The following is a 288,358-nucleotide window of genomic DNA, read 5'->3' as shown; positions in this document are numbered from 1 at the left end:
TGAAAACTGTTCATTCTACCTGGGTTTTCCCTCAGTCTTTAAAGGGGGCAGCATTACAAATATTCTGGTCTGTGTCCCCTGCTTCCAGCCTGGCCCAGAGGCACTTGATTATCTATTTTGCATAAAGTCGCTACAGATTATTCTTTAGCTAGTTTAGTTGTTTGGGGGAGGAAAGAGGAAACAGCTCCTGAGAATACTAAACTAGTTAAAGCCAGCTCTCTGGAAGACCTGCTTTTAATTCATAGAAGGGTGGAGGGGATATTGCTTTTTTCCCCCCTCTAAACGTTTCAAAACATTTTAGCAAAACAAACCAATTTTCTAAACAGAATGACTGCAGTGGTTTATCACAAATCCTTTGAGATAGCTTGTGAAATTGAATCTCTCTCAGGCAGATTCTTTGACATTCATAGAATTCATAGAATGTATAAGTTGAAAGGGACCTTAGAGATCATCTGGTCCAAATGTCTCGTTTTGGAGACAGGAAATGAGGCCAAGAGGAGGGAAATGACTTGGTGGTTTCCCTGCTCCATTGGTCCTTACTCTCTTGTAATGATCAGGCAAAGCTGAATTTCTTCACAAGTCAAAAAGTCCTCTGAGTTTTTCTCTTCTTATTCCCCAGATTGTGGGAAACTGTGTGGAATAACTGAATCCCTCCCACCTGAATGCCCAGAATGAACAATGAAGTCCTGAGAAAGCCTTCCCAAGGCAGATCTGAGTGTGTGGGGGGGATTCCTGAGCTGCTCCAGTGATCTGGAGGAATGGAATTCTTCTCTCATGCTGAATCTCCTACACTTAACCTGCCTCTCACTTCTTGCATTCCTTTCCAGTTAATATGAATTAGAATTCCTCTAGGACCAGGTATCTTACATTTAACCCTGTTCCTATTATTACATTCTGTAAACTGAATCCACACTAAATCCAGATTCCTTAGGTTATCCCCTTTGTTGACTCTCAAGTTCTTCCACGCTCAAAGTGGGATTGCTTTAAGTGAAAGTCTTTTTATTTTACTTACTCTAAGTCCTACTGCTGTTGCTCATATTTCTTGTTGTGTTGAATCCTTTCTAAAATATTTTGCAAAATTTATCCTTTATATGTACTTTTGCAGTTTTCTACATATTAGGAAATAATAGTAATGATAAGTGATAGCATTTATAGAGCACATCGAGGTATGTAAAGTGCTTTGCAAATATTATCTCATTTGATCCTTACAATAACCATGTGGGATCCTATTATTATCCCCATTTTATGATGAAGAAACTGAGGCTAAGAGAGATTATCAGGTGACTTAGGGTCATACAACTATTAAATGTCTGAGGTCACATTTGAATTCAGGTAATGACAACAGCAACGACAACATAGGTAGCATTTATATAGCATGTACTATGTGCCAAGCACTGTACTAAGTGCTTTACAAAGAGTGTGTCATTTGATTCTCATGATAAGCCTGGGAGGCAGGTGTTATTATTATCCTAACTATTTTACAGTCTTCTTGACTACAAATTCAGTGGTCTACTACCGCACCACCTAGGAAAAGCAACTAGTGGGGGTAAAATGAGAGAAATAGAAGATTTTGGCAAGATTCAGAAGGGAATATTTGTTTAGATCTGTGAAAAGGAGATTTGATGGCGTGGTGGACTGTTTTTTTCATACTCTCTCAGGGGTCAAAACAAACATGTGCAGCAAAATTTTATAGAATGAAAAGACTCTTAAATAAATGTTTTATGGATTTTTTTCACTCTATTCTTACTTCCTGGTGTCTTCCTCACTCCATACTCCTAGGAACTTCTTTTATAACAAAACAAAATCTAAAATAAAACACGATTAAAAACAATTAGGCAAAATAAGGTGACCGTGGCCATATCCTTCTGATAGCTCATGCAACCACCCATTCCACATATAACCTACCACCTTCAAATCAAAAGGAAGCTTGTGACTGAATGAATTGAAAGGAATAGTGCAGCAGCAGCTCACTGTTGTTTTGATGCATTCTATCCTCTGACGGTGTTTAAGACAACTGTAAGTGCAAGAGGCCTCTTTAGGATACTTACAGGTTATTGGGGGGTAGTCTTGGTGGGATACAGCAGTATTTTTATTTGTTTTAGGGTCTACAAAGGGTTATTTACTTTGAAGATACAGCAAGAACAGAAATAAAAACATTCCCTTCTTTCCCACCACTTGGGGCAAACCCTGTCCAATACCACCTGGGTCACTGGGAAGAGTCTCCTGAGGCTTAGGGCAGTTTCTACATAGCACTTGTCGAACCAAGTTCCCTTCCAAGTGCACCATGGCTGAATGGGTGCTTGAGACTACACCCCTGTTGTTGGACTGAATTGGACAGGTTGCTCTGGACTCTGATCTTTTATTGTCTGGCTTCTGGCAAACCCAGCATGGGACTCCAGCAACTCAGATTTTTAGTGGCTTGCTCTTTTGGCCTTTTCCAAGCCATCCCCAATCCTTTTTACCTAAAACAGGAAAGGACAAAAACAGAGGCAAAGACCAGAGTCTGGTGTTTATAGGTCACGTATTGGTATCAGATGGGGAGAGTCTGATGTCTCTCCACCTTTCTGAGGCTTGCTAATATGTCTCTCCTTAAGCACCGCTAGGGAGGAACAGGACAGCATGATGGAGCAGCAGACAAAAAGTATTAGATAACAAAGACAAGATGAGACGGAGAGAAGAAATGGCAGAGGAGGGTTGTGCCATAAAATCCTGGTCCTGGGGCCCTGAGTTTTTGGTTCCTGAGAAGTAGCTTTCTCTAAAGATGCCAATCTGGAGTGTGTAGCAGGAGGCTTCCTTTCAGTTCCCAGGAGAACACCAGCAGCTCTCTATTTTATTTTTTATTAATTTATTTTGAGTTATCAATAATCACTTCTATAAGCTTTTGAGTTTTAAATTTTTTCCCCCTCCTTCCATACCTCTCTTCTCAAGATGGTGTGCAATCTGATATAGATTCTACATATACATTCCTATTAAACATATTTTTACATTAGTCATGTTGTAAGGAAGAATTAGAACCAATGGGAGGAACCACCAGAAAGAGGAAACAGAACAAAACAGAAAAAGGAGCAAATAGCATGCTTCAATCTGCATTCAAACTCCATAGTTCTTTCTTTGGATGTGGACAGCATTTTCCATCATGAGACTTTTGGAGATGTCTTAGATCCTTACATTGCTGAGAAGAGCTAAGTCTATCAAAGTTAGTTATTGTGCAATGTGGCTGTTACTGGGTACAGTGTTCTCTTGGTTCTGCTCACTTCACTCAGCATCAGTCCATGCAAGTCTCCAGGTTTTTCTCAAGTCCGCTGCTCATCATTTCTTATAGCACAATAGTATTCCATTACATTCATATACCACAACTTGTTCAGCCATTCCCCAAATGATGAGCATTCCTTCAATTTCCAATTCTTTGCCGCCACAGGAACAGCTGCTATAAGTATTTTTGTACATATGGGTCTTTCCCCATTTTTATGATCTCTTTGGGATACAGCCCTAGAAGCAGCAGCTCTCTTTAAAGCACTCTGGCTGGGCAGGAACAGACTACAATGAGAAAAAAAATGAGTGCCCTTCAGGCATAATGAGGAGCTGGTGGGCAAAACTGTAGACTCCCTTTCTTACTCCCTAGATTACAGTGCCAGGTGGCTAAGCTAGCACGGGCAGTGGAAATAAGTGGTTTTGCCTACCTTTTTTCCTGTCCCTGTAGGTTTACCAAGTCAGATTGGTAAACCAGCATGGGGAGTTGAGGTGAATGGACTCAGTCTTGGAGGTGGTGGGTTAGGGAAATGGGTGATTTGAGGGCATTTGTTACTTGGTTTAACATGTTATTTGCTCTGTTCTTTGTCCTGAGTAAATCTGCTTTACTTCCCTCTAATGTCATATGCTGGGTTTTGGTCTTAGCAATAGCTAACATTGTGTAGCTCTTTAAGATTTGCAAAGCACTTTGTGTATATGTATTATCTCATTTGATTATCACAACAAACCTGTGAAACAGGTGCTATTATTATCCCCATTATAAGGTCGAGGAAACTGAGGCCGAGAGAGATAAAGAGAATCACCCAGGGTAATACAGCTAGTAATTGTCAAAGATGGGATTGGAACTCAGATCTTCCTGACTCCAGGTCCAACTTGCCACTTTGCTGTGGGAGGGTCAGCGGAAACAGAAGCTTGTGAGCTATAAGCTTAAGCATAGATGATGAAAGCAACAGGTCCTAGGTACCTGAATATAGCAGTGGGATGCTATATAAGGTGTCAATATTTTTATTCAATTCAATTCAGCAAACATTAAGTTTGTACTCTGTACAAGGCACTATGTTTGGCTCTTGTGGGAGAATTCATTTTGCAGGTGAGAAACTGAGACAAACAGGGTTAAGTGACTTGCCCAGGGTCACACAGCTAGTAAGTGTCTGAGGCCAGATTTGAATTCAGGAAGAAGAGTCTTCCTGATTTCAAGCCCAGTGCTCTATCCACTGTGCCACCTAGATGCCCAGGAGAGGTCCTAGAGTTTCCCTATTATTTTCACCCATGCTTCCTGTTGGACCCTGAAACCATGGACTTATGGATTGTTTCTTACTCAAGAAAAAAATCAATCTATTCTGGACAAATCAATTAGAGAAAGGCACTGAAGTTCACAAGCATGAGGATTCTTTGTCAAATGATCATATGTTCTGTCCATACCTCTAAAGAAAATATGAATCCAAGAAACAAGTTCTCTGATCATCTGGCTTTTTGTTATCTTCTTGTCTTGGGAAACCACAGAGTTATCTACTTGAGGTGGTGGATGGAGGATGGGGAATGGGAGTGGAGAAAGAAAAGTGTAGAGATTCAGCAGGAAGACCACCAATCTGACCCAGCCTGCCAGTTCCACTGTGTTCCATCCCAACAGCAACAGTCACCTGTCTGCCTGTGTGTTGTCTGATTAGTCCTGCATACTCACCACGAGGGCTCTTAAAGCCCTTATATTCCTAGCTTATATTCTAGTCTTCCTCCCTTGATACCCTGTTCTTTTAAGTCTTATTAAGTTTCTCTCCCTGTTTTTGTATTTTATATTTTTCCAATTTGATCATAAGCTTTTGGAAGACAGGGACTTCTGGAAGGTGATGGTCTTTTTCTCCTTTTTCTACTCTTCATTGTATTAAATATGGTACTTTGCATGTAGTGGACACTCAATAAATATAACAAAGATAGGGAAAGCCACTGGTTTAGTTCAAGTGTACATACAGCAAAGGGAACCATAGAGGAGGTGATACAATGGGAAGGCATTGATTGATCCAAAAGGAATCTGAAGAAGGGAAAAATAGCAAAGGTGTGAGAAAAAATGTCCCAGCCTTATTAATAGTGAGGAAAAAGGGTTACAGAGAATAAAAACCGTACAGCTACATTCCCATTTACATACTTTTTGGGGGGATTAATCTTTTAAGGAAGTATTTTCTTCAGTAATCTTTTGGACTTCCTTTTCCATTTGGCTGATTTTTCTTTTTAGGGCACTTTTCTCCTCATTGGCTCTTTGGACCTCTTTTGCCATTTGGGTTAGGCTATTTTTTAAGGTGTTATTTTCTTCAGTATTTTTTTGGGTCTCCTTTAGCAAGCTGTTGACTTGTTTTTCATGATTTTCTTGCATCACTTTCATTTCTCTTCCCAGTTTTTCCTCTACTTCCCTTACTTGCTTCTCAAAATCCCTTTTGAGCTCTTCCAAGGCCTGAGACTGATTCATATTTTTCTCAGAGGCTTTGGATATAGGAGCTTTGACTTTGTTGTCTTCTTCTGGTTGTGTATTTTGATCTTCTTTTTTGCCAAAGTAAGATAATATAGTCTGACTCTTTTTTTTCACAATTTTTTTTTTTTTGGCTAGGCAATGGGGTTAAGTGACTTGCCCAGGGTCACACAGCTAGTAAGTGTTATGTGTCTGGGGCCACATTTGAACTCAGGTCCTCCTGAACTCAGGGCCGGTGCTCTATCCATTGCGCCACCTAGCTGCCCCCAATAGTCTGACTCTTTTTGCGCTGCTTGCTCATGATCCCGGCCAATTACTTGAGTTTTAAACTCTTTGTTAAGGTAAGAGTCTGCTTCCAATGTGGAGAATGTACTGTCCCAAGCTTCAGGAGTTTGTACAGCTATTTTCAGAGACACTTGTAGGGACCTGTAAATTTTCAGTTCTCACAAGGTGGTATGATAAGGGGTGAGGTGTTTACTCCTTTCTTGGTCTGTGACCACAAGTACTCCTTTCTGTCCCGTAACTGTGAGGAAGGGTTCCTCTCCACAATCACTACAAGCTTCACCACACCAGCGCTCCTCCTCACCCCAGCACCGCTGCCCAGAACTGTGACCCAGATCCAAATACGGGCAAAGCAGGAGATTCCTGCCTCAGCACTGTCAAAGAGATCCCTGCAGTCCCTCTCTGATCAGCCACTGGATTCCCCCTCAGTCTGTGGGCAGGAAGTTCGGGAAGCAGCTCCCCCCACCCCCACCCCAGGACCACGCTCTTGGGGAATGAAGTTGAGACCCCGCCTTCCTCTCTGAGCACCGCAGAAACAGACTTTTCCCACTGACCTTCTAAGTTGTCTTTGGCATTGGAGGATTGAGGAGTCTGGAAACCTCCACAGCTGTCCGCGATTCAGTCCTCTGAGGCCTGCTCCAGGTTTGCTGCAGCCTGCGCGCCCACGCAGCGCTGATCTGCGCTCCCAGCCCGGCACGATACACCTTTCTGATCAGTCATCCAGGTTGTCTTGGGCTGGAAATTTGTTTTACTCTGTTTTTTTGTGGGTTCTGCTGCTTCAGAATTTGTATAGAGCCATTTTTTATGAGTATTTGGAGGGGTTTGGGGGAGAGCTCAAGCAAGTCACTGCTTTCACTCTGCCATCTTTTTGGGGGGATTAGTCATCTGACATACAATTCACACAGATCAGGAATATCCTCAATGAAGGTATTACTAGGAAACAGGCAGGCTTTCACAAGTGTACAGGCATTATACCAGCAGAGACATAGAGAATAAAACATCCCACTATACTTATTGCTCATTGATTATTTTTTTGAAAAAAGCATTAGGTTTGGTAGATCAAAATGTTGTTTTAAAGGCTCTCTTCCACCAAAGTATCTTGCATATGTATATCAAAATTATTCAAGATTCCTTGAAAGATATGCCAAGAGATAACTTTGTTTGGTGACCCTCTGATGATTAATATAAGGTGAGCCATTAAACAGGGAAGTATATACTTGCTAAAGTGGTTTTATTTTTACTCTCATGGAAAAGATTCAGAAAAGATTATAATTAGAAGAGGGATTCTCTATAGATGATGAGATTCTCCAGATTCCTCTGTTTGTAGATGATGTTGGAACACTGCAGGACCTCCTGGACAAGATCCATAACCATTCAAAATAGTTTGGCTTAACCATCCACACAGGAAAAAACAAGTGGATGAAAAATGACCATTGTCCACAGATTATACTATGTAATTAGTTGAAAAACCTATGGAACTCTCCAAGTATATGTATGTGTGTACATATATACGTACATAAATACATATATATACATATCTTGGACAGACAGTGCAAAGGGATTAGTAGGGCTCAGAATTAAACAGGAAGAGAGCAGGCTAGATCACATTCTCGAAATTGCAAAGTTCCTTTACAGATCCTGAAGTTCACCTAGAAATAAAAGCCCATCTTTAAAAATATCGATTGCCCACAATTGTTGTCGTAGGGATGTGAGTCATGAATTGCTAGTTTGTTAAGAATTAAAACTAGAGGACAATGGAAAGATGTTAAATGGGTGTGATCAGGTTGCAATACAGAGCAAATTTATACGGCAGAGCTGGGATTAGAACCCGGGCAGCCAGGTGGTGCAATAGATAGATTACTAGGCCTGGACTCGGGAAGAGCTGCATTTAAATCTGGCCTCTGAAGCTTACTAGCTATGTGAACATGGGCAAGTCACTTAACTTTTGTTTGCCTCAGTTTCTTCAACTGTAAAATAGGTATAATAACATAGAGTCTGTCTCACAGGGTTGTTGGGAAGATCAAATGAACTATTCATAAAATGCTTAGCACAGTGCTGAGCACACAGTTGCTGCTTTGTAAATGCTTGATTTCACTCCCTTCACCCTGCCCCCACACCCCAATCCAAGATTCCTTTCACTGGTTTTGCTTCCTGAAACAACTTTGATTTTGGTCATACTTGTTTTCTGGGTTGTCAGTTGAAACAAGTCAGAATACAAGGAAATGAAGTAACATGTCTATAAAGATGGACTTAGAGTGTACAACCTCAAGAAGTTCCAGTGTGGAACGCTGTCACTAAATCTTATTTTTTTGTGGGGCTGACTGCCTTTAGTCATTCATAATCCCAAGAAACAAAAGGAATGCTGAGCACCTTCATATTCCATAATCTTCTTTAAGTTTTCTATGTCATTGTTTAGTTGTTATTCAGTCATGTCCAACTTTATTTTGGGATTAAGTACTTGCCCAGGGTCACACAGCTACTAAGTGTCAAGTGCCTGAGGCCAGATTCGTAGGGCCAGTGCTCTATCCACTGCCCCCATGTCTGACTCTTTGTGACCCCATTTGGGATTTTTTTGGCAAAGACATGGGAGTGATTTGTCATTTTCTCCGCTAGCTCATTTTACAGATGAGGAAACTGAGGTAAGCAGGGCTAAGTGACTTGTTCAGGGTCACACAGCTAGTGAATGGCTGAGGCCACATTTGAACTCACAAAGATGAGTCTTCCTGACTCCAGGCCCTACACTGTACGCTATGGCACCACCTTGCTGCCCTCAGAGTTTCCTATATTACCTTCACTCTAAGTCTTGGTAAGTATAGTAGCAAATAATATATGGCTAAAATAGCCTCCTATTACCTCTGTGAACTTATAATGTGCAACGACATTGATAACTAAAGCAATATAATATAGAGTAGTACATTCTAGTAAACTAGTGGAGTTTATAGCCCCATCGTTATTATTGGCAGCAGGACCATATGGTAAAACACAAGGAGTCACAAGCAATAAAAAGCACATTGCTTCATGCCCCTATGACAGTCCAGTTAAAATGAAGCATCAAACACTATTAAACACCTACGAGTGAACACTGCCTTTTATTTTTCCCCCTTTCCCTCTGTCCCAGTCAGCCTGCAGTTAACAGCACAAACAAACTGGGTGATTAGAGGAGGACAGGAACACCAGGCAAGCTGATGTTTACTTGGGAAAATCATGTCTATGTGATGCTGTCAGTCGAAGATGACTCAAACTGTGAACCCTCTAGATGTTTATTACTCGAAATGTTAGCATCCCAACAAAGAGGATTTGGGGCAGGGGGCCTGTCTGTGCATGGAAGAGTCTGCTGAGAAAGCTCTTTCTCCCCAACCTCATCAGTGGACTGGAGGGAGAAATAAGCCGGAAGAGACAGAAACATATGGGGAGGTGACTCCAGGAATGGTGAGAAGCTAGCCTGCTGCCTACATGTGTCCTCTCCATAGGAGAATCCTTGACTAGTCCACTCCGAGCATACAGCAGCAGGTTCTATGGACAGACCGACCCTGAGATGTCAAAAGTGCCTATGGTGACTGTTTGGGAGTGCAAAGAGTCTTTGATCAGAAAAGAGAGGACTTGGGTTTGAATCCCAGGTCTGTCACTGCGATTGTGGACAAGTCACCTAATCTCTCTGGCTTCAGTGGTTGTGGTGTTTGCTTTTTAGTCAACATTCATATAGCACCTTAAAAACACTTACCAAACGGTATCTCATTTTATTTTCACAAGGTTTGGTTGTTCTTCAATCATGTCTGACTCTTTGGGACCCCATTTGGGGTTTTCTTGGTAAAGATGCTGGACTGGAATGTTTCACCATTTCCTCCTCCAGATCATTTTATAGATGAGGAAACTGAGGCAAACAGAGTGAAGTGACTTGCCCAGGGTCACATAGTTAGTAAATATCTGAGGTCACATTTGAACTCAGGTCTTTCTGATCCCAGGCTTTATCCACTGTACCACCTAGCTGCCCTTCCTGGGAGGTGTTTCTTGTTTTACAGGTGAGGAAATTGAAGCAGACAGAAACTAAATGATGTGTTCAGAATCACAAACCTGTGAAGCACAGTGTTTGGGGCCATATTTAAATACAGGTCTTTCTGACCTCAGATCCAGCGCGCTATCCACTGTACCTCACTGCTTATATAAGTTTCCTCCTCTCTAAAATGAGGGTTTTGGTCTTGGTGGTGTCTAAGGTCCCTGCCACTACTAAATCTGTGATTCTAAACAATACTACTAAATATTTAAAAGATGTGTGAATTTGACAGTGTGGGGTTCTATCTGCCAGCACATTTTACAATCCTTTCCTGACTTAGTAGCAGCTCTTCTAGAGTTGCCGTGGCCTAAAATTTCATCACCCCCCTCAGCCAACCAGGTGAAGAGCCTGTCTTACTTAAAACTAGGAAAGACCTCGGCTGGCAGAGATATGGTTTGCCAGTGGGCCCATACTCCAAGCCATTCTACTTTGGCAGGACTTGCGAGAGCATGCATTTCATTAGAACGGTCTTCAGGAATTCATGGTCACCTCACTAATACATTGGCGCAGGGCTGCAGTAGCCATTCTGGCTAGTTAATCTAATATTTGTTCCACAGCCAATGAAGAATTAGAAAGGGAGGTGATCCCTCACAACTATTTCAGAGACAACACATCTTTGCCTATTTCGGCTGGCATTCATCATTGCTCTAATTCTCCTACAGAAATATTTCTGAGACTGAACACTACAGTTGCTCCAGGCTTCTTTTCTTGTTCCCCACACATGACCCTGAATAAAGTGGATTTCTCCATAACTGGGGAGGTAGCAGTTTATTTGGCCTGGAATCACATAGCCACAGGTGGTACCACCTGCCTAATTCCCTCCATCTTCAAAACAGCTGTTATGGGTAATGTGCTTAATTAGCCCTTCTGAAGCTGGGTAAGAAAAGCAAAAGAGACTATGTCACCATGGGCTTAATTTCCTCAGGTTTCACTGAAAATTGAAGAAAATGTGTCTTGCACACAGTAAGTAGGTGCTCGATAGATAATTGGTGAATGAATGAATGCGTAAATGAGGAAGCAGCTGATTCACTTTGAGTGTTTAAGATGCAGAGGTGACCCCACAGGTAGATAAAAGAATTGCTGCAAGGTTTTTATGAAAATGGAAAAAGGCAGTTTTTGCAGTCAGAACTGCCTCTTTCATATATTCAGAAATAAGACAATTTAACTTTAAAAATATTAGCATACATCTTGATAACAAGAGGAAGAGCTCCCTGCTTTATCCAGGGGTCAGTATTAGCCGTGTTCATTAGTCCTGGTCTAGGTGAAATGAATTTGAAAAATGCAGGGATCCTGATAATTTGTAAGCCAAGTCGAACGCTGCTGTTCTATATGGAATCAATTGTGACTCCTCATGTCATCTGGACTCTGCTTAACTTTATCACAGAGGCATGAAATGGAACATCTGGTTGAGGCGTCATAAATTCAGAGGCAGAAAGAATCCAGCTTCCTAACCGTGCAGATGAGAAAACTGAGGGCCCATCTAGCCACCCCTCCAACCCCATTTTATAGATGAAGAGACTGAGATTCAGTGAGATTTGTTGTTGTTTAGTCTATAGTCATGTCCATCTCTTTGTGATCCTATTTGGGGTTTTCTTGGCAAAGATACTGGATTAGTTTGCGGTTTCCTTCTCCAGCTCATTTTATAGATGAGGAACTGAGGCAAACAGAAGTTAAGGGACGTGCATGTCTGAAGCCAGAAAGATGAGTCTTCCTGACTGCAGGCCTACTACCTAGCTGTTCCCAGTGAGATTAGGTGATTTATTTAAAATTACATAGGTAGTAAGTAGCTGAGGCAGACCTGAAGCATGAATATTCTGAATCTTTCCACTTAGTATAGGATTCTGGTAGGTCCCCTTTGGGTGCATTACACTCAAGTTTCATCTGCCCACCTGTGTTTCCTTTTTCACCCATTTAGACAGAAGTCTGGCTACACCTCGAATTGGATATTGATGCCCTGCTATGGGCACCATTAGGGCATAGCAAGGTATTGATGGCAATATTAGCTTGCAGTATCATTTTACATATGTAAACTGGATAAAAAAAAATTAAAGGGGAAAAAGTCAGTCAACTAACATTTATAAAGTGCCTACTATGTACCCGATACTGTATGTAGTCAGGACATATAGCTTCTAGTAGAGAAATGGCCATTCTGATGATATCCTACTCTAAACTCATAAGAATCTACAGATTATTACTCAAAAAAATAACAAAGTACTCAGAAGTAGGATTAACCTTGGAAGATTTCTGCATTGTTTTTAGAGCAATGTGATATGTGGAAGAGGAGACTTTTTTTTTCTAAGTTTACTACTAGTCCACAGTTGAAATTCTGACATGTATCAAAGAAATCAATTTTCCTACACTAAATACATTTTTATATGACTTCAAGGGTCTGATTAAGTTTTTCTTCTGGTATGAAAAATAATTTTCCCCAAGATGTAATTTATAGACTCGATTCTTTCTGTTCCCTGAGTTTTCAAGGTCAAGAAATGTTCTTTGCTCATCTCTTAGTAAATATTAAATTCTAAGGTAGTCACTGGCTAAATCTGACTCAGCTCATGGCCTAGTGGAAAGAAAAGCATTGCATCTCACATCGGAGAACCTGGGTTCAGATTCAACCTCTGCTGCTTATGGCCTATGACCCAGGGCAGGCCACTTCACTACCCTGGGGCTCAATTTCTAGATCTGCAAAATGAGGGCATTGGACGAGATGGCCTCTGAGATCCTTTGCAGGTCTAAATTTACAACCCTATATTCGGTCATTTTTCAGTCATGTCTGACTCTTCATGACCCCATTTTGGATTTTCTTGGCAAAGACATTGGAGTGGTTTGCCATTTCCTTCTCCAGTTCATTTTACAGATGAGGAAACTGAGGCAAACAGGGTTAAGTGATGTGTCCAAGGTCACACAGTTAACCAGTGCCTGAGGCTAGATTTGAACTCAGGAAGATGAATCTTCCTGACTACAGGCGTAGCACTCGATCCACTGAGCCACCCAGCTGCCACACAATCCTATGACCTAGGTTCAAATCTAGTCAACTTTTTACCTATGTGAACTTGGGCTAGTCGCTTGGTTTTCATGGGCCTCAGTTTCCCCATCTGAAAAGCGAGGAGGTTGGATTGGATGCCCTGTAAAGCCCCTTCCAGTTCTAAATCAATGAGCCTGTCTAGCTAATGATGGCTGGGAGTGCAAAGCTAGAATGGACTAACCCCTAAATAATGCTGTCTTTAACTGAGTTCAAATACTTGGTAGTCTGAGATCTAAAAAGGCCCTCAGCATTTTGTGGCTTCATCAACCAGCAATAGGTGCTTTGATGATGACTGCTCATCAGATCGCGGGGCTGAAATTTGCTGTTGCATAAAACTTGTTGGTTTAAGCTGTTTGAAAAGTTGTATGTGCCGCTTAACGACAATTGCATCATTGTGACATGCCACAGTCAGCCACATGCGGCCCACCACTCTCAAGTGTGTCCTGAACCAGATTAAAATGTAACTGGGAGATATTTAAAGAAAACAAACAAATAGATAAAAATACAATCAGGCATAGATAAATGTTATATTTTAAAGCAAAGTCAATAGGTGACTAACCTACTTTCTTCCTGTATGAACAACATTTTCTCAACTTCTCAATGGTCTAAGCTATTGTCTATTAAAAAGAGAACTCTGCTAGAATACTCTATGTTCTATGCCTGTCTCTCAGAGTGAATAGTTTTGTGACTGTGGCCGACAGTTGTGGGTTTTCTTCCCTGAACCTTAATAGAAGAGAGATTATACTTGAGAGGGCGCAGTACAAAGTGGATAGTCTACTGGGTTCAAATTCCCCATCAGACATTTATTAGCTCTTTGAGACATTTTATTTAGCTCTTGACTTTGAGAAGATCACTCTGTGTGTCTCAATTTACTCATCTGTAGAACTGTGTTAATAGCACCTACCTGAGAAGGTTGTTGTAAGAATCAAATGAGAAACTATGTAAAGCACTGTGTAAACCTTAAAACATTCTATGTGAGATCTATTATTATTGCATTTCTTTCTATAGTATTTAATCAGGATTTCATGCTTCCTTCCTTTATGGAGAAGGTGCTACAAGAAATCCAAGAAAGATTTTATGAATAATGAAAATAGTAGTCATTAATAACTTTAAAAATGTCTAAGCAAACTTTGTGCTACAATAAATTTGAACATTGTCAAAACAAAAATTCCATGAACCTACTGTTTCATGAAAAACGGACTTATTTGCTTCCCTAGCCACCATTTGCCAGAGTTCTTAAATTTGTTCTTTAGGCTTTTAAAGAGTTCATGGACAATTTCTTAACCAGGCTCTGTTTTGGAAGGCGATGGCATATATTTCTTCTTTTCAGATGGGTTGTAGCCAATTTGTCTCGCCAAACTCTTTTTATTTCTGTCATCACATGCTTAATTATGCAACTCCTATTTCAGGAAATTAAAAACCCACATTGAAGGCACACCAAAGGGGGTTTCCTGTTCTTGGGGTTTGCCTTTAGCACAAATGTCCTGAACTTTCTTTCCTCTACTAGATCACTGAACATGTCCCAAATTTGGTGCTTTGCAATGGACTCCATACTTGAATTCTTCAGTGTGGTTTTCTTTAGTTATTATAGATAATATTCTCAAATATTAGGTCATTTTCCTAGAGGATGCTTTGCACGTAGACTGCAAATCAGTTTTACTTTGCAAGAGGGGAAGATAATTAATTTATTCTGATTTATTTAACCCATCCTCTCTCAAACTGCCCCTCTTTGTCTTGATGTTAGGTGTAGACTCAAATTATACAGCTTTCTTTTAAAGAACTGAAAAAATATGATGTAAGGGCATTAACAAAGATTTCACATCCATTCTTCCATGCCTAAAGAACCATATACTTAAAACATCTCAACACACTGATGGACACTGAGTAAAGTCAGACAGAAAAAAAAAGAGCAAATTTTGCTTGAGAGAATTACTCATTACTCAAATTACTGTGAGTAATTTATCAGGGTGGCATAGTGGAAAGAGTATTGGATTTGCTATTGGAAGATCTGGGTCCAAGTATTGGCTCTATGACTGCTACCTGCATGACTGCTTCAGGCCTCAGTTTCCTCATCTGCAAAATGAAGGAGTTCTACTAAATGATGTCTCAGGTCCCTCCCAGCTCTGACTCTCTGATCCTATGATCACTTTCCACAGAATACATCAGATGTCTGGGAAAGCCTTGGCCCTGAGTTACTCTCATCATCTGCCTTGTCTGCCCTTACTCAGTGCTACTGAAAGGAATCACACAACTCTGTAGGCTTGTTCACTGCAAACTTATGTTATTTCATTGCAATTGGGCCCTTACTGCTACACAGAAATGTTCTTCATTCTTTCCTGATTTACTCTCTACTCCATAACCTCTATTCCAAACTTTTTTTTTCCTCTTTAAATGACCTACACCACCCTTACCCTTCCCTGTCAGCAAAGGACCTCACCGTCTATAGAGAAAAGAGACTATCTATTGCAAACTGCATATTCTTCCCAATTCTACGTTTCAAAACCTCCCAATATTATCTCACATTCTTATTCTTCTAAGAAAAAGATAGCTCTTCTTTCTAAGGCCAGCACCTCAACTTGTGACTCTTTGATCTCTCCTGGAAAGATACTACCTATTATTATTATTTCTTTACTTATAATCTCTAATTATCCATTAGTTCTTCACTGCTGCCTATAAACATGTTCAAGTCTCACTTATGCTTAAACATTCTTTACTTTACACACCTCCTTAGTCTATTTTCTTAAATCTTTCCTGGCCTTTTGTAGCCTAACTTTTAGTCAAAAAAGCTGTCTAAACTCTTTTCCTACTTTTCATCATATCCCACTTAATTCTCAACCTTCTATGATCCCACCATTCAACTGAAACTACTCTCTTGAATTGAACTGATGATCTTCTAATTGCTAAATCCAATGGCCTTTTCTGAGTCTTCCTCCTTATTTACCTCTCTTCCACTTTTGACATGATGACATACATTTTGGACATGTTCTCCTCCCTTAGCTTTTGTGACACTTCTCTTTTTTAGTTTTTCTCCTGCCTGACCATTCCTCATTCTCCATTTCTCACCCTTCACCCAAGACTATGTCTTCTCTCTTTCTCTCAGTGAACTCATCAATTCTTATTAGTTCAATTGTTAACTCTATACAGATGATTCCCAAATCTACATATCTAGACCTCATCTGTTTCTTGACTGCAGTTCTAAATTACCACCTGCTTGCTGAACATCTCTACCTGGATGTTCCCTAGACACCTCAAACCCAATATGACCAAAAAAGGACTCATCAGCTTTCTCCCTAAATCCATTCTTCCTAGCTTCCCTCTTTCTGCTGAGAGCATACCGTCCTTCCAAATCAGGGTTGCAGTGGCACTGGGCAGTGGGAATTTGTGGAAAGATGTTATCCTAATAATAATTATGGCATTCAATAAATCTGGTTGGTAGTTTCTTTGTTTCGTATCATTAGAAACATGAAAGCATGGTGAAATATACCACACTGTCCTGAAATCTGGATTGAGGGCTGACAGTAAATACAGGGTATCTATATTTTCACTCTCATTAAACTCTGTCTCCCCCTTAATTCATCTCATTTCTTTTACAGATGAGGAAACTGAAGGGCAAAGGTTAAATGACTTGCCCAAACTTGTACAGCTAGAGCTAGAGAGGTAGAATACGGACTTCCCTGACTCCAAGACCCGTTCTGTATTTTGCCACTTCTGTCTTCTTGTGGGAGGGGAAAAGAGACTTCAGAACACCAGCATGTGATCTTGGAAGTAGTCACCCTGCAAAATAATCCTTATGTTGTCTAAGCCAAACACAGCAAAGACAGGACAGGCTATATCTCCACTGAAATGAGATTATTGCAAGTATAATCCATTCCCCGCCACAAGCAATACCAAGCACCATGGCCAAAGTGCATAAATTGTTTAGCTGGATTAAAATGCAATGGCGAAGAGTTTGAGAAGTTCCAATACAGAAACAAGGGCAACTTCATGATTGTTTTCAGGTTCTTCCTTGCCTGAAAATGCTCTCAAAGAACTAAAGCTAGTCATGGTCCCAGGCCATCAATTCAAGTCAAGGCAACCCCTATTTATGGAGCAACATCAAGGGACAGGGCTTTTAAGGGGTACACAGATGAGTCAGGTATGACTCCTTCCCTCAGGAAGGTTACAACCTGAAATAATCTAAAACAGAAATGACATTTAACATCAGCTCATGTAACTGCTGGTCAACACAGGGTGTCCCAAAAGTTTTAGTGAATCTTTAAGCTTTAGTAGTGAAAGATACCATATATTCCTAGAAACTGGATTGAGAGATGACAGTAAATACAGGCTGTCCCAAAAGTCCGAGTGCAGTTTTGAGCTAAAGCATGGTACATTTTGCTTCTAATTGCACTAAGACTTTTGGGACATACCGTACTTACCGTCATTTCTCAATCCAATTTCCAGAAAGCATGGTCCATTTCACAGTGATTTCATATTTCTCATGAAATGAAATATAGAAAGAACTATGTACACGCCATAATTATTACTGGGGTAGCTTCTCTCTACAAATTCCCATTGCCCTCTACCTCCATCCACAATGAAACATTTTGCTGCCAGTGAATGAAAATCTTCCATATTATAAAATATAATATTAATTATTTCAACAATGCTCAATTTTTCCGGGAGAAAAGTTCTCATCTGTCATCATTTATCTTACCTATGAGGATTTTTATGAGTTTCCAGAGCCTTACTGAATAACGATATAGATGATATTGTCTTTGAACTAGTAAGCCAGATCAGGGACAATATTGATTGTTTCTTTGCAGAATCCTGAGATGCATGGATGAATGACTTTTTCCAACTCTTTTTTTCATTCTGTAGGAATAGGACTCTGGCTTAAACCTATAGATATCCTATTTCTTTTTATCACCTTTTCATTAAGCAAAACACAGCTTCATTAAGGGATTAGATAATAGAAGAAAAGTTGAGGGCATGAATTGAAGAAAATGCTTTGGATAACTTGAAAATGAACTATCAGAGCCCTTCCTGTTATGTGTAACATCATGTCATACTGTATAGAAATTCAATGAGGAAGGAAAAGAAAGAAGAAAGACTAAAAGGGAAGGAATTGTGTTAATCTACACATTCTTTAATTTGCTTTTTAAAGAGGTTCCCAATTTTTTCTCTCCTTACCAATCTTTTCCCAGAAAAAAAATTTGGAAAAATATTAAACATTAAACATGTTCAAGGCACTGTGTCAAATGCTGATGATATCAAGACAGTAACAAATAGTCCCTGCCTTCAAAGAACTTATAATCTGCTGGAAGAGGCAAAAATTATACACATACAACCAACTTTCAGCCCCATCTACAGAAGAGACTTGGAATGAAGTGACCTGCTGGCTGGGCAGTTTACCCAGCATTCTCAAGATCCCTGTTTGGCCTTGACCTTGGGTCTGTGGAATGAAAGAGGCTATCAGGAGCCATCACAAGCAGCTACTAGAGAGCAAGGGTTGTGGATTGCAGTGCAAGAGTGAGTTAGGAAAATCATCAGGAGTTGTTACTAAGGAAGATGCTATCACCAGTGTGAGTCTAGAGGAGCTATAGCAGGGCAGCCTTGGTGGTGCTATCATATGAAGGAGCCAAGATGATGAGCTGGCCTGTGTTACTGACCAATGAGTGAGCAGGGAAAATATCACAGTTTCCCAATTCCACCCCCAACATCTTTTTCTCTCTCCAAGGAGAAGCCAATTCTGCTGCTGCCTGTAAGAAAACCCTTTAACTTCTTGTTTGTACTTCATACTGCAGAAGCTATAAAAGTCCACAATCTTAGGGAAAAAAGAATTTTGACTCATTCCATGTTTGTCATTGTTCATCAGTTTTTTTCAGTCATGACTGACTCTTCATGACCCCATCTGGGGTTTTCTTGGCCAAGATACTGGAGTGGCTTGCCATTTCCTTCTCCTGTTTATTTTACAGATGAGGAAACTGGGGCAAACAGGGTTAAATGACTCGCCCAGGGTTACACAACTAAGTAAGAATCTGAATCTAAGTCAACTCCAAAAGACTCATGATGAAAAATGCTATTCACATCCAGAGAAAGAACTATGGAGTTGGAATGCAGATCAAAGCATACTATTTGCTCTTTTTTTCTTCTCTTTTGTTTTATTACTTCTTTCTTATGGTTCCTGCTATTGGTTCTAATTCTTCTTTACAACATGACTAATGTGAAAATACGTTTAATAGGAATGTGTATGTAGCCTATATCAGATTGAATGCTGTCTTGGGGAAGGGGTAGGGAAGGAGGAGGAGAAAATTTAAAACTCAAAAGCTTATGGAAATGAATATTGAAAACAAAAAAAAAAATTAAAAATTAAAAAAAAAAAGAATCTGAGGACAGATTGAATTTAGGAAGATGCATCTTCCTGTCTCCTGACTGCACACTAACCATTGCACCACCTAGCTATTAGCAAAGGAGAGGGAAAGCATTTCCCTTTCAAAGGCAAGATATAATTCTTTGCCCAGTAGAGCTGAGTTGGGGGCACCAGGAATGGCTCCATGCAGACATCCACAGAAAGAGAGAAAGGGGCTGGTATTACATTCCATAAGCTGTACAAAAGAACCCAAGACTAAATATAGACCCTAAACTCTTTCTGTTCCTGTGGCTTCAATGAGAGGCGTGAGGCAGTTCCTATATATGTAGTTTTCAAAAACCCAACTCCAAGCAGGAGGGGAGAATTAGGACTTTTGAGGCAGATTTGCTATAGCAATGCTTCCATAGCAACATAGCTATAATGAACTGTATTTTTTTTTTTTTTGGTGAGGCAATTAGGGTTAAGTGACTTGCCCAGAGTCACACAGCTAGTGAGTGTTACATGTCTGAGGCCGGATTTCAATTCAGGTTCTCCTGAATCCAAGGTCGGAGCTCTATGCACTGCACCACCTAGCTGCCCCTAATGAGCTGTATTTTCACAAGATCCCCCTGGTGATTAGAAAAAGCTAATTGAACATGAAGTACATCCAGACAAACAAGCAATTTTAGAGTCAGAGCACTAACCATTAGGAGTATCAGTGAAGACCTATGTGGGAGATGACACTGGAGGTGAGCCTTGAGGAAAGGTAAGTTTAAAAAGGCAGAGATGAGGTGAAAAAAAGTATATTTCAGGAAGGAAAGAAAGCCTGCCCGAAGGCACAGATGAAATAGCATCTATATGGAAGAACCTGTGCACACCAGTGAGAATGGGACATAGAGTGCTCTATGTATATATACTCTATAGCAAATAGCTTGCCTTCTCAACGAACTCAGAACTAAATATTTTTTTTAAAAATGTTAAAATTTGTTTTTTCATCTAATTGAGAAAAAAAGTTCAGAAAAGAACTAAAGTACTCTAAGTGTAGAACATGAAATAAGTCTGAAAAAGCTAGCTGGAGTTAGATTGTAAAGGTTTTTTTAAATGACCAGATAGAGATTTTTTTTTTCTTTTTGGAGGGAGTAGGGAACTATGGATACTTCTTAAATAAAGAAAAGACATAGACCTGTGCTTTGCTGGAGCTAGCTAGAATCAGATTTTTAGACCCAACTGTTGAATTTTCAGTGTAAACATTTACCTTGGAAATCAGCGAATGCTACAAATCAGGGCTTGATCTATGGTTTTGTTGATTGTATAGACTTAAGTGCTAGAGAAAATGATAATAATGCAGATTAAACTTAAAAGTGTGTTGACTGCACTTTTTTGTGTGTCTTTCTGGAGAGCCAGTTGTTAAACATTCACTGACATACCACTTTCTATGGTCCTATGGTATATCACCAATTGTGGAAATAGTAGTCAGTCATTTATTTAGTTGGGGTTAAACTTAGCCAGGTTTGCTGGGCAGCTGGTGGCCAGTGGGTAGAGCACTTGATCTGGAGCCTGGACAATTTGTCTTTGTGAGTTCAAATCTGGCCACAGAAACACTAACTGTGTGACCCTGGGCAAATCACTTAACCCTGTTTGCCTCGGTTTCCTCATCTATAAAATGAGCTGGAGAAGGAAGTGGCAAATCAGTGCAGTATCTTTGCCAAGAAAACCCTAAATGGGGTCATGAAGAGTAGAATGAGACAGAAACGACTCAACAGTAACATCTTAGCGAGGTTTGTAGCTCTCCAGTTTCAGCGTGGCCATGATGCCTTTTTCCTACCTGATGAGGTCATACTTCGGGTGTTCTTTGGAAAGCTTGGTTATGTGTCATTAAGCTGTGGCTGGTGACTAGAGGGAACTTTGTTAACAGAGATGTGAAGAAAAATGAGAGTTTAGGTTGTCTGCTGTTTATACCCTAAGGATTTTATATGAGAGTCTGTAGTGATTTTGGAAGATAGATCTGTGGGTAAATGTGCCTAGACATGATAGAAAATGGAGATTAAAAAGTTTAGTATCTGTGCTTTTAAAATATATCAACTATAGAGCATCAATATACCTCAATGTCCTTTTTCCTTTGCTCACTGATGCTTTTTAAAGCAAATCTTAGTCATTTTCCACTATACTCTCTCCATTCCCTTGAATGTTCCTTTAAAAAAAAAAGCAGGGAAAAATCCCACAAAGCACCCAAATCTGATAACAGTTAACATATGTCACTTCTGCACTCACAGTTCCCAGCCTGTCTGCCAAGGAGGTGGTCCTCTCCTCTGTTTACCAGAACCAAGATTGTTCATTGGAATGAATTGGCATCCAGTTGCTAGATTGTGTTGTGTCCAACATGGTAGTTGTCGAATTGCAGCAGTGCTCTTCAGAACACGGACTGTGTTCTGTTGTCTGTGTGTAGTAGGCTGACAACCTAAATGTAGGTGGAGCCCTGACAAAACTATGGAAAAGGGATTTTTGTCTTTGATGTCTCCCTACCTTCTTCTTGTGGCATAGCGGACAGAGCACTGGGTCTGGAGTCGGAAAGACCTAAGTTCAAATCAGGCCTCAGACACTGAGTAGTTATGTGACCCTGGCCAAGTCACTTAACCTCTATTTACCTCAGTTTCTTTAGCTATAAATTGGAGATAATAATAGCACCTACCTCCCAGGGGTTTTGTGAAGTGAGATAATAATTATAAAGAGCTTAACACAGTTTCTGGCACATGATAAGTGCTGTATAAATGTTAGTTGCTATTGTTATTATTTTTTTTTTCTTGGGCCCTTCCTTCCTAAAGTGTTAGATGTCTTCAGGGCTATATAAGTGTTGGTTATTATTGTTTTTATCATTATTATTTTTCTTGGACTGTACCTGGATGAGAAGTTTACATTTTGCAAAGCATGTGACTTTTCCTAGGTCCTTGAAAACTCCAAATCTTCCCAAACCCCAAGGAATAAATTCTTTGTTTCTGGTATTTCAGACATTGATAAGCAGGTTAAGGAGGGCATGTTTGAAGGGCATGGACGCCTTCCTATTATTCCGTAGCTTGTGTCTGCCTACTCCTAAGGCCAACACTGGTAAAATAGATGGGAAGACAGAGAGGCAGGCCCACAGCCCTCCTGGCTGAAAAAACACTTACCTCTAAATGAGAGGGAAATTAGATAGCAAAAACACATAGACATTTTTTCACATTAACTTTTGAACTTGCTTTTGAGAAGCATCCCATGAGCAAATTGTAAAGGGCGACTGAAATGGAGAGTGAATATAGATGAAGGAGGGCCCCTCTGCTGCAGTGGCTCGCCATGCTGTTGGAATCATCTTGGGCTCAGATGGGGCTAAGGAAGGCTGATACGCATGGATAGTTTCCACCAGAATATAAAATGGAACAAATGATGTTTGTGAGGCTTTCTCGGGCCATTTGCATTTATTTTCACCTTCTTCAGTCCTTCTAGAAAGCTGGCTGACTACAGAGCTAAAGAAGAGAACAATTGCTTCAAGCCTCTAGCCTTCCTCTCACTGGAACAGTCTGCTCTGGCTTGAATTGCAGCAAGCATTGGGCAGTGGTAGCCGAGCTGCTTCACTTAAGAAGATACTGGACCAGCCTAGAGCAGGTCTGTCATTAACTAAGGGTCAAAGGATCTTTTCCTTTTGAAAATGGAACTATACGAAAAGGAAATAATTTCAAAGGGCTGGCTGATGAAGATTTTAGAAACTCTTGGTTTAGAAGGATTATTCCAAGGAGGGAAAAGGAGGTTTTCTCCCTTAAATGATTCTTCTTGTCGTTGTTCAATTGTTTCAGTTTGTGTCCAACTCTTCATAACCCCAGTTGGGGTTTTCTTGCAGAGGTACTGCAGTGGTTTGCCATTTCCTTCTCCAGTTCATTTTACAGATGAGAAAACTAGGCAAATAGGGTTAGGTGACTTGCCCAGGGTCACACAGCTAAAGAGACCAAATTTGAACTAAGGTCCTCCTGACTCCAGGCTCAGCACTCTAACCACTGAGCAACCTAGTTGCCCCCAAATGGTTCTTAGAAGAGTCAATGATGTGTAGTGGGAAGAGAAGGAAATTTGGTATCAGAGGACCTCTGTTCCAGTCCCAGATCTGGTACTTACTACCTTTGTGACCTTGGACAAGTCATTGACAACAACAGTCAAAGAGTATTATTGATTCTCTCTGTCTCTGTCTCTCTGTCTCTGTCTCCGTCTGTCTGTCTGTCTGTCTGTCTGTCTGTCTGTCTCTCTCTCTCTCTCTCTCTCTCTTTCTCTCTCTGTCTGACACACGCACCTCACAATAATTTTTGGAAATATTTTATTCCCCCCATTTCAAAGTTGAATTCTTCCTTACAACAAAGAAAAATAGCTAAGTAAAAACACCAGTGAATTTATCTGACAAGGTAGAAAACATTCTGTTGGGCCTCAGTTTCCTCATCTATAATATGATGGGGCTGGGCTAGATTTAGTTCAACTCAATGTGACAAACATTTATCAAGGTGTACTAGGAATACAAAGACAAAAATGAAACCATCCTTCAAGGAGTTTCTATTGGGAAAAAGAGACAGACCAAATCAGAGACAGAGAAGGTAAGACAACAGGAGAGAGGGAGGGAGAGAGAAGGAGGGAGGGAGGGAGGTAGAGAGAGAGAGGAGAAGAGAACAGAATGTTCCAGATGTTTGGGTTCAGTGATGCAAAAGCAGAGATGAGAGATATAATATCCTGTGAAAGGAACAGTTATCAAGTGAGTTGGGCTAGAATGAAAAGTAAAAAAAAAAAGGGACTAATATGAAATGAGATGGGAAAAGTACATGGGAGCCATATTGTTGAAGGTTTTAAATACCAAGATGCTCTCTAAAGATCCTTTCTAGCTCAAACACTATGACAGCTCAATTTTCTTTTGTTTATCAGCTAATTCTTTTCATTGAGAGTATAAAAAGTATAACAGCTGAAGTCAGGATTCTAGATATAAATTTTAGTCTACCCATGATATGCAGGTGAAGTGTATGGTAGTTTAGAAAAATACCTGCCAGACTGTCTTAACTGCAAGTGCATTTTGTACCCCCCTCCAAATCCCAACAGTTTGAAATCTGTGTTAAGTACTTGTGTAAGTGTCTCCATCAGAGTCTCTTTCCCACGGAGGTTGGGGATGGTCATGCTTTCAACATGTTTTAGGAGTCCGACCAACCCTCAGGCAAAAGTTCGTTTCATCCACAAGGGAGAGACATGCTTCCATTTGGCCACTACTGAAGAAATGATATTTTCCATTTAAAGCATGTTAAGACATGCCTCAATACCATGTGTGTTGAGAGAAACCTTTCACTAGAATGTTGCATACTACGTAGCTTATGCTTGTATAGCTTTTTATGGTTTCAGAGCAATTGACACATATCATCTCATGTGATCCTTATACACTGAGAGACAGCATAGGCATTATTATTTTTATTTTACAAATCAAAACACCAAGGCTTAGGGAGGGCAAGTGATTTTTTTCCAAGTTCAGATAGGTAGTAAGCTTCAGGAGCAGACGGTAGTGCAATTCAGATCTTCCAGTTCTAAGTTTTGTGAACTTCTCACTACACCATGCTGTTGCCACTATGGGCTCTGAACCTGTGTGCCTTATTTGTTAAAGAGGGAGAGTAGACTGTGAATAAAATGTTTAGAATCAGTTGGTGATAAAAGGCTGTATTTAAATGTCATTATTTGAGTGAAACACAAGTTCACTGAGCTGATGTGTGTGTGTGTGGGGGTGGGTGGGTGGGTGGGTGTGGGTGTGTGTGTGTGAGAGAGAGACTGTGTGCGCCTAAAGTTATTGTTATGATAGCTTCTCTCTCCAACCAGCTGCTACCCTCCATCCCACACAACGAAAGGGTGTCAGATACTGGGGGGACAACAACCTCCCATATATCAAAATGTGACAAGAACTTCAAGAGCATTATTATTACTGTTTTTTGACAAAAATCTTTATCTACCTCCTGTGTTAGTTTTCTGTCATATCATTGTGAAGCTCTACAAGTTACTCCAAGGTTCTATGGATGATTCTTAAGAAGACTTTTCTTTTTAAAAGCCAATTTCCAGTCAAATGGGTGAATATTACCTTCTGTCGCATGTCAATATTTATAACCGAATTAGATATTTCTGGGGACATAGGGAGATGAGATAGAAAAGCAAGGAATGTTGAGTATTTATTTATAGGTTTACCTGACTTTGACCCGTGCCCACATTACCTATCATGGAAATACCCATGTGGAAAATACAGGGACCTGGTTGTTAGGGGAGATATTCTTCATTCCTCAACTGTGTGTGGGGAGAACAGTCTCATTCTATTGGCTACATAGTGTGAACTGCCTAGGTCTTTAAAACTACCAGGCTGGGACAGTCTCCCTCTCTCCGGTGATGTCCAGGAGTTTGTTTCCAGGGAATGTTTTATTCCTTTGCAGCATGGGCACAATGCACTAAGCTGGGTGGAGGAAGGGCCACCTTCCCTTCCTGTGTAAGCCCCAAGGCCCCGAGAAACAGACCTGGGGTTCTGGTCTATTTTGTTTGTTCTTTTCAGTTCTAGGTGTAGGTGGTGAAAGTCCCTGACCTGAGAAATTAAGCCATGGGGACCAGACCAGATAGATGTTGCTGCCAGCCCAGCAGGGAAGTCTTGAGAAGCCAATGTGTCAGGACTTGGGCCCAGGGGTGCTTTGCATTTGGAACTTGGTGGGACTGGTACTATACAGGAATTGAGCTAGGCTGTGAACCTAATCACTTTCCCCTCCCCAGAGATTGGGGTAGTGTAAGGAAGTGGATTATGGCCCCTAGGTATTGGGAGGGGATGTTTATATGTTTGTTTCCTCTATCTTTAAAGTAAATATTCCTATGTAAAAGCTAATCTGATTGTTAAGTGGAGAAGACAGTTAGTGGGGGCTTGAGCTAATAGCCTCGATATACCCAAACCCCATTAAGGGATCCTATGAGAAAAAATGATTATTTTATTATAATTTTAATAACCAATTTTATATATAAGACCCAAAGATCCTCTCTTTTTGCTTACTCATTCGAAGCCCAGCTTCTTGAGGACGTTTCTGACCTTGGCTAAAAATTCACCCCACCCAGACCACATTATCTAGATGTAAGTCTTACTGTAATCCTACCATTATTCTACTCAGCTAAGACTGGGTAGAGAATAGATTCTTTTGTATAGATTGTTGAAGGTGGAATGATATGGGAAAGTGCTGATATGATCAGAGTCACATCTGCCAGGACCTCATTAGAAAAAGCCCACCTCTCATTATAATATTCATTCTCTTATTAAGTGTTAACCAATCAGAGTTGACTTTCACCCCCAGAGACACCCCCTTTTCCAAAGCTATTTAAACATTCCACTGCCTCCATGTGGAGTCTTTGGTTACATGAGAAAGTACTGACCTCAATATATTGATTATTTGCCAGTATTATTAATAAATTGATTATTAATCACCTATAGACTCTCTCAGACTTTTCATTCATCTCACCTGACAACCCATGGAGAAGGGTGAGATGTAACATATCTAGCACGCAGGCAACGGAGGCCAGACTAGTCACTGTTACGTATGTATCAGCAGACACCTTAACTAGGCTGACATCAGTCAGACTGGGCTACTGTCTATCATGAAACCAACCTACCATTCATATCTCTAATCTTCTTGTATGTATTAATAATTCGCCACCTGTTACTAACATAATAGGCACTCCTTTTTAGAGCAATAATACTGACGAAAGAGTAGGTCTTTTTTTCCCTTGACCAGAACAAATGATCAATAATTAAACTGCATTAGCTCTAAGGAACAAATACTACCTTGTATATATCATGTCCCAATAACAAGTAACATAATAGGATCCAGTAAAGAAAAATTGGCTTTTGGCTATGACTGCTACTGACCAAACTAAATCGCAGAGCTGCCAGTCAAACACATAGAACCATTTATATGAAACAACTTTTTGATCACCATGGTTTCCTTTTTTCTTCCTTTCTTTCCTTTTTGAAAAGTAAAAGTACATGGAACTGATTGACTGAGGAATTAATAGAATCTTCTGAAGCCTTTCACTGCCAAAACCCTTGTGCAGGCCCATAGTGACTAGAAACTATTTCCATTTGTAATGGTAAATAATGACTGCTAGTAAATGAATGAGGGATCTAAGGTCTCTTTCTTCTGACATGTAACCAAACAAGGACCCTCATTATTAGTATGGAGAGGATCCATGAATGAAATCATGAAAGCTTCACTGGAAAGATGAATTACTTAGGAGGTAGATTATGTGGCTTTATGACTTAGGGTGTAATACAAGAAGAGAGACATCAAAGTTTAAAGCGGTCTTGAAAAGTGTATCATTTTATTTGCCAAACCAAATCTTCATCTTTATTCCCTGCTCCACCCCCCACCCCTATCTTCCACCAGCCTGTTCCCACTCACGGACACATATTATGAGAAAAATGAATGAAAATGAGATTCTTTCTAACTGTCTAGCACAAATTATTATTTATCCTGGGCAAGTAGTCAAATGGTTATTTCCAGGACTGGTTTACTCTGCTTTGGCCCCAGAACTAGTGAGTTGAAAATAGTCCAGGAACCCAATGCCATAGATATTATCTTAACAATCACAGAATTTTACAGTCAAAAGGGACCTTCGAGGTCATCCAGGGCAATCATCTTATTTCTCAGATCAAACCACTGAGACCCAAAGTTCCAACTTCTCTTCCTCCTTCCCATCCCTTCCCATCCCTGCTGAGAAGGCAAGCGGCATGATATCAATTATACATGAGAAATTGTGCAAAGATATTTTGATATTAGCATATTTTTTAAAAGCAAAAAGAACCAAGAAAGTGAGAAAATTATACCTCACTTTGCACTCAGAGTTAATCCCCTTTCTGGAGGTGGATAGCATTTTTCCATCATAAGTCTTTTGGAATTATCTTGGATCATTGTATTGATCATAATAGCCAAGTCTTTCACAGTTTTTCCATCATTATAATATTGTTGTTACTGTGCACAATGATCTCCCGGTTCTTCTCACTGCACATTGCATCAGTTCATGCAGGTTTTGCCATGGTTTCTTTTCTTTTTTTTTTTCTGAAAGCCGCCTCCCCGTCATTTTTTTATAGCACAGTAATACTCCATCACAATCATATGTCACAACATGTTCAGCCATTCCCCAATTGATGAGCATCCTCTCAATTTCCAATTCTTTGCCACCACAAAAAGAGCTGCTATAAATATTTTTGTACATATATGTCTTTTTCCTTTGTCTTTGATCTCTTTGGGTTATGGACCTAGTAGTAGTATTGCTGGATCAAAAAGTATGCACAATTTTAAAGTCATTTAGACATAGTTCCAAATTGTTCTTCAGAATGGTAGGATCAGTTCACTACTCCATCAGCAGTTCATTAATGTACCTATTTTCCTCTCATCTCCTCTGGCATTTGTCATTTCTGTTAGGTATGAGGTGATACCTCAGAGTTGTTTTAATTTGCCATTCTCTAATCAATAGTGATTTAGGGCATTTTTTCATATGGCTATGGATAGCATTGATTTCTTCTTCTGAAAACTGCCTTTTCATATTCTTTAACCATTTGCTAGTTGGGAAATGGCTCTTATTTTTATAAATTTGACTCAGTTCTATACTCAGCATATATTTGAGAAATAAGGCCTTTATCTTAGTAAACCTGTAAAATCTTTTGATATAACTTCATTGTCTAGGATACCTTTTAGCATAATGTAGTTTCCCTGATTATCTCTTTTAATTAGGTCTGTTTTTGCTTTTGCTTTGTCTGAGATCATGATTGCTACCCTGCCTTTTTTACTTCAGCTGAAGCATATTAGATTCTGCTCTAGCCCTTTATTTTTAACTCTCTGTGTGTCTTTCTGTTTCAACTGTGTCTCTTGTGAACAACATATTATTAGATTCTCATTTCTGACCCATTCTGCTATCTGCTCCTCTTTTATGGATGAGCTCATCCCATTCAGATTTACAATTATAATTACTAACTGTGTATTTCCCTCCACCCCCTTTTCCCCTTTTCTTCTGTTTCTTTTTATCCTGTCAGTCCTCAAAAGTCTATTTTGCTTCTAACCTGCCCTCCTTTTTTTTTTTATCATCTCCCCACCTTTCTCTTATCCTCTTCACCTCCTATTTCCCTATTGGGTAAGTTACATTTCTATATACAACTAGAGTGTGTATATATATTCTTCTTTGAACTAATTCCAATGACAATGAAGTTCAGATGTTGCCCATCCACCTCCCATTTTCTTCTGCATTGTAAAATTCACTTGTGCACTTCTTTTATGCAAGAAAATTTCTCCCATTCTAACTCTCCATTCTCCTAGTGCATCCTTCATTCTTACCCCTTCATTTTTTTTTTTTTGGATATTGTTCCAACATAGTTGACTCACACCCATGCTCTTAAAAATTCTTTTTAACTGCTCTAATAATAATAAAGTTCTTAGGAGTAATATGTATCATCTTCCCATAAACAGTTTAACTTTACTGAGTGCTTTATGATTACTCTTTCATGTTTACCTTTTTATGCTTCTCTTGAATCTTCTGTTTGAATATCACATTTTCTATTCAGCTATGCTCTTTTCATCAGGAATGCTTGAAAGTCATCTATTTCATTCAATTTCCATTTTTCCCCTTGAAAGATTACACTCAGTTTTGCTGGGCAGGTTATTCTTGGTTGTAATTCTAGCTCCTTTGTCTTCTAGTATATCATATTCCAAGCCCTCTGCTCCTTTAACTTGGAAGCTGTTAAATTTTATGTTATCCTGACTATGGATCCTTGATATTTCAGTTGTTTCTTTCTGGCTGCTTGAAGTATTTTTTTCTTCGATCTGGGAGCTCTGGAATTTGGATCTAATATTCCTGGGAGTTTTCATTTTGGGATCTCTTTCAGGAGGTGATTGGTGGATTTCTTCAATTTCTGTTTTGCCCTCTGAATCTAAGATATCAGGGCAGTTTTTCTTTATAATTACTTGAAATATTATGTCTATGCCTATATGTATACACACACACACACACACACACACACACACACACACACACGGTTTTCAGGTTGTCCATTAATTCTTAAATTATCTCTTCTTGATCTATTATCCAGGTCAGTTTTTCTGATGAAATATTTCGCATAGTTTTTCTTTTTTTTTCCATTCTTTTAACTTTGTTTTATTGTTTCTTGATGTCTCATGGAGTCATTAGCTTTCACTTGCCCAATTCTAATTTTTAAGGAATTATTTTCTTCAGTGAGCTATTGTACCTCCTTTTCTATTTGACTAATTCTATTTTTTTTTAAGGAGTTATTTTCTTCACTAAATTTTGATGCCTTTTTAAAAAACCATTAGACCAATTCTGTTTTCTGAGGTGTTATTTTCTTCAGTATTTCTTGGTGGCTCTTTTACCAAGCTATTAATTTTGTTTTCATAATTTTCTTGCATCACTCTCATTTCTTTTCCCAATTTTTCCTGTACCACTCTTATTTCTTTCTTTAACTCTTCCAGGAATTCTTGTTGGGTTTGGGTATAATTAGCATTTTTCTTTGAGGCTTTCTTTGTAGCAGCTTTCACTTGTTATGTTCTTCTGTGTTTATGCCTTGGTCTTCCCTGCCACTGTAAGTAGCTTTTTATGGTCAAATTATTATTATTATTTTTTGATTGTTGTTGTTTGCTCATTTTTCCAGCCAATTTTTTGACTTTATGTTAAAGTTGGGCTCTGATAATCTTGGGGTTAGCAGGCACTATCCCAAGCTTCAGGTTTTTTTTGTGCTGCTGTTTCAGAGCTAGTTCTGAGGGTCTGCAAGTTTTTGTTGTTTTTAAGGTGGTATGATCCTGAGATAGGTGTGATTACTACTTTACTGGTCTGTGCTCTGGTATTTACTTAGGAAGGGCCTCTGGTTCCCTGCAGCCACAAGCTCTAGTGCTCTCTGCTTTGGAATTGTGACCAGGGCCCTTGTTCCCTTGTGACCAACCCCTAGTGCTCCTCTCTGCCCTGGAACTATGGCCCAGAACTGTGTATGAACAATAGAGTCGCCAGTCAATGCCATCTGTACCCAGGGCCAGCAAAGGGTCCCCTGTAATCTCTTTCTAACCAGTTGTCTGAATCCCTTATCATCTCTGGGCTGAGAGCTCCCAAAGCTGCTGTGGCTGCTGTTGCAGCTGCCACATGGGCTTCGGACACCTGGCATCATAGACTTCTTCCGCTACCCTCTTAAGCTTTCTTAGGCTGGAAAAATGTTTCACTGTGACCTTCTGTTGGCACTGCCATTCCAAAACTTGAGTTAAGAGCAGAACCAAGAGAATGTTGTACTCAATAACAGCCATATTGTGCGATGACTAATATTGATAAACTTAACCCTTCCCAGCAATACAAGGATCTAAGACATCTCCAAAGAACTCGTGATGGAAAATGCTATCCACATCCAAAAAAAGAAGTATGGAATTTGAATGCAGATCAAAGCATACTATTTGCTATTTTTTTTCCTCTTCTATTGAGTTTTGTTTCTTCTTTCTGGTGGTTCCTCCTATTGGTTCTAATTCTTACTTACAACATCACTAATGTGAAAATATGTTTAATAGGAATATGTATGTGTAGCCTATATCAGATTGTGCACCATCTTGGGGAGGATTGGTGGGGAGGAAAGGGGAGAAAAATTTTAAACTCAAAAGCATATGGAAGTGATCATTGATAAATCAAAATAAATTAATAAAAAAGACAAAATTTGATTTAACATGTTATTTTAAAGTTCTTTGGACGAGAATGTTGGGAGAGTTCAAATGAATCTCTACTCTTTATCTGCCATCTTGCAGGTGAATTCTAATTGAGAAAGTTCAACCATGGAAAACCACATCCTTGGTTCAGTCACATGCCCTGTTGCTGGTCCCTTTACTATGACATCTGTCACATATTCTGCTATGAATTAATTCAGAGTAAGATTCACAAAATACCAACTCACCTCCACCCCTTCATTTTAAATAGCTAAATAATAATAAGGCCTTCACTGAAAATTAAAATATTGCAGGCAGTTTTCTAAGAAAGCATTGTTATATAATTTAGGCATATCTAAATATAATTAAAAAAACATAGTTTAAGCAAATGCACTGGGTGCAGAAAACTGTCTTAGCTAGCTCCACCATAGAATGGGATCATAGATTTGGAGCTAGAAGGGATCTATGTGGCATAGCTCATTCATTTCAGGCTGAAAGAATGACCTTTGTGGGTGTACAGGTGTGTTGGTGGTGGTGGTGGTGGGGTAGTCCTTCACTATCGAAGAGGACCACTGGAATAAGAGATGATCTCTTGACTTGCACATGAATTGGATTTAAGTGAGGCAGAGTTGCACAAAGTCATCAGCCTCACTGTCTCCTCCACGGTCATGGAATTCCAGAGGCAAAGACATAAGTCAAGACCCTGGGCCACTGCCAGTAGTCTTGACAAGTGTGTAGGAATGGGAAGAACACACCAGAACATTCACTGTGTGTGGGGGGAGCCATGGCTACTAAAACATGCCAATGAGTCAATGGCTCATGTGTTCATTGGCTTTTAGAAATTCTGATGTCTAAAAGGAAAAAGAAAACAAAGAAAATCAAAATGTCACATTGAAGTTATCTCTGCTTCCTAGTAACTTCAACCAGATATGTCCAAGGAAGAATAGGTGTTGAAAATTTCATTATCAGTGTGAGCATCCAGCTCATAGGCAGCCAGGTGGTACAGTGAGTAGAGTGCTGGGCCTGGAGTCAGGAGGACCTGAGTTCAAATCAAGCTTCAGACACTTAACTTGCTGTTTGACTTGGGTAAGTCACTTAATAACCTCTGTTTGCCTCAGTTTCCTCAACTGTGAATGAGGATGACAATAGCATTTACATTCCAAGGTTGTTGTGGGAATTATGAGTTAATGATTGTAAAGCATTTAGCATATTATATTGCCTGGCACATTGTAAGCTCTATACAAATGTTAGTTGTCATCATCATCATCATCATCATCATCATCATCATCATCACTGACTCACCCTATTATGCAGTAGAGTTTATTGTTGTTCAGTCATGTCTGACTCTTCATGACCCCATTTGGGGTTTTCTTGGCAGAGATACTGGCCATTTCCTTCTCCAGCTCATTTTGCAGATGAGGAAACTGAGGGAAAAGGATAAAATGACTTGCCCATGGTCACGCAGGTAGTTAAGTGTCCGAGGTCAGATTTGAACTCGGGAAGGTAAGTCTTCACGATTCCAGGCCCAGCACTCTATCCACTCTGTCACCTAGCTGCCCCCAGGAGAGTAACATATCCTTTCATTATAGGTGGGTGTATTGGCACACTCACAGAAGGAATTTGTGGCTACATGAAGCAAATCCACTGGAATCTAGACTTTGTTTTGTTCAGATGCACACTGCATGTGGGTCTACCTGTCAGTGATTCTGTGATTCTTAAGAAATGGCTAGTAATGCCAAATATCTTTACTGATAAAGATGAACAAAACTGAGGAGTTGTCATAAGGAAGTTTTCCTTTTTTGAAAATAGTACATTTTGTAAGTTTGTAAAATGAAACAAAATACTTTGTTTAGCTACATTTAGGTGCAAATGAAAAAATATGAAAGCAAATGAAAAATGATTTTCTCTTCAAAATGAAAAATAGAGGATCCAGTTTCTCTAAATCAGAATTAACATAGTCTCTCATTAAAGATTACAGGACTAAATTCTTAAATGTATGAATAATGGCAATAATAATTGTTGACCTTGGAAAGACCCTGCCTACTTTTCTCTCCTGTCTTTAGATTATAGGCACAGGGTCTGCGTTGTAGCTACTTTGTGTATCCTCAGCACGTGTATACAGCAAGTAGTTAATAAAGTCAGTAAAATGGAATCAACAACAAAATTGACCTGATTTTAAATATTGAAGAATAGAAGCAGGCTTCCATAGTTGATAGACTGTGGGATTAGGATGATCTGAGTTCAAATCCCATCTTTAACATATATGATACTAGCTCTGTGACCCTGGGCGGTAGGACCAGCAATTGGACATGTGACTTGGGCAGTCCCTCTGCCTTTCCCTCAACTCTCTAGGGTGCAACATCCTAGATAAATTGTTTATCTGAATTGGTGGTGGAAGTTCCCACATTAAGGAGTTTCCTATATAGATGAAGTTTCAGGTGGGGACTAAAACTAGTTTCAGGAATGACCACAGACTAATAATGAAACATCTAGCAGTCTAAAGGCAGTTCTTCCATTCTGCCCAAGAGATGCTCAAAGGTTAGAGCATAGCAAGGCTTCTGTATAATATTCTTGTGGAACCTTTTTCAAGGGGATTTTTTGACATAAGAAATTACATGGGTCTTACATGACAGAAGCAGGTTCACTGTTGTAAACATAAACATTACACTTACCTTTAACCGATTAAAGGAGAGCATGTCTTTTATATCACTTGCATTTGATGAAATGTGCATTCATTTTACAGGAAATTTTCATTCCTTAAAGAAATCTCTCTCAACCACAATAAAAACCATCATTGATTACTTCTTTGGAAACATTCATAACCAGATCTTTGATGAAAAGCTTTATAATGGCTTTAAATGAGGTGTATTGAACTGTTTTGTCAATTCATTGTAGGAACAGTTCCATGGCCAATATTTAATATGAAGTAGCCAATTCCTATGAAAGGTATTATGTTAGTTATGCAATCTTTGCCTTTTAACTCCACTATTTTTTATTTTAGGCCTTTTAAGATTTAGCTGGAAAAATATCACCTGTCCATTATAGCATTCCATGAAATAATTCAACTAAACTTCTTTTCAAATTAAAGGATAGCAAAATAGGACTATACTTTCTGTATAGGGTAAAGATAGCTATTTTGTTTTTGCTTATATACACAAATAGCTCCAAAAGTTCCCCGAAGACTAGCAGTGAACATGACCATGGGAATTTCAGGGTGGTTTCAGATCTTGCAGGACAGAGAATTGACATTCTGGGGCTACTGAAGCAACTTAAGTTGGCTCGTGAATGAAAACTCTCCTGTAGAACTGAAGTCTTTCGTGGAAGTGGTAATTGAGAAGGAAAGAAAGTAGAGATGTGTACTCCTCTTCCTACCTCTTTCTCAAGTCCAAATTCAATATTCTGGCTCATTAAAAAGCACATTTTTGTGTGTAGTAATCCTTCAGACAGACATAATTTAGATTTATGAAACTCTAATCAGTTAAAATAGCCTGACAATTGGTCACAGGCCAGAGAAAGGGCCTTAGAGGCTCAGATCCAGTTAACATCTGTAGCAAAATGCTTGTTACCTTTCTGAAATCCATTCAAGAACTTAGACACCTCATTTTGATCATTTCAGCCCCATGTTCCATGCTCCCTTCCCCTTGCCTTCTCAGCTGACATCCTAACATTTGGTGGAAAAGAGGTCATGAAAACAGTTTGGGGTTTATTGTGGCTTAGTGGATAGTGTGCTGAATTTGCCTTCAATAAGACATGTGTTCCAATCCTGCCTTTGACACTTAACTGTGTGATGCTGAGCAAGTCACTTCACTTTTCTCAACCTCAGTTTCCTCATATGTAAAATGGGGATAATAAATATCTGTAGCATTTGCCCCACGCTGCTAGGTGGCACAGTGGATAGAGCACCAGGCCCTTGAGTCAGAGGACCTGAGTTCAAATCTGTCCTGAGAAGCTTATTAGTTGTACAAGTCACTTAACCTTGTTTGCCTCAATTTCCTCATTTGTAAAATGAGCTGGAAAAGGAAATGTCAAACCATTCCAGTATCTTTGCCAAGAAAACCCCAAATGGAGTCACAGAGAATCAGACACAGCTGATATGACTCAACAACACCCACAGTAGCAGTGACAACAACAAAGCCCTGGCCCTACAGGGTTCTTGTGAAGATCAATCAGATAAAATATATGACAGACCTAAACCCTTAAAGCGCTATGTAAATGCCAACTCTGACGATGCTAAGACAGTGCTGGCATAGAGAAGTGCCACCTACTATGCGAACAAATAACTTTGTCTCCCTTTTCTTCACACCTTTTTTTTTTCTTTTCAGGATTCACAGAAAGGTTAAAGATGATCAGGCCTTGAAGGGAAAGCTGTCTTTCCAGCCAGATAGAAGAACATTTCCTGAGACTTGCAGTTGTGATTACATGTGAAAAAGTCTGACCATATTATGAATTATGAATTAATATTGATGTCCCATCAACCAGAGCAGTGCATTTATACTTCGGCGTAAGTTAGAGAAAGTCGAGGATTCTAATTGGCAATCCAGAGGGAAGGGTACTCAGACAATCGTGGCGTGAATCCTTTCTCCACACAGTAAATGGGGTGTGTTTACTCTCCAGACAGGATTCATTTGGGTGTAGCTCGTACAGTCTGTCGCACCATTTCCAGGTTTTACACTAATGTGCTGAGCAGGAGCAAGACGTTGAGTTCTGGGGTAGAGCTAAGTGCACCTCCTGACTTGAGGCAGCTTCGCTTTTGCTTTGGGTTAATGGAAGAGGAAGTGCTCCTGTTCAGAAGGGTGGTTTCTGGCACCTTAATTAGTTGTTGCAATAGTTGTAGCATGAGGCCCCTTAAGAAAACAATTATATGAAATGGGATTGCTCACTTAAAAGTTTCTGTAATCTATTTCTTATAGTAAATTGCTAAATGTTCCAATTCTCCTTTATGTAATCCCTGTGGCATTTAATAATATGGATAATTATAACAATAGCTTTCATTTATACTGCATGCTAACATTTGCAAAGCACTTTATATTAATAATAATAATAATAGCTAGCATTTATATAGTGCTTACTGTGTGCCAGGTACTGTGGTAAGTGCTTTATAAATATAATTTCATTTCATCCTTAAAACAACCCTGGGAGGTAAGTGTGATTATTATTCCCATTTTACAGATGAAGAAACTCAGGCAAACATATGTTATGCCTAACATCACACAGCTAGCAGGTTTCTGAATCTGAATTTGAATTCAGGTCTTCTAGCATTTAATTTAATCCTCACAACAACCCTGTGATGTAGGTGCTATTATTTCCCCCATTTTACATATGAGGAAACTGAGTCTGAAATGACTTGCCCAAGGTCACACAGCTAGTGTCTGAGAAACAGTTCAAATTCATTTTTTCTTGGCTCCAAGTTCATTGTTCTGTCTGCTACATGAGGCCATTTCGAATGAATGACCTATAAAACAGACGTTGCATAAGATCGTGTTCTCCAAATTGAGTGTTGTAACAATGATTTTTGGTTATTCTCACCATCTTATCCTTTCTCTCTAGCTCCATCTCCGTCTCTTTTCCAATATGTGCTTTGCACATGAAAGCAATTCCTAATGGTTATAGTGGATGAGTAATAAGGAATAGAGAAGAAAGAAGCCAATAAATGAATATAATGGCACAAGAATAATCCATGATTTTGGTAGAGTGGAGAACTCCCATGGGAACTTCTAATACCAGTAGGTCACAACATCACCTGAGTTAACAGATCAGTCTTAGGTAGCTACCTGAGACACAAGGAGATTGTGCCTTACCCAGTATCACACTAGTAGGTGTCATTTGTTACTGTTTTTGTTCATTCATATCCGACTCTTCGTGACTCCATTTGGGATTCTCTTGGCAAAGATACTGGAGTGGTTTGCTATTTCCTTCTCTAACTCATTTTACAGCTGAGGAAACTGAGGCAAACAGGGTTAAGTGACTTGCCCAGGGTCACACAGCTAGTAAGTGTCTGAGGTCACATTTGAACTCCGGTCTTCCTGACTCCCAGCCAGGTACTCCATCCACTGTGCCACCTAACTGCCCCAAGTAAGTGACATACGGGGGACTTAAACCTAGCTCTTCCTAACTCCAAGTCCAGAACTTTACCTATTACATTTTGCTACCCTTATTAAATAATGGTAGCCACGTCAGTCTATGCAAATTAGAGGAAGATAATGAGGAAATGCTGTTTGCTTTTGGTTGAGCCAGATACAACTTTCAGGAAAATCGCTCTGCAGACTGAGTGAGCTTGAACAGGCCTCTCTTCATGGCCTGAAATCCAATACTAAGAATAAGGGGATTAACTACTGCTTACCTAATTGCCAATTTCATTTTTTTTTCCAAGAGGGAGTCTCTTCAGCAGAGATGCTGCATGCAGTGCCTTTACACGTATTATAATAATAAGCCGAAGTGCTTTTGTGCCACCTCAAGGCAGGTCTGTTCCATCCTCTCCCCACTCCCTGGCTGCCACCTGCCCTCTGTCATAGCCGCTGAGCAGCAAAACCAACTCATTAGTCTCTTTCATGATTCAACAGCTGCTCCAGGAGAGGGTGAGGAGTAAAGGAGTCAGGCCACGAAGAGCAGGGGAGAAAGTGAGACCAAGTCTAAGCAGTAGCAAAGAAGATGATGGAGCTGAGATGAAGGAATATGAGAAGATGAGATGGATTGATAAGCTAGGCTCACATTTGGCTTATCGTATCCAGCCTCTATTGCTATATGCATGTCCCATTTATACTTCACCTTCCTATTTATTCACTTTTAATGCAATTGGAAAATGTAGTTTTTAGTTTTCACATTGGCACCCAAAAATTGGACAGAAGAAAGAAGGCTACGAAAGATATCAGGTTAAATCTGGCCTAATGTAAGTCCCAGCAATAGCTATAATTTTTCTCACGGTATTCCCCATTCTGCAATTCCAAACACCATCAGCTTTGGTTGCCAAATGCTTCTTCTTTTTTCCAAAATATCCTAAAGTATTCTTTTATTTGAACTGAAATTTCTTAGGCTCAGCCAGGCAACTTTTTGCCATTAAGGATAAGACAGTAGCTGATCTGAATCTGAGTTCTTTTTGCCATTAGGGATGATACAATAGCTTGTCTGAATGTCAGTTCTTGTATTTGTAAAAAGAAACTAAGTGATCTCGGAGCAGGGGTTCTTAATTTTGTGGTCCATGGATCCCCAAGGGGAGAATTTGTACATTTCAGTGGGGTTTATGAACTTGCATGAGAAAAAAAAAATCACATGTTTTCACAAACCTCTAGTTGAAATGTAGCATTTCTTCAATTACAAATGTAAGCAACAAACACTATCCTGAGGAGTCCATAGGTTTCACCAGATTGCCAAAGGGGTCCATGAGACAAAAACAAAGGTTAAGAACCTCTGTCCTGGAGGTTTAAAGTATGTCTTCTTTTGCTAGTTTAATTTACTTGTGAATAAATAAGCATTCTTTACTAGTTTTTAAAGTGTGACTCTGAAAAGAGTAAATGTGAAAAAAAAACTGTAGAAAACAGATAGAGAAAGTATTCCGGGAAGGAAAAAGCCATCTACTAAATTATATTCCCCAGAACATGCCTTAAAAAAGTCCAAATGTAGATTGTAAAACATAAAGTTATTTCAGTAGAGCAGTGCAGCAGGAATGTAATGAATTGAGTAGTAGAATTTTATTTTAAAAAATGAGCTGGAGATTGGTTAACACAGATACATCTATATCTACACATATTATCCACACCTCAAATAAACAGAGGTTCAAAGTAGCAGAAATGGACTTGGAATGATGAGCAAGGAAAGCACCATTTGAAATTGGGTAATTCTGCATCTTAGTTTCTGTCAGCCAAGTGCCTTAGATATGGTAGGCATTGGAAGAGACACAAGATAGTTCTGGTTCTTGAGGTACTTACAGTCTAATGAGGGAGATAATATGTAAACATGATCAATTGGATGTATTCAACAATGGTCAGGTATTAGAATTAAGAGGGATCAGAAAAGTCACCTTGTAGAACGTGGGATTTTAGAAGGAAGTCAGGAAGTAGATGAGAAGAAGAGAATTCCAGGCGAGGGCAACAACCAGAGAAATTGCTTGGAGTCTGGAGATGGAGTGTCTTCTATGAAGAACAGCAAGAATGTCAGTGTCACTGGATGGCAGAGTATATAGGGGTGAGTGTGGTATAAGAAGGGGCAGCTAGGTGGCACAGAGGTTAGAGTGCTAGGCTTAGAGTCAGGAAGGCTCATCTTCCTGAGTTCAAATCTGGCCTCAGATACTCAGATGGGTAACTCTGGCAAGTCACTTAACTCTGTTTGCCTATAAAATGAGTTGGAGGAGGAAATGGCAACTTGCTCCAGTATCCCTGCCAAGAAAACCTCAGTGGGGTCACAAAGAGTCAGACATGACTGAAAAATGACCAAACAGCAGCAACAACATTATATAAGAAAACTGGAAAGATAGGAGGGGGGGACAGGTTATGGAGGGCTTTGAATGCCAAACAGAGGATTTATATTTGCTAGGAAACCCAATGAGTCAAGCCGAAGCCAGTTATTTATTGTAATTATTTATGTGCCATTGGAACACAGGACACAGGGCCAAGTAGCCCAGCTGGCTCAGGAGATATTATATAACAAGAGACATTCATTCCTTGCTTCGGTGTCCTCATGTTCACTGTTGGTTCAGAAGTTTATGAGTGGTGATTCTTATAAGAGGGAATGCCACCTCCTACAAGAGGCCCTTCCAGATACCCAGTTGTTGGTGGCTCTAGTCGGCTTCCTGAAATTGTTTTATATTATTTATCTGTGTACATGAAAACGGTTATCACTGTACCCTTTGAGGGCAGGGACTATTTATTCCCTTTGTGTCTGAGTATCCCTAGCACCAAGGACAGTGCCCGGTGCTTAGTAGGTACTTAAGGATTTACTGTCAAGTTGAGCTGCATGCTGACGCAGGTTACAAAGCTCCAATGGTCCATCTTCTCCAACGCTGCCTTCATGGTTAGGGGTTAATGGTGGCAATCAACACCCCTTCATTCATATTTTCTTGTTCTCATTAAGAAGTGGTGGGGAAATGGAGGCCCATCCAGACTTCTTTTCTTTTTCCCGTGTCATCATCACCTCCTGTTGAAATTGAAGAGCATTTTCCTGGAGAGGGAGACGGATTGCGAGGGAAACCCCCAAAGCCGAATGATCTTTGTAGCGGAGTCAGCTTGGTACTTGAGCGAAGCTATAAAAAAGGCAGAGTTTACTGCAGAAGGGCTCCCCCTGCTGGTGACTCGACCAACTGCAGCATCCTTCTGTGCACTGAGCTTGCGGCGGGGCTTCTTCCTGCTGCCTGGCAGCTTAACCCAAAGCAGCTGCTGTGGCGGCTATCGTAGGGGCCTCCTTCCCCAGTACACTCCGCTCCTAGGCACTTTCATGTTCCCAGACTCACTGCAGATGTTTCTTTATGACCCGTCAAAATGTTTGCTAAATATCATCTGTTAATTTCTCAAACATCCTGGCTAGGATCCTTTTATGTGTAACTCAACCCCAGATCTTTAAAATAGACCATGACAATTTAATGTGTATATTAAATTGACATGGTCTATTTGATACACATATAATACATGATATAGAAACACATACACATATAGGGATAGGTGCTGCAGCTATGATTATCTTTGCTGTACAGAACTCCCAGAAGAGGGAAGTCCCCACACTAATTAATGCAGGTTGCAGAGAGCTGCCCAGTGAAAATAAGCAGGCACTATGTGCCAGGCACTGAATTAAGTGCTTTTTACAAATATCTCAGTTAAGCCTCACAACAACCCCTGAGATGTAGGTGCTATTGTTCCTGTTTAGTCATTTTTCAGTCGTGACCCCATTTGGGGGGTTTCTTAGTGAGGATGCTGGAGTGCCATTTCCTTCTCCAGCTCATTTTACAGAGGGGGAAACTGAGGCAAACAGGACTAAGTGACCTGCCCATGGTCACATAGCTAGTATCTGAGGCCAGATTTGAACTCAGGAAGATGAGTCTTTCTGTCTCCAGACCTGTCACTCTAACCACTGTACACCTAGCTGCCTCTCACACACATGCATATACACATATGACATATGTTTATATATTTACATTTATATGCACACATATATGCATATGTGTGTATGTTGCCTAAGTAGGTATTACCTAATATTTCCATTGCCATTATAGGCTCATAGATACAGAATAGGAAGGGGTCTTAGCGAGTGCCTAAAATAACCCCTTCAGTTTATGAAGAAATGCAGGTTTAGAGGAGCAATGTGACTTTCTCAAGGTCACACAGTTGAGTCCTCTTACTATAGAGACAATACTGCTTCCAATACTCCAGCTGAGGTCTTCAGCTTTTATAAAAGGTGACCAAATCCAAGGCCTGGTTACAGACCACAGAGGAAGTTTTTTGGATCCTAGGAGCTGCCACAGCAGGACTGGCTCCCTACAAAATAACTTAGGAGAATCCCTCCTGTCTCCAATAAGGTGCCCTTCCCAGAGCTAATAAACTAAATCACATTGAAGAGCTGTGTTTAATACATTATTTTTGCATTTTTAAAGACAATACTTGAAGGCAATACTTTATCTAAAGGAGTGAATCTCTAATAGTGGAGTTGTCCTGCAATTCACACGTTAAACAAGGACCTCATTCCTTACCTTACCCCATGGGGTTCTTTTTTTATACATGGACTGAGGCCAGTGGATATATGATCATTTGCTAGGGTAGGTAAAAGTCAGAGGCTAGGTGTGCCTCCAGCAGTTTCTCTAATTAGGGGACAAATGGGTCCCTTGGCAAGGGCTACTTGGCAACAGCCCCACATTCTCCATTTTTCCTGACCACCTACTACTCCCTGGGTTTCTCCTCCTCATGCAATTTGAAATAGAGCCAACTTGGGATATGGTAAGACCCGATTCTCCTCCCCTTCCCCTTTCCCTTCTTGCTGTATGTTTCCTGAGGCCCTGATCCAGGAAACTGGGAGCCAGCAGCTGTGATGGGAACCTCTTTCTGGAAAGGGGAGGGGTCTGCAGAGGACAAGCATTCACTGATTCCAAGGCATTTCACCAGAGCAGCTGCAACCAATCACTCTTATGACCCCAGTGCCTTGCAGAAGGTCTACCCTTAAAAACTTCTTTGATTCAAAAACATACCCAGTTATTTGGATTGCATTTTATCCCAATTGATCCCCTATGATCAGAGGCCTTTTTGAGTCAAAGGCAGACATTCATAGTCACTTCACTGCCTTGGTCATTTGGAAGAATAGGAGAAGAATTCATAATTAATTTAAAATACCAAGAAGCCACATTTATCCAGTGATTTCCTCCTGATGGTCCTATGAAGCCAGTAGTATTGGTATCATATTATTTGACTGAAGGGGAAATTGGGGTTCAGAAAAACTGAGTGACAACCACTGGTTCTGTAATTAATGGATGTCAGAGTCATCATTCAAAGCCAAGCACCCAAGGGTCCAAGTGTGCTACTCCTTCCCTCAAGAAACTCCTGTGGCTCCTAATTGTCTCTAGGACAGAGTTTCCTCGTCTTTTTTTTTGTGGTATAGATCTCATTGGCAGTCTGGTGAAGCCTATGGGCCCCTTCTCAGAGTAATGATTTTAAATGCATATGGTGAAATACTTGGGGTTGGTCACAAAGGAAATCAAAGGTAGTGAAAATAAAGATGTAATTTTTTTTCCTTGTCCATTCATGAACCCCAGGTTAAGAAGCACTGCTCTGGGATAAAATAGGAATGCCTTTGTTTGTCATTTAAAGCCTTTCACAAACTAGCTATATGCTGCCTTTCCAGGATAACTGCACAACATCCCTCCCCCCCAGATTCCATCCATTCTGGATTTCTTGTTATTCCTCATTCTCAACATTTTATTTCTAGCATGTCTCCTTTATCCAGAGCCTGTGTAAGGGGAGAACCAGCCAATGAAGACCTTGTACTTACAGCATGTTCAAATGTGTTTTTTTGGTGGATTATATAGAGCATGCAGAGATTTATCCATACTTGGAATACTTTCCTTCTTATCTTTTCTTCTTAGACTCCTTAGTTCCCCTTAGGGCTTAGCTCATCTACTATTTCTTACAAGAAACCTATGCTCATCTTCCAGGTAGCTGGGTAGCACAGTGGATAGAAAGCTGAGCCTGGGGGGCAGAAAGACCGGCGTTCAAATTTGGCACCTTACTAGCTGTGTCACCCTGGGCAAGTCATTTAACCATATCTGTAAAATGAGGATCATAATAGCACCTACCTCACAGCGTTGTCATGAGGATCAAATGAGATATGAAGCACTAAGCAGGTGCTAAATAAAGTTTATTTACAATCTTTCCTTTCTAGTTAGAGTGCCTTCCCAACACCACACCTCCGGCCAAATTGAATAGTGAATAGAGAGCTGTCCCTAGAACCAGGAAGCCCTGGGTTCAAGTCTTCTCTCTGACACTCACTGATTCTGAGCAAGTATTGCACCTTTCAGTGCCCCAAGCAGCTAAGTCTGTAAGTTTCAGAGAAAGTGTTCACCTTCATTGGTGGAGGAACTCTCTACACAAATAAAAACAAAGATCTAATTTTTTTAAATGTACTTACTAATCTGAGTTCACATTGTTTCCCCTAATTGAACTCAAACTTTTTGAGGGCACAAAAAGACTGTTCAATTTTTTATTTATAGCCCCAGGCACTAGTACCATGTCTGGAATGTAGTAGGTGCTTAGTAAATGCTTGTCAAATGAACAAATTAAGAAAGCAGACTCTCAGGCGAATGTTCTTTCGCCCACACTACCTTGTTGCCCTTGATTGGGAGATGGAGAAGATGGAGATTTCAGATGAAATCCCAATGTGAGAGTCACCTGATTAGTAGTCTTAATGACTCCCACTAATTAAAAAAAACACACAAAAAGCTTGTAAATCCTTGATGACCACAGCCTCTTGGCTTCTCTTATTATCTGGAAATTAACATGACTTCTGCTAAATATTCAGGTGGAGTATTGATTTGGTCCTGAATTCCCTTGCTGACATTGCTTCCTCAATGCTTGGTGTTCATTCTTTCTGCAAACTGGATCATTCTCTTTCAAAAGGTGTGTGATTTCCAGAGCTGGCTCACAAGATAAGAAGAGAAAAACTTGTTATCAATGAGGGTAACACAAGGACATAGGAGACAGCCATTTTTTTAAGCTAGCAAGCAGGTAAGAGAATAGTAGGCTTATCAACATTTCTGTCTTTAAATCATAGGGAGAGGGGGAGTAAGTAATTTCAAAGGCAGTCTACTTTAGGAGAGTAAGGTGGAGTTGTAACAAGTCTACCAAACTCTTCTCTGTACTCTGGGGTCCAATGACACCGACCTCCTTGCTATTCCTGGAACAAGACGCTCCATCATTTTTACTAGGTCTTCCTGATGTTTAGAATTTTCCCCCTCTTCATCTCCACTTCCTGGATTCTCTGACTTTCTTTAAGAATCTGCTAAAATTCCATGTTCTGCAAGAAGCCATTTCTAATTCCCTTTAATTCTAGTGCTTTCCCTCTTTGATTGTCTCCAATTTATCAGGGATATGTCTCCTTTGTATGTAACTTTTTGCATGATGTCTCCCCCATGAGACTGAGTTCATGAGAGCAGGCACTGTCTTTTTTTTTTTTTTTGTATCTCCAGAACTTAGCACAGTGCCTGACACATAGCAGGAACTTAACAGATGCTTGTTGACTTGATTTGACTTAGGTGGATTGTAAACAGTAAGGCAGAACCTACAAGTCTTGGTTCTAAGTCACACTGGATACATAGGATGTGTTCAGAATTGTCTCTTTCTTATGGAGAGAGTCAGCATGGTATAGTCGATATCATGGCACAGCCAACCTCAGCACCAGGAAGTCTTCTTGGGCTTCAGTCCTGCCTCAGCCTCAATTTGGCTGGGTGATTCTTGAGAAGCCACTCAAAGTTGCAGAGTTCCAGGAAACTCTTGAAGATCACAAAAGAAGGTGCTGTACTGTGTGGCCAGAGGGAGTTTCCTTGTCAGGGATTTTTCTATGGCAGAGAAAACACAGATGTAGTTCCTCTCCCTATTTCCTATTTAAGTTCCTTTAATTCATGCTTTCAAATAATGAGTAATAATGAATAATGAAGAAATCTTCATGAAGCATTTTATTCAGGGCAGCTAGATGGTACAGCAGATAGAGCACTGGCCCTGGATTCAGGAAGACTGGAGTTCAAATCTGGCCTCAGACACTTGACACTTACTAGCTTGTGACCCTGGGCAAGTCACTTCACCCCATTGCCTTGCCAAAAAAAAAAAACCAAAAACAAAAACAAACCCAAAACATTTTATTCTTCAGATATTTCAGAACATCTGTGACTTAACTGGTGGAGTACTCTCTGCAGTGTATCTTTCCACACCTTAGCAGACAGTTTCATGAGTTGCAGCAGCCTGGACTGGCCAGCCTTCTGATGCTGAGCCTCTACAATGAGCTTGGCCTGCCTGGTCTTAGGACAATGACCACATTATCAGACGCTTAGCCTGATCAGTGGTTTAGAGCTGGAAGGAATCTTAGGGATCATCTATTACAACAGAATTATTTTCTAGGTGAGAAACTGAATTCCATAGAGTTAAATGCGTTGTCCAAGGTCACATGGGCAGTGAAGTGGCAGAGCAGATAGAGTGCTAAGAAGACTCATCTTTCTGAGTTCAAATCTGGTCTCAGACATTTATTAACTGTGTGACCCTGGGCAAGTCACTTAACTTTGCCTCAGTTTTCTCATCTGTAAAATGAGCTGGAGAAGGAAATGGCAAACCACTCCAGTATCTTTGCCAAGAAAACCCCAAATGGGGTCATGAAGAGTTGGACACAACTGAAATGACTGAACAGCCACAAAGTCACACAGGTAATCTCAGAGCAACCTTATGCAAAGACAGAGCTAGAACTAGGAATTATTTTTTTCTGGGGCAGAAGGAATTAGTGAGGAAGCAGCACATGTTTGGTTGATGGGGGTGGGATTTGACTGTGAAGTGCAGTCACACTGGGAGAGGTAGTGATCTGTCCCTGAGAGTCTAGCTTTGCCCCATGGCCAGTATGGCAGGAGAGAGCTGCCTTGGCAGCTGGTAATGGGGCCTTGGCAGATGGTGCCCCAGGGTAATTGTACCACATGGTGATACGAATTAGCAGAAGACTGTGAGTTTAGACGAGAGGTCACCTCGAGAGGAACATGCCTTCCTGGGGAAGCAGTGGGCACCCTCCATGTCAGGGCCCCATGTTACTCACAAGCTCTTATTCAAGCCTTTCTACTTGGTAGAATCTGCTAGAATTGGTGCAGTATTAGGATGCCCTTTGATAAGGTCACCTCCAGGGTCACCTCCCCACTGTCATGAGGTATTGGGGTAAGACTTCAGGGAACAAAACATTTCACATAAAAGTAAAATGTTCCTTTTAGATGTGAGCCATTTGGCTTTGGGCCATTAACTGACTTGATTCTTTGAAGGGCTTGTGATTTTACTGGTGTGGGTACTCTCTTCACAGGCATGGACTACAGCTCCTCTAGGCTCTGTATACTGAATGATTCTTGTCCCAGTTTCCTCATCATTCCTCTATTTGAGGTTCTGTCCATGTTCTTTCAATTTCTTGGGAAAGGAATGGGTACTAATGCACCGCTTGAGCTGTCTTTCATTCTTGATCTTTAATCAGCCTCCTATTCTGGTCATCTATATCTTTGATAATATCCTTTTATGCCTTTATTATGACAGCAAGGCCCTAGGTAATTGGGCAGGAGATATCACATTTGAACATTTCTGTGACTGGGTAAGCTATTTCAATTACTTCTAAAATCAGAGAGTTCTTTTAAAATGGCATTTAGATAAAATTTCAGTCTCAATAAACTAACTTCTAAGGTAGAGCACAATTTCATTTCTGTTGTAAAACTCTCCCTCTAGAGTTCCCTTTGAAGTTTGTGAGAGCCAGACACACAAAAGGTCCCTGGGGATGTGAAGAGAATTATCGATCTCACCCGTCGTGTTTACCTTCACACTGAACTCCTCACCTTTAGCCCTCTCTCATTTTCAAGGCAGCATGGGAGAGCAGGAAGCATACTGAACTTGGAGTCTTGCTCTGCTACATACTAGCTGTGTGATCAAGACAAAGGATTTTTCCTCTCTGGGCTTTAATTTTCCATGTAAAATGAAGGGGTTGATTTAGAAGACCTCTAAAGCCTATTCCAGTTCTAACATTCTATCAACAGAGTCTATTTAACTTTCATGACACACACACACACATACACACAATTTTTTAAGTGAGAACTATTCACTTTTTCATCTGAATATTTTTATTTGCTCTTTGTTAAACAAAACAAAACAGTCCTTAACTTCTTTCAAAACACAGCCCTGGTGGCACTCCATGCACTGGGCAATTGGCTCTCTCTTTTAAATTGTTTGTATTTATTTTTTAGGTCCAGATCTATGATTTTTTTCCATGTAGAGAACTCCTGATGAAGGAACTCCTTTTACCAATGCAATTTGGTACCAGAGATGCTAAGAGGTTAAGTGACTTATCTGGGGTTACAAATTCAGTATGTGTCAGAGTTGGACCTGAACTCAGATCTTCTGTCTGTAAAGTCTGCTCTCTATTCACTACTCCATGCAAGCTACCTGTTTAACATTTATTTATCTGAATCCATGTTGTAGAATATAAGCTCCTTGAAGACAGGAGCAGTTTCATTTCTCTCTTTTTTATCCTTCATTCTTCACATATAGGAAGCACTTAATAAATATTTGATTTTTAAAAATTTTTTGAATTTTGCAATATTCTTATTTTTCAGTGCAATGTTTCCAATAAGTATACACACATTTTTTAAGGGTCAAGAAGAAAAAATGTGTAAAAATCATTATAGCAGCAAAACTAACAAGAATACATATAAATAACAATACTCACATGTGTAGGTCTTTTATAATTGACAAAGCCAGAGAGTGGAATTTTTTTTTCTTCTTAAAGTACATTATTATCAAAAGGAGTAATATGAACAAAGGTAGGGTACCCCAAGGTCTGAACCAAATGCCTCTCTTCTACTTGAATACTCATGAAATTGGACTGCCTCATTGCTCTCTCTTGATTCTGTTACATTTATTTGTCAGAAGTATTCAAAAGTAGTATTGGAAGTGGCATTGATGGGTGGAGAGGGAGACTGTCCTCATTCTGTCATAATCCTCCTCTGTTCCCAACCTTAGCAGTCTGAGGTGACTGAGGTATAGATGTGGCTGCTGAGATAGTTTGTCTGGCTTATTGAAAAGTCTATTACTCACACGAGTTTGCACTGCTTGCTTTTCTCTTTCCAGAAGAACTCTGTCAGCCAGCCCTTGAGGTGTATCTGCAGGTCAAACTCCCCTGGTTCCCTAACTCCCTTGACTTTAGTCTGGGAAAGTTACCAATCTCTTCAATCAAACCTGGAGGACCTGATAGCAGGCCCTTCATGTACCTGAAATAGCCCCTGAGACATCAAATCTTTATCAATAAACACTTCCCTAAGAAGAGAATAATGTATGTAGATTATGGTTAAAACTAATCCTGCCTGACAAAATTCCCAAGTTTCTCAATACTTTGGAACTGTAGAATTCCTAGCCTAGGACTCTTATACAATATTCCTTTTCCATTGTCATTGTCCAACATTTAACACTGCCAGCATCATTCTATTTCTTTGAGGAGTAGAGCTTTAATTTTCATTCTGTCCCTTACTTATAATGTATTTAGCCTTCCCCATTTCCTTCTCCATCACCAACAGTGCTCAAGTAAACCAAAATGCACTTATGACATTTGGATTCAGGATAAATGTGGCCTTTTCTCCTAGGATCCACTCTTTCCTGAAGGAAGACCACAGGGACTTTGGATTTCTGCCTGTGAAGTCTGGGGACAGCTGTATGGGAAGGGAGCTCCTCTACCTGTATTGACTAAAGTCTTCTGCTTTCCAGCCTAGTCTTACTTAGTATTCTACACCCATACCCAGGGTGACTGCATTTAATTTTGCATTTACTTCTCTGCATACAAGTCAGTTCCCTCTAGCCTAAAATAAGCCCCTTGGGGGCACACAGTTTCCTCTTTTTGTCTTTGTGATATCAGTTCCTGGTGCTTAAAAAATGCTTATTGAGTTGAATTAATGAAACTGAGCTTCATTAAGCTACTAATTTAACTTCTGTAATGATATATACATATTTGAAACATCAGGTTGAAAAAGCTCCAAATGCCTTGTCGAGGTAGTGAAATTATGTGTATTTTTATACAGCCTTAGGACCATGTTCCAGTTTTCCATGTGTTGGCTGGAACGCCAGGCATGGCTCATTCCAAAGGGGCTTGCTGCATAGCTCAGTATTTGGCAAGGGGTTAGAAAAAGAGATATTAAACTATTAGCCACTTTAAAGTACTGCTGAGCAGTATTTTTATTCCCCCAATGCAGGGCTGTATATCAGAGAATGTGCAGTAATAATTAGCTAGTGGACCAAATGACTCAGGAGTCTCTTCTAGTCTCCTAAGTAAATAGTATTTCTTTGTTGTAATTACATATTTACCCAAGAGGCCAGAATGCTGTAATCTCTATAATAACATTATCTATTTCCTCTTCTCCGCCATGATGTACTATACACACCTAAGAGACTGGGAAATCTCCTTGGATTTTCCTAGTCTGTGATTTCCAGAAGACATTTCTTTTCTAAAGAAGCCAGGTGTTAAGTCAAATCCCTTGTTTATAGAATGTTAAGGTTATGACACAAGTCAATAAAAGCCTGGAAATTCCCTCTGTGCTGACATAGCATCTGCAACTTAAACCATTGTACCTTTTATTTCTATCTCACAATAGTGTGGAACTGAGGAGGCAGTGTCCAACTTAACTTTGAATTTCCTGGCTTTTGTTGGGCTGTTAGGCAATTCTAATGCCATTGAATTTCCCCCCTTGTTGGGCTGTTGTTTTTCTGGGTATGGGTAGCGCGTTGTACTTTTCTAAGAATGACAATAGTTAATGTATGACTGTATTTGTAATGAGAAAGTTATGAGCAACATTTGCTTACTCCCTTGCATGTAGCATGAATTTCTTGAGTGATACATGGCTTAATTTATGGAATTAAAATGTTGGATCTCTTTTTTCACCTTGAGTGGACCAAGTACCCAGAGTGAAGCTCAATATTTAGTTGAAAAGGGGAAAAAAAATCAGTCAATCATTTAAATGTTTCCAAATATAGACATGTAAACAAAGCTATCATTTATCCTGCAAAGGGAAACTCATACCATGGCAGCTAACTTATTATAGTGGGTTTCCTTTAGAAGTCTGACCTCGAGTTTGTTTTTGTGGTCTATTTAAGAGGTTGTTCAGGTTTCCTTTGGAAACAGAAGCAGTCTACAAAATAGGATGTCTGTTCACCTTCTGATTTGGGAATAAGTTTGCTCTCCTTTCTTTCAAGTTAGAAGATGCTTCTGGACTCACACCTTTTATTATTATGATGATTATTATTAACATCTGCAACTGCAAAGATTGTTTCTCCAGATTTGCAAACTGGATTGTTTTTACTCCTCCAATCCAATCTAATCCAACAAGCATTTACATGCCTACTGTGTGTAAGGCACTGTAGGGAATACAAAGACAAAAATGAAATGGCCTCTGCCCTCTCCTAGCTTATAGTCTACTGGAGAGATAAACAAGTAAACAGATAAACATGATTATTTGAGGAGGCACGCAGCAACAACTTGGATGAGCAGGAATGGTTTCTTTCTAGTAGGAGGCCACACCTAGTAAGATTTAAGAAAAGGCCAAACAAGAGTGGAATCTTTGCAAGATATTCCACATTTAACAGCATACAGTGATGTTATATAGAAGTAAAGAGAGGCAGAAGGTGAAGTGAATAGGTAGTCATTCAAGAAGCTGGGAGTCCTGGGTTCAAGCCATGCCTCTGAGACACACTGGCTGTATGACCCTGGAGAAATCATTGAATCTCTCTTGTAGGCAATTCTCTATCTCTGAAAGTTTCAGAGAAGGTTTGGGCCTTCATTGGTTGATGGAATTTTCTCACCTGGGAATTGCCTACACCAGATGAAATCCTAGGTCCAGTCTCTGTCCTTATCCCTGAAGAGATACTGAAAAGAAAATGATTGAGGTGGTCAGCGTGTGAGTGAACATAGCTTCGAAAAATGGATGTGTGAGCTAGATGGAGAATAAGAATTTTAATGGCAGAGCTGAGGGACAGCCCACATGGATTTCTAGGAGTGTAAATATGGCCAGAAAACATCCGACATATTTTCAGTATGAGCTATCACACTGCAAATTCACCAAAGGGTGTAAGAATGATTTCACACAAGAATTCACTTGGTGATTTACATGGACAGCAGGCAATGGGATTGTCTCACATTGGCAAGCCAACAGACAGCCAGCTTTCTCTGCTGTCGACGTCTAGAACTAAGAGATGTCACCAGCCCAAATGACTGAGAACTAACACAGCATAATAACATTTACATCGATGTTTTCAGTCACAACAGCTCCCCACATTCCCTCTGCTATGGCAAAGGTACAATATGTTGATTGTACAATAAATTCCCAGCCCTCATTCTTTAAGGCTTTCTAGCCCAAATTTGATAATTTCATAGAAGTATTCTGCCCGCTGCTATTACTCTCAAAATGAATCAATAGGTATCTTATATCTATGGGTTTTTCAGGGAACATTGTTTATATTTCTTTAATACCAATGCCATTTAATCAAATGGCAAGATTCAAGAAAAGGCAAGATTATACAGAGCTGAATGTTAAGTAACTTTCTGCATGTATCAGATGTTGATGAATATTTCCAAGAGCACCTGGTGGCTAATCTTTGTCACTTTAAGAGAAAAGATCCAGTTATTACCCAGACCGAAACCCTTAAACTCAGGCCAGAAAAGAATCACAATTGGGCAAGATTGAATTCTTCTGTATAGATGCCTGGGACCGTGGCCTCCTGGGAGAAAGAGAGAGTTAGAGAAAGGTTAAAATGAAAGAATGTAGGAGTCACATTTCTTTTTCATTTTCATTTCTTTCTCAGATTTATAAAGATGTCGGCTATCCCTAGGCCTCTGTGTTACATGTTAGAAGAAATGGATGAAAAATAAGGATTGGCTGCAGTGGCATTAGAGTACCGATGTCCTCAATCTTTGGAGCTCATCCTTGCCTAGCTTGGAATCCTTCTCAAGAGAGTGTATGCATGCAACATGTTGGCTTCCTGCTATTCTCCTGTGAACTTTTGGGAGGCCCCTTGGTACAACTCAAAGACATAAGGAGACTTGAATTCTGGGTCTAGCCCTGGTGCTATCTAGCTGTGTGATCTTGAGAAAAGTTATTTTGCCTCTCTGGGCTTTCAGAATGATTCATCTCTAAAATGAAAGGGTTGGACCTTCTAGCTCTTTCATTTTACAAACGAATGAAAAAGCATCTATTAAGCACTTACCGTATGCCAGGCACTGTGCTAAGTGCTAGTGATACAAATAAAAATAAGTGAGACAGTCCCTGACCTTATGGAGCTTGTATTCTCGTGGTCATGGAAAGAACTGAAAAGTGAATGCGTGGGGGTGTGTTGGGCCCATCTTAGTCTATATCCTGGGATCTCAGGGGTCTCAGGAGTGGGAATTTGAGTTCCAGGTCAGAAGTAGGGGCTAGAGACAGAAATTGTGGAATGGAGATGGCTAGGAAGTGAGATTCTACGGTTTTATTCTATCCAGTGCTCTCTTCTCCCTGACCACTTTCATCCCCATAGAAAAGACAAAGACTTTCCTTCTATATCCTGAGTGAAAGTGTAGGAAGCCATAATTAATGGGTCATCATATGGCTCCCCTAGAATTTAGTCCAGCTGCAGGGAGGGCTGTCTGGAGATGGATGGAAGGGAATTGATACTTTTAACACTGAGTAGTCACGTTCTCTTGGGACCCATTGGTGAGCACTCTTGTCCCTTCTCCAAAAGAATAGTTAGATGTAGTGCGGTATTGCTTAGTAGACAGCATTCTGATGCTCCAATTAGCTTATTAGTTAATAAAATCAGTTAATTGATTGGACCTTAAGAAAGGCTGGGTTTTGCATTGCACCTGGAAGGCTGAAAAGGCTGCATATTCATAAGGCTGACTACTTCACATATGTTTAGTAATCACAAAAAGCTTTGTGATCATGTTAGGTAAGAGAGGTAAAGAGGCAAGGGATCTCTTTGAGCAGGTTTTTGATCTAAATAAGGAATGAGATCAGTAATATACTACAACCTGCTCACATCGACTCTTGAGAACTGCTTGTTAAATTTTCAATGTATTTCTACCTCCGAAATCTGTAAAGTACACAATAAGACTTGATTTATCTTTTTGCTGGATTGTCTAGTCTTAATATGGGGATGGAGAAAATGTTAATAAAGTGTAAGCGGGTCTTGTACTTTTTTGAGAGCTAGCTGTTAAACATTTACCAGCATATCACTGAATAAGATTATCCAAAAAGGAGATATGTCTGAAGTGGGTGGGGGTTGAGGGAGGAGTAGAAGGGTGTATGAATTTATTGTTACAGTGGAAAACCCACAAGATCTAGGGTCAGACGTTGTTAGTGTTATGTTGTTCTTTAGTTGTGTCTGAGTCTTCATGACCCCACTTGGGGTTTTCTTGTCAAAGATACTGGAGTAATTTACCATTTCCTTCTCCAGCTCATTTTACAGAAGAGGAAACTGAGGCAAAAAGGGTTAAGTGACTTGCCCAGGGTCATACAGCTGTTGAATTTAGATCTTGATTTTAGGCCCAGTGCTCTATCCACTGTATCACCTAGTTGCCCTAGAGTCAGGAGACTTGGGTGTAAATCCTGACTTTGCTATTTATTATCGCGGGAACCTTGGGTGTGCCTCATCTGGAAAACAAAGGCATTAAATTAGATGATCTCTACGCTTCCTTCTACTTCTAAACCCTCTTCTGTTGCTGATATGGTGGCTTGTACCTTACAGAGACCACCTCTTATAGATATTCTTAACCTGCATCCCTCAAGGGTATCTATTTACCCCTTGTGGATAGATTTCAAGGAGTCTGTGAACTTGGATGTGGAAAAAAGTTATATTTTTATTTCAATAGAATTGGTTTCTTTTGTAATCCTGGATTTTATTTTATTTTACAATATTCTTCTCTGAATAAGTCCATAGGCTTTGCCAGACAGATGAAGGGATCCATGACAAAAAAGGGTTAAGAGCCACAGATCTAGTCTAAATACCTCATTTTACAGATCAGGAAACTGAGGCCCAGAAGTAAAGTGATTTGCTTATACAAGGCTATACAGGTGGGAAGTAGCAAAATTAGAACCCATTTCTTTTGATTGATCCCCAAATTTCTTCATCTTTCTGTTCAGTTGTTCAATTCAATTCAGTCAAACAATTAAGCTCCTATTATATTCACTGTACTAGGTGCTTGGTAGGAACATCAAGGTGGCACAGTGGATAGAGTGCTAGGCTGGAGTCAAGAAGATTCATCTTCTTGAGTTCAAATTTGGCTTCAGATACTTGCTAGCTGTGTGACCCTGGGCAAGTCTCTTAACCTTCGTTGCCTCAGTTTCCTCATCTGCAAAATGAGCTGAAGAAGGAATTGGCAAACCACTTTAGTATCTTTGCCAAGTAAACACCAAATTGGGGCCATGAAATATTGAACATGACTGAAAAAAATGACTGAACACACACGGGTGCTTGGTATACTGCTCTAATAGGTAGTAGAGGAACACATCGTGAAGAGAAACCGTACAAGGAAAATGAAGATGGAGAGAGAACTAACAAGTAGGAGAAACAATGGACATACAGATAAGAAAACCTAAAATACGCAGTGTCCCAAAAAACAGTGTAACTGAAATTGCGCTAAGACTTTTGGGACACTTTGTATATGCAAAATAAATAGAAATTAATCCTTTTCAGGGGCCAAGGAGTACTCATCAGACAGAGACAGACAGACATGGAGGGAAAGAAGGATACTGAATGAAAAAAAGGAGGAGGAGGAGGAGAAGGAGAGAGAGAGAGAGAGAGAGAGAGAGAGAGAGAGAGAGAGAGAGAGAGAGAGAGAGAGAGAGAGAGAGAGAGAGAGAGAGAGAGAGAGAGAATCAGGAGTGGCTTCTTGAAGGAAGTGGTACTTTAACATAAGAATGCCTCAGATGGAGGTGAGGAGGGAGAAAACATTCAGTGGACTCCTATGGTTTTTACATAGAGTGTGTGAGAGGGAGTAATGCGCAACTGGTGGGTTGCATTATCCTAGGTTGTGAATAGCTGTAATGCCAAACACAGTCATTAATATTTTATCCTAGAGGCCAAAGGAAGACACTGAAGTTTCTTGAGCCAAAGAGTGACATAGTCAGACTTGTGTTTTAAGAATATCAATTTGTGTGGAAGGTGGTTTGGAGAGAGAGAGACTGGAAGCAGAGAGAGCATGCAGGGTGCTATTCTAGGAATCTCTACCCGAGACAATGAGGGTCTCAACAAGAGTCAGCCAGTCACTAAGCATTTATTAAGTGCCTACTATGTGCTAAGCATTGGCGATACAAAGAAATCCCTAGGGGATACAACATGAAAACACTATATACAAACAAGCTATGGACAGGATAAATTGGAGATAACCAACAGAGGGAAGGCACTGGCATTAAGGGGGATCAGGAAAAGCTTCTAATAGAAGGTGGGATCTTAGGGCTTGAAGGAAGCCAGGAGGTAGAGATATCTGAAGGAGAGAATTCTAGGCATGGAGGACAGCCAGAGAGAATGCCTGGAGTCAGGAGATACGAGGGGCTTGTGTGTGGAATAGCAAGACCAGTGACCCTGGCTCATAGAGCACGTAGTGGTGATGGTGGTAGGGTTAGGTGGTAGCTGTGAGAATAAAGGGAAGGAAGATAATATTAACACATATTGATATATGATTTATCCAAGGCTTGCAAAATGTTTTTTATAGAACCTGGGACTGATGTAAGAGATGTTATGGAGGCTAAATCAACAAGCATGGGCAAGTGGTTAAATACGGTGTTGGAGTGATGAGGGAGAGACATTAAAGGTAAATAAATTAAATTTATTAAATTATTATTAAATAAATTAAAAGTAACTGGGAAGTTGGTGATATCCTCAATAGAAACAGAGATGTTTGGAGGGGATACCAGTGGGCATAGCGGAAGGTGAAGAAAATGAATTCTTTCTTGGACACGAAATCACACTGAAGTTCATGCCTCAGTGTAGAGGGAGAGTTGGCATGTTTACATCAAACCAGGCCTTTAAGAAAGAAGTGAATTTTGCATATAGTTTGAAGGAGGGGAGGCCTCAGAGAACGAGTCTCAGTGACTTCTAATCATAGCATCCAACTCTAAAGGTATTAAGGTAGTCACGGGAAAGGGAAATGGGGCTGAGGATTTCAGTGATAGAGCTATGGCTACCTTGTAAGTAGTGAATACAAAAATTTCACTAGTTACTCAATCATTTAAGTTAAGAGAATCCTGGGGGGCTGAATAGGGAAGGAGTTCATAGGTTACAGTCTCTTGAAGAAACAGAATTTTAAAAGGAGGGTCCATGCTGTGACTTATTATTCCTGTATGTGGGAAGAGGGGGAGATCTGGGAATAGGGGGAGTGCTTACTTAAAAGCAGATTTAGTGCTGCCAAATCAAAACCTATTTTTCTACTGAATTTAAATAATTTGTTATTAGCTCACTCCTCCATATAGCCTTCTCCTATGCAATAAAATTATACTATGTACAGAACAACATATTATTGGGTACACATAGGCATGTCTTAACTGAGTTAAATGTAGCATGACTTATGTATTATATATCTTTGATTCTCAAGAGAGCATGGGAAAACTTGGGAAATTCTGGTTTTGATCTCTACATAATGAAAATTAGCACCTTATTCCTAATTGATCCAAATAGTCACTGAGCACTTGTATGCACCTGCTTTGTAGGAGACTTTGAAGGACACCAAAGAAGTAAATTATATGATCCCTGCTCATATAGAGAATAGAATCCAGCTGGGAAGATGAGACACATACATAGAAATGACTAGTGAGAAAGATCGCGTTGTTAGGACAACCTCCTGTACTGTTCTAACACTTCCTGTACTGATATAATGAAGTATTCTTCCATCGGAGAATTGTAAATATATATGTGTATGTATATGTATATGTACATATGTGTGTGTGTTTGTAGGGTTAAGTGACTTACCAGGGTCACACAACTAGTAAATGTCTGAGGCTAGATCTGATCTCAAGTCTTCCTGACTCCAGGCCTGGCTCTCTATTCACTGTACCACCTAGCTACTGTATACACACATAGACACATGTGTACACACATGTAGGTGCATGCATATACACATGCATACATACAAACACAACACATATATACACACAATACGTATATATATATATATATATATATATATATATATATATATATATATTATAGTATGTTGCATTTTCATGTCCAAAAGGGAGAGTGAGGCAGTACTCACTCTATTGAAAATCACACAGAAAAGAATTTTAAGAGCACCATGCTTTTGAAAATGAGCAGAGAATATATGTGAACCTGTCCTGGGAACAAAAAACAAAACACCATTTGTGGTACTGAAAAATACCTTCTGTGGAACTGTTTGAGCAACTTGGAAATCATTAGTCTACTCCTCTTTCTGATTTCTCCCTTACACAGTGGTTATGATTTCCTATAGCTACTTCCTCACTTGTTGCCAATCCATTTAGACTCCAAATGGGCATTCTGCATCTCATTGATTTTTAAAGTGGCTTGGCTCTGTCTGACGTACTTATGCTGGCAACCTCCCTGATAACTACTTATCCTACTTTTCAATTCTTCAAACAAATAAACTTCCCCCGGCAGAAGTGAAAATCAAGTTTCTACTGGGGGATACAACAATTCAATTCACTGACCATAAGATCGTGGCTGAATTGGAGTGGGAAGGGAATTAGGTGTCATCTACTGGTCCAACCCCTCGGTTTTACAGAGAAAGAAAGGAAATACGCATTTGTTGAAGTCCTACTGTGTTCTAGGCACTATGCCAAGTGTTTTACAAATATTTTCTCATTTGATCCTCACAACAACCCATGAGGTAAGTAATATTATTATCCCTATTTTGCAGTTGAGGAAACTGAGGCTGACATAAGTTAAGTGACTTGCCCTGGGTCACACTGCTAATGTGAGGTCAGTTTTGAACTCAGGTCTTCCAAACTCCAGCCACAGCTCTCTATCCACTTCATCAGCCAGCTGATAACAGATCAGCTTTAAAGACAGCAGAGGAGAATGAGGCCCGGAGAGATTAGTAAGTGACTTGGCTAAGCTTACATAGATAATAATTTGGAACCAGGATTCTAACCCAGGGCTTCTGACACCAGATCCACAACACTTTCTACTACACCACAGATGCTTTCAGAAAATGTTTATTAAGTGCCTATTTTGGCAAGGACAGGGAAACTAGGTGGTTCAGTGGATAGAGCACTGGGCTTGGCATCGGGAAGACCTGTCTTCATGAGTTCAAATCTGGCCTCAGACACTTAGTAGCCGTGTGACCCTGGACAAGTCACTTAACCCTGTTGGCCTCAGTTCCTCATTTGTAAAATGAATTTGAGAAAAAAATGACAAACCACTCCAGTATCTTTGCCAAGAAAACCCCAAATGGGGTCATGAAGAGTCAGACATGACTGAAAAATGACTCAGCAACTTTGGCAAGGCAACATGCTGGGTGTTGAGGGTATAAAGCCAAAACTGAATGTCTTTGCCCCTAAAGGCACTTGTATGCTCTTTTCTTTTTCCTTCTCTGTAATATTTCTATAAAAGAGACATCTTGTTCAAGGTCATGACTTTTCTTTTCCTGAGGGAGAGGATGGTGAAAAAGTCTCAAACATTTCCATGGGTTCTGAGCCTCAGAAGTCTCAGCGTTCCTTATCCACAGGGCACACTGCTTTACCAGAGAATTAAGTAAAGAAAGCTTCTTTATTCATGTTACTCTGAAAAATCTTCTTTGAAATGGGAGGTATCCATTCAGTTTTATTCTTCCCCAGTGGGCATAACTCTCATTGGTTACTAATGAGAATTACAAATATGGATAAAGGAGAGATTAGAGACTGGTATGGAGGGGCTGGTTATTTAAAGATGTATTGCCTTGACACTTAAGGAAAATGATTTATCTGTTTTGTTTTGTCCTCCTATAAATCAAGAATACAGCACTGCTCCAAACATTCCTCGATATTTATGCTAATATAAATTTAGGTTTACATACCCTGACACTAATTCAGAAGGAGTAGTGGAATTAGAATAATGGTTACCTGTGACAGCCATAGCTATTACGAAGTACCCCCTTTAGCTCTGTAGGAGGAAGCTTACTCTGTCAGGAGTGGTTTCCCTAGTAAGGGCTCATCCTTTTGGGGAGCTTGAATGGACCCAGTTCCTGGACAGAGTTGTGGTTTTGTTTAGCTTAGCAATTGTAATCAGCCTCCAGCTTTGCAATGGCTTTTTAATAAGTTCACTTAAAAGACTTGGAGAGAGGTAGCATTGCCTAGCAGGAGTGGAAGGTCAAAGGTCAGGTTCCACTTCTAACACATACTGTGGTTAGGAGCCCGTGGGCAAGTCACTTATCTACTGAATGTTCCGGGCAATTCTGTAAAATTGTATTATAGATGAGTCGCCCATCTAAATTGAAGGAGGAAGTTTCACCACTATAAGCTCCCTATACTGATAAAATCACTGATCTGGAGTAAGTGGTGGGGAGAAAGAGAGTTCATTACAAGGCAGAAAGTCACAAGAATTACCCTTTTGTGAAATGGAAGCCTGGGAAATGAGAGAGTAGTACTGGGCAGCTATGTGGCACAGTGAATAGAGCACTGAGCCTTTAGTCAGGAAGACCTGAGTTCAAATCCAGCTGCAGATGCTTTCTCAGCTGTATGAGTCTAGACAAGTCACTTAATTCTGTATGCCTCAGTTTCCTCATCTGTAAAATGAGCTGGAGAAGGAAATGGCAAACCACTTTGCTATCTTTACCATGAAAATCCCAAATAGGGTTACGAGGAGTCTATCTTGACTGAAATGACTCAACAGCTCTGGATAGACTACAGTATAATAAGACTTGGAGTTCGAGTCCTGGAGCTGCCATATTTGCTAGTTTGTGGTCTTGGTCAAGTCCCTTGACCTCTCTAGACATCAGTTTCCTCACCTATAAACTGAAGGAATTGGTCATGCTGACCTGTAAGTTCTGTTTCTACTTGAATCTACGATCCTAACGTTTGAGTCACTGTCTACAGTCAATCCATTAAAGGGAAAAATCCCAAGCAGATCTCTTTCCCCCTCAAATTGTGTCAGGCAAAAACAACCAGGTGATTGACGACATTTTCACTATAACTCAATGAACCCTTCTTATACTGCCCTAGGTACTTTCCATTAGTTGTACTGTCATCATGTAGATATGAACTTAATGACCTTTGCGCAGTGGACATCAAAAAGTAGATCTTTATTTGGAATCAAGAAGACCTGAGTTTGAATTCTGCCAAAATAAAATAATAAAAATACAATGATAATAACAATTAACATTTATATAGTGCTTACTAAGTGCCAGGCACTGTATTAAGTGCTTTACAAATATTATCTCATTTGATCCTCACAACAACCCTGGGATGTAGGTGTTATTATCATCCACATTTTACAGATGAGGAAACTGAGGCAGAGAGCAGTTAAGTGACTTGCTCATGGCTAGTGAGTACCTGAGGTCAGATTTGAACTCAGATCTTCTTCACCTGAAGCCTGAAGCTCTATCGTATCAGGAAGGTCAGAGTTCAAGTCACACCTCAGACACTTACTAGCTGTGTGACTTGGGCAAGTCACATAACCTCTCTCTGCCTGAGTTTTCTCAATTGTAAAATGGGGATGATAATAGCACCGACCTCAGAGAGTTGTTGTGAAGAAAAAGTGAGTCAACACACGTACAATGCTTTGCAAACTGTGAAGCGTTACCCAAACACTAGGTGTTACTCTTCATTCTATGAAAGCAAGTGAACTACAGCCAGTTCTCTTGGACATTATATGAAGGTTCTTCCCATAGCTGACGTACTCCATGGCAGTAATAATAACTCACTTTAACATTTATCAGAGCACTTCTCATTACTTGCCTCCTCTGATCCTTACAACAACCCTGGCACTGGGTACCATGGGTATTATTATCTTCATCTTACAGATGAGTAAACTGAGGCAGAGAAAGGTTACACAGCCCCTGTCTGAGGTGGGAGCTGAGCCCTGGCTTTCCTGCCTCACTACACCTCTCTCTGCTGTGTTCCCCTTAGGACATGAAACTTTTAGTGAAGTGACTTCATTCTTGATCTCCTATTTACTTCAGGCTAAAGGCATTTAGGACATTATTTTATGGGGACCTTGTCTCAAGCTCATGTAATCTGCATGGAGCATCTTGAAAGGAAGAAGACAACTCTGGCTATATTTTCCAAATTCCTCAGCATCCTAGCCCATTGCTGGTATTACTTAGCTAAATGTCTTCCCACACTTAGTTTCTAGGATAGGTTCCCCTCCTGGCATTACCAATGCAATCTGAACACCACTTTTCAGTGAGAAGTTGAGCCTTTTTTTTTTAAATCACTTTTGTTGCAAAATACAGCAAAAACACAGGGCCTGATTATTATTCTTGCTAACCAGTTGGTATGTTGGGTTTAAAGTCAGATTTGTTTCTGTGGTAATAATACATTTGTATTACCTTTCCATGCAGTTCCCGGGCTCTATTCCTCCTATCTTTAATATGAATTTGCACTTGTCAAAATGAATAATATGCAGCATCAGTTCAAACTCTACTATTCCAGTGTGTTTGCCTGTAATAGTTTCACTTTGCCTTGATTCTGTTGATTGCTATTAAATTCAGGATTGTTTTAAATTCTGTGAGATGGGCTTGAAAGCATTACTTATAAATTGTGTGCATTTATTAAAATCTTGCTTAAAAAAAGAGATTAGTAGAACTACTGGGGGAAAAAACTGCCTTCTGTTTCCTGTGCACTGGGCAGGAGAGGTTATGGAAACACATTCTGCCTTTTGAGAAAAATGACTGTTTAAAAAGTAAATATTACAAACGGCTATGGAGAGGTTTTTTTGCTTTCTTTTTTTTTCAAATAAAAAAAAAGAGCCCAATAAATGTTAGTGAAGGCTATGGACAGTAGCCAAGATCCACAATAAACTTTACTTTTGGTTCCTCTGTGCTATGCTGATGTTAATGGAGTGCTAGTTGGATTTATTACAAGGCAATTGTTTGGGTGTAACGTGTCTGGGCTTCAAACTCCAGCTCCCTACCTCTTTCATTCCTAGAAGTGTAATCATTACAGACAATATAGCCAAAATAATTGGGATCCTGCACAGTGGTGTTATTATGATTATTTCTAAGGTTCTAAGTTTAAAATTGGAATCTGCTCCACCTAAAATATCACCCAAGTGATAGCCAAGTTAAAGGCTGTATAAGTAAAAGGTGGTAATCATTAGTAAGCACTGGTTAAATATCTACTGTTTGTGACAGCTCTTCACTGGATTGTAGGGCAAAGGATGGTGGGAGTTCATAAGAAATGTAGGGCATGGGCTCTCAAAGATCTTGTGATCTGGTTAGGGAGATGAACCATACTCAAATACTCTGATAGATCTAGGATTCCCCATAGATGGGACTACTCCTTCTAACAATGAAGACCGTAGCCTCATTGATGCCTGTCCATCTTGTGACACTCTCTTCCAAGTTTTTCCATAAGTTCAACACTGGGGGTCCACCCAACATCCTAGAGGATCTTCCTCAAGTTCTCCTGGCATCGAGAATATATTATTGGAGCAGATGAATTGCTCACCTTTTGTTCTTGCCACATGGGCAGTCTATTTTCTATCATACATTCTTTGTACCATGATTCTTCTAGGATTTCTCGTTTGTAATCTGCAGGAAATTCCATGAGGCTTTTCAGAGCAATCTGTCCCAAAGCACAAAATGATTTAATGCAAGTTGCATCAGAATAATGAGGGAATAGAAAAAAGTGAATGGAATAGGAGGAGGCATCTTCAGGGAAGGGTTCCTGAAAGAGGTGAGCCAAAATCCAGGCCATGAAGGAAGTGTTGAGAATGGATTTGTTGGGGGAAGGGGAAAGGGTGAGAATCATGTGTAAGGTTTGAAATCAGGACACTTAACCCTGTTCTTTGGATGTGTCTTACACACCTGTAGGAGTTATTCTTTTCTCACATTCCTCCTATACAGGTTTGGGAAATATAATCATGGAATTTTAGAGTTGGAAGGGATCTCTGTGGCCCTCTAGTCCAAAATATACAAAAAGAGAATCCCTACTTTAACATGGAGGAAAAAATGACTGTCCAGTCTTATCTTGTAGACCTCTAAGGAGGGTTACCCACTACCTCTCGAGGAAGCCCTTTCTTCTTTTGGACAGTTGGGATGTTTTGGGGTTTTTTTTTCCTGACTTAAAACCTAAATCCGTTTCTTTGTATCTCTGGCCTATTGTTCTCGGTTCTGCCTCCAGGACAGTGGAGCAGATAAGAAATAAGGAGGGATGAGGTGAGAGAGGTCCACTCTGGGACCCATTGTCCTAATTGCTGAGTACTTTGCCTGCCTCACTATTTCTGGAGGGCCCCAGCTCTACCTCACTTTACTCCCTACTCCCCAGCCATCTTCTATAAACTGTCCTGTCAATGCATGTATCCTTCATCCCCTCCTTTTCAGTTCTGGGACCATAAGCAAGTCAATACTACTGTAGTATGCACCATTCTATTCCCCCATATGTCCACTTGCTATCCCTGCAACTTTCCAAACTATAACACCCTTCCCTTGACACCATACCCCTTTATGTGTTGTCTCCTCCTGTTAGAAATAAGGTTCTTAGGGGCAAGAATTGTCTTTGCTCCTGCATTTGTATTGCCAGTGTTTAGCACGGTGTTTGACACATAGCAAGCACTTTATAAATGCTTTTTTCATTCATTCAGAATAGGGGTGGTAGGGAAAAAGCATGAAAAGGGCATTAAATAAAGAGATTAGGTGGTTATGGTTGCTTTACACCTGCTTAATGGGTAAGGAGGAGACTACCTACTTTCGATGTATAGGACATATCCTGATATGTACATATGTATGCTCCCAGGGAGGACATCTGGTTTTGGCTTCTCTGGGCAGTACTTTGCATTTATAAAAGGGCAATTTGGATTCACTTGATAGTCTTCACCTAAGTGACTTTTTTGCTCATGTTTAAACATCTTTCCTTGACATTTAAACATTTAAACAGCTGGACTTTGGGGATCCAGCTTGGAGCCAAATGTCCTGAATGCAAATGAAATAACTGGAAGGATAGAGTAGGAAAACCTGAGTCGTCAGAATGTTTGGTCCATTACCCTCCACAAAATAGACAAGTTGGACAAGCTTATCCCTCAGATCCCTTCCAGTTGCAGTATTCTAAAGTTCTACACATTTTATTCTTCTAGTGCAGATACACTTCCTAGAAGGGATAGATTTAAAAACATTATTTAGTAATTACTGACCTGTAAGTGAAGCATTCAGATGGGGGATGATCCGTCACTAGCACCTGATTTTTTAAAAAAGCCTCTTTTCTACTTCCAAGTGCCATTTTTAAAACGGAGTGTTTCAAACTGTGCATACCCTTTCACCCAGCTATACCATTAGTAGGTCTGTAGCCCAAAGAGATTTTTTTTTAAAAGGGAAAAGGACCCATTTGTTTTTCAAAAAAATTTTTTTAAAGGACCTATTTGTACAAAATATTTATAGAAGCTCCTTTTGTGGTGGCAAAGAATTGGAAATTGAGGGGATGCCCATCAATTGTGGAATGGCTGAATAAGTTGTGGTACGTGATTATGATGGTTACTATTGTGTTATAAGAAATGATGAGTAGGATGATTTCAGAAAGACCTGGAAAGACTTACATGAACTAAAACAAGGCAAAGCAAGCAGAACCAAGAGAACATCGTACACAGTAACAGCAATATTGTACAGTGATCAAGAGTGAATGACTTAGCTATTCTCAGCAATACAATCCAAGACAATTCTGAAGGACTTATGATGAAAAATCCTATCCATCTCCAGAGAAAGAACTGATGAAGTTTAAATGCAGATCAAAGCCTGTCCTTTTTCACCTTTTTTTTCATTTTTGTCTGTTTTCTTTTACAACATGACACATGGAAACATGTTTTGTAAGACTGCACATATATAACCTATATAAAATAGCTTACCATCTCAGGGAGGGGGGATAGAAAGAAGGAAGGGATAGAATTTGGAACACAAAATTTTAAAAAATGAATTTTAAAAGTTGTTTTACATCAATCAAAACATTATTCAGGATAAGTGCTATAAACTATACTATTGGAGAAATGTCTAATTGGAAAAAAATGGACTGGCTACATAGTAAGAGTTAACAGTAACTGATAGCCTGAGTACTCCATTGGTATAGACTAATGGATATAAGGAAGTCCTTAACACCCTTGGGTGGACCCTAGTAATGAATGTATGGTAGGATATGATTGAGAGTCACACAGGCAGACAGGATAGGGTATGATCATCATTGTTGGTGGAAATGGCTGCATCATCAGTGAGAGCTCAGAACCAATGGAGTAATATATGTCTTATTCAACTTAAAGGATTGTTGCAAGAATCAAATGGGACCATACATGTGTAAAGGAGGTATAAAGACAGTGGACCAATCTCCTATGAAACTTTATAATCCCACATCAAAGAATAAAGTGCCTCAGTCAACCTGATGGAATTATTGGACATTGATATGAATTGGATGAAGACAACAGAGAAACACAGGGAATTTTTAGTGATTGGCTAACTTAATGATCAGTCAAGTCCATAGTGGCTTTTAATATCCAACAGTCAGCTTTGAGAAAAAAAAGTTGAGAAGAGGGCCAGTTATCAAGGAATAACTTAGCTCTTGAAGACTCACTCACACCTCTAAGCAGAGCAAATTTCTCTCTCTTCCCCAATCCATCAGCAATGGTATCTCACAGCATAAGCATATGAATATTGGTTTCCAACTGTGTAGTCAAGTTGAATGTTGGTAAAAAAAAAAAAAGAAAGAAAAGAAAAGAAAAAGAGTTTGGTACCAGGGACCAGAAGGATGGCAAGCATGATAGCCAAGATCCTGGGCTGGGGTGGGGAGGGGGGAGTGGCTGGGGAAGAATCAGGGAAGTGGGAGAAAAGCCAAATAAAAACAGAACAGTAACCTAGACCAGAATTTCAGCATAGCTAGAAGATATATGTATGGTAACAATGGCCAAGTAGTGAATCAACATCCAGTGAGGACTATAAGAGCAGGGGCATTCAGGACAGTGTGACATCAGTCATTCTGAAGCATCAGTGACACAGGCTGCCCCTCTTCCCAATGCCTCCTACATGGGTGCCTCTCTGCTGGTGAACTTCCATTCTTCCTAGTGACAACATGTATTTGTAGGAGTGTGCCCTCGGCTTGAGGAGATGCTTTGTTGTGCCTCTTCTTCCTCTATCATTTCAGTAAATGTCTTTGTTTTAAGCTGGTTGTGTTCTGTGGCTGACAAGAAACAAAGCAAACACACTCATAGGGTCTCCTGGGCTACAGTTTTGGAAGTGCGGACATGCAGAGTACTTTGAACCCTTCACTGTGGGGGCCCAAACAGTGAGTTGAGTAAAAGGTAGGTTCACATGGAGTACTATGTGCATACAGCATTTTGGAAGCCTGACAATGCTATATAACATGAGTTATTGATATTTCCACTGCACCGTGAAATCTCACGAAGGGATTCTTTGATTTAGGGAGGTGGAGAACTGCAAAGCAACTTCCTCAGAATACCACTGTCAGGTGTCCCCTGCATCACCTCTCCTGTTCCCAACTCACAAAGCCCAATAAGCACAGGTAATTCAGGGCCCATCCGTTTTTTTGTATTCCTCCAAAATAAATCAGACTGAGCTTCTCCATATCGCTCGTATCAGTGGTCCTTTTGCCTTCAGTAATTTTTTCTTTTTCCCTTTGACGCCTTTCAAGGTTCCATCTTTTTGCATTTGCCATTAAACATGCCTCTTCTCAGCTGTGACACACTCTATTTCCAGTAGGAGTTGGGAGATCTGGCTGCACTTTGGGTTCATCAGACATCTTGAACTATTTTCCTGATGCTGTGCATTCAGCCAAACCCTAAATTACTTTAGCTGAGCACTTTCCCCTTAATTTTTAAATTCGTATGTATTTTAGAGGAGAACATAATCCATATGTTTCTGATTTCATTTCCTCTTATATCCTCGAAAGGTTATTTTCTGAGACATATATGATGTTCAAGAAGTCTTATGAATTCCCTTTTCATCCCCTTCTAACCTGTATTTCTTAGATTTGGGATGTGACATTTTGCCAAAGGTCAACAAACTTGAGCCTAAAAATATTTAAATAAAAACACTTATTAGCTTAAAAACCACAAGGCCGAAATTGGCCAAAATATTATTTTTCCATGACTCATTTTCTAGATCTCACGTCTTTTCAATTAGGCTACTTTAAAATGAATTTGCACAATTTTTTTTTCTGATTTAAGCCTTCTGGTTTTAATTAGTCAATGAATCAACAGGCAAGTATTTAGCATCAGCTCTGTGCCCAGCAATGTGCTTGATACTGTGATCAGAAAAGACATAGTCTTTGCCTTCATGTTGGACAGACAAGAATAACAGATATGAAAGAAATGGAGAACTATGCAAAGCCTTTTAGAATTAAGTGGTAAGTTTCACGGAATTGTCCATAAGTACAATAGACCTAACAGGACCATAAAAGTTAACAGAGATCAAGACTGGCTTGAATATATCAGCACTTCAGAGCTGTAAGTACTTCACTGTAGGTATTCCTTCCACTGATGCAGATAGCATTTCTCTCTATACCTTGTAGAAAATACTCTACAGGCATTGCTGTGCCCCCAAATATTCACTGCTTGGTTGCCAGTCTTCTGACCAGCAGTGCTTTATGCTTAATGAGGTGAGTATTCAAAAGGCAGATGGGTGAGGTTGGTACTCAAAAGTCTTTTTTTGACTTGGCAGGAGCTATCAGAGCTTTCATTCAATTGGCACAGACTTTGACAGCCCAGAGTCACCTCTAGGATACTGTGGGGCATCTCAGTCGGACTTCAGCATTGGGATGGTCCTGAGTACAGCTACTCAAAAGAAAATGAAACAAAATAAATTTAAAACTTCATGGAGGAAGTGATATTTGAACTGGGCCTTAGATGGAGCATAAAACCATAGACTTAGAGCTGGAAGAAGCCCCAGAGTATATGTAGTCCAACCTTTCACTTTACAAATGGGGAAACTGAGAATCAGAGATGCTCCTAAGATCATAGATTTAGAGATGGAAGGGACTTCAGAGGTCATTGAGTCCATTTTACAGGTGTGCAAGCTGAAGTCTAGGGGGGTTAATGACTTGTCCAAGGTCACACAAGGAGTAAGAATCGAAAGTGGAGTTTGGATTCAGCTCCTCTGACTCCAGGAGCTGTAGACAAGTGGAGAGAATTGGGAAGGGCTTTCAGGTGGCAAGAAATCATTTGAGCAAAGTTAAAGTTGGGACTGATACAACTTGTATATTAGGGGCTCACTAGACTAGCATATCTGAGGTAGATGGTACGTGTCAAGGAGCAGTGAAAAAATAAGGGTGTATTGATAGAATGGGGATAGATTATAGAGGGTCTGAAAAGTCAGACTCAGGAGTCTGGACCTGATGTGGTACACAGGGAGCCCTGTAGCTCCTATTTTTTTCTTTTCTTTTCTTTTCCTTTCTTTTTTGGTAAATGTTTTTATTTTAAAGTTAAATACAAAATGAGAAAAGAAAAAAAAACATTGTCACGTATACAGCAGAACATGAGAGGGTTCAATACAAAATATTAAATTTCCATTTCAAGAATATCTATATAATAAATACTACAAATTGTTTTCAAAGCTTCCCAGTCTTTCTTTTCTTCCTTATTGGTTTTCTTTCATTCTATTCTGGCACTTAGCCCTATAGCTTCTTCAGCAGAGAATGAATAGGCATAAGATGCAGAATTCTAGGCAGGATAGCTCGATAGACACAAACAGGGACATGTTTAAGGAGACAGTGAAGTAACAACGCAAAGTACCATGAGACTAAGAATCGGAACATCTGGGTTGGAATCTTGGCTCTGCTCTTTACTACCTGTGTGGCCTTAGCAAGTCATTTTAACTTTCTGGCCTCCCTTTTTCTCATATCTAAAATTAAGAGGTGGAATAAGATGATATCTCAGGTTTCTTCTAATTCTAGCATTCTGGGATTCTCAGGGCCTCCAATCAGCAGAACAACTAGGAGTCTATTATAGCAGCCTGGAAAAGAGGTAGTAAGGACCTGGCATAGGACAGTGGCAGTGGGCCATTTCAAGGAAAGAAATGACAAGACTTGGTTGTAGATTTGACATAGAAAGCCATGAAGAAGGAAGAGTAGAAGATGGTTTGACATAGAGAGTGATGGAGAGAGAAGAATTCAAGGTAATTACTTTTTTGTTTGTTTGTTTGGAAGATTGTTAAAGGAGAACAGAGATTAGAGAAGTTGAGACTGGGAGTCAATTTTGAGTATGAGATGCTGAGGTTTCTTTTGGACATTTTGAGTTTAAGGTTAGAAGATGTCCTATAGAGAGCTGGAAATATGGGAGTGAAGGGTGTGGGAGAGGTCAGGGTAGAGATCTGGATTGAGGACTCCCCTGCCAAAAAGTACTTATTAAAGCTATAAGGAAGTTAAGTTACTGAAGGGAAGTCAAGAACAGACAGAGAAGGGCAGAGTCTTGACAAGGACCATACCCTCAGTTCAGAGGTAGAAGAAAGAAGAGAAATTTGCAGTGGTGGTAGAAAAAGAGCATAGATGGTGATTATTCGCTTATTATAGGAGTAAAATTCATCTGTTTTCTCTGATGCTTTAGGTTGACGTTATACTATGTGGTTTCCATGATGTAGGCAGTTCTTCAGACCCTAACTTATCTTTGCGTTAACAAAAGAGAACATGGGTAGGAAACTTCACTCAACCTTCCTGGAGTATTTGGGACTTTTGACCCAAGAAAACCAAATGGGCAGGTTTTCCCTTTGTACTAGTGATTATGATCTCAAATGAAATGATCTCTTTGCTCAACACAAACCTAAATGACAGGTATTAGAAATGCAAAGATGCTTAACAAACAGTGGAGGAAAACAACAAAAATTCATTAAGAAAATTTCAAGGAAAAGGACAGAAAAAGGAGACATACTTGAAATAATGCAGGAGGGAGGAAAGTTTCCTTAACACCTAGAATTTTTCCCCCCCCAAACATTGCCTTAAGGCTGAATGTCTCCCGAAAGAATAGCTTATGGGAAAAGCAAAGAAGTAAGTTTAGGCTTCTAAGGGATGGAGGCAATTTAGATCCAAGATGTACCTTACATGGGGTATTTTGGGTAACTGTTAGACATACCAAAACAAGGATGGTTATATTGATGAAATAGCTTATTGTCTGGCCAAAAAAATTTACCATGTAAAACCTTAGACAGATGTCTACAGATCACACATTATGTCACCATAGTGAATTTCTACTGAGCATGATTATCTGAAGGCGGGATTTGGCCCGTGGATGCAATTAGCAGGGTTAAATGAAGATTTAATGACCCAATATTCATCTGTGCCTTTTCTCAGCATACCTGTATTCTTTCCAACTAAGTGTTCTAATACATCTTTCCCGGAGGGTAGCAGTGCACCTGGGATGTGTTTCTGCAAGCAGGATTTGCTAGCTTCTGGTCTGGAAATAATGCCATTCCCCAGGAAGGGAGTCCAAAGAGCATGAAAATGGAAGCAATGGTCAGGTTATTTCTCTCTATCTCCGTCCGCACAGCAGTGAGAAAGGATCATTTCTGGGCTGATGGCCCCTTGCTGTTTAGTCCAGAGTCAGGTGCTGCTGTTGTTGTCATTTGTCCTTCGCTCTCATAGAGGACCATGACATCGAGAGGCTGATGCCTGAGGAGGAAACGGGGGGGGGGTCTACTTACTACCTCCCCAAAGTGACCTAACAAGTCAGTGGCAGAAAACACATTAGATACCACAGCCTTCAGAGCCCAGTTTTGCGCTTACTTTGAAGATCCACATTTCCTGGTTAGTCACCAATCTTTGGCCTCCTCTGCCCCTCCCCCAGATGCTCAGAGAGGAAGCAGAATGGTCTCCCTCTTCCCTTAACTTTGCCATCCCAGTAACAGCTGGCATCTTTCTCTAACAGCCTCCCCACAGAGATCCCGCCACTAAGTAGGCAAATGGAATTTTTTTTTTTGTCTTCCAGTTCTAATGTAACAGCGTGGCTGTGGTCTACTCCGCTGGAGCTGCAGAAGTCAATGTAATGCTACTTGGCTTATACATATTTTATTTTGTTTGGCCGTTGGTGATATTTAGATAAAAATGATCTCCGGATTATGATAAACACTGCCCTCTGTCCAATGAGTGCAGTTAGATTACCGACCATATTAAAATCTCCATCCCTTTCAAGGGGCCTAGCTACCAAAGCATGAAGGAGGCAGTTAAGGAAAGGGGAAAAAATCCACATGGACCATTATTGGCTTAAAGGAACTGCTGAACCTTGGGAAAAGATTTATGCCACATTTATTATGACACTGTAACATCACCAAGGATATAAACCAGTCACTGGCACTCTCTCAAAGAACACATCATTGGAGCTCGTTATAACAATACTGCTGTGATATGTGCTCATAATATTTATAAAGGCTAAGCTATGAAAACAGTGCATGCCAACTGTCAGCAGCGATGTATCCGTTTTAAAGAAGACGATACACACGACATAATGCACTAAGTGAAACCGGTAAAAAGATCCTGGCGATACTGAAGCAATCAGCCCCTTGGTCCCCTTCACTGGCACGCTGTGACTCTATGGACTGGGTGCTTTTCTCCCAGTATTTGGGATAATTTCATGTGTCTTCTCATTGTTATTAAAAATCACAGCACCTTAGGGATTTAGAGATTATACAATCCAACTCTTTAATGGGTTGCTGAAGAAGAAACTGAGGCTCACAGGGGAGAATTCAATTCAATTCAACTCAATTCAGTAAGCATTAATTAAGTGCTTGCTCCATACTAGACATTGTATCAGGTGGCCTGTATACAAAGACAAAAAGTGAACCCTGTCTCAGGGAGCTTATATTCTTCTGGGGTTGCAGGAGAGAGGTGGTGGGATACAACACACACAGATTGTTCAATACAAAGTTAATTGGGGGAAGGGAAGGAAGCAAAGGAAACAAACATTAATTAAGTGCCTACTATATGCCAGGCACTGTGCTATCTACTTTACAAATATTATTTCTTTTGATCCTCACAACAACTCTGGGAGGTGGGTGTTATTGTTACCCTCATTTTGTGGTCGAGGAAACTGCGGCAGGCAGAGGTTAAGTCACTTGGTTCAAGGTCACACAGCTAATAAGTGTCTGGAGCTGGATTTGAGTGCAAGTCTTCTTCACTCCAAGCCCAACCCTCTATCCATTATGCTACGTTCCTAGCTGTCTCTATGGGATGTCCAGGTGGAGTTTTCTAGCTGGTGATTGGGCACAAGGTTACTTAACTAGTAAATGTCAGAGCGCTGAAATTGAATCTTGGTTCTTTTTTTTTTTTTATGCAAAGTCAGATGCTTTTTCCACTTTATCATAAACCCTCCATCTCCACCCTGTTGGATATTATTTATGGTTATTCAGCCCTTGGTAGAATGTCTTGTCTATATAACTCAATAAATATATTTGTTGATTGATTAGTTCTTCCACTTGTGGCCTGCACGACCTAGCATAAGTTATTTAATTTCTTTGGGCCTCACTTTTCTCTCCTCTAAGATGAGGGAGCTGGACTGCCTGATTTCTGCGGTTCCCTCTAGCTATCACATTCTATGCCTCTCTGATTCTTTAAATGGATGGCAATCTCTAAGATTGTTTCCAGTTCTATTGTTCTATTTTGATTGATTATTATATAAATATATGACCCTTGATAACGTGTTGGAGAAAGTAATCGTCAACAATTTTGCATCCTTGTCGAAAATAAGAATGATTTGGGCCTTTGAAAACCTAATGATTCTTTTTTCTTCTAATGGTAGGCAAAGACCTGTAAGACACAACCAATAATTCTACTGTTCCACCTTCCTCTGTCCCTGAGTCCATACTGTGTAGGGATGTGCAATCCATTTGTAAAGCACATGCCTATAATACAAATACACATGTGGTCCTCTTATTCATGCACCTGTTGCTATCTCTCAGGAACATCCTGAATCTAATAACACTAATTTCCATTTGTTGAGTGGCGCAGTGTAGGGGAAAGAATGTTGAATTTGGAGTCACAGGACCCGAGTTTGAATCCTGTCACACCATATGTGAGAGCTTGGGCAAATTACTTACCTTTTCTGGTCTTTGGTTTCCTCATTTGTAAGATGAGGAGTTGGACTGACTGGCCTGTGAAATCTCCCTCCCAACAAGATCTGCATACACACAAGATCAATGCATATTCTATGGCTTACAAAATGCTTTACTAACACTGTCTTGTTTGGTTGTTGCTACAGCCTTGTGAGATGGTTAGGAAAGGTGTTAGCATTCTCATTTTACAGATGCAGTAACTTGAGCTTAGAAAAGCTAACTTTCTCAAATCAACTAGCAAGGAGTTGATATGAACCTTGAACCTAAGTCTTCAAATATGGTACTCCTTTTACTAAATTACAGTGTCTATTTTAAGGCTAAGAGTTTTGATAAGTCAGAAAACAAGGTTTTAAAATGATCTGCTGGGCCAGCCTTGCCCATAAGAAGAGTAGATAAATATTAACCCAAGAGGGCACCCTTCCTGAGAAATATTTTCTCCTCTGACCTTGCTGTGACCTAAATTTACCAAGCTACTCATTTCTTGGGCTAAAGGCCTCGAAATGCAAATGTTATCTGAGAACACACATTCAGAAAATGCAGGTAGATTTTCTGTGCGTACCTGCCCTCTATTGGAGCTTTGTCTTCATAGACACCCTTGGTTCATAGAATTCCAAGATTCTGGGGGGACACATTAAACTATTATCACTTCACAATAGCTTACCCCTAATTAATTTTTCAGATTCACCAGCTGGTGAAACCTTGAGGAAATGGTACCTAGGGTAAAACATTTAGAAGGAGGCATAAAGAAGGGAAAAGTGTAGAACGTGAATGAGTTGATCCTGAAAGGTCAGGCATAGGTCACATGCTTGGCATTGGCAGGGAGGAGTATCATGGGGGCAACATGGGGCTATTGGAATGCCCAGTTAAATAGGGTCAAACAGGAGGATTAAAGGAACAAACTTCATATGCCTCACAAGTTTGTTGGGTTGAATCTATTGAGTCACAGTTAGCTGGCAGTGAATGGGACTTTGCTCTAGGAGGTTGACTTAAGTGGGGAGGGGCATGCACTTCCTTCCTGTGGCAACATGTGGCTCTGTGCCTCTTGGCATAGGGCACAACTACTTCAGGACTTTCTGGGGTAGTGCCTTCCTTTCCCAATATAATTGTACCCACCATGGGGTTGGTCCTCTGAATTCTCACATTCTCTACTCCACCCTTATGATCAAACTTTCCTCTGAATTACTCTTCCTTCCTCCAAACTTTCCCCCAGGCATAGTTTTGGCTACTTTTGGTTTTGTGATTCTATCAGTTTATCCAAGATGACTTTTAGATGACTACCATGAACCAGTGAAGAAAGATGACCTTGGACTTCATTTCATCAAAAGTGGGAATTCCTGAAAGCGAATAAACCACCTTCTTTGGGAGCTATTTACAGGTTGGGTTGCCCTGAGAGTAGCTTCTAACCAGAGTTCAGAGGTTTTCTGTGGGTCTGCACTCCAAAAACTCAGTCATGAATCTCCACCAGTTAAATAGTTAAATATTAGGTACAATTAGCTCAAAGCAAAGGCATATGCTAAAATGGCCTAGTAAGAAGAGTAGCTATTAAACTTTCCCCCATAAAGCTAGGGCACAGTCTTCCACAAAGATACAGAGTTCCCGGGACTGAAGGGGAGAGCTGATGTTTTCTCTTTTCTAGTGGTGTCCTAATGATACCCCAGGTACAGCATCTCCGGTGGGCGAGTGATTCAGCTGGGCTCTCTGGGCCTGCTTCTCTCAGTAGCTCAGCTCCCAAGTGATAAAGCGAATTCTTCTTGAATTACTGGTTAAATCTCTTCTGTGCTGCCAGAGGTACGTGCCTTGAAGCTGCTTTGTGTCCCAACCAACTGTGCTCCCTCATGGATGTGTTTTCTCCTACTGGGTGAGGATTTTCCATGTCACCAAGAATGATGGGAAGGGTGAATGTAGAGAGAAACATCCCCTCCCACCCCCACTCCTCCTTTGCCTTGTAGGAGAGGAGCTGGCATCATGCTGTACAGAGCTCTCCTGTCTGGACATTCCCCAGTTCTGGGGGAGCTTAGCTTTTTAAAAACCACCAAGAGCGCGGTCAATCTTTAGCCCCCATGGCAGGCCACCCTGGCTCATCAGAGAATCTTCTTCACACTTTGTAAAGGGGTCACAAGGTGTAGGCACCTTTTTGCACTTTGTCGAACACATTAGCACCTCATTACTTCTGTTACCCCACTCTTACTTTCTGTAATTATTCAAGTGGAATGGGGGAAGGGGTAGGAAACCAGCTCTGCTTCATCTCCCCCCCCCCCGCACCTCCATGTCTGGGAATGCCCAGTGTCCCCCTGGAGCAGGTCTGGGTCTATTTCTCATGAAGCAACCTTTCTGGGAGGCTGAACTGCTTTTTCCATGGTCTATCAATCTGTCACCTTTTAGGAGAACTAAATCTATTCCAAATATTTTCATACTGCTATTTGATAGTTTGGAACCAAGCAGTATTTTATCCAGCCCATATAGCAATGGTTCCAACTGAGAGACCTAAAGAACTGACCATAGGAAGCAAAGTTTTGAAAATAACTTGGTAACCTGTATTCCTCATTATCTGCACGCGTGCTTTATATTTCACTGTGGTCATACTGAACATGCAGAGCATGAGTTCACTTACATGAGCCAGTCTTAACAGGACAGCTCCCTCTCCATTACTGGTATAATTTGACTTTCATGTTGATAACTTCTTTTTTTTTTAAATCATAAAGTGTATCTTGAGTTTCTCTGTTTTGATTGCATCCCAGGGGAAAAGAAAACCAAATACAAAGAAAAGAAAAAGTCAGTGTAAAGGTGAAATGAAAGCAATAGATAACATTAAAAAAGTGTTGTAAATCAGAGGCATTGAATCCCACAACACTCCCAGCAGAACTAGATTCAGTTGTAATTGATAAATTTTTTAAAAAATACATAAAATAGCACATAGATAATGCTAATATATAGTTTTCTACCTTAATACATGGTGGCAGGGATCCTTAGGTAAGGCTTAGTGTTTCTATTTCAGCTTGACACCACTCTGGTAAGTTACACCAAAAAAATCTTTGGGTAATAATATTTGGAAGGATGGGGGAGGCTTTCTGGACCTGTGGTCCAGCGTAAGAAGCATCTTTGTTGGAAACTCTCTGTAGTCTTTGAGTATTGCCTGGGGGTGCTGAGAGCTGGTTAACTTACCCAGGTCACATAGCCACTTCGTGCTAGGGGCACCTGACTCCAGAGGTGATCTTCTAGCTGACTACACCACTCTATTGCTCCATGAGAATAATAATGATAACTTACATCTGTAGAATTTGCATCCTATTCAGCCACCCAGCCTTCCCACCCAGACCAATTCACCATCTCTACCTGATTCTGATAACCTCCATAACAGGGTCCTGCTGAATCTACGCCCTGATCCTGGGAAGTTAATCTGTTCATCTTTGGAGTCCCAGCCCTAGGCCCTTTTCTGTTGATTAGTGACCAAATGTGTGCAAACCAGCCAACAAAACCCACGGCATCTATTGGCTAGTGTTAGACATCAGATCATTGTTGAGCTTTACACCCTATTCATCTATCCAACCACTCACCCAGAACATCTCACCAACTCCCTGTCTCTCCCTCTCCCCCACTTCCCCCAGCCCTCATCCTACCTTCCATTTTGCTGATGCTAAAGTTCATTTCACTGGTCACCTCTCTTCTGCATGTGGTTCTTTTCCTATTAGGATATAGGTTTCTTGAGGACAGAGACTATCACTTTTTTAATCTTTGCATCTGCAATGCTTAGCATAGTGCTTGATACACAGTAAGGGCTTATCAATTGCTCACTCTTTCTTTCTATCTTTTCTTTCTCTCTTTTCCTTTTTTCTTCCTTTCACCCTCCCCCTATTTCCTTCTCTCTCTCTTTTCCTTTCTTCTTTCTTACTTCCTTCCATCATCCCCTTCCTTCCTTCTCTCTCTTTCTCTCTCCCTCCTTCTCTTCCTCCCACTCTCCTTTTTCTTTCTTCTTTCTTTTCTTCCCTCCCTCCCTCCCTTCCTCCCTTCCTTCCTTCTTTCCTTCCTTCCTTCTTTCCTTCCTTCCTTCCTTCCTTCCTTCCTTCCTTCCTTCCTTCCTTCCTTCCTTCCTTCCTTCCTTCCTTCCTTCCTTCCTTTTTTCCAAAAGTACTTCTATACAACACCACTGTGAAATGGATCATTCAAGAGTTCAGATTACTCATGATTCATGATTTTGGTATGTATGTCTAGGATAAAAGGCCCATCAAATAAAATTTTTATGAGTAATTCAATTGGAGTAGGATGAAAAGAACATCATGGATTATATATCCAGAACTAGAAGGGACCTCCAGCCTCCAAATTCTACAGAAGAGAAAACTTAGGCCAAGAGTGGTTAAATAATTTGCCTGAACACATACAGAAGATAAGGGTGGATTTTCTGTGTATACCTGCCCACTACTACAGACTTTTTTTTTTTCATGGACACCCCTGGTACATAGAATTCCAGGGTTCTAGAGGAGACATTTTGAGAAACTTTATAAGGACCGTAAGCTTCATCTATACATGCAGTAAGTGGAAGAACTGAGAATTAAACCCAGGTCTTCCGATTCCAAATCCAAAGGCATATTTTTCCATTGCTCCCGGGTGAGAGATCTCAGATCCTGGGGCACAAGGTCTACAGATGAAAAGAGCCATGGATGCTGTCCCTGAGGCAGGGATACCAGCCCAGTGGTTCAGAGATCTGGAGGCCAATTCTGCTGGAGAGGGGATAACTGCCACCAGGGGAGTGGGCAGGACAGGGCAAGCCAAGGAGGAACTCACCGGGGTGAGGCTGCTGGGGAATAGACTAGAATAGCTTCCTAGTTTCACTAATTCTAGGTTCTAGGATAAGCTGAAGGAATATAAGTACTTCTGGGCGCGGTAGTGCATATGCTATAATCCTTGCTACTGAGGAGGGTGAGGCTGGTGGATCTCTAGGGCTCTGTGTTCTAAGGTGCAGTGGCTTCTCTACCTGACTGCACTAGATTCAGAATTAATATGGTGAGCCCCAAGCCCAGGTCAGAAACAGAGCAGAAACCAGCTCTCCTGCAAGTGGAATCTGTGAGCAGCCCTTGCATTTTCAGCCTGGGTGAGATAGGGAGACTGAGTCTTTTCAAAAATAACAATAACAATAATTTTGGCATCCTGAGGCAAAGCCCCAATTCCCCCACCTCTCTAGTCCCAGCTGTAGAGCTCTGATTATAATCCCCATTTTGTAGATAAGGAAAGGGAAGCTCAGAAGGTTAAATGGCTTGCCCAGGGTCACACAGCTAGTAAGTGGTAAAGACTTGACCTTATATTAGTATTTTCTATCATAGAGGAAGATCATTTTGTATTGCATGCAGGCTCCTGAAAAAAAAATCTGATGTTCTCTGCCATAAGCATATGTTGAATTCACATGTTAGAGCAATGATTCTCAAGTATTTGGCAAAACCCTTTACTAAACATTTGGCAAAATGCTTCACTTTAAACAAAATTTTGTCAGGAACTATTGCAACAAAATCTAACGTGATTCTTTTAAATGCCTAGTAATGGTACCAATTAACTTAAGGCTATTTTTTAAAAAAATACATGTCTTTGGATCATTTTTGTTCTGAATTTAATATTATAACTGACTTATTAAAACAAGATGTGATTATTTGTAATTTATTGGTGTTTTATAAAGCTGATGAACATTTGTTGCAATATGCATTTTCAACATTCTGGGTTTCAATGATTGATCCAAGAACGAGAAAAGCCACCTCTTTGCTAACATGATATACTTTTACTGATCTCTATGGGTAAAAGATATCTATGTTTGTTGAACACATATATTGTGTCCAAATGATACACAGAAAATGCAGGTGGGTTTTTTGTGTGTGCTGCCTGCTACTCCTGATTTTTCTTCATGGATAACCTTGGTTCATCATTCCAGAGTTTTGGGGAAGACAGTTTGAGAACCACTGTAGGGACAGGGTTATTGCTTCTCAACATGCATGTTAGACTTGGTCCAGTTCCACATTTGTCAGTGGCAGGAGTCCTAATCATCAATGGCAAAAATGCTGGTTTTCAAAATGGAGCTTATGACAAGCTGGAGAAAATGCCAGGTCATTTCTTACTCTCTCTCATTTTTGAGATTCTGTATCTCATGTACTTTGATAACTGCATCAAATATATGTTGGAAGGGGTATGGGAAAATTGGGACACTAATGCCATCTGAATTATAATTGTTGTTCCACTGTTGGTGGAATTGTGAACTGGTCTAGCCATTCCGGAGAACATAAAGAAGGTACCATTGTACATACCCAAATGTTCTACACTGAACAATGTGATAAACTAAACAATTTATCTTAGAAGTTAAGGGAGCACCCTGCCTACCAAAATAAATTTAAATAAAATAGTAAATGTACCTGGTTTGTTTCAGTACTGATGTGATAGGTAGAATTTGGACCCCAAAGCCAGTGTTTAGAACAGATAGACAATGCTATCCTTCTTCTTCCCTGCCTTCAGGCCGTGGAATGTGCTTGTGTTTAGCCCAGCAAAAGTTGTTGATGACCCTCAATCTTTACCTCTTGCTTTTCCACTTCTTTCTAGTACTCCATCAGCAGCCACTCATTCTAAGTCAACACAGTGACCCATTTTTGCAGATTGGGCCCTCATACTTGGAAGAAGATGGCCTTCCAGCTTCAAAGAAGAACAAAATCATAAAGAACACTTGGGGAAGAAGGGACATGAACAAGCATTTACTTATTCTTAATATGTATATTTTCCAATTGTATGTAAAAACAATTTTTAACATTCAATTTTTAAAATTTTGAGTTCCAAATTCTCTCCCTCCTTCCTTTTCCTCTCTCCTCCCTGAGACAGTAAACAATTTGATATAGGTTATATAGGTGCAATCATGCAAAACATATTCCCATATTAGTCATGTTATGAAAAAAAAACGCAGACCAAAAAAAAAAACCTACAAAAAAATGCAACTAGTATGCTTTGACCTGCATTCAGACCCCATCAGTTCTTAATTTAGAAGTATATAGCATTTTTCATCATGAGTCCTTCGGAATTGTTTTGCATCATTGTAGTGCTGAGAATAGCTAAGTCATTTGCAACTGATCATCCTTACAATATTGCTGCTTCTGTGTACAATGTTCTCCTGGTTTTGCTCACTTAACTTTGTGTCAGTTCATGTAAGTCTTTCCAGGTTTTTCTGAAATCATCCAGCTTGTCATTTCTTATACAGCATAATAGCATTTCATTACAATCATATATTACAATTTGTTCAGCTTTTCTCCAATTGATGGACATCCCCTCAATTTCCAATTCTTTGTCACCACAAAAAGAGCAGCTAGAAATATTTTTGTACAAAGATGTCTTCCCTCACTTCCCTTTTTAAAATATTTTTGGGATATAGATCTAGTAGTGGTATTGCTCGGTCAAAGAGTATTCATAGCTTTATTGCCCTTTGGACAATGTTCCAAATTGTTCTCCAGAATGGCTAGACCAGTTCACAATTCCATCGACAGTGGAACAACAATTATAATTCAAATGGCATTAGTGTCCCAATTTTCCCATATCCCCTCCAACATTTATCATTTTCCTTTTCTGTCATATTAGTCAATCTGATAGGTTTGAGGTGGTGCCTGAGAGTTGTCTAAATTTGCATTTCTCTAATCAACAATGATTTAGAGCATTTTTCCATATGACTATAGATAGCTTTGATTTCCTCATTTGAAAACTGCTTGTTCATATCTTTTGACCATTTATCAATTGGGGATTGACTTGTATTCTTAGAAATTTGACTCAATTCTCTATATATTTGAGGAATGAGGCCTTTATCAGAGACACTGGCTGTAAAGTTTTTTCCCAGCTTTCTGCTTTCCTTCTCATCTTGGCTGCTTTGGTTTTGTTTGTGCAAAACCTTTTAAATTCAATATAATCAAAATTATCCATTTTGCATCTCGTAATTCTCTCTGTCTCTTGTTTGGTCGTAAATTCTCTTACCCGCAGATCTGACAAGTAACCTATTCCATGCACCCTAGTTTGCCCATGATATCATTCTGACTTTATCTTGGTATATAGAGTGAGATGTTGGTCTATACTTAGTTTCCGCCAAACTGTTGGGAACAAGCATTTATTAAGGGCCTACTGCATGCCAGATACTGTACTAAGTGTTTTATAAATATTTCACTTGGGAAGGTGTATTTTTCACTTTAGAAATAGAATATTATAATGGAAGTTAAAGGTGAAGCAAACTAAAAGAAATCTTTTGCAGAAATGTATAAGAGTCTATAGAATTTTGTGAGTTTAAGGAGACAAAGAAGAATATATCAGGGCCTATGTGGTTAGAGAGAAGCAAATATAGCCTGCTAGCTCAGTAAAAGAAAAAAGTTGAGAAACAAGACACAATCAGAAGGACGTTGATGATGGTGGCACTGAGATTTGGGCCTCAGGCAATAGTGCCAAAGTGATTTTATCTGTAATCCACTAGCTATTCTTCAAACGAGAAGAGAGAAAGAAAGCTTGTTTGTCAATAGTATAGTACAGCTCCCTAGTAGCTTGTCAGTGTGGAAACAGTTTTCCCTATACATGAAGTTCTAATAAATCTTTGGACAAATAGTCATGGATGATAGCTGTTGGCCTATATCTTCTAAAGGGTGTACGGGGTACTCAGGGAGGACTAACACACCTAGTGTGAGGTCTTGCCAAGGCCTTTTCAGGGCTGCTCATCCACCTTTGGGGTCCGTCTGTCACCGAACTCTGTGGCTCCAAGAGCATCCAATGGACACAATGGCCAATGGGCCAGATCAGATTGAGGATAACCAACAGGCCTCAAACCCATCAGTGAGTTAGGGGGGTGCCTACCCCAAGCATTTGAAGACTTCTCTCAGTGGAATGGGCAGATGAGAACAGTTTGTTCCAATGGCCATGAAGACAGCTGAAGCAGGTGCTGTGGAGTGCTTAGAGCTTGATCAGACATTAAAGATGATAAGGTCTTCCACTGTATCCTGGGCCATCACCAGTCATCTTGATTTTTGTCCTGCCACTGGACTTTGATGAATCTGTGACGACTTTGTGCAAGTCTGCCTCACTTCGATCCAATTCGTGTTCAAGTCACGTGAAGAATGAACAACAGCGCATCTTCTATGGACAACAGACAACATGGAGTAGTGGAATGACAACTGGTCTCTGAGTTAGGAAGGCCTGTGTTTACATCCTTTCTCTGATAATACAATCTGTGTGACGCTGGGGATCGCGGTACAATGAATGGAAAGGATGTGGAATTTGATGTCTCAGGCTGCTACCTGTATGACCTTAGGAAAGTCATTTAACTGCCTAGGCCTCAGTTTCCTTATCTGTAAAAGGAGGGGGGTTGTACTTGTGAGGTCCCTTCTCACTCTAAATCTGTATACTGGTGCAAAATATGTGCTTAATAAATACTTATTGATTTATAAATTTAATCTCTTTAAAAAAAACAACCTGAGGATGTCATTGAAGAAAGCATTTTCAAATTTTTTCCCCACATTTGCTTACTCTTGTTCTCTCACATTGCCTCACTTGCTCCTCTATTCCTCTTTTTTTTTTCTTTCCCACCTTCTGTCTCCAGGCCCTTGTATCTCTTTTTGTTCCCTCCCCTCTGCCTCTTTCCATCCCTCATTTGTTGAGTAGGAAGGGATGGATGTGGGAGAAGCTGGCTTGGCCTGGATAGCAGGGCCTGGTGCTTTGTATATATTTGCTCAGACGAGCTGAGGCATCCCCAGATAAGCTGGGTTCCAACAAAAAGATTTATTACAATTCGGATGGCTAAAGATGACTTATTCGTGCTGCAAAGGGCATTGACTTGCCTAGTTTAATAGCCACTCAGTTCCCTTAGCATACCACACCCAAAACAAAGGCCTAGCTTCCTCCAGTTCCTGAAAACACGGAGAGGAAGCATTTTTCAGCCTTTTCCCCGGCAAAATAACGTTCCTTTACTGACTTCGTATGCTGCCATCTAGTGGTAGCTTGTCGTGAAACAGCTAGTTCTTTCTGACTCTAAGGCAATTGGGATGAATTCATTGACGGAATTCTTATTGCCCAATTAAAGTGGCTATCGCAGAGATCCAGTTGGTCTAGTGATACTTTTTGCTTCGTGATGGAGTGCATTACTAGTTGTGACATTCTCTCATCTCCTTCACAGTTACGATGCTCTTGAAGGACAGTCTGAAAATGTCACTGCAGACCCCAGGCAGCTTTCTCAATAATACAAAATCAACCGAATACAGGGAGGCAGGGTGTTCGTCTTCACTTCAGAAACGGAAGATTATAATGGGAATTAAAGGAGGAGGGGGGCTAAAAGAAACCTTTTGCAAAAATGTGTAAAAATCTATAGGATTTTGTGGGTTTAAGGCGGCCAAGAGGAATACATCAGGACCTACAGTTTGTTGCTGCTTTGTCTATATGCCCCGTCCGACTCTTAGAAGCAAAAATATCCTGCTGGCCCACTAAAAGAACACTGTATTCAAAGTCTGAGGACCTGGTTCAAATCTTGCCTTGTTAAATTACTACCTGTGTGATCTTGGGTAAATTACTTAATCTCCCTGGGCCTGGGTTTCCTCATACGTGACTTTTTTTCCCCTTTTAAATAGTATTTTATTTTTTTCAATTACATGTAAAGACAATTTTTAACATTCATTTTTTATATAAAATTTTGAGTTCCAAATTTTCTCCCTCACTCTCTAAAATGGTAAGCCATCTGATGTAGGTTATGTGCAAAATTGTATTTCCATATCGGACTACATGACTTCTAACGGTCTTTTCCAATTCTAGATTTGTGATCCCATGAGATTATAAAGGGGAACCAAAAAGACCCCTATGATTTACTTAAAGCTAAATTCTGAAGTACAGAGAGGTTGACTTGCCCAAGGTCATGCAATAAGTGCCAGAGGTAGCATCTGAACCCAAGCCTTCTTGGAGTCAAGCCTAGCTCTTTTAGACACTTTACCACACAGCCTCATATAACAGGATGAAAACTACTCACCTCTTTGCTTTGAAAAAATCTCTTCTTTCTTGCTTCTTGGGACCATGATCAGAGTGATTAAAAGCTACTCAGTATGGGAACCTATTTGTGTGTGAGGGAGGTTCTAGTGGGCAAGGGGTACCCCTAAAAACGGAGGGTAGTCAGTCAAATGAGAGCCAGAAGGGGAGAAAAAATCCCAAACCTGTTATGTAGGAGATTCTGGTTTGTGAAAATGACTCAACTTGTTTGGGGAGTGACTTTGAAAGTGTGCAGCCCAGATGTAAATTTTAGAGCTGTACTCAGCCTGACACAGCTGTGGTCTGAGAGTTGACTTCTAATAGAAGGGGGCCACACCCACAGCTGCAGCCAAGCAGTGCGATTTGAAACTCCCCCAGGACTGACTGCTTTGCAAAGAACAGTTTATTACACAGAATAAAACCAACACTGGCTCATCTCAGCATTTTCATGGTCTGCCCTTGGAAAAAAAAAAGTGTGTGTGTAGCTGAGTTTTCATCACTTGTGCTCCAAGTTTACAGCCTTGGGGCCAGTTTGGGGAAGATCTGGAAAGTTCTCAGCTCTACTATTAACTCACTGTCTGACAATGGGTATGGCATTTAAGTAGGCCCATACCACAGTTTCTCCATTTGGGAAAGGGGAATAAGGAAATTTGCCATCTGCCATCCTTATGGGGATGCTTGAGGGATTTGGGAGTTGAGGTTGAGTAAAATGTTAGATATTACAGTCATTTACCCAGTCTTTTCAGACTCATTGCTCAGGGTAGACTTCGGAAGGACAGAGTGTACCTGAAAAATATGCACAGTTGGAGCACAGGGGTATATAATACTACCAAGGACAGAGAAAGAGTGATCCTGCTATGGAAAATGTTATCAGCATTGCCTTCACTAGGACCCCAGGATTATAGATCATCATCTAGTCCAACTTTTTCATTTTACAAATGAGGAAACTGAGGCCCAGAGAGAACTGATTCACCCAAGGCAATGCACGAGCCAGGATTTGTATCCAAATCACCTGATTCCAAATTTAGTGAGCCTATATCAGAGGCAGTTTTTTTCATACTGTTTGGCTTATAGACGTTTATGTTGTTTGTTTAGGTTAGAAGAAACCTCAACTTCATGTTCTCTTCTGTTTCCTAATCTTCTAGAATGTTAGGTCAGGCTTAGTCCTCCCTCGAAAAACATCTGGTTGGGTTCTGGGGAGGGGGACCAAGTCTGTAACAGAGCCAGATTATGTTTCCTCCATGCCACAACCCCAAAAGAAAGAAAAAAAAAGAGCAATCCAATCAATTGTCTAGCTGTTCTGTCTATGCAACCCCAAATATGCAGATATTTCCAAGTATCTGGATGATTGGTGATATGTAGACAAAGCGCCCAGATAATGGGCCTTTTAACTTCTCATCCAGGTGTTGATGGTGAGTAGACACAGCTGAAGGACTGTTAATATGAAAATTAAGGAAAAAAAATAGAGAAAGGAGGGGGAAAGAATACAAAAGGAGTAAACAAAGAACAATACACAGCAGCAGGAGAAAAAAAACATTGGGTCCAGTGATAAGGTGGAAAATGCCACGTGGAGAACAGAGGAAGGTGGTGCCAAGAGAAGGGGGAGGGGGAGGCTGTTTGCTAGCTTCCAGGCCAATGCGTATGGTTATCAAGTGGACCCTGTCCTCTCCCCAGGTGAAGGTTTGCTTTCTATTGTTCTAGAAAGCCTCAAAGCCAGGGAAATTTCTGTAAATATTCTGCTCATGGATTTGTGGCCGCCTTCAGACTCTGCCTGTCAAGTTGGTACTTCACTGGAATTGTAACTCCCCATCTTCCTCCTTGATTCTCTTGGTCCCTTCCCCTCCTGCAACACAAATGCCTTTTTTATTTTCTCTAGCTTAATTAGCACGTGCATTCATTTTGATTGATGAATTGATGTGGCTTATTGGCATGAAGATTTTACTCCCCTCCCAGTACTGTATGTAATACAGATGGGTTGTGTGGGAATGACACCCACTTTGATGCTGTAGCCATTGTGTGCAATGCTGAGAAGAGGCCAGTCACTCAGCTGGGATTTTTAAAAAAAACCATTTTTATTTAAAGTTTTGAGTTCCAAATTCTCTCCTTCCCTTGCTCTCTCCCCTTCCCCCTCCCTGAGATGGTAAGTAATCAGATATAGGTTATACATGTGCAATTATGTAAAACATTTCTAAATACTCAGCTGGGATTTTCTAAGGTTCTGCCCATAAGCTTGGGTGGGGAGTGTGTGGGGGGAGAGTTGAGAGGAGAGACAGCCATGGTGGTGTGAAGAATGATGGCAGAGAAACAACTCAGCCAAGGACTTAATATTTATATTTTATTGGACTGACTCTGAAATAATCCCTGCTCACACCCTCGACTCGGGGGGAAAGGAGACCTTGACTCCCTGCCACTGGTTCGAAGGCATTGTGAGTTAGTAGGTATCTGAGGCTAAAAATTCCAGCATCCCTTGCCAGAGGATAAAGCAAAAATTAGCATACAGTTGGTAACAATTTCATTTCTGGTTTCACTTTAATCAGCAAAGATTAATGGTTAAAATATCTCTTTCCAATCTGGCATCAGCTTGAATAGGGAAGTATGGAGACTTTCCTGAAAAGTGTTAAATTAAAGAGACATTTATAAGGACCACATATTATCTTTAAGGAAATCAGAGAGCTGACATTTATATACTACTTTATAGTTTGTTACAAAACAGTTTACATATATTACCCCATTTGATCCTCCCAGCAGTGCTATGAAGTTAGAAAATTAGGCATTATCAACCCCATCTTATAAATGGGAAATGTTGATCCCAGAGAAGTCGATTCCTTTTAGGTCACCTAACTGGTGGCAGAGCCATGATTTTCAATGGAGGTTTATTAAATTTCATATTCTCATTTCACTGGGAATTACTGGGAATTAAATTTCATATTCCCATTATATTGGGAATGCTTGGTATTATACCAAACACAACACAGAAAGAGTAGTCCTGTCATATAATATAACATGTAGAGGAGTAGCTTTCTGCTGGAATCAGAGGATTAGAGCTAGAAGGAGCAATAGCTGACATTTATAAAGCCTTTCATGGTTTTCAAAGAGTTTTACATACACTTCATTTCATTTGGGCCTCATACTAGCCCTGTGAGGCAGGCACTGCAGATGTTCAGTAATTCCCATTGTACAGACAAGGAAACTGAGTTCTCCATATCTTGCCTATAGCCATATAGCTACTATGTGTCAGAGGCAGGATTTGACTGGCACCAGTCCCACGCTCTATCCACTATGCCATTCAAAGAAAAATATTAACGATCACCTAGTCCTGACCTTCATGCTACAGATGAGGTAACTGAGTCATAGAGAGTTTAAATGACTTGCCCAAGGTCACACAGCCAATAAACAGCAGAGCCAGCATTCAAATCCATGTTGTTTGACTCTAAGTCCAATGACCTTTCCAAAACATATCAGTTCTTTGGAAGGAAGGAAATGAGCATTTATTAAGTGCCTACTATATGCCAGACACTGTGTTAATTACTTTACAAATATTATTTCATTTGATTCTTATAGCAGCTCTAGGAGGTAGCTGCCATTTTTATCCTCATTTTACAGTTGAGGAAACAGAGACAGACAGAGTAAGTCACTTGCCTATGGTCACATAGCTACTAAGTTTCTGAGGCTGGATTTGAACACAGCTCTTCCTGACTCCAGAACCAGCTGTCTATCCACTGAGCCACCTAGCTATGTTTTGGGATCATTTTTTTCTTTGTTGGAAAATTTTGCTTGGAAGATCATTAGAGCCCAGTCGGGCTCTCATGGCGCCAGAACTGCATGTAAAATATGAAGAGGCCCTGGTGAAAATGAACTATGGGCAGCCAAGGAAATAGCCTTTGATTTGGGAATGGGGCACTCACTGTACTCACTTTTGCTCCTTCCTGGGCCAGTCCCTTCTGCCTAAGTTGTTAGTCACAAGAATGAATCCCGGGGCAGCTTGTTGGCACAGTGGATAGAGCACCGGCCTTGGAGTCAGGAAGACCTGAGTTCAAATCTGGCCTCAGACACATAACACTCACTAGCTGTGTGACCCTGGGCAAGTCACTTAACCCATTGCCTAGCCCCCCCCCAAAAAAATGAATCCCAAAAATGTGAAATAGTTTTAGAAAGAAATTTATTAGATCCTTTGGTAGAGGAGAATGAGCCAGAAGGAATGTGTGGCTCCCTCTCATCCAGGCTCTGGAAGGTTTACATTATATAGGATTTAGACAGCGACACCTTCACGTCAGGGTAGCTTGAAAACAAAATAGATTGATATCAGTAAATGTAAACATTCAATAAAATCTAGGCAAAGACAAATCATAAGGGAACCCAAAATACAAGCTTGAGTGGACAAAAAGACAAGACCTGGGTGAGTGGACCCTAAATATAAATGTTTTGGGGGGATACAGGACCTGAAGGAACCCAAAATTCTAACATTCCTGGAGAATTACTGAAGTCAGACATTCTGGGTTCAAACAATCTCTAGTCACATAAAGTTAGGTTTAAACAGTATAATAATTAATGTTTTCTGAACAAAGCATTTTCCACAGAGTCCACAAAAAGATTTTTTTTTAAAAAAATCTTGGATCAGGCAGCCCATAGAATTTTTCATCTCAAGCTGGACCATATTTGCCTTGCCAGCAGATCTATCTGATCAGGACAGGCCCTGGCAAAATTGATAAAGCAGCCAAAGTACATTTGCCACGTCCCCAGACTTCTCTGGGAATATTCTGTTACCGCCTGCCAGCAACCCCTCTTTGCTCCTGACTCCTTCAAGAGCCCAGTGTCCTCGTGTGGCACATAGCCTCTCGCTTGAGAATTTTGTCTTAGCTGACCCTTCTCAGTCATCACCCCTGGGTCCAGCCACTTTCCAATTTTCTCCCCATCAAAATACGTTTTATTAGTTTTCATCTATTTCTTGGCATAGTGGATATGGAACTGGATTCCAAACTAAGAAGAAAGAAGTGGCTTTAAGTCCTATCTCTGGCCCATGCTGGTTATGTGACCTTGGGCAAGAAACTCCATCTCTCAGTGCTTTAGGCCACTGGTGTCAAACTCAGATACAAAGAGATCCCTGTGGCTGCATAGTGACTCGTTGCTGTTCAATGGTGTCTGACTGTACACGATCCCATTTTGTGTTCTCTTGGCAAAGACACTGGAGTGGTTTGTTACTTCCTTCTCCGGTGTTTCCCCATTTTACAGATGAGGAACTGGGGCAAATAGGAGTTAAGTGAATAACCCAGGGTCACACAGCTAGTGAGTGTCTGAGGCTGGATTTCAATTCAAATCTTCCTGACTCTAGGCCATGTACTCTACCCACTTCAACACCTAGTTGCCACACATTGACTTAGAACACCGCAAATTAACCTAATCTATGATGTATTTTAAAAAAAATTTCCCAACTACATTTTAATCTGGTTGAGGCTACATAGGAGGGTCCACAATTTTGATATATCTGCTCTGGCAACTCTGAGATTTTACATTTTAGAGGATCATCACTTTAGAGGCAGAAGGGATGTCAGAGATCATTCTGCAGAGGAGAAAGCTGAGGTGAGGAGTTAAATGACTTACTTACCCCAAGTCACATAGCTAGGAAGTATTTGTGTCAGGATTCGAATTCAGGACTTCCTGTTTCTAAGTCTAAAATACTATACCATCTAGCTGCTGCCTCCTGCAAAAAAGTTACTCACCTGCATTAGGAGAGGAAGTTTCTTTGCCCGAGAGTTTTCTATAACAAATAACATCACAAATCCACTCACTATTCCCATATTCCTCTAGATTTTAAACTGTTTGAGGGCAGATTAATTTACTGTCTACTGAAATTAGCGGAGTGCCTTGCTCATGTCATTCAGTCATTATTCAGTCATTTTTCCATTGTGTCCAACTCTCCATGACCCCATTTGGGTTTTTTTTTTGGCAAAGATACTGGAGTGGTTTGCCACTGCCTTCTTCGGCTCATTTTACAGATGAGGAAACTGAGGCAAGGTCACACAGCTATTAAGTGTCTGAGGCCGGATTTGAACTCATGAAGATGAGTCTTCCTGACTCTGAGCCCAGCACTCTATGCACTATGGTGCCACCTAGCTGCCACCTTGCTCATGGCATGTGCTCAATGAATCTTTATTGAATGATCTGTCTTCAATTCCATTCAATGAATATTTCAAAAGTATTCACTGTGTGCAGAATACTGTGGCAGTCCCTGGGTTATCTACAAGGTAAGGTGTGTCCCCTGCCCTCAAGAAGCTCAGTTCCTAGTAGAAAAACAAGAGAACATTATCTAACATTTCTTCTTGAATTTGAATTTGTGGTGGAGACACACTGCTTCTGGTAAAGCATGCTCCCCAAAATCCTGATCTTGATGGCTCTTACAAATGTGTTGTCACACCCCAAAGTAAACCACGCCCTCACTAATTGTTAGTTATAGCTTTGTGTGTAGATTATAATTACCAGCAGTAGTGCCTTCTTTAATTTGAATATACCATAAAAAGACTAATCTTTGATTAAGAGAAACTGAGGCATAGAAGTCGGAGCATAATCTATTTATTGGTAAGGCTAGCAATTATCAACAATAGAAGGCAGTGATCAAAAACCCATCCATACAATCGAACATCCCTTTATACAATTTGGTTTTATAAGTTCATTACATGATGTCAACTCATGCTAACTAAACTAAGACTGAGGTTGGTCCTTAGTTATGTGGCCTTACAACAGGGGTCTTCCAAAGTCCACAGTGATATGCTTTTTATGAGAGACAAGCTGATATAAGTAGAAGAGGGCTGGGATGGATTTAGACAACCCGGTTTCAAATCCTCCTCTGTCATTCACTACCCGTGTGACATAGAGCAAGTCATTTAATTGCTCGGTGCCTCAGTTTCCTCATCTGTAAAATAAGCGGGTTGGGTTATATGATCCGTAAGGTCCCTTGCTACTCTACATCCACAATTGTATGATTCCCCAGTGAAGACTGCATTTGCAATTCATTTAATCTTCTTCCACCTGTTTAAAAATGCTCTCAGTGATAGAGCAGTAGGTGGGCCTTCTAGTGTGAATGCCCTTGGGGTCTTTTATCCCACTAGGGATGCCCCTGATTCTTAATAGAGTTGGCTTTCAGAATGTAAAGAAATAAATTAAACTTTTAGTCAAAACTGTTGGCAATGGCCAAGTCTAATAAAGCCATTCTGTAGGCAGATGCATTAGCGGAAATGTGAGATAATGGTTACATTTGTATTTTGCCTATCATGGTTTCTGCCTGCGTTTATTGTTTCAAGTAGCTGTTTTTAATTAAAAGAAAAAGCAGTAGCTGCAGAGTTGCACCCCCAAGACAAAAAACGAGGAAGCAGCTTTCCTTTCAACAAGAGACCACCTCCGGTTGGATTTTGACCATGGTCTAGCATCCATTATGTGTTTACCAGGCATGCCTTAGCCTAGCTGGAGACGACCCATTTGTAAGTCACTCATTTTATACATTATGGACTAATAATGTCTGGCTGAGTATTTCTAAGTTGCCTATTATTGTAAAACTGAGTAATTCCAACAGATGTATTAGGAATTAGAACTATACAATATTTATGAGGCAGATTACAGGTAATAATATTTCAGGATGGACAAATCGCTAGCAAGCATTTTCAAAATAAGTCTGTGGCTGGTCAGCCGTTGTTAAGCTCCTAAGCATCATAGCCAAGTCAGAAGTCTTGGCTTCTTTGCTATGTACCTCCAGGTGTCCTTGAGCGAAAGAGAGCAGTCCTCTTGACCCATTACTACACTTGAATAGTTTGAGGTTTGTCCAGCAAGGCAGAGTATCTAGTTCGTTGCCTGGTATCCATATGTTAAGTGATAATTAATAACGGAGGCCAGAAGCTAGATTCAAATACAAATATCTCAAAGAGAGGACAAAGGAAGTTTAAGTGTGATAAAATCTCAGATCTGTTTTGTTTTTTGTAAATGTGTATGTGTACTTTTACATATCTTATATATCTTCTTAAATCTCTAAAGGGTAGAAAGAAGAAAGAAATATACACCTTAAGAGCCTTGGAAATCATGAGTAGGGAAAAACATACTGGGGAGGAGTTATGAGGTTCTATTTCTTCACATCGTTGTCTTCTTGCTACCAGGTATCTGGTTGATAGGGTTTCAGCTAATGTTGTTATGGGCAGCCAGGTGGCACAGTGGATAGAGTGTTGAGCGTGGAGTAGAAAGACCTGAGTTCAAATTCTGCCTCAGACACTTACTACCTTTGTGACTCTGGGCAAGTCACTTAACCCTGCTTGCCTCATTTTCCTCATCTATAAAAAGAGCTGCAGAAGGAAATGGCAAATCCCTCCAGCATTTTTGCCAAAAACACCTCAAACATGGTCACAAAGCACTGGACGTGACCAAATCATAACATTGTTGATAGAATGCTAGGGTCCCTTGTTTTGTTTTATTTAAATCATGAAAGCTGCTGAGTGGAAATCTGTGGAAGAAGGCTCTGGTATTTTCATGATTTTAAATCAATAGAGATTAAAGACCCACACACTATGACGGGAAGCCTGATGCAGTGATTAGAATGCTGGGCTGGAGCTCAGGAAGATATAGGTTCAAATCCTACCTCTGATGCTTATTAGAGAATAAAAATTTATGTAGCACCTACCACGGGCCAGGCACTGTGTTAAGCTCTTTTTTTCCCCTTACAAATATTACCTCATTTTACCCTCACAACAATCCTGTTAGGTAGGTAAGTGCTATTATTATCCCATTTCACAGCTGAGGAAACTGAGGCAAACAAAGGATAAGTGACTGGGTAGCATAGCTAGTAAGGATCTGAGACCAGATTTGAACTCAGGTCTTCCTGACTCCAGTCCCACTTCTCTTCCACTGTGCCTCCAACAGCCTCTTATTAGCTATATGACCCTGGGTAATTCACTCCATCCCGTATGTAGATAATGTTAGTTTGAAGTTTTTTAAGTCACTATGCAGTCTCCAGGGATCTGTTTCTATTAGAGTTTGACCTCACAGGTGTAGAGAATGGGTGGTGTGGGGAGAGAATGAAGGAGGTAAGGAGCCTATTACATATGAGAGTCTAAATAAAAACTGGAAATGAGAGAAATTATGAAAGTAGAAGGGTCAGGTGCTGATAAATGTTTAATTGTTTTTCTGAAGAAAATTTACAGAAGACATACACTCTTAGGCTTAATTTGCATTATTAACATTTTCTCTGTCACTTTCTTAAGTCTGGACAATCAGCCAAACAATCAATCCAGCCTTGATAGGTAGTGTTTGCTGATTTCAGAGGTGTAAATGCTCACACTGAAAACTGACCCGTCCTTATCTCACTCACCATAGGAGCTGGCTCTTAGCACATCCCTGGGCGAAGGAGAAAATGCAAACCTGCGATTTTGAGCTGGGCTGACAAGATGAGGGGCCATTAACAAAATTAGGGGACTCACTAAGACAAACAGGTTTTTTGAGGGTTTGGGGTTTTTTTTGGAGGGTAAGGTGGTGAGCTGTTTTGGATGCATGGAGATGCTGGCAGGGAGTGATTGGCATGTTTTGGATGCATTGAGATGAAATGCAGAGTGATTGGCAGCTAGAAATGGGGCTTGGGGAGGAAGATTCCGAAGGTGATAGGATCAAAGATTTAGAGCTAGAAGGGACCTTAGAGCCACCAAGTCCAATGATCTCATTGTAGAGGTGAGGAAACTGATTTCAAGAGAAATGAAATGACTTGCTCAGGGTCACAAAATTAGTAAGTAACTGTCCGAGCTTGAACCCAGGTCCTCTTATTTTTAAATTCAGCATGTGTTCAATATTATCATTCTGCTTCATTTACCCTTTAGAAGGGTACAAAGGAGTGGGCATGATAATAATACTAATACTATCTAGCACTTAGACAAATACTTTAGAGTTTACATAGCACTTTAGAGTTTACAAAACACTTTATGTATATTCATATATATAAAATGTGCATATATAGACACACATGTATCTATATGTATACATATATGTACACATATATGTATACACACATGTGTGAGTGTAGGCATGTGTGTATACTCATACACATACATACATGAGCTGGACTTGGATTTAGGAAGATCTGAGATCAAATCCTGCCTCAAACACTTATCGTATCACTCTGGAAAAGTCAGTTAACTTTTTCCAGCCCTAGTTTCTTCATCTGTAAAATAATAGCTCTATCTACTATGCAACTAAGCTGCTTATGTGTGAGCATAAGTAGTGTTAAGAAAAGTTGGAAAGGTGAGCTGGAGGTAGATGATGGAGACCTTTGCACAGCTCAACCTCTAGGGTTAAAGTGGACATAAGGACTTAGGCAGAGACATTTGCATATTGGTAATAAATGTAGTAATGGATAGGATCCCTTAGAAGACAGGGAAGATGGATAGATAAAACATTTATTAAGCCATTATTATGTGCCAGGTAATGTGGGAAGAGGAGAGGGTTGTGGAAAGAACCTTGGGAAAAGTTTGCCTTTAAGAGACATGGAGAAAAAGGAAAGCCAATGAAGGAGAAGGTTTGGGAGAGAGTGATTAGGGAGAGAAGCAGTCTGGTTCAGTGGAATGAATTCATGAATTGATGGATGAAAAATGAAAAAAAAACATTTATTAAGCACTTACTATGTGCTAAGCACTACTGGGTTTGTAGTCAGGGGTACTGGGGTCCAAATCCCAGCCCTAATACTATTTTGAACAGGATCACTTATTCTCTATGGTCCTCATTTTGCATATCTGTAAAATGAGAGGCTTGGGCATGATGACACCTGACCCTTTGATCTTAAGTTAGAAGAAGGTGGAGAATTGCAGTGTCAGAGAAGCCAACGATGGAGCATATGAAGACATACTCCAAGGTTCTTTGGTCTCTGTTGTCTTCCCCAGCATTTCCTTAACCACTGAGCACTCTTAGCTCTCTCCAAAGTGAGTCCCCTTCCATTCCAGTTTCTAGCTGACCTTCTCTCCCCCTGGGCTTTGAAAATATTTTTCCCATTTATTGTTGTGGTTATGGTTATTATTAATTTGCCATCAAAAGGGAAAAGATTCTTAATCGGCCAGTATCTGAATCTCTCATCACACATTCCCAAATCAAAGCTTTCAAGTCCCAAACCCAGCATGTTTATGGAGCATGTTTTTTAGTTTAGCTTTCACAGCTCATGCAAAACTATCTCTGCGACCCTCCTCCTGATATTTCTTGAAGGTTGAACTTATGCTAGGATAGTTACATCTGGCTCCATGCTTAACAAATGGGTCGGAAGGAAAAAGAGGAGGGGAAAAAAGCATCCGGTTCTTTTTTTTTTTCTCAGTGTGAAGTTATTTGCTTTTCTTTCGAGCTCACACCAAGTCTTCAGAAGTTGAGCCAGGCAGATGGTGGGGTTAGAGCGTGGGCCGAATGTGTTCTAATGTTATCAGCTTCCAAGGAGTGCACAGAGCATAGTAGAAAGATGGCTTGTGGTATTTTTGTTTATTAAATTTGATGGTCAGATTATGGCATTTATATTTATTAAATGTACAGAATCTCATCCATCACTATGGACAGTTGGGACATGTACTCTCTGGTTGGTGTGTCTGTCTCTTCCTGCAAAGAGAGCTAACATTCATTTTTATTTGGGAGACTAAGGAAGAGGCAGAAAAAAATAGAACATGTGCCCTTCAAGGCTACCACCCCAGGGGGGCATGGAAGTATGAGATAAGGATTATTGTGCTTGATTGCTGTCCTATCAAGAAGCTCTTTATTGGTTAGGTTGGGAGTTGGTTGGATGGGACCATGAATGGAATATCCAGCAGTGCAATGGGAAGTAGTATGGATAAAGGATGCTGTTCATGATGAATATATTGAGAAGTAATGTTCAGGTCTGTCTCATCAGTGAGGTAGTGTGATATAGTGGATAGATTTGGAGTCAGAAAGATCTGGGTTCAAATTCTACCTTTGACAGTTATTGTATAATCATAAGCAAATCACTTCATCTCTCTGATCCTCTGTTTCGAAATCTGGAAAATGGGAATAGTGTCTACCTCAGAGAATTCTGTGAGGCCCAATGAAACAATGTATATAAAGCATTTGGCAACCTTTGAAGATTCAGCATCAATAATAGCTGAAAGAATGTTGGCACATGGAACTGAGAATAAGAGCCCTGTGTCTCCTCTGAGCATCCAACCTTCTTTGGCTAATTTTCCTTTATTGCCTGCAAATATGGGCCTTTTGGACCAGCATAATGCTTTCCTTACTCCACCCACCAGGTGAGCTGGTAAAGACTCAGAGCTCAGGGGCAGCTAGGTGGTGTGGTGAATAGAGCACTGGCCCTGGAGTCAGGAGGACCTGAGTTCGAATCCAGCCTCAGACACATAACACTCATTAGCTATGTGACTCTGGGCAAGTCACTTAACCCCAACTGCCTCACATTTAGATGTAGAGTTCTGATCATTTTCTACAGAAATTTACAAATCTCTTAAGTTTTTTTTTAAATATAAGACAAAGATTATCACAACTAAGACATGAGCAAGTGGTACTTTTATTTACGTCAGAGATCACCTAAAAAATTTTCTCCTTCATGTTCAGTTGAGGGAGATGGAATGATGTTGCTAAGTCATGAAACAAATGGCCTTTGAGGAGCTTTTCCAAAGGCTTCTTGGGTTGGTCTGAAAAATATTTTTTTAATTGTTACTGTGGAAATTAACCTAGGCACATGGTTTCGATCTCTCTAGTCACACATGGTTCCGTAAATAAAGGGAAAAGGTACATTTAGTATTTTATAGGACCCACTACATTTGGAAAATAGGAGAGGTAATCCAAAATGTGTCTTGAATAGTACTGGAAACTATCAAATCATAAAAGGTGAAGATATCTCATCTGTCATTCAGTCATGCCCTACTCTTTGTGACCCCATTTGGGGGTTTTTTGGCGAAGATACTGGAGGGGTTAGCCATTTCCTTCTTCAGCTCATTTTATAAATGAGGAAACTGAGGCACTCAGGGGTAAGTGACTTGCCCAGAGTCATATAGCTAGTAAGTATCTAATTTGAACTCAGGCCCAGCGCTATCACCCACTGTACTACCCTGAAGATTTCCAGAAGACATTAATTTTCTTTTGCCCCATCCAACCTCCACTCCCCCCACAGATGCTAGTCCTTCATCTTGGTCATCATTATGCTTTTTGAAATCATCCGAAGCAGCAAGCTGCTTCTGTTTAAGGAGGATCACAAACAATGTGAAGAGTACTATTGGTTCTGTGTTGGTTAATGTTAACAACCATCTTTTTTTTTTTTTAAAGATAGAAGAAATGTGTTAGGTGGTTGGTTACTGTTCTTTGTCTTGCCCTTCATTTTCAAAGAAGGCCACAATATCAGAAAGGTGATGCCATGACTCGCAAGTGAATTGGATTTAAGTGAGGGAGGGCTGTGCAAGGTCACCCGCCTCACTGTCTCCTCAGGAGCCATGTGGGCCCACCGACCAGATATAGATCAGGACGACTGCAGATGGTTCCCAGGTTGTTGGTATGTTTGTGGGGGAGAGCAGGTCTGTACTGCTTCTTCCTGCTGCTCCATCACCTTTATTAAGCTTTAATGTTTTAAATTGCCTAGTCCAGTGGTTCTCAAACTTTTGGTCTCAGGACCAAATTATTGGTCCTCTTAAAATCATTGAAGACACTTGCCCAAGAGCTTTTGTTTAGATTGGTTATATTTTTCAGTATTTTACCTTATTAGAAATTAAAATACCATTGTATTATTATGAAAATAGTTTTAACCTCACAAACCCTCTGAAAAGGTCCCAGAGATTCCTTAGGAGTCTCCATACCACACCCTAAGAACCAGTGGCCTAGATGAAACTTCTCATTCTACAGATGAAGGAGTCTCACCTATAGTCACATAGCTAATTACTGGTAAAGCCAGAACCAGCACTCAGTTGAAACAGGAGGAATATTCAACTTAGAATCAAAACCAGAGTTGAGTCCCAGTTTGGCTCTAAGGTTTACAGAGTGCTTTCCTTACAACTTTATGGAGTAAATATTGTAGGTATAATTATCCCCATTTCACAATTGAGGAAATTGAGTCTCTGTAGCCTCACCTCTATTGGCTATAATTTCTCCCCCAAATGATAGTTAGAAAAGGTGACTTCTAAGATCCTTTTCATCTCTGATCAACTAGAATTCTATATAAAATGTATCCTGGCTCCTAGTCCAGGAGGTCTGATTCTCTGCATTAACCCATGCCATCTTCCTGAAAATCAAATTAGGACCTAGAGGTCAGGAGCATTACACAGTCATTTTGTCTTCAAACATCAGGACTGTCACACCTCATATTGAACAACTTTTTGCCTATGGCACTATTCTGGGCCTTAGGGGGTTATTCAGTAAAGATAAACTAGGGATTCTTCTTTTGGAGGTTCTTAAAATACATATGGGCATCGTGAGCCCTTGGGTAGCCTTGAACTGGAGGCTTAGGCCGTTAAGTCCTAAAGTAGCTGCCATGGCTTTGCAGATTGGCCTGAGCTGATGTCACACTCCTTCCACCCTTGAAAGAAAGCTGAAGTTTTATGGCCCCAATTAAATTCTTTATTTGTTTATAAATTCTTCCCTTTCTATTTTATGATGTGGGTTGTGGTGTGTTTAATGGGAGGTGGAAGAGGGAGACCACGGGCATATTAAGCAAGTGCTACATTCCCCAGACACATAAATGATCTTGATCCAGAACCTTTTAAATATCCCTTCCAGAAATGTTGGGTTTCTATAAAAGCTCATTGGAAAAAGGATGAGGTTGTTTCCGGGGGCACATGGTTGTCTTCTTGTCATGTTAGATAAAATTTTTTAAACTTTTATCATCTTTTCCTGTGAGGAATTTGCCTGTTTTTGTTTATTTGTTTTAATAGACAGAGCAATAGGGATTTAGTAAGATATAAAATCTGTGGCAGCTAGAGAGAGGGCAGTAAAATATAAAATAGTAAAATAGTAGTAAATTAGTAAAATATAAAATCTGGTGCAGTGGATAGAGTACTGACCCTGGAGTCAGGACAGGAGGACAGATTCAAATCTGGCCTCAGACACTTAATGTGTAACTGTTCACCCTGTTTGCCTCAGTTTCCTTATCTGTAAAATGATCTGGAGAAGGAAATGGCCAACTACTCCAATATCTTTGCCAAGAAAACTCCAAATGGGATCACAAAGAGTGGGATGTGACTGAAATGACTCAACAACAACAATTATAAAATTGGCAAATTGGATTAAAAACATGCGTAGAGAGGTTGAAAGCAGAAAGACTTGAATTCAAGTTCTGGTTCTGACCCATACTGGCTGTGTGACCCTAGATAAGTCACTTAACCTTTTACTGCCCTGAGCAACTTTCTAAGGCAAAGAAGGACTAAAACGAGACCGGAACAGTTGTAGAGCTGAATTGCTTAGGAGTTTTCCCACCTAGAATTCTATACACTACAGATATTAATGTTCCAGATGCTCTCTCCCACCCACCTGCCCCAAAATGTCTTTTTTTTTGTTCAACAAATAAGCATTTATCAAATATCCACTCTGTGCCAGGCACTGTGCCAGGTTCTGGGGAGACAAAACATGTATGTATGCACATATATGTGAATTATGCATATATGTATGTATACACTCATTTTGCTGGACAGAAATCCTTTGATTGGATCAAATAAGTCTGAAATTTACACTATCCACTGTTAACAATACTTAGCAAATAAGAAAAGCACAGTCCAAATGAATTACCCCAAACCTTTGTCTGCTAGGTTTCTCCACCTGTGTATCTACTCGTACTTTTAATTCACTGTGTCCAAAAATGAACTCATCCTTCTCCCTCCCCACCCATACCCCCAACTAAACTTGACCCTCCTCCCAGCTTCACTGTTTCTTTCATGGTCCCTTCAACATCCTGGTTACATGAGCTCAAAACCTTGGAGGCAACTTCTCACCCCCTCCATCTAATCAGTTAACAATTCCAGTGAATTTGAACTCCCTAATGTCTCTTCTTTATTTCTCCTGCTCCCAGCCTCATTTAGGAAGTAACCTTCTCACTTCTAACCTGGCCTGTGATAATAGAGCCCTAACTTGTCTTAATGTCTCTTGTATCTCAGCTCTTTGATCCATTTTCATGTGCTGCCAAAGTTATGGGCAAAAATGGGTAAAATCTGGCATTTTCCTGCTCAAGAAACTTCTACAGCTCCCCATTCCTCTTATTGCATCTAGGAGATACACACACAGTGCATATATATATGAAACATGTATACATATCTATTTCTCCACCTGGAATTTAAAGTTCTCCACACCCTAACCCTAACTGCCTTTCCAGACTGATTCCATTTTACTCTTCTTCATACACTCTGCCCTCTCCTGTGCACATCCATCTGCGATGGTCCTTATTTTTGGAACTCAAGCTTTCCTCATCTCTACTTTGTAGAATTCTTCTCTTCCTCTAGGACTCATTCATTCATTCATTTTGTTGGTCATTCAATCAATTGGTTAGTCAGTAGATCAGTGGGTCAGTCAACATGCATTTAGGTACCACTTACCCTTTGAAAGCTTTGCTAATGTTTTCCTCCCTCAGTTGAATATGTGCCCCTGCCTTCTAGAACACCTTTTGGGGGGATTTTCCTCTGCTCCATCACAGTCTGCCTTGTGTCTGTATATGCTACGTTGCCTCCAGTAGAACGGAGGCACCTTAAAGTGTCACTTTTCATCTTTGTTCTCCCAGCACCCAGGACAGTACCTTGCACGCAGTAGGCACTTAATGCTTGTTGAAACGAATGTTTGTTGTTAAATTATCAGACCACAGCTGGAGCAAAATAGTCTAAAAAGAGAATAACAACAAAAATAATAAAAAGAAAAAAATTAGAACTCAAAGACGTAAGAAAAACAACAATAATAATAGCTAGCATTTACAAAGCACCTTAAGGTTTGCAAAGTGCTTTACATTTCTTATCTCATTTGATTCCCACAGCAACCCTGTGGGGTAGATATTTATTATTCCCTTTTTACAGATGAGGAAATTGAGGCTGAGAAAGGTTAAGTGACTTGCCCAAGGTCATACAGCTGGTAAGTGTTATGAGACCAGATTTTAATTCAGGTCTTCCTGAATCCAGGCCCAGCACTCCATCCTAAGTGCAGTTGTTTAGTCTTTCAATGGTGTCCAATTCTTTATGGCCTCGTCAACCATAGCACACCAATGCTGTCCATGGGGCTTTCTTGGCAAAGATGCTGGAGTGGTTTGCCATTTCTTTCTCTAGTGGGCTAAGGCAAGCAGAGGTTAAGTAACTTGCCCAGGGTCACACGGCTAGTAAATGTCTTGAACTCAGGTCTTCTTGACCCTAGGCTCAGTTCTCTATCCACAGAGCCACCTAGCTGCCTCAGCATGCAGTTAGCACTGCCCAATCCACAGCTTTCCAAAGGTGTTTTTTGTTTGTTTGTGTTTTGTAGTGGTCTGAGACTTCTATTTCTTACCCCATCTTTTGCTGATTCTTCTGGGAATCTTTCCTTTTCCTAGATGGGCTCTAGCTTTGTCAGTCTACGTGGGCTTCCCTGCCCCTGTTCTGAGCAGTGACTTCTTAGAGTGTCAACTATCTCATCTGACTACAAAGCTTGGTCCTTCATTTGCCTCCCTTGTTCCTGGCTGGAGGGGATGGTGGTTAACCTGGGGCATATTGGGATTGAGTGTATAGGGGAGGGAAGGGAGAGGAACAAATATCTACATGCCCACTGTATACCAGGCACTGTGCAAAGTGCTTTACAAAAATCTCACTTCATCTTTACAACAATTCTGGGAGTTAGGTATTATTATTATTATTGCCATTTTATATCTGAAGAAACTGAGAGAAATAGAGGTTCAGTGCCTTGCACAGCTAGTAAGTGTCTAAGCCTGGATTTGATCTCAAGTATTCCTGACTCCAGGCCCGGTGCTCTCCTTACTTAGCTATCTACTTATGCATAGAAGAGAAAGTGGTTTGTGGGAAAGGAAGAATGGAGGAGGAGGAGATAATACAGAAGGGAGGGATGTGAGAAGGAAGAAAAGAAAAGGGAACGTGAGGGCAGAATGTGAAGCAGGAACCTATATAAGAGATTGTGAGATGGATAAGGGATTTTTAGAGGAAGAGGAAAAGAAGAAAGAAGAAAAATGTTTGGCCCACAGATACGTCAAGTTCATTTTATATAAGGGGAAGTCCCTCTTCTAAAGTTAGTCCTCTTTTCAAATGTGAGTTAAGGAAAAGATTGAGGGTTAATGTAAAGACTCTGTGGGAAGGAATAGTGTCACTACAATGGGAGAAAGTGGAGAGGGAGTCAGGTCTTTGGGATTCTATCCTTGGTTTTGTCATTACTTTGATGAATGACTTTTGACAAACTACTTGGAGCTGGTCTAGATGGCCTCGAAGGTTAGGATTCCAGCATTATGTCTGTGCCTTTCACGTATACTTCTAATCTATTCATTGGGTCATAAATCTAGAGTTGGAAGGGGCCTCTCAGGTCATCTGAACCACATTTCTCTGGGTTCTGAGGCCCAGAGTAAGCTAGGGACTCGTTCAAGGCCACACAGGCAGCATGTGCTTGAAGGAGGATTTGAACCAAGGTCCTTGGACTCCAGACCCACTGCTCTGTCCATGCTTCTTCCAAAACTGCCTTTGTGTGCAGTAGTCTATGCTTCTGCTTACTTGTGTATGTGAAGTGTATCAATGAAGTATGCCTAGGGATTGCTTTGACCAGCTCTGCTTCTTTTCCGTAAAAGGCAGAGCAAATGCACTAGAATAATAAGTGAGACTTATGTTAATTAAGCCTAAGGAAGACTCTCCTATTGATAAAGGAGGATGAAATAGTAAAGGTTGTGGAATCTTCATCTCTGAAATATTCAGAAATAAAGGAGACATCCGGCATCTTGTCCAAGTTAGGCAGAGCAGAGGATCAGACATTAAAGACCTGGAGAAGACAGACTCTCAAGGAATCTTTCAGTTCTGGGATTTTGTGATATTGTGTTAAGCCTCTCAAACCTAACACCTCATTAACCTAGAAGAATGAGTAGAGAAGGAGCCCAAAGAGCAAGATGGATGTGGGGACAGACAGCAAAAGGAAATAGAGTTTGCACCACAGGTGAAGTAAGAATTTAGAAACATGATGTTATGTTTGGGGTCACCAGGATCATTCTGAAAAAGGTGGAAAAATCTACGATGGGACTCCGTTGATGCTCTTGTGTGTCTTTGAATGGGAAAGTGGCGTGTGTGTGTGTATGAGTATGTGTGTGAATTCCATCCCAGTACTGTTGTTAGGCTGGAATAATAGGTATCATTTACTGTGCCTAATTCTTTAAACATAGTACCCAAGTAATAAGCCTTGAAATGTGTCTGTGAGATTTTATTAGCTCAATAACCAGCCCAGTTTCCCAGATCTTCACAGATACATGTCTCAGCATTGCGCAGAGCTGGAAATTAGATTAAGGCCCCACCATCCTGACACCTCGTCCCATGCTCCCAGATCATTACTCTCTGGTGCTTTTCTCATCCAGCAATTCATGGGCAGTTTTATGATTCTTTTCTTATTGAAGAAAGATGTGCATGCTACACATAGTTTACATCTCATTAGATTTTTGAGGTCAACCAGCCTCATTTACAAAAAATTCCACATTTTTCATGGGGATTTCCCTGTCCTTTAAACAGCTCATTCCTCTAATCACTAAAGCAGCCTACTGTGCCTAGCTTTGAAAGACAATAACGGGAAAATGGCTTCATTGAATTTTTCTGAGTTGAGAATGTTTTGAACCCCATTGGTATTTTCTACCTGTATGTCTGTTATCCAGAGTTATAACCAGATATTTCTTCACCTGGGACAAAAAAGAGTTGAGAAGTTGAAGACAGACCCACCAAGTAACAGTGCTGGGGGTTAGGAAAAAGGAGGTACCATAGAGTTAGAAGGTCATATGAGGGGGTAAGATCTAAGCACGTGGCCCAAAGACAGGATGCCAGTCTCCAGACTATCTTGAGAAAGTGGTACTCCCGGGCATTAGAACCCTGGGGCAATGCCTTGGTCACCTTTCTCTAATTATATCTCTGTTATTCTCTGAGGATCAGACTAGCAGTTGGCAGAGCTCAACACAAAGCTGCCCCTCAGCAAAAGGCAATGCATTTTGTAGCCACTATAACTTTTAAGATTGTCTACTTAGTCATAAAGATCCTAGAAATATAAATTTGGAACAACGGGGTGTTAAGGGAGGACTAGCACCTCTGGAATAAGGGCTTCCAAGCACTTTTCAGGGCTCCTCATCCACCTTTGGTGTCCATCTTTCCCCCTGTAGCTCCAAAATGCTGTAGCATGCTCAGCAGCCACACCTTGTAAAACTGTCTTGGCAGATGGGCTGAACCAGGTTGAGGGTGACCGACGGGCCTTAAACTCATCAGTGAGTTAGGGAGGTGTCTACCCCAGGCATATGAAATGGAATGGGCAGATGAGAACAATTTGTTCCAACAGCCATGAAGGCGGCTAAAGAAGGCTCTGTGGAGTGCTTAGACCTTGGTCAGACTTCAAAGGTGCTCTGGTTATCCGCTGCATCCTGGGCCATCGCCAGTCATCTTGACTTTTTTTTTAAATTTTTTTTTTTTTAGTGAGGGCAATTGGGATTAAGTATTGCCCAAAGTCACATAGCTAACGAGTGTTATGTGTCTGAGGGCGGATTTGAACTCAGGTCCTCTTGACTCCAGGCCAGGTGCTCTATCCGCTATGCCATCTTGACTTTTGTTTTACCACTGGACTTTGATGACTCTGGAAAGGAGAGTGAGGCTGAGGACTTTGTGAAACTCTGCCTCACTTAAATACAATCCTCTTGCAAATCAAGACTTCAACTGTGATGTCATTCGAACTCTTCAAGAATGAAGGACAAACATCACTAAGTCACAGAACGGTTGTAATTTGTGTCAGTGGGGGGAGTACTCTAACCCAAACTGGACCCCAGTTTTAGCTCTGAGAGCATGACTAGGATGTGAACTCCAAACACACTTTTTCCACTACACCATGTAAAAGAACATAATCTGAATGAAAGAAAATATGGTTCCATGTCAACAACACATTAAAATATGTTCTCCAGATGCCCAGAGATTAGCAACCACCTTGTACAGAATATTCACTCACCTAACATTTATTGAGAGGTGTGGGGATTGTCACAACCTGTCACTGTAATGAGGATGGGACTAGGACTCTGATTACATTGGTATAAGGAATTCCTAATGAGGAAATTGGCTATGCAGCTAATGAGTCTGGCTATGCAGATCAGCACTTTCTCTGAAACTTACATAGTCTTAGAGAGTCAATTGGAACATTGAAGGATTAAATGCTTTGCCTAGAATTACACCACCTTGTATGGGTCAGTCAGAATTTGCATCCAAGTCTTCTTGACTCTGAGGCCAGTTCTCTAGAGGCAGCTGGGTGGCGCCATAGTGCACAGAGCACTGGGCTTAGAGTTAGGAAGACCTGAATTCAAATTTGATCTCAGACACTAGCTGTGTGACCCTGGGAAAGTCACTTAGCCTCTATTTGCTCTGTTTACTCAATTGTAAAATGGAGATCATAACAGTACATAGGTCCCAGGGTTGTTGTGAGGATCAAATGAAGATCACTTGTAAAGTGATTAGCACTTATATAAATTTTGGTGAGGAGGAGGAACAGAAGGAGGGTGTGGAGGATGGATTACAATGGGAAGAATCTTGAGGAAAGAAGACCAATTAGGAGACTATTGAAATTATCTAGGAGGGAGGTGAGGAGCGCAGGATTTAGAGGGGTAGTTGTATGTGGAGAGAGGAGGGCCAATTTTGGAAAGAGTAGAAGTGAGCAAGTATGTGTCCTTTTCAAAGTTCCCTTCATTGACTTTCATACAGTAAAGCCATAGCTAGAGCTGGGTCACTGGCTTTGCTTTAGAGCAACTTGGCATCTGTGTTTTTAAGAAATATATATTTTATTTTTAATTTGTGGAATAACACAAATATTTCTATAACATAGCATAATAAAAAAGATGATTGCGACCATGGACAAGGGTCTTGCCAGCTTTGTAACTCTGGGCAAGGGTCTTACCAGCTGTAGGACTCTGTGCAAGTCACTTAACCGCTGTCTGCCTCAGTTTCCTCATCTGTAAAATGGGGATAATAGCACCCATATTCTAGGGTTGTTTTGAGGATCAAATGAGATAATATTTGTAAAGCGTTTTGCAAACCTTAAGGCACTATATAAATGCTAGCTAGATCAGGATTCCTAACCTGATATCTGGGAACTTGTGTATATATTTTAATATTTTGATACCTATTTCAAAATAAGTGATTTCCTTCACAATCCTATGTGTTTTATTTTATATATTTGAAAACATTATTCTGAGAAGGGGACCATTTGGTTCACCAGACTGCCAAAGGGGTCCAGGAAAACTGAAAAGGTTAGAACCTTTTCTTTTGGGGGTGTTGACAGCCCTTCACTCCATCAGTATTAACAATTAAGCTTACCACCTAGTTAGCAGGAATTTCAAATAAAAAGTTATTAGAAGCCACCTCCCCCCCCCCTCGACAGCTATACCCCAGGTAAGCTCCTCCCTTCTCCAGCTATGTTCCATGTTCCCTTCTATTCTTGGCGACAACTTCTCCAGAAGTAGCAAAATTGTTCTTGGTGTCTGCCCACAGGGGTGGTAGCCTGGGGTCTCTCTCTTCATGAAGTCTTGTGTCTCAGTCTCTCCCTCAAAACTGCATGTATCTTTAAAAAGTTGACTTGTGAGTATATATCATGCTATCTGTCCCTGGTCCATTTTGTGAAAATTGTTTTGCCTTCCTGAATGGTTAGTTGCAGCCTTAAGCCAGAGTCACACTGGGAAGTGTGAACCCAAGTATCAGAGGCAGACAAGGCCTAGCCCTGGTAATTCCTGTGCTGCAAATAATGAATGGATACATAAAAGAAAGCATTTATTAAGTTCTTGCTATGTGATAGGTGGGGGAGGCACTTTCAAAAGCTAAAGGTTCCTGTCTTGCACAGCTTATATTTCAATGGATGGAGATAACACATGTTGAGGAGTGGTACCTCAACATGTGGAGTGGTACCCAGGTAGGGGTCTTTTGGTTAAGGAAGATGAGGGGAGATCAGCAAAGGGTGGTGAGTGGAGCTCTAAGGGAGATGATTGACATGCTCTTTCCAGTAGCACGTGTCAGTATTAATTTGGTTTTGGTCCTCAAACTGGAAAGAATGATGGGTGGCAAGAAGGTGACCAGGGTGGAAAACAAAACATTGCTGCACTCAGCTAGACAGAGTTGGCCACTGGTGTCACCAGTCAAGACAGTGTCAGGCTCCAGGACAAGGGTTCCATAGCCAAGAGGGTTAAGTTCCTCAGGGCATGGATTCTGGAAAGGTAGGGAGAAACAAGCATTTACTAAGTGCCTCCTATGTGCCAAGGACTGTGTTAAGGGCTTTACAAATATCATCTCGGTTAATCTAACATATAGGGTGGAAGTCAAGAAGATGGCAATGGTGGAAAGAGGGATTCACAGTCCCCAGTCCAACCTCATGACAAGCAATAAATACCTAGGATTCAGCCTAACTTCTAACCTATTTTCCTTATTAAAATCTGAGCACCTTCACTCTGAGCTTCTTACATAAAGAGGAAGGTGATAGTTCACTTTTAAATTCCAGGTGATTTCTATTGAGTTAGATCTTCAAACATAAAAACAGGCTGAAGTGGTCTCCACAGAAATGCATGTAGATGACCCAGGGCCAATAGGCAAAGAGTTTTGCTAGAAAAGGCCTATTTGTACTTGAGTTTAGCACTACAGCCCCGGTTTTTTGTTTGTTTGTTTGTTTGTTTTTGTTTTTTTAGTCAGAGGCAGCAGTGTAAAGCAATGACCTGGCCATTTATTGAGGTGCTTATAATAGGAACTCCTATTTGGAAATGGTTTAGATGGCAGGGAGTTCCTTCTAACCAAAGAAAAAAAAAATCTGTGATTCTACAATTCAGTACTTGATAGAAGAAAATCATATGGATGGAAGAAAAATAAGGAAGAAAAATTAAAAGGCACTACTCTCCATAGAAGCGAAGTAACTTATCTTTGCCATCTGAAGTAACTGAGTAGAACACTATAGCTCTGATAAGCTTAAAAATATTGAGTTCCAAGTATTTACATATGGTCATTGGCCCATAAAATACTCTGAAAACTCTATGAGCACATGAACTGTCTCTCCCTAACAATCACAGGAAATGGAGTCAGATATTTTCCCTTTAGTGTACATGTGCCAGATCTCTCTCTGGGGCATCCCATGTTTCCTTTCTTCTCAGTATTTCATAATCTTTGCTAAGCAGCTTACATGCTGTCAATGCTGCGAAATCATCGGTCCAGAAATGGTTATTAGCTTTCTGGAGGCAGTTAAGGAATGCACTGTGTTAGCTCCCTCTGCAGCTCTTTCCATTGGTGGGCTTGCTGGAGGGACCACGGCCATCCGAAGGAGAGAAGGAGTTGTTCTACATAGCCTGTATTGCTTGTCTATTTTACTTTCACGACCTATGACGTATATCCCCTTCTCAATGAAAAACTGCCTCTGTGCCTCAGCTCTAGCATAATGATTTAGCAGATGTCCATAACAGGAGTGAGTGTTAAAATAACAACTTCTATTTTCCCTTTAAGGGGAATTAGTTATTTTAGGGTAATGCATTTATTAACGGTTCTCAGCAGGGCTGCAAATGGCAGAAGATTAGACTCCAGAGCAAATATGACGTGGTGAAATTCACACATTTCTCCCATTGTTCCCTCGGAGCTAGGGCACAAATGTTCTTTTCATATGGACATCACATTTCTTTTTTAGTCCTTTTAAGCATTTGATGTGTATTAGAATTTTTTCCTGCCTTATTGAATGGCAACTTGACAAGTTATGCTTCCTGCTATCCCTCAGAGACCTTAGATAAATTCACATACCTCCAACTTTCTTCTGCAGTTCTGCCTTTCTTTCTTGCAGACATCATCTTCTCACCAAATGTCGCTTCCCGGCCCCTGTAAATTTAGCAATGGGAGAACTCATTTTCTCCAACTTTAGGAAACTATTTCAACTTCAAGGTTGGAGGAGTTTAAGACGAATCTTTGGTTTTTGAATCAGTTCACCCATAGTAAAATGCAACCTTCTCTTTTTAAGTGAGGGGGTGGGAGGGGGGGGGAATGCCCTTAGAAGCTAATTTTAAAAGCTCAGAAGATTTCTTGGACATCAAATGGTTTTTAAAGAATAATATTTTGATGGTTTAATTAGAAGTAAATGAGAAACATGCGGATTAAATTGACCTTAAAACACACATGGGCTTAAAAATTAAGGGGAAGGAATGTTTATCAAAACACATTTTGTTGAATCCAAAACATATGAAATGAAATTGACACTTATGGTGGATCCAGATTCTAATGTTTATGGAGGCACAGTCATGTTGCTAGGTTGCTGGGCAACAGGCTGGGAGATTTTGGTTCCGGGGTCTTTTCTGATTCTGCCCTTTCCTCATTCTCTGTTTTTATCATTCCCATTGCTCAGATGAACGAGCAAAGGCAGAGAGAGCTTAAGTGACTTCTCTCTCTCTCTCTTTTTTTTTTTTTTTTTTTTTTGCTTTTTGGTGAGGCAGCCAGGGTTAAGTGGCTTGCCTGGGGTCACACAGCTAGTAAGTGTTAAGTATCTGAGGCTGGATTTGAACTCGGGTCCTCCTGACTCCAAGGCCAGAGCTCTCTTCACTGTACCACTTAGCTGCCCCAAGTGACTTCTTTAAGCTGATTTGTGCCAACTTTTCCTTGGGTGAAGACTTAGACCCCATCTGACTGTTTTATTTTTCCTTCTTAAACAAATGGTGGAAAATTGAACCCATTCCAAAAGATGAGAGGATGGGAGATGATGTGGAGTCATGGAGAGCTGAACTGGGAGTTAGAGAACCAGGGCTTGTATCTAGGACCTGCAGCTTGCTATCTATGTGACTTTGGTTGAGTTGGTTACTTTCCCTCTCTGAGACTCAGTTTCCCCATATTAAAATGTGGGTCTAGAGCATATTTAAAATGCTCTAAATTTCCTTTCAGCTTGAAATTGCTGAGAATATGAGTTTCTTTCGACAACTGGGCTTAAGTGACTTGCCCAGAGTCACACAGCTAGTAAGTGTCTGAGGCTGAATTTGAACTCAGCTTCCTGACTCCAGGTCCTGTGTTCTATCTACTGTGCTACCTAGCCACTCCATGCAGATTACGTTCTTCACCATAGGAATCTGATAATTACCATGCTAGCTGTCATCATAATCATGAAGCAACTAACAAGTATGTATGAAGTACTTGCTATTTGCCAGTCACCAGACTAATTGCAAATACAAAGAAAGGGAAGGGTTCCCTGCTTTCAAAGAGCTTATACTCTAATGGAGGAGACATGTAAGTGACTTGACACATATAAGATATATAAACAAAGTGGATGGAGTGCCAGGCCTGGAGTTAGAAAGACTCGAGTTCAAGTCCAGCCTCAGACATTTACTAGCTGTGTGATCCTGGGTAAGTCACTTAACCTTGTTTGCCTCAGTTTCCTCATCTGTAAAATGAAATGGAGAAGGAAGTGGCAAACTACTTCAGCATCTTTGCCAAGAAAACACCAAATGGGGTTGTGAAGAGCCAGACATGACTGAAATGACTCAATAACAACAAAATTCTCACAGGAGAAGACAAGAGCATATAGGAGATTAGAAAAGGTCTACTATGAGCTGAGCCTTTGAGGAATGCAGGGGACATGGGAGGTGGAGGTGAGGTAAGAGAACATTTCAGGCGTGGGAGCCAGCCAGTGCAAAGATTTGGAGGTGGGAGATGGAACAGCAGGTGGACCAGTATAGAGAGTGTAGAGAGAAATAAGGTTTAGAAAGACTGGGAAGGGAGGAAGGGACCAGGTTGTGCAGAGTTTCGAATGCTGAACTGAGGACATTTTATCAGATCCTAGAGGAAATGGGGAGCCACTGAAATTCACATTTGTATAGCACTTTAAAGTTTATATTGTGCTCAACTTAAATGATCTCATCTGATTTTCACTACAACTCTCTGAGGGAAATTGCTATGATTATCACCATTTTCCAGATGGGGAAATTGAGGCTTACAGAGGTTAATAATATTAATAATAATTATAATCATAGCTATTATTATTGTTGTAGATACTATTTGTGCAATGTTTGCTGTGCATCAGGCACTTTACAAAATATTATCTTATTTGAACCTCACCATAGCCTTACAGGTATCCCCATTTTACAGATGAAGGAGCTCAGGCAACAGGAGTTAAGTGACTTGCCCATAGTCACAAAGCTAGTAAGTGTCCGTGGTCACATTTGAACTCGGGGCCTTTCTAGTTCTAGACCCAGCAGTCTATCCAGTGAGTCACCCAGATGACCTGCCCAAGGTCACTCAGCTAGTAAGTACCTGAGTCAGGATTCAAACCTATGTTTTCTTAGCTCTAGTTCTGGATTATTCTATATTACGCAAAACCACCTCTTCCAAAGACAGCTCAGTGATCCTCTTGCTACTTGTAATCTCTTGAGAAACTCTGGAACCTTTCCTTTCCTTTGCCAATATGAAATAGAATCCAGCAGGTACCAGGTATTTGATGTGTTAGCTAAATCATATTGCTGTGGCATAAATGGCCAAGATTTGAAGGATTCCCCCAAAGGCCAATTTCTCTTTCCTCAATCCTGTTCAATAGTATACCTCTCAGCTTTTTGTCATCATGCTAAGAAACAAAAAGTCTTCCATCAGATGTAACAGTAACAAGCATTGATATAACATGTTAAGGTTTATAAAGTACTTTACAAATATAATCTCATTTTTATCCTCACAACAACCTTGGGGGAATTAGATGCTATTATTATCCCCATTTTACAGATGGGGACACTAAAGTTAAGTGACTTGCCTAGGGTCATACAGTAAGTATGCCGGGTTGGATTTGAACTTAGGTGACTCTAGGCCCCAGGCTCTATCCATTGTGCCATCCAATAGCCACGTATCAGGCAATACATATGTAGGCATAAAATATGACCTAGTTTGATGCATTCCTCAGTGAAAATGCAATGCTGTCTATTCTAAAGGCTAGATTTAATTGGGTTGTCCTTTAGCTGGAAGGAAAAGGCAAATAGATTTTGAAACTGAGTTATATAACATTATTAATTTATACTTGGTTGATAACTAAACTACATTTTTTTTTAAAAGAAAGGAACTCAAAATAAAGAACTTGTTCCTTTTGTCTTTTGGTGCTAAGCTGATGTATATATTCATCCTGAGCAGTAACGACAGAGACTTCCACTTAGAGAAGATTTGAGGGGGTGTTTTATACTTGGTAGCCCTGTCAGATAAGTAGTATAAGAACTCTTACTCCATTTTTCACAGATCTGAGGCTCAGAAAGGCTGAATGACTTCTTGAGGGTTGCATAGCCAGTAGTAAACCGCAGAATGAGGATTTGAAGTCAGTTCTACCTATCTCACAGAATTATAGGATCACAGAATATCAGCATGACAAGAAACCTTAAAGGTCATTTAATTCAAACTGCAGCTGGATAGGCATTTCTTCTATAACATTCCTGTAGCTGTCCAGGAGACACGGCTGTTATTTCAGGCTTCCCTCTATGACCTAGGAAAGTGGCTTTTCGACTGTTTCTCAATTCAGCCTATCTTTCCTCACGGGCACTCACTCTGTCCATTTCTGGTATTATTTATTTCCTACATCTGATCCAGGTAAAACCCCCGCTCCAAGGCAGAGGGTGTTTGAATGCCCACTGCCCCTTCACATGTGCTTTGTGCCCTGGGTGACTTATTTATAACAGGACTGAAAGTACATGCCCTCAATTAAGGGCCTGTTTGAGTACTTCTCCGGGGCTTGCCTACTCCTAGAACGCTCTGTAATATTCATTTTAGTATTGACTCTAGGTAGTGCTGGAAGCTGCCCCACTGCTGCCTACAAATGCACAATAAAAATGGCCCAAGGGCCTGTACTCTGTACAGAGCACCGTGCTGGGTGCTAATTCCTGCCCTCAAGAAATTTATAATCCAGTAGGAAAGAATGCAAAACTATGCAACAAAGCAGAACACCATAAACACATAAAAAAAATTATTATGTTGAGGATTCCAAAGGAAGCATCATTTCACTAGGGGATCATATGGGTTTAACTTCATACAAAATAGTATATAAAATTCTGGGAGACATTAAAAAAATAAACATAAACTGATAGATTAGGGTCATGAGCTCTCATGGACATGAACTTTGTGAATTAAATTGAATTTATGAAATATATCTCAGTGAAAACATTGATGATGTACTTTAAAAAAAGGTAGAGGGAAATAGAAGAATAAGCCACTGTTTTTCATTCAATAATTTCATGGTTGGCCCAGAAATTTCTCTCATAGTATAGCTTCTGTTTGAAATGCCCTTTCCCTCGAAGTTTGACTACTTCACCTTCTGTCATTCAGAGAACTCTTGAAATCCCCTCTCTACCACAAAGACTTTTCTGGTAACTCTAAAAGAAAAAGTGATTTTCCTTGACCCCTAAGGGTATTGCCTTCCTTTTAACTGCTAAATTCTGTGAAGAATAGCCTACATTCATGGCCTTCACTTCCTCACCATCCATTCATTCACTCTTCAATCCTTGCAACCTGGCTTTCATTCTTATTCCTCTATCAAGACTAATCACTTAAAGATCACTGATTACCTTCTATTTGACAGTTCCATGGGACTTTTCTCAGTCCTTAACCTTTACTTTTCTACAACATTTGAATTTGTTGTCTGATTCTACTATGTACCTTCTTGCTATCCACCATTGCTATGGCATGTGTGACAATGAGCTCTCTCTCTCTCTCTCTCTCTCTCTCTCTCTCTCTCTCTCTCTCTCTCTCTCTCTCTCCCTTTCTGTCTCACCGTCTCTGTGTCTCCCCTGCTTATTTGTTTCATTTTGTTTGAACACTCAATTGGTCAGTTTATCAGTTGGATGGTTAATTAGCTAATCAGTTGGTTATTTATTATTTAATATTTACTGTACTATGCTCTAGATATACAAAGAAAGGCAAAAAGATTCCTTGCCCTCAAGGACCTCATACTCTAATGGAAGAGACAACGTAGCAAGAAACATATACATACGAGATATACAGAGAGTAGATGGAAAGTGAGCAAAGAGAGGAAGGCTCTGGCATCTGGGTGGGAGAGCGGGGGCAGCAAAGGCCTCCTGCAGAAAGTCAGTTTTTGACTGAGTCTTGAAGGAAGCTGGGGAAACTAAGAAGTGATGAGAAGGAAATAGAAGAATAAACCACTGTTTTTCATTCAATAATCTCATGGTTGGTCCAGAAACTTCTCTCTGTTTGAAATGCCCTTTCCCTCCTAGTTTGACTACTTCACCTTCTGTCATTCAGAGAAATCTTGAAATCCTCTCTCTGCCACGAGGTAGAGGGACTGAGAATTCTGAGCATAGGGTACAACTGATGAAAAGACACAGAGATGGAAGGTGTAGTGTCATGTAGTAGACTAGTATGGCTGAATCTTATAGTCTGTGGAGGAAAAGTAGAGAGGAGCCAGGTTATAAAGAGCTTTAAATGCTGAACAGAGGACTTAAGATTGTTGTTGACTCTTCTGCTACCCCATTTGGGGTTTTCTTGGCAAAGATACTGGACTGATTTGCCATTTCCTTCTCCAGCTCATTTTACAGATGAGGAAGCTGAGGCAAACAGGGTTAAGTCACTTGCTCAGGATCACACAGCTAGGAAGTGACTGAGGCCAAATTTAAACTCAGAAAGATGAGTATTCCTGACTCCAGGCTTGGCATTCTATCCACTGCACCACCTAGTTGCCCCATTATATTTTATACTGGAGATAATAGAAAACTGTTAGAGTTTGCTAAGTAGGGGGTGACATAGGCTGAGTGGAGGATGTATTGGAGAGAGGAGACTTGAGGCAGGGAGATCAGTTAGAAAGCTATCCTAATAGTCCATGCAAGATCAAATGAGGGTTAGAACCAGGGCAATGGCTGTGTGAGTGAAGAGTTTACAAGAGGTAGAAATAATAAGACGTGACAACAGATTGGCCAGATGGGGTGAGTGAGAATGAAGAATTGGAGCTGACACCAAAGTTGAAAGTCTGTGTGACTGGGAGGATGGTGATGCCCTTGACAATGCCGATATCCAAATAATACCCTCCAGCCAAACATACTTTTCCTCAAAAAGAGTTAAGCAAGACTCTTGGCTGTCCTTCTTCCTTCATCCTTTTTTTTTTTTGCATATCATTCTAATTTTCATCATTTGTAAAATGATGTAAATGATACAAAATGATGAGGTTGGACTAGATGGTTTCTGAGGTCCTTTTCATATCTGGGGCTATCTATGATCATTTGATCATGCCCCCTGAATGCAGACATTCCCTGAGTCTCTGGCCTTATTTCCCTTTCTGCCTTCTGTTTCTTTCTTTTCTTTCCCTTCTTTTCCTGTGGAGGTCAGGGTGGTGGTGGGGTGGTGGAGGATAGTGCTAAAAGGGAATTAAAAAACGTCTCCTGTAGAAGTGGCGCTTGGGCTAGTTATTCCAAGACATTGAGTTTCCATCCTTCTCTCGGGTGCTTGAATTCTTTGTTCCACCGCATTGGAACGCGTTGCCCCCCATTCCTGTCCTGTCCTTCCTGTCTCTGTGCCTTTGTTCATGATGTCTCCTACGGCTATATTAACTGCCTGTCCTTCTTTGCTACCTAATCAGTTCCTTACCTACTTTCAAGGCTCTACTTGGGGGCCTCTGCCTCCATGAAGCTTCCTTGGTTTCTCAGCAGAAAACGACACATTTCTCAACATTCTTGTAGCATTGAATTACTGTTCACATATTCTAAATTGTTTTGTAGTTCTTTGTATGCATGCCTTCCCCCCCCCCCCATTAGACTATGAAGTCTCTGAGGGCAGGGACTGTGTTCTTGATAAACCCAGGGCATTATAAATAGTAGCTGCTTAACAAAAGTTTGTGGCTGAATTGAATTTGTAATCTTGCTGATTTCCAAAGGGTCAATTTCCAACCTCCATGAGGGTGACTCTTGTTCATAAAATGGTGGCCAAAAATATTTGTGCTTCCTTTCTCATGTGATTATGAGAAAAAAATACTTTGTATTTGTAAATTCTATATAAACCGTAAATGTGTCTAAGGTTTTGTAAAACAAATCTTTGTAGGCCTTAAATGCATCATCGTTATGTCCAGCTACAAGTGCTCACTCAAGCTCCAGTGACACATTTCTAACTTCCTGGCAGTCAGCATCATCCCTCCAGTACCTTCAACTCCCAATGTTCAAAACTGAACCTATCATGCTCTCTCCCAAACTGTTCTTCTTTCTAACTTTTTTATTTGTTAATGGCACCATCTTTCTACCAGAGAGCCATAGTCAAAACTTCTGAGTAGAGAGGCCTAGTTGCATAGTAAACATCAAACATGGACTTGGAGCCAGAAAAGCATTTAACAGCTGCGTGACCACAGTCGTACCATTCATGCTGTCTCCTATGGCTACATAAGTCTTTGTTTCCTTATCTATAAAATGGGAATAATTATACTTGTTATACCTACTTTATAGCATTGTTATAAAGCTCCAGTGAAATAATATACAGAGGGTGTCTCGAAGTCTTGTGCAGTTTTAAGCTTCAATAGCTTAAGATTGCAAAAAAGACTTTTGGATATCCTGTATAAAGCACTATTTTTTTTTAAATAAAGCACTATTTTTGTCGTCTGGTCTTTTCAGTTGTGTCTGACTTCATAACCTCATTTGAGGTTTTCTTGGCAAAGGTACTGGAGTGTTTTGCCATTTCCTTCTCCAGTTCATTTTACAGATGAGGAAATCGAGGCAAACAGGATTAAGTGACTCACCCAGGGTCACACTGCTAGTAAATATCTAAGGCAGATTTGAACTCATGAAAATGAGACCATCTCACATCAGGCCCCGCACTCTAACCACTGTATTACTTAGCTGTCCCTATAAAAGTACTATGTATTAATGCCAATTACTACTGCTGCTTTAATGCCTCACTCTCCTCCCATATTCCTACATTAAAATCAGTTATTAAGTCCTGTTGAGTCGGCTTTTGTGATATCTCTCATATCTGTTCCTTCTATTTCCTTACTGCCTCTTCCACCAAAGTCCATCATAACAAAATCTCTCCCAAGACAGAAATTCTCTCTCCTTTGAATTCTCATGATACTGTATCTTTCTCTTTTATGCATACTTTTAATCTATTCATAGGGTCATGGAATCATAGATCAAGAGTTGGAAGGAATCTTCAGCAGTCATCTAATCCCATCCCTTCATTTTACAGATGAGGAAGTGGAGGTAGTAAGTAGCAGTCAGGATTTGAATCCAGGTCCCATGACTACCCGTTCAATTCCTTTTCTATTGCATTTCTCAGCCTCAGGGTCTATTTTAAAAATGATTAACTGTAAACATTCCTTACCTTCTGTTGTAACATGGTGAAATCCTTAAGAGGGTGATATTTTATTTGCCTTTGTATTTTTTTCTACATTTAATACAGTGTCTTGCACATGGTAGGCATTCAGTAAGTGCTTAATTGTGGAATAGTTTGGGATGTTCTAGTTTGAGTGTTATAGTTTTGGTTACATGCAGTTTTGGATGCTGATCTAGAAAAAAGAACGGATTAGCATGTTGAATAGGAGTATTTGAAGTGACTTACTATGTGATTTGTGAGCAGAAAGTCTCAAGCATCTTTATATATCCTGATATAAAGTAGGCATACATTAAAACACACACACACCACACACACACACAACTCTAACTTTAGAACAACACTTACTTTGCAGCAAACAATAAGTTTGTTTCAAACTTATCAGTTGTTTTAAAAAAATTATGTTCAGCTGAATTTTTTATTTTATGTTAAGGCAGGAATAAAAAAAAAAAACAACAGGCGGTGTTTGTATGAAGGCACTGGCAGAGAACCATGTTACAAGGAATTTACTATTTCCTTTTCCTAGACCTTAGATTGCAAATCAGCTGAACTCATCGGTTGAGAACTCTCATTTGTCGTCACATATTTCAATGGCTTGCCAAAGTAAACGAAGTTGCTTTACCAAACATAAGATCTCCTGGACAACGAGGTCTGACCTGGGAACACAGACCTAGGGAGAGGAAGCTCTCCAGTGGGCCTTGCCTAGGAAAGGGTGGGGTATGCTTGCTTGGAGCTTCATGACAATTATGGCAGAAGCAACAACCTTTGGGATTGTTGGAGATCATTAAGTGGGAATTTTTTTTTTTGTATATGTAACACTCAACACTGCTCCTGAAGGTGCAGCTTCCCAGGGGATTGATGCCATAAATCAGAGTTCGGTATATTTCAAAAGGTGAGGTCAAACTATAGAACCAGAGACCAGGCTGAAATGATTAAAATGGGAAATATATTACCTGTGTTGGCTTATAATGGTGGATCAGGGACTTTTCTCTCTTGGCATCCTATCACATCCCTTTATTAAGTGTACAATAAAAAAGAATATTGAAAAAAAAGGCTTTGTGGTACATTCTCAATAATTTAGGCCTTACCTTTAACAAATAATTTGCAATGACCTGGATTCATTTCAATTATCTGGAGGCAGACAGGCCCCCTATCACTTAAACTGAACCTTTCATTACAGGTTATATACATCCCACATGTATCTAAAATAATAAAATGGGAAAGCCTATGGCGTTCATTGCCGGCTACAAGGCATGACTGTACCCCATGCAAGCAAATTCAGTAGCCTAACATTTCTGTGGGGGGAGGGGAGAAAACGGATTAGCTATTTATTACTTGAATAAGGGTAACATCTGGACTATAATTAAAAGACAATTGGAAAGTGATTCCATGAGTAGGGACTGCTCCTCTCTCACCTGAAAGCATCTGGCTATCTGGAGAGTTTCAATAGCAAACTCCCTGCCCCAGATGTATCTAGTTGATGGAGTTACTTGCCAGTTCATCTGCGGAACATACCACTTTACTTGTATGATGACTTAAGGGGAAAATCCTTGAAGAAGGGGGCAGAGTGGGTGGGTGGACAATCTCATAGGATAATCAAGAATAGTCCCTGATTTTTGTGTGTGTGGATCTTTTCTCTTTATCCCCTACATGTCAGCTCTTATGAAAATCCCTCTCTGAGACTTTTTTCAATTTTCTTCTCTTTGAGTAGGAAGAACTAGTACCATCTCTTAAGAGATCTTTTTGAACCATGAGTAGCAAGCTAATTAATTATTAGGCTGGTGAAACAAATTGTTCATCAGTGCATTAAAAAAAATAATTATTCTCCAATTCGATTTGGTTTACTGAGTTAGGGGAGGAGGGTACTGGGATTTCTGTTTGGACTAGAGGGAACATTATGGAGGATCATGTTCTGACTTGAGAAACATTTTGAACATTCTTAATACATAAAATCAAGCAGTACACGTATGCTGTGCAGCTGGGAGGCTTGAGAGAGGGGTTATTCCCAGAGTCAGATGACATTCTCCTTCCTTGCAAAATTACTCCAACTGTGTCCTGGGGACTCTTTTGGGTAGGTTGTAGTTCATGGTACAATTAAGAATCTCGTCTGGAGGAGATATGTTGAGGGGAAAGGAGGAGGGGATGACATCTACTTGGCAAAGGAGAATGGTAGAAAGGGGGGGCGCTTCAAGTTATCCTGAGGGCCTCAAGATATTGGAGTCTGGGCCAGGAGAGATGAGAAACATGGGAGTAAAACTAGAAAACAGAATCCCCTGAATTCTCCCCCAAATGAAACCTATTAGAAAAAGTTTAGGGCTCACTCGATTACTCCCAATTTTGAGTTGCCCTTACGTAGCTTTTTTTGTTTGTTTTTGTTTAGAATTGAAATTTTTGATTCATCTTTTTTGTTTGCCATTTTCATCTCCAGGCCTTCCTTGCTGATCTGGACACGATTAAAACACTTTGTAATTCTTAAAGCCCTCTACAAGATGTGCTTCCACCTACCTTTCTGGCTTTCTCTTATTTCACTAGCTTTCTTGTTGGTCTCCCTTAAGACATCAAGTCTCTCTCCCACCTCATCTTCTACTCAGCTATCAAAGTGATCTTCCCATAGGGCAGGTCTGACCATGTCTTCTGAATTCATAGCACTTTTTGTCAGTACTGGTCATTTGGCAAGTTTGAACCCTGACAGATGGTGGTTGGCATCACCTGTACTTTTGTTTAGCTGTGATCGTGGTTGTTTGTGCACTTTGGCTGATCTCCCTCTAATAGATTATAAGCTCCTCCAAGGTCAGGGACCATGCCTCATTTATTATTAGGGTATTCAGTGGCTAATTTAATGTTTGGACATAGTATCCAAATACCCCAGTGGATTTGGGATCTCATCAGTATGGGTGATGCCGATTGCAATCCATTCATTCCTGCTTATTCCATAAGACAACATTTATCAAGTACCTGTTATGTGTCAGGCACTGCACTACAAATAAAAATGAAGACAGTTCCTGCCCTCAAGGAGCTTACATTCTACTGGGAGAAGACAGCACCAAAAGGGGATATGAAAAGTGGGGACTGGGGCGGGAGGAGGGGAAGGTACCTGTGTAGAAGGACCATGTTGAAATCTAATGAGTCAGCAGCAGAGCCAGGAAGGGAATGAAGTGTGGTTATATGCTGTAGAAATATTTCAGCATGAGAAGGCTCTGGGCACTAAGGGAAATTCCAGGATGAGATGGCAGCAAAGGAACTGCCTTTGGCTACTTGTGTTGACGTCCTTCCGTAAGTTCATCGCTAGAGATCCAGCCCATGTACTAGAAGGTGACCCTGCCTTCTCTTGACACCATTGGGGATATCATTAAAGAGCACAGGCTTCCTATTGTTTATCCCTTGCTCTCATGTGACCACATTCTTTTTCAACTAGACATTTCTTTGATTGCAGCCTTTGCTCAGGTTCTTCATAGTTGCATATTTGTTATATATTGCTGCCATATCACACCCACAACGTGTCTCTGTTTTGTCTGTTGACTGATACTCATTTTTTTTAAACAAAGGCTTATTGTACTGCCTCATGACCACTTGTCTACCATGGGACCTCATCTTTCTCTCAAAGGATGACATTGGTTAAACTCACAGGCTTCCACATCCAGATCTGTTGGGCCAGATCTAAGGACTGAGACAAGGAATGGGTCAGTTGACCACGTGGACAAGGTCTAGCAGAAGCAGGGAGGCATGGAGACAAAGCGAGGAAGAACTAAGAAACAGCAACACCTGGTTCATCATATCTGAGGATATGGAAGATAGGGTTGGAAAGCCCGGCCACTTTATGTTGGCTATTTTCCCTCCCCATTATGTTTCCTTATAGGACTTGATGACTCTAAAATCCTTTAAATCTACTAAAAGATGGGTGGAGGGCTGTTCTTAGGGAGTAGGGAAAAAGGGAAAAACCTGTGCCCTTTCCTGCTGACCACAATGGGCATAGGAGAAACTCAGGTTTAAAAAGGAGTGGTGGTGACATTGCAGGACAAGAAGTACATTTGACAAACGTTAAAGTTTAATCTAGATGCCTAACATTTTCTCTACAATTTTCTTAAGTCTAGACAATCAACAGAACAGTAAATCAAGCCCTGATCTGTAGCCTGTTTGCCAATTTCTGGAGCATAAATGCTTACGCTGAAAATTGAATGTTTTCAGCTGATTGCCTACAGGCAATAATAGAATGGAAAGTGGAACTGGAGAGAGATCATTGACAACGCTGGAAGGCACCTTCTAGGGTATACAGTCAAGCTCTCTCATTTTATGTAGGAGGAAACTGAGACCAAAAGAAATAAAATGATTTGCCCAAGGTCACAGAGGTAGCAGAGCTATCATCTTCTGGCCAACATTTTTTGACCTCATATCCAGCAGTCTTTCCAATACGCATCAAATGTCTCTCTGCTGATTTTGTCTTATTTCACTTTTTCAGGTGCTTGTAGCTTATCTCTCCAATTAGGTTGTAAACTGCCTGAGGGCATGGATCGAATCTTTTTCGTCTTTGCCAGACAAGGACGGGGCAGCTACTGCCTAAATGAGAGTATTAGATTTAGAAAAAGATTTGAACTAAAAACTTCCTGGTTGTGTCACCTGGAGCAAATTAATAGCCTTCTGGGCCTCAGTTTCCTTATCCATAAAATGGATATACAGTATACCCATATGGTTGTTGTAAAGAGCAAATGAGATAATGCATTCAAAGTTCTTTGGCAATCAGAAAGGGATGTACAAATATCAGCAGTTTTTGGGGGGAAGGGTATCCCCACTGGTTTCCCCTTCCCCCATGGTCTAGTAGGATCTTAATCAATAATTGATAATTGATTGGTTCATCCTCTGTCACTGACATTCACCCATTTACTTTTTTAGCTGGTTCTTTCACAGCTAAGTCCTAGGTAAGACCTCACCTTTGCTGTCCTATTACCCAGAGCACATTTAGGAGAACAGTTTACTGGTTAATTGCAATTCATGAACCCAGCCAAAACTAAAAGACAGCTTGCTCACGAAACCAGTTTTTTTTTCCTTCTGGATCCCTTCCAGATCTAATTAAAATGTTATGTAATCCTTATGTGACTCTGGAAAAGTTTGCTGGATGACCACATAATATAGTGCAGGTTTCCCAGATGTTCACTGCCGTGGTATTCACAAGTACTACGTCTACATCCCCAAATTTCTTTTCTATATATTTACCATATGACCTCCCTCGTCTTTCCTCATCCCCTCTGTCCCCAATATATTCTGCCCAACTTCCTGCATCTTATTGTTGTACCATCAGAACAGAAGAACCATTAACTTGAGGTAGAATGGGCCAAAAAAAAAAAAGTAATACTGGCCTCCCCCTGCTACTTCTCCTTCTCCACAGAGCACTTCAACGCTATTTACAATGGAAAACAACTTTGAACTGCTGCCAAAATAACAAGTCTTCTAATTACTTCTGTTTGCAGTTGAGATGAATTTTGCAGTACTCTCTTCAAAGCTGCTTCCTCTGAATATTTTTCAACTCATGGAGCTGCTTTTTTTTTTGGAGGAAAAAAAGTAGAAATTTGAAATGATGCCCACTTAAAACACCCACCCCATCTCTAAAGATAAACTTACTAGGGGCAGCTAGGTGGTGCAGTGGATAGAGTACCGGCCCTGGATTCAGGAGGACCTGAGTTCAAATCCAAACTCAGACACATAATGCTTACTAGCTGTGTGACCCTGGGCAAGTCACTTAACCCCATTGCCTAAAGCACACACACAAAAAAGATAAACTTACTAAAAGAATCCCAATAAAATTTGCCAGTCACAAGTTCTTCCTGAGGATCATAAACCTAAAGAGACTTTTTTGGGTCATTTTGCCATGATGGCAGGAATGTAGGGAAAATGTTGCCAGCTTTGTCTCTCCTCCTCCAGTGCTACCAAGTGCAAGTTTAAGGCAAATTTCCATGGCTTGGGTGCTAGCTAGAAACACGATGAAAATAGAAATGACAAGTGAAAGGTAGAGCGTTTGTTTATTCCCAGAGTCATAGATGCTCAGCTAGAATTGCAGACCAGGTGGGATGTACGTCACCCAAATTCTGTGCTCAGAAGAGGTAAATGGAATTTATTAGCCCAGAAAGTACTAGGAGTGAGGACTGGAGACCTTTCAGTTAAGGGGGTGGTGGTGGTGGTAGTAAGTAAGTAGAGAAGGTATTGACAGCTGCCTGTGGGGCCTTTTGTGTGTTGGTGGGGTGTAGCTGTGTGCCTGACTAACAAAAGAGCTGACAACATGTTGATTAGCCATTGAGTCATGTTGGACCAGGGCAATCTTACAAAGAGAGATGGACCACCTCCCCCCATTCCTCTGAGGAAGAAGGAGCCACAGCCGCAGATGACAGCTCCAGAAGATGGCAGCTGAAGAGGTAGAATGGAATGACAAGGGAACTATGGGACCACACCAAGGGGGCTTTAACAGGCAGAGTGGAAAAGTGATGAAGCACAGATGGTTGCTAAGAGACAGAGCCACTGAGTAGAGCTTCAACTCCCATGTAACTGTTACCTAGAAGCATGTGTTTTCTATAGAGTGTTCTCTTTCCCATCAATCTGAGGGGCTCTAGAAGATTGTACCCCTTTGTGTATGAGGGTAGGGCTTAAAATTCATCTACTGCTTGATTTTCCCTTGTTTTTTACTTTGCTATTCTGTCCTAACTAATTTGTTATTTGAGTTGCCTTTTTTTACTTTGTCAATTGATAGAGAATTCACTAGAAGAAAGTTCAAGTCATATTTGTATAATTACAATTTTCCCAAATAACCCACATTAAATCTGGGATACCAAAGGGACCTATATGACATAAAACCACGCTCAGAACAGGTTGTTGGGTTTTGTTTGTTTGTTTTTTGGAAATCCCAGTATCCAGAGATCCCATTGTTAGGCATGTACAGGTTACAGATAAAAAGCAAGACTCTATATGCACCAAAATATCCAGTTTTGTTAGGTGGTTTTGTGACCCCATTTGGAGTTTTCTTGGCAAAGACACTGGAATGGTTTGCCCTTTCCTCTCCAGCTCATTTTACAGATGAGGAGACTGAGGCAAACAGGGTTAAGTGACTTGCCTAGGGTCATATAGCTAGTAAATGTCTGAAGCCAGATTTGAACTCAGGAAGATGAGATGCCTGGTGCTCTATCCACTGTGCCATTTAGCTGCCTCAAAATATCCATAACAGCCCTTTGTGTAGTAGCAAAGAGTAGGAAGCAAAGTAGATGTCCATAAATTAGAGAAAAGCAAAAGAAATCATAGTTCACAAGTGTAATGGAATGACGCTGTGCTATAAGAAATGGTGAGTATGTAGAATACAGAGAAGCGAGGGAAGATGTATATGATGCAGAAGGAAGCAGGTAGAACCAAGGAAACAATATACACAATGGCCCAATAAGAGTCAATGTAAATGGAAAGAACAAAAACAAACCTGAAACTGAATGCTACGAACATAGAATGACCAGAGGTTCGCTCCAAAGAAGAGAAATAGATAGTGAAGAGGAAGACTATGGGCATGCAACTGCACATGGTATGGTATGGTTAATGTAATGATTAGTTTTGCTGAACTGTTTTTATTTTTTCTCTTTTTCATTCTTTGTCATTTGGGAGAGAAAGAAGGGAAAGATATTTTGGTAAATGAACAAAAGATAGCAATAAAATTTTAAATTTAAAGAGCCCCAAGATGAAATCATAAATGTGAATACTATAGGATAGCCTCAAAGTTGTAGCATCTTTTATTTTTAATGCTAACTTGCTCATTTAGCATAAATTCACACTTCTAAATATCCAAGCACTTCTCCTCCTGACCCATCATCGTTTAGACTTTGTGTCCTGTGTTCAGTAGACATTATGAAGTATTCTTCATGTACTTTGATTAGATACATTTTTTTGCCAAGTAACCTGTAAGCTCCATGAGAGTAGTGATTGTTATTTTTGTATTTGTATTCTCAGAATTTAGCACAGTGTTAGGCACATAGTAGACACTTCTAGAAAATGTTTGTTATTGATGTGTGAAAGTGTGATAGATATACATATTATATATAATCTCTCTGTGTCTGTCTCTCTCTCCATCTTTGTCTCTGTCTGCCTCTGTCTCTGTCTGTCTTTCTGTCTTTCTCTTCCCCTTCCCACCAAAGAAGGTTGGAACTGAACGGGAGTCTAGAGCTGATCTACTGTAACCTCCTCATTTCACACTTGAGGACACTAGGGATCAGAGAGATCACATGACAATGAATTAGTAAATTTGTAGGAAAATTAAATTCATTTATTCTGTTATATTTCTCATTTGTTTGTTCCCTAGCCACTAAATTCTTTCTTTCAGCTAGGCAATGGTGTTAAGTGACTTGCCCATGGTCACATAGCTAGTAAGTGTTAAGTGTCTGAGGCCAGATTTGAACTCAGGTCCTCCTGACTCTAAGGTTGGAGCTCTATCCACTGCACCACCTAGCTGCCCCTACTAAATTCTTTCTTAAGTGACCTGATGCCCATGATTCTTTAGAGGTTTCATGCATCTTTTAGAGCTCTTCAAGGACCCAGGGGGAAATGTATTTGGTGTACGAGCTTTTTTCTTTAACTCTGATATTCTCCTCTGATGTCCTATAACTATATATCATAGGACTCTTTTTAAAAAATTTCAATATATATTTTATTTTCTCCCAATCACATGTTAAAACAATTTTTAACATTTTTTTTTTAGAATTTTGAGTTCCAAATTCTATCCCTCCCTCTCTTCCCTCCTCTCCCCCCTGCCTGAAATGGTAAGCAATCAGATATAGGTTATACGTGTGCAATTATGTAAAACATTTCCATGTTAATCATTTTGTACAAGAAGACTCAAATAAAAGAATGAAAGAAAGTGAAAAGCAGGATGTTTCAGTCTGTATTGGAACACTATCAGTTCTTTCTCTGGAGGCAGATAGCATGCTTCATCATTAGTCCTTTGGAATTGTCTTAGATCATTGTATTGCTAAGAATAGCTAAGTCATTCACAATTCTTCACTGAACAATATTGCTGTTACCATGTACAACGTTCTCCTGGTTCTGTTCACTTCACTATGAATCAGTTCTTGTAAGTCTTTCCAGGTTTTTCTGAGATCATCCTGCCTGTCATTTCTTACAGCACAATAATATTCCATTACAATCATATGCCACAGCTTGTTTAGCTATTCACTAATTGATTTCCAGTTCTTAGCCACCACAAGAAAGAGCTGTTATAAATATTTTTGTATATTTTCCCTTTTTTGGATGTCTTTGGGATATAGACCTAGCAGTGGTATTGCTGGATAGAAGGATATGCAGTTTTATAGCCCTTTGGGCATAGTTCCAAATTGATCTCCAGAATGGCTGGATCACTTCACAATTCCACCAACAGTGCATTAGTGTCCCCATTTTCCTCCATCCCCTTCAACACCCAACATTTCATGGAACGCTTTGATTCTGGGGAAATGTAATGGTAAGAAACCCAAAGGGCAACAAAAAGAAATATTGCAACTCTAACAAGGCTGCTGCATGTTACCAAAGGTGATTTTATGGCAAGACATAGCAAGAAAGATCTTATTAAGGACATGTCGATAGATCAAAAACTTGATTTGGTTGGTGTGAGAATGTTAGCTCATGGTCTTAGAGAGTTGTCTGAGGCTCAGTAAATGATTAGACAGTAAGTACCAAAGGGAAGATCAGGTCTGAGAGTCTATCAATAGATGTGGTATACTTCGATTTATGTACCAGTGAGTCATGTCTAGAGAGACTAGAGGTCTAGTGTGCCAGGGATACGGCTGAGGCAGGTTCTACTGCTGAGGTATGCTCAGCCTTCTCAAAATTTTGTTTCAAAATAAACTCTCTTCTCAGAATATCTAGATGGACTTCTGGATCCCATGACTAGTAACATAGCGGGCTAGTTATTTTCTCCAGACTCCTTTAAATCTCAAATCTTCTTTCCCCCCCCCCAAAAGGGGGAATTATATGCCAGATGTAGAACAATTACAACTGAAAGAACAGGACAAAGAGGCAAGAAATACAGCAAGGCAAAATCGTTATGAATGAATACCAGAGAATCCTGAAAGTATTTGCTTAATAAATGCTAGTTGACGACAAGTGAACCAGCATCCCCTCCTCCCCTACTAGCCTCCCAGACTCTGACAGGGACACGAAATGCTGAGTAGGCTGGAACTGGGGACCATGTTGGCATCCGTTGGACTGCAGAGACTGACAACACGTTTCATCTGTTGCCCACCTCACCTCCACAAGAATAAGCAGACACTGACCCTCTCCAAACGTGTTAGAAGGGGTGGTTGTGGGGTTAAAAAGGTACTGGCTTCCTGCTGGGGCCCAGACCTAGTTTAGGGGCTCTAAGACTGAAGGAACTCTGCCCCAAACACTCTCCTTGTCCTCTTTGCACCATGAAAAAAATAGCAGATACAGATTTAGCATAGCTACAAGAAGGAAAGGAGGGACATCAAGGGGGGAACTGGGGCTAGGAGCCATTTCGTGGCTATGGCAAGCCTGAAGGAGAAGGGAATAAAATCCACATGGGTCCAATTTTGTCTGCTAGAGGATTCTTATGACAGGGACTTAGTTTGGTAAACCTCAGATTCTCCAACTTGTGGAGGCTGAGATAATTGGGAAGGAGTCAAGGAGTGAGTGATGGTGGAAAATTAAAAAAAAAAGATCAACATCAAAGACCTCATGAAGAAAACTCTTTAGTGTACAAGTAGATAAATCATCGGGGAGGATCATAAAACTAGAAGAAAAGATAAATGCCAAATCCTCAAAGCTTTTACAAAGCTATCTTAACAAATATTACAAGACAAAGAAAATAAATTAATGCCTGATGAAATACAGAACCCTGTGGACTTTCAAGAAAGTATGGACCAGCAAGAAGAAACTCTAGAATGTTTCAAATGAGAAATGAAATCCACAAAAAGGAGAAATTGGGAATGAATATAGCTCAGACCCTAGAGCTCTCATGAAGAATTTAAAAACTCATTTAGCAGATAAGGGAAAAATGAATCCATGATGCAAAGGCTCTTGAAGGAAGTGAAAAAGAGCGTAACAGATTTGGAACACAAAATTACTGAAGTGGAGGAAAATCTGGCAGAAGACAATCAAAAGGCAACAAATCAAATCTTTATAAACCGAAGTGATTGACTTTGAAGACAAGATTTTCAGAGACAGCTTAAGGATCAGAGGTCTCCCAGAAGAATGTGACAAATAAAAAATCCTGAACACCATAATTCAGGAAATAACTCAAGAAAATTGTCCAGAATTTTGGAATAAAGAAAACAAAGCAGTAGATAAGAGAATCCACACATTAGCTTCAAGGGAAAAAATAACCAACGGTGTTTCAAACTACAAGACACATGGTAGTTAAACTGAATAATTTCAGTAACAGACAACAGATTATACAAGTGACTAGGAGAAAGACTAAATAAAAAGGACAGGGATTTCAAGTAACTTCACAGCTATGAGAAACTGCCAGAATGACTAGAATACTATAGTTTGAAAAACAAAGAGTTGAATGCCAAGCTGCACGTTTAAAAAGAGAAAGAAGAGACCAAGAACAGGAGTTTCCTCTCTCTTTTAGGTCTACTTCGTTAGTAGCTCCTACTGCTCAGTGGCCAATTCTGCCCACAGGTCATGGATGTGGAATGGAGGAAGATGGTATATGGGGACTAACTAGAAGCCTCTACTTACCCAGGAGGGCAAAGTCCATGGCTTGCTGGAAGTTTCAGGGGTGCAGGCTCAGTACTAGTCATACTCTATGGGATGAATCTCTCAAAACATGCTCCACAGGGTAAACTCCAATTCACTCCTGCATTTTTCCCCATTACATTCATACAGATAGTTGCACATCCATGCATACACACACACACACATCCGAATTATGCAGTCTCAATCAGTACTTGAAGGGACCTCAGACTGGGTCATCTAATTCAGCCTATATTAGGCATTGCTTCTACAGTGACTTCAACTGGTGGAAAACTAGCCTTTGAGTGAAAACTTTTATTGGGGGAGGGTCCACTATCACTTCATTTCAGGATCTCAATACCCCTCACCTACATTATTGCAACAACTTCCTAACTGGTATCCAGTTTTAAGACTCGCACTACTCCATTCCATCAGTCTGTCCGCAACCTACTTTTCTAGCCTCCCACTGGGCATTGCCCCCCTTCCTAAACTCTGAGCTAACTAAACCAGGCCTGCACAACCTGCCGCCCACCAAAGGATTTTGAGAGGCCTGTGAAAAATATAGAGGTTCCTCTTCACGAGCCACCCAAAATCCTTTGGCATGCTGGCTGCCCAAAATTCTTTGGCGGACCACAGATTGTGCAGGCCTGATCTAAACCATCCTTCTTTCTGTTTCTCACTCAAGGCATGCCATCCCTGTTCTTTTAGAGTAGCTGTCCCTCCTTACCTCTGCCTCATGGAATCACTCTCTTCCTCTAAGGTGTAGCCCAGGAACTAGTCACCATTTTGCATTAAGCCCTTCCAGATCTCCCCAACTGCTTAGTGCACTATCTCTCAAAGTATCTTGTATTTAAGTACTGTGTATTTTCTGCACACTATATATGTGTGTGTGTGTGTATGCATGCTTGTTGTCTTCCCCATTAGAATGCAAGCTTCTTGTGAGTGGGGATCATTTCGTTCTTTGTACTTGTATCCCCAGACCTCAGCACTGTGTCTGTCACATAGTAGGTACTTGATAAATTCTTCTTGGCTGATTGAATCTGCCTCTATGTGATCTCTGAGAGGGCAGCTAGATGGCACAGTGGGTACAGTGCTGGGTCTGGAGTCAGGAAGACTCATCTGCCTGAGTTCAAATCTGGACTCAGACACTTACTAGCTGTGTAACCCTCAGCAAATCACTTAACCCTATTTGCCTCAGTTTCCTCATTTGTAAAATGAGCTGGAGAAGGAAATGGCAAAGTATTCCAATACCTTTGTCAAGAAAATTCCAGATGGGGTCATGAAGAGTCAGACAGGACTGAAGTGACTAAACAGTAACAAAATGTCCCTAAGAGTGTGTTAGTTTTGAGCTTACCATCTGTTAAAAGCCACAAATCTTTTTTTTTCCATAAACTGATCTCTAGCCATACCTTCCCAAATATTGTACTTGATAAGGTATTTCCTTTTTGATATAAATATAGGATTCTTTACACTTATTCCTGTTAAACTTTATCTAATTGAATTGAGTTCAGTTCAATCAACAAGGCTGTGCATTTCCATCAGAAGATTCTGAATAAACAAGGTAAATAGTTGTCTTTCTGAGATGGCTTAAGTGTAGTTATACATAATGATGGGGGGAAGACTCAATGATATGTAGAAGTCCTTTTAAAGTTAATGATTTGATGAATACTTTTTGTAAAAATAATAGCCAACATTTATATAGTGCCTACTATGTGCTCAACATTATCCTCAACACTTTACAAATATTATCTCATTTGATACTTACAACAATCTTGTGAGGTCGGTGCTGTTATTGTCTGCATTTTACAGGTGAAGAAACTGAGACAGAGGTTAAGTGATTTGATCAAGATCATGTAGCCAGTAAGTGTCTGAGGCCTCATTTGAACTCAAATCTTTCTGACTCCAGGCCCAATGCTCCATCCACTGAGCCACCCAGCTGCCTCCCCTACCAGCCAAGATAACAAGAAAGGCAATATATCTCTTCCATCACCATGCAGGTTTTTAATGAGCAATTTTAGTAAAATACCAACTCCAGATAAACAAAGACTGTCAGACTCAAGGATCTCTCTTAGTCACTCAGAGTAACTTCCTAGCTATAAGCAACACCATAGTTTTTACATTTAAATGCTACATTACAATTCTAGAAGTGAAATCAGGAATAAATATCCAGGAAAACTTCAAGCATGGTCGCAATACCCCAGCCTACCTTAGTTCATTAGACTATACCAATCTTCTCTGCAAATCAAATTGATCTTGCCTCCTTTGAAGGTATGTAGTCTCCCACTCCTCACTTTAAAATGTTTTACATTTGTAATACAAGTCCATAAGACTTTTAAGTTATTGTCTCATGATAACAGAAAAGACACTTTTCCATGAAACCATCCAATAAAACCAATATTTGCTAACTAAATTATCATTTATGGTAAATCAGCAGCTTTCATGGAAATAAGAACTGAACTAACTCAGGTGCAATTAAGTACCTACTGAATTGACTGGTTTTCATTATTCACAACTGCTTATGAGATCGCACTGAAAAGCCTAATATATCTTGAGCCATGAATCCCTCCCAAACAAGGCATCTCCCATGATTGACAAATGATAACAGCCTTAGGAATTGGGTCCAGCTTAAAGAATTGCTTCTAGAATTGATATGACTTTCTCCAGTTGGCAAAGTTGGGTGTTGGAAACCTTACAAAAATAGATTAAATTTCTAATCATTCACTACTGCCAGACAGTTCAGAAAGGAAATCAGGAGAAATATTGCTTGCAGTAGTTTCATGATCTTACGTCCTATAGCCCATCAGCCATGATCAGCTGAGAGGGAGGATAAGCAAAATGTAGAACAATGGTAAGGAAGTGAAACTCTCACAAACGAAGAAAATTAGGGTCAGTTTGGATCAAAGACCTGGAAGGAAGAGAAAAAACTCTTTCTTTTCTCTGAACTGTTTGCCCTTTCCTTCCTACTTGTGAATCAAATCAATCAACAGCCTTTTACAATCAGAAATGCATTGTTTCAAAGTATGAGTGCCTTGGCATTTACAGATATGAGGTCCCTGGTATGTAGTATCTTGTCTCAACAAGAGAAATGGAAGAAAGCAAATTTGTTTGTTTTAGGGCTATAAGGCCTTTCGGTGAGATCTACAGGAACTAAACTGGAATGAATTTTTTACTTAGCCATCAAAGGCTCTCCAAATACACAGAGAATTACAGTGAGTTTCTTGTATAACGTTTACAGAATAAGTTATGACTAAAACTCCTGTTGTAGCTTTTCTGGTATGTAGTTCTGTCTTTAGAGGCAGTATTTAACAGTAGCTAGAAGAAGGCGGCCCTTGAAATTAGGAAGAGCTGGGTTCAGGTTCCTCATTTGACATATACTGGTCCTGTGACCATGGGCACATAGTGTAAAATCTCAATGCCCTAAGGCAACTCTCCAAACCTCTAAGACAGGGAAGAGTTGTCATTCTGCATGGTAAGGGAAATTTTCACATCACGAGTTCTCCACAGCAATGAAGTCACATAGTCATATCTCTCACCACCCTGCCCCCCACCCCCGAAAAAAAGAAGCTTTGAAAAGTATATGCAACTCTGTCTACTTAGGCAGTCATATAACAGCAGGGAGGGGTCTACTGTAGTAGCGATGGGAATGAAAAAGCCTCCATTTCTGATGTATGATCACTTTTCTCTTTGAAATCGCACTTAAAAACCTATACCCTTCCAGACCAATTCCTCCATCCCTCCAGCCACCATCTACTTGCATTATTATGTCCCTATGCCTTAGTCCCAGATGAATTGCTGGTTATCTACTAAACAGTTTGGGTCTTTTCTTTTGAAGCAATAGCTGCTTTTATTATCTATTATGTAACACAATAATATAAATAAATATATAAATATAGGTTTAGAGAAATACATAAATAAATTTATGAATGTTATTATATAACACAATAATATAAATATGCATTTAAATATTATATGAATATATAAATAATAAATATATAAAAGTGGATACATGACTACATGAATGTTATAATATATACACGGAGATATATATGGATATACATATACATGTGTACATCTGTTTACACATACATATATGCATATATATATACATATTCCATAGACTTCCAAATCATGAAACCCAGTAGTTAGCAAACTAATTCTCAAGCTAAACCAACATCTTAGTTCCCATCTTCACAACTATAAATTCAGAAGTCAACACCACATAAAGTACCTCATGCAGAAATGCTTAAACTCTGACTTTCTTTCAGCAGCCTTAATGGTGCTGCTTATAATATTTTTAACGTGCTATAATGCTCCAGTGTCATAACTTATATGCTCAACCAGTATTGTAGACACTAGTATCAGGCCTTAACCCTCTGGTTCCTCTTCATAAGTTACAAGAAGCTGCTGCTGCTGAAAGGAGGTAGGCAGACAAAGGAGATCTTGGCCAATGAGCTCTTTCTCCTTTGCTTTTAGAATAAGCAGCGTCTATGCTTTGCTACTTACAAACATGAAAATAATTAACCATCTCTTCTGTTCAACTATAGCTTGCATTTCCTTAAAGGAGAAAAAGAAAAAAAAGAGCTATGAACAAAAAATGAGCCCTGTCGATGAGCCCAGAGCCCCACATTTCATTGGGAACACTAGGGGTTCTTGGTAGAGATCATTAAAGTACACTTTGAAATATTTTCCTTTTCTCATCAAATCATTGGCTCTGTAATTGATGTCATAAAGTATGTCCCTGTTCCGGTGCTGTTTGTTTCTCAGGTCCCTCGCAGTTATCAATTATTTACATCCCACTGAAATGAATGACAGCTGGAAAGCAACAGGTGCTAATGCCTCCGAAGGTGCGTAGGGTGGCGCTATAAATCACAAGTGGGTGAACCTGGCAGTGGCTACCCTGGGCCCCCTAAGAGGGTGTTAAAACTTCATTTGGAAAAAAAAAGTGTTCTTCATCATACATTATCTGTTTGCCTTTTAAATTTTTCCTCATGAATATTCTTATTCAGCTTTTCATTCGCCCATATTTTCCACAATTTATAGAATAATAACAACTGTAAAAATAACAGTACCTTGAGCTTACCCCATGCCTCTCTTCTCCAGAACTCCTGGGGCTTCACATATTACCTCACTTATTCTCACAGCACCTAGTGAGGTAGGCTCACTTACCAAGGCTTGCAGAGTCCATATTTCAGATAAAATTACATTAGTGAGTGAAATTCTCCTAGATTTAAGTAGCATTTTCTTTCCTTTTTTCTTCCCCTCCTACTTAAATCCCTCTTTCCTCTTCCCTTCTCCCTTCCCACCTACAGAGCTGAGAAAATTCAGCACAGGCCAGATAAAAATGAGAGCAGCCAGATGCTATTATTCTTCTTTGGAGAAACTACGTAAAGCAATTAGGTCATCTGTTTGTAAAAATGTCAAGACCCAAACTTTGCCATCATTTCCTACCATCCCTTTAACCAAAGATACTATAAACTGGGGTTGGCTAACTTACAGTCCGAATATGTTCTGGTAAAGGACGCCATGGGTGTTACTATTAACAACTGGTACTAGGTCCTGTGCCAAGTCATTCAAATTGTTATTCTTCCTAGGAATTGTACTTTTAAAGTCATTAATAGGGAACATAACCTGAAAAAATAATTATAGTTTTAAAAACATTACCAAGGCATTACTACTAACTTCAGATACTGTACAGACACTGTTCCATCATTCAAAATGCAATCAAAATCCTCGATATTAATTTTTCTCAATCTGCCCAACACGATCCTAAGAATAGAGGTTAGGTTGTTACAAACATGGAGACTTCTTACCTACTTTGTGAACACAGAGATGTTTTTTAGTTTTTTTTCCCATTCTGTGAGTTTAGAGGATACGTTGTTGTTCTCTAGGGAGCTAAAAGGGAACCTTTGGGGGTAGCTAGGTGGCACAGTGAATAAAGCACCAGCCCTGGATTCAGGAGGACTTGAGTTCAAATCCGACCTCAGACACATAATGCTTACTAGCTGTGTGACCCTGGGCAAGTCACTTCATGCCATTGCCTAACAACAACAAAAAAAAGGGGGGGGAGACTTTGGGTCTGAGGACCTAGACATACATGTATGCAACATATCTTTATTTTTGTTTATATAATACCTTATCCTGTACTTACCTGCATAAAACCAATTTCTTCCCTTTCCTTATCAGGCTGCATAGAATTAAATTCAAAATTGGGAAAGAGGGATATGGAAGGGGAGAAATTTTCTGAGTATCTAGGTCTATGAGCATCCTTAGCAACCTTGATTAATCTTGGAAATTTTCTTTCGTTTAGTGATCCACTCAGAATATCACAGCTATTGGTGATAAACTAGATCTAATATTTTTCCTTCCTCAGCATTTCTTTTAGTTCCTAGCTTAAAACAGATTAAAAGTAGCTTTAAATGAGCCTGTGTGTTCATTTAGAAGCAAGGACAAAGAGAAAAATGGTTTGCAAGGTGATTCAGAGATGGTGTTAAGGTTTCCTTTCCTTTCACAGTTCAGGATAAGGGCTTGAGTACCTTCTGGAGCAAAGCAAGAACGACCAGGCAGCTGTTGCTGCTGCAGGTCACCGTTTATATCTCCCTGTAGGGTTGGAGGTGCATTATGGGGGCTGGTTGCCCTTTACCTCCAGTCGTCCAGAGATAGGAGGGAGACAGAGGAGGGAAATAGCTAAGGGACTTCTGGGAGGGGGGAAGAAGAGTAAATAATGACTTTCTGTCCTTCTACCTCAGGCAGTAGCAAATCGTCGGTTCCTCCTTTAATTTGTCTTTGTCTGTCTCAGCAAGAACAAAGTACATTCTGCTTGAAGAAGCCTTTGCAGGAAGTGGCCATTACTATTTGAAAGCGGGGGGGGGGGGGGGGGGGGGGGGGGGGGGGAGAAGAAAGAACCTGATTACATTTCACAGTCTTTAAAAAAAAAAGTTCTCCTTAAACTGTGTAGAGGGAAAAGCATTCAGAAGTAGAAATATGTATAAGCATTTATTAATTTTTTTTCAAATATTGTGAATCATCTATTAGAACAATGCCTTCCATGTATATAATATTTTCTGTTTTTCAGAGTACTTTCATGAACATTTGACTGTCCATGATAGGGGAGGTATTGTTGTTTGTTATTGTTCAATCATTTCAGTCATATCTGACTCTGTTACACTGTTTGAGGTTTTCTTGGCAAAGATACTTGGAGCAGTTTGCCATTTCCTTCTTCAGATCATCTTGCAGATGAGGAAACTGAGACAAAAAAGATTAGGTGACTTGCCCAGGGTCACACAGCTAGTAAGGGTCAAGTGTCCAAGGTTGTATTTGAACTCAGGTCTTCCTGACTCCAGGCTATGTGCTCTATCCACTGTGCCACACAGCTGCTTGGAGTAGGTATTACTGTTCCCATGTTACAAATAATGAAGCAAAGGTTCAGAGAAGTCATAAGCATTCATTCTCACTTGATTCACTTAATCTCAATATGACTCTATGAAATAGGGTTTAGCTGAAAACCCTTCAATTCCCAGCTGAGTTTGGCAGCATTTTTAGTAGACTCTAAGCTGCCTGAGGACAGAGACTCTGTCTTATTTATATTTGTATCTCTCCCAGTGTTAAGCTCAGCACCCTGCATGTAGTAGGTGCTTAATGTTTGCTAAAGGAATACTCAATTGCTCAGCGCTACCCAGTTTAGAGCCAGAGTTTCTTGATTTTTCTAGTGCTCTTTCAACTAAATCTTATTGCCTCCAAGATCCTTGGGGACTGAGACTCAGTTTTTTCTCTTTGCTAGGACTCCTTAACTCCACCATTCTACAGTGCTCTTTGGCAAGTAAACAACTCAGTCATTTGATTTATTAGATGATGATAGCATTTGAATTGGTGAAAGTTGGTATTATCCTTAGGGACCTACAAAGCATCATGTGCATATTGGGTTGGTATTAGGAAAACGAGTAATATTTTTTAAAAAATTGTGAAATAGAAAACAAGTTCTGATTTAGCTATAGACTCCACACTGAGACTCCCATAATTGGAAGTTCTTCGTCAACAGTGAGATGATACAGTCCATTAATCTTTCTAATATGTACACGGTGCCTTTTGGACCACACTCAGCTATAATAAAATGCAAACACATTACCCTGGCTGAAGTGGGAGCCATGGGAACGTATGCGAAGGCAGTGCAACATTTTGCAGGCATATTTGAACAACTCTCTTGGTTTCTTAAATGCAAGATGAATCGGTTGGCTAGTATCTCTCCCTGCTGCCCTGATTACCAGCCGTACTCCCTGGTCACTCAGGCTAAAGAGACAACACAAAACAAAGGGAACATCTGCTGATTCCTGGACCACTGTATAATGAGTATGGATGGGGGATAAGATCCTAGATCCACTTCGGAGGTTGAATGATTATGGCCAGGATGCAGTGAAGTTAAGTAGAGGCCAGGGTCAGTGTGGCAACTTAGATAATCTAGGGAAAACAAAACAAATTAAAATGACCTGGACTTTTGAATTATGTACTCCAATATTCTATTCTGACACAATAGGGGATGGGCCAATGAAGACCCAGCCTTTGGAGCACCTGCAAAAGACCCACATGGATGCTTGGTGAGTCTCTTTCTGGAAGTGTGTGATAACTTGGGAGAGCATGTGCTGGTATTCTGTGGCTATTTTTTAATCTGGTTATTGCATGATGAACAAAAGCTTTTTAATTGGCTGCTGGACCTGAACGAAGTATGAATACAAAAGGTATTGACTGGCCTAATTGCCTCCCACTCACCCAGGAAATTTTAATGAAGAGAAAAAAAATTGTTATAGGTCTCTGGATGGCGGAGGCTTGGTCTTAAACTTGGTCACCTCCTGCCAATGTCACAATTGTCCCTATTGTATTTATTCATTCCCATTCTTAGGTGAAGGAGTATTGGGGACATTATGATCTTGTGAGATTCACAAGGTCTGAGGAGCTACCAGCTGTCCAGTTATGGGAGATCCGACTATTATAGTCACTACAAGTGAATTAAGTGGGGCATGAACATAGCTCCCAATAGCAACCTGTGAGATCCAGCCAGTGAAATGATCTGGCAGTCAAGATATTGACCTATACTGTAACACATTCAGAAGTGAACATGGTGGAATCAATGCTTTGTAGTAACTTTTTAAGTCTGAGCACACTCTCCTTAGGTACAGATGTCAGAAGGGACAGTATGCCCCCAGCACAGGGGGGGCGTTTTTGTACTTTGGTTTGCTTTATCTTTTCAGTAAATATACCTTTGTATAAGCTAATTGACATTAATTGCTGATGGTTACAGAAGAGAAAATGGCTAAGTGGATGGGGGTGCTAATCTTTGGTATAAATGACATTGAAAAGATATCAACTGGCAATTGATGTTAGGGGGTGGAATGCACCAGAATGGGGGCTTGAGATGATAGCATTAGAAAGCCATCCCAACTCCTCAGAGGTACCCCTGAGCAGGAGATAGGATTGTCCTCTAAGGGTATCACTTGCTAGCATCTTGGTGGGGGATGGGATAAGGACTCCTAGAGACAACACATCTAATTGCTAAATCCTCACATACTTGACATTCATATTCCACCTTAAGGTTTGCAAATGCTGGTGCTTTACTTATGTCATTTCTGTTGACACTTAAAACAACCCCAAGAAGTAAGACCTTCAATATCCAGTTATCCAATGCATCTTATATCATTTATGTGGGTACTCCTTATAACTCAACCAAACCCCAGTCTATGTGACTCATGTTTAAGTCCTGTAAATTAGTCATAGGAAGTCCACCCAACATGCTGGCAGCTTTCCTTGCATTCTTTTCACCTCACATGGATATCAATGTAGCACATAGTCTGTCCCCAAGTTTTCCCTCATTCTTGCTACATGATCAGCCCATTATTTTTTCTATCTACATATTTCTCTGGTGACATCCTTTACCATATTTCTCCTCTGTAATTCCTCAATGGTGACGTGTTCCAGTCTCTCTTTCCTACCATGTGTCTTTTTATTGTCCCTTTGGGTGATCCTCATAGAATGATGGGTTCATGGGATCATAGATTTAGAGCTGGAAAGGACATTGGAGGTCGTATAATTTTACAGTTGAGCAACTAGAAGCCCAGAGAGGTTAAGTGACTGCCCAGGATCACACAGCTACTGGATGTCTGAGGTAGAATTCAAACCCAATTCCTTGACCAAGTCAGTTCCAAGTCTAGCATTCCTTCCACTGTGCCACATTAAGGTTTCAGTCTTAAAAGGATCCTGGGCACTCATTTTCTTTTCCACCCTTTCACATTCCTGTCTTTATGTCCTTTGAGGATTCTTTTGACAAGGTCATTGCCCCATGCAGCTTTTACACAACACAAAGGACCCTCTACCCTTTGAGCTCTGCCTTCAGCACTTCTGACACAACCCTATGATTTTTTAATATTATATCACATACCATCTCATCTCTTATCATTATTATATCATATTGCCGTTCAACATACATTATTTGGTACCTATTGTATGTCCGGCATTATTAGATGCTAGGGATACAAAGACAAATGCAAAATTTTACTTGCCTTCAAGGAGCTTATGCTCTTTAAGGGAGAAACAACAATCACAAAATATAGACAAAGTAATTTCCACTAGCAACAGGGGATCAAGATAGGCCTTTTGTAGGAAGTAGCACCAGAGCTGAGTTTTGAAGGGAGTGAGAGATACCAAAAGTTGGGGGCTGAGGGAGAAGAATTCATTGTAGACAGTGAGATCAGTCTGTGAAAATGTATGAAGATGCATAATGGAATGTCGTATATGGGGAATAGCAAGAAAACCATTTGGGTTGGAATAGAGACTATGTGAAGGAGAATAATGTTCATGGAGGAATGGAAAGGTAGGCTTGAGCCAGATGGTGAAGGGTTTTAAATACTAAACATAGGGGACTATATTTTATCCTAGAGGAAATGGGGAGCCACTGGGGCTTTTTGAGTAGGGGAGCAGCAGAGTCAGATCTGTGTTTTAGGAATATCACTATGGCAGCTATCCTGAGAATGAATGGAAAAGAGGAGAGGCAGAAGACAAAGAGGCCCAACAAGAGCCTATTGCAATGGTTCATGCTAGAGGTAATGAGTTTCTGAGCAAGACTGATGGTCATGTGAGTGGAGAGAAGGGAATGGATGGGAGAGAAGTTGTGGAAGTAGAATTAATAAGATTTGGTAGCTGATAGGACATGAAAGGTGAGGGAGAGGAAAGAATGGAGGATGACTCTAAGTTTGTGAACCTGGATGGATGAAAGGGGGTTGGTGTAATAAACAGAAATAATCAAGTTAAGAAGGGTCAGTTTGGAGGACATCATAACTGGGAGCCAGAATGGTGTAGAAGGAAGAGCACTGGAGTTAGAGGACCTGGATTCAGTTCTCAGCTCTGGGCCTCAGTGTCCTTATCTGTAAAATGAGGGAGTTGTACTTTTTGCTGTTGTCATTTCAGTCATGTCTGACTCTTCATGACACCATTTGGGCTTTTCTTGGCAAAGATACTGGAGTGGTTTACCATTTCCTTCTCCAGCTCATTTTACAGGTGAAGAAACTGAGGCAAATAGGGTTAAGTGACTTGCCCAAAGTCCTACAGCTAGTTAAATCTGTCTACGAACAGATTTAAATTCATGAACATGACTCTTTCCAATTCCAGGCTTGGTAGTCTGTCCACTGTGCCACCTAACTGCCCTACTAAAAATAATACTACATAACTGTAAGGTCCCTCCTAACTCTAAATCTCTTATGATAATAAGGTCTGTTTTTAGGCATAGAATTATAGAATCACAATCTTAGAAGTGATATCAAAGGCCATCTAATAAAACCCATACCTGAAATATATACTCAGTAAATGGTCTTCCAACTTTGACTTGAAGACCTCTTTTTTAAAAAAAAATATTAGTTTATTTATTTTTAGTTTTCAACATTTACTTCCACAAGATTTTGAGTTCCACATTTTCTCCCCATCTCACCCCCTGTCCCCACCCCAAGACTGTGTGCATTCTGAATACCTCTTCTCCTAATCTGCCCTTCCTTCTATCACCACCCCCTTCTCTTATCCCCTTCCCCTCCTCTTTTCCTGTAGGGCAGGATAGATTTCTGTACCTCATTGCCTGTATATCTTATTTCCCAGTTGCATGTGAAAACAATTTTTAACATTTGTTTTTAAAACTTTAGGTTCCAAATTTTCTCCCTTCCTCCCTCCCTACCCATCCTCATTGAGAAGGCAAACAACTCAATACATGTTATACATGTGTAGTCATGCAAAATACTTCCATAGTAGTCATATCATCCTGTCCCGCCCCCCATTTATTCTATTCTTTTAATCCCATCCCTTCTCAGAAGTGTTTCCTTCTGATTACCCCCTCCCCCAATCTGCCCTCCCTTCTATCATCCCCTCCTGTTATCCCCTTCCCCCCTATTTTCCTGTAGGGTAAGATAGATTTCCGTACCCAATTGAGTGTGTATGTTATTTCCTCCTTAAGCCAATTCTGATGAGAATATGATTCACTCATTCCCTCTCACCTTACCCCACTTCTCCTACACTGTAAAAGCTTTTTCTGGTCTGTTTTATGTGAGATAATTTACCTCGTTCTACCTCTCCCTTTCTCCTTCTCCCAATATAATCCTCTATCACCCCTTAATTTTATTTTTTAGGTATCACTCATTCATCCGAAACTCACCCTGCGCCATCTATCTATCTATCTATCTGTCTGTCTATCTATCCATTTATCTATCTATCTATCTATCTATCTATCTATCTATCTATCTGTCTGTCTGTCTGTCTATCTAATTTTTTCCCTCCAACTACCCTAATACTGACAAAGGACTCATGAGTTACAAATATCGTCTTTCCTTGTAGGAATGTAAACATTTCAACTTTAATAAGTCCCTTATGATTTCTCTTTCCTGTTTACCTTTTCATACTTCTCTTGTGTCTTGTATTTGAAAGTCAAATTTTCTATTCAGCTCTGGTCTTTTCATCAAGAATACTTGAAAGTCCTCTATTTCACTGAATGTCCATTTTCCCCTGAAGGATTATACTCAGTTTTGCTGGGTAGGTGATTCTTGGTTGTAATCCTAGATCCTTTGACCTCCAGAATGTCATATTCCAAGCCCTCTGGTCCCTTACTGTAGAAACTGCTAAATCTTGTGTTATCCTGACTGTGTTTGCACAATACTTGAATTATTTCTTTCTGGCTGCTTGCAATATTTTCTCCTTGACCTGGGAACTCTGGAATTTGGATACAATATGCCTAGGAGTTTTCCTTTGGGGATCTCTTTCAGGAGGTGATCTGTGGATTCTTTCAATTTCTATTTTACCCTCTGGTTCTAGAACATCAGGGAAGTTTTCCTTAATAGTTTCTTGAAAGATGATGTCTAGGCTCTTTTTTTGATCATGACTTTCAGGTAGTCCAATAATTTTAAAATTATCTCTCCTGGATCTACTTTCCAGGTCAGTTGTTTTTCCAATGAGATATTTCACATTATCTTCTATTTTTTTCATTCTTTTGGTTTTATTTTACAATTTCTTGATATCTCATGAAGTCATTAGCTTCCATTTGCTCCATTCTAATTTTTAAGGAAGTATTTTCTTCAGTGAGCTTTTGGACTTCCTTTTCCATTTGTCCAATTCTGCTTCTTAAGGCATTCTTACCCTCATTGGCTTTTTGGACTTCTTTTGCCATTTGGGTTAGTCTATTTTTTAAGGTGTTATTTTCTTCAGTATTTTTTTGGGTCTCCTTTACCAAGCTGTTGACTTGTTTTTCATGATTTTCTTGCATCACTCTCATTTCTCGTCTCAGTTTTTCCTCTACTTCTCTTGCTTGCTTCTCAAAATCCTTTTTGAGCTCTTACATGGCCTGGGATTGATTCATATTTTTCTTGGGGGCTTTGAATGTAGGAGCTTTGACTTTGTTATCTTCTTCTGGTTGTATGTTTTGATCTTCTTTGTCACCAAAGTATGATTCTATGGTCTGATGTTTTTTTGCACTGTTTGCTCATGATCCCAGCGAATTATTTGATTTTTAAACTCTTTGTTAGGGTAGGGGCCTGCTTCCCGTGTGGAGAATATACTGTTCCCAAGCTTTGGGTGTTTTGTGCAGCTGTTTTCAGAGATACTTCGAGGGACCTGTAAATTTTCACTTCTTCCAAGGTGGTACGATCAAGGGTGAGGTGTTTACTCCTTTCCTGACCTGTGCTCTGGTGAATGAGTGACCACAAGCACTCTTTTCTGTCTCTCCACCGCCACCACAAGCTCCACTATGCCAGCACTCCTCCTCCCCCCCAGGACCACCACCCATAACTGTGACCCAGACCCAAGCATGGGCAAAGCAAGAGAATGCTGCCTCAGTGCTAGCAAAGAGATACCTGCAATCCCCTTCTGATCAGCCACTCGATTACCCCTCTGTCTGTGGGCCAAGAGCCCAAGAAGAAGCTACCTCCCCAGGGCTGCACTGGGACTGGGGCCAGGACCAAGCTTCTCTCTCAGATAGACCCTTCCTACTGCCTTTCTAAGTTGTCTTTGGTGTTCATGGGTTGAGAAGTCTGGAAACCACCACAGCTGCCCATGATTCAGTCCCCTGAGGCCTGTTCCAGGTTTGCTGAGGCCCTGTCTTTATTTGTGGGCCCACACCGAACTGTACTCCTCTCCAAGCGCAATACACCTTTCCAATCAACCATCCAAATTGTCTTAGGCTGGAAATTTGTTTCATTCTGTCTTTTTGTGGGTTCTGCTGCTCTAAAATTTGTTTAGAGCTAATTTTTTTTTACAGATATTTGGAGGGGTTTGGGGGAGACTCAAGCAAGTTATTACTTTTACTCCACCATCTTTGAAGACCCCTGAAAAAGAACCTAATACATCCTGAAGCAGCTTATTTTACTTCTGGGTAATTTGAATTCCTTAGGTCATTTCAATTCAATTTAACAAATGTGTTGAGTGTGAGATGCCTACGGGAAATACAGTTGGTGATATATGGTAGATTGTTGGTAATATGGAACTAGAGTTTGAGCCTAATATATAAATCTGGAAATTGTCTAACTAGAGATGATAATTAAACCCATGGGAGCTAATGAGATCACCAAGGGGAAGTGAGAAAGGGGGAGAAGGGAATAATCATTTATTAAGTAGGTAAGGTACTAAGTGCTTTATAAATATTATCTCATTTGATCTCATTTAAGGGAGATAGCTTATAGAGAAAAGAGAAGTGGGCCCAGGAATAAGCCACAGGGTATGATGACCTAGCAAAGGAGATTAGTGAGTGACAGATGGGAGGAGCAGGAGAGAGCAGAATCATGAAAACTCAGAGAAGAGAGAATATCTAAAAACATATGAAGATTTTGATCTTCATCTCCCATTATACAAACAACTTCAGATATCTGAAATGTAACTAGAAACATTTATGGGAAGGTTAACTGGAAGCTGTATGAGAACAGGATAGCCATCTTCATAGGCAGAGTTAAAAGGCCCTGATGCTCCTAAGCAGCCTCTCTCATTTCCTGGCTGGTGTCTGACATTGTGCTCTTTGAGCCCCTCAAAATCTGATGGCCCCTTCCCTTGCTCATTTTATTTCCCATTATTCCCTGTCCATGATCCAACCAAACTAGAAACTTCCTAGCTTCCTTGTGCTTTCCTCTTCTGTTCCCTTTGCCAGAAATGTTCTTACCTCCCTTCTTCATCTGCTGAATTCCTACCATCCCTTAAAGCCCATCTCAAATGCTACCTCCTCTAGGAAGACTTTCTTCCTAGACATTCCTCATTAGAATGGCTTTCTTGTTTGGACCTTATGTACTACTTGGTGTCATGTCTTTGTGATTTATTCACATTGTTTATTCTATCAGAGTATGTTCCCCTACTAGGCTGCAAGCTCTATGAAGGCTCATTGAAAGTCCCTCAAAGCTAACACTATAGTCTATACAGAGTAGACACTAAATAATGGCTGTTGAGTTGAATTGGCAAACATAATGGAGAAAAAAGAGTAACATTTATTTCCAGGGCGGTCTAAACTTGGCCAGTTTGTAGAAATCATATCATCCATTGTTCTCACTGTAAAGATGGTTGAGATTTTAGAGTGTGACTTCATAGTCAACCAGAAATATTAATAATTCATATTATATCTAGCAGTGGTTTTGCCTGCAGTCAGTTAGCTATAATGAGTGGGTGCATATGGTCCTCTTCTTTAATTAGGACATTTATCACTATCTTCTGGGATTTCCAAAAGTGATCAGTATTGAAATCGGTGCATCCAATAAACAATCATCTATGTGGATTATACAGAATAAATGTGTAATGCCAGGCTACTTTTCCCTTGCCACCTTTCCTACTTTTGAGCCAATCATCTTACCATCAGTAACTCCGTACAGGGAGACTGGAAATTAATCATAATACTAACCTGAGCTAAGTATCAAAAAGGCAGATCTACTCCCAAAACTCTGGTCATATAATATATATTAAAAAGTTTGAACACATTATTTCACATTATATACTGTTTGGGATTATCAGTGTTTTTGCTCCCCTCCTTTTTGGCTCAATTAGAATGGATAATTGAAAATGAACTGCTCAGGCATAAGTTTTAGTCAAACACGTTCCTTTTTACTTAAACTTTGACAAATAATAGTTACTACACGGCATTTTGGGTTTGAGAAGCAATAGCACAATGAGTGAGGCAAAGTGTGTTATGATATAAATAACTCTCTCTGACTACTTAAGCTCTGGATGTAAAAAAGCTTGAGATCTTCATTTTTTTTTTCAGGACTTAAAAATACAAAGTAAATACACAAGACACTTCCCACTTTTATTTAGTACTTGTCTCCTCGAGTGTGCAGGTCTATTTGATTAATGTCTGGTAGTTTAAGCGAAAAGACATCAGGCTTGTAGAGCATGAAATGTGAAGTGACCAGAGACTTGCCATCCTGTTTCTGGTTGAGTTTTTATGTACAATTACCTTAGTTGTTTTTTTTTAAGCTTCTTATAGTGCTGCTGCTCCAAGTAGGAATTCATGCCATTTTTTTTTTCAGTGTGTAACTCATCTGCTAACACTGGTTGTCTTTCTTGGCTAGATTATAAACTCCCTGAGGGCAGGGACCATGCATTATTCATCTTTGTATCCTCAGCACCTAGCATTATGATTTACATGTGGTAGTCACTAGATAAATGGTTACTGCATGAATGAAAGAATAGGTGCTAGGGAGTTCCCATCTGTTGGCTGCTGCAGAATTGGATTTAGCTCTTGCGTGAGTATATTTCTGTGGCCCACCCAGGGCAAACTTGAAAGCCTTATCCTGAAACTATATATATCATACTATCCTGCACCCATAATTTTATCAATGATCAAATAAAGAGGAGGAAAGGATGAGGAGACGGGATGAGAGAAAGGGGTATGGGAGGAAAAGTGAGGGGAAAAGAAGGATGACAGAGGGAGATGGAAGAGGAAGAAGAGGAGAAAGGAGAGGAGAAGGAAAGGGAGGATGAGGAAAAGAAATAACCACTAATCCTGTCCAAGATTGGACTCATTACTTATTTGGGGGCTTATATATCTTGTTGTAGAACATGGGCTCCTATTTCTCTTTTTGGGGATGCCCCAGGTTTTATGATGTTTTCTCCCTCTCCTCTCCATGAACAAAGGACTATGCGTATTATAGTTTGGAGAATGTCACAAAGGAAAACACACAGCCATCTGTTAGTCTGTCAAATGGCAAATCCTAGATTTATCTGCAAAGATCCATGTTTTCTATCCTCCAGGGAGAGCTGCGCATCACTATTCAAAATATTATTTGTTCAACTTCTGATTGACTCCAGGCCCTTAAGTCCTGTGTAAAAGACTTCATATAAATAGCCTCCAGCATGACCTACAATTTGGTGGTAGCTATTTCCTCACAGTTGCAAGTTTATGGCATCGAAGCCCAAACTGACCAGCTTGTCTCCTTTCCTGCCCCTTCCCCTGCCTGGGCCTCAGCTCTCAGAACAGAGAAAACACAATCTTGCTCTTGTCCCTCCCTCTGTCCTTTGGCCCAGCAGTCAAATTCAGAAATTGCAAATGAATGTTTCATTTCAGGCAGAACTGGATGACACAGAAAAATATTAGAGGTGATTAATTAAACTTGAAGGTCACTAAGAATCCAGTTTGCTTTATCTAAAACAATTAGGGATTCAAAAAACAAAGGTTGCTTCAATTAATTTCACGATTATAGTACATGAGGGGGGTGATTACTGTGATTTTGTCAGATGCTAATGGACAAATGCTGTTCATGGAATGTAGTTTTAGCACAAAGTGTTCTGAAGTGGCATGCTTCCTTGTTTTTCTTCATAGTTATCAATTTCTGTAAAAAATAAACAAGACATGTTTTAGTCCTTCTCTAAGTTTACTATTTATTCTATATGTGTCTTGTATGAGCCTACTTAAATACAAGTTGTCTCCTCCATTAAAATGTAAGCTTCTTGAGGGCAAGGACTGTTTTTGTCTTTGTTTTCATCCCCAACATCAGTCACATGGCAGTTGCTTAATAAATGTTTAATGATTGCTTAATTCCTCTCCTTTTTTGGCATTTTCCACTCACTTGATAATTTTAAGGATTTGTTCATTAGGAATGTTCTCTCCCTTCTGGCTATCCAATCCTAGATACTTAGGCTTAGAGCAAATCTTTCTTCCATGGAGCCTTCTCAGCACATTCCCTCCTCTAAAATCATAGCATTTATCAGCTTTGTTGTTGGTCAGTCTTGTCTGACTCTTTGTGACCCCATAGACCACAGCACACCAATACTATCCATGAGCTTTTTTTTCCAAAAGAAATGGAGTGGCTTGCCATTTTCTTCTCCAGCTCATTTTACAGACAAGGCAACTGAGGCAAACAGGGTTAAGTGGCTTGCCCAGGGTCACCTAGCTAGTAAGTGTCTGAGGCCGGATTTGAAGTCAGGAAGATGAGTCTTCCTGACTCCAGGCCTGGCACTCTATCCACCATGCCACCTAGTTGCCCATTTATTGGCTTTACCATTCATTTGATAATTACTGCTGTGTGGTGTATCACACTGAGCCAGTATTCCATTATTCTTTGGTTCTGTTATTTTCTTGTTTATCTATGTTTTATGTTTGTCTTCCCTCTCCCATTAGATTGAAAGTGGTTTGAGAATAAGGGTGTCTGTTACATCTTTGTATTTTCATAGTAGTTAGCACAATAATTGTTGACCTATTGATGGCTCATTGTGTGATTAAGTTGGTTTAAATGAAGGCTGGTCCTTCCTGTGAATTTATTGGTTCCTGAATGTAGAAACTTGCCCTCCCTCTAGCTGCCTCAGCATTACAATGATGATGTTGATGATGATGATGATGATGGTGATGGTGGTGATGATGATGATGATGACAGGCAGTGTGGCAAAACGCTATTAGAATGCTGGAGTTTGAATTAGAAAGACCTGAGTTCAAATGCCTTCTCTTCCATTTCCTAGCTAGAGAGCTCAGTGTCTCTGAACCTCAGACAGACTGGTCTTTTAAGATAAAGATGGATTTCAATATAGCTTGGTGGAGGGAATTCACACACTGATTTAATCACAGACCTTGATACATTGATTCAGTAATAATAATAATAATAATAATAACTTGCATTTCGATAGTACTTTAAGGTTTAAGAATCTTATTCCTCATAACACAGTGAAGGAGAAAGGTTATGAATTATGATGCCCATCTTACAAATAGGAAAGCTGAGGATGAGAGGGATTAAGTGACCTGACTGGGGTCACATTATGTCGGAGCTGAGACTTAGGGCCCGCTCCTGCGCATCCGTCCTGCTACTAGCAACACCTATCTTTGCAGGATGCTGGTTTTCCTGATGGTTTGGAAAAGAAAAACAACAACAAAGCAAAATTCTTTCGGCTTGCAATGAAACCGTCAGGATGTTGCTCTCCGGAAATATGAACAACTCTGGGAGCAAAGCATTGGCAATGTCCTTTGCAGATAGAATTTCAACAGGCTGCAAGATGGTCAAATTTCAAGAGAATACATATTCCTTATAATGATTAGTACATTTGCATTAACCATGAATTTTTTTTTTGGGGGGGGGAGGAGGAATAATTATAAATAGTTTAGCCAGTGAGCTAAGTGAATCCCTTAATCCCACAGTAGGTTTGTCATGCAGAACTGTTCATTTGTAGGTATTCACAATTTCCACTGATAGTGTATTCCCTTACCTGCTTTTAAATCAGTAACTGTTTTTGTAATGACTTCATTATTTCTTAATTGTCCTAATTTTCTTTCTTACCTTTTCTTGTTAAAAGCAGATTAAAAAATGAACAGTTTCAGCATCCCAGGCATTTTAGAAACATTATGAATTTCAGGCTCCCACTCTTTTGTTAATGAGCCTAATTAAACCCACCTGACTCAGATCCAGCCTTTGCTCCCATGTCTCCCAGTTCTCAGAACTAGAGAACTTTAAAGCTGAGGGGGCCCTTAGAGACAATCCAGTCTAAACCTCTTATTTTATAGATAAGAAAACTGAGGCCTAGAAAAATAAAGCAATTTGTCCTAGATCTAACAGCTAGCCAGTGGTAGATCTGGGATTAGAACCTGAGTCTCCTAACTCATCATCCAGGGTTCTGTCAACTCTATTGAGGTTCACATGGTATCCAGGAATATTTGCCATATGTTACTATTTAAGCATTCTTAAGTATTTTTCAGGGAATTTCATTTTAAATGGCCCAGTTATGTTATAAGGTTCTCATTAATAGAGACTTTTTTCCTCTGTCTTTTGTTTTTCTGTGGTCTGGCATAAGCCCCTAATATCCAATAGATTGACTGGACGGATAACATACACTCTTCTTTTGCTCCCCCTACCAAATAAATAGGTTTCGCTAAGTGAGATGTTTGATTACACATGTGGGGAAGGATTGTTGAAATGCTTCTTTGTAATCTATTTCCTTTGCTAGTCTCCATTTTTCTGCTTGTAGATCATTAAGCAGTCCTGGTTAAGTGACAGAGGAATGATGTTTCTTATTCATTGCATTTTTAGAAGATTCTCCTCTTTGAATTAACAACATGTAGGTGTGCCAGAACAGCCCAATATACTCCTGGAGGCAAGAGAATATTTCCAACTTCTAGCCTACACAGTAAATCCTGCCATTGACAATACCTACCTATGGGTATGTCACTTAATTTCACTGGGTCTCAGTTTCTTCATCTGTAAAACTAGAGTAGATGGACTCTGAGGTCTCTTCCAACTCTAAATCTATGATCATATGATCCCAAGTCTTGATTTTGCCATTAACTCACTGTGTGATCTTATATAAATAATTCCATATACTTTGGTCTTAATTCCTCATTTCTCAAATGACCAGGTTGGATTAAATGGACTCTAAAGTCCTTTCTAACTCTGACAATCAATGACTTCCTGAACCAAGATCATATACAGGACAGGTCACACCTCTGGGAGTTCCATCAAGGAGAATGAGTGAATACAATAGGTTTACTCCTGGACAAACTGGATTAGTCTCCCTGGGCTCATTGAGGAACCCTAGAATCTTTGGAGGTCATGCCAGGCTTAATGACAAAAGAAGGGAGGGAGGGAGACAAAGACAGAGACAGAGAGACAGAGAAAGAGAGAAAGACGGAGAGAAGAGAGAGCAAGAGGAGGAGGGAGAGAGAGGAAGGGAGGGAGAGAAAGAAAAGGAGAGGGAGAGGGAGAGAGAGAGGGAGGGAGAGGGAAGGAGGGAGGGAGGGAGAGAGAGAGAGAGAAAGAGAGAGAGAGAAAATAAGGTGGTAGAAGGAAAGAAGGAATCCTGGACTCGTTAATCATAGATTTCATGATGGAAGGGACTTTAGAGATTATCTAGATCAGATATCTCATTTTATAGATAAGGAAATTGAATTTGGAAAGGCTAAGTGACTGACCTTTGGTCACAAAGGTCAGAAGCAGCAAAGCTATGATTTGCATGCGAGTTGATCTAAATCAGCCCTTTCCCCCTACGTTGTACTCCTGCCTACTACATTTTGTTGCCTGAGAGTTAGGAGAAAATTCTGATGCTACCTAGCCATATGGTGACTTTAGACAAATGTCATTTTTCCTCCCTATATCTACCAAGTAAGAGATTTGAACTAATTGACTTCTAGGGTCCTTCTGCAATCTCTGAGGCCTATACTATGGTGATATCACTTCTTTTCTTCATTATTTTGCCTTCACCTCTGCAGAGCTGTCACCTCTTTTTAGCACTATGTCTTTCTATGTGGTGTCATCTTTCTGCCTTGTTCTTCTTTCCCATCTCAATTACGTAGGTTGCTTATTGACATTCCACTTATTAAGAATGACACCATGAGGCTTAGAAGATTCACACAGCTCACTCATTGCTTCGTTAATGTGCCTATTTCTGTTTCTTTTCATTCAGATATTTTATCTGTTAAATTCAGATATAGACATTTTAATTAATTAGCATTCTTCTTATATTCTATATTATTTCATTATTATGTTTTATATTAATTTATAATTCTATCTTCTTTGTAATGATTTTTAATGGTGTGCCTGATAACATAACTTTGTTTAACATTTTTACCTTTTTATATTCAATTTTATTTTATTCTCTACCTTCCCCTTCTCCCCTCCTTGAGAAAGAAAGAAAAACAAAACTTATTACAAACATATGTAATTAAGCAAAATGAATTCCTGCATTGACGATGTCCAGAAAAGATATTTCCCAATTTGCATTCTGAGTCCATTACCTCTCTATCTGGAGGTGGACAGCACATTTTATCATGAGTGGAATTGTGGTTGGTAACTGTATTGATCAAAGTGTCTAAGTCTTTCAAAGTTGTTTGTCTTTAAGATATTGTTATTATATAAGTTGTTCTCTTGTTTCTGCTTACTTTACTTTGTATCAGTTCATACAATTCTTTTTTATTTTTATTTTTTTTGGTGAGGCGATCGGGGTTAAGTGACTTGCCCAGGGTCACACAGCTAAGTAAATGTCAAGTGTCTAAGGCCAGATTTGAACTTTGTCATTGATTACACCACTTAAGAGTTTTCTTCCTTCAATCCTTTCCTGTCCCTTTTTAATAGTCTGTATGTTTATACATGATATTAATTGATGGGGTAAAGATGAGGCCTGCCTGTTGAAAACTTCAGCAAATCAATATCCTTTCTGCTTACATGGGAACCATCTATAGTCCATCCACTTCTCTCATCACAGACTGCCTTCTGATCCTCTGCAAATCCAAAACATGTCCACCAGCTGGTCCCCATTTTCAGTCTTCTCATTTCTTCATTTACAATTGGCATTAGATGAATCAGATATTACCTGCATCCATCCGAACTTCAGTTCCTTAATTTTGTCAACTCATCTCAGCCTGGAGTCATCTGTGCCGAGTGTGGACCATAATAATTTGTCATGATGTCCTTTTGCATACACAACCTCTTCAGGTCATCTGGGCCACAGATGGACTACTTTTGGTGCAGTTATCTACCAGGACCACTCACTCCTTTATGTTGTTGTGCACCAGGTAGTGCTTGCTTATCGTTCAGTATTTGGGGAGCATATCTTGAATATCCATTTGCATAGCCACTTGAATTTCTTCTCAACACCTTTACTAGTGACAATGGATCCCTAGAGATTTTTTTTCCTACTTGGTATTCAGGAACCCTGCTATCGTTTCTAGTCTTAACTACAACAAATGATGGTGCTTTCTTCCAGCTTTGAAGGAATGTGCTATTGACTTGTTTTCTTTAATTTCAGAGTATAGCTTACAAATTTTAGGGATGGTCCCCATTATTTCCACTCTGTGAATCAATAGGGAAACTCACCATTTTATGAGAATTGCAATTGTTGTCCAAATCTAGCATACATATGGTAATGATTACAGGGTGTTTACTAGTCATGGCACAATATTGCATTACAAAAACATATGATGCAGAGGGTACATATTAAATCTCTAATTTATCCATTAAGTTTACATATATTTATTTTTATTAAAGAGAGGTTTCATACTTAGAATTCTGGAAAGGGCCAACATTTCACCCCATAAAATTAGCGAAGTTTGGTAAAAACATGCAAAGGAAAATTTATTCTCACTTGCAGTTGTCTAAATTGTCCACAGATGTGTATAAGCTATTGCCAAGTATATTTGTTTATTTACTTGATTTATAAGATGTGTTCAATGCATAAAAACTTTGCAGCACACACACAATAAAATATGTGCCTGCTTTAAATAGTTAGCTTGCAGGGTCGAGTTTCTTTCTGTGTTCCCCACTGCACTTAGCACGTTGTTGACACTCAGTGAGTGTCCATTAATAAAACCTTCCGGGTGGTTTCCTATAAATGTTGAACAAAGGGGACTTTATGAGAAAACCCTTTTGGATGGTTGTCTTTTCTTCCCTCTGGATCCTTCTCAAGGCATAAGGAACAAGAGTGTAGCCTTCTCTCTCTCTTCCCCAAGAGAGAAATGATGTGCTAATAAGCCCTTTTATCTGATAGATAAAAGTCACTAATTGCTATTCATTAATTTGTTACACTGAAAAGAGATCTGTTACACACCTTTATAATGTCATATAATGTCGAGGTGACAATATTTGCCTTCTAGGAAAGTTACAACAATGATCATGGTATCCTAGATTTAGAGTTGGAACCTCACTGATCATCAAGTCCAGCCCCTTCATTTGCCAGACAAGGAAACTGGGGCACAGAGATGATAAGTGCTTGCAGGATCACACAGGATCACACAGCCAGTATAGTGTTGAGGGTGGGATTTAAAACCAAGTCTTTGTGACTCCAACGCCAGGACCCTTGTCCTCTACACCAACCTACCTCCTATAGATAGTACTCTGAACTCTTGGGAGTGATGATGAAAATCAAGTCAAATGGAAACAACTGTCAAACAGATATAAATTTTCCATGTCCTTACTTTAATTAAATGGACAAGAATAAAAGGGCTGTGGAGCATTCAATAATAGCAGTTGCCTAATTTTTCAGGTGATGTTTGTATGCAAGAAATCTCACATTATGTGGATCATGAACTCTGTTAATTTACTGGGTAGAGCCAACATTTCCAATGGTCTCAAAGCATTTTCTTAAAGCTTTTCCTTTAGTCCTTGTGCAAAAATAAGAACTGAGTGAAATTTGGATTCAAGGACACTAGAGATCTAGCTTATCTTCAAAGAAAGGAATCCAAGTACAAATTTCACATATCAACTTCAGGATAAGCTATCAAATAAACAATCAGGCTACAAATTCTGTCTTGCCCACTTTCAGATTTCTTGGAATTAACAGTTATTCTTTTAATCAGATATTGGAGTCTTCTTGATATTTTGTCCTATGGTCTTTGGTTTCCAAGTTATTATTATTTTGTGCAGAGTAGCACCATGATGGAAAAACAATTTTCTTAGGTCATTTCTCAAGAAACTCATGTAAGTGAATGAACTCAAATAAGTAACTTAACGTAACTGCTAAGTCACAAGGTTGGAAATTTGGAAATATATCAGTTAGGGTATAGCCCTCTTCTGGCTGAAAGAATAAAGAATACTTTATTCCTTTTGGGGTGAAAGATAAACTTTACTTATAGGTCATCAACTAACGAATACAGCTAACATCTGAAATCCTAATTGTTTCATTCTGCCATGTAGTTAATTCAACTGTGTAACAATGACTTTGCAGACCTTTGTCTAAAACAAAGGAACATACTTTAATTCAAAAAAATCAGTAAGTATATATTGTTTTGTTGAGGAAGGGAGGTAGAGAAATCAATTATGTTGAAAAATCATTGTTAAAACACACCCACATATATACATACATACATACATATGTGTATGCATATACATGCATGCATATACTCTATATACTCTTTGTGTGTGTATGTGTGTGTGTGTGTGTGTTCATAGACACCAGGTTAAGAATCCATGCCCTAGGACTGACACAGTAAATCAGAAATGGGCTGCAATCTGTGTTGATGGCAGGAGTTTCCATATGGGAAGTTTAACCACACTTATGAAATCACAGTTCATATGTTTATTCACATATGGGATGTCTTTAAATTTTTCTTAGGAGGCTTTAAAAATAGAATGGATCTCATTTGTTTATGTAACAGCATAGCAGGAATAATTTTGACAGGGGAATGGACTGTTTGAGCTCATAGATTCCCTTCGAACCTGTCTTTATACTTTTATTTTGTACTTTTACACTCCTAGATTCTATTCTCTCCCCTCCAAGACTTTCACATTCCACATGTCTATTGATTGTGCATCACTTGCATGGGGCTCCTTTGTTCTTTACATCTTTATTGATGCGAAGCAGTGCCAAAAACTACTTTTTAACAGTTATTCAATCCGTGATGCCCTTCATGTATCAGATTTCGGATTTCATTTCTTAGAACTACTGGGCCGGTTATACAATTAATTGCTTCTTATTAATATGCCATTAGATTCACTTGGCCAACCAAGAACTGCTGAAAAAAAGCATGCTTCCTCCTCCTCCCCTCTTATGAAGAACTCTTTTGATGTGCAGGCTGCTCTCCTGTGTAATGGGAGACTTGCTAGAGTGTCTGGAGTCCTCTTGTTGGTTTAAAGGGACAGAAAATGTTATCACTTGATGATGAACAGGTTTCTATAGCTATTAAACGACTTTCATCCATTCACCCAGCTCAGGAGTTCCAAAAAGGCCACTGGAATGTCATTCAGGTTATTTACATTTTGCCAGAAACTTCACTTTGGTGACAGAGCCAGACCATATAAGCCTATAAGAAGCAATGGGGGCAGCTAGCTGGCACAGTGAATGGAGCACCGGCCCTGGATTCAGGAGGACCTGAATTCAAATCTGGCCTCAGACACATAGCACTTACTAGCTATGTGACCCTGGGCAAGTCACTTAACCCTGTTTGCCTCAGTTTCCTCATCTGTAAAATGAGCCGGAGAAGAAAATGTCAAATCACTCTAGTATCTTTGCCAAGAAAATCCCAAATGGGGTTATGAAGAGTCAAACATGACTCCAAAACAACTGGACAACATATATATATATATGTCTCTTCCTTAGTAATTTCTATGATATACTACATATTATTTAAGAACATGTTACATGTAATATATTAAATAATTGTATATAACATAATCATATATTATATAAAATATATTATACATAACATAATGGTATATTATATAACATATTATATATAAACATATATGTATATAATATATTCAAAATTACTAAGAAAAGGAGCACGGTTAAGTGAATTCATATGGGAATCAAACCCATGAATTTGGAAAGTGTAAGTGTTAAGAAAAATACTAAAGAAGGAAGGGACATTGTTGGTAAAGATTGGTGGGAATGTTGACAGATGAGGTGAATGACATCTATAATTACTCAAAAGCAGGACAGGATGAAGCAAAATGAGAGAACTCAAACTGAATCTGAAGAAGAAATAGACACATTTTCAAATTCTATAGACATTCAAAGATATATGCACACACAGATGCAGCTATAGCAGAAGGCTCATCTGACTGCATTTGTAACCTCCATCTGTCCTCCATTAAATTAGATTGCTCATACCAGGTTTTTACCAACACCTCTGTGCTGCATTAACATCCCCATCACTGTCAGCAACACTCTTTTCTTGGTTTCCTCACAATAGCAAATTTGAGTCACATTGACTCTTCTCTCATTCTTCTTCATCCTCTCTGACTCTGAGCCAATGCAGATACCACTTCCCTCCCATGTGGATAGCCTCCCCAGTGTCCAAATTCTCTCACAAACATTTTTCTTTTTCTTCTCAAGACTCACTTTTTCCAGAAAGCCTTTCTAGTCTCACCTGCTGCAGTCATTTTAATCATTCCAGTAATTATCTCCATACTTTGCTCTTCCAACTTCTCCCAAATTTGGAGACTTTCACATATGTGTCTTGGTATACTTCCACAAAAGTCTTACTCCAAAGCCTCACTGGGACAAAACTGAGCCTAGATCCTTGAAGGCTAATTTAGCAGAATATGGGCTTTATTAGGTAAAACCAAGCTGGAAATGTTTGGAACATCCTTTCTCCAACACTTATTAGCTGTGTGATCATGGGAAAGTCATTTAACTACTCTAAGCTTTGCTTTCTTCTTTTATAAAATGGGCACTCTACCTGTCAGTACTATTGTGACACTCAATAGAAATGGCTTTGCAAACCCTAAAGTGCTCTAAAAATGTAAGTTTTTACTACTACTACTACTACTACTACTACTACTACTACTACTACTACTACTACTACTACTTCTTTTTCTTCTTCTTCTTCTTCTATGACTACTACTACTACTACTGATGATGATGATAATGATGATGATAATGATGATTTGTGCCCAGTAATATCCCATATGTCTTTGGACTGAAGACCAGACTAGTTCAATTGATAGAGGCTCATCACCAAAGTGTTGACCACCAGGCAATAACTTTGTTGTTATAACAGTTGATTAAGTTATCTATATTTGCTGGAGTGCAGTTTGTATATTAGGTAGTAATATAAATGTCAAACAAAGGAGTTCATATTTTATCTTAGAGGCAAGAAGGAGCTAATAGAACTTAAAAAATTATTCTGAACTTAATAAACAATAAATGGAAGGAGCATTTGCATCCTTGTATTAGAATTGAAAAAAAGATTACACAAGAAACTAAAGGTCCCTATTCTGTACAGCTTGCTTTTCTCTTTAAACATATGACAAGGTCTGGCTTTCCTTCTGGCCTTCTTTCTTTTTTTCTTTTTTAAATTTTTTTTTATTTTATTAATTTATTTTGATTTATCAACAATCACTTCCATATGCTTTTGAGTTGAAAATTTTTCTCCCCCTTCCTCCTCCCCACCCTCCCCAAGACAGCCCACAATCTGATATAGGCTTTACATTTACATTTCTATTAAACACATTTTCACATTAGTGAAGTTGTAAGTAAAAATTAAAACCAATAGGAGGAACCATCAGAAAGAGGAAACAAAACTCAACAGAAGGTAAAAACAAGTGATAGTGGTTCGACTTCCATAGTTCTTTCTTTGGATGTGGGGAGCATTTTCCATCCTGAGGTCTGGCCTTCTTTCTATTCTCTTTTTTTTTTCCATTAAAAAAAGTTACCTTAGGGACCCTCTTTTATTTCCTGGTTCTTTTTTGGCTATCCTATCCCTAACCTCCCCTCATTTCCCTCCCCATCTCACTTAAAAAAAGAAATAAAAACAAAATCCTTGTAATAGAGATAGTCAAGCAAAATAAATTCCCCATTGCGCATGTCTGAGTTTCTTGAGCAGGGAAGTGACATGGTCAGACATACGCTTTAAGAATATCAATTTGGCAGGTATGTAGATGATGTGCTGTGAGGGGACAGAATGAGGCACTTTCAAATAAGAAGGTCAATAAGTACCTCATGCAGTGTCTTGATCCAATGGTACCTACTATGTTTATTATGGTTACTGTGAAGTCTGTGTGAAGGATTGTAGAGAGAGAACATTTGATTTAAGCTAATTGGTAAAATAGTGGCAGAAGGGGATATTTTGGCTGGAGATAGAGGGACAAGTCCTTTCTTGATTGAATGGTGGGACAGTGCCTTTGTGATTGGTCTCAGAAGCACAACAGGGACCTTTTTTTTAAGATCTCATCTGTGATATGTTTGATATCTGGTTACTGTAGTTCTTTGATATTGATTAAACATTTTAAACTTTCATTGTGACAGAAAGGACAATATTAACAAGTATGTAGTTTGCAAAAATCAACTACTTGAATCTTGAACAAACATGCAGATGCACTATTTTTTTTTATCCATAACTTATCCGTGCATGCATTTTAATGCACCTTGCAAAAAGTTCTTAGGAATTTTGAAAGGTGTAATTTTTGTATAATGGGCTCAAAGGTTTAGAGCTGGAAGGGATCTGAAAGGTCATTGAGTCCAACCCCTTCATTTTATAGAATCTGTAAACTGTAGCCCACAGAGAAGAGGTGACTTTGTTGTTGTTGAGTTGTTTCAGTCACGTCCGACTCTTTGTGACCTCATTTTGGGTTTTCTGGGCAAAGATACTGGAGTGGTTTGCCATTTCCTTTTCTAGCCCATTTTACAGATGAGAAAGCTGAGGAAAATAGAGTTAAGTGACTTACCTAGGGTCACACAGTTAGTGTCTGGGGCTAGATTTGAATTCAGGTCTTTCTGACTCCAAGCTCAGCACTCTTTTTCACTGTATCACCTAGCTGCCCCTTAAGATGACTTTACCAGAGTTAAAAGACTCATTCATGTTTGAGGAAGGATTTGAATACAAATCCTCCTGACTCCAAGTTTAGCTCTCTATCTACCAAACCACACTGCATAAAGATTAGGATAATGAAATGAAATGTTTTAATTTTTTTTACATAATAATCCTTTATTTATTGAATACAATAATCATATTTCCTCTATGTCTTGTATCCATGCAAAAATCCCCAGTTCATTCAGCCAATTCTCTATGCAATTGAAGTCCTTCACCACATTGGTTACCCTCCTTTGGACACTCCAGTTTATCAATTTCCTTCCTAAAATGTTGTGCCCAGAATAGAATACAATCTCCAGGGTGTGATTTGACCAGAGTGGGATATAGAAGTTCTATAATTTCCTTATTACTTGTTGCCTTTCTTAATGTAGGCCAAGACCACATTACATCTTTCCACTTCCAAATGATTCTACTGATTAATCTTGAGCTCATAGTACCCTAAAACCCTCAGATCTTTTTCTTTTTTCAGAAAAATTGCTGAGTACTCATATTGGAAAATGAAATCTTCCACAGATTATACTAGTGCTAATCCCAATGCAATTTTAATCTATCTCAGGGTTACTGAAGCCATCTTGAAGACTTACTTGCTGATTGATTTGAAATTGAATGTAGTAAAGTCAAATACTCATTAAATATAAAGTACATGTTGATGTTTCTCTGTCTTGAGGAGCTCTCAAAAGGGGTAAATCGTACCCTTGGGAGGTCTCTGACCCACCCTGGAGGACCATTATTTATTGGATTTTCCTAGCTTTTCAACCCAGTGATCTACAAGAGCACTGAGTTCTTAATCCTGAGAAAATTGGACAAATTTGCTGATTTTCTTTCATGCATTCCTCCCTGTTTTTAATCTAGAGATCCCCAAACCATTTATTGCACAAACCTTAATGCCAAAGATCTGGTTGGAAATGAACCATTGGGAAAATAGGGTGGCTCCAACAGATGTGTGCCTTGCTTTATTTGACTTCTTATAATGCTTCTGGTCTTGTAATAATAACAAACTACATTTCAATGGTACATTAAGGTTTACAAAGCATGTTCTTCCCAAAAATCATGTGAGTTAGAGAGTGTCAGATTAGTGAAATTAAATTCATTTCAACAAGCATTTATTGAAGTGTTAGGCAAAAAATGAACCACTGCCTCCCTTCAGGAAGCTTATACTCTGCTGAAAATGGAAGTGGAAACACTATCTCTGTTTGACAGTAACAATAATGAATATTAATATCTCTAGGTTATAGATGAGGAAACAGAATTTGTGGGAGGTTAAGTAACTTGCTTAGAGTCACACAGCTGGCAAGGGTAGAAGCCAGAATTTGAATACAGTTCATTCCATATGCTTATATTCCTTACAGAATGCTATGATATTCAGATTTAGCCAGAACTTAAAGAACAAAGAAATACAGTATCTCAAAAATAAAATTGAAAGGGGGAAGGGATCCCACAATATCTTAACCCAAAGCAACTAATAAAGATTATTTCAATACCCCAGTTCTTGCCAGATTAGTAACTAGGTATTTATTATCAGCCAGGCTAAGAGGATTTGGAAGGGTTTCCTCTCTTGAAAGTTTTGGAGAAGAAAGTATCTAGAAAGACAATTTTGATGTCTCTCTGAATCTCAATATGCTTGACTTAAAATTGTAATTATGCATAATTATCTTAATAAAAATCCCTCTACTTTTTATCTTTTCCTTTACTATGATGGTAATGGAGGTAGTTATATAGAAGCGGTATCTTGAGCTGTGTAATAAAATGTGGCACATTTTCCAAAAGTCTATTACAATTGGGAGTGTTTTGAGAGCTGCATAGGACACTTGGAAAGACTATATTTTATTATGACTCCAAGCTTCGGTTTGTGCAATTTGCTTCTTGGAGGAGATATGAAGTGTGATAGTGTTGGCCCATTATTATAGCGATAGTGGCAATGGAATATAGATGGCCCTATATGCTTATATAGTAGGTCCATCTTAAAAGTAATGGGACAGACCCTCATCAAAATTCATTTTGATTTCTCAGCATGATTTCTACTAGGTTTATCTTGTAGGGTTGCTTCTTCCCTTTGCCCATGTCTGCTAATAGGCCTACATTCTGGCCAGAAGCCTGATCTCCTTACATCTGTTAATAACAATTGCAACACAAAACTATACTTTAGAATCTACCTAGCTATCAGGATTATTAGGGAGCTGATTTGTTGTTTTGCCACCTCAATCAGTGGCCAAATGGAAATTTATGTAGCTCTAGCTGTGTCAAATATAATCAGTAGTAGCTGAATTTATTTGGGCAAATTTTTAGTGTATACTGCCAAGGAAATGAAAGTCCTTGGAAAGAGGTGTCTTTAAAACATAACTTTAATTACTAACTATTTAAATCAGACCACAGTATAGGAAGAGATGGTTTAACCTCACACATTTGGATAAATTGCAGAGTCTACTATGCCCTGGACAATAAAAATTGGAAATTATGCCCCTCTTGAGGGGCATAAAATGATGTCCAACAGAGACTTTGAACCTTTGCTATCACATGTGTAATGGCTCATTACGGAATAAATACCCGCATGCCTTGGAAAGCAGTTATTTTCCATTCAAATATGTATTATCAAAAAAGTAATACTTTAAGAGTGTTTCTCTTTGTATCTGTTATTCATGCTGCTTGCATAGCCCTAGTCCTGGCTTTGATTGTAATTAGGCATGAATTTTGAAGTCTAGAGACTCTCTCAGCCCCTTTTTCTTCTCCTCTTCTCTTTTGGAGGCAGTTGGGGTTAAGTGATTTGCCCAGGGTCACAGAGCTAATAGATATGTGAGGCTGGATTTGAACTCAAGTCCTCCTGACTCCAGGGCTAGTGCTCCATCCATTGCACTAACTAGCTGCCCCCTCAGCTCCTTTTTCCTGCATGTTAAAGAAATTGGAGAAGTTAGAGGCAGAGACGATTAATACTTTGCCTTGATTTTGGGGTAAAGAAGTGAGAACCAGATGGATAAGCAGAATTGGAGAGTTCTCTTTGTTCAAACTAATATTATTTATACAGTACTTCAAGGGTTGCAATACACTTTACAAATATTCTCCCATTTGATCCTCAAAACAACCCTGGGTACTATTATTATTTCCATTTCATAGTCGGGGAGACCAAGACTGAGAAAAGCTAAATGACTTGCCTAGGGTCATAGAGCAAGTGAGTATCTGATGCAGGATTTGAATTCAGGTCTTCTTGATTCCAGGTCTAGCACTTTATCTACTATCCTACCCAGCATAGCATACTATTCTAGTAAAGGGGATTTTATAGATAGTCAGGAGTCAGATAAAGGAAGTTGCCCAGTATTGAATCATTTCTTTTTTCAGCAGTTGGGGTTAAGTGACTTGCCTAGGGTCACACAGCTAATAAGCATCAAGGGTTTGGTCTGAGGTCAGATTTGAACCCAGGTCCTCCTGACTTCAGGGCTGGTGCTCTATCCACTGCGCCACCTACCTGCCCTCTGAATCATTTCTTTTGCTGGCTCTTCTTCCCACTGCTTCTTAAAGGAAGGTGTTGCTCTGCATTCTGTTTGGAGCTTTCTGGTGTTTCCACCTTTTCTTCCTGAATTTCAGCCTTGGACTGGTCTTTAGAGCCCAACTAGTCCAACCCATAGCAAACTAGAGGAGCCTTGACAGTGTGTCTCAATGGTCATCCAGCTTTTCTCGATTCTCCTTAATTCCAGTGCCTTTCCTCCATTAATGATCTCTTATTTATCCTCTATATAGTTTGCTTCGTATATATTTGTTTGCATTTGTCTCCACCATTAAATCGTAAGCTCCTTGAGGGCAGGGACTGTCTGTTACCTTAACACAATACCTGGCACTTATTAAGTTTTTAATAAGCATTAATTGATTGATTGATTGAAGACTTCCAGTGAGTGGGAGCATATTTCCTCCCAAGGCAGCCTGTTTCACTGTTGGAGAGCTCTAGTTGTTGGGCATGGAGCCTAAATTGGCCCCTTTCCAATTTGTGCTCACTGTTCCCAATTCTATTGTCTGTGGCCAAGCAATACAAATCTAATCCCTCTTCTATATGACAAACATTAAAATACTGGAAAACAGAAATCACGGCCTCTCTAAATCTTTTCTAAATATACCTGCTTTCCTTTGGCCGATACCTATGAAGCATGATCTTGAGACCCTTTGCCATTGTGGGTGCCCTCTTTTGAATGTTTTCAAACTTTTAAATATCCTTCTCAAATTCTGGTGCCCAGAACTGAACACGATACTCCAGATGTGGTCTGACCAGGATAGAGATCTATCCTGTCACATCCCTGGTCCTGCACACTATTCTTTCAATGCAGCCTAAATAGACTTCCCTTGTCATTCTCTTTCATTTCCTCTGCTTCAAGCATCACCTTTGTGCAAATGATCCCCATATCTCTTTATCCAGTCCTGAACTACACTAGAGCACTGGACTTTAAGTCAGGAATACCTGAGTTCAAATCCTATCTCAAATATTTACCAGGAGTATTGCCTTCAGCAAGTCATTGAATCTGTTTGCCTCAGTTTTCACATTTGTAAAATGGGATAAGAGCACCCACCTCCCAAAGTTATTGGGAGGATCAAATGGGATAATATTTATACAATACTTTGCAAGCCTTAAAATGCTATATAAAGGCTAGCTATCATCATCATCATCATCATCATCATCATCATCATCATCATCATCATCATCATTAGCATCATCTTTACTTGCATGTCTTATTGGTAGGTCAAAATTAATATATCCAAAACAACTTATTTTCCCCCAAATTTGCTCTACCTTCTAACTTTATTACTTCTGACAATGGTACCACTCTAATACAAGATATCTTGGCAGTGCCATAAGTAATATGTTTTGTTCTGTAGTAAATTCATTTGGGGGTGGGGGGAACAGTCTAGCCCAGGTTAGTGCAGTCAAGCCATGAGGAAGGATTGTCCATATCTGAAATAAGCTACCCCAAGTCCTCATATTATGACTTGTGATCCCTGGACTTGAAACTCCTAACTCAGGGTTAGGTGTAGGGTTGGAAAACTAAGAAGTGACGGTGAGAGAATTCAGGCCAGGGGTGGGGGAGGAGAAAGAGATAAACAGATAGACAAAGTGACAAAGAGAGAGAAGGAACGAGGGAGAGACAGAGATGGACAGAGACAGAGAAAGAGAGGGATGGATGGAGGGAAGGAGGGAGAAAGAGAGGGAGAGACAGTGAGAGAGAGAGACAGAGAGGAAGGGCAGGCGGGAGGGAGAAAAAGAGTAATAGAGAAAGAGAGAGAGATAGAGAAAGAGAGGTGAGAAAGAGGGAGAGAGACAGAGGGAGAGAGACAGACAGACAGACAGCAAGAGAAGACAGAGACAGAGAAGGAGGGCAGGTGGGAGGGAGAAAAAGAGAGAGAGAGAGAAGTAAAAGAGAGAGAGAGAGAGAAGGAAGGGAGAGACAGACAGAAAAAGAGACAGAGACAAAGAAACACAGAAAGAGGAGGAAGAGATAGACAAAGATACAGAGACAGAAAGGTAGAGAAAGAGAGAGAGACCTTTGGAAGTGGGGATCAAGGGCCTGAGGAAGGACATGAGTGCTCAGGATGGAAGGATAACGGAGGGCTAACGAGCACATGCATAGAAGCAGCTCCTAGGACCGGTTCAGGAAGAAGTATGCCAGCTACTCTCAGCACACAGAGGGAGTCTTGGTCACCGTACTCTAGTTCCAGCTCTGCATCCAAATTCACAATCTGAGCATCATCTTCTAACCTTCCCTGTCCTTAGCACCTTTCCCCACCCCATCAATTTATTCATTCACTGAATCCTCAGGTTTCCTGCTTCCAGAGTATTGCTGGAATTCTCTCGCTTCCCACCACTGCCTCAGTCTCCACACTAATTTATCACTTCTTCCCTGAAACATTGCACTAGCCTCCCAATTGATCTCCCTGCCTCCAGTGTCTCACCTAGCTTACATACCGCTGACATGTTAATTCCCCTGAATCATAGCTCTGATCATGACAATATGGTGGCACATCAGAAAGAATATTGGATTTGAGTCAGAGAACCTGGGCTCCACTAAGTTTCTTTTACTTTCTGCCTCTATGACATTAGACAAGTCACTAAGCCTCAGCCCTTTCTGGGCCTCAGTTTCCTGATCTTATATAATAAAGAGTTCTACTAGAAAATCTCTAGGGTTGCTTTGAGTTCCAGAATTCAACCGCTTACTCAAATGTTTTCAGCAGACCTTTCAGCAGTTCTTACCTTTCAGATAAAACCCAGACTCCCTAGCTTGGCATTCAAAGCCTCCCTTCCTTTAAACACCAACTTTGCCAAACTTCTCTCATCTCCTTCATGCCCTGTGCTCCAGCAAAATTGCTCTTTTCTGAATATACCACTCCTCAATGTCACCGCTCAGTCTGTTCCTGCTGTTCCCTCCTTTTAAAATAATGTTTCCCCTCAAAGTCCCCTCTCACCTTTTAAGGCTCACCTTAAAATGTGATCTTCATGAAAACTTCCTTGTTCTTCCCATAGAGATATTACCTCTCCCTCCTCCGAATTTGGTATTTTGTACCTCTTTTATCATACTTGCTATGCATTTTTCCTTATTATAGTATTATAGTCATTTCTGTACATCCCATCTTCCCTACTAGACTGTAAGGTCCATGAGAGTAGAGACCAAATTCAATTCATGTTTTTATCCCTTTCAGCACTTTCCTGCCTTACACATAAGAATTTGTTGTTGTTTTTCTGACATTTCAATCAATCATGTCCAACTCTTTATGACCCCTTTTGAGGTTTTCTTGGCAAAGATACTGGAGAGGTTTAACATTTCCTTCTCCAGCTCATTTTACAGATGGGGAAACTGAGGCAAACAAGGTTAAGTGACACACAGCTAGTATGTGTCTGAAGCTAGATTTGAACTCAGGAAGATGAGTCTTCATGACTCCAGTTCCAGTGCTCTATCCACTGCACCACCTAGCTGACCACACATAACAACTGGTCTTCAATAAATGTTTACTTGCATCAAATATATAAGTTTCACATGGCAACATATTCAGAATTTGAATGAAGGAGTAAAGAAAATATCCAGTGGGGAGGTTGTTGGTGAAAGTCAACTCAAGTCAAGAAGAATTCATTGAGTACCAACCGTATGCTAGGCACTGTGCCTAGCTCTGGGGATACAGAGGAAGACCAAGGCAAACACAGTCTTTGCCCTCAAGGACTAACATTCTAATGAGGGCAACAATATGCAAATAACTTTGTACAAACTATATACGTAAACATGCATAGAGAGTTTGTACAGTACACACACATATGTGTGTATGTATATATATGTATATGTACATAGAGTATGTGTGTGATAAATTGGAGATAATCATCTAGGGAAAGCACTAGGTTAAAGGGAGATCAAGAAAGGTTTCTTGTAAAAGGTGGGATTTACTACTGTGTTTTAAGAAATGATGAGCTTGATGATCTTAGAAAAACATGGATAAGCTTGCATGAAATAATAAAGAGTGAAATGAGTAGAAACAAGAGAACATTGTATATACTAATAGCAATATTGTTATAAGAACGACTTTGAGCACCTAAGTCATTTTGACTATTATAAATACCCAAATTAACTACAGAAGACCTATGAAGGAATATGCGATCTGCATATATGCATCCAGAGAAAGAACTGATAAACAGAAGTCTGTACAAAATGATTTTACATATATGTGTGTGTATATATACATATTTGTGTCTAAGGGTAGCCATATCCAGTCAGGAGGGGGGAAGGAAAGAAGGAAAAAAAAAGAAATTTAGATGATAACTTCCTTATATACTTAAAAGGAATATCAAGCTGTACTTAATAGATTTGCAATTTTATGTGCAATCATCTTTTTTTTTTCTACTAAGTTATGGAAATTCTTGTTGTATTCCATAAATTCAAAATAAAGTAAATTTTTTTTTAAAAAAAGATGAGATTTTAGCTGAGAATTCAAGGAAGTCAGAAGAAGGAGACAAGGAGGAAGACAGTTTCAGACATGGACAATCAGTGAAAATACAGTCAAGAGATGAAGTATTTTGTGCAAGGAACAGCAAGGAGGTTGCCATCTCTGAAGCACAGAGTACTCTGATAGGAGTAAGATGTAAGAAGACTGGGAAGGTGGGAAGGGGGCCAGGTTATGAAGGACTTTAAAAGTCAAACTGAAGATTTTATATTTGATCCAGGACATAATGTGGAACCAGTGGAACTTATTGAATAGAGGAGAGACAGATTCATAGCTGAGCTTGAGTAAGATCACTTTGATAACTGAGCAGAGAATGGGTTAGGGAGTAGGGAGATATTTGGGACAAGGCAGAAGATTATTAAGATAGTCCAGATGTGAGGTGATGAGGGTCTGGTGGCAGTCTCAGAGAAGAGAAGTTGTTTATATAAGAGACGTTGTAAAGATTAGAATTAACAGGGAGCCAAGATGGTGGAGTGAAAAGGTAGTCGCTCTCACTCTCCCCTATCAACCTCTGCAAACCCAGAAAATATCACCCAGAAAAAAAAAAACCCTGGAACACCTGAACTAGAAGAAAGACAAGGAGCAGCAGTGCAGTAGCCCAGCAAACGGTCTCCCAGTGCCTCAGCAAAAACAAGGGGCCCAGGCAGATAAGTACCCTGGCATTCATCTGAAAGGAGGTGAAGAAAACAACCTAAAGGCTTCCTAAAGCCCCGGCCTTGCTGATTCCAACCCAACACCAGGTGAGCTGTAGGAAGCCTCCAATTGTGAAGAAATCCTGAAGCCCAGGTGGTAGAGCAGGCAAACACCAACACCTGGACCTCCGAGTGCCTCAGTGAGGGGGGGAACCGGTGGAAACCAGCTCAGAAAACCACCAGGAGCCTCGGCACTCCACTGCAAAGGAATCTCCGTGCATTAGCAGAAACGAGGGAGACAACACTGCAGGGGCCCCAGGCAGATAAACATCCTGCAGCACCCATCTAAAAGAGAGCTGAAGAAAGCTAAAGGAAAAAAAGCAGGCAACCTAGAATTGCCTGAAAGTTCCAGCCTTGCTGATTCCAGCCCAACACAAGGTAAGCTGCCAGAAACCTACAGCCTCCAATTCCAGCATAAGAGGCCCCAGCACGCAAAGCCAGTGACCAAGACCTAGGCTCCCAACACAAGAAGCTTGGGTCAGTACCCTCTGTTCCCCAGCAGGAGAGCTCAATCTCTTTAAAGGCCAGGGAATAAAGAAACACCATGAGTAAAAAGAAACGTACCATAGATTCATATTATGAGAAGAGTGAAGATCAAGACAGAAATTCTGAAGAGGACAACATTGTCAACAAACCCACATCTGCAACAACAAAAGGGAATATGAACTGGTCTGAAGCCCAAAAAGCCTTCTTAGAAGAGCTCAAGAAGGATTTTAATAGTCAAATGAGAGAGGTAAAAGAGTCCTTCAAAAATACAATTGGCCATTGGAAAAAAAATACACTGAAGAAAACAAGTCCCTAAAAAACACAATTGGCCAATTGAAGAAGGAAGACAAAAACTAACAGAAGAGTACTGAAGAAACAAGTCCCTAAAAAACACAATTGGCCAGTTGAAGAAGGAAGTACAAAAACTAACAGAAGAAAACAATCTGTTAAAAACTAGAATTGGACAAATGGAAACTAATGTCTCTATGAGAGAGCAAGAATCAGTCAAACAGAAACAAAAAAATGAAAAAATAGATGAAAATGTAAAATACCTCATCAGTAAAACAACCGACCTGGAAAATCGACTCAGGAGAGACAATTTAAAAATTATTGGACTACCTGAAAATCATGATGAAAAAAAGAGCCTGGACAGTATCTTTCAGGAAATCATAAAGGAAAACTGCCCAGAAGTCCTAGAACCAGAAGGGAAAATAACCATAGAAAGAATCCACCATCACCACCTGAAAGAGATCCCAAATTGACAACCAAGAAATATAATAGCAAAATTCCAAAATTACCAGATGAAAGAGAAGGTGCTGCAAGCAGCCAGAAAGAAACAATTTAAATATCATGGAACCACAGTCAGGATTACACAGGACCTTGCAGCTTCTACATTAAAAGACCAGGGCATGGAACATGATATTCCATAAGGCAAAGGAGCTTGGAATGCAGCCAAGGATCAATTACCCAGCAAAAATGAGCATCATTTTTCAAGGGAGGAGGTGGATATTCAACAAAATAGGAGACTTCCAAACTTTCCTGATAAAAAGACCAGAGCTCAACAAAAAATTTGATCTTCAAGTACAGGACTCAAGAAGGACTTAAAAAGGTAAATGGGACAGAAGGATACAATATGTTGTTAATAAGGGGGTGGGGCTGTTTAAACCCCTACAAGGGAATATGAGATTTGCAACCCTTGAGAACTGTATTGTTATTACACCTTGTTAAAGGAGTATACATAAAGAGGGTGGATATTAGTTGACTTTGATGTAATGATAAAAAAAAATCTAATCAAGTTAAATGGATCCAAATAAGTGGATCAATCTGATCTTAGAAAATGTACTGAGAAAGGAGGAGGCAGACAAGGGTAAATTACATTACAGGAAAAGACACAAAATCCTATTACAGCAGAGGGAAAAGGGGGGGGAGCATTGTTTGAACCTTACTCTCATCAGATTTGGCTCAAGAAGGGCATAATATAATCAGTTAGGTATAGAAATCTAACTTGCCCTATAGGCAGTAGGAGGGAAAAGGGGAAAGAAAAGGGGGGAAAGAAAAGGAGGGGGGAAAGAAGGGAGGGAAGCAGCAGTAAGACTAAAGGGGAAGAAAAGGGAAAGGGATAATAAAAGGGGGAAGGGACTGAAGGAGGGTGGTCAAAAGCAAAACACTAGTGAAGGGGAAAGGAAAAAGGAGAAAGAAAAGCATAAATGGGGGGAAAAGGATGGAGAAAAAGACACAGATAGTAATCATAACTGTGAATGTGAATGGGATGAACTCTCCCATAAAAGGAAATGGATTGCAGAATGGATTAAAAACCATAATCCTACAATATGTTGTTTACAGGAAACACATTTGAAAAAGAGTGACACATACAGGGTAAAGGTAAAAGGCTGGAGCAGAATATATTATGCGTCAGCTGAAGTAAAAAAAGCAGGGGTAGCAATCCTGATCTCAGACAAAGCAAAAGCAAAAATAGATCTAATCAAAAGAGATAAGGAAGGAAACTACATCCTGCTAAAAGGCACCATAGACAATGAAGTAATATCATTACTAAATATATATGCACCAAATGGTATAGCATCCAAATTCTTACAGGAGAAGTTCAGGGAGTTACAGGAAGAAATAGACAGCAAAACTACTAATGGGACCTGAACCTCCCCTCTCAGCACTAGATAAGTCTAACCACAAAATAAACAAGAAAAGAATTCTATCAAACATTTAAAGAACAATTAATTCCAATACTATATAGACTATTTGGGAAAATAGGTGAAGAAGGAGTCTTACCAAATTCTTTTATGATACAAATATGGTGTTGATACCTAAACCAGGAAGAGTCAAAATAAAGAAAGAAAATTATAGACCAATTTCTCTAATGAATATAGATGCAAAAATTTTAAACAAAATATTAGCAAGTAGATTACAGCAACTTATCACAAGAATAATACACTATGACCAGGTAGGATTTATACCAGGAATGCAGGGTTGGTTCAATATTAGGAAAACTATCAGCATCATTGAGCATATCAACAACAAAACCAACAGAAACCACATGATCATCTCAATAGATGCAGAAAAAGCTTTTGATAAAATACAACACCCATTCCTATTAAAAACACTAGAAAGCATAGGTATAAATGGAGTCTTCCTTAAAATAATAAATAGCATATATCTAAAACCTTCAGCAAGCATTATATGTAATGGGGACAGCTAGAAGCATTTCCAATAAGATCGGGGGTGAAACAAGGATGTCCATTATCACCACTGTTATTCAATATTGTACTGGAAACTTAGCTTTAGCAATAAGAGAAGAAAAAGAAATTGAAGGCATTAGAATAGGCAAAGAAGAAAAAAGCTATCACTCTTTGCAGATGACATGATGATATACTTAGAGAATCCTAGAGAATCAAGTAAAAAACTACTTGAAATAATAAACAACTTTAGCAAAGTTGCAGGCTATAAAATAAACCCACATAAATCATCAGCATTTCTATATATTACCAACAAAGCCCAACAGCAAGAGATAGAAAGAGAAATCCCATTTAAACTTACTGTAGACATTATAAAATATTTAGGAGTCTACCTCCCAAAACAAACCCAGGAACTCTATGAACACAATTACAAAACACTTTTCACACAAATAAAATCAGATCTAAATAATTGGAAAAACATCAGTTGCTCATGGGTAGGCCGAGCTAATATAATAAAAATGACAATCCTACCTAAGCTAATTTACTTATTCAGTGCCATACCAATCAAACTACCAAAAATTATTTTATAGAGTTAGAAAAAATAATAACAAGATTCATTTGGAAAAACAAAAGGTCCAGAATATCAAAGGAACTAATGAAAAGAAATGCAGGGGAAGGTGGCCTAGCAATTCCAGATCTTAAATTGTATTATAAAGCAGCATCATCAAAACTGCTTGGTACTGGCTAAGAAATAGGGAGGTGGATCAGTGGAATAGGTTAAATATGCAAGACACAGTAGTCAATGACTATAGTAATCTATTATTTGATAAACCCAAAGACCCCAGCTTCTGGGATAAGAACCCACTCTTTGAAAAAAACTGCTGGGAAAACTGGAAAAGAGTATGGCAGAAACTAGGCATAGACCCAAATCTCACACCATATACCAAAATAAAGTCAAAATGGGTTCAGGACTTAGATATAAAGGCTGATACCATAAGTAAACTGGGAGAACAAGGAATAGTTTACCTATCAGATCTATGGAGAACAGAAGAATTCATGACCAAACAGGAGATAGAGAACATTATGAAAAGCAAAATGGATAATTTTGATTACATTAAATTGAAAAGTTTTTGCACAAACAAAGCCAATGCAACTAAGATTAGAAGGAAGGTAGAAAATTGGGAAAGAATTTTTACAACCAGTCTCTCTGATAAAGGCCTCATTTCTAAAATATATAGAGAATTAAGACAAATTTATAAGAACACAAGCCATTCCCCAATTGATAAATGGTCAAAGGATATGAACAGCTAGTTCTCAGATGAAGAAATTAAAGCCATCTATAGTCATATGAAAAAATGCTCTAAATCATTATTGATTAGAGAAATGCAAATCAAAACAACTCTGAGGTACCACATCACACCTATCAGATTGGCCAACATGACAAAACAGGAAAATGATAAATGTTGGAGAGATGTGGGAAAATTGGAACACTAATACATTGTTGGTGGAGTTGTGAAATGATCCAACCATTTTGGAGAACAATTTGGAACTATGCCCAAAGGGCTACAAAAATGTGCATACCCTTTGATCCAGCAATAGCACTTCTAGGGCTATATCCGAAAGAGATCAACCAAATGGGAAAAGGACCCACATGTACAAAAATATTCATAGCAGCTCTTTTTGTGGTGGCAAAGAATTGGAAATTGAGAGGATGCCCATCAATTGGGGAATGGCTGAGCAAGTTGTGGTATATGAATGTAATGGAATACTATTGTGCTATAAGAAATGATGAAGAGTCTGACTTCAGAAAAACCTGGAAAGACTTATATGGTCTGATGCTGAGTGAAGTGAGCAGAACCAAAGAGGACTTTGTACACAATAACAGCCACGTTATGCGATGACTAATATTGTTAAACTGAACCCTTCTCAGCATTACAAGGATCTAAGACATCTCCAGAGGCCTCAGGATGGAAAATGCTGTCCACATCCAAAGAAAGAACGATGGAAGTTGAATTGCTCTCACTTATTTTTACCTTCAGTTGAGTTTTGTTTCATCTTTCTGATGGTTCCTCCTATTGGTTTTCATTTTTACTTACAACTTCACTAATGTGAAAATATGTTTAATGGGTATGTAAATGTAAAGCCTATGTCAGATTGTGCGCCATCTTGGGGAGGGGGGGAGAAAAAGGCAGAAAAAATTTTCAACTCAAAAGCATATGGAAAAAAAAATTTTTTTAAATAAATAAAAGGTCAAAAAAAAAAGAATTAACAGGACTTAGCAATAGATTTGATGTTGAGAGTGAGAAAAAGTAAGGAGATGAAGATGACATTGAGGTTATGAGCCTGGATAACTGGGAGGATGGGGGTGCCCTTGACAGTATTCTCAAAGTCAGGATGAGGGGAGAAGAGGAAACTCTTGGCACATGACCTCAATTTTTTCAATGAAATATGAGGTAAGACTCTCCAATGAGAGGTTAGGGGGAGGACGAGCCATGAGAGTCTTGAGAAAGGATGAACAATTTTGGAAAAGCTTCTGTGGTAAGTGAAGTGAGTGGGATGATGAATCAATGGCCATAATGCCATAATGAGGGCCCAGTTGAAATAATGTAACCTAAGTTTGTAGTAGACTCAGTCAACATAGTTACATGATTCTCCCCAGCTTTGTTCAGTAGGCAGGAGTGAAGGCATTGAATGGTGGGAATAATCCAAGCCTAGGGCTTTGTAGGGCAAGAATGGTGATTGGACAAGGGGACAAGAGACTTGAGAGAAAATATCAGTGCAGAGTTGGTTCACAAAGAAGGAAAGGTGGGTGATGGAAGGGTGTGGTCATTGCAGTTTTAAAAGCCTGGGAAAGAGCAGGTATTAGAGGTCATCGTGAGGATGAAGAACCAAATAAGGGGTTGTAAGACAGAGGGAAACATATTATGATGAGATAAAGGAATTTCAGAGTTCATGAACATGGAAATGGAACTTTTGTGATGTTGTGTATGGCTAATCTCTGTGTGTGGCTAAGTTGGGGTGGATGAGTAGGTGATAGGAAATGGGCAAGTCGAGATACTAGGAGGAAAAGATGTTTGAGGGATTTATGTTTAAGTCCCTTAGAATCAGGGCAGGAAAGATGGACAGTCAGGCACTGGAATCAGTAAGGAAAAAAGGAGAGTATCCTGGAGAAGGCAGAAAACAGCTACCGGAATCTTAAATGGGTGATAAATATGGACTGGATGAACCTCAAAGAAGAGGTTACTGAGTGATAATGATAGAAGGTGTGGAAGCAGTAATGGGGAGAAGAGGCAGGATAAGAGTGAAAGATTAGCCAGTAGGGGTAAAGAGCCAGATCTCTGTGAGTGCAAGAAGATGGAAGGAATAAGAAAAGAGAAGGTTTAAGATCAAAGCAAGGTTGTTACCTATGGAGTATTCATGTCAGAGAACATAAGGAGTAGACCTTAAGTGGGACATTGGTGGTAGTGGTGGGGATCTGGTTGAGGGAGATAAGAACTAGGGAGTGGGTGGTTGTGGATCTGAATTTTGCAGTGGGAAGTGGGTAGGATTTAGAATCAGAGAAGCATAGTTGGAATACTCTACCACTTATGACTTTAGGCAAGTTCATTTCTCTGAGCCTCAATTTCCTCAACTGTAAAATGAGGGGTTTGATTTTCAATCTCTAAGGCCCTTCCGGATTCAAATATGGGAACTTTCCAACCCTGACTTTGTTACTGACTTATTAAATCACAGGATCATAGTTTTAAGATTGGAAGGGATCATCTATTATCTAGTTTAACCCTTTCATTTTACATATGGATAAACTGAGGCTCAAAGATGCCATCTTATTTAAGTTGCAAATTCTCTATGCACCCCAATCCTACATTTATAAAATGATGATCATTTCACTAACTTGCCTCTCAGGAATGCTGTAAAGAACAAATAACCAATGTTATATCGATAAATATGAAAAGCTAAGGAATAACATAACTTCATAAGTTTATCTATATCAACAAGTGAGTGAAGGAACCTATTTTTCAAACTATTTCCTATATTCTTTTGGCCCCTAGAAGCTCCTGGGCTTTTGCTATCATTCCTCTTTTACTATTCTTAAGACACTCTTTTGAAGACGATTTATTAATAAGCCCAGCCTGCTTCTCATTTAGAGTGCTGTCTCTTCCCTCAACTCCACCCCTAGCCTCCCTTGTTTCCTTAAACACTTTGGATTTCTATGCCCAGGAAAGTAAAAGAATAACAGCACCAGCTAGAGACACTCGATGGAAATAGCACTAACAAAGAGCAAATTCCCTTGCAAATCCCTGCTAGGTTGCCGAATCCTGACCTGGGCGGCCTGGCTGTTCTAATGCCAGTTATTACTGAGCAGAAGCCAGCAATTGTATGGCACAGGCCTAGCCTCCTGGTTGTTTTGAGAAAGTGGTCAATCACTCACTAGAGACAGGACTGAATGATACCACCCAGTTTGCACTCTGTCATGGGCTGGTACCAAAACGACTCCAGGAAATTTTTTTATTGTCTGATTTTTTTCCATAGGCTTTGACAAGCTCTCATTTCTTCTGACCATACCCAGAGTTCAATTAGTCTTCAGTGATAGCCATTAAAAAAAATAAAGAATCCTTGTTCAGCTAACTGTGATTTCTGACTGGATTTCCTAATTGACCTCTCGTAGTGAAGCCAGTCACGTCACTAATCCCTAGGGATAAAAAGAAAGATGAAAACAGATCCCGCTGTCAAGGAGCTCACAGTCTAATCAGAGGTAACATGTAAGCAACTATGTGCAGACAAGATATTCTCTCCATCTCTCTGTCTCTGTCTCTCTGTCTCTGTTCTCTCTTTCTCTGTGTCTGTCTCTCTCTCCTTCCCTCCCTTCCTTTCCCCTTCCCATCACCCCTCTCCCCTCCCTGTCTCCCTCTTTCTCTCTCCTCCTCAAACTGGAGACTTTGGAGATTTTTCCTTTAACAGAGAGAAGGAATTAGTTATCATGGGGGATCAGGAAAGGCTTGTGGTAGAAGTCTGGGACTTGAAGAAAGCCAGGGAAGTCTAACATAGGATGTTGAGGCTGGAAAGAACCTTCGAGGACACGTAGCTTAATTCACTCATTTTAAAAGTAAGGAAATGGAGACCCAGAGCAGGAAAACAATGGATCCAAAGTCATACAGCTAGTTACTAGCAGAGCTAGGATTAGTGCCTGGGTTTCCGGATGTCTAGCTAGGTGCATGTCCCTCTGTACCGTGTTCCCTCTCTCTGGTGATATTTCTGATGTGCTACCTTAGCTTATACAAAACCTATTCTGCCACAATTTGAGCTTCATACTGATTTGTGATCTAAAATAGTCATTTAATTTTATCAGTATCAAGTAAACATCACTATTTACTGTTTTTTCTTTGAATGTGAAGCAACTTTTTTTTTTACTTGCCTGTTATGTATTTAGGGAATTATTTAGATAGACTTATTTTCCACAGTATTTGCTTGATACTACAAGATGATTTGCATTGGATTTCATAGTGTCACTTAGTAGCATATGACCTTAGGCAAGTGACTTCATCTCTGAGTCTCAAATTCTTTATTTGTAAGGTGGGGGAAAGAGGAGCACGAGACCACCTCTCAGGGACACTTCCAGATCTAACAGATTCCAAGGTCACTCTAACAGTCTGTCAGGGCTGAAACTCTAGGAATAAAAATCTCAACCTCTTACTGATTTTTAAATTTTCTATTTTTTTTCTACAGCATGACACCAAATTCTTAGTGAGGATGACCAAACCCCAACAAGCATATCTTAAATATCTTAATATTTTATATTATTATCTTAATTATATTATATTATCTTAAAATATCTTAATTATATTCTATTAAATTAAATCTTAATATATTAATATATAATAAATATAAAATCTTATTTATATTATATTGTATTATCTTTTTAAACAAATTTTCTCCACTTCCCCATAGAAAGGTATTGCATAAAGTGACTATCAATCTCCCCTCCCCCTTCCTGCTGTCCACAGCACCAACAACAGTGACACCCAGTGGTCATTCTCCATGCTCACATGCAGACTGCTTAGGTCCTAAGCGTTAGGACTTTAGATTCAGTCCTTACCAAGGTAGTGAGTTAGGGATCCTCTGTCTAAGAATGAAGACCTTAGGGCTTTGTTTGTAGAGCCTGCAGCCAAACTCCCTCATTGACAATGCTTGATTTGTGTTTCAGGCAATTGGAACACAGTTTAATTTTTTTAAAAGATTAAATTAAATAATAAAAAAAGCTGCTCTGCAACATTTCAGTTTTGAAAACTTAGCATAAGCCAACCAGCCGATCATATGCTTAAAACAGGGAGTATTTCCAAAACAAAACATTTTGTGTCTTAGCAGCCCCATTATGTCTCATGCCAATCCTATTACTGGGGAATGGTGCGTGTGTGTGTGTGTGTGTGTGTGTGTGTGTGTGTGTGTGTTGTGTGTGTGATGTTTTCTACCTACATATTGGCAGCCTCCAAGAGGAGATAAAATTTCCTTTAAGTGTTTTTTCCCCCAGCAAAGAGGAAACACGGCAGGAAATCTGCTGTCTTTTTAAGTGGCTCTTTGTTAGAGAACCAGGAAAGATGGGGACTGCCTTGAATCACTAAAAGTTAGTGTAGCTTCCGAGTACAGGGAGTTTCCCCAAACATTGTTACAGTCAGGTACCTTCACTGTATCAGGAAGGAGATGTGAGTGTGTGTGTGTGTGTGTGTGTGTGTGTGTGTGTGTGTGTGTGTGTGTGTGTATGTGTGTGTGAGAAACAGCTGGAGGCAAAATGTGGTTAGGTTTTAGCAAGCAAAGTAGTGGTGGTTGTTGAATCTGACTCTTTGTGACCCCATTTGGGGTTTTCTTTGGCAAAAATACCGAGTGGTTCACCATTTCCTTCTCCAGCTCATTTTACAGATGGGAAAACTGAGGCAAACAAGATTAAGTGATTTGCCCAGAGCCACATAGCTGGTAAGTGTGTCTGAGGCTGGATTTGAAGTCAGGTCCTCCTGACTCCAGGCTGGACACTCCTAGCTGCCCTAAGCAAAATGGTATGCAGGTTCTAATTAACCCCCTAACTTCCACAGGTTTATTTAATTCTATTCCTGTGCCAGTCAATGTGTCTCCTCCCTTCCAAAAGAGATTTTGGAATGATGTGAACTGGTCTTAAATTAGTCAGTCAACAAGCATTTCTCAAGGGTCTCCTATGTGCCAGGCACTGTGCTAGGTGGTGGGGGTACAAAGAAAGGCAAACACCAGTCCCTGCCCTCAAGAAGCTCACAGTCTAATGGCAGAGACTACGTGCAAACAATGATAAACAAATCAGATATGTACAGAATGAATTGGAAATAATTGACAGAGGGAATGCACTAGCATGAACTGGGATGGCAGGAGAGAGGGTCAGTAATGGCTTCTCATAGAAGGTGGGGTATTAACTGGAACTTGAAGGAAGCCAGGAGAACCTTCCAGGCCTAGAGGACTCTCAGTCTGAAGCTAGAGTGTCTTGTTGCAGGAACTACAAGGAGGCCAGCATCACTGGTTCTCAGAGCACATGGAGAATGAGTAAGGAATGTGATAATAGAAGTATGTATAGAATAATTACAGAATAACACATCTGGTGGGTAGAGGGAAGAAAAAAAAGAAAATTACATGACAATTTTGTTGTTTTGTTGTATAGTTGAAAGGAATAGCAAGTTGTGTAGAGTAGTAGATTTGCAGTTTCATGTGCAATAATTTTGTTTTATTTTACTATGTTATGGAAAATCTTGTTTTATTCCATAAATTAAAAATAAAATTTTAAAAGGAGAGAATGAGTAAGGTGTAAGAACACTGGAAATGCAGGAGGGTGACAGATTATGAAGGACTTTGAATGCCAATTAGAGGATTTTACATTTGATCCTCTAGGTCATGGAGAGCTACTGGAGTTTATTGAATAGGGGAGGTAGCAATGTCAGACCTGTACTTTAGGAAGATCACTTTAATAGCTGATTTCAGTGAAGAGAGAGTCGAGGTAGTGGGTAGTGGTGGTGCGAGGGGAAAAGAGGGCATTCACTAGGGTTGAAGATAAAATCAGGCCCCCTCTCCCAGTGGAAGAACCCTGAGGAGGTCTGGGCTGGTCTGGCACTCTGGGTTCCCTTTGGAGGGTCTTGGATCTCTAAACTCTGTGCCTGAGCTCCCTGGACCACTATAAACCAATGCAGATGTCTCTGGTATGGATTACCTCAGGTTCACACCCTTGTGCCCAGATTATTAGGAGACCTGTCTTTCCTCCCAATTAGTTCACCTTACTAGATTTTTCTTGATGTTTGTGGTTCCTGTTTACTTAATTCATAGCTTAAAAATCAAGGCTTAGAAAACAATTTGTAGGACAAGTTTGAAGGGGCCTAAAGATTTTATTCTTCAGTTGCTCAGATTCAGATTCAGTCTGAATCTTCATGATCCCATAGACCATAGCACTCCAGGTTTTTCTGTCCTCTGTTATTTCTCAAAGTCTGTCCAGGTTCATGTTCACTGTTTCCATGATACCGTCTATCCATCTTGTACTAAAGGGCAATTGCATAGGATCAGAACATTTTAGAGCTAAAAGTGATTTTATATATCTCCTAGACTAATCCCCTCACCTTTAAAGATGGAGAAAATGGAGCCTAGAAATGTAAAATGACTTTCCCAAGGTGACACAGGGAGTTGAGAGCTAGGATTCAAACCCAGTGTTTTTTTCTATTGTAATGTGTCTTTTTAAGGGTTTCAAGCAATACCTGTTTCAAGCTGTACCAGTAAATATTTAACAACTGGCTCTCTGGGGGAGGAGGGGAACAACTCTGCACACCACTCACTTTTAAGTATAATCTGCATTCACATTTTCTCCATCATTTTATTAAGTCAACAATTAAGAAAACAATACATCAAGCCCTGATTCTAAGATGTAAAAACTCACACTAGAAATTTAGTAATTGGCTTTCTAGAATCTAGAAGAGCTGTCTCCAGCACACCCCTGGTTTCAAGTTTCTGAGGGCTATTTTACAGAAGAGATAAACTAATTTTTCTCTATCTCTGCTGAAGACACAGTAAGAAAAAAAAAGAGCAGCTGTAGTATGGACTAGGCTACCTATAGAAAAGACTTTTCCAATGCTGAATATTTTTCTTTTCTTTCTTTTTTTTTGGGGGGGTTAAGTGACTTGCCTATGGTCACACAGCTAGTGAGTGTTATGTGTCTGAGGCCGGATTTGAACTCAGATCCTCCTGGCTCCAGTGCCAGTGCTCTATCCACTGCACCACCTAACTGCCCCTGAATATTTTTCAATCATTTGTTAGAACCCGTAAAACTGAGTATTGCAAAGAATCTTGGGGAACATCTCATTCAATCTCCTATACTACATGTGAGTAAGCAGAGGTACAGAAAAATGAAGTCATTTACCGTGTGACCCATAGGTAGTAAGCAAGAGGATCAAAGGAACGTAGATTTAGAACTGGAAGGAGCCTCAGAAGCTATGCTTCTGAGTATAGTTTCTGTCCAAACCCTTCTTTTCATAGATGAGGAATGGAAGACAGGAAGGAAGTTGGTGTCCAAGCTGGGATTAGAACCCAGTTTCCAGTACTCTTCCCACTGCACCGTGATGCCTTTCCAAATCTCATATCCTCTCCAATATTCCACTTTAGGAACCTAAGGAAGCTTGTAGAGTCTCCTTTGATACTGTTAAAAATAGCATATATTATCAGTTATGTTTCCAAGTTGCTTGGATTCTTTTCCTTTTTTAATCTGTGCAATTAAAAATGTTTTATCAGTGCTGTATTTTCCCCAAGATGACCACCCCCCACTAACTCACCTCTCTCTGCCCTCCTCCTTTTAACAATTATGTTTAGTGAAGGAAAACAGAACAATCCACTGGTCTTTTCTGAAAATTCACATGGGATTCTGTACCTCTAGCCTGTTCACCTCTTTTGGCTAAGAGGTGGGATGCATCATCCCTAGACTTGTGAACTCATACTTGATCTCTGTTTTGGTCAAGGCACTGAGTTCTTTCAAAGTTCTTTCCCTTCACCCTATTTTTGTGGTCATTGTAGAGACTGTTCTCCAAGTTCTGCTCATTTCATTCTCCATCAAGTTTTATACAAGTTTATACAAATGTTTCCATATTTTTCTATATTGATCATATTCATTATTTCATAGGATGTGCTAAAATTCCATTATCTTCATGTAACTCTGACAGTAGCAAAGTAGTACAGGAGAAAGAGAATTTAGTTCCTAAAATCAAAGGACCTGAATTCAAATGCCATCTTGGATGCTTACTGCTTGTATGACTTTGAGTAAGTCCCTTCATCTTCGCAGGCTACAGTTTTCCTCATGTGTAAAATGATAGAGCTGAACTAAATGACCCCGAATTTCCTTTCCCTTTTTTGCTATAAATCTATGATTCACAATTAATTTAGTTATGCCCCAATTGTTGGGCACCTGTTTTGTTTACAGTTCTTTGCTACATTAAAATGTGCTGCTATTGTACTATGTTATGGAAACACTTGTTTTATATATAAATTAAAAATAAAATAAAATTGATGATGAAAGCTTCCTGACCAAAAAAAGTGCTGCTAAAAACATTCTTGTACATATGGATCCTTTCCCTTTGTACTTGACCTTCCTATGGTACATTCTAATAGCATTACTGCTGGGTCCAAAGGTTATGTACAATATAATGACTTTTGTATATTGTTTTAAACTGTTATCCAGAATGGTTGAAAAGAATTCACAGTTCAACTAAAAGTATATCCACTCACAAGCCTTCCAACGATTGCTATCTTCCTCTTTGGGCATCTTTGCCAATTTGATCATCTGAGGTTTTTTTAATTTGCATTTTTCTTATTATTAGTTGTTCGGTGCATTTTTCATACGGTTGCTGATAACTTGAATTCTCCATCTGAGAACTATTTGTTCAAATACTTTGACCACTACTGGGAAGCTATGGATTCTAATAAGTTTGGGTTTTTTAATAAAATAAATGTCTTTTTCTCCTGAACAAAAATGTTATTGATGACCTTCTTTATCATTTTTCTTTCCTAAAGATACTCCCAACTCTTCCTTATAAAAAAATAAAGCAAAACAAACCTATAACTAAGCAAAACAAATCAACATTGTATGCTTCACTCCACACCTATAGTCTACCACCTTTCCACTAATATGAGGAAGGTGTATCTCATTGTCAGTCCTTGGAAGTCAAGATTGGTCACCATTGAATTTATCAGAATTCTGATATATTTCAGTCTTATTTTCCTTTATGATTGTGGTGTCATTGTGTAAATTGTTCTTTTGGCTCTGCTTATTTCTTTTGCATTAGTTCATATAAGTCTTCCCAAATTTCTTTGAATTTTTCATATATGAGAGTCAGTGGGCAGGCATAGTGGGGTTAGGAAGGCCTATGTTCAAATCCAACCTTTGGGACTTATTATTTGTTTGACATTGGCAAATTATTTAATTTATGAACATCAGTTTCCTCATCTGCCAAATGTGAGATCTACACCTTAGGACTGTTGCAAGCCTTAAATAAGATCCATGTAAAGCAATTAGGAAATTTAAAAGCAGTTTATAAATATTATTATCATTATTATTATTATTATTATTATTATAATTATTATATTTGTTGTTTTTATAGCACAATAATAGTTCATCGAATTCTTATACCACAATTTGTTCAGTCATTCCCCAATAGATGGGTACTCACTCTGTTTCCTTTTTTTAAAAAATAACTAATATGTGTGTGTGTATGTGTGTGTGTGTGCGTGCGTGCGTGTGTGTGTGTGTGTACATATATATCACTGAGAGAAAAGTTGGAAAACAGTAATGACCCCTGTAGGTCATTGTCTATAGATATATGATCACTTTCAATATTTTAAGAGATGCCACCAAGGGAAAAGTTGGAAATGTATACACACACATATATATGCACATATGTAAGTGTACTTATATGCTTGCACATATGCATATAGATATACATGTGTATATATGTACCTTTCCAACTTTTCCCTTGATGATCATCTCTTGAAATATTGAAAATGGTCACAAATAGTACATTCTTTAGCAAATGACATTCAAATACTTCAACATGCAAAGAGAGGTGGCCTAATACCAAGATCGGACTACTGAGAGAATGGTATCTTAGCCTTAAATTTGCTTGTGGCTAGCTGTGTGACCTATATCAAATCATTCAAACTCCCTGAGACTCATTTAGCATCTTGTTATTATATAATAATTATACCTTTTCCTTATACATTTTTCAGGGGAATTTTGAAAATACATTTGATGATATCGCTTCCAGCCCAATCTCCCATTTGGGATGTGGAGAACCTCTGGCGCAAAGAGAAACAACCTTCCCTTTGACCTCAGGTCTTCCATCTTCTGCTGAGCCTGTCCCTTGAGGGAAGAGGAAGAGGAAAGTTGGTGAGAAATGAAACTTCTTTGTTCTGCTGTGCAGGTTCAACTTCCCATCTTCTGCTATGACCTTTCTTGCCTAATATCTACTCTTCAGAGGGCAGAGGAGTAGTGAAGCTGGGCCTCCCACCCAATCATCTGCCTTTATGCTTCTCATCTCATACCGCATTTGACTCCAGTCCAATCTCCAGCCACCTTTGAAAAGAAGAGTGGTGCCCACCACTCAATAATGAGCATTATCATACCTGGTCATTCCCCTTATATCCCAGGGATTCTATGGGTCATCATCCAAAACTTATTCATCATCCCCCATGACTCCTTCTCTTCTACCCTCTTAGCTAGGAACTTTGCCTCATATTTTACAGAAGAAAATGAAGCCATTCACCATGAGCTCCCTCTTCTTCCCTTTTCCTCATCCCATATCACTAATATACCTTTTGCAACTATCTCTTTTTACCCTTGTCTCATAGCCTTACTCCATACTAGGCTGACCCCTCTACCTGCTCAAGTGCTCCCATTCCATCCCATCTCCTCCAATAGATTTCCCCTTCTGTTACTCCTACTCTATCACTTATTTTCACTATCTCCCTTTTCACCGGCCTATTTTCTACTGCCTACACACATGCTGATCACTCCCTCATCTGGAAAAAACAAAAACAAAAACAACCTCTTGATCCTTCTATCCCCACTATCATCCATTATCTCTTCTGCCCTTTGTAGTTAAACTTGAAAAGGCCATCTATTAAGTGCCTTCACTTTCTCTTCTCTTACTCTCTTCTTAACCCTTTACAATCTTCCCTCGAACCTTATCATTCCACTGAAACTACTTTCTCCAAAGTTACCAATGATCTCTTAGTTGCCAAATCCAAAGACCTTTTCTCAGTCCTCATTCTCCTTGACCATTCGGTAGCCTTTGACACTTTGATTATCCTCTCCTTCATACTCTCTTCTGTCTAGGTTTTCAGCAACATCACTCTCTCTTGGTTCTTCTATTTATCTGACTCCTCCTTCTCATCTCTTCTCTTCTACATCCCTCACCTAGATCACATCCTCTAACAGTAGGCATCCTATAGAGTTCTATCTTAGGCTTTCTTCTCTTGTCCCTGTACACTTCTTCATTTGGTGATCTCATCAGCTCCCATGATTTAATAACCATCTCTTTGTTGATGATTCTCAAATCTACATATCTTATCCCATCCTTCCTGCTAACCTCCAGTCTCGCATCTCCAACTGCCCTTTAGACATCTCAAATTGAATGTCTAACAGACCTCTTAAACTAAATATGATCAAGTCAGAACTCATTACCTTTCCCCCAGTCTTTCCCAGTTCCTATCTTCCCTATCACTATAGGGACACCACCATCCTCCTAGTCTCTCAGGCTCTCAACCTAAGAGCTATTCTAGACTATTTATCATCTCTCACCCTTCCCTCCCAACCCCATATCCAATCTGTCACCAGTGCCTGTCAATTTCACCTTTCCAACATCTCTCAAATATACTCCCCTTACTCTTCTTTGACATTGCCACTATTCTAGGGCAAACCCCTCATCACCTTATGCCTGTATTATTGCAATAGCCTGTTGGTGGGTCTGCCCACCTCAAATTTCAACCCACTCCAATACATTCTTCCTAACCACCAAAGTGTTTTCCAAAAGTGCAGATCTGACCATGTTACCCCTTTACTCAGTAAACTCTACTGGCTCCTTATTGCCTCCAGGATCAAATGCCAAATGATCTGTTTGACATTGAAAACCCTTCGTAACCTAGCCCCATCCTACTTTTCCAATATTCTTATACTTTACTCCTTGACATGCACTCTTCAATTCAGAGACACTTGCTGTTTCATGTATAAGACCCTCTGTTTCTCAGCTTTGGGATTTTCTCTGTCTGTCCTCCATGCCTGGAATGCTCTCCTTCAGTTTTGCCTACTGATTTCCTCGGCTTCCTTGAAGTCTAAACTAAAGCCCCACCTTCTGCAGGAAGCCTTTCCCCATCCCCTCTTAATTCCAGTGCCTTCCTTCTCTGGCTTATTCTTTAAATTTACCCTGAAGATAGTTTGTTTGCATGATATCTCCCCCATTAGATTGTGGGCTCCTTGAGGGCAGGGACTTACTCTTTTGCCTCTTTTTGTGTTCTCAACACTTAACACAGGGCATGGTACATAGTAGGCACTTAATAAATATTGATTGATTGATGATATGGAAGCTCATTGAACTCAGGGACAAAGTACTTCCATGTGCCAGGAAGGGCAATTATGCATTAGCATATTGAGTTATCTGGCTTACTCTTCATGCAAAAGTTGATAAGAAAGAAAATATCCAAATCAATTCAACATGCATTTATAAAGTGCTTAATGTATACCATGTGTTATGTTAAGCAATGGAGATAGAAGGAAAACAAAACAAAACAAAACAAAACCCTAGCAATAGGCCCTGTTTTTAAGGAGTTTACCTTATACTGGGGGGAAAGAGCATACATGCAAATAAATAATAGAAAGCAGTGTAAGGCAAATAGCATGATTTGAAGCCAAGGATAGGAGTTGGAGGAAGGATAGAGGCAGGAATCAGTAATAGCTACGGTGGTTGGAAAGGGTCTCATGTAGGAGGTGGTAGTAGATCTGAGCCCTGAAAACAGCTAGAGATTTCTAGCTAGAGATGAAGAAGGAAAGCATTCTAGGCATGGGGTGCAAAGGCATGGCATTCATGTAAGCCTTGAGATGGAATGTCTTGTACAGGGAACCACGAACAGGGTAAAATGGGGATAGTCATGTGAAAATAACCTATAGGACTGTTGTGCAGAAAGCACTTTGTAACCTGAAAAGCACTATAAAAATGTGAGCTACTGGGGCAGCTAGGTGGTGCAGTAGATAGAGCCCCAGCCCTGGAGTCAGAAGGATCCAGTTCAAATCGAGCCTCAGGCACTTACTAGCCACGTGATCCTGGGCAAGTCACTTAACTTTGCCTGCAAAGGTGAGCTGCTATGATAATCTTTATCATCCTCAGGGACAACTGGAAGGACCCTCAGGGGCTGCCTAATCCAATCTGCACATAAATCCCCACTGCACCTTGCAAGTGGCCATCCAGCCTTCACTAACTGACTATATTTCAAGGCGTTCCATTCTGCTAGGAACATGTTCCATTATTAAGAAATTCTTTCTTCCATGGAGCTAAAATCAGTTTTCTGTAACTTTTCCCTGTTGGTCTAGTTCTTCCACTCCCTGAGACCAAACAGAATGGGACTAATTCCCTTTCCATAGGACCGTCCTTCAAATACATGAAGATGGCTACCATGTCATCTATAAAATGAAAGGGTTGGACTAGATGAAGTCCCTTCTACCTGGATCCCACCCAACAATAAAGAGTATAGAGCAGACTAGGCTGCTTAGAGGTCTTCCCTCACTCTATCCTATATTTTATTAGGTACTGAAGGTGCAGAGTAGATAAACTGGGGTTTCAGAGGGCATGGAACCAGCCCAACCCTGCCCGGATCCCAATGGAATTTCCCTTTCTCTCTCCTTTTTCTCTCCTTCGGCTGGACACCAATTTTCCCAACCCCACCACATAGGAAGGAGCCCAGAGTTCTTGCTCCATTCCATAATGAGGTTTCACCCTCTAATTCCTGACTATAATAGGTTTAAGACCCTCCAGAAGCTTGAACTGATTCACTGAGCAGAGTTACTCATGACAATTGGTCCAATAAGATCTCTGACCATTGGACCTTACCAGATGCCTGACAGCTGTGTTCTCAAGCTCCCACCCTCCAAGCAAGTTCATCACCTCTGCTGTTGAAGTCTCTTTGCATGGCCAGTCCTTACGGCTACAGTGCAGCTGTGCCAGAGGCATCCTGGGCATTGCCATCCGCTTTGCTGCAGCATCCTAAGGAACACCAGGCCTGAAGCTGCACCCTTCTGTTTGTGTCCCCTCCCTCCAATTAGAATTGAGATCCTTGAGAACAAGAACCATCTCAATTTTCTGTTTGATTCCCCAGAACTTAGCCCAATGTCTGTCACATGGTAAGCCCTTAATGAATGGATATTGATTGGTTGATTCACTCACCCCATGGTCCTTTATCTACCTTAAGTCTTCTGTTTGCTAAGAATTCCTAGCTCCCCCAGAAAATAAAAAGTTCTCAGCTAGAGATGAAAGGCCCACATTCAGCTGCTTCTCATCTTCCTTCCTGAGACCCATTCTGTCTGGACTGTATCAAATAAGCCCCTAGAAATTGTGAATGGAGGTAGTAACAAACTGTTACAGAGAGATGGGACCAGGTGGGCTGGGCTTTTGGAGGATCTGATGACAATCAGTGGCAGTCATAAGCGTAGGCAGAAGCGGTGGCCACCTACATGCAGGGACTAAAGGATCCCCATCATGGGACAACAGCATTCTATAAGTGGATGGGAGGAGTAATATTAGGGTTTGGGGTACTGTGGGGGAGGGTAGCCCTTGGTGGGACTTTGGAAAGCCAGAAGGCATTGGTTCATGGGGTAGATGGAAGGGGAAACCGAGAGAAGGAGGGAGAAGAATAAAGAAGAGAGACAGTAAGCCAAAATGCTTCCCTCTCAGCTCTGGAGACCCTAGAAATAGGAATCAGAGTACACTGCTCATCAAGATCCCAGCAAACAGGCCAAGGCTTACTACACAGCCTTAAAGGGCACCAGTCTATAGTCAGGACACCTGGGTTCAAATTCTGCTTTCTACTGCTAGTTGTGTGGCCTTGGGCAAGTCATCATACCTCTTTGGCCCCTAGTTTCCTCTTCCATTAAAAAAATTAGGAAGCTTTATCACATGATTGATTGATTAATCAATCAATAAACATTCTTTATGATCTTCAAGGTCCTTTCCGATTCAAAATCCAATGAATCCTTTGACTTCCAGTCTGGGTTTCTAGAGTTGGGGACACCCATCCCATTTGCAGGGTTGCTGAATTTCCTAACTGGTTTCTAACACCAACTACAGCCCACTTCTGATCCTCCTCCATTCTACCATCAACAATCAGCTCCATCATTCTTTCCATGAGGCCTCAACTCTGCTTTCTTCTGTTTTAGGCCCTGCCCAGCCAGAAGTGTGAAATTATGAGCAAAGAGTGAAGGATGGGCAGAGGGCATGGCTGTGAGCAGAGAAGAGTAAGAAGCCGACAGTGACATCTAATGCAAAATTAATTTCATTGTCACATGAGGTATTAGCAGTGAACATTTGTTGACTAGAGCAGGGTAATCAGCAATTACAGGAAAAAACTGAAGACAAGGAATTTAGAAGTGCTAAGACTCATCTTCCTGAGTTCAAATCCAGCCTCAGACACTTACTAGCTGTGTAACCCTGGACAAGTCACTTAACTCTGTTTGCCTCAGTTTCCTCATCTGTAAAATGAGCTGGAGAAGAAAATGTCAAACCACTCCAGTATCTTTGCAAAAAAAAAACAAACAACCCCCAAAACACAGCCCATATGTTGTCACAAAGAGTCAGATATGACTGAAATGACTGAACAACAACAAGAGGACAAGGAGACAGTTATCTGTTCAGGTTAGGATCATGGATCAGAGCTGAAAGAGACTTTAGAAGTCATCTGTCACCACCCTCTTATTTTACAGATGGAAAAATGGAGGTCCAGAGAGTTAAAGGGATCAAAGTCACAGGTAGCAAATGACAGAGACAGGATTTGATTCAATCCTCTCTCCACTGAACTTTACTGCCAAATAATAATAATGATAATAAAATCTTGTCCTGGAAACTTAATATTCCATTTAAAATGGTTATTCCTTCCTTTCTGGAGGTTAGGGGTGTGGTGACCCCTACGATCTGGGAAATCCACATACAAATTTTTGGCCTTCCCTTTGCAATTCAAACAACAAATGATACAAAAAACTCGAGGTACAAAGATCACCTCGAAATGTCACCTGAGAGATTGTCGTGAACATGCTTGGCATCCCCAAACCAGGGTGTAGAATTGCACTTCTTGTGCTATAAATTTAATTTAAGGGAAAAAAAGGTAGCTGTTCATTTATGTTATTAAATAGTAAAATACATACTGTATGGGTAACATTATACATAGCAGCATGTACATTTTATGGATTAATGAATTGCTAAACTTTCTAAGATATCTCTGCATTTCTAGCCTCTGTGTGTTGTCTGTTGGCTTTCACGTTCTTTTCATAAACTTTAACTTTTTTACTTATTTTAACCTTAAAAAGAAATTGATATTTTATTATATAATATGTAATATGTTACATTATTATACATATTATATTATTAATTAGCAATATTATATAATATATTATATAATACAATAAGATATATAATATGTAATATATTATCATACAATATTATTAATTATTATTATATAATATATTATATAATACAATAAGATATTATATAATACTGTACAAATATTTTGTGCATTTCTGAGTTTCTAAACTTTCTATGTTTCTGGTCTTCATGCATCATCTGTGGCTTCTGCAAAACTCCCAAAAAACTCCCATTTAATTTTTTTATGTGGACCCACAACATATGGAAGCTGTGATGGGAAAAGTCACAACGTGGAAGGCATAACTGTATTTGTAGTAACAAACTATTCCCTTAACATGCATGACTTGGGTCATGTTTCCTACTCAGAAGTCTCCACTATTGTGCTCAGAGAGGAGGATTCATCAAATATGAGTGACCTTATTCAGGTCATATAGAATCTCTCTGGCACACTCAGTGGGTGTTAAAAATGAAGCCTTACACTTAAAATGGAGCCATGAGGGCAGGAAATCAGGCTGTCTCTGTTGCTTGCAGCCCTGATGAATGCTTGCAGCAGTCCCCTAGGAGTCTTACAAAAAGTTTTAAAAGGCATACATATAATAAGACAAGAAGCTACAATTTCCTAATTTCTGGAGCAATTAAATCTAAATGCAGCTTTGAATGACCCTTTTTTTCAGGTGGTCATTTCTGTTGTGATTTCCTACCTGAGATGTATAACTCAGTTACTGCCACTGGACAGTTTTGCTTTGCTCCTACTTAGATGTTAATTACATTATAGGGAAAAGAGTGTTGGTCCAGGACCAGGTCCAGTCTCCGGAACTGAGTTCAAATTTTGATTTTTTCCATTTACTGCCTGTGTGACCTTAGGAAAGTTGTTTAATTGTCTGGGCATCATTTTCTTTATCTGTAAAATGAGGGGATTGAACTATATGAATTCTAAAGTTCTAAACTTATGAATGAATGAATGAATACTTGTGAAACACTTACTATATACTAAGCACTGTGCTAAGCACTAGGAATATAAAAAAAAAACCCAACACATACAGCAACAACAGAAGACCTGTCCTACCCTCCAGAAGCTTTCATTCTAATAGAGGAAGACAGTACAGTTAGGAGAGTATTGTATTGGGAAGAGTATTTTGGTTTGGAAACTTACCAGGTTGGTGAAGAGATTGAGAGATGAGCAGACTCCCAAGAGGAATGTTGTATTGATCTGATTATGGCCCCAGAATCAGAAATGGGTGGGGTGGTGTTGGCTCACTAGTAAAGCATAGTAATAATAACGGTAAGGCAATTGGCAAGAAGTTGACCATTGAATAAAAGGGAGGGTGTCTGGGACCTCCCTGTATTAGTGGGGTCCCCATTGTGATAGTTTTGGGAAGGAAAAGATCCAACATCATAGATTTAGAATCAGAAGGGACCTTAGGGGCTATTGAGTACAAACCCTTTAATTTGTAGGTGAGAGTCTGAAAGAAGTTAAATAATTTGCCTAGGGTCACACTAGTATCTGAGGCAAAATTTGAATTCAGATCTTGACTCCAACACCCAGCTCTCTATCCACGTTCTTAGGGCAGAGCCAAATGGTGATGTCATTGAAGATAGTGATTTTCTTCATCTTTTGTATAATCTTTTTCACTGTTTATAGGGCCAGGGACGGGGGCTGTGATTTCATTGATAAGAAATGGAACTCCCAGATAGAAAAAAAAAACACCCTGTCTATCAGTGCATACCTGCACCTTCTCTGCAAGAAGAGAGCTGCCTGGAACACTGAGAGAGGAGAAGTGAGTTGGCCAGGGTCAAACAGCCAGTATGTGTCAGGACTTGAAGTCATGTTTTCCTGGCTCCAAAGCCAGCTCTCTAGCCATTATTCTACAGATACTTCTTTTTTAAGAAAAAAGCAGGAAAATAAAATGGGGAGATCAGGTATGAAGCCTGGACAAGGAGCTCTAGGTGCCAATTTGGAAGTGGGAACTGAGCTCACTTAATCAGAATTACAGGAGAGGTGTTGTTCCAGAGGGGGTATTGACCCAACTAACAGTATGAGGCATCTTTTGGTATAGGGGAAGAGGGCTTTGTTTGGAGTCACATGAGTTCATATTCTAGCTCAATCTCTACCTGTTACAGTTTCCTCATCTATAATATTAAGGGTTTAGACTACTCTGAGGTGTCTTGCAGCTCTTGAGCTATGATCCTAACATAGCAATGTTTCATTCACTCAGATATATTAAATATCTACTGTGTACAGGGCACTGTGCTAGGTGCTAAGATAAATATAAAGATGAGGAGAAAACAAAAATCCTCACCATCGTGGTAATTAACTTTCTAAGGCCTTAGGAAGAAAAAAATATTCTCCTGAATAAATGTAGCACAAAGTAGAATGTGGTAAGTTCATAAACAAGGTGTAGAGGAACTGAGGTTATCTGGGAAAGCTTCATGGAGGAGGAGGCATGTTAAAGAGGCCCCAGTAGATAGTGGGATTTGAACTGGAGAATGCAAAGGAATACAGTGAAGGGAATAGTATGATAAAAATCAGCTACAAGAAAGCTCAGTTCAGAGAACATTGGGTAGTTCAATTTAGCTGGAATATAGAGCAAATTAAGTCCTTCAATTCTCCTCCAGGTCCTGTTCCTGAATTTCTGGATTCCAAACTATGCCTTCTCTACTGCTGACTTGTTTTGGAGCGTCTCTCAAAGCCTGGGACCTCCTTGCCCTGGAACAGTCTACCTTCCCTCTGGCCCAGTCACCTTGGAACACCCTCTGCAAGGCCAACCCCTTCCTCCCATTGGTGAGCTCCTCTAGGAGCCTCCATTTTATGGAAGGGCCCATGCCAGCCTGCCTTCATTCTTCTGTTCGTGATTTTCTGGATTTCAAAACCATGTCCCCTCACCGGGCCCTTTCCTCTCCTCTCCTTCTCCCCACTAGAATGTAAGTTTCTCGAGGATAGGAATTGTTTTTCTTTTTTTCTCTTATTTATGTTCTCAGCATTTAGCATAGTACTTGGCACATAGTAAGTGCTTAATAAATGCTTCTTCCCTCCTTTCTCTTCCTTCTTTCCTCCCTCCCACCCTCTCTTCTTTCTTTCCTTCCTCTCTCTCTCCCTCCCTCCCTTCGTGCTCCCTTCCCTCCCTTTCTTCCTTCCTTTCCTCCTTCTTTCTTCCCTCCCATCCTTCCTGCCTTCATTCCTCCCTCCCTTTCTTCCTTTCCTCTTTTCTTGCCTTCTTCTTTCCTTCCTTCCTCCTCCTTTCCTTCTTCCCTCCATCACTTTCTTCTGCCCTTTCTCCTTTCATCCTCCTTCCCTCCCTCCTCCCTCCCTTCCTTCCTTCCTTCCTTCCTTCCTTCCTTCCTTCCTTCCTTCCTTCCTTCCTTTCCTCCCCCTCCCTCCCTCCCTCCTCCTCCCTCCCTCCCTTCCTTCCTTCCTTCCTTCCTTCCTTCCTTCCTTCCTTCTTCCCTCCCTCCCTCCCTCCCTCCCTCCCTCCCTCCCTCCCTCCCTTCCTTCCTTCCTTCCTTCCTTCCTTCCTTCCTTCCTTCCTTCCTTCCTTCCATAGCTGCACCTTTAAGGAAGCTGGGATTCTAAAAGGCAGAGGCAGACATCAAGGACAATTAGAGGGGTGTCCTATGTTAAGGTGCAGAAACAGGAGATAGGATGCCAAATCTGGGTAACATCTTAGTGGGCCAGTTTGGTTGGACTGGCTTAGTGATTCCTGCATTCCTTTGACAGGGCACAAAGCCTTTAATTTCCATAATTAATGGTAAGTTTTAAAATACGTGTTGCAAGAGTTTCTCCTAAATGTAGCACGGGAGAGGAACAGGAGGATCATTTTTGTGGTTCGAAGGGAGGCAGAATACACATCTCTAGTCCCTTTTCTTCCCACCTTTCTCCAAGGGACACTTTATTTCCTGCCAGGAGAGGAAACAGAAGGTTGTGCCCCAGGCTACTCTATTCCCCTCAGACAGAAATGATAACAGGCTAGAATTCTATCTGTTCCCTTAAATATTGTTAGTCTAGAGAATATGTTCATATTCAAGCTAAATTTCTGATTGCTAGTCATTAATTGGGGAATCAGTACATCAAGATTTATACACAAGGCTTGACTCCTTCCCCACTAAATACCAATTCCACAATGAAAACACATAGCACTTAGCAAAGAAACCCACACATCTAAATTACAGTCAGACAGGAATCAGAGAAAGTATACATAGGAGTGTATATATGCCAGACAATAGAGAGAAGAGGAACTCTCCCATTAAGAGAGGTAAACTAAGAGACTCCCAGATCTCATGCAAGGGGAAGTTCCCTGGAGTCCCTAGTATAGCAAGCTGGGGATAGGAACATGATGGACATTGCCAGCTCCTCTCACACTGGCTTCTCCCTACCATCTTTTCCTTTAGTTAAGCTGGAGTGGGATTGGCCTTTTCTTTGTTTTCTCTTGAAGCTGGAAATCAGAAGTACCCAAAGCCTGAAGAAATTCAAAGTATGTCCAAAGACCTAAAGAAAATTGAATAGCTCTCCTCTCTCCCTCTCTCACAAGCTCTCATCCTCACCCAGGTGTAGGCATTGACTTCCACCAATGAGGAGAAGATCCCATACCATTGGGCTTTAGGACTCGGGTTGCATACAAATGCCAATGATCTATGAATTTAGAATGAGAGGATCTGTGTGGCCTTGAGCAGATCATTTAACTTGCTAGGCCTCCATCAGGGCCACTCACACCTCATCATATGATTCTAGGCATTTTAAAATGAGAAGAGCTCTTCAGTTTCCCCTACCCATTTCAACTCTACATATGGCAGCAAAGAACGCTCCAAATGAGTGATCATATGTTAAGGAGAAACCCATACATATCCTTGACCAAATGTGGTATATAAATAGCTATTCTGTGTGGCTAATTGAGGCCTCAGGAGGGCTAGCAATTGGAAGAAGGTTCTGGGGTCCTTCAATTTTGCAACTAGATTGGGGTGGTGCTATGGCAGTTCACAAGACAGATTTCCAGCTTTCCTTTTCTATATAGAAAATGTCTCACCTCTGAAATGGGCTAGGTTGTGGGAGGGGGTTCAGGAGGCAAGCAAGGTGTTTTCTAGGACCTCTTCTTCCAAATCTACTCTTTGGAATATTTGAGGTTTGTAACTGATTGAGGGAGTTGAGAATCATATGTTTGGAATCTTCAACTCTCCACCAGGGGTTGGCTAACAAGGGGGTATGGAGGAACTAATCTATGATCCCAAGAGCTATGAGGCTCTTCCTCATCTGTAAAATGAGCTGGAGAAGGAAATGGCAAACCACTCCAGTATCTTTGCCAAGAAAACCCCAAATGGGGTCACAGAGAGTGTGACACAACTGAAAAGACTGAACAACAACAACAAAGGTCTATAAGGTAGCAGCCAGTTAATATGGTGTGAGTCTTCCCAGAGAGCTGTGAATCTCTATTGCCTAGTCATTACCAGGAGGACAGCCTTAGGCAAGTGGGAACCAAAGCCTCTCTGAAAAAGGGACTTAAAATTTTTCCCTTGGGATTATACACATGAATGATAACTCCAATCGTACAGCAGAGGGAAGAAATAAACCTCCAATGCACAAAGATCCTAATATGGAAGAAAAGGCTTCAATGATGAATATGGCTTTGCATAAATATGTATATCCATGTATACACTTTCTAGCCAGCAATATAAATTCATTTGCATTCCCCAGAGGAAGGACAGGGTTTGCAGTTTCCAAAGAAGGGTCACAGAAACCACAAACCAGACACTATGAATTGTGGCAGTCATGGCTTAAGGGGTAACCTAACTTCAGTTTTCTCATCTGTAACAGTTGGATTAGATGATCTCCAAAGTCCTTTAAAGTTCTAGATCTCTGATCTCCTTGGGGAAGTCAACACACTGACCTGAATTTGTACTAATGCATTAATGGCTGAGAGCATAGCCTTTCGTGTTAGTAGATTGTGGCAAAGAGAAAGGTCCTAGGTACTAAAACTAGTGAGAGGTGGCAGAAGCAGGGGGAGAATGGCCAAAAAGGGGAGGCTGGGCACAATGTAGTTAAACCATCAACTTTGCTACTTTGCCTACAACCAGCTCTGTTTGATTCTTGAAAACTGGGTGGGGTGGGGGTGGGGGGATGAAAATACTGGGAAAGGGCCCAAGGGCTGAAGGAGATTGCCTTCCAACAGCTGTTTGGAGTCTTGCAATTTTATACTCTGGTAGAGCCCTTCAATAACTCATTTAAGATTTCCCACAAACCTCCTGGGGGAGTCCACCCTCTTCCCTCCACCCCCCCCAACGAAGTGTGAGAAATACTGCATTGTACTAGGCCTAAATTTCACATCTAGTTCGTACAGCTAGTCCAAATGATTCGCTGTCCCTGAGGAGGCTTATTCTGGTGGCCAGCCAAGAGGTTCCAAAGTGTGGGTAGGGAGTGGGGGAAGAAGTGATGGGGAGGCCATCTCAGCCCTGCCTCTTTTTCCTATCATCCCTCAAAAGTCTTTGTGCTATGTCCAGTACCATGCTGCAGTCTGTCTGCCCACAGGCAAAAATCTCAACTGCCACCCTAGACTCATTGTATATTATGTACCCTGTGATCCAGTCCAACTGGCCTTCTCTGTTTCTCACAAATGACACTCTATCTATGTTTCCATGCCTTTGTGTTAGATGTCCACCATGCCTGGAAATGCACTTCCTCTTCATCTGTGCCTCATAGAATCCCTCCCTTCCAGACAGACTCAAACAATACTTTCCACGTGAAGACCTTCTTGATCCTCCCAATGCTAGTACCCTTCATCCCCAACCATTTCATATTTAACTTCTTTGTATTTATTTGTATTTATTCTGTATACATTTTATAGGCACAGAATATCCATCCATCCATCCATCTAACCTCTCTGTATATTTATCATTTATCTAGCTGATCTATCTACACACACACACACACACACACACACGCACACACCCTTGTGGGGGTAGGTGGCACACTAGGTAGGGCACTGGACTTGGAATCAGAAAGACCAGAGTTCAGATCTGGCCTCAGACATTTACTAGCTGTGACAGTCTTGGCAAGTCACTTAACCCCATCTGCCTCAGTTTCTTTGATTGTAAAATGGGGACTATAGCACCACTTACCTCGTAGGGTTATTGTGAGGATAGAATGAGATAACATTTGTAAGGCACCTAACATGGTGTCTGGCACATAGAAGGTACTTAATAAATGTTTATACATATACTTCTCTTCCCTCTCCTGTTAGAATGTAAGCTCCAGGAGAGCCTGTATTTAATTCTTTACATTTATATTTTCACTGCCTAGTAGAGTTCCTGGCACATAGTAGACCCTTAATAGATGCCTGTTGATTGACTGATTGATCAATACCTTCCCAGAAAGACTGGCCATGAGGGCAGCTTCTAAGCTTCAGAATCAAGTAATCCCCACTAGTTGTGTCATTGGGGATAGAAAGGAGAAATCCAAAGTGCCCTGGCTGAATCGGAGCTCTCCAAATATGTGAAGGATCACCGACTGTCTCCATAGAGAGGAAATAGTTCTCTTTCTCTCATCAGCACGGCTATTACAGTGACTTCTGGTTGATAACAGTTCTTTGCATTTGCATGGTCCAACATTTCACAGTTTCATAAAATGCTCTTGTGTCCACTGTCTCATATATTCCTCATAATAATCACATGGGACAGACGAGGCAGGCAATATTACTTTCATTTCACCTGTGAGGAAAGTGAGGTTCAAAGAATCGCAGTATTAGTAAAAATAGCTATGACAAAAATAACATTAATAAAGCACTTCAAGATTTGGAAAGCACTTTGAGTTGATTTTCTCATAGAAGGTAAGCAAGTGACTTTCCCTTGGTCACTGAGACCACTCAAGCCTCTGAGTCCTTTTTTTTCACTTCTCCAGACTCTCTCCTGAGTTGACATAGTCCTCCTTATGTCATCATCACCAGTGATAATGTGCACCCCCTACAGCACTGGTCTCACCTTCTGTACAACCTCCTTCGCCCAAATGCTTCCCCTATGTGCAGAGGACTCTGTCCAGAAAGGACAACTTGTGTTCACATTTTCCCAATCTACTGTCATTCCTTTTTAAGGGAGTGGTTTGAAATATGGCCCAGAAAACACCACTGAGTTGCTGTATTGGTCAGGAAAATATGAGTGCTGTGGTTATAAACATACCTTCCATCACCTGGAAATGGGAATATTTTCCCCTAACACAGGAAGGAAATGTCTTTCCCTTGTAGCCCCACCATCACTTCCTTATGAATCCGGGCCATTCACTTATTGTTAAAATGCCTTGACATAGCAGCTGCCAGTTAACTGTATTTTATTAGAACTCTATGTTGACTATCACACCATGAGGCTTGGAGAAACAATACCCTTACTTACATTTCAGCCCTACAGAATTGAAAGAACAGACTTCTAAATTTGTTTTTCCAGGGGACATTGATTAAAAGAGTCCCCAAAGCTGCTTGAATGCAAAATTTCCAACTGTCTAAAATGAAAAGCTTTCCCAATCTCCATGCATTAGGCTGGGGAGAAGGTTTATTTTCCTACTGTGTGTAAATAATGGCTTTTGCTTTTTATAGGAATCCATCATCAGAGACTATGCTGAAGACTCAAACAATGGCAGTCTAAATTGTCCTGCAGTGATGCTAAGTAGCTGGAACTAATTCAGAAATGTATGTGGAGCATGATTAGGGTAACTTAGTGTGTGGGGGAGACCATCTCACCTGACTCTGTCATTTCTCAACCCACAACAAATGCTGTTTGGCCCAAAATGACATAGAAAATAAAGTAACCTCGTTATAAATTACACCTAGCTTTGTTTTGTGGGATTTTTTTTAAAAAGTCTCTTTCTTTGTCAGATACCAACTGTAAAAGCCAAAAATATTTCACCCTCATTTCATTGCTGAAAGCTTCAGGCATAACCAGCAGCAACGGCAGTAATTAATCTTCCCTCCAGAGATGGGAGCACATGTTCAAAGAGATTTTCAACCCACTCAAACAAACGTCATGGATTTAAAATTCAACCAAAGAACTGAATCACTGGGTAAGATCCTTTGCATTTTCTATGACTTTGAGATGTTGACAGTGTGTGGTCAAAGATGAGTTTCTGACAAGTCATCAGGACAAGGTAAATAGAAAATCTAGTTCCAGTAAGTAGCCCTGTTTAAGCACAGTACAGGAGGAGAGGAAATAGGAATAAATGTATTTACAATGGGCAAAGGGACTGGTAGTATTTTTGTTCTGCAATTAATTAGATCCTTCAGTGTGATAGATATTTGTATCCTATACCAGACTTCCAAGGAGACATTTTTCTTTTCTTTTTAAATTAGGACCTTTCAGCTCAGCCTTACTTACATGCCTATTTGGCTGTGGAAAGGATGCTGAATTCTCAAAGGCTATGCCAGCATAGCATACTGGGTCAGGATAGAGCAAGCTAACTTGGCTTCAGGTACACGCCCATCGATAAACTGTGTATCTGTCATCCAAGGACCAGCAGTGCTATGATCAGAGTTCCACGACCGAAAGGATGACAACATGCATCTATTAAGTATCTACTCTGGGCAGGCATTGTGCTAAGCACTGGCGATACAAAGAAAGGCAAAAGACAATCCCTGTTCTCAAGGAATTCGCAGTCTAACGGACGAGACAACATAAAAACAACTATGTACAAGCAAGATATATGCAGGTAGATTGGAGCTGGTCTCAGAGGGGTGGCACTAACATTAAGGGGGACCCGGAAAGGCTTCTTATAAAAAATAGGATTTTAGCTGAGCCTCAAAGGAAGGCAGCAAAGCCAGGAGGGAGAGATGAGGAGGGAGAGAACTCCAGGAAAGGGGGATGGCCAGTGAAAATGGGAGATGGAATGTGTTGTCCAAGGAATCAGCAAGGAGACCAATGTCACTGGATTGCAGATTACATGGAGATAAGGTGTTGATTTGTCTTTTTGGCCAGATCACAAGAAAATCACAAGTTGTGATCTGCTTTGGTTAGAAAAGTCTCCAGACTATAAAAATCATAAATCTTTTGAAATACTAAAATAAAGCAAAGCATTAGGACTACAAGGAAAAAGTGGAGAAGGATTCAGGGAAAAACTGGACAAAGCAGTGCATGATAGAGGAAGAAAGGGGGGAGAGACAAAGCAAAACATGTTTTGGAAAATGTTTAGAAGTGAAAAGGAACTCCAGAAGAAAGGGAAAAGATTTATGGGTTTTAGCTGTTGAGAGGAAGATGAGAGGGTTAACCAAGTAATTCCATGCTGGGCTATCTGGCCACTAAGAAATGGCTGGGGTTTTAGGCTTCAGAATTAACATTTCCAGCTTAGAGAAATCAGATTTATTTATAATACATTTGGAACTGCTGTTACGGTATCTCACATGGACTCTGAAACAGGACATCAGTTCCTTAGGTCTTTCTGGATCATCCTTTAATCAAATTCCAATATGTGGCCCTAAAATTTCCTCAGTTTGTTTCAAACGTCAACAGCTTTCTGATAGGAAAAGGAGAATGGGGGCATTGTCCCATCATTATATCTGTCTTTCAGGAATCCTGGTCCTAGACAAACCCCTTACCTTACCATGTTCACACTGCTATGGAACATGGGCCATATGAATGTGAAAGACCCTTTGTAATCCTGCCATGTTGTTACAAAGCCAGCCTGCTGAGTGGTGATCTGATCTGCTCTGATGGGGAGTAGGATAGGCAGGATGTGATAACTTCTTTTCTGCTGGCATCAAGTAGACTTTAAGCTTTTCACCATAACTGTGAATAACAGGCTTGTGACACCACCTCCTGCATCATTTTAATAGCAGAGCTCGAACCCTTGAAGTAGCAATGTCTAATTGATAGTAAAATGACAAGAATGGCTAGCTGTTGTTGTTATTTGTCCTTCGTTCTCAAAGAGGACCATGACATCCGGAAAGTGATGCCATGACTTGCAAGTAAATTGGATTTAAGTAAAGAGGGCTGTGCAAAGTCACCAGCCTCACTTTCTCCCCTGGATCCGTGTGGGTCCAGTGGCCACATACAGATCAGAATGGCTCGAGATGGCCTAAAGCAAAGGAACTTCCTGAAATGGCTTTGCCAAATTGTCATTCACTCTTGTGATTAAGGCTAGATTAGCCTTACCTGTAAGATAGTAGAGCAAGAGTGAATGACAATTTGGCAAAGCTATTTCAGGAAGTTCCTTTTCTTTTCAAAATTTTTTTTATTATGTTTTTTTTTTTTTATGTGAGACAACTGGGTTTAAGTGACTCGACCAGACCAGAGTCACAGAGCTAGTGAGTGTTATGTGTCTGAGTCTGGATTTGAACTCAGGTCCTCCTGACTCCAGGGCCCGTGCTCTATCCACTGCACCACCTAGCTGCCCCAGAAGTTCTTTTTCTTTAGAGATACAAAGTAGACCATGATCTAATCCAGGGGTGGGGAACCTGTGTCCTTGAGGCCACATGGGGCCCTCTAGGTCCTCAAGTGCCACCCTTTGACTGAATCTAAACTTCACAGAACAAATCCTTGGAATAATAGCAAGATAATAATATGCCCTCTCCCCCATCTCCATGGATGAAATCTAACAATATATTGTAGGTCATAAGGCAAAAACAAAAACAAAAACAAAAAAATGAGAGGTGTTTTTCCTTTTCTGAGCTGGGAAACCTAAGTGACAAAGGAGTGAAGCAGTTCCTCAGAGGCTATGATCTATCTGTCAAATGGATGAGGATGGAACCCAAACTGCCCCAGAAATGTATAATGATGATGACGTCTCTCCTCCCCCACCTTCCTAGTCTAGAGAAAGAAAAAAAAAAGAGTGGGTTAAATACAGCCTTTATTTTATGAAAATGAAAGAAAAAAAATCTGTCCCACCTGAAGTGATCCAGCTGAAGGGGCTGATTGGGGACTAGAGAACCTGAGTTTAAATCCTAGCTCTGCAACTTAATACCAGTGTGACCTTGGGCAAATCACTTCATCTCTACAGGCCTTGGTTCCTTATCACTAAAAGAAGGCATTCCAACATGACCACTAGTTTCCTTCCAGTTCCAAATCTATGGCCCTAGGGAGAGTTAGCTGACTAACAATTTGCTTTCCTCTAGTAAAAAACTTGCTGTCTTTGGTCTAAAGAAAAATGGAATTATCATATCAGTTGCTTACTTTAAAACTGATATAAATATAAGGATGAAATTAACTATTGTTAATCATTCTTTCTTTCCTCCTCCCTCCCTCTCTTCTTCCTTCCCTTCCTCCATTCCTTCCTTTCTTTTCTTCCTTCCTTTCTCCCTCCTTCCCTTCTTTCCTTCCTTTCTTTCCTCCTCCCTCCCTTCTTCCCTTCCTTCTTTCCTCCTTTCTTCTTTCTTTCTTTTTCTCCTCCTCCTCTTTTTCTTCTTCTTTTCTCTCTCTCTTTCTTTCTTTCTTTCCTCCCTTCTTTCCTTCTATTTATCCTGACATTGTACACAAAAAACAACTTTGGATCCCATGATACATTGACTTGGCCAAAGTCACACTGCTAGTTAGTGACAAAGTTGAAACTAGAACCCAGAGCTCCTGTTTCAGCTCTTTCCTTAACTAGCTGTGTCACTTTAAACAATTCAGTTCTAGTCTATTCTCAATGTCTTCAATTGCAAGAGAATGGGATTGCTCTTTTTTGAGGACAGCTAGGTGGCACAGTGGATAGAGTGCCAGGCCAGGTGTCAGGAAGACTCATCTTCCTGAGTTCAAATCTGGCCTCAGACACTTACCAGCTGTGTGACCCTGAGCAAGTCACTTAACCTTGATCGCCTCAGTTTCCTCATCTATAAAATGAGAAGGAAATGGAAAACCACTCCTGTACCTTTGCCAAGAAAACCCCAAACAACAACAACAACAAGGTTGCTCTTTATCTCTTAAGAGTGTTTCCAGCTCAAGAGTTTCTTGGGACTCTATTGTAGAAATGGTCAATTACCACAAGAGGCTCTCAAAATTTTCCCTGATGGGCCATCAGACAACAGGAGTATATGGTTGTATAGCCCTTTGCCCCCCACCTCTTTCTTATAGATTCACGTTCCTTAATTAGATTGTAAACTTCTCAAGGATGAAGACTCTGTCCTCTATTTCTTTAGTATCTCTCCACAGTGCCTAGGTGGTAGTGTACAAGATTAGATATACCGTGAGCTTTAAAACAGTTGTTGACTTATTAATGACTGTTTCCCCACCCCCCTCACCTTCCTCACTCCAGGGTGGACCTTAGATCTAAGAGTTAGGTCCATGGAGATTGGAGAATGGCATTCCCACAGAGATTTGCCTTTTTCCTCCACCTCTTTTAAGAGCTAATTAGGATGAAGGGACAATAATAGGCTCACATACAGTGGGCACCCCATGTATTTATGAAAGCTTCTGGGTCTTGGGCAGCATGCCTTCCTGGCTAACTGGCCAGACCACCTCAGGACACTAAGACACTGATTTTTGTTCTTCTGCATGTTATTTTTCAACTCCCCCCCTTCTTTTTTTTTTCCAATTTCCCTTTTTTTTTTTCTGGGAGCTAACACACTTATTTCTACTCAGGGTGCTTGTCCTCGCTCTTGTGAGCTTCATTCTGTAACCCATAGCAACAAGAGAAGCAGGTGATCACATTGACTCTCTGCCGCTGGGCTCAGGGCAGAGCTGCTGAGCTGAGGCTCACAAAGAGAGGAGCCTCTGCTGACTGCAGTGCCAATAACAGCCTGAGCCTTATGACTGGCTCTGGGAGCTCAGGGCTTCTGGGTCACAGGGAGGCGGCTGCTGCTCTAGGACCTTGCTAGAGCATCCTTCTCCTCACTGCTTCTTATTAAAGCAAATATTCTTAACCTTTTTTGCGTCACAGCCGCCTTTGGCAGTTGGCTAAGAAGATGAACTGCTTCTCAGAATGATGATTTTAAATGCATAAAACATACAGGACTACAAAACAAACCAGTTATATTGAAACACAGTAGTCAAAATATTTTTTAAAATTCATAAATATAGTTTGAGAACCCTTGCTCTCAAGTTAAATGTGATCTTGCACACACTGTTAAAAATACACTTTTCAAGATTATCCCAAAAGAATGCCCACAAATTGTCAGAACTGGTCACCATTTTGGGTATTTTTGCTGCATTCTTTTTCTTTTTCTAATATTTATGCTATTTTACAAGATGTATTTGTTGACTTACTGGGTTAGGAAGAAGAGTATTTTTAGAAATGTTTATAATGTAGTGACAGAAAATATGATTCATATATATGTATACATGTGTATGTATATAATTTTTAAAGGCTGCCTCAGTAACCCAAGACCCCTATTTTATGTTCTTAGCATTGTTTTTCAGGGGAAATTGTGGAGGATAAAAGAAGCTTGTTTATTTTATATTAGCAGGGCTCAGAATTTCATTAAGATTAGACAAGGATGTTTGGGTTTGTTTGGGGGAAGGGGTATATTTCAAAAGATGGTTATAATAACCAAACAATTTATTTGCAGTCCAAAGCCTTTCTTGCTCAGGACTTGGGAGATCCAGAAAGAAGGTTCAGCCCAACTCAGATGCAGCAACTAGCTTTTAGCAAGGTCTTGCTTTTGTCTAATTTTCCAGCTGGGCTGACAGAAGGAACAAGGAGGTCAAGTGATCTGCCCAAGGACATGCAGTGAGTTCGGTTTGCCAAAGAACATTCTGGCTTTAAGGATCTAATTAAATTTCACTCTGTAGACTGTCTTTTTCTTTTCTTGTTTAAAAACATACTTTTAGCCTATCAGTGATAACCAGAGACATTCCAAATGGCTGCTTATCAGGGAAAGTGGCAAGATATTAGCTGAACCACGTGGAGCCCAGGTATTTTGATTATAATATGACCATGTCAGTTAGGCCATCCTTAATACATTTTGGCTGGAAAAGAGTCCACAAAAGGGAGAATTCTGTTCTTAATAATGCTTTGTCCCACTGAATTCTGGAATCTTTGCTCTGGTGGGTGTCTATGGAATACTATATTGAGAGATGCACAGCAATTCCAAAAAATATTTGGTTTCCACCTACCACCTTTGTCTCTTTGGAGGGACTCTTTTGGAGGCCTTATGATGGAGGGGAAATCTCTCATTCTGAACATCTTGGTTTGCTTCAGAGACACATTGAACCTGTCACTGCAAAATAATGGGGATTTCTTCAACAAACACTGTCTATTATATGCAAGGCACTATATGGAGGGGGAGAAGGGAACCAACATTTATTAAGAACCTCCTATATGCCAGACAGTCTGGGTGTTAAGCACTTTACAAATATTACAGGGGATACAAAGATAGATATGAATGAATAAAATTAACTGGACATATCAAGTGCGTTATGTGCTGGGCATTGGGCTTAGTGGTGAGAATAAAAATAGAAAGTGTCATTGAAGTGCTTATATCCCATTGAGGTAGACAAGCAACCGACCCTCAGGAAAAAAAAAATTGTGTACACAAGGCACACATTTTTTTTGTTTGCCAATTTCTGAGATATAAATGCTCACCCTAAAAATTCCACAATTGGCTCTCACAAGCTGGCTCCAGAACACTCCTGAAAACACATAGAGGATAATAGCAGCCAAGGAAACGACTCAAGATACAATGTAAAGAAACCTTCTCTCAAAGAGTTTACAATTCAATGGGGGAGAAACAACACATTCGAGAGTGATAAATACAAAGGAGAGGTCCAGTCAAAATTCTTGAAGAAATCTGAGGGAAAAGAGATCGCTTTCAGCTGGGGAGGGGGTTCAGGGAAGGCTTCATGGAGTATGGGACATTTGAACTGGACCTTGCAGGATGGGAGGTGCTTCAACAGAGCAAGGTGGAGGGATTCCCATTCTAGGTATACAGGGTGACATGAGAAAAAGCACAGAGTCTAAGGCATTTCAGTTTGATTGGAACGCAGACTACACAAAGGGGAGCAATATGAAATAATATATCAGAAAGATATAGATTGTAGATTTAAGGATCTAATTAAATAGATTGTAAATAGATTGTAGTGGGTTCTGAATGCCAGGATTAAGGTGATACTTTATTTAGTGGGCATAGGGTAACACTGGACTTTTGAATAGACAAGTGACTGGACCAGAAAACTACATTGAGAAGAATTTTCAGACACTGTAGTGAAGAATAGATAGATAGGCCGCAGGGAAGTAAGTTAGGACTCAATTACAATAACCCAGGCTAGAAGAAAGGAGAGTCAGAGCTAAAGCTTTGACAGTGAGAGTAAAACAAGAGATGTTTTCAAGGTCCATTGAATAGAAGCTGAAAACTGATTAGATATGAGGGATTTTGAAAAAACAGTAAGATGTCAAAGATGACTCCAACATATAAATCTGGGTAACTGGAATTGTGACACCATCAACAGAAATAGAGACATTTGAGGAAAGAGCAGATTGAAGGTAGAGGGGGAGATAACTGCAGCTCACACTTCCTCAATACCCCATACCACCCAAAATTCCTTGGCCCACGAAGATGCAAATCCCTCAGTAAAATTGACTATGCGAAGTTCCATACCTACCCCTCTGTCACACATACCAAGAGAAACTAGTGTACCTACTTGTTGAATGATTCCTAATGATAGTAGATCTGTCTAAAGGGAATTATGATATAAGATGTCTTCCTAGGAGAACACATAATCTAGTGCCTTCTCTGTGTTCTGGGAAGGAGACACTACAATTATCTCTCCCACATAGCAAGGGGTTAGGAGTGCGACGCCCCTGCCATCTGGAAAATCTGCATAAAATCTTTTGACCTTCCCTTCATACCAGAGAAGAAATCTGAATTATTATGGTATTAAAAGATAAAATATTTTGATATTATACAATACTATACATATATTCTATGCATTTCTGAGTTTTTAAACTTTTTCTGTGTCATCTGCTGGCCTTTTGCGTTACATCTGTGGCTTCCACAAAACTCCCCCAAATTCCCATTTAACTGCTTATGCCGACCCATGATATATAGAAACCACGATGGGGAAAGTCACAATGTGGGATGAATAACTGTATTGTGCTCTGAGTCCTACACATCTCTCACGGAGACCTATGCACCTGTAAGAACAGACATTGACCCAAACGAAGCATAATTTTTGCAGCCTCTGCAGTCTGGTGTTTAAATCTCAATATAGTGTTAGAGAATGTTTTCCAGCAGGAGTTGTTGGTAACTATGACGATAACATAACAAATTCCCACCTGTCCATTGAATGCCTCTGTCTGCCATTTCATTCTATCGCTCCCAAGGAGCTCCCAGTAAGATGAAGTGACCCCTATTGATATTGCCAAGAAAGGGACCCTAAAACAGTTCATTAAATCTGGAAACAACATTAGGTTTTCAGATCTAGACTAGGTGCTTTCCTTATGAACCAAAACAGCTGTAACAAGGTCTCATTGGCTATAATTTCCTGAATCCCTTGTTTATAACAAACAATCAAGCTAATAAAGGTTTATGACTTGGCCACATCAGAAGTCTTTCCCCTTTCCGCAACAAATTCAAAAATGCACCCAGACCTATTCCATGTCCTTAACATTAAAAACGCTGGTGATTCCAGGGAACGATAGAAGAACTAAATTTGCATCACAAACTGAGCAAATCAAAAATTCCCTTGTCATTTTTTTTTTCCTGTAGGCCTGGATTTTGGAAGTGCTAGTTAAGGCCTTTTGGCCCTGCTATGGGAAGCCACCATTCGCAAAGAAACATCTGCCACACTCCCTCTGTGATCATTGCCAGAGGAAGCTTCGGCAAAATCAATTACTCCACTCATTCTCTTGGCTCCTTCCTTTATTTCTTTGGTCCCTTTCCCATCTTATATCAATAGTAATCACTTCACCTTACCTTGTATTGTTTTGGTGCTTGTTTGTAACCTCGAGGGACAAATATGCTAAATCTGGTTTTTATAAGGAAGAAGAAAATGAATGAAGAGAGTTGTGGCTAGTTTGAAAGACTCCCAATGTGGGCTCACCCTTATAGCTGCTGATGGTAGTGAGGAGGGCAGGAGGAGTAGAAGGATGTCCCTCCTCTCTTGCCTGATAGGAATGGGGGCATTTGAAACCTGGGAGAGGTTGATAGAACATGGAGCTTATCCAGTAAAAAGTTGTCTAAGGCTCAAGGGAGTTTCTGTTATCCTAGCTCTTTCCATAACCTGAGATCTATAAAGTCCCAGAAATAGGAATCTGGCCATAAGTACAATAGCGGATGAGCTTTGAACAAAAGGAAGATGCCAATTTTATTATTTATATATTTATATTAAAAGAGTTCTTGACCACTTTTGCATCATGTACCAATTTGGCAATCTGTTGGACTTCCTTAGAATATCATTTGTCAATGAATAAAATGAAATGCATAAGATTACAAAGGAAATCAAAGTTGGGTGAACATAACAACAGTAACTAAGACCACAGCTATTGATGTTTATAGGTTTTTGTATTTGACCTTGTGATATTTTCACACTTAATTTATAGATGAGGGTGAGAGATGAACTGTTAGAAGCAAAGCCTCCTCAAAGGTCAATAATTCTTGATTATTGCTTTCAAAATCCTGCCTCTCTCAGACCCTGTTTTTAAGCAAATAACAGAAAGAATAAGCCCTGACCTCAACCTGAACTGTTTGCCCTTAGCTTCCTGCCTTTCTCTTCTCTCTAAAATAAAGGAGAAGGGGGTTGGGAAGAGGAGATTGCAGTGGATTTCAGTTTCCTAGGAATTACCTAACTCATGGGAATTCGGCCCTAAACCCCTCCTGATCATCACACCACTGCCACATCAGCATTAGGTTTACTAAATAAGGACATGTATGTTTGGATTGGCTATACCCTGTTTCCTTGTCTTTGAATTTTCTCACCTAGAATGTAAGCCTGCCTCCCCAGCCAATGGAAGTAAGGGATAATGGTGGGTGAAGGTTTTTGCGGTAGGGTATGTGATCTCATTTTGCTTTTTGTTCCTGGCCTCTCTCCTCCTGAAAGTACACCGGGGGGAGCAGATGCCCCTTCTTGGAGATTGTAATAAAAGTAACTTTTGTTTTCCATCTTGAGAAATCTCTGGGTTTAATTGGGGTGAGGGTCACTGTCCCACACATGAGGAAACTTAAGTAGAGGGAAGTGGGATATGATTCCTGATTCAGCGTCTAGCACTCTACCCCCCACCCCAGTTCCATGATCACCAACTGCTTGACATTGGCATGTCACATAACATCTCCGAGACTTGGTTTTCTCAAATTAAAAATAATAAAGAAATTGGACTAGTTATCCTCCCCAGTCTAGTTCTAATCCCATGATCTTAGAACTTCCAGTAGAACATATGTCCCTCGAAGACAGGGCTGCTTGATATTTTTTGTCTTTGTGTACCCAATGTTTTGATCATAATAGGTACTGAATAAATGTTTGAGCCATTAATTGAATCTAACCATCCTTATCTTACAGTTGAGGCCCCTTAAAATACCCTTCCCTCCACTCTTTACCTCAAAAGACCTATGCCCTACTTGACTAAAAACATTGGGGCCATCTAGCCTGAGTTCCTTTTTTTTCTCTATTATATCCCTCAAAACCTCTCTTATTTGCCATCTACAATCCTCACCTCCTTTGCTCTAGTCTCTGACAAATAGGAACCCTTCTCCTGGTCAAGGTCAACTACTCCAACTTGTATGCTTGAAATAAGCATCTTCCTAGACTGGTCTCTTCATTGTACCTGGTTACTGGCATATATCCTTGCCTTCCTTTTTATCATAAGAGGAAGGAGTAAGGATACTGTCAAAGCCTTACTTGCAGATGCAGAAGAGATGATGGTCTGTGATAAGGTCTGCCTCATGGATTGTGGTCTAAGGCAGAAAAATTTAGACCCCACCTTAACCTGGCAGTATTAGTCCATAAAGACCAACTCTTCAGGATGAGAACTGACCCACTTTTTTGAGATATGAATTTCTTTTTGTTCCTTTATTGATTTAAATGACTTATTATTTGAGTATAGTGGGAAGTGAGTTGTATTAACTTTATCTGGTGTCCATCCAGGGTTGAATGAGTGGCACAAAATAAGTTAGACAAACTCCCAAAGTGAATAGGCATTAATGTAGTAGGACCACTGAAACTTTTTCCTTTAAATAAAAGTACACGTTTGGGTGGCCCAACAGGCCACAGAAATTGCCCCATTGGCCCCTGGAAACATCATGGATCCATCAGCCTTCCTCCATGGTATTTCTAAACACAATGGGAAATATTTCCTCTTAAACTAGAAGCTCTACTTCCACAGATAGAAGGCAATAGAACCAATCAACAGAGGACTGGTTTTCTGTCTTCTTCGCTTGTAAGCTTTCCATCTTGCATATCATTATCCATCTCCTTTTTCTCTATTATTCTTCAAATATGACCCAGACTCAGTTAAAATACAGACACTAAGAGTTCAGCAGATTAAATGATTCTGTCCAGGTGTTATCAGAGGGTAGGCAAGAGAAGCAATGATATGTATTGACAAGAAATGCAGGCTGTCTGCCATTTGTAAACAATCCATAGATTAAATTCTAATTTCTGCCTTTTCCTGGCTCTCCATGTTGTCTCTTCTTAGTCAGTTGTATGCCAAAGCCATCACTAGTACTAACATAGGCCACTGTGAAAACACTCATACTTCTTAGAAAATTCATGAGTTTAAAATAGACAACCCTGTGAGGTTGATAATATGAATATTATTACTCAGTTTTCAAATGTGGAAATGAAGGCTTGACCTCCCAGAGTCAAGGAACTTGCCTAGTGGTCATACAAACAGTATATGCTGTAGGTGGGATTTGAGCCCAGGTCTTCTGGTGCCTGGAATAGCCCTCTTTCTACCATGTCATTACTTTCATGAGATGAGTCTGTGAAAAGCAGAGAAACTTGGAGGAACTGACCTCAGGGATAAACTTCCAAGAAGTACTAGCCTGCCTATGGAATGGCCTATTGGCCATAAATAGCTTATCTTCTACTGCCTGAATGTCTTTACAGTTGTGGCTTCCACATCATGACTTTTCCCATGATGGTTTTGGTATATCACGGGTTGGCATAAGAAAGTAAATGGCAATTTTGGGGGAGTTTTGCAGAAGCTGCAGATGACATGCAAAGGTCAGCAGAAGACACAGAAAAAAGTTTAAAACTCAGAAATGCATGAAATATATGTATAGTATTATATAATATCAACTCAAATTTTACAATAAGGTACTGTAAACACCCCATGAAAGAAAAAGAAAAAATTCAGACTTCTTCTCTGATACAAAGACAGGGCTAAAAAATTTTGTGTGGATTTTCCAGATTGCATGGGCTTTGCACCCTTAACTCCCACAATGTGGAAGAGATAACCGCTTTGATTTGTTTTGCTGCCCGAAATCTCATGAATTAGAGATTTATTTAGGTTAACAAACACCTTTATCTAAAATGGCAAAAAATACATAGGAAGGTTAATAGGCTATCTCGTCATTCACATATTACCACAAATTTGTTCAATCATACCCTTAGTCTGCTGCTCTGAAATGGGGCCTTATGCTACCCCTGGAAGCATATGGGAGGTTAAAATAACCAACAACATTAAAAGTTACAGAGAGAGTCTTAACATTCTACCCTATCAAAATTGGGGCCAGGCAAAGGTAGGAAATTTTCAAACATTTGTGGACAAGAAGCCTAGTGCTACAGTAGGAGATAAGAGCAATATGGCCACCTGGGCCAACAAGCTTTGAGAGGAGCACTAATGTCATTATGGTTCAGATGATAGGGCATTGTTGGGTGCAGAGACAGAAGAGGACATAGTTGGTACTTTTCATAGTGCATGGGAGATATATCTAGGATATTCTAGTAGTACTGAGATCATGGGGAACAGTCATATCAAGTGGAATCTGCTGACACCATCATTCCTGTTGTAATATTTAGAGGAGCCATTTATTAGTCTCTCCAATGGCTAAATTGAACAGAAGAGTGAATAAAGTGTAGGCAAGGCAGTTGAGGTTGAGAGGCCTAGAGCAGCTGTGGAGTCTTTTGCTTTGTGTCCCTAGGCTTTGTTCCCTTGGGGTCTCACTGAGGCAAGTGGAGATATTCACAGGTGTATAATTGTCTGAATTTGTGTTTTACGATACTCCGAAGTCCACAAGGTATGGATCAGGAGCAACTGATGATACCGTATTTCAGATCCAGCTTATAAATGCCTATCCCACCTGTGCTGGCTACATCTACTCCTGATTGCCTATGCCTGGAGACCATCATCGGACACATGACAACTAAGAGGTAAAAAAGGATGAGAGAAAGGGAGGAGGGAAAATGCTGAAGACAAATTTTGCCTATCCAAAGTCTTGCTCAGAGATAACTTTGTACCCAGGAAAGAGGAAGGAATCTTTAATGCCTTTTTCTTTTCCTTCCTTCAATGGATGACTTCTGCTTCCTGTATTACCCAACTGGCCGGTTCCAGTTGGATCTCCAGGGGAGCAGCTCCTATTTTTTACTCACAGAAGGTGTTTGTCTTTGTTCTCAAAGAGGATCGTGACATCAGGGAGGTGACGCCATGACATGTAAGTGAATTGTATTTAAGTGAGGAAGGGCTGTACACTGGTAACTTTGAACCAACCTCCCTTACTTAAATCCAATTCACTTACATGGCATCACCTCCCTGATGTCATGGTCCTCTTCAAGAATGAAGGATAAGCAACAACAACCTGCTTTCGATGCCCAAAATTCACATTGACACTGTTCAGCTACATTATGGGTTAAATAGGCCTTGTGTGCTGGTCTGGGAACTGAAATTCTGTGTCTAATAGTGTTACTGCTGATTTGCATTGGTAGAGGTTGATTCTTCATCAGATTACTCCCTATACCAATGAAATCACAGGTCCTGACAGATTTGTTGTTCGTCCTTCCTTCTCACAAGAGGACCAATGACATCAGGAGGGTGAGGTTTTGACTTGAAAGTGAATTGGATTGAGTGAAGCAGGGCTGTGCAACCATCAGCCCCACTCTCTCCTCCAGAATCATTGGAAGTCCAGTGGCCAAGACATAGTTCAAGATGGTTGGCAATGGTCCAGGAGGCAATGGGAGACCTTGATCTTTGAGCTAAAGCTTTCCCCAGGTCCCAGTCTGTCTGAGGCAATACTCATCCGGTAGTCAAAGGCTAGGTGAGAATTTAGGCAAAAGATGGCCTACTATGTCTCCACAAAAGAATCATTCTGGGAGGGAAGACCCTCAGAGTATCTGACCAGAACAAAGACAATTGCTGTTTATACTCTGGTCCAGATAATATATTATAAATATACATTACATATTATAAAAATTATATGGGTAATTCTGTATATATATAAAATAAATATAAATATTTAAATTTATATATGCTCATGTACATATACAAATACATATACATACATGTGTGTGTTTGTGTGTATGCTGTTTCTATGGGAAAATGTATTCTGAGCTCTGAACAACTGTGTTGTGAACAAACTTTTGGCTTTCAACTTGTTTATATATTGCAAACTGCCTTTACTATGAGATATCCCTCAATGTATTAGTCTGACCTCCTACCTTAACCCAACAAGCACCAATGAAAATAAATCTGTACATTAATGTCATTAAAATCAAGAACATGTGAGATTCTACATGCTTTGAATTTTTTCAAAGAACCACAAAAATTACATGTCAAAACCACATTTTTTTTTGGCCTTTTTTTTTCTTTTTGGTGAGGCAATCAGGGTTAAGTGACTTGCCCAGGGTCACGCAGCTAGTAAATGTCAAGTGAAAAACCACATTTTTAAATAGATATCTACTTAAGAGTATCAAAATTCTTTTGCTAACATTAAGCTCACATTTATTTAGATACATGTTCATCTATGTCAGTAGAGATAATTTTGTAATAGGAATATTTTCTCTTCATTAATATCTAGACAATTTGTAGCAATGGTGAAATTTTATATAGGTATTTATTATAACAACCAGTGAATTTACATATCAGGGTGAGGATTGTCCTTCCCCACCATTCGCTTCTACTATTTTTTCCTGAGAAGGGAGACTTCTGAGTTCAGACCATGGTCCCATTTTCCAGATGTAAGGAGAAAAATTGGTACTGTGAAGAGTCGGACATGACTAAAATTACTTGATAGAAACAAACCCATCTCTCCTACAAGTATTAGTCTGCACAGGCCTTCTAACAGTAAATGACCTTACATTTGTATAGTGACTTAAACTTTCACCATGGTCTCATACCTATCCTCTTTTTATTATTTCAATGTATTTGATGTTCATTCAACTTTGAAAAATGGCTCAAGCAACCACTGGATTCCCATGACAAACTGTCCTGTTCTTGTGGGATCAATTGGTTTTTTTTTAGTATCTTTCTTGGTTTTTCAATTTGGCTGCACAGATTCTCTCTTCTATATTTCACAAACCTTTTATTCAACATTTTATACTTTCACAGCAATAAAAGGAGTTTTGACAAATTCTCCCTCGTCGCCTCCCATTCCTCTTTTCCCCTGGTATTCTGGACTTCAATTTGCTATGGTGAAGGCAAAGACTTTCTTGTCCTGAAAAAGTCTCAGGCTAATGTGATGTCCATGTCAACAGGACTACTTACATTAGAAGCTGTAAATTTCCCAAAGATCTTGACAAATTCTTTCTTTCTCACATCTATCATCTTTTCAGGTGGTCTTCCCCAAGGTCCTTTAGATCCAAGTTGTTGAACAGGAATCTCTTGGGGCAACTCACTTAACCCCCTCCCCCAGACTTTTAAAGATGGAGACAAGCATCAAAGTTATGGTCGATAGGAATAATTCCACATCCTGTTTTTGTCTTTCTCCTTTGTCAGTTACCTCAGTAGTTCCACAGTTGCATTTACAGGATACAATGGCCATTTCCTTATTTTGTACAGCTATTTTTATTAGGTGGCAGATGCTAGACACGCTGGTTCAGCAAGGGTTAAAACTCAGCTGTTGAGTTGATGTGCAGATAGCCAAAATATGATGCCTTTGAAGTGTGACTGCAGTCTTTTGAAAGACAATCTGTTTAATTCTCTACAGATTCTTCCTGATTAACAGCATAGGAGTATTCTACTGATTCTATACATGAGTTGTACTGATGTCAGAAGTGGAGCTAATCCTTTAAAAATGTTTATATAATATTTTTATTAAAAGGCGATTCAAATTTGAAAGCCCATCCAAGGCACTGTACGCATACCTGATTTACTGCCATATGCTCTTCTTGAGCCATAAAGCTGCTGTAAAAATCGTATAATGCTAGCAAGAATATCCTTCATTTCTTTGTGAAGCTAAATGAAATCAAATATAAAGTTTGTGATACATTAAATCACAAACATAAATATGTGCTTTACAGCCAGCTGTTACATCTGAGTGTACACATTTTAAAATAGAAACATTTACCCAACATGCTGATTAGCAATTTCAGTCCTGAAAAGCCTGGTTACATTTAAGATGCAAAAGATTAAAACGACCAAACAGATAAAGTTAATAGTTCATCTTCCTAAATGCTTTTCTGTGCTTTAAGTCTTAAAGTTCACTGGAACTCTGCACACTGGTGATGCTTTGATGTGGGGTTCATGTTTAACTCATATGATCTTGCGGGAGCAGAATCCAATGGCATCATCGACATTCAGAGGAATGTTCTGCATGTGTGGATGCAGTGTGTGAATGGATGATATTTGCAGCGACTTGCACACAGACACATGGAACAAAGGGTTTCCCAGGCATGCATAGCTTCACAGTCACGGAGGCTACAATTGCTTAACCTTCATTTGGACTGAGGCTCATCTCGATTGAAACCGTTTCCTTTCTCCGTGATTTTTTAAACCTGCATTCTGTGGAGAAACACTGTGCCAAGGAGCAAACCCGGGATCATCTCTGGAATCTGAAATGAAGCTCTCTGTGTAGATCTTATTTGCCCGTGTTGATGGTGTTTTCCTATCAGTATGTGCTGCAGAATGTTAAAATGTCTGTAGTCCTTTGGTATGTGCTAGCTATAAGCAGTTCAAAAGTGCACACAATGCTGTATGTCCTAATAATATTTATCTACATCTCAAACGGTATAGGACTGTCAAAGAAAATCGTGCATGCAAACAAATGATCGAATGCAGAGGAACTCTTTACTTAAGTCTTTTCTCTTTTGTCCAACAAGCTAATGCAATAAGGCTGATAATAAAAGGTTGTGGAGTAGGCCTAAAGCCTGTGACAGATAAAAAAGAAATGTTGGAAACCAAGGAAGCTTTTGCACAATTAGATTTTTTTTGAGGCTGTGCTGTTAGGTTTGTCCAGAGCCCATTCATTTCTGATTGATGGTAAAAATCATAACTACATCATATTAGCTGTAGAGTTCACTGACAGGTTACTGCAGATTAATATTGCTACTGCTGTTCACTTACTTACCATCAGAGCCACAGAAATATGAATTGAGCCTTCCCTCTAACAAACTCCGCATATTAAAAGGTAAGGTGTTTTACCAAACAATCTCCATCCTGTCACAGGGGAAAGATGCAAACAATGTCTATTTGAGAGATGTATGTAGATACATAGCAGCATACTGATTAGTTCTGGAGGGAGGAGATGCTGATCTTTGGCTGCCTCACAATTCTTTTCCTCACCTTCTGGGGGCCTTCCAAGCTCTTGGCTACGTGACTCCTCAAAACGCCAGGATGTGCAGGGCAGCAAGCCTCAATGATTTAAATGCGGGCTGCCAGGCAAATTGCAGGGACATAAATTTGTTCGTTGTGCTGTGCAGCGTGCGCATATGAAACACAAGGAAGAAATGAGTCTGATGTCTTGTTTCGAATGAACACTGGAGGTAAAATGCATAGAGATTTGGCATGGCTTTTCATGGGGTATTGCCCAGGGCAAAAAGGACCTGGAGACTTTGCATTGTCTTTAACTACCTTAGTAAATGTTGTTCTCCTGTATTTTAAATGCTTTATGAGGGAACACGGAAAATTGAAGCTAGTTGTTTTTTTACCAAAAGGAGATTTTTCTATTCTCCCTTTCACCACAGTTTTTACTTTTGTTGTTTTTCAGTCATTTCAATCATCTCTTACTCTTCATGACCCTCTCTGGGGGTTTTCTTGGCAAAGATCCTGGAGTGGTTTGCTATTTCCTTCTCCAACTCATTTTACAGATAAGGAAACTGAGGCAAACAGAGTTAAGTTACTTGCTCAGGGTCACACAGCTAATAAGTGTCTGAGGTTGGATTTGAACTTTGGAGGATGAGTCTTTCTGATTCCAAGCCCAGTGCTGTATCCACTGTGCCACCTACCTGCCCCAGTTTTTACTTTAGTGATATAGATACAGAGAAGGGAAAGAAACAAGTGTTTATTAAGCACCTACTAAATACCAGGCACTATGTTAACATGCCTTTGTAAATGTTATCTGATTTGAGTCTCACAACTCAGAGAAGCAGGTGCTATTGTTTTTTCTATTTTACAGTTAAAGAAATTGAGGCAGACAGCAGTTAAGTGACTTGCTCAGAGTTACACAGCCATTGTGTGTCTGAGGGCAAATCTGAACACAGGTCTTCCTTACTCTAGGTCCTGAACTCTACCCAATGCACAACCCAGGTGCCCTAGATTGTGAATCAGGTGATCTGGGTTCAAATTCTGACTCTATTAACTTACTACCTGTATGAGGTTGTAAGTAAGTAATAAATAATACTTTTAAAGGTGAAAAATTCAGTGGAAACCAGACAGAACTAGATAGTACGTGTTAATATGATACATGAGACGAGCAGTGATGTAGCTCTCTGGGAACAACTCAATGAAGCCCAATCACCTGAAAAAAGAGTTTTTCATTTTCATCATGCTTCAGGGGAAATGGCATCAGCCTTGAAATGGAGACCTGGTTTCTAATCTTGGCTGTGTGACCTTGAGGTTGTGCTCCCTAACCTATAAGATGGGATAATCACACGTGTACTACTATTCTCACAGAGTTGTTATGAGGACATCATAATAAATGATATTTGGGTAGTACTGTGAAGGTAGAGTATTTTGTATACTTTACATGCCCTCACAGGAATGCTGGGAAAATCAGATTGTGCCAACAATTGATCTAATGCTTGATGGGCTGCAAATTGCTTTACATACATATGTCCTTTACAATCCTGTTTCCCTTTCCTGCTTTATATACAGTGTCCCGTTTGATGCAACAGACCTGTGAGGTAGTGGTCATTAATATGCCCATTATGCAGGTAAGGAAACTGTGGCTCTGTGAGGTTAAGTGATTTGCCCATGACCATACTTCTAGTAAGCATCTGAGGAAGTATTTGGACCCAGGTCTTCCTGGCGCCTAGTGCTCTCGCTATTGTCCCAAACTGCCACCACCCTGGTGAGGGCCCTCATCATCTCATGCCTGGACTATTGCAATCGACATTTTATACCACATCTCTTCCCACCACAATCCATATTCCATTCAGCAAAGTGATTTTTCTAAAGTGCGGTTCTGAACATGTTATGCCACCCTTCATTCCATAATCTCCAGTGACTCCCTATCACCTCCAAATCAAATATAAAGTCTTCTCTTCGGCTTTCAAAGGCCTTTATAACTCTACCCCATCCTGCCTTTCCAGTCTTCTTACACTTTACCTTCTCTCTTGCCCTTATGTACTCTGTGATTCAATAACACTGGCCTCTTTGCACTTCCTCACCCAAGATACTCTCTCTCCCAACTTAGCATTTTCTCTGGCTGTCTCCCATGCCTGGAATGCGCTCCCTCCTCATCTCCACCTTCTAGCTTACCTGGCTTCCTTCAAGTTCAGCTAAAAATCCCACTTTCTATAGGAAGCCTTTCCAGCTCCTTCCTAATTCTAGTGCCTTCCTTCTGAGAATTATTTCCAATGTATACTGCAAATTGTTTGTACCTAGTTATTTGCATGTTGTCTCCCCCATCAGACTTCGAGCTCCTTGAGGACAGGAACAGTCTTTTACCTTTCTTTGTATTCCCAGCACTTAGCACAGAGCCTGGTTCATAACAGGTGCTTAATAAGTGCTTATTCACTAACTGACTTCTGCATGTAAAGCACTTTGCTAACTTTAACATACTATATAAATGTTAGTTTTTATTTTTAATCAAACATAAAACATTATGTTCATGTGTTATAATTTTAAAAGTGAAGTGGGTAGCGAAAACTAAACTAATTAATATAGGTAGCAATTGAGTGAAAAGCTAAGCTAGGGGAGGGGAAACTCCCTTGGGTGAATTAAACTCTTCCAGTGTGGCATATGGGAAGGAACACTGGGCTGGAGTCAAGACTCGGGTTCTAGTCTTGACTCTGTCACTAATGAACTGTATGACCATGAACAAGGCACTTCATGTCATTGAAGTTAACCTTTGGTAAAATAAGAGCAATGGGCAAGATGCTCTCAGAGGTGTCTTCCAATTTTATAATTGTATTGCTAGTCCCCAATGGTGCATTTTACTTAATAAATTGGGTAAAGTCATTGCAAGGCTAATCGTTTTGCAGAGACTCTATGGGAAGTAGGAGTGGCACCCAAAGGCAGGAAAAAGACGATGGAAGCACCTTTATTTTAAAAAGAGGAGAGTTGACTTTGCCCATTAACTTATCTTCTACGTCTGGAAAGATAATGGGAAATTTTACCTTGAAATCAATTTTCCTACAATGCCTTAATAAGCCTGCATGGTTTTGTAAAGAAAAATTCAAGTCAAGCCTGGCTGGTCTAGGGAATTGATAGATGAGAAACAGGAGGGCTTTTGAGTCTGTCCTGAATGACATATTCACCAATAAGGCTGAAATTGCTGTCTTGATCACTCTACTATTAGGTAGGGGCACAATTGGAATTAAGGTCACTAAGGAGTGGTTATTAGTGTCCACAGAAGGAAACATGACAAATGGTGGATGCAAGAAATGGAAAGGAATGGGAAGAAAGCCTTCAGTGGCACCCCAATGGCCACAAAACAAAATTCAACCTCCTGAGCCCGGCATTCAATACCCTCCATGAGATGGCGCTACTTACCTTTGGACCATTCTCTCCCACTGCTTTCCTGCATAAATACAATATTTGGCTATATTAATATTTGGTCAATACTAATAACTCATGCATATGTAACACTTTAAAGTTTATAAAGCACATTACACACATTATCTCATTTAGGGTTTACAATAACACTAGGGTAAGTGCTATTACTATCTCCATCTTACAGATGAGGACATTGATCCTGACAGAGGTTAAGTGGCTTGCCCAAGATTTTATAGCTGCTTAGATTCTGAGGCCAAGTTCAAGCACAGGCCTTTCTGATACCAGCTTTATCCTTTATGCACTAAATGATACTGCCACAATATGAGACTTCTGCTGTTGCCCGGTTAGTCTACTCATTTGTTCCTTCTTACTTCCTAGCCTCTGTTGACACAGTCCTCACTGTCTTGAGTGCTAATCAGACTTCTCTACATCTGAAATCTTCTTTTCTTCAAATTCTATTTAAAGTATCACCTCCCTTATGAAGTCTTCTCCTACTATTCCAACTTCTCATGATGCTTTCTCTTTCCTTTAAACCATGTCATTTCAGGATGTTTTGAAGAAATTGGGGATATTTAGCTATGAAAGAGAAAATTTAGGGAGTATCTGATAGCTGTATTCAAGAATGTGAAGGGCCAGAACTACAAAATTGCAAAATCTGGTAGTTGGAAGGAATCTAGGGGAGATCTGCTACACTTTCTACCTGATCTGCAATCCTTCCTACCATATTCCCAACAACTGATCATTCAGTCTTTTCTTGAGGCTCTCCAATAAAAGGGTAACTCCCTAATTCACAAGGCAGCTCAGTTTACTTTTGGATAGCTCTAATTGTTATGAAGGTTTTCCTTATGTTGAATCTAAATCAGTCTCAGCAGATTTATGGATAGCACAAATTTGCCTGTTCCTCATAGCGGTCTTTCAGATCTGTGAAGACAGCTATCATATCCTCCCTAAGTCTTCTTTTCTTCAGGCTAAACATCCTAGTTCCTTTATTCCATCCTCGTATGGCACCATTCTAATCCTATCATCATGCTAGGCATCTTCTTCAGGAAGTATTCCAACTTGTCTATGACTTTTACAAAAATGTACTATCCATAACAGAACACAGTCTTCTAGATGTGGCCTGTCCAGGACAAAGTGTGTATAGAAGAGCTCTTACCTCCTTTATTCCAAACATCATGATTCTCTTAATACAACCTCGGATAGTATTAGTGGTTTTGGTTCCATGTAACATTGTCGACTTATATTGAGTTATTTAGGGTTGGAAGGAGGGAAAACAAACTGATTTTATTGGTATAGGGAACTTCTAGATGGAGAAATTCTATCTACTGAGCACTTTTCCCCTAATGTATATAGTCGTCTTCTAAAAATTATTTTTTATTTCATTAAATATTTTCTAATTATGTATAAAAAGATTTTTAACAATCATTAAAAAAAATTTTTGAGTTCCAAATTCTCTTCTTGCCTCCTGTCCCTACCACCTCCTTAAGAAAGCATTCAATTTGGTTTCATCTATATGTGTGAGAACATATTAGTCATGTGCAACAGAAGACACAAACAAAATAAAACAATAACAAGAAAGTCAAAAAGTATGCTTCAATCTGCATTTAGAGGTCATCTATCGTCTCTCTCTGGAAGTGGATAGCATTTTTCATCATGGGTCCTTTGAAATTGTTTTGGATCATTGACTTGATCAGAGTAGCTAAGTCTGTCACAGTTGATCACCTGTACCTTATTGTTACTGTACACAATGTTCTGGTTCTGCTCACTTCACTTTACATAAATTAATGTAAGTCTTCCCAGGTTTTTCTGAAATCATCCTATTCATCATTAGTATTTCATCACATTCATCATATTAGTATTGCATCACAACTTGTTTAGCTATTCCCCAGTTGATGGGCACCCCCTCAAGTTTCCAATTCTTTGCTACCACAAAAAGAGCCGTTATAAGTATTTTTGTACATATAAGCCCTGTACCCTTGTCTTTGATCTCTTTGGGATACAGTTCTAGTAGTGGTATTGCTAGGTCAAAGGATATGCACAGTTTTATAGCCCTTTGTGCACAATTCCAAATTATTCTCCAGAATGGTTGAACTAGTTCACAACTCTGCCAACAGAGAATTAGTGTCCCAATTTTTCCACATCCCCACCAGCATTTGTCATTTTCCTTTTCTGTCCTGTTAGCCAATTTAATAGGTATGAGGTGATGCCTCAAAGTTCTAATTTGCATTTCTGTAATCAATGTTATTCGGAGCATTTTCATTGTGATATAGATATATAGATACACACACATATATATAGACATATATAGTCTTAGAGAGTTTGGGAGGCACTGAGAGGTTACATGGATTTTCTAAGTTCATAGATGTGCTTCTTATATCCTATATCTGCAAAACTTATTTTTTGGAACCCAAGTGCAGAACATCACATTTATTCCTAACAAATTTAATTTTATTTAATTTTTGGATCCAGATTCTGTCATTCAACATTTCTAGTTCTCCAACTTTTCTTCCATCTGAAAATTTAACAAATATGTCACTAAACCCTCTTCTCTTCTCTTTCCATGCTATTTCACTTAGCAATCTCATCAGTTCCCATGAATTCAATGGACATTTCTGTGCTAATGATACTCAAATCAATTTATCTAGTCCTATCCTCTCCTAGTGCCTACTGGACACTATGAGCTGGATGACTCATCTTAAACTCAATATGTCCAACACTGAGCTCTTCTTTCTCCTGCAAATCCTCCCTTCCTTCTAACTTCCTGTTAACTCTCATGAATACCACCATTCTTCTAATCACTCAGGCTTGGTACCTAGGGTTCATCCTCAACTCCTCAATCTCTCTCACCTCCCATATCTAATCTGTTGCCAATGACTTGTTGCTATTACCTTATAATATCTCATGAAAATCCCTTCTTTTCTGCTCTGACAATGCTACCACTCTGGTGCAGAAGCTCATCATCTCAGACCAGGACTATTACAATATCCCGCTGATTAATCTCCTTGCCAAGTCTCTCCCCACTGAAGGTCTTTCTCTACTTAGCTGTAAAAGTGTTCTTCTAAAGCACAAGTCTAACCACATTACCACCACCATCCCCCCAGTTAAATAACTCCAGTGGCTCCCTGTCACCTCCAGGATCAAAACCAAAGCCTTCTGTTTGACATTCAAAGCTCTTAATGACGGCCTGCCCCTCCCCCAGCTGTCTGGTCTTCTTGACCTTATGCCACTCCCCTACCCCCTGCCACCCACCAAATATTCTGGATCTGGAGGCACTGACCTCTTTGATGTTCCTCACACAAGATGGACACTCCATTTCATGACTCAGCCATTCAATGGCTTGGAACTCTTCTTCCTCCTCATCTCTGCCTCGTGGCTTCCCTGATTTCCCTTAAGTCCCGGCTAAAATCCCACCTTCTACAAGAAGCCCTTCCAGCTCTCCCTTAATTCTAGTGACTTCCTTCTGTTAATTATTTATCCTGTAAATAGTTTGTTTGTACACAATTATGTGCATGTTCTCTCCCATATTAGACTGTGAGCTCCTTGAGAGTAAGGACTTTTGCCTTTCTTTGTATCCCTGGTTCTTTTTTTTTTCTTGATAATTTTTCCCCTTTTTAAAATATTAATTTATTTTGATTTATCAACAATCACTTCCATAAGCTTTTGAGTTTTAAATTTTTCTCCTCCTCCTTTTCTACCTCCCTCCCCAAGAAGACATGCAATCTGATACAGGCAATACATATACATTCCTATTAAACATGTTTTCACATTAGTCATGTTGTAAGGAAGAATTAGAACCAATAGGAGGAACCACAAGAAAGAGAAAACAAAACAAAGCAGAAGGGGAAAAAAAAGCAAATAACATGCTTCGATCTGCATTCAAACTTCATGGTTCTTTCTTTGGATGTGCATAGCATTTTCCAGCATGAGACCTTTGGAGATGTCTTAGATCCTTGCATTTCTGAGAAGGGCAAAGTCTATCAATGCTAGTCATCGCACAACGTGGCTGTTACTGCACAACGTGGCTGTTACTGTGTACAATGTTCTCCTGGTTCTGCTCACTTCACTCAGCATCAGACCACAGAAGTCTTTCCAGGTTTTTCTGAAGTCTGCCTACTTATCATTTCTTATAGCACAATAGTATTTCATTATATTCATGTACCACAACTTGTTCAGCTGTTCCCTAATTGATGAGCATCCTCTCAATTTCCAATTTTTTTGCCACCACAAAAAGAGCTGCTATAAATATTTTTGTACATGTGGCTCCTTTTCCCATTTTTATGATCTCTTTGGTGTATCCCCAGTTCTTAACACACAGTAGGTGCCTAATAAATGTTTATTGACTGACAGAGGCCTTCGTTCAAGCCATTAATAAAGATGTTGAATAGCACAGGGTCGGGGACAAATCCCCATAATCTTGCATTAGAAATCTCTTGCCAAGTTGACATGCTTTGTTATTTCAATGAATTAGTGATCTCATAAACATGGATGCTTTAATAACAATAATAGCTAGCATTAATATGGAATTTCAAGATTTGCAAAGCACTCTATGAATATTATCTCATTTGATTCTGACACCAACCCTGGGAGGTAGGTGCTACTATCATCCCCATTTTATAGTTGAGAAAACTGAGATAAACTCTTGATGAGAGGGAGGAAATGTCTTTCTTCTCTTCTCTGCTCCCATTGGCCATATTGCTTTGAAGCAAAGCTACTTGAGCAGTTGGAGACATGATATTCAGCAGGGAACAGATGCATGTACTCTGAGACGCAGGGATAGACAGAAGCAATAGCTCAAGGGAGGAAACAACTTCTAGGAAGGGTACCTCTGGCAGTAGAGAAAGGTGTGGATTCAAGAGAGAGCTATCTCTGACAATTGAAATAATTGTGCCTGATGATTATTTAAGGAAAGTACAACTGTGGGTACTTGTAAGCTACAAAGTATCAGGAGTTCACATCCACAGTCTTCATCATTAGAAACCAAGTGGTTGCCACCTGGTGATCCAACCCACGAGCACAAGTTGGAGGAGAAGCCCAGAGGAGGTGTTATATAGACAATAAGTGGTTTTCATCCATTTGGTTTGCCCTGTGTGGATTTTTCAGGCTGATCTCTTTTGATCAATAATGGCTCTTGTTTAAAAGGTATCACAGTTTTCTGGCATTGATGACATCAGAACAATACCACTGACAAAGTAGAACATCTGAAGGATCTCATTATGTAAAAGGAATCCCCTCCACCATCTAGATATCAGACAGGGCAACCTCTGTGACATTCATGAACAACTTTGGAGAACATACATTTCCTTATTTTATGCCTCATTTGAGGCAATTGTATGACTATGAAGCTGTGTAGCAGCGGCTACACAGCCAGTTCATAATGGTTGTGTAGTTGTTATAAAACTCTATAACTTATAAAATGTCCTTTTTACGAACAATTTCTGTTTCAGAGTTCCGCATAGCCCCTTTGGTATCCACCTACCTTACCACTTCCTGGAATTGCTCCATTTTGGGCTAGCCTTCTTCATCTGGTCATGATATGACCCCTACCCCAAAGCAGATGATATGTCCCCTGCTCTGAGGGAGAGAGGCTGTAATTCTTCAGCAATTAACTTATGACTGTACTCTGGCTTACTTATTTGTAACATAAGACCATACCCTCATATGAGAGTCTTCAATAAAAAATTATGACAAAAACACCCTATTATGATTTTTTTTCTTGTCCTTGTTCCATTCAAGGCTTTACTTTGACAATTTTGTTGTTGTTCAGTCATGTCTGACCCCTCCTTTCTCCCAGAGAGTCCTTCCTTATAACAATGGATTAAAAAAAACCACAAGTTAAAAAGAAGAAAGAAAAAAAAACCTAGGAAAACTGATCAATACATTTTTGAAAATTGGCAACATATGCAATGTCTCACATTATTAAACCCTCTGCTTCTGGGAGGGAGTAGGGGAAAATGGTTTTTTCCATCTCTTCTTTGGGGCCAAGCTTGTTCTTTGTCATTTTGCAAAATTCACTTTTGAATATTCTGTTGTGGTTGTTTTTCCATTTATACTGTTGTAGTTGTGTGCATTGTTTTCTTGGCTCTAATTACTTTACTCTTTTTCAGTTCATGTAAGTCTTTACATGCTTCTCTGTATTCATCATCTGTTATAGCACAGTAATATTCTGTTATGTTCATGTACCATAATTTGTTTAGCCATTATACACCTGCTATTTTCCAATTCTTTACGAACATAAAAATGTTGCTATAAATATTTTGGTGTATATGAGGCCTTTTTTAAAAAAATCAATAACCTCTTTGGAGTATATGCCTGACTATATAACTTCTGTGTCAAAGGATACAATATGTTAGCCACTTTATTTGCATAATTACAAATTGCTTTCCAGACTGGTCATAGTAATTAATAGACCCACCAACAATGCATTAAGCATGTCTGTTTTCTCACAACCCTTTCTACATTGACTATTCCTATCTTTTGTCATCTTTGCCAGTTTTCTGGATGTGAAGTGAAACTTTAGGGCTGTTTTGATTTGCATTTTCCTTATTATTAATTATTTGGAGCATTCTTTCATACAGTTGTTAATTGTTTGCAGTTCTTATGATAACTGTTCACATACTTTGACCATTTCTCTACTACAAAATGGTTTGGGGGATTATATGTGTCTGTCGGTTGTCTATACATTTTGGATACCAAACTCTGGTTTGAGAAATTTGATACAAAGATTCTTTTCTCCAAGATACTGTTTTCATTCTATTTCTAGATGCACTGTTGTTTCTGTTGTTTTCTTTTTTAGCAGAAGCCTTTCAATTTCATGCTATCAAAATTATCTTTTTTTATACAATTGCCTCTCTCCCTTCCTTGTTTAAGACTTTATTTCCTTCCCACAGCTATGAAAGTATTTGATCTTCTCTTGTAATTTTTCATTGATATGACTGTGAATATTCACTCTGTGTGTCCATTTTGAATTTATTACAAAATATGGTATAAGATGTTGGTTGAAGCCTAACTTCTGCCATAATGCTTTCCAGTTTCCCCCAGCAGTTCTTTAAAAAATCAACAATTCTTTTATAAGTAATTGGAAATTATTAGTAATTTACAAGTTATTAATCTATTTTCTCTTTTTGACCAGGTGTTCTGAAATGTAAGCCATATAACAATATTGCTTCTATTTCTACATCCATTGAGCCTCACCCAAATGTTTTCCAACATGTTTTCCCCATCAGGCTCTTGAATTTCTTTCCCTATGTCTACATTCATAATATACAATATTATTCCACCCATCACCCTTTATTTATCCTATTCCTTTTGAATAAGATACAATTTAAAGCTATATCCCTTATCAAGCGTCCCAATTTTAAATTATATATCAGAAATCCAACATTCCAATAAGTCTAAAAAAATTGTTCACTTCCCAAGTCTATCTTTCTTTTTCTGAATCCCTTATCTTCAATTAAGAGTAGAAATCCTACCTGCCTCCGACATCTTCATTTTCTCCATTTAGGATGTTATGATCCTTACCCATATGTCCTGGGCTCCTTCTTCACACGAATCAACACACTGGGTTAGGGGCCATCAGGTTTGACAACTCTAGTAAGGCTGTCTGTAATGACCTAGACATCTGCATACAAACTAATTGACTCCCTTTTGTTAGAAAAAGGATTAGACTTATTCTATTTGTTCCCAGAGGGCATAGCTATGACCAATGACCAGGAAGCCTATTAGCTTATATAGGATTCAGAGCTTTGGGTGCAATATAAGGTAATATTCCTAATCAATAGAATTGTCCAAGGTAAAATGGACTGCCCTCATGGGTGGTATGGTCCTTAGCCCTAGAGATTTTCATAAGGTGGTTGATTGATCAACCATTTGTTGAGAATATTGCAGACCTTCTGAGCTTGTATTGGTCTGATCAGCTGGATCAGCTGGATACATCATACCTTGGCCCCAATATGATGATATCATTTTGGTCCTCTTCACATGAAGGACAACAACCAATCTGTACATAGGGATCCCTGCAGACCACATACTGAGTTAGTTTTAAAATGTAATATTAACTACTTTTTTAATATTTTTATTTTGCTAAATATTTCCCAATTACATTTTAATCTGGTTTGGACTGCACTCGGTAATGTTGTAGGCCACATGCAGGCCATATGTTTGACACCTCTGTTGTAGACAGAGGGTATTCCTGCTTTAGATAGAGAAGGATTAAGCTAGATGACTCTTGAGGTCTCTTCCAACTCTGAGATGCTTTGATTTCTATGAATTCCTGAATCACATTCCATCTAGCATACATTTCATATGCTACCCTGTATTGTTAATTATCATTTACTATGTAGCTAGATCCTGTGTCTGCAGCTAAAGTATGAGTTTCTTGAGAATTCCTTTTATCTTCTAGCACAGTTCTGTGCCTAAAATTAGCATTCAATAAAAATTGGTTGATGATTTTGTGATGAAGAGGATATGATGCAGTTATCATTAAACTCTCAGTTATCTGAGTTAATACAGAGAGAATCTTTAAGAAGCATCACTGAAGGCTGACTCTAAGTTATTTCACTGTTTCAGGATCGAGTGCCTGATTCTTAGGACAGGGAAACTAATTTGTGGACAGTGGGACTGACAACTGTTAGATCTATTCAGTGTCCGTGTTCCCCTGCTAGATGCCTGTTCCACTCAGATGTTATTCCCCCATTTTGTGGTACAGGCATACCTCACCTAATGCCTTTATTTGGTTCTATGAAAACCCAATTTTATAGGGAGAAGTGTGGTGCTAAAAAGGTCATAAATGGGCAATTCATAAAACAATGTTACAGAAGAGTTTTGTGATGTAATGGCCAAGTTTAATTGTAATATATTCATGGTGTGGGTCAGGACAAATTATTCAGGGTCTACGTAAACATTTTTATGAAAAATTGACATTCCCTTCCCTATGAAAGCGGCACAGCATCTAGGGAGTATACTCAATACAGACAAAATGTGGAACCGAATGTTCTATAGAGAATAAATATGTGAAGTAAGTATGCTGAATAACTGAGTTACATAAGATACTGCAAATACAAACTAGTGACCATGTGGTTATATAATGGTTGGTGAAAAAGAAGTGTTTCTAATCCTTAATCCTAGCATTTCTCAATCCTAGCATGTGGCAACACACTCATTCCATGGTTGGGCCAGCTCCTTTCCACATGCTTCTTTCCCATGCTACCAGATCAAAATTTTCATTCTTTTCTTTCTTCCCCAGGTGGAGTAGACTAAGTCTTCATTTTCACCTACAGATGGGAGGCATAAAGGTAGTAATGGCACTAGTGGCAACAGAATGTTTATTAAGTACCTATTGTATTGCTAGGCACTGTGCTAAGTGCTCTATAAATGTTATCTCATTTGATCCTCATAACAACCCCATGATAAACATTTTATAGTTGAGAAACTGAGGCAGACAGAGGTTAAGTTGCCCAGGGTCACACAACTAGCAAGTATGTGAAGCTGAATTTGAACTCAGGTCTTCCTGACCCAATCTGTATCTATTAGCAGGCCCCAAAAGCCACCACCTTTCCATTTCGCTGTTTTATTGGCTGCCCCTTTAGCCCACTTCTGGACCACCAGTGCTTTCTAAAATGAAATGTAACTGTAAGAAAGACCTGCTATGTTCTGGATTTGAAGGTGCTTTTTGTTTCACCAACCAACATCAATTGATAAAACTTACTTTGTCAGATTCTTCCTGGCTTGAATGGTGGTAATAAACACTTGGAGTTTCTGGAGATTCTGTGGTCAGTAGTTTTCTGACTTGCTTTGATCTGCACAATCATTATGTGACATTAGCCAGTTCTCTATATCTTTTCCTTCATTTGTGATATGTGACATGATGATGCTGATAACCTGTCTGACAGACATATGAAGAGAAACCAAGGTTCCAAAGTGTTTTGTCAATGTGAGGAATGATTTGAATAGAAAAGGATAATAATCCATTGGAGTTTTCCTTTGATGATATGGTAGATAGTCTTAGTGACATAATTTATAAGACTCTATCTCTGTCTTACAAAAGAACTATTAGACAAAGGGTTTTCTCTGTTACAGGTACCGATATTTAACTTGCGTTGGGCACTGACCATGACCTAGATATTGAAGAGAAGATGGAGTTTGCCAGGATCAGAACACAGAAGGGAGCACATAGAAGTGTTTTTTCCCAGTAGCATCTCTGTGGGGAGCCTTTATTCAATCTGGAGGGGCAATCTTGACAGACTCAAAATATACTCTAGGCAGGGGTCCTTAACCTTGAGTCTGTGAACTTGTTCCTTAAATATATTTATTTTACTGTGTTTTAATGTAACTAGTTTCCTTTTTAATCCTATATATTTAACTATGCATAATGCAAAGGGATCGGTCAGTAGGATTATCAGACTGCTAAAAGGGTCCATGATACAAAATAATTAAGAGCCTCTGCCCTTTAGTAAAGAGTTTCTTTCCTATTCATTCTAGAAGGACTCTAGCTCTCCCTGCCTAATTCTCAAGGTTACGCATGATCTTGTATGAGTATATCATGAATGAACATTCACACATGTATATTTCGTTGACCTTTGTAGCTATGATTGCCAATGATACTGTATGTCAGACATCTAAATTTAAAATTTTTTTAAAAGCTGACGTATTCTTAAATTGAAATGGCAAAATGTTCAAAAAATTTCTACAAAACTGTCTTTCGCTTTGCTACTGTTTCTTTTTCTTGTGATAAATGTCCCCACATTGAAGTTATATTAATATAATATTCCATAAAGCATCTGTTAAAGGATATAGTCTATTGAAAATTTTGACCAAGGAGTCTGGGAATGTGAATATAGTTTATATTGAGTCACCTGCTCCATGGAAGAGCAGCTTTCAGAAATTCACTGAGAAAATGCATGTACAGTATTTACACAGAAAAAGAGCTTATAGAATAAGGAGTGCTCACAAATATTTGTTGCCAAAGGGAAAAAAAAAAGGTCATGGTGTAAAACAGTGCCTGGAGTTCTAGAAGTTTCTAATTAGGTTTTTGACTGTGGAATTTGCCTTTGCCTGGAGCCAAGAAGCCCAGCTGTTTTACAATAGGGTCTCTTGCCTCTTAGCAACTGCTACAATGTGTGGGTTAAACAGCAAGTGTGTTTGTTTGTTAGAGGACAAGTTCCTTTGGTCTTCTAGAAAGAGTCTACGAACTATTCCTTAGTGTTATTAAGGCAGGCTGCCCACATGATATTCCTTTTATTTGCTTTTTGGAATTTTGATTTGACTTTGGATTCCAGAGAGAGACAGAGACAGAGACAGACAGACACACACACACACACACACACAGATGAGAGAAACAGAGAGAGAGATAAAGGGAGAGACAGAGACAGAAAGAGACAGACAGAGAGAGACAGAGAAATGGAGAGATGAATGGAGACAGAGACAGGAACAGAGATAGAGACAGAGATAGAAAAAGAAAGATAGAGACACAAAAAGAGAGTGGTAGTGGCAGAGAAACAAAGAGACACAGAGATAGTGATATATAGCTACAGAGAAAGAATGAGAGATGGAAAGGGAGACAAGAGAGGGAGAGAAAGACAGAGAATGAAAATACGTTATCTTAAAGACTTAAAACACTTCTATTTGATGTTCTGATATTAAAAATCACTGGTGTTCAAACTGAAAGGTTTGATGCAGTATTAAATTTGATGAATCACGGTAAGTGTCAGTGTTTGTTAGCTTTTATATATCACATTAAAGCATTCATTAATAAAGTGTCACACAACATTGCTTTGAGTGGGTCCTAAAAGGTTAATGACTTGATACAGGCTGGTTGGTGTTCTTAATCTTTAGTGTCTGAGGGTGGTTTGTGGTGAACTTAGCTCACTTTCAAGTTGGAATACGAAAGAATGACTCTTCCTCTCAAGTCCAAGAATTTCTTGGCTTTCCATTCTTATTCTCTTTCTCTTTCTCTCTCTCTCTCTCTCTCTCTCTCTCTCTCTCTCTCTCTCTCTCTCTCTCTCTCTCTCCCTCTCCCCCTCCCTTTCTGTCTCCCTCCTTCCCTCCTCTTCCTCCTCCTCCTCCTCCTCTTTCTCCCTCCTTCTCTCTCTCTTCCTCCTCTTTTTCTGTTGCCTTCTCTCTTCTTCTTCTTCTTCTCTTCTTCTTCTTCTTCTTCTTCTCCTCCTCCTCCTCCTCCTCCTCCTTGTTCTCCTCCTCCTCCTCCTCCTCCTTCTTTTCTCCTCCTCCTTCTTATTTATTCCCCCAACTTCTTGCCCATCACCTTTTAAGTGTCTTTGAGCAAATATTTAGTTGCAGGATAATATTTTGACTTTATTGTATAATAAGAAAATTACTTAATTATAAAACCACTCATTTTGAAACGAAGCTTCTGCATCCATCAGAAAGCTATACAAGGTGTTCCCAAAGTCTTAGTGTGGTTTTAAGCTATTAAAATTTAATAGGGATATTAATACTCACAGAACCTATTTAAGCTATTAGAATTTAAAACTGTACTTTTCAGACACTGCACTCAGACTTTTGGGACACCCTGCATTGGATGGTAAGGTTCCCTCCCCACTCCTGAAAATCCGACTCAGCAGCTGATGATGAAATATATTACTATATTTAATAAAAAAACAACTTATACAATAATATACTAATATCATGCACCTAGTGGATAGTCAATATAAATATCTGTGACTGGTCCAATAGTTATTGCATTGTTGATGTAAAGATACTGTGGTTCTTTATTGCTCTCTGCCTCTGTGACTGAGAAGACCAAAGTAATTTTACCTTTGGGTTGTTTACAAAAGGCTGAATTTTAAATGTCAATTTAAGGTTTACAAAGTACTTCACATATTTGAGCCTCACAGCAATCCTGTGAGGTAGCTTCTTTGGGTATTATTATCCCTATTATACAGATGAGAAAACTGAGCCAATAAATGACTTGCCCCTGGTGGGGGGGGTTGGTTGGCACGGGCAGTGGTCTGTGCGACAAAATACTCCAGTCTCCGTGCTACACCAAGCTACCTTTCTTTATATTCCCCCCCAACCCTATACAAATTGAGCTTATGTTTTACATGCTCCACGCTCCTTCCCCCCAACAACAAAAAAGTTAACAAGCTAGAGTTTTGTATCTATTTAAATAAAAGTAAAATATGTCCTTTTCTTAATGTCAAGCTGAGACTTTACAGGCAGATTTCATGAAATCTAAATCCTTTTTCAGGAGAAAAAAATTACAAAGTCATATGTGAAGGTAATTTTTGGAGAAAAAAATAGATATTTGTCTTGTGCCTTGGTTCTGGTCGGAGTTGTTAATAAAACAAATGACTCAACGTGTTTTTTTGTGGGAGACAAATTCATGAAGTTATGGGGCTAACCTGCAGTAACTTAACCATTTCCTGAGCAAATGAAAACGGCTCTATTGGACTGCCAGGATTCCTGCTTCAGCCATTGTGCAAAGAAAAATGAAAGTACCTGTAAAAGAGGCCACCAAGGGTTATATCGGCTGCATTTGCTTCCAGCACAGACAACTTTGTATCTGTTTATTATCCTCAGTAGATCATCCCCTTCTTTCCGAATCCATAAAAGCTAAACTCTTTGGGCAGCTTTATACCACAGGAGCCTCCTGGAGATGGATGGAGGGCATTTGAGAAAAGGGAGTCAAAAATGCCAGAAGAGAGAACAGAGGTAAGTTGCAGAATAGGTCAAAACTACATTTATTTCAATAACTTCATAATATTAAATATTTATTATGACACCTTTGTCTGGGGAGAGGTTATTTCACCACTGCAAAAATATCTGTTAAGGTTGGAGGAAGGAAAATTTGAGGGAATTATTTTATTTCTGTCAAAGAAAAAATAATAAACATCCATAACCAAAATGTTTTCTTTGGGTTAAGTATGACTGTCTGGAGATGACCAACCTTAACTTATTCCTCATCCTTTACACATTCTAGATTCTCATATCTCAGTCTGTATGACATTGTCATTGTGTTTCTCAGTTTATCAATAGAGTTGGGGCAGCTTTCCCATTTTCCAAAGGAGAATTTAATTACAAGTTGTTTTAAAAACAAAAGCATTAAGGCATTTCATTTATTTATGTTCCCTTTTCCATCTGTCATATCATTGATGAATATTTCCTGGAAGTCCACAGTACACTCATTCAGAAGAATGAAGCATTCAAACCAGAGAGAACCTTTCCATGTGGAACTTCCAAAAGAAAGACATTTCCTTACTTGAAGGCAGAAAGCTAGACCAGATTTTCTCTCAAAGACTTCCAGCTCATTTATCCCACAGTGGCCTAGTACTGAAGGAACAAGGAAAGTATGCTGTTCTAGGAATTCTTTTCCTCTCCCTATCCCAGACTGGATGATAGCCAATAAATCGGCAAACATTTTTTCATTGCCAAATAAATGTATGCAAAGAATGGATGAGCTTACATTCTAATGGAAGAGACAACAAGAACACAGAAAATATGTGCAGCACAAATATAAAGAGATTAAGTACAACTGTATACAAAGTAGTTAAATATAAGACAGTATGAGCCCAGGAAGGGTACTAGCAATTGGGGTGGATTGGGGATATGAATCTTCAAGCAGTAAGAAAATGGGGCCTCAGCTGCATCATGCAGGGACTCCACGAGGCTGAGGTAAGGAGGGAGCCTGTTTCCGGCACTGGAGGTGGACTATGTAAAAGCATGGAGAAGGAAGATGTAGCATTGAGAACAACAAGAGAGAACACCAGTTTGGCTACATCACAGAGAGACTGAGGGAGAGCAATGTTCAGGGAGGCTGGAAAGTTAGGTTATGCAGGGCTTTAAAAGCTAAACAGAGGAGCTGATATTTTATCCTAGAGGCAATAGGAAGCCACATAGGGAAGTCACACCAGCAACTTAGTCGATCAAAGGATGGAGTTGTACCCTTCTCCACCCCTTCCCGCCCCCAATGCCAATGTGTGCTGTCCTTCCTTACTGCTGCTAACACTGCAGGAAACCTAATTCTGGCTCATAAAACTATCTCAAAAGAATCTAGCTTAAAACCATTGACAAGGGTGGCCATGAAGAAGAAAGATTTCTCTGGAAAAAGGGAAACACAAGTGGGTGATTGATATAAGGGTGCTATGTAATAACCACAGCAAGCTTCCCTACCCTGCTAAACGAGGACCACCATTAAGGTCCAAAGTCTCTTTCCCACGGCTGGGGAGTTTGGATATTGGCTAGTGGTCAATTCCTCACAAGTTTCCTCTTGTGGGACCTCAGGTCCAGGATCCTTGCTCCCTTCCTCCAGTGCCTTGCTCTGCTAGACCCAGACAAAAATCCTATTTTGAAAAATCACCAGATTAGACCGGTCTGGGAGAGGGTGCTCTATTCCCTCCAGGATGCCGAACTCCATTCAGGATCCTAGTAGACTGCACTGTATCCAATCTCTCTGACTACTCCTTCATTGTATGAGTCTATCTTCTCATCATCATCATCATTATTATTATTATTATTATTCTTATGATTATTATTATATTCTGGAGGTATTTAGGGTTAAGTGACTTGCCCAAGGTTACACAGCTAGTAAATATCTGAAGGCTGGATTTGAACTCAGGTCCTCCTGACTCTAGGGCTGGTGCTCTATCCACTTTCCACCCAACTGCCCTTGTCTCTTCTTATTAAAGCTGGCTTTCTTGATTGTCGTCTTGTGAGCTCTGTGGGTGTTGAATATGACACATGACAGATGTGGTTGCTATGTCAGCTCTGCTTAAATATTTCTAACCTCCCTAAGCCTGTGTTAAGACGTACTATTACTGTCTATCTGAAAATAAGCTATTTTTGTATATATTTAATGGAGAGTCTCATTATTTGGGATTGTGAATCAAAATACAGGTTAGTATCTTTGAAGGATCCAGATCAATAATAACTATTCAGCAATTGAAATCCTCAGACCATTCATGGAGAAAAGATAATAGAGCCTATCATTTGCTTAATCATATCTCTAAGGTACTTCAAAGTAAATTATGTAGAGTGGGGATTATCATCTGCAGCTGCTTAGTAGGAATGCATGTAACTTGAGCAACCCAGTTTTGAAGATAATGGATTTATGCCTTGCAGGAAGCCAAATGTGTGATAAGTTGGACCAGAATCTGTTTAGCATCATGTTGCTATTTCTTCCTTCTCTCAACATTTCAGGCCCTATCCCCAAAAGGAATATTACCCAGTTGCAGAGTTGACATCAGGTTGTATGGAGTATGCAGCTGGGTCAAAGCTTGACCTTGAAGGAGAAACTGCGTCTTGGAGTATTCCTTTCATATCTTATGCTGGACTGTGTTCAGCTTTTGATTTTTCTGGTGCCAGCAAACACAATGCATTCAATGTGAGCTGCTTGATTATGGGTGCTGACATCTGAGCTAGATTGGTCAAGAATGAGCACGGCTCCCTCTACTCCAAAGGTTCTTAATCATTTTTGTGTCACAGACCTCTTTAACATAAAATCTGGTGAAGATGATGGACCCCTTCTCAGAATGTTTTGAAATCCATAAGATAAAATCCACAGGATTACAAAGGAAATCAATCATATTGAAATACATTTAACAAAATATTTAAAAAACAAATTCACAGACTCCAAGTTAAGAACGCCACTGTCTACTCTGTAATTAAAGAATCAAAGAGAAACAGACAAAGGGGGTTGATATATTGCCCAATTTTATGCCTTACTTTTTTAACCAAATAGTTATCTCATTTTAACAAGGCTACTCAGCTACTCAATATATTTTTGTAAATTTAATATTGAGCATTCATTTAATAAACATGAAGTACCTACTATGTGGGAATCTCTGTGTCAGGCACTGGGGAGAGAAAATTTTAAAATTAAATAAGAAACAGTCTCTGCATCCCTGACTTCAACAAGCTTATTTCTAAAAGATCATTTTATTTTATTTATGTTGTATTATAATCTTTATATTTATGTCTATAGCTATGTCAATATATCAACCTCTAGCAAAGGGTTGGCTGGCCACAAAAATCCCTGGGGTTTGAGGTTCTTCCCAGTTTCCACAGAGAGGAAACTATTGAGAGGTCTGTTTTCAGATAGGAGGATGGAGTTTTTCCAGTCTGGGGACTCTTAAGGAGAAAAGCATCAACTAGGTGATGTAGAGGATAGAGCGCCAGGACTAGAGTCAGGAAGACTGAGTTCAAATCCTGACTGTGTGACCTTGGGCAAGTTACTTAACTCTGTTTACCTTAGTTTTCTCATCTGTAAAAATGAGCTGAAGAAGGAAATGGCAAACCACGCCAATATCTTTGCCAAGAAAACCCAAAATGGGGTCACAAAGAGTCAGACATGGCTGAAACAACTGAACAACAACAAAAAAAGAGGAAACTAAGAGAGAAGAAGAGGAATAATGCTGGTTGTTCCATGGCAGCAGCCTTAACCATGGCAGCAGCCCATGTCTGGCACATCTGAAGTTCCCTTCTTTAAGATCACGAGAAGTGACCTCTGTTTAAATGGACAAACTGTGTGGATTTATTGTGGGTGTTTGCTCCAGTAGCAGAAGCACCAGGAGAAACAAAGGAGGAGGAATAGGGGGCCTCCCTTCCCTTCCCTGCCTTATTTCTGCTTAATTGTACTTTAACAAAAAATTGTGTTAAAGAATACATTTGGTAGATTTAATATTGTTTTTCATACACAACTATATTGACCCTGTCTTCATGTTGCCTGGAGTCCATTTCTTTGTGGCATGCGGGTGCAATGGGAGTAACCCAGGAGAGAGGGACCATTCTTAGTTCAGGCTTGGGAGCTCAGCTCTCAAGCCATTGTTAAGAGAGTTTTGTTCTCTAACTGGGGACCAGCTTTTTCATGAGTATACTTCCAAGTGTTAGTTGAGGTTGAAGTGACTATAGAGCTGGAGTCAGGAAGACCTGAGTTCAAATCTAGTGACATACATTAGCTATGTGACTGCAAGTTACGAACTCTGCCTCAGTTTCCTTATCTTGTAAAACAGGGATAATAATATCACCTATCTTGCATGGTTATCATGGGGATGAAATGAAATAATATTTGTAATGTGCTTTACCAACTTTAAAGTACTACATAAATATTATTATTATGTATTGCATATAATACAAAATTACTATAATGTGTACAGATTTACAAGTCTGTCTTATAGACATGAGCTGATGTTACACCAGTCATTTCCTCTTAACCCGTTACCAGCTCACTGAACCCTTCCTTCCTTGTAACAATGAAAAATATTTAAGCAGAGCTGACATAGCAACCACATCTGTCATGTGTCACATTCAACACCCACAGTACCCACTCCCCCTCAGCCTCTCTACTGAGAGGACAAAGGTGTATTATTTCTTTATCAGTTCTCCAGGATCAAGATTGTTCATTACAATTCACTTGAGTCCAACTACATTTTAGCCATGTTTTTATTTACATTATTGTCGTCATTGTGTATGTTGTTTTCTTGGTTCATTTTTATCACTTTTAAGGAAAAGTCTTCCCATGTTTTCTTAAATTCCTCATATTAATCATTGCTTACGGTACAAGATTCCTTTACATTCATATGTCACAATTCATTGGACATCCCCCTATGGATGGATACCCATTTTGTGCCCAATTTTTTGCCATCACAGAATGTTGCTATTCATCTTTTGTTATATATGTTTCTTTCTGTCATTGACCCCTTTGGGAGTGAGATTGCTTAAAAATAATTTGAAAGGTTGGTCATTTAAAATTCAGATTTTTTTCAACATAGCTACATTGAGTTGAAATTCACTTTACTATTTTCCCTCATAAATTAAGGTTCATCGTTTTTCTCCCTCAGCTAGTCTTCACTTAATGAAGTTTAAAGTTAAAAAAAAAAAGCTGCTATGTTTGGATGGCATGTTGTTACCGTTGATATTTTTTTCTCAAGTTTAATGTTCCTACTAGCTCGGTCTCTCTTCTCTCAAAGTTCACCCAAAGGAGACTTGGAATGCACAATCATGTAACATTTTAATGAATCTTAGTGAAATGCAGAGGCTTGGCATGTATTCCAAAAAACTTTCCTTTGCATTTTTTCCCTCTTTGCAGTTTAGTAACTCCTTCTTGTTTCTTTCTCTGTACTCTCCTTATATCTCAAACTTAAAAAAAAATAAAGCAAAACCTGAATGAAATTCTGATCATCACCTAGCTATTCATTTACCTAAGGAAAGATGTAAACTTCAGACAATTGCATTCATTTTGGGGGGAATGTGTTGGTTTTTGACATAGTAGGTAAATCTTATTTGCCCAAACTCTCTTTACTCCTAGCTAACTTGTGACTGTAGTAGGTCATCCTTTGCACTTAAGGTTTTTTTTTAAGGCAGTTGGGGTTAAGTGACTTGCCCAGGGTCACACAGCTAGTAAGTGTCAAGTGTTTGGTCTGAGGCCAGATTCTTTGCACCTAAGTTTTACAGACAATGGTAGAATATCCTCAGGAGATGGTGACATTTGCTTATGTTAGTGACCACAAGAACACCTGATGAATCAGTGATTAATCTGTGGGAGAATTCCTAATGTGGAAATTCTTTTTACTAAAGTAGATCACAGCCCATCTTAGTAGATAAGGAGCATGTCTGAAACACAGAGGTTGGGTGATTTGCAAGGGTTAAACAGCATGCAAGTGCCTGAAGGGAGATTTGAGCACAGGTCTTCTAATTTTTGGGCAAGCACACTAACATTATAACGTGCTATCTAGCTATATATGTCAGTGATTTTAAAAAATTGAATCATGGAATACTAGAATGTGAAGAGACATTAATGATTTTGTAGCCTGCCTCCCTTACTTTTCAGAGAAGAAACTGAGGCAAATGGAAATGAAATGAGTTATTCATGGTTTCATGGCTATTTAGTGGCAAAGCCAGAACTCATTTTCTGAGTCCAAGTTCACCGTTCTCTCCACTATACCAAAATGCCCGCTCTAATAATGTGCAGAGAAGACTGGTACATAGAAACTGGTACACAGAAAAAAAAATTGTTTGACTTTCTGGCTAAAAGTTTTATGTGAGAAAATGTATAAGGTAGGAATGATATGTAGGCATGCCATACCCTACCTGACATCATTAACCAAACAGGTCCAAAAATAACTACCGTTTATATAGCACTTTAAAATTTGCAAAATGCTTTACATATATTATCTTGTTTGGCCCTCTCAATAACCTTGTGAGATAAGTGCTATTATCATTCCCATTTTACAGCTGAGAAAACTGAGGCTTAGAGCAATTAAGAGAGGTTAAGTTACCCAGGGTCACACACCTAGTGAGTAAGGCAGGTTTCTGATCAGGTATTTCTGACTCCAAATCCATGGCTCTATCCACTATGCTAACCTCTAGGAGATTAGTTGAAAAAACATTTTGGGCAACAGTTACTTCTCTAGGAGCAATGTTATACATGAGATCACAAGGAGACTGATGTTGAGGACTGTCAATAATACGGGGCTCCTGCACTCCCTAATATTGTCACTGATTATCTGATTTGTGCCTTGAATGATTTGCTGAATAATACTCAAAGATTTAGGGTGAGCCAGAACCTTAGAGATCAGCTACTCCAACTGGCTCATTTTTTCACAGCTAAGGAAATGGAGGTCCAATGAGATTGGCCAAAATCAGGTCTGGGATTCAAACCCTTGTCCTCCAACAACAAGAAAGGCATTGCTCTTCATCACTCTCATACTGAGGTTTTGACATGGTACATAAAGGTTGGGAGCATTCCTGAACACATATCTTACCGCATGTTTAAGATGTGAAATAACTATCCATATTTATTAGAGGTTTGCGGGATCCCCTTAACTTCATGTTATAATGGAGTGCCATATTTGGAGTCACAGTACTTGGTCTTGAACCACAGATCTGCCACTTACTCTCTCTGTGTGACCCAGGGCAACACAGAGTGTTTCTCTGGGCCTCAGTTTCCCTTGTAAAATCAGCTATTGATCCTGTGATCTCAGAAGAAAGCAGAATTTTTTTTTGTGCCAATTTCTCTTCCTCCTCCTTTAGTCACTGGGAACACCCTTACTCATTAAATAGACTGAAATGTATTCCACTTGTAGGGCATAATGATTTAATATTTATTGATATTTGCCTGATTTCCTAGTGATAGAAAAGGTCAGTTTACACCTCTAGAATTAACCCTGCTGGTCAGGTACTGACAACCTTTCCTCTTTCTAAAGACAGCAACAATGAATTAGCTTCCCATTTTTGGAGGGGGGCCATAATTTCTCTCTAAAACTCTTCAGCTTTCAGATTTTTAAAAGCCAGAACTGAGAGTGTCATCGGTTTCCCAGATGCCATTTTTTTTTCCAAAATGCACCTTATTCCTAGTTGCTCCTCCAAACCTTTTGCCTCTTTTCAGAAAAGACCAATGGCGGCACCATTTGCTTGTGAGGTAGGCCCATGCCCAGGAAGGAGTGACACAAAGCTTTTGTTTCTCCCCTCCCCCTGCACCCCCGACCTATATAATTTATTTATAGCTGAAGCTCTACCCTTAGCTTGCTATTATCTTGTCCTTCAGACACCCGGTCCTTGTGTGTTGTGGCTCTGGAGATCAGAAGCTGATAACCATCTCTGGCAGCAAGTAGTAGGTTAGGCGGCTTAGTAGCTTCCATGTTAACTGGAATTTTCCAGTCTTTTTATTACATTTTTAGTCTTGTTATGCTTGATTAAGTTAGTATTCTCCTAACTGGTAAACACATGTAAACAACAGATGCTGTCAACGCAAAAAGCAGTTTCTCCTTCGCAGTTACTGTTAGACAAGGTACAATAAACAGTATTTTGTTCGCATAAGCAGAGAGAGGGGAGTGCTTCCAATCTTTCACTACATTGCTAAATCTGATTTTTGTTTGTGACCAGCAGGAACACTGACCTTTGCCCCTTTGAATGATCTGCCATCTCCTAGAAAGTTCATGAAAAGGTCACCGAGCCTGGCTGACTTCCTCTCTGTGTGCATGGACGTGTCTTTGCTATTGATCTGGTAAAAGCCCTTGCCTTGTACATTCAGAGTAGTTGGTCGCTTTATTTCTTAATGGAAACCTGGACAGCGACGATGTCTGGAGCTTCTAACTGGAATTCACACCTGGGTAAGCACCCAAAGTTAATCTTGAGTCTTGAATGGATGAGCCAGTCTTTGTTTACCTTGGACATGGTTTCCCCTGGCATTTCTTGGATTCTTAAAAAAGCAAAATCATACCTACCCCCATTAGTCATAAGTTCAAGGAGGAAAGAGGTAAAAAATGCATAAAAATACCAGTGAATTGTCCTCATGAGTTCCTTTATGTCAAATTCATTTTGGAGCGATGTTTTGAGTTTTCTCTTTAGATCATCTTGTCACGATCTAGGAACCAAAATAAAAAATGATTGCGGGTATATTCTGGGGGTGATTCCATCTTTTGATGCTGCCTATCACCGTGAAAGGGGTTATGAATCTCCCGGAGTCAGCTCCGTGGACACCCTGAGCCGTGCAGACCCTGGTTTTCCAATCAGGCTGCAGCAACTGGTGCAGTTGGAGGGTTTTAAATCTCTACTTCGAAACTGGCTATTTACAAACAACGAGGAGAGTTCTGAAATGGTGAAAAATGCACTGGAGTCATATTGAGAATGATTGTATGTGGGGTATATAACAATACTTTTCCAGACGGTAAGCTCTACGTATATTCCTATCTTGTGCTATTCATCTTGCAGATATACAGCCCTGGAAGTTCTCTGCTGTTAGGCTTGTAGCACTGAAAAGGAAAGATCTCGAGGTTTGTCATTGCCAGTATATCATGGCAGCTGTGCCCTTTGATTACACTGGGGCTCCACCAGTCATTAATAACAAGAGGTGCTTTTTGTCTGGCGGCTGTTATCTTCCTGCAATCCTCTCCTAATACCTTGGCTTTGGTGCGCTAGGAAAGGTAAATTAAAGGTGGAGTTTGTTTATTCTGTAGTTACACGCATTATCCGGAGTATCTTGGTACAATCCTCGCCCAGTACCTAGGCTTTGGTGCGCTAGAAAAGGTAAATTAAAGATGGAGTTTATTTATTTTATACTTACACTCATTGTGTAACTAGAGATAACCTTTTCTCAGCGAGCTAAGAACGTACTAAACTTCTTTTTATCCCTTCTCACCTCGGCCATTTTCATTTTTTGCATTGACATCAAGGAACAATTATAATTGAATCCTGGTTGGGTAAACAACATAAACACAATGTAGTTAGATATTTAATTTCATCATTATTATAATCATTTGGTTATCGATGGGTTAACAATAAAAAAAATTCAAATAAAGGGTTTAGTTGTGTAAATTAAAAATCCAGGTGCATCCTTAGGATCCCAGGCTTTAGAGGTGGAATGACTATTGGAATCATCTGCCCTGCCCCTTGTTTTATTATATTTAAAAATAGCATTTAAAATTTAAATTTAAAATAGCATTTAAATAGTGCTTTAAGGTTTACAAAGCACTGTACATGTTATTTCATCTGATCCCTACACAACAACTCTGTGAGGTAGGTATTATTATTTTACACATTTTATAGATAAACTGAAGTTGAGACAGATTTAGCGGCTTGCCTAAGGTCATACAGCTGGCAAGTCTCTGAGGTGGAATTTGAATTCAGGTCTTCCTGATACCACTTCCAGAGTTGTTACCCACTGTGCCACCTGGCTGAATTATAGATAAGGAAACTGGGATAGAGAGAAGGGAAATGACTTTCCCTATATCACCCTTGTTATTGTTCAGTCATATCTGACTCTTCATGTCCCATTTGGAGTTTTCTTGGCAAAGAAATAACACGATTGGGATTTGAACTCAGGTTTTCTGACTCCAAATCTAGTGCATTTTCCACTATACCATTTTACCTCTAAGTGTATGCAGAACGCTTGTGTAGGGTACCACGCAAATTAACAATTGCTATTATTTTTAAAGTCCTATAGTGATACTTATTGTGGTACAGAGATGAATCTGGCACCTTGAAGGCTATACCAACAAAATACAAACTCTGGCAAATCCTACCATGCTGAAAAAGAGAAATCCATCTGGTTAATTTCAGTCTGGGCATCATAGGTTGGATCACCACCATCAAGGGGGTCCTTAGCTTTGTAGGTTCAGAAATTAAATTTCATCAGCTTACCCACGGGAGTGATCAAGTACTGATGGGTTGATTCAAGCTAGCCAAACTTATAAGAGACTGATTAATAAACTAGAAAGCCAAATTTTTAATTAATAATAGGCACTCCCTCTGGTACCTAAACCAGATGGTCATTGAACTGGTCCATTCCCTTCTTGGTGAGTTAATCCATTCTGGCTACCATATTACAAACACGAAAGTTGCTTGGGACAGAGATTTGTGCTTCTTTCTAGTGAGCTCCTGCCCTACAATCAACAAATTTCCTTTTGTTTTACACCTCTTCCTCTTATGCTCCTTCCATCTTCTGGCTCTCGCTGAGACAAAGCTCCCTCCTGATGATACTGTATCCCTGGCCATCCTTTCCAACAGTGGCTGCATCTTCTCTTACATGTGGTCCCAGAGGTGGGGTTAGAATACTTGCTCACTATGACCAGTAACCACTAAACTCTCACTCTTCCACCATCATTCAGCTATGACTCCTCCTCTGACGTTCATTCTATCCAAATGTATCACCCAAACCAGATAGATAGAAGATATGTGTGTATGTATGTTATATATGTATGTGTGTATTATGTGCACACACATATGCATTTGTATATATACATGTATATATATGTACATACGTGTGTATACCCACCAAGATAATGTGATCTTTCAAGTATGTTCCCAGTTGCTAGGTCTATTCAACTCCATGATCTATTCCTCTACTCCATCTCATATACACAAAAAGATGGTGATATTTTTGATCTTGCCATCACCCACAAGTATTCTCCTTCCATAATCTAGAACTTTGAAATTCCTTTATGGAATCAAATCTATCGTTTCATCTCTATGCCTTATTTCTCCTGAACCTATACTTTGTCTTTGTTGACCTCTAATCCCTATACCACTCACTCTATGCCAAGTCATTTCTCCTGAATTGGCTATGATCTCCTCTCCTTCTGATCTTGACCTCTTAGTGAACTGGTTTAACCCTACACTATCTTCTGTTCTCAAATCTCTTGCTCTCTTGATCTATTACTATTCATGTCTTGCTATGACTAGACCAAGATTAATCCCAAATACTATTTCCTCTGCTCCTATTCATGTGTGGATGAATGGAGCTGGAAGAAAGCATGAAAACATGCTGACTGGGATCACTACAAATGTATGCCTTCCAATCTCAGTTAGACCCTAACTGCAGCAGGACAATTTTTTTACTCCCAAGATGATTCTCTGTCTCATTCTCCACAGTAACTGTTCCAAGGCTTCTCTTTTCTTCAAGCCTCTCAAAACATCTCAATCCTTTTAAATGAAGTCCTTGACTCTTAACTTTAAAAAAATGAGAGCATTCCTTCTTATCTCATGAATCATCATCTTTCAGTTCCATGACATCATTCCCCACAATGGCCTTCTTTATTCCAGTCTCTGATGAAGAGATAGCTCTTCTCACTAGGTACCCTTGATTCCATCCCCTTCAGTCTTTGCCAGCAGATTCCACACCCCACCCTTATCACTTTTCCCTCTAATTATCATTGTCTTGTCTTTAATTTCTCCCTGTGTATTGGTTCTTGCCCTATCTGCAAACACACCCAGATCTCCCATCCTTAAAAAAGGACAAAAAAACCCTTTACTAAATCCCACCATTTCTACTAATTATTGTCCTGTTTCGTTTCTCAAATTCTTTGCAAAAAGCCATCTACACAGTATCTTTGCTTCTAATCTTCTCATGTTCTTCTAAACTTTCTCCAAAATGACTTCAGACCTCATCATTCAACTAAAACTGCCTCTCCAAAGTTACTGATGCTCTCTTAAAAATATTAATATCTTTTGGGTTTTGTATTACCATAATTTTCCCTACTATTCCTATTCCATCCCCTTCCAGAGAACCATACCATGTAACAAATATTTTTTAAAAAAGAGAAGAGTAAAAAAAATGAAGAAAATGGATCAATACATTTTTAAAAGTCTAAAAATACATGTAATGTGCTGTACACATGGACCTCCTACCTTCTTTGGAGTCATGTTTATTCTTTGGAATTTTGCAACATTGCCTTTTGGTTGTTTTATAGTTGTCCTTTCCATTTACATTGTTGTAGTCATTGTGTATATTGTTTCATTGCCTCTGCTTACTTTACTCTGCACCAGATCACGTAGTTCTTTCCATGCTTCTCTGTAGCCATCATGTTTGTCATTTCTTTACATAACAGCAACATTTCATTAAGTTCGTATGCTACAATTTGTTTGGCAATTCCACAGCCAATGGGTATTACAACGCTTCCAGTTCTTTTGTTACTGGAAAAAAATGGTGATATATTTTGGTGTAACAGGAAACTTTGTTTTTATTATTGACCTCCTCAGGGTCCAAGCCTAGTAGTATAAAGGATGTAGGGTGTCAAAGGGTATGGACATTTTAGCCACTTTATTTGCATAATTACAAATTGCTTTCCAGAATAGTTGTATTAATTCACAACTCTACCAACAATGCACTGGTGGACCTGTTTTTCCACAATCCTTCCAACATCGACTATTTTCATCGTTTGTCATCTTTGCCAATTTGAGGGTATGTGGTGTTTTGATGTGAATTTGTTTTGATATGAATCTCTCTTATTAGTGAGTCAGAGCATCCTTTCAAATTGTTGTTAATAATTTGTAATTCTTTTGAGGATTGTTTCTTCATCTCTTTTGACTATATATCTGAGGAATGACTTTTTTCTTGAATATGTAAGTTGTCCATATATCTTGACTACCAAAGCTTTATCTAAGAAATTTGGTGCAGAGACTTTTACCCACACATGACCATTTCCCTTCTTATCATTAATTTTTGTCTGTGTATAAGCTTTTCAGTTTCATGTAATCAAGGTTATTTATTTTATCTTTTGTAATTACCCTCTTTCCTTCATTTGGTTAAAAATATATCTTTAACTCATAGCTATGAAAGGTAGATGATCTGCTTCTCTTCTAATTTTATTATGCTATAATCTTTAATAATAAGATTATGTATCTACCATTCACTTCTTAACTGCCAAATCTAATCACCTTTTTCAATCAAAACTTTTTGAGTTTTTTTTGCAGCATTTGATTCTGCTGACCCCTCCTCTATGACACTCTTTTCTCCTGTTCCTCCTCCTACCTGTCTGATTGTTCCTTCTCAGTCTCCGTCACTAATTCATCATCTATGCCACAAGGCTATCTTCTGTGCCCTCTTCTTTTTTTTCTCTGTACTTTCTAACTTTGTGATCTCCTCAGCCACCATCGATTCAGTTATTATCTCTAAGCAGATTCTTCCCACATCTGTATATCCAGCCTTCATCTCTCTCCTGAGCTGCAGTCCTGCAACATGAACTTATGAAGCTTTTCCTGATCCACCCAGGGATTAGTGCACTCCCTTCCCAAACTACCTTTAATTCTCTCTGTGTGTGTATGTATGTATGTACTTATTATATGGACATATTTGTATCTGTCTCTCTCTCTTCTATCAATCATCTCTTTCTCTGTCTCTCTCCCTGTTGTCTCCTTGTTAGAACTTAAACTTCTTGATTTCAGGGACTATTTCACTTTTATATTTGTATCCACAGTGACATATATATTCAGTATTTTAATATCCATACCAAAGATCTTTTTAATGCCCTTGGTTCCAATTAACTCAAGTTACCCACTAGACTGAGCAAACTTTGGATTTTTTTTGTCACTTGCAACTGCTCCATGTCTAAAATTATTCACCTCTGAAATTTTCCTGCTTACCTATAAACTCACAGCCATCTCTCCATTTTACTTCCTCAGTCCTACTGAACCTACTTTTCACCTTAACTGAGCTAGCCATTCAATTTCTTTACTTTTTATGCTCCCAGTCCATGAACCTGTTTCTGGCTTTGTTTGCTGACCTGTATAACCTAGATCTGATGGTCAACAATTTTCCTGATGCCCAGTTAACACCCTGTACTTCCCTGTCTCTTCTGCTATCTTAGTTCAGACCTTAATCACCTCCTATCTAGATAAAGGTTATATCCTTAATGGTATGGTAATAGAGAACAGAGAACTGGTCTCAGAGCCAAGATCACCAAGAGTCAAGTTCTGCCTCTGACATATGCTATTTCTGTCACCCTGGGCAAGTCACTCAAACTTGTAGTGTTCTTGCTAACGATTTAAGACTATTAACTGGTAGAGAGAGAAGTTGTTGACCTGCATTGGGAGCATGGGTTTCTTCACTCAGGAGTTCTTGATACCAATAAAATCGTAGATCTAGTACCTATCTTTCCCAACTCCTATCTGCCCCCTATCATCATCATCATCATCATCATCATCATCATCATCATCATCATCATCATCATCATCATAGCTAGCATGTATATTATACTTTAAGTTTTGCAAAACACTTTACATTTAATCTTCAGAACTACTCTGGGAGGTAAGTGCTTTTATTTTCACTATTTTACAGAAGAGGAAACTGAGGCAGACAGAGGTCAAATGACTTGTGTAGAGTCACATAGCTAATAAGTGTTTGAGGCAGGATTTGAACTCATAAGTCTTCCTGATTCTAAGTCCAGTGCTCTATCTACTGTACCACCTCGTTGCCTCATCCCATTCTTCACACAGCTGCCAAATTAATCTCCCTAATGCACAATTCTGACCAAATTACTTTCCTGCCCACTTTGGAGTCACTTTGGTGACTCTATATTGTATTTAGAATAAAAGGCAGTTTACAAAGCCCTGCATTTAAGGCCCTCCACAGGGCTTTGTAAACTTCCTTCACTCTCTCTACATTCTAACCAAACTGGATGACTGGCTTTATCCCCAATCACACCCTGCTTTCTTCTGTGCCTTCATTTTCAGGGTCTAATCCTCATGTATTTTGTCCACATCTCTGCCTGTTGATATTACCTTTCCTTCAAAATCCAACTCAATGAAACCTTCCCTCATTCTCCTACATGAATGAGATATACCTTTCTTCTTCATTCTCTTTCAATATTTTACCAAGTACAGTATTTACTATATTCACATTTTACTTTGAACCATACCTTAAAAATTAATTTTGTTTTTTAGTTAAAAACCTATTTTCTCTCTCTATATATAATTCTGCACCCATCACTTCTCTGGCAGGAAGTAGGTAGCAGACTTCATCACTGTCCTGGAACTTTTCTTGGTCATTACATTGATCAGAGTTCTTAAGTTTTTTAAAGTTGTCTGTCTTTACAATGTTGTTGTTATTGTATTAATTGCTTTCTTGATTCCTCTCACTTAATTCTACATTATTTCATATAAGTCTTCCCAGGTTTTTCTGAAATTGATCACTATTCTTATGCTATAATTTGTTCAACCATTCCCCCATGTATAGGCATACCCTAAGTTTCCAGTTCTTTGCTCTAAACTTAATAGTTGTGTGGTCTGAGAGTTCTGCTGCCACAATCCCACCACCAATGGGCTTGTGCTCTTCTTTCCTAAAACTTTCAGGTTTATATCCTTTTAGATATGGTACTTGACCTTTATTTTTTGCTTTTCTACTGGATCTTTTCCCTATGGCTACAAATATGGTCTAGCCTCAACTATCCTTAAAAATACAACCTCCCCTAGATACTGATAACTCTTGAACTTTTGTTTTGGCTGTTTCTGTCTTTTCAATGACAAATTTCTCAGAAGAGTAGATTACAACTGATGCCTCTGTGTCTTCTACATCTACTCACCCGCTATTGAAGTCTGGCTTCCATTCCCACCAATATATGGAAAGTGCTCTTTCCAAGGTCACCAATGACCTATTAACAAATGTAATGACCTTTTCACCATCTTCATCTTTCTTTAACTGTCTGCTGCACTTTATTCTGTTTTATCAGAATCCCATCTTCTTTCCTTGACTTCTTTGACAATGCATTCTTCTTGTTCTCACCCTACCTCTCTAACCACTCCTTCCCAGACTTCTTTTCTGATTCCTCTTCATGTCCCCCCAAATATTAATATTCCTCTGGATTTTGTTCCTGCTCCTAGTGTCTCCTTTCTTTTGGTGATCTCATTCACTTCCCATTTCAAGTATTCAGATGGTTCCTAAATCAATTTCCTTAAACTCTAGTAAGCACCATATGTGCATTTATAACTTTCTGTTTAGCCATTTCACCTGATTGCCCTCTGGCATCTTAAACTCACCATGTCCAAAGCCAAAATTATCATCTTCCACCTAAAAGCTGCTGCTCCTCCTCTTTCTCCTGACTTCCCTATTTCTTTGAGTGGTCTCTCCATCCTCCCTACCACCTAAATTCTGATTCATAATATTGTTTTTGACTTTTCCCTATCCCTTGCTTCCCCATTTGGTTAGCTACTATAGTCCTTTTGATTCGGTCTACAGTCTTATCTATCCCCTCTTTTCCACTCACGGTGCCATTATCCTAGTTCAGAAGCATTATTTTTTGCTTGGAATATTGCAATTAATAGTCCCTCCACTGATCTCCCTGCCTCCAGGTTCTCTCCCTTTTAATCCATCTTTTAAATTTATTAAATTTTAATCCAAATTTAATTGACACTACCTTGCCATAATAGTCTTCCTAACTAGCTCTGATTGTTCATAATTCCTCTTTCATCCCTCCCAACACTCTTCCTTATTCTTGTCCCAACTAACATCTCATCTTCCTCAGGAAGTACTGCTAGCTGCTTACTGGATAATGTCCAAATTCTTTAGTTTGGTGTTCAAGGCCTTCTGTAATTTGATCCTAATCATCTTTTGAGGGGAGAATCCTTCAATGGGACTTTCTGACCTATATGTGGAACTTTTTCATTAGGAAGAATGGAAAATGATACTCTGATCATAAGGAATAAAGTCATTGTAGATCCTAATTACTGTCTTGGTTTCCAGAGAACCAAATGGAAGCACTTTCTATGATATCGTTAGCTGTTACAGACTTGCTGTTAACATGTGTTCCTTTAAAATTTGGGAATGGTAATTCTGAAAGTTAAGATCTAGTCTAGATTTGAATTTATAGAAATTATATGAGTATATGAATTGCTTTCATCTTTTCTATGAAGCAAAACCCAGAGCCTGACATTTGATTTTTGGAGGCTGGAAAGATGGGATGTGTCCTGAGTATTCTCCGATATATTGAATCTACCAAAGTTCCTTAGTGAATAAAATGATTGTGGGGAAAATTTAAATCTGTTAAGAAAAATCCAATTCTGTCATGAGAACTATGTGCACAAAAAACTTAAAATATTAGGAATTAGAGTCAGTGCTGTAAGCATTTCAGAATTCACTGTTTTCTAAAAAAGTGGCACTCAAAAAAAATTAATTTGGCTAACTTCTGAACAGCTTATACTTCAATTTAGGATATGATGTGTGGTAGAAAAGTCCTGGATTGGACTAAAAGTCTGGAGGGCTTGGGTTCAAACCTCAGCTCTGTTCCTTACTACCTATGCGAGCTTGGGCAATTTAAGATCTGTGCCTCAGTTTCCCTATCTATAAAATGAAGGAGGTGTGACTTGATAATATCCATAGTCCCTTCTAGCTCTATATCCTCTGATCTAAGCTTTGTAGAAAGCAGAGTTTACTCAAATCTTTTGCAATATTTGAGAAAATACAAATGCCTTCTTCTCTCACCCTTGTCATTTGCCCCCATACCTAGGCTATTATTGGTTCCCAGGGCCCAACCTATTTCCAGCCTAACCACAGTATCCTGAGATACTCTAAGGAGATGCTGAGATTTCAAGGCACCAATTGGTTGAGGACTAGGTAGCAAGCCGGGGAATGAATGAATGTAAGTAGCCAAAGGCATTTCCCACCGTGGCCCTTGGTACTTTCTCCTTGCAACTTCTTCAGAACTGGATGTCCTCATTGGAATCGAGTGCTAACTTTCTCAGAGGCAATATGTGAGTCATGGACTTAAAAGGTGTCCTCATTTCCCCATAATTGGCTTGTATTCATTATATGCCCAAGTCTCTCCTTATTATGTATGTGTGTCTGTCTGTCTAACACCTCTTTTGTCCTTTTATCTACCTCTATTTTATATACATTTTTGATCACAAAATGGTGGGATTACGTATGATATATAGTGTAACTCCAAGTGCCCAGCCTTGTGTCAAGTACCTTGCATTTCTCAATAAACCTGTATTTTATTACTGATGGGTGAGATCACCCCAAAGTTGGATTTGTCCCAACAAAACACATTGGGCAAATTCTTGTGATGCCAGATCACTAAGTAGAGCTTCTTGGGCCAACTGATGCCCTATCCCCTCCTCTCTGAAAGTGTACAAAGTGCAAAGTCATCAAACAGATGCCTGAATGCCCTCTGGGCATAGTCTAACCATGGATCAGACCAGGAAACTGGTCTAGGGATCATATCTGGGACAATATCTGGGGATAACATTAATCAGGCAATAAATATTTATTAAGTGCCTGCTATGCACCAGGCACTGTGCTAAGCATTAGAGGAAAAAAAAAAGAGACAAAAGACAGTTCTTGCCCTCAGGGAGCTTACAGTCTAAAGAGGGAAGACAACATGAAAAGAATTATGTGCAAACTGTGTGTGGGATAAATAGGAAGTAATTAAAACAAAGAAAGCACTAGAAATTGGAGGGATTGGGAAAGGCTTCCTGTAGAAGACGAAATGATTTGGGTTAAGACTTTATTGTCAAAATAAAAATTATGTTTTACCTTTGTACAAAACTTGTACCATTCTCTATACTTGTATTGTAATGCCAGTGATTCTTAAGTCAATATGTAGAAAACCCATAAAGAATGATATGAAAGGTTACATTATGATGAAGCACACTGCATACACAGGCATTTCTGCACATCCCAAATCCCTGGAACTCCAAGTTGGAAGATCATCAAGCCAAGTCCATGCCAGACTCTGCCGGACTCTGCCATTCTCATTGGCCAGTCACGGTACTGACATAATGATATTTCAAGGAGTCCTATGCTAATCTATGTGTATGTCATAATATCTTGTAGTAGTTGGGACATCCACTCTCAATTAAGTCTTGGGAACCTCCACAGTAAAGTGAAGTCTGGTCTTGGCTCAAATTTTGGCCTTGCCACATGCAGATTGACTTAATTTGTTTTTATTTTTATTATTTGTACTATTATATACAATTGTACATGTATAAGTACAATTCTATTATTTATTACAGTGGCACATTTAACAGAGTGTTAGACTTGGAGTCAAGAACTCAGTTCAAATCTTGCCTATATCACTTACTAGCTGTGTGACCCTGGGCAAATCATTTACCCTCTGTCTGTCTCTGTTTCCTCATTTATAAAATGAGGATAATAATAAGGCTGTCAAAATGATCAAATGAGATAATAATTGTAAAGTGCTTTATAAATCTTAAGGTATTCCATAAATGCTGGCTATTATTATTTTTATCTTTTAAAGACAACCTTTACAAATTCCATGAAACTCACATCTTGCTAACCTTCTAAGCCAAATGCTATTCCATAAATACAGACATTTCGTTCAGTGCTTATTGTGAAGTTGTGGTTTTCTGTGCCTTTGAAGCTGGATGTGGAAAAAAAAAGAGATCGCTAAATTTGTTATCAGGCAGCAGTGATATACTTTTCAGAAATGCCCAGCATCTTGAAAGTTTGGCTTCATATCACCATTTATATTCCTGAGGAATAGACATGTCTCTTTCTCTGTAGCAGCGTTTTGTGACATTTGGATTTACAATGTTCAAGTTTAAGTCTCTAGCCCCTTGCAGTCTGTCAAAAATGGCTTCTCTGTCCATTTATTTTTGTCTCCCACACCCAGTCTGAATATCTTTTGTAAATTTATACTTGACAACCCTCGTATTTCAGTAGCTGGCTTTGGTTTCAAAATCTACCTTGCTTGCTCTGTTACATTAGCTGAAACAACAAATTTAATCCATGATGTCAATAGTAAATTATAGCAGCCAAGTAATATATATATATATCTGACATCTCCAGGGTCAAGGCCGTGGTGCAAATATTGCAAATTCTGGAGCTATAGAATTTTATTATGGGATGGACTCTTGCTAAGCAGCGGAGTTATGAGAAACAGATTAGTACTAAAAGCTGCTGGCTAACCTTATTTTTAAAAATAATTCATATTCTCTCTCTCTCTCTCTCTCTCTCTCTCTCTCTCTCTCTTCTTTCTGTTTGTCTCTTCCCCTCTCCCCACAAAGGGAAATTCCTAAAAGCACAAAGTTTTTATAATATAAACTGTGTTGTATGAGTCTTTTTTTCCCATGGACATTCATTGTGTAATTATATTTTATATTTGAGAGTGGATAAATAATTAAAACAAGAATTACTTTCCTGAAAAGATTCATTTAGAAGCCACATTTTCTATTACCGTAGCTGTTGGCCGATTCGGGGGAGGGAGCTTGCCGCATACCTACCTAAACTACCTTGCCATTAAAGTATCTAAATTACCTCGGTGAATTCTGAGCACAGAAGTGGTTGATGAATTGCTTTTGCATAAATTCACTTTCCCTTTGCTAGAATCTAATTTTATGAAACACACACACACTCACACTCACTGAGAGACACGTAGACCAAGGCAACCAGTGAACTCTCTCAAGAAGAAAAATGGAAGGCAGGAATTTGCTCTTTATAATGAAGTTTTTCTAAATGTTGCCTGTATTATAAGCATCTTTCGACTCTCTAAGGAAGAGCTCCAAATGGCTTTTTTTCTGGTAGGAGCAGAGTAGTTCATGAATCATTGTTTCCATGCAAAAATGTTTCATTGCCTTAACTGCTACTGTCATCTTTGTAGGCTGATGTCTTTTCCTTTCTGTTTCTTTTTGGATTAAAATATGACTCTGGCTTAAAATTAATTTGTCACAGATAAGGAGAGAAATTCTCACAGCACAGCCAACCAGGAAACCATTCAGGGCATGAAAGAATGAGAGATTTCCATCCCTTTTGTCTCCATAATTTGGCTAATTGGTTTGATCTGCCATCAGCAGCACCGGCAGCCAAGGGTTCTCATTGAGCAGCTTGCCTCTCTAACTTGGCTCAGATGGATTTTCATTTGTTAATTAGAAACACAGATTTGAGTTTCCATGTGTTGCTGGAGCTGCGTGTGTTCGATGGGAGGAATGAGTGCCATGGATCTCATCTCCCAAGACACAACATGGAATAATTTAGTGTTGTGTGTTATTTCACAGCATAGTTTGGTGCCATTTGTATCAGTCACGTGTGTGGTGTGTGTGTGTGTAGATGCATGTGTGTCTTCATGTGTGACTTCACATCCCACCCATCCTCTCAATGAGTAGGCCAGCTATGTTATGAGTATACTTGAGTGGTTGCCCTGGCGACTCTGCTAAAAGCATGTGGGGGTGGCTAGGCAGAAATATAAGAATCCTTTACACATTTGTTCATGCTTATAGCTTCCAGTCTTTGCATATGTTACGTCTGTCCTTTGGCCTTCACAACAACCCTGCGAAGTGGGAAGGAAAGAAGAAAGGGAAGGAAAAATGGAAAGAAGGAAGGAAGGAAGGAAAGGAGGGAGGGAGGGAGGAAGGAAAGAAGGAAAAAAGGAAAAAAGTTAAAGAGTGAGGGACAAAAAGGAGGGAGGAACAAAGAAAGGAAGGAAAGAAACATTTATGAGGTGCCTACTAAGTGCAGGCAATGATCTAAACCCTCCACAAATGTTATCTTCATTATGCTTATTTGCTGGGGAGGTAGGTATTATTATTATCCCCATTTTAAAGCTGAGAAAATGAGGCAGACAGAGATTAAGTGCCCAGCTAATTAGGTCACTCAGCTAATGTGTGTCTCAGTCCAGATTTGAGTTCAGGTCCCCAGTGCTCTATCTGGTGTGCCCCTTAGTGCCTGGCTATATAAGTTTTAAAATCTGTATTTTACCAATGAGGCCACTGGGGCCCAGAGAGGTGGAGCTTCTTCTCCAAGGCCACACACCTGGTAAGTGGCAGAACCAAGATTTAAACCCATATCATCTGATTCACAGGAAATGTTATTTCCATTATCCTAGCTCACCTAAAATCAACTCATAGGATCCCTACTCTCACTTCAGAGACAGGTATCTCTTCCACTCGTCCAACCTCCATTCCTCTTGTGTTGGATATTGCCCAGCAAATTGGCCATGGGTAGGGCCAAACAGAAGTAGATGTCAAAGTGGGATGCCACTATTTTTCTGTGGTAGTTCCTTTTTTTTTCCTTTCTGTACTCACATGCTGCAAGCAACTTGAATTATCTATAGGACAGGACAAGGGAGTTCTACCCCATTTTTGTCTTTGGCCTCTGTGCACACTCAGCACTTATAGGGGATTATGTAAGTTAATGGGTTAATATGTGTAAAATGCTGTGTAGAGAGGGAATGCCTTATGAATACTAAGTATTTGGTTATTATAATTAGCAATTAATGAATTGTTAACATTCTGAGTATGTGCAGCCTGCTTGTTCCAGGTAATGTCAGAGATCCTCTGTAGGGAATCATTATGGAGGGAGAGAAAGAGCTCTGGTGTTTGCATTTGGTAAACCTGGTTTCTAGTCTGACTCTCCCACATGCCCAGGAGAGCCTAACTCTAATCCCAAGTTCATGCTATTCTCCAGTTTCCTTGTATCTAAAGTGAAGAGATGGTACTATATAATCTCAATGGTCCTTTCCAGCTCTAAAGCCTATAATTAATTCAAAATAGGGAACTTAATTGTTAACAGTATTTTTTTAAAAGGCAATATGATATTCTGACTCCTACATTCTAATTTCTTCAATTTAGCAATTAATGTCCATAATGTACCTTAGAGGACATGCAAAAAAAACACCAATCTCTTTTGTCTTCTGGGAATAAAATGAGACTTACAGGAATAAGTCCCTTTTTAGTTGTTTATATTTTGTCCACTAGAGACAGTCATGGTATAGGGGAACTTTAGAATCAGGGCACCTAGTTCACATCTGGGCTTTGTTGCTCCCTGGCTACATGACCCTGGGCAAGAAACTTCATCTTGCTGGACCTCATTTTCCCCTTCTGTGAAAGGGAGATAATAATGCTTATGCATACTACCTTTTAGGGTTGCCACAAAGGTCAGATGGGATTATATGTGGCAAATACTTAGAAAGCTGTAAATAAATGCAGAATTACTATTCGTAGTTTTCACTTCAAGCTTATTTTTCAACACGTGCAATTCAATTCAACAACTAAATGGCTAACATACTCCAAGGAAATTAATGACAAAAAGAAAGATCCCACGCAAAGCAAAATATTGAAGCAGTACTTTTTTTGTAGTAGCAAAGAAACAGAAGCAAAATTGATGTCCATAGCTTGAGAAATGGCTAAACAAACTGTGATTCATGAATGCAATGGGCTATTTATATGATATAAGCAACCGATCAATATCATGATGATAGAAAAACATAGGCAGATTTACATGAACAGATGTAAAGTGAAGTATACAGAACCAGGACAACAATATATACAATGATTACAACAGCGTAATTGGAGAGAATAATAACAACAAAACAATCAAACCAAAAAAAAACCCGGAATGCTATGAAAGTAGAGATATGAGAAGGTACCTTTTCTTGCTTTGAAGAGGCAGACTGTGGCTACAAAATATTATATATCATTTTTTTTCAGTACATTGGTTAGCTTTACTGAAATTTTTTTCTGTTTTTTTATATTTCATTATAAGTGATATCTCTCTGGGGGAAATAGAAAGGATACTTTGGAAAATGTAAGTGATGTAAAAACATCATATAAAATTATATAATTTTTATATTTATAAATTAAATATGTAACTATAACAATATAAATTAAACTTTATTTTAAGAAACTATGAAGTGAGCCATTGTGGTAAGTTCTCTATTTTTATATAGCAGGGCTAATGAATGATTTTGGTAATAACCAATGAAACAAAGATGTTTTCTTCTAGTCCTCATAAACTAAGAAGGCAAAAGCACCTTCTGGAGGTGGTGAGAATGAATGGACTTTCTACTGAGAGGAACTAAGGGGTTTGACTAGGCTGAGGGATTAGCTCTTTCCTTGGAGGGGTTATGGTCTGTTGTATTGGAAAGAACACTGAATTGGAAGTTGGAAGACCTGAGTTTGAATCCCAACTCTGGTATATGCTATTTTTGTCAACCAGAAACAAATCATTTCAACTCCTGGGTTTCAGTTTCCTTACCTCTAAAACTATGAGGTTGGAATACATAATCTGTAAGACAACTGGGTGGTGCAGTGGATAGGGCTGCCATCCCTAGATTCAGGAAGGTTCATCTTCATGAGTCCAAATCTGACCTCAAACACTTATTAGCTGTGTAACCCTTAACCCTTATTGCTTCAGTTTTCTCATCTGTAAAATGAGCTGGAGAAGGAAATGGCAAACCACTCCAGTAACTTTGCCAAGAAAACCCCAAATGGAACCCCGAAGAGTTGGACACAACTGAAAAAATGACTCAATGACAACAAGGAGATCAAAGAGGTAGAGTAAGGAGTGCCTTCCAGAAACAGGGAAAATCTGTACAAAAGCATCAAGGTGGGAGATGTGATGTGTATGGAGAACAACAAAGAGGATGGTTTGACAGGTATGTAGAGCATGTAGAGGGGATATAATGTGTAACAAACCCAGAAATGAATCTCTCTGGGCTTCAGTTCCCTCATCTGGAAAATGAGGGGAGTTGAACCACATGACCATCCAACTCTAAATATATAATCCTTTCCATTCTTAAATCCTGTGAACCTATGAATAGCTACTCAATAGCAGTTAATAAGAGATTTGGGTAAAGATCCATTTCATGGAAATTTGAAAGAACTTGGAGGACTCTCTAAAATAAAGCATTGATACATACTTCTGTAATTCAAATTTGATTCATTAGTAGATGAAACATTTCAAATGAGTAGTCCTGGATTTGACTTCAATTTCTTAATTGATTTTTTGTGTGTGAACTTGAGGCACTCAGCCCCTCTGGTTTGCCACTTTCTGCAAAAGATTTGTATAATAGTATATCTATTACAGGGCAGCTAGGTGGCACAGTGGATAGAGCACTGGGCTTGGAATCAGGAAGACCTCATCTTCATGAGTTCAAACCTGGCCTCAGACATTTTATTAGCTGTGTGACCCTGGGCAAGTCACAACCCTATTTGCCTCAGTTTCTCATCTGTAAAATAAGCTGGAGAAGGAAATGGCAAACCGTTATCTTTGCCAAGAAAACCCCAAGATGCAGTCACAAAGATCTGACCATGACAGAAACTACTGAACAAATGTCTATTACATGAATGTAGAGAAGCTTAGGTTCCCTGGGTGCCATTTTTCATTGAATTGGTGATAGCATCTTTTCAGCTAGAAGTGCAATCAATACAATGACATTTTGGGGAAAGAGCAAAAGTCTTCCTGGGCTTTCTCAAGTGTATCAGAGAGCATCTATAAAGTAGCTCAGCAGACAGAGGCTCTAGGTGTGAACGAAACCACCATGGGAGAATAGCTGCTGATCATTTTCAGTATTAGCATCCTACAATGAGAAAATACAGAACTGGGGGAGAGAGAGACCTTTCTAATGGTAAAGGCAGCAGGAGGGTACTTTGTATGCAGAAATCAGAGAAGTGGCTTATGTAACAAGACATTCATGATATATATAGGATTAAATAGATAATGAGACCTGAAGTCTGTTACCAAATTTCAGATTTAGATTCACTTCTTCTTCATTCATCCCAGTCAATCGAGATTGCTCTAGTTGTAAGCAATCTGTGCAGATCACTAATATGACTCCTTGGCTGTATGAGGCTTCTTCATCGCTTCTGACAAGGTCATGTACTAAACAAACAAGAGAGGTCCTAGGGGGCTGGTCTACAATAAATAGCAAGATACCATCTATTACTCTAGCTCTCCTACTGTGGTACAGGATGAGATTCCAGAAAGAGCTCCCAGATTTTCATAATTTCATCATCTTGTTTTATCCAACATGAATTTAGGATTCTTTTGTACCCCATTTTCAATCAAAGAGGTGCTTTCCCTAAATTTCCATCTAGCAAGTTATATTTGTTTTGTTAAGTGTTATTACCCCCTTGTACCAGTTATTTTAAGGTCAGCGAGGTGGAGAAATGGATAAAGCATCAGGCCTGGGGGAAGACTCATCTTCCTGAATTCAAATCTGGCCCCAGACACTTACTAGCTGTGTGACCCTGGGCAAGTCATTTAGTCCTATTTGCCTCAGCTTTTTCATTGGTAAAATGAGCTGGAGAAGGAAATGGCAAATCTCTCCAATGTCTGGGCCAAGAAAATCCCGAATGATGTCTTGAAGAGTCGGACATGACTGAAACAACTGAACGAACATCTTGTTTCCTACTAGACTGTAAACCCCTTGAGGATGTAGCATCATGGCTCTAGAGCTGTAGGGGCCCTCTAGTCCAATTCCGTTGTTTTATAATTTCTGTAAAAAAATTACAATTTCTGTAAAATTTTAAGAAATTGAAACAAGGAAAGTTAAATGACCTGCCTTAAGCCACACAGTTAGTAGTATATCAGGGTAGAAATTGAACCTAGGCTGTATGATTCCAAAGTCAGTGTTCTTTCCATTGTACCTGCTGCAGACACCATGTCCTTTATGTCGTTCATCTGTATAGCCACTCTCCTTCCCCTGAAATTTGAAAAGTACTTTTTCTATAGTAGGGGTTCAGTAAGTATGTAAATGAATGAATGATAAGAATAATGAATGCATAGTGACTGGCACACAGTAGGCATTGAATAAATGTTTATTGATGGATGGATTATATTTATGAGATTTAATGCACGATCCATTAGACTTGGCAATCAATAAGATTCATCCAGGGAGTTATAAGAGAAAATACTGATAGAATATAAGCTCTTCCTCTAGTATATAAATTACCTGAGACTAGAAATTATTATTATGTTTTATATTTGTACCCACAGCACCTAGCACAGTCCCTGGAATATTATAGGTGACTAATAAATGCTTGTTGATGAATTAGTAAAATGAATATAAACATGTTGCTGTTAGAAGGGTTAGAAAAGTTCTTATTAATCACTGACATGTTTTGTGCTAGGGACATACCAGTCTCAGCTACCAGCGTTGTGCAGTTGCCCACTCCCCCTTTGACAAGTGCTAAATTCAGCTCCCATTACAACATCCTCTTGAAATGGAACCTCGACACTGCTTCTCTCAGATGCAAGGGGACAACTGGAAGTCCTTAAAGATGCAAAAAGCAACAGCCAAGTAATAGCTCAGTTGGGACAGCTGGAACGATCAGTTCATCCCGTCACTGAGAGGGAGCTTAAACGACCTCCTTGTTAGCTACTGCTCTTAGTGGGGGTGTCTGGGAATATGATGTATGATGGCTGGTGGTTCCAAGAATAAACAAACTGGCCATTATTCCATTAGTGCTTCCATTTTCTGCTAAGCTTTGCAATTTATTAGTGCTATTTAGGTTAATGTACTGCTGTATAATTTTACATATTTACAATATAATCTTTGAGTGATGTAATGCTTAGGTGTTAGAGAACTTCTGTGCAGTTGTTTGGAAAAATGGTGGATGGCTTAGAAGGGAACATGACTGTGAGTGGGGGAATGACTAGTAATTTGTATTTATGTAACACCTTTTGTCTGAGGAGCTGGAAACACATTATCTCATTAATTCTCCCAGCATCCTTGTGAATTAGACAGGTATAAATTCCAGTACAGCATTAGTAGAAAGCTGTTAAGTTTGGTTCTCACTCACTAAGCTCTAAGGGTAGAGCTCTAAGGGTATAGTGGTCACAAGCTGAGACCATTAGGGCCCTCCGGTCTAACATGCCAGAGCAAATCTTCCTTGGTATAGGCAATTGATCGTACTAGATGGTTGCTTTTTTTTTTAATTCTTAGCTAATAAACACAGTGGTCGAGTTATAGAACTAGTTTTATGGTGGTGCAGAGGATAGCCAGGGCCTCTCCCTGGATTCTAAAGTAGAACAATTCAGGGCAGAAATGGATGGTATGGAATGTGAAGGAGTCCTGAGACCCCATTACATACTTGGTTAGATTCTTTGGTTGAGTGGGGTGAGCAAAAACAGGCATCATTGGAGGAGTCGAAGCCATTCATTGACTTTTCTAGGCCATTGAGAGTCACCTTGGAAATACTTAAAATTATTTTAGGCTGAAACAATTCGATGATTGATACTTTGATACTCTGATCTGTGATGTCACTGATGTGAATATTCTCTCCATGGTTACAAGTTTCAATGACTCCACATTTCATGAGTTGTGGCTAAAATTTAAAAAAAGTCATCACCTAGTGGCCAGTCTTTAGTTCTAATCACTTTCCATACTTAACTGGGTTTGTTCTTCAAACACAGACATGCAGTCTATTGCCAGTCCCCTATTTGGAAGGCTTTGGGGCCTCATTAGACCTTTTATCAATCAATCAGTGGATAATTATTTCCTAGTTTATTATGTACTAACTGTGACAGATATGATGCTATATGATACCAAAAAAAGGGGCAAAAATGCAAGTATGATTCCTGCCCTCAAGCTGCTTACATTCTGATTGAAAATATGTAACTAACTAGGTACATACAAGATAGACAGAGTAGAAGGAAGGTAACCTTAGGAGGGAAGGCTCAGAGCGTAGTATTACCTCCCAGCCAAGATAAGGCATTACAGAAAGATGTTAGTGGAAGAACAATTCTATTAGTCCTGGAAAATTCACATTAGTTCCACTTGTGCTTAGCAGATCTAGTTTTTCCCCTTCACCTCTTCAGCCTTCCACTATTCCCTGTACCATTAGGCATGCCTATAGAGGCATGAACAGAGTATGATGTAGGAAAGTATGCAAAATTTAGAAGTGGGAATCATATAGGGTGGAAGCCAAGAGATTAGTTTAACTAGAGAAAAAAAAAGTAGACATAGAGAGAGAGAAAAAGGAGAAAAGTAATGTCTGTAACTTCCTCAATATATTCTACATTTCCCTACCAACATAGATTTCCACAAGAAGGAAACATGGAGGGAAGAGAAATGAGGCATAGCGTGTTGGCTTCTTTGGCGCAGGTCTGTGGGCCAGGATGCCATTTTTTTTGTTACTGAGAGTGGCTAAGGGTTTCATTGGTAGTTCTAAATAGAACCTGAGTGGCTCAAAGGACAAAGCATCACCTGAAGTGCCACTCAGAGAGGAGCTTCAGGAGAGGGCTTATTGGTCTTGGATTATATTGCTTTGCCTCTGTGACTGAGTTTCTCTTCTATGAAATGGGAGAGAGTGGTGGTAAAAAGTGATGTCTGGTTGGGAAAGCAGAGTTATTAGATTTAATGAAAGTCACAAAAATAAAAGTCCTAACAAATAAAACGACAGGTGATTACAGGGAATCTAGACCCTGAGATCATATAACTGGAACTAATTAAAGACTGTAATGCACTTTGGAAGAAACCCAAAAGCAGAAAAAAAAATAATTAGATGAACAATTGTTTGAGTTAGAGGATGTGAGTGCTAGAAAATGCCTGGGACTCAGACTGATGTCTCCTACAATCTCTATTAGAAACATTACAAACCTGTTGGGGTAGATTGTCACCAGTGTGTTGCCTGCCCTGACTCATTTCACAGGAATGTTGTGAAAATAGATGAGATAATAGATGTGAAAGCACTTTGAGCCTTTAGGAGGAAAGGTGCTTTATGAACTCAAGGCATTCTCCTTATTATCATCATCATTATTATTAGTACTCTCTCTGTTCTGGCAGGCAATTTTTTGGAAGGATGCCGGAATGTAGTATAAACTGCAAAAATACTAAACAGTAAAGATCTCCTGGTGCCAAGTTGGCAGTTGAGGGGCACAGTACACTTTGATGTTTGGGGGAGCTTAGTTTCTGTTAAGGACTGAAAAGTCAGGTCCACTAAGGTAAGACCTAGTTCTTTTAATAGAACCAAATTGTGGACTTAACCCATATATTTCTTGACTGTGGTATATGGGATGTTAAGGGAGGACTAGCACTCCTGGCTGCTCATCCATTTTTGAAGTTCACTTTCACCCAACTCTCACCTGTAGCTATAGCATGTGCAGTTGGCCATACTCTGGTAAAACCATCTTGGCAGATGGGCTAAACCATATTGAGGGTAATGTCTAGACTTTCCCCTGGCAGAATGGGCAGATGAGAACAATTTGTTCCAGTGACTATGAAGCCAGATAAAGCAGACACTGTGGAGTGCTTAGAGTTTGGTCAGACATCAAGGATGCCAAGGTCATCCACTGCTTGCCAGGCAATTGCCCAGTCATCCTGACTTTTGTCTCATTACTGGACTCTGATGACTCAGGAAGAGTGAGGAAGACTGAGCAACTCTGCCTCACTGAAATCTAGTTCACATGAAAGTGAAGACATCAACCTGTGATGTCATTGGTCCTTTTCAAAACGAAGGACAAACTACATATTTCTTGACTAAACTTCCTTGTTGGGCATAAGCTGTGGCTTTTGCTTTCATTTACCCCTAACCTTCCATGGCTTCCTTCTGAAGTTGTTAACAATGATGCTAGGCTTGTCATGTGATACTGCATACTGATATCTGCAACTTCTCCTAGACCACCTCATAGTTATCTAGCTGTAAAGACTTTAAACCTCTGTGAAAATGGCAGGAATTAGAACAAAGAGGCAAATATTGATTAAAAGATGCAATTGTTTTCAACACCATTCTCTATTTGTAGACTGTCGATATAAGGTGGCTCCTCCACGTAGACCTAAAATTTAGAGGTGGAGGCGGGGGAATGCAGTTCTAACTGTCTAGGAGACTGATAGTTACAAAGTCGTCTTTTTATGGTAGATTTTAAAAAGTATGGGTGTATGTGTATGTTTGAATGGCTGTGGAGTTCTGAGGGATATAGACAGATAGATGGACAGATAGATGGATGGATAGATGGATGGATGGACAGATAGATGAATAGGTGGATGGATGGCTAGGTGAATAGACAGATAGATGATAGATGAATAGAAGGGTAAATGGATGGATGGATAGATAGATAACTTATTGAGCATTTACTTTGTGTCAGGCACTGTGCTAAGCACCAAGGATACAAATACAAGAAAGCAAGAACGGTCTCTGACCTCAAATAGCTTACATTCTGGTAGGGAAAGATAACCTTAAAGGTAACTAGAAAGGGAGGCAGGTTATGAGAGCATGGTCTATAAATGATGACTAAGAGGTGATGTGGAGATCTGGTTCTGGGCAAGAACTAGGCTAAAGCTCATTTATCCCAGTCTAGGATCCCAGAAGCAGTGTTCAAGGTTCTGGAGGTGAGGAAATAAGGATGATGGCCTGAGTCCAGACAGCAAATTTTGGAAATGGTGGCTGAGACAAGGAGAGCACTTATATTTTGGGTTTGTGACTACCCCCTTCTTTATTCAAGCCAAGTCAAGCCAACACAGAGCCCTCTAGACAGCAAATGTTGTGTCAAAATTTTCTCAGTATAACATGAGCTCCTTAAAGGCAGGCATAGCTTGTACCTTCGTCTTTGTGTTCCCCAGCACCCTGTATAGTTTCTTTCACATATAATTACTTAATAATAGTTTATAAAACAATTTTTGAGGTCTTTCAAGATCAGACCAAAATCAACAAACAGATTGCTTTAGTTTGATGTAAAAATTTCCTGAATCAAAGTGAATTGCCAGTCTTATTGTTCTGAATGGAGTATTCTATACCTGACAAGACTTATTTTTTTAAGACTCAGTCTTTCTTTCTCATCCAGGCTGGAAGTGTAGGGGCTAACCTTAGGTCCGATCCCTTAGGGATTGGCAAAGGGAGCTGTGAGGAATAATTAATTACTATATTAATTAATTAATAATAATATTTCTTGGAGGAATAATAAAATCTTGGTATCAGGAGGGACCTCAGAGGTCATCTTATCTTTTCTGCTACCCAAGGCAATGCAGGGATTTCTTCTGTAACATCTCTGGCAAGTGGTCTTCTAAACTTTAACTCATCATAGAGGAAGCTAGATGGCACAGTGGATAGAGCGCCAGTTCTGGAGTCAGGAGGACCTGAGTACAAATCTTATCTCAGACACTAGATACTTACTTGCTATGTGAAATTAACTGAGCAAGTAACTTAACACCAATTACCTTAAAAAAAAAAGAAGAAAAGGGAAAGAAAAAACTATGATATTATGTTCAGTGATAGGAAGCTCACAAAAGTTCATAGGATAGTTAGAAAGGATAGCAATAGCAGTCTGGCCCAACTATACCAGAAAGGAATCCCCAGTATGCCATACCCAGCACTCCAACCTCTTGAGGTAATCCATTCTGCTTTTGGCTTTTCCTCCCTGATATCAAGCTCTCATTTTCTTCTTCTTCTTCTTCTTCTTCTTCTTCTTCTTCTTCTTCTTCTTCTTCTTCTCTTCTTCTTCTTCTTCTTCTTCTTCTTCTTCTTTTTTTGCAAATTTCATCCATTTCTCCTGATTCTACTTTCTGGGGCCAAACAGAACAAATTTAACTCTCCACATGATAGCATATCATATAGTTGAGGGCAACTACCCCCTAAGTCTTCCCCTCTCTAGGCTTTCAGGTAGTCCAACAATTCTCATGTTGTCTCTCTTTGATCCATTCTCCTCTCTTTGTGGTGGCAAAGAAATGGAAATTGTAGGGATCTCCATCAATTGGGGAATGGCTGAACAAGCTGTAGTATATGATTGTGATAGAATACTACTGTGCTGTGAGAAAGGATGAACTCAATGATCTTAGAAAGGTACGGAAAGCCTTACACAAAATGGGGAAGAGTGAAATGAGCAGAACCAAGAGAATATTATACACAGTAACAGTAATATTGCTTTAAGAACAACTTTGAGTGACTAAGTCATTTTGACTATTATAAATATACAAATTAAAAATAAAAGACATATGAAGAAAGACCAAAAAAAGAAAGAGGGAGGGAAGAGCAAGGAAGGGAAGGGAAGGAGGGAAAGAGAGAGGGAAGGAAGAGAAGGAAGGAGGGACAGAAGGAGAGAAGGAAGGAAGGTGGGAGGGGAAGGAGGGAGGGAAGGAAGAAAGAAAAGAAAGAAGGAAGGACAGAAGGAGGGGAGGGAAAGGAGGGAAAGAAGGAAGAGAAGGAAGGAAGGAAGGAAGGTAGGAAGAGAGATTAAATTTGTCTTGTTTGGCCCCAGAGGACACAGCTAAAAGCAATGAATATAAGTTGCAAATAGGCTCACTGAGATTTAATGTCAGGACAAACTTGCTAATGATTAGACCTCTCCCAAAGTGGAATGGGCTGCCTTGGAAAGTGGTGGTTTACCCCTCCCCAAAGCTCTTTAAGCAAAGCCTGGATGGCCGTTTGTCTAGTGTATTGTGATAGAGGTGCTTTTTCGGTTATGGGTTAGACACAATGGCTACTGAAATCCCATCCATCTCTGAAGTTCTATGATTCTTTGAACCCAACCATAGTCTGACCAGCCAAGATTAGATTGGGATTATTATATTTCCCATGAGTGGGCAACTATGGGGGCACAATGGATAAGGCCTTAAACCTGAAGTCAGGAACACCTGAGTTCAAATCCATCCTCAGACAGTTACTTGGTATGTGACCTTGGGCAAGTCACTTAACCTCTGCCTCAGTTTTCTTATGGGTAAAATGAGAATAATAATAGCACCTACCTGCCATGGTTGTTGTGAGGATAAAATGAGGTAATATTTGTAAAGTTCTCTGCCACCCTTAAACAGCTATATAAATGCTTGCTATTACTTTATATGATTTAGGGCCATATCCTATGATTTCATTGGTTAGTGCACTGCCGGGGAGGATACTTCCTCTAACCTTGTAGACCAGCAGCTTTTCTAGAACTTGTGCTCTTACAGTTTTGTTTGGGGATATTGAGAAGTTAAGTGACTTTCCCAGGGCAACACAGCCAGAATGTAGCAGAGGCAAAATTTGATGGCAGGTCTTCCTGACTCTGAGGCCAGTTCACCATCGACTTTGGGCGCCTTCCTGTCTGGACACAAAATAAATCCCAAAAGTTTTAATGCAGTTGTAATAGCTTAAAATAGCAACAAACCTTTTGGAAACACTGTACTTTTATTACTGTTGTCTAAAATCATGTTAACTTTTTTAGTAGCTTCATCATGGAGAGGAAAAATCTCCACTACTTTAATGGGCCTTCTATGGAGGATATATTAAAAGACATAAGACAGGATTGCAATGGATGAGAAGGTATAAAAGGGGTGCAATCTGCACTGGAGGAGAGACTACTCACACTGATGACATGGTTCCATTTAAATGTCACCTCTACACTGAAGTCTTGCTCCAGTGCCTCAATGTGGCATGAAGCTGACTCTTCTTTAACCCTATATCAACAGAGTATAAACTCTGGCAATTTTTAACACATTGAAAAGGTTCAAGTATAGGCTGAGCAAAGGACCATAAAAGTCTGTCGTTCTCAAAAAGTTAGGAGGGTCTTAGCCATTGGGATATAGATACATAGATACATAGATACATAGATACATAGGTAGACATATAGATATGGATCTATCTATAGCTCTATATTTTTTTCTTCACAACCAGGGCTTCTATTAAAGAGATTGCTATCTCTGTTACTAGAGGGAGTACCCAGATGGACAAAATCATGAGTACTTGAAGAAATATTCTTCTGAGCTTGGGGTCAATTAAAAACTTCAGATTGCTTTTTCAGTTGAACCTATACTATGCTGGTTCATGTGAAAAATCTAAATTCAGGGCATTTAACTGTTAAATTTCATCTTATGGGCTTCAGTCCAGCATTATAGCCTGGAAGAAATTATTTTGAATCTTGATTCTGTCAACTATTGTCTTAGTTATTATTCCCATCCATCATTTTATCATCTTTAGATTTTGATAAGCATGCATTCTATTTTTTTGTCTGTGTCTTAAACAAATGTTGGAGAGGATGGGGCCAATAACAGAGCCCTTTGGCAAAGCCACTAAAACTTCCCTTTAGGATGACACTGAGCCATTCATTATCTATACTCTTTGGTTCAATGAGCTGCAAATTGTCCAGCTGTATCATCGTTCAGTGTACAGTTTATCATCTTATCCATAAGAATATCATGAAGGATTTTGTCAAAAGCTTTGCTGAAATCAAGATACATTATACCTATTATTGTTGTTTTTCAGTAATGTCTGACTCTTCATAACCCCATTTGGGGTTTTCTTGGCAAAGGTACTAGAGTGGTTTCCTCATTTTACAGATGAGGAAACTGAGGCAAGCAGAGGTCAAGTGAGTTGCCCAGGGTCACATAGCTAGTGTCTGAGGCTGGATTTGAACTTAGGTCTTCCTAACTTCAGGCCCAGTACTCTATCCACTGCTCCACCTAGAACTTGATATACATAGCATTTCACTTATCTATGACTCTAGTACCATGATAGCAATAGCGAACAGCTAGCATTTTACAGCACTTTAAGTTCACAAAACACTTTACAAATATTTTCTCATTTGATCCTCACAACTCTGAGAGGCAGGTTCTTATTCCCATTTTAACAGATGAGGAAACTGAGGCAGATAGCAATTAAGTGACTTGCCTAGGTTCCCACAGCTAGTCCTGGAGTTGAACTCAGGTCTTCCTGACTCCAAGACTAGTTCTCTGCCTACTTCCAAAGTTTTCTCCATCTCATACACAGGCTAAATTAATTCTTCTTAGATTTCTCCATTCTGCACAACATAGGGAATTTCAATGCAAAGCATGTGGCAGAATATAATTATTGTGTATAAACTGTCCTTGAAGATAGAGTTAGTTTTATATTTTAAACCTATCATCCTAGTTTCAAGATGACCTTCAATCTAACATAAAATTTTGTACTCATCAACAGCCTAGTCTCTGCTTGAAGACCTCCGAGGGCGAAAAGAAGACAAATAACTACTATGAAAATGTTCTCTCTGAACATCAGATACTCTATTAAGAAGCGCTCTCTCTCTCTCTCTCTCTCTCTCTCTCTCTCTCTCTCTCTCTCTCTCTCTATATATATATATATATATATATATATATATATATTATATATTTATATTTCTCTTTATGTCTCAGTTTCTCTCTGTCTGTCTGTCTATGTCTCTGTCTGTCTCTTTGTCTCTGTCTCTACCTCTGTCTTTTTATATCTCTGTCTTTCTTTGTCTCTCTCTCTTTGTCTCTGTTTCTCTGTCTCTGTCGCTCTATTTCTCTTTATGTCTCAGCCTCTCTGTCTCTGTCTTTTTCTCTGTCTCTCTATTTCTGTCTCTGTCTCTTTGACTCTGTCTCTGCCTCTGTCTTTCTGTGTCCGTCTGTCTCTGTTTCTATCTATTTCTCTGTCTCTGTCTCTGTCTCTGTCTCTCTGTCTCTCCCTCTCTGTGGCCACAAGACGTGGAGCAGCCCACAAATTGCCAATCCCCTGGAAGGGGCTTTGTGGGCTTTAGGTTCTATCCTCTACATGTTGCTAACTTGCAGTATGTTTTTCAGATGGCTCTCTCATTCTCTCTGTTGCTCAGTTTCCTTGGGAGGTGGACTAGATGACCTTTTTGTGATTCCTTCCTGCCAGAGATCTATGATCTTCCAGCTCTGGATCAATGATCCAGTAAATAGACCTGTAAAATGGGAGATCTGGAAAGAACCTGCATGATCAAGGGATCACGAAATGACTAAACAACAATTCTTGTCTCTAATCCAATGTTGTCTCTAAATGTACCACAATGTACCGCAATGGTTCCCTATGAACATAAGAACACAAAAATTTTCTTCTGGGAGAACTTTTTCAACTTTCATTGAATTTCTTACCTGAGCTCAGCTAAATTTCATTCAGGCTGTGACTAATCTAGTCTGGCTGCAGTTAGACAGGAAAAGGACTATCATTTATTAGTAAAAAGAGATTTATATTAGACTGTGTTACAGGCCTACTAAGAAGCATTCAAACTCAAAGGCAAAAGTAGACAAGGGAGGAAGTTAACACATTTTAATTTTATTTGTTTTTTGGGGAGAAAAATTTTTTTCCTGTTTGGACATATACTCTTTGCACAAGACGGTCAGTAGAAAGCTGGCTAAATTAGGTCAGCAGACCCCATTTCAAGTTCCAGCTCCTTCTAGCCCTCACTTAATTTCTTTGAACCTTAATTCTCTCCCCTATAAAATGCATATAATAATATTTATACCTCTTACTTTGTGCCCTAGGGCTTTCACTTAGTTGCTTTGAGCCTGGGTTCCCTCAGTATTCCTAAATGGGAATAATGACACTTGTACTACCTACTTCACAGGGTAATTGAGAGAATCAAATAAAAAAAATATGTAAACACACTTTGAAACTATAAAGCACCATATACATACAGATGTACGTCATTTGCATATAACATATGAGTGGAAGTATATATATAAAATTTCTTCCAAGTAATTATTGGAGAAAAAAGCCTGCAGGCTCATATTGAAAAGAATTAAGAATGCCTAACCAAACTATTAGTATTCCTCTGGCAAAGTGCTGAATTACCAGCCTGAAGATTTAAAAGAACTGGGTGACAAACAGCAGCCTCTTTTTTCCTTACGGCTCTGGACCTGGAGGAGTTGACTTGTAAGTGTGAGAGGGCAGTTCAGTCTTGGGTCTCCTTCAGATTTCGGTTTGCTATCTCAGAGGGCCAGTTAAGACCTGTTGTTGGCTGTTTTGCAATGTTGACTCTCATCTGGTAGAAACTGGCCTGAAACCACCAAGGCATTTTGAGGAGTCATAGAACATCAGATAATGATTTTACTTCCCTCTACTCTGGATTCAGTTCAAACTGGAATTCTACAGATGAGAAGTTCCATGTTCTACCCTATTTTCTCTCTGTTTCTAATATCAGATTTCTTGTATCCCCCTTCTCCTCAGATCCTCCTCCCTTCCTATCCCATTCTGCTTTCCTGTTATGGTTTGTCAATTTGCCCCAGAACTTTTTAGGAAATTAGTGATTAAACTCCTATTTAACGGGGCCCAGAGAAGGATAAGCTTTTTTGTTGTTGTTGTTATTGTTGAATTGATATGATGCTGATGGTTGAAAGTTCAACTAACTTTATTTTCTAAAATTTCGGCAATGTTTTGTTTTCATTGTCTTTGCAGCTCTGGAAATACAAATACCAAAAATGCAAATACACCTGCTTGGCATGTGTCTCCACCTGCCTCACCATGTGGATTCATGGGTTAAAACAATAAATGTGAAGGGAGAAGACAATGAAAATATTAGTTTAAGTAGAAAACCCAAATGATTGAAAAAGAAATATGGAGAAAAGCATAGCTCCTTAATATACACTTTTCTTCTTTTTCACTGATGAAAAACAAATGGTATGAAAATTTGATGTCTGTATTTCTAAAGGTTTAACCAGAGCTATAACTAGAAAGGTTTGTAACTGGGGTGAGTGGCACAAAAAAAGTGTTTAGGAAAGTGGGTAAGAAACATGCCCTCAAATCAACCTGGGATTCAGGAGAGACCCTAGGACACCTTGAGGCATCCATTGAGGAGGCTGCAGCCAGAAAGTGAGGTGGGGAACAGGATAGGATGGGTTAGGGAGGAGGGCACCAGGAGACTGGTCACTGGGAAGAGAAGCCAGGAAGCTACCACCTGGCCTGGTTTTAGCAGTGGAAAGTCTCCAAATGTTATCAACTATATCTAAATGTCAGCATCCTCTTCCAAAATCTCAGTCACCCCATCCAAGTTACTTCTGGGCTCAGGGAATTGGTTGGAGTATTGTCATAAGGGATATGAATATCTCTGTTCCTTTCTCCAAATAGTTGTTTTCTACCTTAAAGGAGAAAACACATTTCTCCTTTGTTTGAGTGCCTCTTTGGGAACTGGCAACGTATCAGCCCTGAACAGAATTTCATGGATAGTAAAGTTGGGTGGCTGTAACTACAGTTTTGATAAACAGTAAAACCTCATTAATTTAGACACCACTTTTTCAGAATTTGTGATAATTTGGACAGAAATTAGACTGGTTTACCTTTGCACTGTCTATAAAGAAAGGATTTGCTAAGTAAATTGATAGTGAAAACAAAATTGCCCGAGAAGTATTTAAATTACTTGGCAGAGCAAGCTGTTTTCAGGTACCCTCAAGCATTTTGGAAGAACCATTTAGAATTGATATGCTAATTGAAAATCATTCTCAAGTAAAGTAAGTTCTCTTTGTTACTCTAATTCTAGGTTTTACATGTACTTGAAAGTAAAATAACTATTTTTTTAAAAAGTTAACAATTTATACTTTTCAATATTTTAATATGGTTGTCTTTTCATTCTAATTAATGAATTTTTACTGCTTATAGTACCTTAAGATATACCCCATGCCAATTAATCAGTCACTCAACTGTTCATCTAGGTGTTGAAATGGATAGAGTGTAGGGCTGAACTTAGGAAGGCTTATCTTAAGAGTTCAAATCTGACATGAGACACTTACTAGCTGTGTAACCCTGGGCAAGTCACTCAACTATTTGCCTCAGTTTCCTCATCTGTAAAATGAGCTGGAGTAGGAAATGGCAAACCACTCTAGTATATCTGCCAAGAAAACCCCAAATGGGGTCATGAAGAATTGGATGTGACTGAAACGACTCAACAACAAATTATAGATGCTCAGCCTCAACAGGCTCATGGTTATTTGGTTCATTTTGTAATCAAACAGAAGCCCGGTGTTGGAAATGAAAATGATTAACTCTGGGAATCTAGCACTATCACTGTTAAGTGTCTTGAGGCTGGATTTGAACCTGTGCTCTCCATCCACTGGGCCACCTTATCTAACCATCTTTTGTCTGTCTACCTATCTACCTACCTGCAGTCCTTACTAAATCGCCTTGGAAAATACCTTTACAGAAAGCTCATTGTATGGCTGAAAGTCAATGTGAAGTATACTGGGACTCTACAGTAACAATAAGAGAAACTTGGCTCTTTTGATTAACTCTGGAGCTCCAAGAAATTGGGCCCTTTGGGGATCAAGTCTGCCAAAAGGAGTGGGAGTTGGGAAAATGGTCCTGAAGGGAACAGTGAACTGGTATAAAATGAAAAAAAAATTTGGTAGGTCCAAACTTTTTCTAGTTTTCAAAATAACTTCAATGTTGGCATTACCTGTTTATGCTTCCTGTTGATTCCACATTTGACCTTCATTCTCTTTTACAAAAATCTAAAAAGGGATAATTATTAGCATTACCTCAAGCTTTTGGAGTGAAGCTATTTTGGAATTGCTAGATATTTAGGGTTAAGAAAAATTACCTTAATGATTTTAATAGTAAGGCAGCACTATGGAATTTATTTTAATGCCAACATATAAGCAACATTATTTAAAGAAATATAAACTTTTTATAAATTTATGTTCTAATTCAAATGCTACATTATATGGCAAACATAAGTTACTTATTTCATAAAAAGCAAAGAAGGGGTTTTATTGGCTCCAAGTTTTGGGCTTTTTTGAAACGGGGTCAGACACTGATCAAAATATGGGCTACAGAACCACACTTCTGTTCCACTTCCAGACTGAGATGCAACTTCCCAGATTCAGCTGCTGCCAAAATGGCTATGAGCTTGTTTTCATGCCTTTGGAAGGAGTTTTCCAACAACAAGGGAGTGGGTCAAGTGGAAACTTTCAAAATGAGAAAATGGAGCAAGCTTTTTCCTTTTTGAAATACTGGCAATCATTTCAGTGATGTTGGCTGTGGTTCTCATCATAAGCACAATACTGCTCTTCTCTTTGATTAATAGATATGACCTCTGCTGAGTGATGAAAATCAGATAAGTAAAATAGCTCTAACTGTATTCATTTGATATCACAGTGGATCATAAATCCTACAACCTAGAAGTGATAATGGGCCTTGCTTTGTGTAATCTAGTGAGCCAACGCTTTGGATTATTATATGTGAGATTTTGTTGGGTTGTAAGAGGAGTGGCATTTTCCCCAAGCTGATGATGGAAATGTTGGCAAAGGCCCTATTCTTTGGTGGGGAAGAGAGGAGATGCTTGGACTACTTCCTATGAAGACTTTTTCTTTCTACCCTACTTGTTCTTTCTAGTGCTGGAGGCTACTAATAAAAATGTAGAAATTCAGTTCTAAGAAAACAAGTACAAAAGGTCCCTGCCCTCAAGGAGGGCATTACATTCTCATAGGTGAGATTATATATATTGGGGAGTGGTAGGCTAGGAAGAGTGTCTTAATTTTAAATGTCACAGGGATGGTGAATCATATGCTTACAGTCATTCATTCATAAAATTCAGTCATTCATACATTGAAGTAAACATTTATTGAATGCCTACTACAAAGCAACTCAATTAAATCCAATTCAACATGCCCCTATTAAGGAAGTACTTTGTGCCGGGTACTATTCTAACAATTGGAAGTATGAAGATAAAAATGAAACAGCTGCTATCTTCAAGGAGGTCACATTCTACTGTCTACAAATAACAGGTATACAGACAATTACATGGAAAATAAATGCAAAGTAATTTAGGTGTGAGCAGGAAACTAAGAACATGGAGAATCAGGAAAAGCCAATTATAGGAAGTGAGACTTGGGATGAGGCTTGGAGGCAGCTAAGAATTGGAGGTGAGGGGGAAAAACATTTTGGATATGCCATTCCAGGGCAAGATGCTAGGTACTGTAAGGGACTGAAAGATGAGTAAGATATGGTCCTGCCCTCAGGAAATTATAAATAACTTTAATATAAAGTGAAACAACAACAACAAATACAGTGTAGTTTAGAGGAAGAAAACGAAGCCATTTAGATGGAGATTCTAGTTGAAGTTGTAGGGAAGAATATCAAGTCAGAGAATGATTACATGCCATATGCCAAGTGTCGTACTAAGCACTAGTATGCAAATGTAGAAGTCTTTACTCTCAAGTAGGTCATCTACTTGGGAAAGATAACCCATATAGGAGGGTTCAGCTACAGGGTATTTGGAAGGGCCTTGTAGTCCTAAAGTGATTGATGCAGATCTGATGGCAAGGGCCAGGAGTCCTTGGTGCTTGTCCTTTGTTCTTGAGGAGGACCATAGTATCAGGAAGGTGATGCCATGACTTGCAAGTGGATTGGATGTAAGTGAGGGAGGACTGTGCCAAATCACCAGCCTCACTCTCTCCTCCAGGGCCATCTGGGCCCAGTGGCAAGATATAGATCAGGACAACTAGAGACGGCCCTAGATGTAGTGGGAGACCATGGCAGGTCAGTAGTCATTTCCTGGTGGACTGAAGGGTGTGGTGGCAGGTCAGATGGTGAAGTCCCATTGTCCTCCATTTTACCAGAAAGATTATATAGATGGTAATTCTCTATTCACTCAAATGGCTAAGTTCTTCTGGCAAATAGGGTAGGGCTAAAGGGGCCTGGTCTATCACCATCTGAGTTCTCTGCTACAGGGATCGAGATGTGAGGTCAGGGGCCAGCCAGAAGAGGGGAGGGAGATTTTGTAGGAAAAGTGAAACTTCCTCTAGTGCTTCTTCTTGCTGGACCACCTGACGGAATCTTACCAGAGCAGGTCATTAGACTGCTGTTGAAAAGGGGCAAGGCACCCTGTGTCCTTCCTGCTGGGTCTGAAAAATGGGATCTGGGCACTTTGAAGAATGTCTGCATGAGGGAGTGAGAGAAGGAAAGAGATCCAAGGACGGAGAGTAAAAGAAATGGCCAGAGAGGTAAGAGGTAATCTGGAGGAAGACAGAGTCAACGAAATCTGCTGTTTGAACAGCAATTTCATTTTGCCAGGTAGACTCATAGTAGAGTGAAAAGAGTAACAGATTTAGAGGTTTGAAATCTGGCTCAGTGACTTGGGTACTTCTATGGCTTTGGGCAAATCACTTCATCTCATTGGTTTTTAACTTCTTTCTCATCTGGGAAAGGAAGGGGTTGGATCAGGTGATCCCTTCCAGAGCTAAATCCTGAGACTCTATTAAATAGGATGATATTAAAGAAAGCCTGTGTCACTTTGAGATTATAGTCATTCATTCATTCAGAATTGATTAAATACCTTCTGCGTGCCCAGCAATAATATATTGGATATCACAAGAGAAAAACTCTTTCAGATCTGTTTCTGAAGGTCTTTATAATGCAATTAGGGAAGAAAGAAAGGACATTGAGAAAGAAGTGGTCCCACTTTGGAGGGAATGGTGATATATTCAGTTTTGGAAACTTCAGGTGACCATGAGACATTTCAATGAAAAAGCCCTAGAGGCAGATGCAGTCATGTGACTATCAAAAAGGGTAAGAAGGCCAGCTAGAGAAGGAGTCTATATGTTTGGAGTCTATTCAGATGTTGATAGAAACGCTAGTTTCTCAGGTAAGCCGGCAGCACTCCTTTGACTCTTCCCTAACTGGGAGGAAAAGGTTTACCAATGCCCTTTCAAATCTCTTGTCACAGTATGATTTGACTCATTTTCTTCTTTCTTTTGCTGAAGGCACTATAAAAGCAATCCCTGAAACAAATGTAATTCTTCAGACAGCAGGTTTGGTTGCCCTTTTGAAATACTTAATTTACCAAACTGCTCCCCTTTGTGGGGGCCATCTTCTAATCAGGGAAATGAGCCACTGCGATTTATGAAAGCAGGGTTGGGTTTTTGTTTGTTTGTTTTGTTTTGTTTTGTTTTAGAGAGCTTTTCTGCTTGAATCTTCTCCATTTTTCTCCTAGGTCCAATGAGCACAGTTTCATTTCATCCCAATATGATGGTGGATGGAATGAAAGATAATTTCTTTTAATTCAATAGTGAAACTTTTCAGTTTGAAGTGCTTCAAAACGTGAACTAATTAATAAATACAACTCTCTTACAAAGGCAGTTAGCATTGCTATCCCCATTTTTTACAGCTGAGGAGGCTGCAATTAAAATGGTTTGCCCTAGGCTGCACACCTAGTCTGTGGTAGAAAGGAGATTGGAACTCAGAAGCACTAACCCTATTGGTATCAGGAGGCCATGCTCCTTCTCCAGGGAGCAATGTGCTTTTATAAGGTTTTATAAACTAACAACGACTTTCTACAATGACTGAAAAGAGCCCTTGGCACTGGCTGTGCAGTTAGCAATGTTCTTGTCACTAACCGTGACTGACCTGCTGAAGAGTTTTTACAGGGACGGAGCCTCACTGTGGGGCCACTACACCAGTACCATCACTCAAGAAGACTATTCACCAGTGGCAAACAGTTGGCGAGCTGATGATTACTACAACTGTGAGAATTGTTTTTCAGGAAGTTTTTTGGTCTGTTGTGTATAGATGATCAACTGCAAATCCTCACAGTTTCCAGAGCTGGGCATTAAGTATAGATATCCTCATTTCACACATATTGAAGGCGAGGTACAGAATAGAGAACTTGCTTGATTTTTCAGGGATCACAGTGTTTTTTATGCATTCCAAAATCATACTCAACTATTTCCTCTCTGCAGATCAATTGCAGGGAAGCAGTATGGCCTAGTGGGGAGAATCTTGTAGTCAGAAAGACCTTTGTAGAAATCCTGCTTCTACTAAAAAGCTGTGTGACTTGCCCAAGTCACTTAATCTCTGAGTACTTCAAGCTACTCTCTGTTAACAGAAGTATTATGGATCTGTAGCTGTGGAAGGAGTTTCCATAGCCTGAATCTCCCCAAGCTGAAAAAAACCACAGGCTTAGATCTTTTAAAAATGAATTTCAGCCTTTTGCTAATTGTTCTTCCTTTTTATAAATATTTACCAGATATTATCTTTCACAACACTGGACAAAAAAAAATCAGAAAAGAACAGTAAAACTTAAACTGAAAATTAATTTGAGAACGATATTGCTACAACAATTTTAATAACTAAGATAACAGTTATAGGCCACTTTAAGTACAAATATTATGCCTTAACCACATAAACTTTTTTTTTTGGTGTAAGAGTGGAAATTTATTACAACTAATATATGTGATAAGAGAATGGTCACAACCTAAATATTGGTCACAATTGCAAAGCTTAATCCAGCCAAGTGCCTACAAATAAGTGAAAATGTAAACCTTGAAAATATATGTGAAAATGATATTGAAACCGAATAAAAAAATAAATCTCCTTGTTGGCATTTTACCTCATCCAGCTAACAGTTTTACGTGCAAGATTATCTATCTTTCTATCTATCTATCTATCTATCTATCTATCTATCTATCTATCTATCACAAGTATTTTCTGACTAGAAGGAAGCATGAAAGGAGAAAGAAATAGCATAAACTAATAATACTTCATAAAAACATAGGGAAAAGTTAGTAACCAGAATAATATCAATACAGGAGCAAACTTAGCCACGTGATACTTTGTGAAAGCAGCCACGTTGGTGTTGAGATAGCAGTGGTACTAGGCAAATAGGTACTTTAATTTATAACATTCTATTTAAATAGATATTTTCCTTAGCTCACAGAGAAATGAGGTAAATAGTAGAAAAACTGAAGACATAAACAGGTTTTGAATTGACATAAATATGGGTTTCTTTAGATCAAGAAATGCCCCACTCCCAAACTGGCTCCATCTCTTTCCAACCTGACATGCCCGAAATGCCTTGACTGCCTCTGCAGTTAAAACATTTCTATCTCTGTGACTGTGTTGCAGGTCAGAAGGATGGTTGGAAAAAGACAGCTTAATATGAACACTGCTAAGGCACATATGTAAGAGAAATACCAAGAGCAGGGAAAATGTCCTTTCAGGATCTTTATTATTATTCTGTATCCCAAAGTTATAAGGCTATTCATGAGATGGGGTAATTCATAGAAGTGACTCTTCATACATATTGAAGACTTTTTGGCAAGTTGCCTAAAAAGCACAGTAATATCAATTCAGACCTTCCAAGTCTGTATTTTTTTTTCTCATATTTTCTGGACTGGTCCCTTTTAAAGAATGATCCACTACTTGTGTAGCAACTTTTGATATTTTGGGGAAATTCCCCCTCACTAAATATATTTTGTACACTAAGCTCATTATTTGAAAATCTGCAGCTGGATTTGAACCCATCCCATGTCTTCCCAGCTGAGAGAATATTCATCCACTCAGTTCTCCTTATCAAAGGCTTCAGACAATGAGCATATTCAGCAAAAGAGGCTGCTAGAAACAGCTTTCCAAGTCTTGGCTGTTTGAGGAAACACATAAAATGATGTGAAGCCAAAACTCACACAGATGCTTGAACTAAAACATTTCTCCTTCTTTCTCCCAGTGCTGAACTGGTCTGTGTTCTCGGAGTTTCTGACATGGTCAAAGGTATTCATGAGAATGTTTCACCTCTAATTTTTCAAGTTTTAGGATAATTTCAGATGAAAAAAGTTATGACTAATTAAAAATGAAGAAATGTAACAGATAGCCTGGTTATTTGACATTGCTTCTTGAGGAATGATAAGGTAATAGCACCTAAAGGCTGCTAGGTATTGTGAAATATCCCAAAAGCCAGTTTATAACATGAGCCTAAAACCTTACCAAAGAAGTGAAGTTTCCCACTCATTCTTTCTTGATCACATATCAGATGGCCTAAAATAGTCCCTTAGGTATATTCCCCTGCAGTAGGTGAGATTTTTCTGCATATGCAGTAGTCATGGTGAACATGAAGAACTCTAGTTTGAGAACCTGGAGAAAGCCAGTCAAGTAGAGGTCAGCATGGTGTAATGGGATGGGATTGGGAGTCCATGGTCTTAAGTTCTAGGACCTGGCCTGGCTACTATCTGTGTGAACTTCGACCTAGTCGCTTTATAGGAGCACAGGCTCTTACAGGTGGAAGGGACCTTAGTGTTCATGTAATCCAAGCATCCTCATTTTCTTTTTTTTTTATGTACATAAAATGGCTAATATTTATTATGCAGCTTGCTTTTTTCTTTTCTTTTTTTAATAGAAATTTATTTATTTTTAGTTTTCAACATTCACTTCCACAAGTTTTTGAGTTCCAAATTTTCACTCCATCTCACTCCTCCCCCACCCCAAGATGGCATGCATTCTGAACATCCCTTCTCCTAGTCTGTCCTCTCTTCTATCTCTCCCCCCTTCTCTTATCCCTTTCCCCTTCTATTTTCCTGTAGGGCAGGATAGACTTCTGTCCCCCATTTCCTGTATTTCTTATTTCCCGGTAGCATGTGAAAACATTTTTTTAAGCATATGTTTTTAAAACTTTAGGTTTCAAATTTTCTCTCTCCTCCTCCCACCCACCCTCATTGAAAAGGCAAGCAACTCAATATAGGTATACATGTGCAGTTATGCAAAACACTTCCATAGTAGACATGTTGTAAAAAACTAACTCTATTTCCCTTAATCCTATCCTGCCCTCCCATTTGTTCTATTCTTTCTTTTGACCCTGTCCCTCCTTAGAAGTATTTACTTCTGATTACCCCCTTTCCCAATCTGCCCTCCTCTCTATCATCCCCCTGCTCTCTTGTCCCCTTCTCCCCCTATTTTCCTGTAGGGTAAGACAGATTTCCATACCCAATTGAACGTGTATGTTATTCCCTCCTTAAACCAAATCCTATGAGAATAAGATTCACTCATTCCCTCTCACCTTCCCCTTTCCCCTCCACTGTAAGAGACTTTTCTTTTTGTTTTTTTTTGAGATAATTTACCCCATTCTACCTCTCCCTTTTTTCTTCTCTGAGTATAATCCTCTCTCATCCCTTAATTTTATTCTCCAGATATGACCCCTTAATCTTCAGTTCACCCTGTGCCTTCTATCTATCTATCTATACATACATATAATTTTTTTCCTTCAACTACCCTAATACTGACAAAGGTCTCATGAGTTATAAATATCATCTTTCCATGCAGGAATGTAAACAGTTCAATCTTAATAAGTCTCTTATGATTTCTCTTTCCTGTTTACCTCTTCATGTTCCACTTGAGTCCTGTATTTGAAAGTCAAATTTTCTATTCAGCTCTGGTCTTTTCATCAGAATGCTTGAAAGTCCTCTATTTCACTGAATGACCATTTTTTCCCCTGAAGGATTATACTCAGTTTTGCTGGGTAGGTGATTCTTGGTTGTAATCCTATCTCCTTTGCCCTCTGGAATATTATATTCCATGCCCTGCGGTCCTTTAATGTAGAAGCTGCTAAATCTTGTGTTATCCTGATTATGTTTCCACAGTACTTGAATTGTTTCCTTCTGGCAGCTTGTAATATTTTCTCCTTGACCTGGGAACTCTGGAATTTGGCTATAATATTCCTAGGAGTTTTCCTTTGGGGATCTCTTTCAGGAGGAGATCTGTGGATTCTTTCAATTTCTATTTTGCCCTCTGGTTCTAATATATCAGGGCAGTTTTCCTTGATAATTTCTTGAAAGATGATGTCTAGGCTCTTTTTTTGATCATGGCTTTCAGATAGTCCAATAATTTTTAAATTCTCTCTCCTGGATCTATTTTCCAGGTCAGTTGTTTTTCCAATGAGATATTTCACATTGTTTTCTAATTTTTCATTCTTTTGGATTTGTTTTACAGTGTCTTGATTTCTCATAAAGTCACTATCTTCCAATTGCTCTATTCTAATTTTTAAGGAAGTATTTTCTTCAGTAATTTTTGGACTTCCTTTTCCATTTGGCCAATTTTTCTTTTTAGGGCATTTTTCTCCTCATTGGCTTTTTGGACCTCTTTTGCCATTTGGGTTAGGCTATTTTTTAAGGTGTTATTTTCTTCAGTATTTTTTTGGGTCTCCTTTAGCAAGCTGTTGACTTGTTTTTCATGATTTTCTTGCATCACTCTCTCTCTCTCCCAGTTTTTCCTCTACTTCCCTTACTTGCTTCTCAAAATCCCTTTTGAGCTCTTCCAAGGCCTGGGACTGATTCATATTTTTTTGGAGGCTTTGGATGTAGGAGCTTTGACTTTGTTGTCTTCTTCTGGTTGTATATTTTGATCTTCTTTTTCACCAAAGTAAGATAATATAGTCTGTTTTTGTGCTGCTTGCTCATGATCGGCCAATTACTTGAGTTTTAAACTCTTTGTTAAGGTAAGAGTCTGCTTCCAATGTGGAGAATGTACTGTCCCAAGCTTTAGGGGTTTTTACAGCTGTTTTCAGAGATACTTGTAGGGACCTGTAAATTTTCAGTTCTTCCCAGGTGGTATGATAAGGGGCGAGGTGTTTATTCCTTTCCTGGCCTGTGACCACAGGTATTCATTTCTGTCCCATAACTGTGAGGAGGGGTTCCTCTCCACAGCCACTACAAGCTCCACCATGCCTCACCCCAGCACCGCTGCCCAGAACTGTGACCCAGATCCAAACGCGGGCAAAGCAAGAGATTCCTGCCTCAGCACCAACAAAGAGATCCCTGCAATCCCTCTCTGATCAGCCACTGGATTCCCCCTCAGTCTGTGGGCCGGAAGCTTGGGAAGCAGCTGCCCCCCCCCCCAGGGCCACGCTTTTGGGGAATGGAGCTGAGACCCCACCTTCCTTTCTCAGCACCGATAGAAACAGACTTTTCCCACTGACCTCCTAAGTTGTCTTTGGCATTGGTGGATTGAGGAGTCTGGAAACCTCCACAGCTGCCCAAGATTCAGTACTCTGAGGCCTGCTCCAGGTTTGCTTGCCGCATGCCCTTGCCGTGCTGCGCTGCGCTCCCAGCCAGACGCGATATACCTTTTTGATCAATCGTCCTTGTTGTCTTGGGCTGGAAATTTGTTTCACTCTGTCTTTTCGTGGATTCTGCTGCTTCAGAATTTGTTTAGAGCCATTTTTTATGAGTATTTGGAGGGGTTTGGGGGAGAGCTCAAGCAAGTCACTGCTTTCACTCCGCCATCTTGGCTCTGCCCCCATCCTCATTTTCTAGGTGAGGGAACTGAGGTCCAACAGCTGAAGAGACTTGTTCAAACTCTACCTTAAGACTTCAGTGGTAGCAAACAAATGGAAAACCTGGCATTCAAACCCTGGTTTTCTAATACCAGGAAACCCCAAATGGGGCCACTGAGAGTCAGACATGACTGAAATGACTGAACAACAACAACTTTCTGACGTCAAATACAGCGCTCACAACTTAGCCTCCTCTGCTGCCCTAGCTGGAATGCGATTTTCTTAACTGTAAAAGGAGAAAGGTTGGACTAGACAAGCCAAGAAAACTCAGTAAGCGTTTGCTATGTGTGCGCCAGGAGATGGAGAGAACAGACAAAAGTTTAAGGAGCTTACATTTCCTCAAGGAGCTTACATTCTAATGGGGGGAGACAATATGCAAACAACTCGGTGCAGACGAGCTATTTACAAGATAAATTGGAAATCATAAACAGAGGGAAACACTAGCATTAAGGGTACACACAAAGACTTGTGGCAGAACGTCAAATTTTAGTTGAGACTTGAAGGAAGCTAGGAGGTGGATTTGAAAAAAAAGAGAATTTCAGGCATCAGGGAGAGCCAGTGACATTGAATGGAAGGGGAGAGAAGGAGTGTCTTGTGTGAAGAGCACTGAGGAGGCTGGCGTCACTGAATCATGGAGTAGAAAGCCTGGGAGCAAGGTGTAACAATCCTGTAGAAGGAGAGCCAGGGGCCTAGATTCCATTCAATTCCAGAAAGATTTGTGAAGTACTTCCTGTGTGTGGGCACCATCCTAGTGCTGGGAAGACAGAGACAAAACCAGAAAAAATGAAAAGCTGAACTCACAAGCAGGTAGGATCCAGTTCCTGCTCACTGGGGAACGCTGCTATTCTAAGTGCTATTGGTTGGGTCAGTGGAGGTCCTGGGCTATCCACTGAGGATGAAGGGAGGTGGGAGTCATGTTAGAGTCACTAGTTTGACCTGCTGGGTGCTTCCTGATTTTCCCCCTGGGCTTTCTTCTCTTCCAGCCCCTCTAGGTTCTTACATTCCACCGAACATTGTTGGGATTCAATTTTTCATCTGTAAAACAAGGGGAGGCAAGTGGGAATTCAAGCATTCAAGTCTGTGTATTGCTTGTGTGGCTTGCTACCTATGTGACCTTGGACAAGTCATTTCCCATCTGGGCACCTCAATTTCTTCATCTTTAAGATGAAGGTTTTAGACTGGTCTACAAAGACCCTTCCTACTCAGATTCTGTGATTTAAGAGCTGGTTTGATAGTTCCTTTGGGTATCTACTGTGCACCTGAAGTATCTGTTCAGAAAATCAGTGAATGGCTGAAAATCTATTCTCAGCCAGGGGAAAGAATTATTACCTTACTTCCATCTACTGAACACAGAGCTGAAATCCCAACCTGCATCAGGAAAGCACCATGCCAAACACTCCATCATTCTCAGCTGCACTGAGATGAAGGTGGTAACAGGTTTCTCAGGCTCCGCAGGCCTTAGATCAGACAGGTCACCACATAACTGGAGATCAGGTACCTTTCTCACTCTGCCTCCTTTTCTTTTGAAAGCCCAGGTGGCAACTGCTTTCTCTTTGCCTCACTTCCCTCCTTTTTTATAGCTGCACCCAGTAATAACTAGTCCTCCTTGATGAATGAATGAATGAAAAAGCATTTAGTAAGCGTGTACTATATCACAAGCATGGTGTATAGAGAGATAGAAAGGTGAGATAGTTCCTAGCTTCCATTCTAAGAAGAGGCCACAAAGCAGACGGCAGGGTTCAGCTGCAGGGCATAAGGAAAGGTCCATTGGTCCTTAGAGTACAATGACAAGACAGATGGTAATGCATCATCTTTAGTGTCGATTGTCTTGATAAAGTCATATCTGTTTCTCACTTTGAACCGTTTGACAGTAGCAAGGACTTGGATAGCAATGCCTTTCTTTTTCCTGGCCTTCAGTAGCTGAGGCTGCTGAGGAGGTGGGGTCCGTAACACCTACAGAGGCAATTATTGGGTCAAGCCTGTACAGAGCTTTTTCTGCAGGATGATGGAAGCAGGGCTGGTGACCCAGGGTCAGCAGTGTGCTAGTAAGTATTTACTACCCGGCTCCCCCCACTCCCCCAAAAAAGTCCCACAACATGCTTTTAAGTTTAATCTGCATTATTACAATTTTTTTCTCTATCACTTTCATAAACCTAGGCAATCTACAAAATAATAAATCAAGACCTGATAGCCAATTTCTGAGGTGTAAATGCTCACATTGAAAATCTAACAGTCAGATCACAAGCAGGTAGGAGCTGGCTCCAGCTCTCAGTTACCTAGGGGCCGCTGCTATTCTCAGTGCTCCTGGATGTGAGGTCCTGGGCTATCTCCATTGAGGCTGAGGGGAGGTGGAAGTCATGGTAGAGGCCTCAGTTTGGCCTACTGGGTAGCTGCCACTTCCTGATTTTCCCATGGGCTTTCTTCTCATCCTAAGTAACACTTGTTCACCCATATTTCCCTTCCGACACCCTGGTTTCTTCTCAGGATCTCTCTTGACACACAGAGTCCCACCAATTGAGTCAGTGGCCAAAGGTTGTGAAAGGAGGCCGATGACCAATCATGAGTGGGCCTGGGCGGGGCCAGCAGATAACTCATCCATTAGGGTCGCTGCGGCTTGACAAGCACTCAGTGGCTTAAGTGATTTCCCTATGCTACCCCAGGAATAGCTGCCTAGAAATAATACAGTCAGCCTGACCCAGTCTGGAAGCAGTTGCGGGATGGCTGAAGAACTTACCTAGTCAAACCCAGCGGCATATATCAGTCCATTCAGATGAGATCTTCTAATAACACCTGCTGCAAAGCACAGGCCTAGGAGTCAGCCCAGCTGAGGGACTCCTCCATCACTGATACCAAACCCCATAGCAAACTTAAGAAGAATTATCTGGAGAAAGAAAAGTGTAAGGCCCTGCCGTTCCAGAATTGTGAGTTGCCTTGGTTATGTGTTTCCATACATATGCACCATTCCCATTATTTTCTTAATTTCTTCCCATTCTTCCCCCCAGACTTTTTGAGTTATTTGTGAGAGAACATACCCCTGATTTTGGGGGGAGGTGTAAATGCTCTGAAACTTGCCTTTTGAGTAAATGCTTTGTCTAAAAGGTTACTTGTTGATTGTCAAGGCAAAGCATATTGTTTGGGACTTTCCTTCCTTCCTCCCTTCCTTCCTTCCTTCCTTCCTTCCTTCCTTCCTTCCTTCCTTCCTTCCTTCCCTTCCCTTCCCTCCCTCCCTCCCTCCCTTTTGTCTTTCCCTCCCTTCCTTCTTTTCTTCCTTCCCCCTCCCCTTCTTTCTTTCCTTCCTTCTTTTCTTTCCTTTTTTGTCTTTACCTCCTTACCTTCTTTTCTTCCTTCCCTCCCCCTTCCTCCCTTCCTCCCTCCCTTCCTTCTTTACTTCCGTCTCTCCCTTCACTTCCTTCTTCCCTTTCTCCTTCCTTCCTTTCTTCTTTCCCTCCTTCCCTCCTTTTTTTCTTCCTTCCTTCCTTATTTTTGCAAGTCTCTTTAATGTCTGGCTTGAGAAA

General features: G+C 39.8%; 1 long non-coding RNA gene across 4 annotated transcripts; it reads left to right on the top strand.

Annotated features, from left to right (window-relative positions):
• The first annotated feature begins 76,215 nt into the window (after nucleotides 1–76,215).
• Nucleotides 76,216–200,118, top strand: LOC110211638 (uncharacterized). Of its 4 annotated transcripts, none has more exons than XR_002325452.2 (6): nucleotides 76,216–76,305; nucleotides 139,174–139,234; nucleotides 184,931–185,090; nucleotides 190,125–190,255; nucleotides 193,939–194,244; nucleotides 199,890–200,118. It is a non-coding gene; the product is annotated as an uncharacterized LOC110211638 (long non-coding RNA). The 4 variants fall into 4 exon arrangements; XR_013483040.1 differs by lacking the exon at nucleotides 139,174–139,234 and adding an exon at nucleotides 192,965–193,100 and having other exon boundaries at nucleotides 76,217–76,305; XR_002325451.2 differs by lacking the exon at nucleotides 139,174–139,234 and having other exon boundaries at nucleotides 76,217–76,305.
• The last annotated feature ends 88,240 nt before the right edge of the window (nucleotides 200,119–288,358 follow it).

The sequence above is a fragment of the Phascolarctos cinereus genome, unplaced genomic scaffold, assembly GCF_003287225.1.
Source record: "Phascolarctos cinereus isolate Bilbo 61053 unplaced genomic scaffold, phaCin_HiC Scaffold_726;HRSCAF=1367, whole genome shotgun sequence".
In the NCBI taxonomy this organism is placed as follows: domain Eukaryota; kingdom Metazoa; phylum Chordata; class Mammalia; order Diprotodontia; family Phascolarctidae; genus Phascolarctos; species Phascolarctos cinereus.
The sequence above is the reverse complement of the archived record's forward strand: the minus strand, read 5'-3'. Positions and strand labels throughout refer to the sequence as shown.